General features: G+C 40.6%; 2 protein-coding genes across 3 annotated transcripts; one reads left to right on the top strand and one right to left on the bottom strand.

Moving 5' to 3' along the window:
* The first annotated feature begins 27,229 nt into the window (after positions 1-27,229).
* THOC2 (THO complex subunit 2) lies at positions 27,230-81,668 on the top strand. The gene is made up of 39 exons (XM_059824232.1): positions 27,230-27,291; positions 34,391-34,449; positions 36,599-36,690; positions 37,882-37,933; positions 40,047-40,117; positions 40,852-40,973; positions 41,807-41,940; positions 43,132-43,298; positions 43,941-44,033; positions 46,515-46,670; positions 50,210-50,382; positions 50,533-50,728; positions 52,740-52,781; positions 54,043-54,173; positions 54,261-54,362; positions 55,629-55,713; positions 56,685-56,778; positions 57,261-57,341; positions 57,623-57,719; positions 59,549-59,666; positions 60,460-60,639; positions 61,300-61,464; positions 62,158-62,433; positions 62,880-63,021; positions 65,508-65,665; positions 67,015-67,143; positions 67,676-67,807; positions 67,889-68,073; positions 68,820-69,004; positions 69,304-69,406; positions 69,794-70,230; positions 71,116-71,174; positions 72,690-72,725; positions 77,045-77,182; positions 77,526-77,595; positions 77,674-77,831; positions 78,494-78,570; positions 78,670-78,717; positions 80,836-81,668. The coding sequence occupies exons 1-38, from the start codon at positions 27,230-27,232 to the stop codon at positions 78,695-78,697; spliced, it is 4,785 nt and encodes a 1,594-aa protein (XP_059680215.1). The 3' UTR covers positions 78,698-78,717; positions 80,836-81,668.
* Positions 81,669-95,347: 13,679 nt separating this feature from the next.
* Positions 95,348-248,168, bottom strand: GRIA3 (glutamate ionotropic receptor AMPA type subunit 3). 2 transcript variants are annotated; one of them, XM_059824329.1, is made up of 15 exons: positions 248,078-248,168; positions 247,026-247,184; positions 213,404-213,643; positions 180,388-180,575; positions 160,674-160,727; positions 158,999-159,160; positions 155,152-155,319; positions 152,218-152,322; positions 150,753-150,860; positions 149,368-149,574; positions 138,871-139,247; positions 131,279-131,477; positions 115,376-115,623; positions 114,702-114,816; positions 95,348-95,593 (listed from the first exon to the last, which is right to left on the bottom strand). In XM_059824329.1, exons 1-15 carry the CDS (start codon positions 248,166-248,168, stop codon positions 95,348-95,350), a joined length of 2,667 nt encoding a protein of 888 aa, XP_059680312.1. The 2 variants fall into 2 exon arrangements, with proteins under 2 accessions (XP_059680312.1, XP_059680310.1); XM_059824327.1 differs by lacking the exon at positions 114,702-114,816 and adding an exon at positions 97,750-97,864.
* Between the last annotated feature and the right edge of the window lie 40,190 nt (positions 248,169-288,358).

Raw genomic sequence — 288,358 nt, 5'->3', positions numbered from 1 at the left:
AGCACAGTAAAAATTAATCTCTTGTCCTGACAAGTGCAGTGATACTATTGACTTGGAAAGTCTTGGGTAAAGCTACTTTTGATACACATCTGAAACTTAACTCTTTTATTAAGTGGTAAATTAAATTATTATGAGACTGCCCAAATGGACTTCTTGGCACAAAGCTAAAATAATTCAGCAATTAGCAAATAGAAATGCATATAAGGAAGAACAGAATATGTATTTATTTGAACAAGTGTCCTCCTCCATTTTCTATATGAATCCTGAAATGTATCTATTTCCAGTCCTCACCTTTATAAGGTAGGCCATCAGGCAAGAACTTCGCTTCCTCAATATGTTCCTTCCTCAACACCTGCATTAATATTGATTATACTTTCTGTAAGGTCAATACAGATGTTACAATTATAATAATTGCTTATATAATACCAGACTTACGTTCTACAAGAAGGAGAAAACCTTCTTTAAAGTTCAGAGGGGGAGGGGAAAATTAAGATGACTATGCATTGCAGGATCTCGTCACCCTTTGCCAAGATGACAAAGATAATTAACCTCTAAGCAAGTTGCAAAAACATGACATTAGAGACCCAGAATGCTTCCTTCATGTAATCATGGATACAAGACTACTTCTGAGCACAGGCTTGAATTCTTTCTGTAAGTCAGTTTGTGACTAATGTAATAACATTAGAAATTATACTGTGGTTTTCTGTTTTAGCTTAGGAAATTCAAAAATAGTTTCTGAATAAATTCCATTGACTGACCTACAAATCTGACCTATATGCTTGTTTTGACTTTGAAGGGGAAAAAAAAACCAAAACAGTAATTACATGTAGTAATATGAAAGCTGTCACAATACATGTATTTTTTAATATACACATATATATTGAAAACAATCAATTTTTGTAACAAAAGTTAAAAAGTTCATGCTTATTTCCTTTTAAAATCCTACTTTAACTCTTCTAAGACTGTTTCTGTAAAGATCTCAAGTCACCTTATGGGTCTATCATCATTACTACTACACAGCATTCATAAAATAATTTGTATTACTCAGATACAGTTAGCTGCATACTAATTTTCTTATCTGCATGCCTAAAAGACTTTCTACAAGAAAGCAAACAAAGCCTACCTCACATCCTTCACAGACTCCTTTTCAAAATGTTCGTTGAACAAACAAAACAAAGCCTATGCTTTCTATGTATGAATAGCAGTATATCTTCACTTCTATTTCAGTTATATAGAAATGAGTTCAGAAACAGTGAAAAAACAACTCATCCTATTTAATTTTTTCCACATTAACCTTTTTTTTGTTTTATAGTTACTTTAAAATCAGAATGGAGCTTCTACATCCCTGTTTGATCTGTTGCATACAAAATAACTGCAGCAAATCAGAGACGATCTACTCAGCCATTCTTTGTAATTTGCCCTCCCTGTCCTTATGAAATCAGGGGTGAAGGCAGACCAAGGTTCAAGCCTGACAGATCTCAAGAATTTACTGGAGGCACAAAGATCACCTTTGGTTTGTGCTTTTTTGTTCCTTATGCCATATGGGGTGACCACATATTACAATGATGACTGATACATGAAGTTAAAAAACAGTTAAGAGACAAAATTAATCATGTTCCTACTTCTCGCAAACTACCAACATGTTCTGAGCACCAGTTAACTGCTCCGTTATCAGAACTCATCTTAAAAATCTGCCTTTTCTTTTTAAGAATGAAGTCTGATACAGCAGTATCATATGCATAAAGATTAAAAAATAGATTAATATACACCAGATGCGCATATATGTAAATAAAACTGTTCATAAAACATGAATGCACTGCTTACAGTAAGTCATTCTTCCTCATAAGCTAAAGAAGATATTTTACCAAAGCAATTTAAACAAATATTGTATCTTAAGTAAGGCCCAGATTCTCCAGCACCCTCTGACAGGGATGATCTTCAAATCATTCTTACGCCGCATGAGCAAGTCTGGTCTTGCAATACTTTTCTGGACTCTTTCACTAAAACTCTCCCCCTCCAGCATCAGAAAATTTAAGAAACCTCATAACATTTTTTTAGTAAATAAGCCGAAAATTCTGAAAAATTTTATTTCATGCAATTGGCAAACATCTACTTTTTAAGATTATCATTCTAAAGACCTCACTTCCTTTAAAGCAGGCTTCGTTTTCAGAGTGCCTATAAATGTATAATGTTTAATTGTGCATTTTTTTCTCTTCTCCCAGAATAACTTCTCACCTTTAAAAATACAGGCTGCAGAACTCAAAATAATACGTAGGTGGTACATCTCAAATATGACAGACTTTCCAAATGGAAATAACAGCATGAGTTTTAAACTAATACTTAAATGAGTTTGCACTAGTTTTACTCCACTTACTCTGTTGATTCTCTTGCTGTTTCCCGGAAAGATGTGTGTGTGTTTTAATGACACTAAGGAACTGAGAAGGAAACACTTCAGCAAAAAACACAAAGAGGAAAGGAAGAGGATCAAAGACTAAATTGAAATATTAGAAATCAGGACGGAGATGATATTCAATTAACTGCAATGTTTTTTTCCAGTTTTATTGATTACTTTTAATTAACTGTGAATGCTAGGCAAAAATAAACTAACCGAACTACCTAAAATTCAGTACCTGTACTGCCCTCAACTGCAATGGAAATCACAGGATCATGGCTTTCAGCCAGATATAACAGTGGTATCCAAAGCAGGGGAAAAAAAAAAAAATCTCTATGTACTGTACTGGAAGTTCTAACAATTCAGGGGAAATATAATTGGAAATAAGTATTACAATAAAACTAAAAAAACCTATACATAATGCATTCATCACTCTGAACATTGAGATTAGCAGCTTTATTCTTTCAAGCAGTTTTTTCTACAGCTCTATGAATACTTCAATACTCCTTGTGTTAACCCAGTGAATAAAAAAAATTATGTCCTCAACACGGTGATAATCAAAATACGTCACATTTGGCTTCTCTAGAGGTAAGCAATCTATCTTGATCCTCACAATCAAAACAGAGTGAAAAGCACATACCAGAAGAGCAGTAAGTACTGACAGAAGGTCCAATCACCACAGATCAATTCTTTAGTATGAAGTAACTGTTTCAAATTCTATCAACCACATTATTTAATCTTGACCTTTTGGAGCTGAAAAGATTCAATCACCATTCTAGAAGCCTCTCAAAACCACCTCTAAATACTGCAGTGACAGAAGCAGGACAAATCCCTCACAGGTATCTGCCAGCTTTAGCAATGCTCCAGCCACATTATGAAGCCCTTTCCTTAAAACAGCCCCTTTAAGCATAGTTGGTTTACATTTCAGTATAATTTTATCTAAGACATTAACATATTTATTAAGCATTGAGGCAAACTCTTCGCCTGTGTAAGTACTGCTTTAAATACAACATTAGTACTACTTCAAATGCAACATCAAGTTTAATTATTTCTATTTCAAACAACTGTTAAAAGCAACTGTTCAAAGTGTAAAATTAAAACTAGCTTAGTAATAGTATTTCTACACAGGTATTTTAACAGTTGCCTTACTCCAACTAACTGCAATAATGATTTAGAACAGTACCTTGCACCATAACAGCACTCAGACAAACATTAACTGCAGAAGAAAAATAACTGAAGGTAAATTTTTGAATGACTGATGGCAAAGAAACATAAATTAATGAAAATCAACCAACTCAGACGTGTACACAAGACTTTACAATACATACCAGCAGCAAACCCAAGTTCAGAGAGTATATGTTATGCATACAGAAGTTAATTAAGCCTTTCTGCATAGATTTAATTAATCACCCATGAATTAAAAGTAGAAGGTCCAGAAAAGTTGAAGTTCATCTTCACTTATAAAACCCAGGAGATTTTTTTAATTATTATTGAAGCATTAAATATCTTCTTATATACGCAGTGAGTAAACAAAGCCTATTTTAGCCTGAAAGACTTCCAGAAGCCGAGCCAAGTTTAATCCTCCTTTTAAACATCTGAAGGTATTTGTGACAAGACACTTCCCACTTTCAAGCTGAAGTACCCATTTATATAGCCTATTGATTAGGTTTCAGAAGAAAAAATAAAGACAAGAATTTATAGCAAAAATGTTAGCTTATTCAAAATGCAAAATTGTACACTGTGGTTTTGCAAGCCAAACATATTCCATTCAGATTTTAAAATATTAACAGGTATGATTTTATGCAAAAATACAACATCATCGCATTACCTAGATCTGAAATGCTTCAAAGGAAGAGTACAGAACCGGCTTTTCTCTTTCAAGTGTATTTTATTAGACATGATTACTTCAATCCTTAATCCGAAAACAGATTGGCATTATAAGAAGTTATTTTTAATTCTTCCACATGACAAGCACGGCAGTAACCTCCAAATCAGAAACCTACTTGCACAGCCTCACGTTCCTGACCAAAGGGTACGTAAACATGGAGCTTCTACTACTTGACATGCTGACTGTGAGAGCAATGTTAGTGTTTATTGTCAACTGAATTTTGAAATGTGAGAGTAGTGCACCAAGTAAATATCAAACAGAACATACTGTACCAGCTGACACACAGATTATGCATATGTCACTCCACTGAATTTCACTTTGTGCGTGCTCAGCTGCAATTGGATCAAGGAAGGTGCATGCTGCTAACTGAAAGTGTACTTACAAAGATTAAAACCACAAGAAACATAGGATTTATTTAAACAGTGTTTACAAATCTTAGCATACTTACATCTAAGTATCCATAGCCATTTTTAAAAAAACTCTGCTTAGAGATTTTTTTTTACTTTACAAAGAGGATACATATCTACACAATACCTTGTGATTCAGTGCCAAAGCTTACATAAATCCATCAGCTCAGCTTCATTTGTCGGTTTTTCAAACAGGTCCTACTTGGCTTCCCATCAGGGTTTACCATCATAGGAAGTCAGTCAGCTGCTCAAGGTTATAGTAGGCTGTGAGATCCTCCTAATTCTTGACTCCAGTCACAAAGATGGAGACACTCTCTCCATCTTAGAAATAAATATAACCAGGCCAATAGAAACATACCATTTTGAAAATTATTTTCATGCTGTATTTTTCTTCTTCATGAAGAAGTCATATGGGTATGGAATAGAACAATAAACAAGAAGAATGGATTCATGGCAGTGCTCTCAGTAGATAAGACTGCGACAAATCTGCATCTGCCAAGGGCAGAGAAAAAAAAAATTGTTTTTGTGAACTTGCAAGATAAACATCTTGATAAGAATTTTAGCTATATGTATGAGAAGGAAGAGTAAATACCAGCTGCTATAGAAAAAACTGGCGTGCTGCAGCCTAAGTACATGGTCCTACAGAGATGTCAGAAGTCAAACATAAGACATAATCAATTAGAGCCATTAATGAAGGTATAAGTAAGTGTTACCCAAAGTGACCAAGGAAGAAGAAAGACTAAAGACCTGGAGAAAACCATTTTAGCTCTACCACACCTTGCTAAGTGTTTAATACAAAGCAAAGTGTGAAAGAGATATGAGGTTTTCCTGTGTCCAAATTAAAAACACCATCTAAAGCAAAGCTTTAGTTCTGACAGCTGCTGCCACTGAAATGAATTGCCTACCGATGACAGTACCTAAAAATAAGGGGCAGGGGGGGAACCAACCCAAAAAAACCCAACAAACACTGCCAAAAAAAACCCCAAACCAACACAGAAAAAATCCTACCAAACCCCAAACCTCAAGCATACTGAGAAATAAATGGAAAGAGAGACTAGAGGTAGAAGTAGAGAACAGGAGAGCCAACACCAAGAGCACAAGACTTCAAATACCCCCGCGCCCAAACAAAACTGTAAAAAAGGAAGGCGAAATCCTGACAGTCTCAAATTTTTCTGGCAGTTCCAATAAGATGAATCTTTTATTCATGGAATAAGCAGGAATATAATGAAATATTTTTCATGAAAGGCACTGCACTCCTGTAAATCATACAGAAGTCTGTGTATGATTTAGCTATCAATTTTTAATCACAAGGTCACTTGAATTGTACCATTTAAGCTTATTGAGATTCTGTAAATATTCTTTCAGGCGAATCATAAGGAAAGAATAATTTTTACATTTCTGGCTTTTTTTTCCCCCCCTCCAACGCTTTGGAAATTCAGCCTATTAGTTTTTCCATCCTGTTTCCATATCCCCTACCAATATCTTCATTTGCTTAATTATTCTACTCTTCCCTGACTTATAAAAGGTTTCTTAACACAACTCACTGTAAAAATACATTTCAAATTCAGTACTATGACACTACCATATAGAGGGGAGGGAAAAATCAATTTTTCAAAAGATTCTTCATTTTTATATTATACACTTACATTTTACACATACAGTTCAAATGATATATTTTTATTTTAACTTTAGAACATTTAATTCATTAACTGCTGTATTATTAAGAGGAATTTGATTTAGCTTCAAGTTCTTCCTCAAAAAATTGAGACTAAGCTTCCAGAACTTTTCCCTTTAATAGAAAACAGCTTGGAAGTTTTATTTAATGCAATTTCAAGCATACTTCCATCCATGAAAGTCTACCAATACATTTTGGGGGCCATGCAAGCAGTTCCTACCCTCCTAAAAGTAGAAATGACAAGCTACTTTTGTCAACTATGAAGCAGATAAGCTAAATAAAAATAAATAAATAAATGTTTAAATCCATGATTATGAGTGTATCACTATAGAAATGTAACCCTAAAAGTTGAGTTACTGCTCTTTTGGTTAAGAAACAAAAAATTACCCAGTCAATGGGGGTATATTAAGTAAAATAGGCAATAGTAAAAAATGCCTAGAAAACCTGCAGTGCCCTGGGCTGCATCTCCTTTCCTGATTATGAGCTGTGCTCCAGCTTTTAGTGTTACATCCTTTTATAAATCATTTAAACTTATAATTGAAGAAAAAGATGGAAACAGAGGACGTCTTTCATCAAGGAGACATAATGATATGGAACATCAGCTACAGCAATGTGATTAATGCCACAGCAAAACTGCTGAATGTTCTGGATTCTAAAGAAGCTGTAAAACCACACACGTACAGAGAGCCCATCACCTCCTGCCTCGCCCACTGGCGTGTTCACTTCACATGGGTGTTCACTTCCACCCAGCTAATACACCCGACCATGCCAGTGCTGCTTAGTTCATTATTCACATTCATTTAACTGCAGCCTGATGCAGAAGCAGCATCATGATACTTTCTAGTATCACTAGCATGAATGTTTTGCCATTAAGGAAAGAGGTGAATTTGTATATATGTTTTTACATACACACACACATGTACATATATACACAAACAACTCATCATCTTGTAAATTTGGAAATCTCTCTTGAATTATCCTCTATATTTTAATTTTAAGTTTGTCAGGAAATGGGGATGACTTGGGGATTAATTCTAATTCTAATATTGTACCAAAAGTAAAATATGGAAGTTGCACCTGTTGAAAACACTCTGCTTGTCTTTCTATTTAATAAGAAACTCTCGAAACATAGAAGGGGAAGTACAACGAACTGTAAGATATGTGCAGCTTCATTTTACATTTTATAAGATAGGAGTGACATTCAGTTCAAGCTTTGCAGCATGCCTTCTTCAGTCTTAAAATACTTTCAACCTTCATGCACAGCTACTTTTTTCATGTTCAAAAAGCTTGCTATTTCTGGAGCCTGACTTTCAATCGTCATGTTCAGAATATTTTGGATTAGAACTCCGCAAGACAGACCACATGCTATGAAAAATAAAAAGCAGCAAAGGACTGTACACTGTTAACTCCTGAAACAAAAAAATGCACAGGGTACTTATAACCGTTTTTCCCTACGAAATTAGTAACCAATCAGACCAAGTTTAGTAATAGATCAATTAAAGCAGATACTGGTTTCATCTCTATTTTCCACCAATCTTTAGAACAAATTCAGATATTTACATTCCCTTTGGTAGAAAAAACAAAGGTTAAAAATTTTCCTTTTCACATAACCTTCAGCATAGTTTACGAAGGCACAACTCCAAAACTATGATTTAAAAAAACATTTTAAAATTCTATCCTTTGGACAAGAAATCCAAATTAAAATATATTCTAAAGTTGAAAGAGTCGGAGGTCAGGGAAAGTCTGAAATTCAGATGTTTTACTGAAACTAGCAATGGACACAAGACTGGGGAGACTCCAGAAGATCCAAAGAGGGCAAAGCAAAATCCTGGAATTAAAAACTAGAGGGCAGCAAAAAGGAGAAAGGCTGTAACAGCAGACAGAGTAAGATCCAATGATCCAGCTTTCTCTCTCCTAGGAAATCCTGAATCCGCTTATAAATTGGATTTTCTGAAACTCTTCAGCTCCCTGCAGCTGTCTCGCCCACCCTGGGAGGATAGCAACAGACGTAGCAGCACTATCACAGGTACGCAGAGGCCTTAAATGATATCCATCTTCATACTTCAAAAACCACGATATGAACACACATTTTCTTACTGTTCTGATAACAAATGCACGTCTGCCTCATATCAGTGGGAGCAGCCAAAAAAAGCCCACAACCAAACAACAACCCTCATCAGAATTCTTTCACTTTTGCTGCTGGTTACAAAGGGCAAGGTCAGGGGAGGCACAGAACAATCATTAACTTGTTCCTTAGCCCTTCCAGGCCAATGCTGTAGGTGCCAAGTTTTCTACAGAAAGAAGTAGTTGGGTGTTCTTTAAAGGGCCTCAAAGAAAACTGCAAAGCAATCAAGTAGATAGCAAAATGAAGCACTTAGGAAAATGAAAAATATCCAAGTAAAAGCTTAATCAACAAACTTGCTTTCTTTGAGAGAATATTTCACTGTTGTTTTCTCCATTAGGTGGTGATTTATTCCACGATAAACAAAGAGTAGATTAAGTTAATATATATCCTACTGCTCTTTGTTAAGGTATTAGATTTAAAAAAAGTATTTGACAAAAAAAGTGATTTTTTTCCCCTGGTTGGTTGCTTTTCCTTCCAAATTGGTCTACCATAAGATCTTGTAGTTTCTAATTGTTCAATTAAGAAACAAAATCTTCCCACTTAGCTATATGAAGTACTAAAATCGCAACGTAAGATTGCAGCAATGAAGGGATAACGAAAGTAGTTCTGCAAAAATATTTAAAAGCAGTTTCAAGAACAAACTTTTACTTTTTAGCACATGCAGATTCTGTGAAATTGTTTGTCTGTTAAAGCGGACATAAATTACCACGACTAAAACTAGTTCTTACACCCATTTATAGGGCTTCTATCAGGAAGACAGGAGCATCAGAGAGACAGTAGTACAGAAAAAGAAATACACTAACTGTTAAAGAGAAATATATCAGCAGAAATACATAGCCATTGTGCAAAAGAGAACTGTGTGAACTGAAGTTTGAATTACAACTGAAAAAAATATGACCTGAGTGAACTTCTTCCTGCAGAATTCTTAATAACTACTGAATTCCTACCAGAGGAAACCTGAATAAAACTACATTTTTATTAACAAGAAGAAAGAGCATTCTAGATAGTGATGGGTCTATTAAAAGAAAAGAAAAAAGAAAGAGCGGGCAAGGGGAGACAATACTCAAATATGTCAAAAGAACCAAAGACGACCACAAAAGTGCGTATTAGCATAGCAATTTTTTCTTTTACTTATGTAAAGAGAACACAAGAGTAGACGTTCTATTCAGACGAGAGTCGCTTGTGGGCCTTCAAGCCGGCAGCCGGGGCACGGGTCGCAGACCCGCCCGGAGGGGCTGCGGGGCAGCGGGGAGGGTGACCCGGCAGGGCGGGCCCGGCCCGGCCGCGCCGGCAGCTCACGGCGGCGGAGGCGCGCCCCGTTCCCATGGCAACGCCTCCCCCAGCTGGCAACCACCCCCGTCGCCGCCGCCGCCTGGGAGAGACCCGGGGCACCGGCCTCCCCGCCAGCCCCCGGCACCATCTGCGTGAGGGGCGCGAGGGCTCCGGGCAGCGCGGAGGGACCGAGCCCCCTGCCCCGCGCGGGGAGCCCCGCCGAGCTGCTCGGGGCAGCGAGAGCCGCCAGAGCGAGCAGCCGGAGAGCCCATTCCGCCCCCTGGCCCCGGGGTAGACACGGCCACAGCCACGGCCGCGCCCGCCTGACAACTCACCGCGCCGCGTCCTCCTCCTCCTCCTTGCCGGCACCGGCTGCGGGAACGGCGGCCAGCCAGCGCACGCCGAGAAAATGGCGGCTCCCGGCAGCCTCTCCGGTCGCCCTCCGCGGCTCGGAGGCGAGAAGCGAGCAGCGCCCCCTGGCGGGCTGGGGGGGGCGCGGCAGGCCGGGGCCCGCCGGCGGAGGGCGGCATGCAGCGGCAGCAGCCGGGAAGCGCAGCGGCAGCGCCCGCCGCGGGACCTCCTCGCTGCAGCCGCCTCAGCCCCGCGCCTCAGCTGCCTCAGCCGCCTCAACCCTGCGCTTCAGCCCCGCACCTCAGCTCTTTCCGCTTCTCCGTCCCCTCAGTGCCTCGGCTCCCACCGCGTCCCAGCTCCGCGCCGGCCTAGCCGGGCCGGAGGCTCCCTCTCCTCCCTCAGCATCTCCAACAGCCCCTTCATTTCGCACCATCTTCTTCAGACGGTTTCTAGTCTGGAGCACGCTAATCCCGGCGATTTCCTTGCTCTCGCCCACTGTCCCCACAATTACGGCTTGTAATGACTTAAATCTGTTAAACGCAGGGCAGCGCAATGGGGAGGGGAGCTCCCAGACGGCCTGTCCAGGGCTGGCCTGCAGCCTGCGGGGCCCTGCAAGTCCCACGAATGCTGTCGCCAGCCCACTGACAAGATCAATACCAGTAAAGTCACAAGTTTGGCCTAAATAAGGTGTGGTTCTTAGGAACGACCTTGGCTGAAAGATTGCATGACAGTGCAGTTATTTATTCTGAAATTCATAGACTTCTCTTAACTGGCTGCATAAGCGAATTGAAAAATTGTCTACCAGACACTGGTCTTCTAAGTATTCACAGAAGATGTGAGGTGCCTACCAGCGATACTTCTCAGTACACCTTGGGCTGTATTATAATTGTTTCCTAATCTTTGCTCGCAAACCATAGGGATATTAAAGCAAAGCAGGTAGTGATACTTACTAATAAGTTTGCCAGGAACTGGCCTTTTTTTCCTTCAGATTGTGTTCTCACTAGCTATTATAAATTTCATGTATTTGGACTAGAATTTTCCAAATTAGACAGAAACCTCAGACTATTTTCTTTGGTGGTTGTAGCCAAAATCATCTAATCATTTTCAAGACGAAGATGGTTGCTGTGCAACATTAAAGTATTCCATTAACCTTCTTCTCTTTTTTAGAAACTCAGGTGCCCTCATGATTGATTTAACAAATTTTAATGTAGCCAAGATACTTGGCTTTATGTATAAAATCATAGAGTCACAGAATCATTTAGGTTGGAAAAGGCCTTGATCATCAAGTCCAACTGTTAACCTAACACTACTAAGTCCACCACTAAACCACGTCCCTAAGTGCCTCGTCCCTAAGCGCCTCATCCATACATCTTTTAAATACCTCCAGTGACGGTGACTCCACCACCTCCCTGGGCAGCCTGTTCCAGTATCTGACAACCCTTTCAGTGAAGAAGTTTTTCCTAATATCCAGTCCATACCTCCCCTGGCGCAACTTGAGGCCATTTCCTCTTGTCCTGTCAAGGGGACCTGCTTCCTATTATGCTCAAGAAAAGTCAGCTACTTGGAGTAACATTCTCAAACTTTGTTGGTTTTCCCATTGTGCACATGATCAGTAGCGACTTAAGTTTTTCAAATCATGTATCTCCGAAAACTTGTGGCAGATAGTTTGGGACAATTTCAGGAGAAGAAGTCTAATTACACAATGTGCCAGAATGTTTGTAGATTCCAGGGCTTAGACTGAAAGCCCTTTTGGATAAGGATTGTTTCTCACTTTATGTTGTCCAGCATTTACTAAGACCCCAATTTGATTCAAAGCTTCTAGTTATTATAAGTAACTATAGTAACTTCCATTACTGTAAGTAATGAAATAGTAACAAACTCCCTTTGGTCGATTAGAAAAAAACCATAATGAATATTCAGTAATCAACAATACTCAATAACTTAGGATGCAAGTCCACATGCTACTTGCTCTTTGTTCAAAAAAGAATGAGCCACAACCTAAAACGTAACATTTACTGACGCAGCCTCATGGTCATGCTGAGCCTATAAGAAATAAACAAAAGATTTCCCTGAACTGAAGGAAAAACAGTTCAAAAGGTCTGAGACTTTTGAAATACATTGAGACTAATGAAAAAATATCAGAAAAGATATTACTACAGATAGGGTCTTGTTAATATTTCTCTTCAAGAAAACAACAATTTGACTGCAGTGCTATAAACCTTTTGAAATTTGATGCTGCAGAGATGTGATTACGCCCATGATTAACTTTAGGCAAAGTCATCTGCTTAGCTTACAATCTAACTTAAGTCCTGTAGTTCTAATACTTAGATTTGTTGTTCTGTGAAAATAAACAATAAAAAAAAAAATTACAGTGGTTCTTAAAAGTAATTGTATCCTTAGACTTGTTTCCATACTTCCGAAATCTGGTGAGGTTACTATGGCCCTCACTCCTTCATGAGAATAAATAACTTTTCCAGTCCCTTGCTGGTAATGTGTGGGCCAATTTCTCAGGGGTTTGGCATTTCTCTCAATTTGAAATCTTCAGGGTATCTGTATAGAGTAAAAACAAGAAATGGGGTAATTTCTACACAAGAAAACTGAACTGAAAATGCAGAACATTTTTTCAGGGAAATAACTATAAGAATATTATTTAAGTATTTCAGGCATGTTCTTTAATGTGAACACAGATGTCCTCAAGAAATGTACTATGGAAACAAATTGCTTTAGACACACAACCGACTGAAATTTTAAAACACACCTCTCAAATAAATAGTCTAAATCCTTCTGTCTTTTCTGTAATGTATGCACATACCATTTTTCCTTTTTTCATTTGTATTCCCTATTTCCTTAAGAGAAAAAAAATCAAATGTAAAAAGGCTTGAGTATTACAGGCAATATTTGTGCGAGCCAGACAGAATTTGGTTGCCTAAAAGCACCAAGACGATAACTGTACATGTTTCACTATCTGAGAAATAGCTCCGTTGCAGCAGTGAACGTCACATCAATCTAAACTAATTTCACAGAATCACAGAATCGTTAAGGTTGGAAAAGACCTATAAGACCATCAAGTCCAACCATCAACCCAACCCCACCATGCCCATTAAACCATGTCCCGCAGTGCCACGGCCACACGTTCCTTGAAAACCTCCAGTGATGGTGACTCCACCACCTCCCTGGGCAGCCTGTTCCAGTGCTTCACCACTCTCTCTGTAAAGAAAGTTTTCCTAATACCCAGCCTGAACCTCCCCTGGCGCAACTTGAGGCCATTTCCTCTTGTCCTATTACTTGTCACTTGGGAGAAGAGACCAACACCAACCTCTCTGCAACCCCTTTTCACGTAGATGTGGAGAGTGATGAGGTCTTCCCTCAGCCTCCTCTTCTCCAGACTGAACAACCCCAGCTCCCTCAGCCGCTCCTCATCAGACTGTGCTCCAGACCCCTCACCAGCTTCGTCGTCCTTCTCTGGACACGCTCCAGCACCTCAGTGTCCTTCTTGTAGTGAGGGGCCCAGAACTGAACACAGCATTCGAGGTGCGGCCTCACCAGCGCTGAGTACAGGGGCACGATCACCTCCCTGCTCCTGCTGGCCACACTGTTTCTGATACGGGCCAGGACGCTGTTGGCCTTCTTGGCCACCTGAGCACGCTGCGGGTTCATATTCAGCTGGCTGCTGACCAACAGCCCCAGGTCCTTTTCTGCAGGGCAGCTTTCCAGCCACTCATCCCCAAGCCTGTAGCGTTGCATGGAGTTGTTGTGACCAAAGTGCAGGATCCGGCACTTGGACTTGTTGAGCCTCGTACAATTGGCCTCGGTCCATTAATCCAGCCTGTCCAGATTCCTCTGTAGAGACTGATTTCACATCAGTCCAAAGCAAGACCGTTTATTTAAGGACCTTTGGCATAATATGATACAGTAAGAGGTTTGTACCTTAACACTGCAATGTGAACATGAATTTTTAATCTTATAAATCCTTGTCAAACTACATTATTAATACATTCATTAGCAATGACTTTCACAAAGGCCATTGCTCTGTTGAGGTTTTGATACTTTTCCAAATGAAGCAGATTGTTTTTAGAGGTCACAAGGTGTTTTTACAGTGACCTACTTACAGGTTTTGATGTCTAGATCAAAAACTTTGATAAAACAAACCCAAAAAGCTCTAGCACCAATACCTAGAAGCACTAGAAGATAAGAAAACATAACGGAAAAGAAAAGCATCGGCTATAAGGACAGTAATGCTCACAAAATTCTAAGTAAACTAGTCCTTTATTTTATGTTGAGTTTAACTGACTTAAAGTTCAGTTTGAATGAAGTTCTGAATCAATCAGTGGAACCGTAAGCCAAAGAGTACAGTCGTACCGTAAAGCCAAAACAATGCCTTTGGTGACCCAACAGCATTAAAACTAATTGTATTACTTCAAAGTACTTTTGATTGCAGATAGAATTGTACAATGGTGGTACTTGAGCTACAGAAAGTAATTAAACTTTGAAGAAAACTTCAAGCAGTATCTTTGTCAACACAAAGTAGATGTAGTCAAATGTTCATATTTGCTGTATTCCCCCTTTCATTTGAAAATGAATGAACAAAATTGTTACTAAAATGTGTTGAGTAGTCTGTATTAAAACAAACAAACAATTTAGTTTACTGACTTCATATAGATGTAGCCTCACTGAGCTTTCCTGTCTGTTTTTTTGTGGAAGGACTTGTAGCCACCTCAGTATGGACCTTAACTGACCACAGAGCAATTCCATACTTTAAGTCTCTTTGTCTTAGTCTTGTATTTTACTCTCAGATAAATTGAATTAAAAAAAGAGCTGAAATTTTACAGACATGAAAAGAACTTTTAGTGAGATAAAGAAATACTTCTCTCAATCTGATTTATATGCTTCATTAAATTATAATCAATGGATATGGAAAATCATCTTACTGTGTAGAATTGTACATATGCATGTGCACAACGTGGTTTCCATAGTGCTGTGTCCCTGCATGATGTACCGTATTGTACTTTTTTCAGGTCATGTTTTTTATGCTATGAATAAGTAAAGAAACAAGCCAGTTAGCTTGAAAAGTAGATGCTGTATAGCATACATGGTGACAGTTTACATGCTGTTCTCCCAAGCCCAGTACTGCACAGCACACTGGAATCATATTCATTACTTCTACTATGGGAAGTAACTTACCTTATATAGTATTACATAGGGTTGATTTAAACTGCTGTTCTTCATTAAAAATGTAATTTTAAAAAGTAAGCGCAAGTCAGCTCAGGAATCTGAAGTGTCTGGGAATGGTGGTTTTGGCTGCAGCTCATCTGAAAAGGCACATTCGCTTAATGAAGGGGCAGTACTTGGAGGCCTAAAGTGGAGCTTCCAACCACTGTGTATGTCTGACTAAGGGAAGCCCAAAAGGTGGATTTGGGGGAATTTTCTGCTAAGTGAAAGAGATTTCAATACCCTTCTGCTTGGGATTTTTTGGGGAGTTGTTTTGGGTATTTTTTTTTTGGTGAAAAATGAAAATTTCATAGCTTGGACAATTTTCAAATTGGACAATTACCAAAGGTTTCAAATTGTTTCATGCTAAGATGATCTTTTAACATCCTTCCAGGGGAGGAGTTGGTAACATTTTCTAGATTAATTTAATGTACCTTCTACTAAAATTTCTATTACAACTAAACAAAATTTTCTGCTTAAATTACTATTCCAAATATTTAAATACATATTTTGGAGTCATGTGGAGAATTTAAATCAAATTACAGAAAACGCCATTAAATTCAACAAGAACAAATGCCAACTCCTGCATCTGCAAAGGAATAAACTCTTGCAATGATAACTGCTGGGGACCGCCTGCCTGGGGAGCAGCTCTGCGGAAAAGGACCTGGGGATCTTGGTAGACGTGAACCAGCAGCGTGCCCTGGCAGCGAAGGCGGCCAGTAGCATGGTGGATGGTATGAACAGGAGCACAAGACAGGCTGATCGAGGGCAGTCATTATCCCCCTTCACTCAGCACTCATTAAACCACATCTAGAATACTGCATCCCGTTTTAGGGAGCCCAGTACAAGAAAAACCCTGATCAACTGGGGCGAGGTCAGCACTCCCAGACCACCAGGATGGTCTGGGGTGGCCAAGGGAAGAGGGAGGACTTGTTCAGCCTGGAGAAGATATGACTTTGGGGAACCTAATAGGAACCTTTCTGTACTTACAAGGAGGCTACCAAGAAGATGGAGGCAGGCTCTTCACAGTGGTGTGTGGTGGAAGGGCAAGGGACAATGTGCATAAATGGAAGCAGGAGGTTCTGAGTAGGTATAAGCAAAAGCTTTTCAACCATGAGGACAGTCAAGCAGTCCCCATCCTTGGAGGCCTTCATGACCAGACTGGATAAAGCCCCGCGCGACTTGATCTGACCTCATGGCTGACCCTGCAGGAGGTTGGATTAGATCACCTCCTGAGATCCTTTCCAACTTGAATTACTCTATGAGCCTATGATTCAAAAATATAACAAATCATATAAAACTGAGAAATCAGATCATGCCAAAAGTATGATGTCTTTGAAACTTGCTTTACACAATCGTGTTAAAAATGTCAATCAGTTCCAAGCTGTTTGAGTAAGATAAATATAAACTGGACTTAGGAAACAGTGCTTTGAGACAAACTGTTTAGTCAATAATGGGTCATGAGTCACAGAAGTTCATATGGGAAACTGTGTTTGTTGATATATTCCCTAAGAAATTAATGTAATTTCTTATTTCCTACTAATCTCATTGACTCATTACTTGGTCCATTACTATCAGGTTAATGAACGGAGTGAAAAAAGCGATGCAATCCAGAGCTGGAATTTCAGGGGTGCAGCAGAGAAAGAAAATCAAATGCAGAAAAATGACAAAACAGTGCCTTAACCAGAAACATTTTCTCATGAATATGACAATAGAAAATTGAATAACTGATAAGTAACAGATGCCTGAAAGCTGTATTTTTCCCTTGAATTACATCCAGCGTTCTTGCTACTATTGGAAGAAGAGATGCAGTCGTTCGATGGGAATAGTAAAGCCTTGCATTTGTATGCTGGTTCACAGAAAATCAAATCTGATTCTTTCTTCCAAAACAGTATGACACCCATTCCCTTTATCCACAGCACTTACTATTACAGCAGATTCTTCGTTTCCTTTCATTGCAAGCAGGCGATAAACATCATTCTCATTACATTTTAGTCAAGGTAGGGGAAAAGTCCGAAGGGAAGTTAATTAGATGTATCATCATAGTGCAGAAATAGGAAAAGTTGAAAAAACATGATGAGCCTTTTCAATTTCAGCAATGAAATCTTAGGCAGGACAAACTTTCCTATAACTCCCAAATCCATTGCTGATCAGACAATGCAATAAAATATCTTCTCATTAAAATTAAAAGCATCAAATAATGGCAGCAGTACTGAACCCAATAATATATGCCCTGTGGAAAGGTTAGCATTTAAGCATGTAAAAACCTGACCTTGTTTTGATGTCTTGCTACACTGCTAGCTGAAAGTACTTTTAAGTTCACTTGCACATGGTGTCAAATCAGGGACAAACACAGAATGTTTACTTTCTTTCACAACTCACTGAGCAGGCGAGCAACGATAAATGCCAAATGAAGAGGAAAATGGTAAACATGCAACTAGTGATTTATTTTAGTTCTGTTTGAACTGATTAATGCAATAAAAAATTATCTAGAGCTGGGACTTTGAACTTATCAAGCATGTAGCATATGACCACACACATGGTTTTCTATTCCTAATTCCTTCATGCTGGAATATTAGTGCTGGCACACAGGTACTATATAAGTCAGTGATATAATAAGTAGAAAAATGCCAAGTTCAAGGCAATGCTTGCCTATTCCCTGCATGCTTCTACATGTTATCTTGATGGGAGAAAAGAGGCAGAGAGGAGTGCAGAGGAATACTATGGTTAATAAACATGTTAACTGATCACTTTGATCATTCATTTTCCCCACATCCCATTGATGATGTCTGAGAATTATTATATATGGGGGAAACTCAAGATGACCACCCAGATCTTAGCTGGGCAAACTTCTCTGTAGTTCCTAAATGCTTTATATTGCTGCTTATGTAGAAGGTTAAAAAAGATACTTTTCTCATGTCAAAGGCAGGTGTATTTAATCAAGTATATTCTGACTTTGGACTCACTCAGAATCAGGGTGCCAGAAGGAGAAGCAGCACGAGAACAATGGACAAAGTGCCACCAGACTGCTTTCCAGGTTGGGATCAAGAATGAGGAATCAGGACTGACAGTTTCAGAAATAGCTTCTTTGACTCCTACCAGTCTGCAAACCCCAAGTTTAGGCAGGGGTTCAGGTTTTCTCTTACATGATTATCATTAGCCACAGACACACTTTCATTTTAACATAGCTGGTATCTGGGGTATGCAACCCAAACGAGGGTGTGGACCATGTTGATAAAGAGTTTGACTTACCAAATTTAGGTTTTACCTTCAAACCTTCATATTCTCTCAATGCACTAATGCACTTCCTTCTCACAGTAAACCAGCACGAGGCACCTATGGTGTTCAAACTTTTTTTCTCACATATGCCATGGGGTAAGTGCCTGAGAACTTCAATAACAGCCACGCCAATCAGCTCTGGCAAGCTGCAGTTACTGCCCACCCACTGATAAGTGGTGACTGTTGTTTGCAAATTTTGGCTCCCTACGCTTCCAGCATCACCAGCACCCAGTCAACCCTCCGCAGACACTCCAGTCATCTGGAGCTTCTCTGAACACATCCCAGAAGAGAGAGGTGGGAGCACAAACTGTAAACATATGCTGCAGAGCTGCTCGGACACCAGCATGGGCTGCCTGGCTCTCCCGACGCTGAACAGCCGCTGCCGTGGAGCTGCTACGCCAGACCCTCTGTATGCGTGACTGCCGGCTAATTATGGGCTGAAGTCAGCAAAGGGATTTTGTCAGCAGAGTGCAGTAAGTCAAATACCATTTTCTGTGGGATGTATGTAATCCAAGAGGTGTAATGATACAGGCCCATCCTGAATAATATCCAGCTATTAGACAAGCGAGTGAGTGGTGAGCTGTGAGTTCAGGAATACTTGCCTTACAACCTGTACTCTGCCTTTCTGCATTAGTGGACTCAGGTAATGCTGCAAGACTCTAAACTGCATTGCCAGTGATACTGCCACTGCTCAACTTACAAAACATGCAAAATTCCTAGTTTTTTCCATATTTTCACACTTTACATACTATTATCTCGAGATTCCAATAATTGACCTTGATACGGCACTTGCTAGGAAGGTGTATGTACCGGAAAACAAAATGTTTCTTAATTAATTTATTTGTTTTTCATTGTGCATTCATTCTTCAGAGCAGGCAAACAGGAATCATCCGTGCAATGGTTCCAGCACAGGCTGAGCGCAAAGCCCCTTGGAACAGCTCGTCTCCATCCTTCAGACAAATCCCAGCAGTAACTGACTTGCAAATCTCCACTTCTGCACTAACTTTTTGCCATTTGGTGAGACTGTGATTAAAGAAACAACTCTCTTTTTTCCTGTATTTGTAGATTTCTCTGCTGTTCAAAGCCATTGCTGAACCAGGGGTTTTTTGGGGTGTTTTTGTCTTTCCTTGTTCACACTAATCAGAAAAAGCCAAACAGCACTCTTTAGAGCTATACACTCCGATCAGAAAGAAATACACATTGAAGTAGAATGAAATACATTGTCAAGCAAATAACTGGTCTGCTGCCTACCAAACGCAGATCCAATCGCGTTGCTCCCAGCACCATTTTTAACAAACAAAGCCCCTTCTTCACAGGCATCGTGTGGAAGAGCTTAATGAGTCTTTCTGCCTTCCGTTCTTCACCAGCAGGTGCGTGAACATACCCTGAACCAACAAGTTAAGAGGATGAATGCAACTGTTCCAACACCTTGACCAGAAGACTTCCAGGCCAACAGGGTTTGGAAATGGAACCTAAATCTATGGTTGGCTCTTGCCTGTGTTGGAAAGTAGGTAAGAAAGGCAAACAATAAACAATAAACAATTCTTACTAAAACAACCCTGCTTTCTGTGAGCTGAAAACAAGCAAACCTTTCCCAAACAGTGTTTTCCTCCTCATCCACTGATCTTAATTAAATCTGGCACATTTTATAGCTCAGGATGATGAAGTGACACTGAGTTTAGCTATGAAAAAAACCCAAAAGTTGCAAGATCTGTTTGACAATCACTGTCTGAGAATGTTTCTCCTTTCAGTTGCCCAGCTGAATAGAAACAGCCGGTACTAGATAATCTTTAGGATTCTTACTTGCCTAAACAGCATTTACCAAATGGAAATCATCTGGAAAATGTGGAAGCATACCCTCTTTGTACCTTTTTTCTTCTTCGTGAGAATTTAGGAAATGTCCCCAGAAAAAGAACAGGCACATTCGCCAAACAATGACTAAAAAAAAAAATAATCATGAATTTAGAGCAATTAATTCTTACATGGACATGATATAAAAGCCAAGTAATAAAGGAGATTTTATTCCAAACAGTCATTCTTAAATGTCTATGCAAGAAAAGTAAAAAAAACCCCTCAGTTGTTTACCCCTCAGAGCAGATAATGAAGTTGTGCCTTGTCACAGGAATTCATGGAGTGGGTTAACACAGAGGAAATGAGCTGTTGGACGTTTTATTTCTTCTGCTTTTGTACATTTCCAGCTCTCCTAATTGGTGTCTGTAGTATTTATTTCGAAAACCAAGAATAAATACATTTTTATAAGATTAAATTAACACTAATTTTTTTCTAACTATGTATTTGCTGGGTAATATACTACACCCTTGAAAACCTTGTGTTTGCCATTAAGCTAAATAACTTCCTACTGCTATCCAGCTGTTACCATGGTGCCCAACACAGACATTTTCTTTAATGTAGTTGGGACAAAACATTCAGATTGCTTCTTTATTCAGGCAGGAAACACAGTAGGTGACTTAAGACTGCAGTGTGACATACCGTGCCTTTGTAGTCATCGTCATTTTTCTTTCTTTTCAGCATTTTATTTTATCCCAATATTTAGAAAGGTAAATGTCAACTTCTAGAAATAATGGAAGGTAACAAAAAGCTGTCCTGGCTTTTAACAAGGGTCTCTGACTCATTTATAGGAATCTTAGGATGCCCACGACACTTTTTCTAGCACACAAAAGCCTCAGGAAAAGATGGAGAATAAACTATAACGGCTGTTTCATAGAACTAAAATATAGATCTTACTTTTTAATCTAGGAATTCCTCACAATTCAGCTAACACCAGATAGTACTAAGAAAGATGTCCACCACACAAGCAAGGATAAAACAAAATTAAATATGATTTTATAGCCTAGCAGTGAAGGCTACTCTGTGTTAATAATATATTAATCTGAAGAGGAACTGGTACATATTTATTTTCAAAATATTTTGTTTTGCCTGTATTAACTTATTAAAACGTATGACTGTCTATGTTTTAGACGTAATATATCATGCATCTTTATTAAGTAGAGCATATTTTATATAAATCCTATCACAAAATGCTTTCTATAGTGCTACAGAAATATTGTGGAATCAGACTCTTCTCAGAGTAGACACAGGTTGCAGCAAGGACAATTCCAGTTTGACTCAAGGAAAAAACACTTCGGTGCTCAAACACTGGGACTCAACACCTCCTTGAAAGTACTCACAACTCTGTGAGATAAGGTGCTGAGCAACCTGATGGAACTTTTTAGGCCCTGCTTCAAGCAGGGCTTTGGAGCAGGTGGCCACCAGAAGTCCCTTCCAGCCTAAAAGTATTCTATGAGTCTGTGACTGTAAAAGCCATAAAAAATGCAAATGGCTGATATAAATATATATATTTTAATATATAATAACTAATAGGGAATGTGTAATAGCTAAACTATCTGCAAGAGAATTTCTAAAATACATTTTAGCCAAGTGCTAAATAACTTCATTTAGGTCCTTTATAAATATCTATGTTTTTTTCCCCCCTCATATCTATCTTAAACCGTGTCAGTAAAGTTGATGGAAAAATGGCAAGCAAATTGAGTCTAGAACAAATATATCTCTAAAACCCAAGTATATTTAATTCACTGTTATACTTCAATATATGCTTTTCATTCCTTTTTTGTTACGCTGTAGTTCTAAATATGAAATTGGAAATACATAGTCCTTCATTTGATGATAATTGCTGAAGGAAAGACTTTAATTCATGTGGACTTACAAGAAAACTGTTTCACTACCTATGCTTATTAAATATTCTTAATTATTTTTATTAAAAACCTGAAAAGAATCATTTGGAACAGAGAATTGCAATGTGTTGAAAAGTGTAAATAATTCTGAGCTACAAATCAATACATTTACATATGAAAAAATGTAATATATTAGGACATGACTTTGCAAACCTTTGTGTAAGAGGAAAATTTTACTCATGTCTAGTCTGTGCAAGTCTTGACAGGTAAAATTACTCACCACCATAAATGTTCACAAGAATAGGCTCTAAATGGATTGTAAACAACTTACAAAGTATCCACCATACAAAAGAATTGCAGCACAACAGCGCCCACAGCTAATGCATTTCATTTACTGTAAAAGTTGTACCATTCACTGCAATTTCACTATATCATTTAGTTAGTATAAATGAAATGTATAGACAATATGGAAAATGTAGTAATGCTGACTTGGTAAAATTGTTTGACAATAATTGACTGTACTTTAATCCCAAGCCTAATTAGTCCATAATTATTTAGGTATTTAATAAGCTATTTAATTAATAGCCCAACCCTTACAATAACGAAATACTCTTTTACTGAGTCACTGTTGAATGGTGAATCGACAACACTTACAGGTTTTCTGAAATTCCTTTCAGTGACATTCACTTTGTGAAGTTTTAGTAACATTGAAACCACGAAACCACTTAAAACTCTCATCCTTTAAAAGCTGTACCACACTTTAATGATCTTTTAAGTGCGTATATTCTAAAATTCAGACATCCAAATACATTTGCAGGTTTAAAGTTGCAGCAAAGTGCCTGTGAGATAACCGTACTGAAACCGGGTCGTTCCGACAGACCCACTGAAAGCCATAGGAGCCAGGCATCTGACCTACTTCTGCAAAATCTTTTTACGGTCCCAACTGCATCTTTAACACCTTTGAAAATCTGCTCTCATGTCATTAATTATTGTGGTTGCTAACTAAAGTGTGAACGTTATAGAATACTGCTTCTTTATTAGGGCTACCTAGCACTGTACTGCTGTCACAGACCCAGACCACAGGCATTTGCTACAAAAATCCAGACCAAAACAGTAAAAATTGGCATTGCACTGTATTGGCAGGGTATGAAGTCAACATTTTAAAAAAAACATACAGGATCTTTAAAAAGAAGTTTGTAGCTCTGGCCAAGAGAGAAGGAAGACAGTATTTTTAGTGAAATTGCTCTCAGTGATGGTCAAGGGATCTAAGCACTTCCAGAAACAGTATTTTGCAAGAAGGTGCAACACTGAACATTTGTCTCTTTTCTACAACTGAGTAACTTGTCCACTTTAAAACCAAATTCAATTATGTAAGCTCATATTTCAGTTTACAATACTTCAATTTGTCTCTGTTAGGTTGTTCCGTTGTTGAATTACAAAATCTAAGTAAAAGAGAAGTTGGAGTTTTGCACTTTATAGTTATGACACTGCCATCGTGTTGTTTGCATTACCGTATGAAAATACAAACATCCCTCGGTTGTAATGAAAAGAAACATAAAGTTGCTATATCGACCTGAAATGACTTTTCCTACGCTTAGAACTCATAAGCAATGACCTTTATATTGAAGTGATTATCTTCTTATCAAGAAACATAGCAAGCAAAACTACATGCTTCTCATAGATTTGATAGCTATTATTTATTATTAGGCTATGCTCAATTAGATTTTCAAAATGTTTCTGTCACATATATTTCTACATTGCATGTAATAGCTCCCTTTGTCTTCAGCCTGTTCCAGTCTGTTACCAACATACCTCACAAAAGAAGTGCTTTAGTTTCCTTGGATAAACTTGGGATCTAACCTTTTGGTCCTGCAACGACTTGATGGCTTTATTCTTCTCTATTTCTCCATGAGTGTCTTTTAAGGCAAAATTTCACATGTTCACATTCAGACCTTGCATAGCGCTGCGCCTACATAAACCCTTGTTGCTAATACCTTTTGCTAGCTTCTTGATTTCTGTTTATGCGTCTCTTGGGCTTATCTTGTAAATACACCTATTGCACTCTCTTGTAATACCTTCTCATGTTATTCCTCAGGCTTGCAATTCTGTGCCTCTTACCATTCACACATCTGTTTTAAATATATTTTTTTCATGAAGCTTTTAAAAATAACCCATCATAAATATATCAGGCACTTTTAAACTGAGCTTATCTTTTATCACGCTGCATACTAAATGCCTGAAATGTAGTTTGCATCTAATTTAAAATCTGAGTACTGGAAGCAGAGAATCTGTCTTCTTCTTTATTACTTGTGTTACTGCAGAGTTTAGGGGCTGTAATGGGTCCCTTTATAGTAGGTGTTGTACACAGAGATCAAGAACAACAGCATTCTGTACAGTATACAGGTTGTACAGGGACAGGCTGTGAATAGTAATTAAAACAACACTATTCCCTCTCTCAGTCAGCAGTTATATGGATTTGCTGAAATTCTACAGACTTTCTGATCAAGGCTTTTTTCAAAGTAGAACACCACTTTTACACAAAGTGCTTGCAAGCTGTATGTTTCTGTCAAATGTGGAGAACACAGCATGCAGCAGAGAAATCACAGCAGTACTAGCACTGAAACAGGCACAAGTGCACTTTAGGCCTCATCCTTTTTTTTTTTTTTTAATTTCAAATTCTCAATTTTCTTCAGCTTCATCATATTTGTGAAATGATTTATACTTCAATAGAGAAGGAAGCATGTACAAGACTGAGAAGGCAGATGAAATAAAGACTTCTTGACAGGCAAGAGGAATTTCTGAAAAGACTAAAAACATGTGCTGCCTGACCAAACAAATTATTTCTTAACTCTTATATCCTGATTAGCAACTGAAGGAAATTAAGAACAGCTTGCAGAGACTTATGGAGATGAATAACATGTAATAAAATGGGCACATGTGTTAGGGATTATAATGAGAAGAAAACGTCCATATAGTTGTTTGTCGTGTTTATATCCGTAATCAAGAGGCTGTACCATCTGCAAAAAGATCAAGTTTCAAACATTGTACAAGGTATCACTGATACTCTGAATTTCTATTAGAGACGGTAACAGAATAAATAATGTAATATAATCAATTAAAGAAATGTCTACTTGCAGGTTTAGGGTTCAATACTGTATCTTATTTCATAAAAAATTACCTCATAGAGTTGTTATGTTAGCGTGACCGTGTTAAAAATATTCAAGAAAGTTTAATGTATAATTAGAGACAGTTTAGATTTTTCATAATAATTTTTACATAAACCCTTTTTTAGAATTTACTGAATTTACTAAATGTACTAACTTAATAAATTTAATAAATAATCTAATTTATTAAGATAATACTAACTTGTCAGGGGGTAATGAAAAACGTTTTAATTTTCAAAATATTACCTAAATTGCAATTGAGAAACTAATTTGATAATTTATTGGTAAAAATACTGTGACAAAAAGATGAAGAAAATCTGCTTTTTATTTTGAAAGATAAAACCTCTTCATCTTGCAACATGGTTCCTAAGGGATGCTGAGGTAGTACATCATCATGGACAGGGGTCTCTGAATTTTGAACGACTAGGGTTGTAATTTTCACACTTCCAGATATTTAGAACAACTGAACATGTGTGTGCACCCCCGCCATGCACTGTCTTGCTTAATGCTTTCCAAATATGCAGAACTTGAGTAATTAATAAAATACCCCGAGGGACTAGTTGAGGGCCACACGAGCTTCAGGTGCACGATGTTCTGAAAATCATACCACCTTCCTTATTTCTCTGAAATTCTTTTCTTTGAATTCTAGCTTGGTGTGTTAGCTTGCCGTTGGTCGGTCAAACGTTGGCTCTGCTGCGTGCGTGGCGGTTGCTCACACATCCGTAGGAAGCTACGTGCTACTTAAGACGCTGCCTTGCTTTGGGCATTCTTCCCTGAGCGAGAGGAAGAAGTGGCTTACGTGGGAAGGCAACATCCAAGAAGAGTCTGTGTGTTTTCAGCTTGGCTTTGTTAGAGGAGTGGGGTATCAACAGAGGACACGGGTGCGCTGCTTGTGCTCCCCGTTAACGCTTGCCCTTAAATCGAGTCTCTTCAGCCACGGAGTTACACACAGCTGGCAGTTTTGCAGTTTTTTGGGGAACAGTGACACAAAGCACCACACGGTTTTGGGAAAGAGCAGAGCTTTATTCCCATTACAGAATCTTTTTTTTAAAAAAAAAAAAAAAGAAAAACTCTGTTTTCAAATGGTGACGCTAGAATCTGAATTGTGAGCTCAAGATATGAAAAGTAACAGCACTGTTTTTAACTGTTAAGGTCAACGTTCTTCTGAGGGATCGAAGTATAGTTCACGAAGGATGTTTCGTGCCTCGTGCGCGTTGAACACATCTAACACGCTCAAGCTGTCTCGCTGTGTTTCCTGAACTACGTTTTTACAGCATGTATTTGTAAAAATCCTTGCTTGCAGTGTTTTTCCAAAGGCGGTGAAGCGAGCTGCGTGGCAGGCCGGCGGCCGGCTCCATGCTCGCTCCCTCAGTCTAAGCTACGAGGAGGCTCCCGCGGCCCACAGCAGTTCCAACGGCAGCCGGCCGAACCCCACCTGGGACCACCGGCTGCGGAAGCGGCCCTGCCGGGTGGCGGCTGGCCAGCCGTGACTTCGGGTGGCCTGCGGGGCGCTGCCCGGCTGTAAGGGGGGACGAGGCCGCTGAGGGGCTCCGCGGGGCCGCCGCCGCTGTACTTAGGGGCGGCGACCGTTAAACGGAGGGCCGCGCGGGGGAGGGCGGGGCTAACGTGCGCTACCGCGCAGGCGCGATGGAACGGCGCGCGCCGTCTCCCAGGGTACGGCGCGTGTGCGTCCCGTCGTTCCTCGCGAGCCGTTGCGTCCCCTCTGACCCGGGCCCGTTGCTCCACCATCCGGGCTCTCGGCGCCACACGGGGAAGATGGCGGCGCTGCTCCCTGCCGAGTGGATAAAGAACTGGGAGAAAGGGGGCAAGAACGAGTTGTGAGTGCGGGGTCTTGACGCGGGAAGGCGATGGGGCGTTGCAGGTCTCCGGCCTGCGGGAGGGAGAGGGGGCCAGAGCCTCGCCGGCCGCGGGAGGCTGGGAGGGGGGGCGGCGAAGAGGTGGGAGCGGGCGGGGAGGACGTCGCTCGGGGCTGCGTCCTTGCTGCTGGGGTTGAGGGACGAGACCCTGTTCGGGCAGAGGGCCCAGGCCGCCTTCCCATCCGGCTCGGCCTCCTTTGTCGGTCGCTAACGACCTCCGCCGAAACTCGTCCCCGTAAGCTTGGGCCTAGCTCTCCTGGCGCTCGTTGCCCGCGCCCCGAGCGCCCCCTTTCTGCCTCTGGGTCAGGCTTACCGGGTGTCGGGCTCCTCTTTAGTCGACCCTCGGGGTAATACGGAGCCTGAAGTGTGCTTCCTTCGCTGGTCCACGGTGTTGACCTTTCTGGCAGAGGTCTCAGCCCTCGTTCCCACCTTTCTACCTATTCCGAGGTGACTAGCGCTCTATCTTTCATTCAGGCAAGGAAGGGTCAGCTGGTCGTTCCTACTCTTCCTCCAAGGTAACCTTTGTGCGCTGAGGGGTCTGGTTGCAGTTTCCCAAATCAATCCAGCTGTGCTAGGAGCTTTCCCTTTCAGGGTCTTCTGTGTTTGTGTTTTAAGCAATCTTAACCTGGCAGGTTCACAGACTGTGCTGCCTGCTGGGTTTCAGGAGTACCTCTGTGCGGGGGGTTGTTCGCCGGTTTGTCAGTGTTATATTACTGTGTTACCTGGGACAAGGGTATCCTGTGTACTAACTGTATGTTTTTAAATGCCCTTATTTTAATTCTTCCATGCACTATTTTGGTCTGTAAGTAAAAAACCCTATAGTTTCAGATATGGGTGTTTAGGGGATCACTTTGAGACATGCTTCTTGATATTCAGTCTTTTTGGTTGGTTTTTTTTTTGTTAATTTCTTTTAAAAGGTTGTGCAGCTATGGTAATGATCTTACCTGTGCACGAAGAAAAAGGTGGTGGGATAGGGAATAGAGGACATAAAGGCTCCCTGCATAAAACAACGTTCTCCCCAGACCCTCCATTTTGTAGTGAAGGGCCCCCCCCTTTATCGCCATGTCATTTTTGGCTTTGAATTGTGCTAGGATCATTATCATGTTAGCATGTAAGTTTAACATGTTTTGATGTGAATGGTAGAAGGCCAATGAAAATCTCTTCTGGGAGATCTCTACTTGCATTTCCAACAATAATAAAAGTATTTGGGAGCCCCCAAACAATGCTGAGATTTGCATTGCTTTTTTTAATCTCCTGCTTAAGATTTTATGGCAACAGCTGGATTTGCATCCAGCATGGCAATATTTATGCAGTAAGTGCAGAGACCTCTTTATTGAACTTCAGTGTTTAGAAACTTCTGCGTGAGTAACAAAGAATAAAATGTATAAATGTATACTGATACCTTTCAAAAAGGCACAAATGACTGTGATATAAAAAGGCAAGCTATCTTACGTAACATTATATACATGTAGCTGCACTTGCTAACTTTTCTGTAATGGTTATTATGTGACTACTTCAGGCAAAAATGACTTACGATTATGATTTTTGTAACACCTTGTTATGATCGCTGAGATTGTATGGAGTTTGCACGAGGACAGAAATTTCATAGTTGATTACATAATGGCAACTGCATTGTTTGCATTGAATTTTCAGAACTTTCGACTATGTAAGAGGTGAGTTAGCTTAGCTTTTGAGCATGATAAAAATCTTTTAGTACTCTCCCCTCCCCCTAGAGCAGTACTTCTTAACCATGGTGGGAAGAAAGTCTTAATCTGCTGTGGGACCAATAAAACTAAACGATAGGCAAAATTCCTGTATTTGTGGCATTTACACTTCATTTGGGATACTGCTTAAATGCAGTTCCAGGCATGGTTTAAAGAATAGTTTGCAAAGAGGCCATACGTTTTAAAAGAAATGTGATTTTGTTTGGGTAACAGTTGTCAGTTTTTGCAGTGATAGCTTTATAAGCGTGTGGAATATGTATGAACTTACTTTCTAGAAGCAAAAGAATGTATCTCTAGCCAATATCTAGAGAAGTTTTTAGGAAACTAACGTTTTTGGAGAATCTTCAGTGTGTAACTTCACGTTTCTTTTTCCAAAACTTCCTATCTCCTGTTTTACTGGAAGAAAATGAAATTATGATGCTGTCTTTCCAAACTAAAACACATGAAATATTTTTAAACATTATTTAAAGTAAAAGGGGAATAAATGTAATGATACTTCTTATTTTTATCGAATTATTTATCTAATACAAATATGCCAGAAATATAAATTAGGTCTAGGCCACAATTCCAGTCTCAGGGTTTGTGGTTCAAAGTTAAGACAATGCATTATATTGATAAACAAGTTAGAGATGTGGGGAGGGGAAGGATACTGCAAAAAGACAAAACTGACAATTCTAGCAAATACAGGATTTGCAAAAAATTTAGACGTTTGTGTTTTGGGTTTTGCTTTTTTTTTTTTTTTAAATCTATGGAAGCCTGGTCTAATAAAGCCCGTGCATGAAGTCAGAGTACATTCACTGTTGTATGGAGGGGTTTGTTTTGTTTTTAAACAAAGTGGTGGGCTAATTCACAGGGAGACAAATGCCAACTTTGAAAAGTGAGGATTACAGGAAAAAAACCCCTCATAATTAGCAGAAAGAAAAGATTAGGTCTTATGAGGAAAAAAAAAAAATATTACTTGCTGGAGCATGAAGTGGCTTACATGCTCTGACTAGATCAGCCCAAGGTAGTATTTTGGCACTTCCTAGTTACCTAGATAAACCACAATTTTATGTTTTGGGGGAATGTGAAACTGTATTGAGGGAAGTAAATGATTTAGGCTTATTTGGCATTTCAGCTTCTACTGTGATTAGTAAGGGATGCTTAAGATGATCACTGTATGTTTTCTCATGTGATCCAGAGTGCTGCTGTGGTGGTTTGCCTATGCTTGAAAACATACAGGATTTGTAATATTGCTGTAGTCTGTGGGAGATGCTGTTATGGGGTGGGGCGGGGGGGGGTGTGTGTAGAAAAAGTTTGATTGTTTTATAAAGAAAAGAAAATTATAGGGATGCTTTAAAGAAATCCAGTAAGGAAATCAGTTTTAAACTGACTGATCTTTTGCTGTAAAAAACCAAACAAACAAACATTGTTTTTGCTGATCTGATCAGTTTGTCATGATATAACAGTAATATCCAAAACCAAGAAGGTAAGGCTTTTGTATGTGTCTTAAAGTGTCATAATGTTAATTAGTAAGGCAGTATCGTAGAGCTTAGGTAGCAGTGACCATTCACTTCCTAGAAGTTGTTCAGAGACCTTGCTCAAAACTGTACATGCTTTGAATTTAATTAATCCAGCTACTGATGTGTAATAATACTAAATACAAATACGTAAATGTACATCATGTGGTAGTTTCAAGTGTTCTTAGCTGCCAAAACTATAAGTTGGTCAGGATGTGGTCATCTTAGCTGTCATTTTCTATTTTGTTCAGACCCTTCTCTGTAAATACAATTTATTAAACTATTTGCATTTGTTTCACTACTGCCAGATATTGTCTAGAGATTGAGTTGGAACCTGTATGTGACTGCTTATTATGCTGATCAGTCTAGACTCTTTGTAGACCTATTTGTGTATACTTACACTGTCCTTTATAGTGAAATTGTATTGTTTTGTACAGTGTCTTCCATGATAAGATGCCGGTCTATGACTGTAGCCCATATAGACATTTATAATAGGCATACAATGGCAAGCACTTACTATTAGACTGATACCTTGTTTTATGATAGATTAAATCCATCAAGGACCCTTCAGTGGGGAAGTAGGGCTTTAATAATGTACGTGGCTGGCAGTTTATGCAATATGTTAAGCCTCAAGATAAACTGAAGAAGCTTAACATTCTGTGAATGTGAAATTTTGAGACTCGATCTTTCAAGCACTCCCAACATGTTTGTTACTTCACTTGCACGAGGAATGTCACAGTGTTGAGTTAAAGGGCTGAGAGCAAGGAAAACAGAGTTTAGTTGTAGTTTTGCCATCCTGACTGCAAAATGCAATTGATTGTACTTTATCTCAACTAGAGAACTACCCACATCAGTTAAATTACGCATATACTTAAAAGTTTGCAGACACATGCACTTTGTGATAATTACTGCCATATACTATGTGTGGGAGTGTGATTGAGGGTATAGGATGTTGTATATGAATTGGGAGGCTTAGGTTCAGTTGCTGGCTCTGCCATGCAAACTTGTTTGATAGGTGCTCAACACTGCTTCAGAATTTGTTGTTTAAGCAAATCTATGCCATCTTAGGCCAAAACAAATTTAATTTTGAAACTTCGGTTTTCAAAAGTGATTCTGTGTGGGTTTTTAAAAATTATTTTTACTTTCTAGGTTATCCTATTTTTTAGTTGTATTTTGCATGTATTACACAGTTTTATCTTCAGATGAAGGGATGTAGGTTTTAGTAGAGTAGGGAAGTTCTCCATGCTAAGCTTGCAGCAATGTGCTACAAGTAATGAAAGTTTTAAATGAACTTGTAACAGGCAGTCTGGGTCTGTTGAACTGAAAAGTGGACCTGATAAATTTCCATTGTCCTGGGCACTGTTTAAGTGGGAAAGTATTGTTGTGGCTTTTTTCTGAGTTGATTAATCGTAATAATATTGACATTTTTATTCTTGTGAATGCACGAGTACTTTGATTTTAATTTATGATGCACTCAGTTGAGACTAGATGAACTAATCTCGCAGCTTGTTGGTACTGGAAGGGAGGGCTTCTGCCTTGTCTTCATTCACCAGGCCTGTCTTTACGCTGCTGCTTATCTGACCTCCTGGTAAGCTGCTTCAACTTGCAAAGTTGGCAGAAGACTTGTTTTTTGACGAGTTTTCTGCCAGGTTTGTCAGTGTACTTAACTGATTTAACTGACATGAGGGCTAGAATGGTGTGGCCAAGAAGGAGGGAAATATTGGTGAATGTGTCCATTTCTGCAGCAACAAGCCATTAAATCAGCTCAGCTGTACTGCCTGACAGCACCTTCAGAAAAGGTCATCCTCCTTTGGAGATAGAGTACTGGTACGAAAGAATATAAGCACAATTGTTAATTTAGATCCTGAGAGCAATGCCAACATCTTCTTTTCTACTACCAAAATTTTCCCACGTAGACTTTCACGAAAAGAAAAATTTATTTTTTCTTTTTTCCGATTTAGTAATCCAGGGTTTTTTAATTACAAATATTAAGCAAGTTGTTTTACAGACCGATCTTAAATAGGATTTCTTGTTATGTTGATCAAACAGATCTGTGTCTTGAAGTAATGTGAAGTTAATAGTACTATTTTGGTATTGCTGGAAAGGGAATTGGAAGAGGTTAAAACTCTTATTTTGTATTAAGATGTACTTAAGTGAACTCTTCAGTCCAAGCAGACAGGGTTGTTGCTGCTCATGTAACCTGGTTGATGATATCCCCTTATGACATAGGGGTCAAAGCGTGCATCTTGGTAGATAATTTTTTGGAATCAGATGTTTCACTTTACTGTTATTTGTATACAGAGCTTAGAAATGAGTGCTTATAGGGTAACTTCTTTATGGAGGAGTAATAATTAAAATTTAAGAAAATCTGACTTACATCAAATTGATACACTCCTTGGGGTCAGCTGGGAAAAAACCCCACTATTGCTTCTTTAAAAGAAAAAGTGCACTTACCATTCATGAAAAAATAAATTACCTATTCCTCTGTTTTGCTGTCTCTGTTCTGGTTATTTCCAAATATATTGCATTCTCTTCAAAAGCATTTAGAACATCTTAGCCATACCATTGCTTTTCGCTGAGCTTGCATGTTTCTGCTGATTATACTATATGTGAAACTGCCCATTTTCCAGTTGTCTTTAAAGGATGCATATACCTTGTATTTGCTAATTATCATCCTTTGATTGCTGGAACAGCTGTTTAGTCCTGCTAGTGAGGTAATAATCTGTATAGGATGCAAATAGAATGAGTAAGGGATTGCTTTAGAATCCTTTTTTACTGTTTATTTTTCATGATAAGCCTCTAATACCTGCCTTATTTGAGAACATGCTTAAATATCGCTCCCACAGGAAATGTAGTCTTGCCATCTTATGTAGAAATACGATGTAGCTCTGATACTGTCTTAAGTTTCTGCACATGAAAGTCTTTTTGATGAAAAATATGTGAAACTTTTCATTGAAAATTTGCAAGTGTGAAGAAAGTTCTTAAGATATTCATTGGTGTCTTACATTTAAAAAAGATAGTGATTTACCTACAAATACTGTTGCTTTTAAATGTGAAACTGCTTTTGAAGCCTTGTGCTGGGGTGACAGTAGTGGTAGAGGAGAGGGGAAGTCCTTGTAGTTTCGAAGCATGTCCATTTCTAAGCCGTTAGTGTAGTGGCGAAGCCTGCTCTTTCAGCATTTATTTTATAACGCACAGAACTTATTTTATTTCATGCAACAATCTGTACAGTATTTAGTGTACTTCTTACATATGGCTAATTTGGTTGAGGGATTCTCAGGAGTGACTAAAGACAATGTAACATGACAGGTCTTTGCATGCTATAGTGGATTCTCTTAGTGACTAGACTAGGTAAAATTCCATCTTACCATTCATAAAACATCGCATCAGGAAATCATGCACATAGTTTAATGTTAAAGATTTTTTTACAGGCCAGAGTTTGAAAACTATCATAGTCATCATATTTCTATGAGAAGAATTTCCTCATTGGTTAACAACAGTATGTTAATGCTAGCAATTCCGTGCTTCTTTTCCCAAATTGCCTAGGTTCTCACTTTTCTGTGTGTAAGTATGTGTAATGTTAGAAAGAACATTTTTTTTAAGTATGTGAGAGAGATACATATATATGAGATCTATTGGGAGTCTTGTATTTCTTTGCTGTGTAACTTCTGTGAATTAGCGTTTACTCTATGAAAATTAAAATACAGTCAGCCATTTAAACTGCCCAAATTTAAAGTTATTTTAGCCAGAACAACAACAAACAAGAACCCCAAAACATTTTTGTGTATGCTAATAACTATTTTTGGTTTTTTAATTTTTTTGTTTCTTTTATTTCAGCGTGCAACTATGTCGCGCACTCAGTGAAAACAAAAGCCATGATAATATGGGTTTCAGAGGTAAGTTGTGTGGGGTTTTCAGTTGTTTTTAATTAAATAAAAAAGAGCCTGGAAACAGTTGGTCATGGTACCTCTGCATGTATCTGCTTGGAACATTCATATACCGTGACCATTAATGATGCTAAAGGCAAGTACTGCAAATAGTAAGGCAATACAAACATCCACAGCTAGGTTGGACTTCAGATGTCCAGGTGACAGATTTCTTAGACAGTAATAAATGGTGGTGGGGTAGCCAAGTATTTGGTCTGTGCTGTAGAAAATGGAATTCCATTTTGCAAACTGAACATACAACTAGATTTTATTCTAAAAGTTAAATATATGAGCACTAATATATGCAGTATACTGCAGAAAGTAATTTTTACAACAGTACTTGAGTTACAGACTTCTCCTTTGTTAGTGACAGACGCTGCTGTCTTTTAAGTTTTAAATTTTCACTTTAAGAAGTCTTTGGTGTTTAAAGAAAAATTAATTTTTTGTTTGCTTTGCAGAATCTGTTGGAAGAAAAGCTTCCATATTACTAAGACCACAAATGGGCTATGCTGTTTAGAGGGCATTTTGGGTTCTTGCTAAAATAGTCATCATGAGCAATTGTAATAGCAGAAAAGATAAACCAAAATACTTCAATGTAAACTATAAGTAATAATATTAAGTAAGGAGAATTTATTGTTAAACAAAGCAAAATCACTATTCCCAAAGTTTTTGAAGAAAGGCTACCAGATGTTCTCTGTCTCAGCAGAGATTGACAATTTCTATATGCTGTTTTCTTTTTCTTTGTCCTTGCTGTCAGGATCTAAAAGATCCGGTGGGAATGACTAGATAGATACATGCAGTGGCTATACTGGAGGAATTAATAGACAGTAGAAATAGTTGAAGTCCTCCTGGTGATTGGAAAAACCCCTGAAAATATGGTTAATCTGGAATGAAGTACAGAGATGCTGATTGCTAAGAATTTGTTTGAGTCCACGTGACCTGGATCCTGTCCTGAAAACTGCACTGGTATTTCTGCCTTGTAGTTCCAGAAAGACATTTATTGAAGTCCAGTATACCACAAGCTTATGGAGGCAGGTCAGATTTAGCAGTGTACCTGTGTAACAAATTCTCCACAATGTGTGGAGAATTATTAAATTGAATACTGCACCAAACTGTCCTCTTGAATTGGTCTTCAAAGCAGTAGAGTTATATTTTACATAGAATTGATGTCTAAACCAGTCCTATTATATTCAAGTCTTTAGCAATTAGTGTTCTTTGCCAAAAGCACTGTGGTAGGTAAAATTAACCTGTCCATTTTAAAAATAAATAATCTACTTTTAATGCAGCTATAGTGGTCTGCAGTCACCGAATTATTGAGTACTTGGTTTAAGTCACCAAGATCTGTAACTTGTATAGCCATTGCGAATACCGTTCATTGACTGAACCACGTGGTACGAGTGCAAGGTGAAAGCATGGGGTTTTATTATTTTTCATATACTAAAAAGTATAGCAACATTGTGGTGTATTATTTAAACTTGCAAAGAATTGTTCTTATCATAGCTGCTTTTGCAACCACCATGTTTAACACTGCAAGATTTTTCTCAAATGCAGTGCCTCTGTTTAGGGTTTCAGCTTAATATAAGCTTTTATAGAACAGTATTCTTTAGTTACGGGGTACTTATAAAATCCTTGTTAAGCATTTTTTCTCCAATTAAATTTTACTTTCTCCTAGAGAAATGTTTTTTGAAAGCATATCTGTGATGAGATAGGATTAAGAAAAAGTACTGCAATGTTTTGTATGTATTATATTTTTGTGTATATATAATGTATAATATGACGTTTACGTGAATTTTAAATTAAAGGTGGTGTTGTTAAAGCAATTGTCCAGACTGAAGTTATTATGTGCAGGACTAGTTTTTCATCCCATTTTACTGTTATTCCATAAACTCTCTAGGGAAAGTGGATCATCTCTTACTGTCTGCTTGTGTGAAGTCTTGGATATTGATGCTCAAATTTAATCTATCAGCAGTAATAAAGTAATCCCCCTCATGGGTAAGAGAAGCATATCCCCTTTATTTGCAGGGTGTCTGAACTCTATGGCACTATTGTAAACATTGCTTTAAAAATTAGACCAAGGATTACCTAATATGTTCCTTAATCATCTGTTTTCTTTCAACAGATATCCAACAGGCTTTGTATGAGCTTGCATACCATGTTGTCAGAGGAAACTTAAAGCATGATCAAGCCTCTAATGTTCTTGGTGATGTCATAGTAAGTATATATTTGTAATAAATGCATACTTAGTAAATTTTTAGTTTGTTGTAAAAGTCCAAATGAAAATCAAGCAGGATAATACTCAGCAGACTTGTTTTTCCAGATCTAAAAAGTTGCTCTTGTCAAGTCCTTTTTCTTCATTTGTGTGCACTTGAAATATCTGTAGTCTTGTCAGGGTTAGTTTTTCCCCCTACTTTTTGTGGTGAGGAATAGATATATTAATTTTAGCATAAACTAAAAATTAAATAATTTTTAAGGGTATATGAAGACTGAAATATTTAATAAATGCTAAACATAGATTTCACTTGTTTATGCAGCATGTCTATAATGCCATCTACTGGTTTTTATCATTTATATCTTTATTACAGCGTAGCAATGTGCATGTCTGCCATTTTGCTACTGAGATGTCTAAATTTCATTACTGCCTTTAAAATAATGCATTAGACTTATTTTTTGTTTGACAAGGTTTTTCTTAAAATGCTTTGAATAAATAGAGAAAAGAGCATTTTTGTCTGAACTTCTAAGGTTACCACATGTTGGTGTTCCTTAAAAAAAAAACAAAACAAAAAACCCCCCTGAAAAATACGTTTAAAAAAACTTCTTAAAATTATTTCTTATTCTTTGTAGGTTCTTAGATTGCAACTTCTTAATGTTCTATATGTGTCAAAACAGCAATAATCTGTTCAAGGATAACGTTTTTAGATTTTTTTTTTTAAACTTCTGCATTGGGTTTGAGAGATGTCAAGGCTGAAGTGAACCTCGCTGTTGGGGTGGCATGTGATAATGTTTGATCATAAGTTACTGTAGGAAAATTATAATTTGTTTGGTGTCTGAGAAAGTATAGTTTGCTGTACAGGCTGGTGCTGCTCTTCAGACGGGGAGTTCCATAGTGCTAGAAATGGAGGTAGTAACCAGAGGTTTTTGTCCCTGGCCACTAGATACTCTTTTAAATTACGTTAAATGTTATTTCATTGCATATCAATAATTAGTACAGTATTTATGTTAGATATTAGTCAGCAATTCAACTTTTTCATTATTAATTAATATGAATTATTATTAATAATATGTGTTAATTAATCTGAACTTACTTTATGATGAAATGTTGTTTTATGTAATGGAATAAGAATTTTCTAAGTGTACATATTGGAGTTTCTGTGTTCACTAAGTGTCATCTTTTTTCCTCTTTAGGAATTTCGGGAAGACATGCCTTCCATCCTAGCTGACGTATTCTGCATATTAGGTAAGTTGGGTTCCCTTCCTTTCAGCATTGCGATAGAGTTGAAGAAGTACGTGCTTTGGGCATTTGCTTCTGGACTACTTCAGGAAATTTCATTAAATCTGTAAAGCATGACTTCTCTTTACAAAGTATGTGTTGATTCTTCCTCGGTGTATCTGTATCTCAGTTGTTAATGTCTTTTCTGCTTTGTTCTGTTCTAGTTTCTGGAAGTTTACCTATTAAAGGCAGTGGAAATTGATCTGCCAAGAATAGTTAAAGGAGCTAGCTTGTAAGAATGTTGGATGTTAGCTAATGGAATCAGTGACTTAGTGTTGTTATCATTCCTACAGATATTTTAAATAAAAGTTGTCTTACTGGTGGGTAGATCCTCTGTTCTTAGAATGTGTTCTGTAAATATTTCTATCTGTACAGTCACTCTTAGTAAAATGGAGCTTGTGCTAATTGTCCAGAAATCTAAAGGCAAATGACATCATTTGCTAAGTCACTATCTGCCAGCTGAGCAGGCTTTAAAGATGCATACTTTATTACCAGAATAACTTCCGGATTTTCATGTTGTAATGTTGATCCAAAGCTGTTTCTCTCATGGTTTTAGAATTTGAATCCTGTATACTTTTCTCCAGATCATAGTTTTAACCGCTTGCAGTTTCTATATTGTTTTATGTCTCTATGTTTTTCCAAAAAATTTCAGCACATTCTTTTGACAGTCTGCTCATCACAGATCCTGGTTTGTTCTGTATCCTGAAGGAATGTGGTATCTTCTGTGCTGCGGCTGCCTGTGCAGAGAGGCACCTAATTAAGTTTGCATGTGCAGCCTCAGTTCTGTAACATCTAAATGACGAATTTTGACTTTGTTTTATTCATAATGTTTCATTCTGTGTACTTGTATAATCTTTTTGTAATAATTAGGTTTTTATAAGGCAGTATTACAGTGATACCCTTTTGTTTTTTAAGCTGGGTTAGAAAACTTAAATTAGTTGCTTTTTGAACTACTTGAATAACTGAAACTAGTATAGCTGTCTGTTGCTCTCCTCTCCTCTGTCTCCCTCGAAATTAGTATGTAGCCAAATGCTGTGCCCCACTGGTAGCAGAGAAATAGTATGGCTATGGAGCTGCATTTCAAACTTTGGGACAAAGGACATTTGACAATTTCTTGCTTGTTTTTAATGCGTTTCCTCAATATATGAGAATTTTGATTTATCCACTCATCCACATTCCCTGGACTAGTTTTTTTCTGCAGATTCTTCTTTGGCTCAGAGGCTTGGCTGCTAGGGTCCAGACTGATCTGGGAAGTCTGTTGCCTCCACTGCCACCCTGCTACCTCATGGGTTTTCAGTCTGTTTGGGGGCTTCTTTCTCAGATTTTTGTTGTTGATGTTTTCTCTACGGGTCTAGTTTTTCTGTGGGTATGCATGGGGGTGTTTTTGTGAGTTTTTTGGTGGGGTTTTTTTGTAATGTCTGCCTTGTATTGAGTTTTCCACTCCTTTTGCAGCTCCTTGTTTCCTGTGATGATGTGCTTTTTTTAACTACTTTAGTCAGCTGTGCTTCCTTAGCCATTGTTTTATGGCCTGTCTTCCCACAGGAGTGAATTTATGAATTGCATTTAATAGTTGACAATGCGAAAGAAAAGAATGGAAATACAGAATCATGGCTAGTAAAAGACTGCAGACCAGGCGGTAAATAGTAGTTACTCTGAAGATACAGGGGAAGAGACTAGAATGTTACTTCAGGGCTAGGATCACGCAGTTCTTTTCAGCGATTCGTATTTCTCTTCTTTTGTGTTTATTCTTGATTCTTAATGCTTGTCGTAAGCGTTACTGCAACAGAGAGAAGGGCAAGAAAAGTTATTACGTCATTGCTCCGGTTTCGGTTTTACCTTTTCATGAGATTTGTGGATGTGTCAGAATTGTTGCCAAAATACTATGTGGACCCTAAGGGGGATGAGTAGCTGGAAAGTGGCAAGAAACTAGCATGTTATAAACAAGCTGCTTTGCATTGTGTTAGCATTTATCAGAATAGTTAAAATATAGTAAAAAATACAGTAAAAAAGAAAAAAAACTCCTATAAATTCCACAAGTAATGATTTCTTTTTTCCTTTTTTCCATCTTCTTTTATACTAGATATTGAAACAAGTTGTTTAGAAGAAAAAAGTAAGAGGGATCATTTTACCCAACTGGTATTAGCCTGTTTGGTAAGTTGCACTTAGTCTTTTGATAAAAGTATATGCCACAATCTGACAAGAAAAAATCAGAGTTTTGAAGCTTGCTTTTTGCTTTTTTTTGAGGAAAAGACTATTAGAATGTTTTAACAAATTCTCAAATAATTTAAAAATGCATTTTCAAAGCATTATGGTAGAGTAATATAGTATAGTTTTCCCTTGAATTCTTTAAAGAGCTTTGAGAGAACTAAAGTTCTTCCCCCTGTCAGTTCAACAGGAATTTTGCTTCTGAAGTATGTTTTGAGTTGGAGTTCTGCTCTATGCAACCTCCTCTGTCTTTAGAAGTGGCATTTCTAACCACATAGAATAAGCTTGGTTTGGAGGAAAATTCAGCATATGAAAATAAGGCTTTTCTCCCAGAATATGAGAGAGAATGGGCATAAGCGTCATAAATACACAGTTCTCTGTAATAATATCTCTAGATGCTATGCAATGTGTACTTTGTAACCAGCAATTAGGCTCTAGGGCTTGTTTCTTCAAGGTGCTCTTGTATATAAAATACCACTGTAAAATTCCAACTTCAGTTAAATAGTTTCTCAGTTTTATCCTCTTCTATGCTTGAAGCAGAATGCATTTAGTATCATGGTATATCATGATATTTGAACTTTTTTGTAGTCAGAATGCGTATGTAGCCTAAAGTAATAATCAGATGGCTTCTAGGTATTTGTAATTGACAAATTTTATGTATGTTTTTGGTGTTTTTTTAGTATCTTGTATCTGACACTGTCCTAAAGGAGCGTTTAGATCCAGACACACTGGAGTCATTAGGACTTATCAAGCAGTCTCAACAGTTCAATCAGAAATCAGTTAAAATAAAGACAAAACTATTGTAAGTTTTGGGGCAAGGGTTGTTTGGGGAGTGGGTGGGGATGGGTGGTGGTAATTAGTCTGGTAACAGTGTTTTCTAACAATGTGTAATGTTTCTTTTAATAAAATACACAATTTTCTTTAGGAAATGTGTTTTTTGTTGCACTTTAACTTGTCATTGACAAAAGAAGCTTGTTAACCCTCTTAGTTTTCAAACTCTTGAGAAATGTAAAATCTTTTTTTAATGTCACCTATTGCTATGGCTTTTGCTACAGGGATTCCATATGTGCAGATTAAATACCTAATACTTAATTTTATCTGTGACAAATCTGAACTTAAAAAGTATAAGAAAATTAATTATTGCTGTTGCATCAGTTAAGCATAGTTGTTTGTTTTCATAAAAGAGCTAATGTAGTTATGTTAGTTTTGGCAACACAGGATATATTTTTATGGTGTATGTTTGGTTTTTGTCTCTGCATCCAATGTTTGAGTCTCAATCTCAAAGAACACTTGAAACTACAATAGGTCCTTAAGCATGGACTGTTATGGAGCAGTTCTCCAGCATAGTGTGTAAAAACAAGGTTTACTGTTAAGCATAAGCATAATCTTGCTTTTAAATGGTCTGCATTTGAAAAAAAAGAAGAGCTGGATTTGTTTGGAGAATGCTTGCTACCTTGCAGGTATTCATTGTACTGCATTCTGTAATTTTTGCAATAGCTCAAGTGAATTATAAGTTCTTAAAAATGTGTTCAAAATTAGCATTTTGTATAACAAATTTAAAATTACTAAGAGCATAAATAAGCTTCACTGTGGGCATGTGTTACACAATAGTGTTTAATTTCTGTTTGTTTGCAGTTATAAGCAACAGAAGTTTAATTTGTTAAGAGAGGAGAATGAAGGTTATGCAAAGCTCATTGCAGAACTGGGGCAAGACTTATCTGGAAATATCACTAGTGATTTAATCCTTGAAAATATCAAATCTTTAATAGGTAAGGAATTGGTTGAAGGAACGTGGGCACTGGTTTTCCTACATGGTCTTATGACTACAGAGAGTGACTTCAGACTACTGTTGGAGATCATCTGTGGATCAAATAATATGCCATGCAGGCGTGTAGTGTGATACTAACATTATTGGTAGATCACCTTGGATAGAATTATGACATTTGGAAGTTCCTGTTTCTGTGGCAAAAATCATTTTGGGAATGTTGTGTGGTTAAACTTAATTTAGATACTGAATTTACAGTACAGCCTCAAATATGCATGCTGTGATTTTGATTCATTTCAGCAGTATTTTTTGAGGGTGCACTTGTCATCTCTTAGCAGGCGGATTGGAGCATACCAAAGTAATGCTGTTTGCTATTTTAAGGTACTCTGTTCAATGCATGATTATTCTTTTAGTCCTAAAGAAGTTGAACAAGTGATTCATTATGAACAGAAATGAGAAGTGGTAAATGTTCTTCCTTTACCTAGTTCTGTTCTTGATTTGTCTGTATTTCTAGGTTGAGTCTTGGCGAGAGTGTTAGAATCTAAGTGCAAAATACATTAAACCCAGTAAATATCTGTAATTCCCCATGTTTTACACTTCCTTTTTTGAATACAGAGTTTTATACAATATGTTGATGTTTGCACCAGTGCCTGTTTCCTATGCTGCCAGTGCATTGGCTTACCTGATCTATATCCTTGCTCTTGCTCCCCTCAAAATAAACTGTTCTCCCTAATGCTAGTAATAACTCTGAAGTGAGGGGACAGTACAACTAGGTGGATTGGGATCTAGCTCAAACCAGAACAATTTTTGGGGTGTAAAATAATTTCTAGCTGGCTGAGTTGTGTGCCTGTGCAAGGGGAGAGCAAGCAGTCCATGCCTTTTGCTGGCACTGTGGTATTAGTGAGGTTGGGTATTTACTTATTAAACATTTGTCTTAAGATGGTAATTTCTAGTTTTTCTGTAATCTGAATTGGAAGTCCTGTTCAATATCTTTGCCTATTTCAATATTCAACATAAGTCATAATGATCGATGCTGTGTATACAGATGATGCAGATTATTTTGCTGTAGATAAATCCAGGCTCAATCTTAACTGAAAAGAATTAACTTAAAGCACAAATGCATTAGTTTTTAAGTAACGGAATGAAGATGAAAAGTAGCAATGTTAAGCTTTTCTATTCTGTTCTTCTCCACTAGGATGTTTTAACCTTGATCCTAACAGAGTTTTGGATATTATCCTAGAAGTCTATGAGTGCAGGCCTGAGTACGATGACTTCTTTGTACCACTGATAGAGTCTTACATGTACATGTGTGAACCTCAAACTCTATGCCATATCCTTGGGTTCAAATTCAAATTTTATCAGGTAATGTATTTCTATTCTTGATTTTGGTTTTGGTAGTTGGTTGTACTCGGTGTTGAACTGCAGTCAGGGATAACAGATTTTTGCTGCAGATTTTTTTTTACATAGAAATTAATTTCCAAGTTGTAAAATTCCAGTATTAAAAACAATAATTTCATTATTTGAGTGGAAGTCTCTGATGTATTTTAGAGTAGAATTCTTAGCATTCTCCAAGACAGCTGAAAACAATCTTGATAACCTTCCATTTGAACTTGTGTAGTTTTATAAGGACTGCCATTAACAAAGAGATTGTATCTTACGAACAAGAGACTTGTCCCCAGGAGTGAAGAGCATGTTTGCAAGGGAGTCATAGTTGATATGTGATAAAATATGCAAGGGTTTTTTTACATGTACAGTTAGGATTTGCATACAAGCACCATAAGGTGTGAAGATAGTTGAATGTTTTTGTTTCTGAAAATTCTGATGGTATATTGCAGTTAAGTCTAGTGGCTTTGGAGTAATAGCAGTTACATAACATGGTAACTATGAGAACTGTGGGTTAATATGTTTCATCTGAACTTTGAGTAGTTTCTTTTCTGTTTCATGACCTTCTGCAGTGGTCTGACTGCTTTTTTTCCCTTAAATTTGCAATCTTGTCCTTCTTAGGATCCAAGTGGTGAGACACCTTCCTCCTTATACAGAGTTGCTGCTGTCCTCTTGCAACATAATCTCATAGATTTGGAAGACCTTTATGTTCATGTAAGTGACAGTGCTACTTTATCAAATGCCAAAACTAAGAAAATTGAAAAAAGAAAGCCAAATATTTTACCCTATCCCTAAAGTTTCAGATTCAGGACATACTGTGTAATACCTGTATATGTACATGTTTAATGACTTTTAAAATTTCCAGCACTTTCTAATGCTGCATATTCAAATAAGCACATGCTGAAACATGAATGCTGATACACTTTCTTTGAATTATCTGTGTAGCATCCTCCAGATTGTTTACCTCCTGCCTGAATAGGAGATAGGAGGTAAATGCCAGAGTATGCTTTAAATGCTCGAGTAACCTTCCTTAAGAACTAGACCCTTTGAGTGTTTCGCTTTACAAGATCAATTTTTGAAAAAAGTGGTAGGACAATCAGCTCCTAACGTTCTTTGTTTAGTTTAATAGTAGGATTTTTTTTAAAACTCTTACATATTCCTGAATAGGCCTCTCAGTCCACCTACAAGAATTCTGACCATTTGTTAGGTTGAAAGAGGAAAATGGAGTTACGTATTCAGATTTAATCAGAGTTATCCTCTCCAGTCTGACAGTCTTATCAACCAATTTGGCAGATGGCAAACAGAATGTTACCGTTATCAAAATAATTTTACTTTATACATGAATTTTTAATTTGATAATATCCTTAGATGTTTTAAGACTCTTAACTCTTCCACTGAAATCAAGGAAATGAGCTATGGAATTTCTATGGAAATTTTGGAATCTAGTCCTGCCATTAATATGTGTGGCAGTTAATAGCATTAGTCACGATCAGACTCATCAATAACTGTCTCTGGCTTCATAGGAGTACTTTGGCTAAAAATGCATCGGGTGGAGCAAGAGTAGGAGTGCATGTCTCGGATAATTGGTGTGGAGGGAGGAATGCGTGATAATAATGCTAGTTTGTTAAGGAATGTTTGTAAGCTTACAAAACAAATGTTCAGACTCGGAATTACGGTGGCTTGTGCAATCTCAACTCAGACCTGTATAGGTGTGGGCATGTTTTCTGACAGTCTCACAGCTCAAATGGTCCCTGCATTCATTTATACCGTTCACCTTTGTCATGTTGATTCTCAGTCTCATTTTTAATCTACTTTCATTCCAGAATATCTCTGCCAGTCTCTGTCTGTCAGGTTTGGGATGGCATTTTTTTCTGCTTTTCAGTTCAGGCTTAATGTAACTTGCTATGGGAGTTCCAAGAGAACAATTAGCGTGTAGGTGTTGAGTCTTAAGTGGTATATATTGTGCGGCTGCTATACAATAGCAGCTGTCAGGATTATCGTTCATATCAAGAATGTTCTCCCCACCTCTGCCTTTCCTTCCTCTTTCAAGCCTGTAAGAACTGTTTTCTATTTGTGTGTATATATATACACACAGCTATATATAACATGTATTGCATCCTGAAGATATGATTGAAATTCCTCACTAGGTATTTCTTGGTGAATCTTAGTAGCTTACTGGTGTTTTCAAATGAGAAAAGTGTAGTTCTTTAAACCTTTTACCTTTCCAAGTGGGATTCTTTCTTCCCCAAATTTCTATGAAATCGAGGAATTCTACTCTTTTCTCTGAAGAAGGTGATGCTTAGTCTTTCCTTCTTCTACTGTCAGTTTGGGAGGGAAAAAAACAGTGAAAATTTTCCCGTGTTAAAAACAATAGAAGAAAAGATTACTGTATCAAAGAGGTCATGACTCTACAGTAAGTTTTGATTACGTATTTGCAGTTAAAGTTTGAGCGTGATTTTTAGGAATCAAATTGAAGTTTGGCTTTGTCAGAAAAGGAGCTTTTCTTCTGTCTCACAACTTGACCTTTTAAATTTTGAGTGTAGGGTTATATTTCTCACACTGATCATTCTCAAGTAAAAAACTATCCTGAGGTTTTATCATACTAGGTATCTCTTAATGTAAGATGGCTTTTAAGGTGGCTTTTAAGGAACAGATGTTACATGTGTTTAACGCACATTGCTGATAAATAGGAAATTTGGTAAGCTTTAAATGGTATTCCTTTAAAATGCAATCAAAATGTGTGTCTAAGTAGGTTACCTGGTTTTCCTTGGTGATGAAATCTTTCTTTTTTTCCTTTAGATGAGCAAGTGAAAATCTATGCTTTTGAATAGTCACTTTGTCTTAAGCCACTGAATCTTGTAAATGTTATCATCGAGTATGTGCGTAATTGTCACCATATAGCTACAGCTGAATGGTAAATTGGAGAGGGGAAGGGGAGCTTATACAACGAATGGTTGTGAGGAAGTAGAACAGTATTATTTCTGATGAGTCCTTGATTTCAGAATTAGTCTGTTAATAGTATGCTTCCTTGTTGGGATGATGACAGCAAGGAAAAGAGTCTTTCAGGGAGTAAGTTTATCCGATTAGTAACAAGGAAGGACAAACTTCTGCTTTGAGCTCAAGTGATCAAAAGCAGCAGTAGGTCATTTAAATTTTTGGATATAATGTTTGTTTGGGTCTTTTTTTTTTTTTTAGCTTCTTCCAGGCGATAATGCCATCATCGAGGAACACAAGCGAGAGATAGTGGAAGCTAAGCAAATTGTCAGAAAACTTACAATGGTCGTCTTATCCTCTGAAAAGACTGAGGAAAAGGAGAAGGAAAAAGAAAAAGAGGAGGAGAAAACCGAAAAGGTGTGTCTGTGTGAATAGTTTCCTTTCCAAGAAAATTATTTTAAATTATTTTAAACTGAACATAGTAATTGTTATGAAAACTTTTTCATATTTATTTGAAACATAGACAGGTACGTAGTTCTTGGAAGGCCTGGGTCTATCCTCTGGTTGCACTTCCATTATATTGAATGTGCCAAAATGCATGGTTTGGGGTTTGTTCTGGATTTCGCTAGGTTTAAAGTTCTTGGTTCAATGGCTAATTAATTTCTTTCCTCCCTTCTTGTTGTATCAGCTCCACTAAGTACGTCCCAGCATTCGTATACTTCACAATCTTTAACAACTGTGTTTTCTAGGACCTGTGATAGTATAATTCTAGTTGATTTCTTAAAAATAAGGACGTTAGTAAGAGTTTATTCCTTTTTTCTTTCAATCAAGAATTGGGATATAAAGAATTGCTAGACTTACAAATGCTGGTATAATTATCCTGCATTGTAGAGGAGTTTTAACTGAACATTTTTAATTGTAACTGTCCTCTGTGCTTTCCATTAAGTCTGTATCTTGGTATGTGTAAATGCATACTCTTTATTTAAGGTGCTGCTATGTTTATGTGTTGTCCATGTTGCCCTAGGTCTAATTTGTTTGTGTGTCCAAGTCTTACTTCAAAACCAGAATTATTTAATCTCTTAGCAGCCTTTCTGTTGTCATCTTCACTGGAGTGTCCAAGTACTGCTCCAAACATCTTATTTGAAACAATAAAAAGTAAAAATGCAAATATCAAGTTTTTATTTTAAGTGGCATACTGCAGAGGAGGGAGTGGTTTGTCTTGACAGTTTCTGTTCTTAATTTCTCCTGGATTCATTGTATCAATCTGTTTTGTCTACTTATTCCTATTCGGTCTACCCCACCTTGATTCTGTACATCTGACCTTCCTTCCCACTTGCTCTTTTTTTTTCTTTTTGCATAGCTTGGTAAATCTAATTTCATTTTCTTCCCTCAGGCAGCTGATACAGTCGTTGCTCTCTAGAGGGCTCTCAACTGCAGCCACATCTGCTGCTTAAGCTGATTCCTTTCACTATATTTAAGTTTCTGACCTCCCTCCCACTTGTTATTTCAATATCCCTTTTGATTATACCACATTGCTTTGGTCCACCTTCTCTGCAGTCAGATGAGGCTGCCTGGTATTCTCTTGAAGCATGCATGTCGCCACGTCCTGATGGCAAACTAAACTCCTGATTGCACATGGGGAGTGTATATATTGCAAGTAGTGTCAGAAGAATTAAGACAGTTTTTATGGCTAACCTTTTGAATTAAGAGCTAGGGAATTTTAAGCTCTAGGAGAAACTCCATCCTTCTTCTGAACGATTACAATGACAAATAACAAAGTCTGAGCCTGTGTGGTGGGAAGATGGAGACCTGTACTTAACAGTTTGTCAAGAGTTACAGAAATTGTTATGCAATGCATGCAGTTTCTTGAAAAGCATGTTTCTGTGTTAGTATCTTTGTGTGTGATTAGCTGTGCAATTCATAGCATTAGTAGAGTAACTACATGTGAAAGCTGTTGACAGTCTAAACTTGAGTACTTTGTATCCAGTATGCAGTTTTAATGTACAGTTTTTGATACAGTACCATGGAACAAGTGCCTGGATAAGGAAAATAGTGTTTAACGATTACTGACTTCTTTTAAATCCAGAGTGCTTATTTTGTGTGGTTAAAATTGATTATTGTCTCATGACTCTAATATAAATAATTCAGTATTGGCAAATACATTATTTACTTTTAAGATGCGTTTGACATAGCCGAACAATAGGGAGATACTTGAGAGGTCACAGAACTCAGCAGTATGACTAGATTTGACAGCAATTCCAGACTGACTTTTCTCTGTGCCATGCATGCTGTCGCTTTTGGAGAGCATGTTCAGAAGAGCTCGCTTACCTAAAGAGAGACCCAGTCAAGCAGCATGCGCGTGTGAGAGCAGTGATTGCTTTGCAAATGAAATAGCATACTAACACATAAAGCCTAGAAAGACCGTGTGAGTAGAAACACTGATTCTAATATAGTAATCCCCCAAAAAACCCAAATCACCAAAAAGTTAGATACTAAACATTAAATTTAAAGTTCTGTGTTCATACTAATTAAATAACTGGTTTATGATTTTTTTGCAATAATAGACTTCTACTTTAAGAAGTCTATTGTATTGAACATGGATTTCAACCTTCCTGCATACACTGCGCAAGTAAAAGTTTTTAAACACTTCAGTAAAGGATCAGCGTACCCTTTTGTTAATGTAATAGATACTGACTTAAAAAGACGATCCTTGGCATCAAAGGGTCGTGAAGTACTTACATAGTAAAACAACATTAGTGTGTGCATTTCTAATTGCACATGTATGTTTTTAATCTTTCGGAGGCTCATCTTGTTCTGATGTGCAGATATTTTTCCCCCTAAAGAAAGGGTAATTACATAAGTTAAAAATGAATATAGATGTGTGCATTTTGTTTTGTTCTGAAACTTTCTTCTGCATGTTACTGCATACTAGACTGTTTTCTATTTTCAGAATATCAGAAAAATAGTTGCCAGTGTTATAAAGAAGTTTTAAAAGGAAAAAAATATTTTAAAATATCCATGCAAACTATAGAACCAGAGAAGCATCTGCCTTGTAATTAATTTTTGTTCTTGTCAGTCTGTCTTGTCTGTTTGCATGATTTAAATAAAACCATTTTTTTGCCTTAAAATGCTTAAATGTTTTGTCCTAGACTTGTAATCTTCCCTCCCTCGGTGTAAACATCATCTTGGGCTTGTAGTTACATACAGCTAGCTTGCAGGCACTATTCCTTACCGGTAGTTGTTTACTAATAGACTTTTGCCTTGAGGACCAAGGAGAACTAATTCGTAACTCTAAAATATATCAATACCATGCCCATGTAAAAATGCTTCCAGGCATGATCTTGATTGTAAGTTCCTATTTCCTCTTATGCCTATACTGCAGAATGGGATGTTTAGAAAACTTGCTGTAGACTTGCACTTAAAACTAGACTCTCTTAGAGTACGTGCTGATGGGGAAACTTACGATACAGGCGAACTAAGAGATGGGTAAAGGTTTTGGGTTTAGTTCGGTGGTGTGAGGGGGGTGTAGTGTTTTTTAATCTGATTTTGCAAGAGAAATTCATGCTTTTAAATCCAGAACAATGCACAATGCAAAAGATTCTTAAATGCTTGCGTTGTTCTTAATGTCTTGTAAAGAAATAAGCTGCAGTAGATTGTGACATTTTGAAAAGTACGTGATCAGACATACGTCAGAAAACCTTATAAACTTCTGTTTTGAACTTTATTAACTTTTTTCTTTGATCCAGATGTTAGATTCTATGTAGACTGGTTTATTATTACTTTTGAAGTGTGCTTATTGTCTAAATGTCTAACTGAATTTTATTTTAAATTTTTTTATTACATAGTGGAAATACTAGGGTTTTTTCTCTAGCTGTGTATTACAGCTGCCTGCTTTTTAAGGAGAAATATTAATAAGACTTTATGAATACACTTTTTCATTGTTTGTTATCTTGCAGCCTCCTGATAATCAAAAGCTTGGTTTATTGGAAGCTTTATTAAAAATTGGTGATTGGCAGCATGCACAAAGTATTATGGATCAGATGCCTCCGTTTTATGCTACTTCACACAAGCCTATTGCAATTGCCCTTTGCCAGCTTGTACATGTGACTATTGAACCTCTGTACCGCAGGTAAAGTGAAAAGTAGAATTCTGTTGCTACACAGGGGAAAACTACTATTTATTTATAAGCATGAGTTCACTAATAAGCCTAAGTGTATTGATAGATTTCTAAAATGTTCATTTCTGTTTCATGTGAAATGCTGCATATCTTATTTTTCAGAGTTGGTGTACCTAAAGGAGCTAAAGGGTCACCAATTTCTTCTTTGCCAAACAAGAGAGCACCAAAACAAGCAGACAGCTTTGAGGACTTGAGAAAGGAAGCGTTCAACATGCTTTGTTACCTTGGTCCCCATCTCTCCCATGATCCCATTTTATTTGCAAAAGTGGTGCGCCTTGGAAAAGCATTTATGAAAGAGGTTGGTATGACAGAACAGCTTGTCAAAACTTGAGAAATACCAATTCTTCCGATGTCAAAAAATGCCCAAGTCTTACTAATTGTCTATATATTCAAATACGGAAACATAAAAAAACTACTTTGACTAAGGTCAAATTTGGAGAATCTTATTTTAATTCTTGATCATTTTTATGATCAATAAACATAACAAACTTTTTTAGGAACAACTTAAGGCACTTTAGGTTTATAACAAGGAATATTTAGTGATAAATAATTTATCATTATGGTCTTCATCTTTTAAAACATTATCTGTGTATGGATTTTTTTAAAAAAACAGACATATGATACTAATTGCATGGAAGCTTTTACGTTTTAGAGCAACAGTGTAGCAGTGGGGAACAATAACGTAATACATGTCTAGTACTTGAAATAATATTTTCTATTCCACCTGTTAGGTTACCTGGGAAGTAGGGGATGTTGCATCTTTTTAATTAGTGGGGTGTCCCTCTGTTCTGCTGGTTAAAATGCTGCTGTTCTTGAACTTGTGCCTGTGACAAACCTCTGTATGCCGCTAAGGATGAGTTCAATGTGGAGATCTAAAACACCCTATAAAGTCTCAAGTTGCCAACTTTAGAAATAAAATGGTCTCCTGAGATTTGTTGTTGTCTTTTAACCATATCTCTACCATGTATATATTGAAAGATTGGTAGTTGAATTTACATTTTGAACTCCCTTGGAATGTACTCAATAGGTCAGACTGAGACTAGTGATGTCTTTTGCTGCTTTTCTGGGAATTTGCTATTTGACTAGCAGTTTTAGGTTTATTTTCAAGTCCACCATAGAGGGGTTTTAACTTTTTTTTTTAAATAGCAGCTCAGAGAGACTTTGGAATTCATAGGTTTTTGAAATAATTTTTTAAATTATAATTTCTCAGCATCTTCTCATCCAGAATGATGATTTCGCAATGGTTAATACTCTTGCCTTATAGCATGCTTATTTCTTGCTGGCCTGTGAGAAGATTGATATTTGAGTGATACACTATGTTGCACTGACAATGCAGTTAACTTGGAAATTATAATTTCAAGGGAGTAATTAATTTTACTGCTGTCAGCAGACTATTAGGACTACTCTGTAATTAAGTTCAAGTATGGAAGGTTTGTGAGAGAGCCCTCATTTCTGTGGATACTTACAGTAGAATGGAGATTACTTGGTTATAGGAATCTCTCATGCAGTTTTACTGTCAATACATGAATATAGTTTAATGTGTTTCTGACAAGAATGAGCAACATTTTAGCTATTTGCTCTAGGTTGGAACTATGAAGAAATTCGTCAGTGACAGAGTGGTTAAGGTAACATAGGGAAAGTTATTTTTAATGCACTGTCGCTATCAGCATGTTCTAGTTATGAAACTACATTTAACACACAGTAGCAATACTTATAACTGGAGGTGATTTTGACTATAAGTTAACTTATGCAGTAGTTTAAAAGTTAGACTACTAACATTGCACTGCAGCTTTCATGTGCAAGTGTACCTTGAAAATAATCATGCACTTACTGGTGTGATAGCTTAATACGCTTTTCATGGTGAGTGGACCAAGAAGAGAGAAAAGAAAGTAATTTAATAATAATACCCTCTTAAGCTTTTAGTCTTCATTGTGAGAGAAAGATGGGGAAAATAATATATGGCTGTTGATAACTGGGTTGGAAGTCCTCGGGTTTTTTAGGTAGATGAGTGCTTAGGACACTTTTTTCCCCGCTCTCCAGTAAGAAGATCCAGTATTTCATGTATAATAGTAAGTTTCCTTGACATTTTAGTTATTCTTTTTGAACGAAAGTGTACAAAACCCCTATATATGTAAGCAATGCATTTGAATTTCTGTTCAAAAATACTTCAATGCTGACAGATCTGGAAAATTAAACGTTTACTAGACATGTGGCCCTTCAGGTTTATGCTTTTGCTGAGGTAGCTTTGTTCTGAAACTGTAATTGCTATGTTAATTATGCTACAATTAACATGATTGTCTTTGTTATAGTTTCAGTCTGATGGAAGCAAACAAGAAGATAAAGAGAAAATGGTGAGTTTATTTTGGAGGAAGGTGTTTTCATGCAACATTGTAATTGAGACCAAATGTTTAATAACTGTACAACTCTTCTTTCTCTGTAGAGTTTTGTGCTTTAATAAATGTACGTTATAGACTTGTCTTGATTTTTATAGGCAAGTTTGTGCCACACAGGAGTGTTTTTTTTCCTGTCCTTTGTTTTCTTTTTTTCTTTCTCTCCTGCATTCATCATACCTAATCTTGTTCTTCTAGTCCAGTGCATTCTACTTCTTATTTGCTCAGAGTCAGCTGCAGTACCTCCAGCTGTTTATTCTATAAATACACTTTTCACGGTGGCACCTTGTATCTTAAAGAATTTACTGGGGAAAAGCGTAGGGAAAAAGAGAAATTAGAAGTAGGGGAGGTGTTTAGTAGTACAATGGCTAATTTCTTTCTTTCTAAATTTTCTAATTTATTGAATTATCAAGATTGGTCACAATGAAACCCAAGTGTCTAGTTGAGATCTAACTTATAAAAATAAGGGTTTTTTTAACTCAACAAGCAAGTTTTCAATATGAAGTTTGCAGAGTTTTCATTATTACTTTCATTATTACTTCTGTTTCTCACTTGTCATGATTTCCTGACTTCCTGAATCGTTGCAGAGAAAATTAGTCTCTCCTGGTTGTTTGGGTTTTGTGGGTTTTTTATTTTTGTGTGGTGGTTTTTTCCTTTTCCTTCTATGCTTATTCTAAGATAGCTCATTGGGAAAGAGAGAGGTTTAAGAAAGGGCAAGGATAGGATACTGAAAATACGGAAATTGATACTGTGCCTTGGGAACATGCATAATGCCTTCCAGTTTTAATCTGGAGTTTTGAAAATGGAAGTAGCGGCAAGGAATACCTTAATATATTGAAAGCAGTTGCCAATTTTGGCTATTTTCTTCTGTTGCACTTTGTGCAATGTAGATCCATTTTTAAATTATTTGATTTGAAAATATGAGTGCAGCTTGCTGAAAACTTCAGCAGCTTTGCTCAAATATCTTACATAGGCATATAAAATATTGACAGGATATATGGTCCATAAATTATCTAATAAAATATTTATGAAGGGAGATACCTTTAACTCCTTTTTAGATTTTTTTATTTTGTTTTCATTTAGGAGGTCTTAATCTTGTGGCAAACTTGTATTTTATCAGTCTGCTGGGATGTGCAAGTTGTGCATATCTGCATAGCATGCGTAGCATTGCTTCTGATGTACTTACCCAATAGTTACCTCGAGTGTTTTGTCTTTATCTCAGGAGATACTGTTTAGCTGTTTGTTGAGTATTACCGATCAAGTCTTACTTCCATCACTTTCTTTGATGGACTGCAATGCATGCATGTCTGAAGAATTATGGGGAATGTTCAAAACTTTTCCATACCAGTACCGGTGAGTAGAGTAATTCATTTCCATTCTTTGAAGTGGTCTCTTGAATTGTCAGTACTAAAAATAGTTTTCCTTTATAATCTTTACAAGGTACCGTCTTTATGGGCAATGGAAGAACGAAACATACAATAGTCACCCGCTTCTAGTGAAAGTTAAAGCTCAAACCATAGACCGAGCCAAATATATCATGAAGTAAGTTGTCTAATTCCATAAATAATTATCAGCTGTGATAAAATGTATTGCATGTCACCAACTGAAGAAAAAAAACTTGACAAATACATTCCCTTTCTAATGACTCAGTAATTTCACCGATAGTCCTTGATCATGAAGTATTCGATGTATTGTGATTCAAAAACTGTCAAATGAGTAAGGATACAGACAAATCTGTCACCAACAAGGGTATTTCATCTATGAAAAATGTCCCATTAAATTATTTAAAACCTTTTCCATGGGTATGCTGTTGTTTGATAAATTGCTTTGCTTATGCAAAATTCAGAGTGCAACATATTTTCTCTAGGTATGGAGACTCTTTAATCTGAAGAGTCTCAAAAATCTTGTCACAGTTTCTGTTTGTGTAGGCTTGAAAGTAGGGCAGTAAGTTGAACTGAATGGAAGGATTCATTCTCATCTTCAAGGGGGCTCACAACGATTTCAGATTTACCTCACATATAACATCTCTGACATCATTGTCAGGGATTTGGGTTCTCCATTTGTTGTTGCCGAAAGCAAATGCTATGGTTTTATAATGTGGATAATTGGAACCTTTTTACATAGGCAAGACAGAATAATTGTTACCAGGTAAAAGACTTCGGTCTTGCAGCTGTGAAAGCTAGAAACAATGATTTTGATTCTCTTCTGACTTGCTGCATAGCTAGCATAGACTATAAAACTTTACATCCCTTCTTGTACAGTGGATTTCAGTTGTGCAGATGAGCCACAGTGCTGTCAGTTGTTGAGATTTCTATGTGTACAATTTACTTCTGTGTATTGACTTCAGGTTTCATGTTCAGCTCATATCTTTGGTAGGGAATACTGTTGAAGTGTAACACAATGAAATTAATACTCTTTTTCAATGAACAGAATGCAGCAAATGCAAAATGGCTGATCTGTGGCTAAATTAAATATCTGGGAGAGACTAACAGCATCACATGCTGGTTTTGCATGTGGTATAGGTCCCACTGACAATTTCTGAATGCAAAGTGCTCAAAGTTGAAACTAGAATACAGTCCATAGTAACATAGGGACAGCTGGTTTGTTTGTACTATCTGCACGTTATAGGATTATAAATTCCAGATTCCCAGAGGAGTAATATTTCTATGCTTAAATTTCTTAAAAACGCATCTGCTAGTGAGAATTTAATCTCTGCGACTAATAAAGGTGTTTCTTCACTGGAACTAATGTGTTGTTTTAGTATTGTTTTAGCTTGTCTATAGAAATAAAGTATGTTCTCTTTTACAGGCGTTTAACTAAGGAAAATGTGAAACCCTCTGGAAGACAAATTGGGAAGCTCAGCCACAGCAATCCTACAATTTTATTTGATTATGTATGTAGTTATATGTATTTGAATACTATTTCATCCTAACAGTAGATACTAAAGTATAGGAAGGGACCTGCTGTCTTACTGAGAGGGCAGTTCTAATTCATTACTTTTTACTTTTGATGCAAATTTTAAAATATGATAATTTGCTAGTAGTGCACAGGTCTGAGATATTAAATATGACAGTAGCTCTTGAATAACCACAACTGCACAGAAAATTACATCCACTTATTTATAGGAGTAAAGTATTTAATTTGAGATAGCTGAGCTGGGTCTCAGAGGTACAGGGATGTGCTGGTCAGGTTATGCAGAACACAAATTCAAGAAAACATAAAGCTTTGAAGACTGAAATAAACCTCCCAAGCTGGGGAGGATTTTTAGGATTACTTGGTGCCACGGAATGCTTGAGAGGTGTAAAAGTATGTTGATGGACCACCACCTTATTCACAAATGTGACTTGTGATTATTGGATCTACCATTTTTTAGATTTTACTTGAAGAAATTAATACTGCAATACACACACACCGCACATGTCGTACCGAAGAGAACATTCTAAAATTTGATTAATACAGTTTACTTGTATTCTTTCATGACCTAGGTTCATTTTTTTAGTAGTCTTTTATTATTGTAAGTACCAATAGAAGCTGTTACTGCTAAGGTTTAGGATTCTTAAGAAATCTTAGAAAAAAGAGTGAAATGTTTTCACAATTTTATTTTCTGATAATCGAAAAGAAAAATAATTATTCAGAATTGGTTTTACATGTTAGAGACATGTTTCACTGATATCTCTAAGGTACTAGATAAATTAATGGGATTACCTGTTACTTTGAAAGTGGTTTAGGACCTTCTGAAAAAATAATTTCAAAGGATGGTTTGTGTAGGTTTTGAAGACAAGCATTGTTAAATGGTTGTGGTTTATTCTGTGAAAGGTAAGGAATACTGTTCCTATTCAGCTGAATGTCTTTTGTAACTTTCAGATTTTATCACAAATACAAAAATATGATAACCTAATAACTCCAGTTGTTGATTCACTGAAATACCTCACTTCGCTGAACTACGATGTCTTGGCGTGTATCCTTTTATGTAAATCAGTACATCTGCTTACTGGTAAAGTTGCAGTTGTAGCAGGATTAAATCTGTTGTCTGTGAATAAATATTATCTTCTATTGTTTTCTATTCTTGCTGCTTTTTGCTGGAAATTTTAGTAAAGTTTGCAAATACTCTGCCCTCTTAATGGATTACAGAACCTTCTCTGGTTCTTTCACGCTATGACAATTTTACTTTATTTTTAAGGGTTCTTTTACTACTTTCACTCTGTTCTTGAAGGCATAGTGATCCTGTAAATAGTGAAGTAAATACTGCTCTTTAAGTTACCATTTCTTTCATTATTTTATTTTTTTATACCATAACTATGTTAGTGGACACCCTGTATCATGCTTGCTATACTTGCATATCATGTTCCTATATTACAAATTGTGGAGCTCGAAAAACAGGTCTGTGTAACTTTTGTTTATACAAATTGAGGAAAAATACTCTCTTTAACTCCACTAAAGACTGTATCATTGAAGCTCTGGCAAACCCTGAGAAGGAGAGAATGAAGCATGATGACACTACAATCTCGAGCTGGCTGCAGAGTTAGTATTCCTGTTTTATTTATTACATTAATGTTTAAAATACTTCACCTTCCCTATGATCTACCATACTATTGATCATTACGATCAATATTTCACTTGGATCTACCAGCTATTTTTTTAAACAAAACAGAGAGCTGGCAAGTTTAATCAATAGGACAGTATTTTTTTCTTTGTATTACAAAAATACATACATTGCTAACATTCCACATGTACTTCGTTAATGCTTATTTAATGATTTGTACCTTAAAAGGTGCAGTTACAGCTGTTTCTCCTTACTTTAGGTCTGGCTAGCTTTTGTGGTGCAGTTTTCCGAAAATACCCAATTGAACTTGCTGGTCTACTTCAATATGTAGCCAACCAACTGAAAGCTGGCAAAAGGCAAGTCTTGCACAACTGATCTTTATAAACTCAATTTTTATAATGTCTTGTGTGGGTGTTTGCTGATACATGGGTGCTTGATCTAGTAGTTACTCTAGTAGTGATAAAACTCCATTCATAATACCAGAAAGGTTAAGAAATTTAAATAGCAGAAGGAATAATATCCTCTTTAGTATATTATTTTTCCTCTAATTGTACAGCTGTGACATAATATTTTTGAATTACTGATTTTTTTTTAATCTGTAACTTTATTTTAATACAGTTTTCTTAACAACTAACCAGACAGGGAAATAACCCTGCTGGTCTGTGATATCATCATAGAAATTATTGTACATTATTTAAAAAAATAAGTATCCATGATATAAAAGCGTGTGACTGTTACAGTTATACAGATTTTTCTTCCTCATAATGTTTTCTCTGCAGGGATGGCTCTTCACATTTTAATATTATTTTAAATAATTTGTCCAATTTATTTAATGGCAGTTGAATTGCTTCTTGATACATCAATGTTAATCATAACTCAAAAAAAAATTTCTAAACAAGGTTTGCAATTTGAATCTTCATTTTGGCCTTCCGTTGTCATCGATTAGTATTGTTTCATTTATTTTCTTAATTTTAATGTGTTATTTTTATCACATAGGTGAGTATCAACTTTTTTCTCTTATGAATCCCCATATGGTTACTGAAAGACAGCTTACCAATGGAGATAAAGCAGCATGTTATTTTAGGGTATTTATGTTGAGAAATCTAGTTTTTTCCCTTCCCTGCAATGTAGACTCTGTCTCATGTGCTCCCCTGTCCCCAATTTGTTTTGTATTGTGATGATGGTACAATCACATTGAGCTACAGAGGAAGGGTAAGTAATGTTTCTTGTCTTTCCCCGGAACTAAGTATTAAGACTTCAAGTATTTTGAAAAAAAATCAAATTATTTTTAATACTCAGTTTAGTATTTTGGATCATAGAAATAAAATGGATTTACCACTATGACCAATTCCTTAGTATTGGAGTATTCAAATATTTGAATTGGAGTATATGCTGGTATTGCATAGCTCCTAGACAGAAAACATACTTATGGCTGGAACAGCAAACAAAAATGTAAACAATGTAAATTATTTAAATATAAAACTTTGTTTTGGAGGGCATGGTTCAACAGTTTTTATAACTAGGTCACACAAATTTCAGAAGTTACTGGAAAACATTGCTGACTTGAATGATTGTGATACAATTTACTATACTTCTGTTGAAGAAAAGTCATTGCCTTTATAGAATGCAAAGCAGGAAGTAAAGCCTAGTCTCTGGATGGGATGATTATCAGAGTGTTTTGTATATTCTGTGTTTTAAGTAATGTTTTCCATGTTCCAAATAACCTCTCCAGACTAATTGTGCCATAAAATTTCTAAGGCTGTGTAGTATTCTAGGGATTTTTAATAAATTTTTAAAAATTCCATGTTCGTGAAATAAGTGTACAGATACAGTATGAAACAACAAATAAACAAAGTGAGCAATAAACTTTATGATTAATTTGTTGATACTTGAAAGCTAATAGCACCACACTCGCTATTATTTTCAAAACCAATGAAATTGTTTTGAAGGGGTTCCGAAATCCAGCTGTTGAATGCCTGCATTGCTTTTAAGTACTAACTTTTTACTTGCAATAAAGAAATCTTTGTGCGCTCAGCATACTAGTTTCTTCTTCAAAAAAGAATTAAAATGTTATTTGTTTTAACGTGCGTTATAGTGTTGCTTTTTACTGTGTGTTGAATGTCATAGCTTCCATTTCTTAAACAAATTTTCTTGTTTTTACTCCACTTTTCTGTTTTCTGTGCAGCTTTGATTTGCTTATTTTAAAAGAGGTGGTACAGAAAATGGCAGGGATAGAAATTACAGAAGAAATGACAATGGAACAATTGGAAGCCATGACTGGTGGAGAACAACTAAAAGCTGAGGTGTGTTTGTGTTAAATTTAATTAATAATAGTTATTGCTTATTAATGGTGGTTTTAAAAACTCTGACTCATGAACTCTGGCAGCATAGCTGAGGAAGGTGTTACTGCTTTCATCAGAGCTTACCACTCCATTGAGCTTACAAGCCTTGCAGACAGGCAGCCAAGAAAATGTATACATGAGCATTAATTGTTGTGCTTCACAGCATCTCATATTAATGAAAGCAGCCTTCATTATCCAGTGTTATAAGACAGACCTGCGAATTATAGCAGCCAATGAGCTTGTACGTTGTGCAGTCCTGCTGTTTCAGCCATGCTCGGGGGGTGGCAGCTCCCTGTTGAGTGGAATAACATCTTAAACCATTTTAACAGCTAAAACTGTGGCAGCTTTGCCGTCAAAGACCTAGTTGGGTCTGACCTAGACTCAGCTCTCTAGATCTAGAGTTGAATAGCTATAATCGGAACTAAAATCTGAAATTCCTGTATTGAACAGAGAAGAGATGTTGAGCAGATTACGGCAGACCTAGGTCTAAAATGCAGTTTCACGATGCCTGAGCTGAAATGTCATTCTTCATTTACTGTGTAAAAGACTAATAGCACGCAAGACTAGTTAGTTTCTGAGTCTTATATACATACATTGCAGTACAGGATCCAGAGAGAGAGTTTTATTGATGGACGGGGGAAAAAGAAACTGTATTTACGTTTATTCATCAGTATTTCTGAAGTCAGAAGCATACATGGTTTCCATTTGAGATGCACTATTCCCAAACTTGGGTAACTTTTTCTGTACTATGCAGGGTGGATACTTTGGCCAAATCAGGAATACAAAAAAATCTTCTCAGAGATTGAAAGATGCATTATTGGACCATGATCTTGCCCTTCCACTGTGCCTGCTTATGGCTCAACAGAGAAATGGTGTGATCTTTCAGGAGGGAGGGGAAAAACATCTGAAGCTGGTGGGAAAACTGTATGATCAGGCAAGTAAAAACACTTGGATTTATAAGAACCCCTCCTTTTCTTTGGTAACTTCTAGTGTTGCAGCACAATGTATGAGAATTCAGCACGTAGTAAGAATATATAAGAATTCAGCACAATAGATATGAATATATAAGAATTTTCAAAATCAGTTGCAGTGAGCTCATTATTAAAATATATGGGTGTATTAAAAATATATTATATTGACAAGTGACTTCTGAGTGAAAGATTAAAACATCCTTTGTCATAAAAAGTTAAGTTCTTATTTCTTAAGTCGGCTATTATGTTTTTCTGATCTTACTTTGTTAGATGAACTTACTACTTTTTTTTTTTAAAGAAGCAGCCTGAATTCTTTTGCTGCCTTAGGCAGTAGGAACTAATTTAATTTAATTCTGATAGAACAGAATGCTCTTACAGTTCTGCTGGCTTTTGTAGGGCTCTTTTTTTTTTTTTTAAGTGCAGATAGAGTTGAGTCAGCATAGAGTAACAGAAGCATGTGGCATGGAAAATTTAGCATCTCTTCCCCCATGAGAAAATTCTTGCTTTACTATGTAGTGTTAACTTTTTAAAAAGGGCGGGGGGGGAAGCTTCCAAGCTCTCCCTGACTTCACTTTTGAACAACATAATACTGTTTGCTAACTTTTTCTATCTTTTCCATGTAGTGCCATGACACCCTGGTACAATTTGGTGGGTTTTTAGCATCCAATCTAAGCACAGAGGATTACATTAAGCGAGTGCCTTCTATTGATGTTCTCTGTAATGAGTTTCATACACCTCACGATGCTGCATTTTTCCTCTCAAGACCCATGTATGCACACCATATTTCGGTAAGTCGAGCTCTTCTATTTGTGTGCTCTTAGTGCTGCTATATTACATGTTATCAGTATACGTGTTAGGTTCTTGCTAAAGTTTAAGTTTGCTGAATAAAACTTGCAGAAGCTTTGTGAGTAGAGGTGGAAAGAGAAGCTGTGGGCTGGAACAGGTTATCCTTTATCTTCATAGAAAATATGACCCATGTGTCAGCTTTCACACAACTGACAGAAGTTGTAGCTAATGAGGTCATCTTTTCTGATGATTGGGGTGACCAGTAGGACTTCTCTCCTTCCCTCTTACCCCAAATGTGTAAGTTCTTCTGTAGATGTTTCATATAGATTTTTTTGCTGTGGAGGAAAATATTGCAGCTGCCAAAAGGTGTGGTATCTCAGGAAGTGTCAAAAATAAATTTGTCCCTGCATCTAAAATGTTAAATATCGGGAGCAATTTTTACTAGGTATAGTATAATGTGGTACTATAATAACAGGTAGCAGCATCAGTGAAGAAAGATAAATCCATCCAACATGGATGAATACTAAAAGTTCTGTATTACGTTCTTCAGTGCTTTATGTACATAAATGACATTTCATGTGTGTAAATGTTTGCTATGTAGAAAGGCTTTTGAGAAAAGTTAAATTACATTGTAAAAGTTATGTTGTTTGTGTACAAAGATTACAGATTTTTCATTTTTCTTTTTTTATCCACAGTCAAAGTATGATGAACTAAAAAAAGCTGAGAAGGGAAATAAACAGCAGCACAAAGTTCACAAATACATTACATCGTGTGAGCTGGTGATGGCTCCTGTTCATGATGCTGTGATTTCTCTGCACCTTCCCAAGGTTTGGGATGACATCAGTCCTCAGTTTTATGCTACATTCTGGTCTTTGACAATGTATGACCTTGCCGTCCCGCATAGTAGCTATGACAGAGAAGTCAATAAACTTAAAGTCCAGATGAAAGCCATAGATGACAATCAGGAAATGGTACGTTTATATAATTTTATGGTCCAGTTTAAACTTTCTAACTTTGAAAGACTCTTTTTCGTGAAACCTTATGTTAAGGTCATTTAGTTCTGGGAGGTATTGTCACCTGATTGATCCATTCTGATTTGTCACATTCACATAATTTGGATTGACTCTTCCTTATAATTCCCATGTTAAAAGTACCAGTGACTTCACTAAGTGAAATTACTGGAAAACCTGTGTTTCAGAAAGCAATCTTTGACACCTCTATCTGTGGTTTAGCTGTTCACTTTTGTCTTAACTTTAGTCAGCCAGTGTTCATAAAATCAGTTGATTGCTAGAGCAGAACATTTCTTTAGTGAAATAGAAAGCTTTTCAAGTATTCTTTAGCATTATCAGGAATTTAATTGCTCTATGTATAGCAAGTGTTAGTATAATACCAAGTGAGTTGCATTGACATTTTATAGCCTCCAAATAAAAAGAAGAAAGAAAAAGAACGTTGCACAGCTCTTCAGGACAAACTCCTTGAGGAGGAGAAGAAGCAGCTGGAGCATGTGCAGAGGGTTCTACAGAGACTGAAACTAGAGAAGGATAACTGGCTTCTGGCAAGTAAGTGTGTGTAGGGGAAACACTCTGGGTGTCTTTGTAGTCATCACTGTCCCCAGAACTCAAAGTTCAGCTTGCACTAATATTCTTAATGCTGATTTTAAAATTTGATCTCCTCATATGTTGAGGTCTGTTAGCAAGGTAAACTTTTAATTAGAATGTAATGTGTCTGCTGCAAATGACGAGTAGTTGGTTTTCAGGGAGATGTTCTGTTTGTTTCTTGCAATGTCAAGACCTTTTTAAATATTGCACTAATTCAGAAAATAAGAGATTGACCAATTCAGTGGAAAGTTGTAATTGGAAGATGGCTTGCACTTATTTACTGCAGTTAGAATGCTAAGTTAGGATAATTGTTACATTGCAAGAAATAGGCATGTAAACTCTCAATGAGTGTTTTGAGTTATTAACTTCCTTTGAGTCCTGTGATTAGGAGCAGTATGCCAATATTTGGGCTGTAATGTAAACCCTGTTCCAATGACAAGATAAGCATTGTGCCAGCCTAACAGCACCACGAAATGAAACAGCATGCAAATGTTTCATATGGCAGATATGCAGGAGGCAGAACAAACTTTTTTCTCTGACAAAGCCTCTGTGATGTTTCATATTGATTGTGAACTTTACTAGTATGGTTAATCTGAAATGTTTTTCTCTGGTCAGTTTTCTTCTCTGGAAGAACTTACAGTTTGTAACTGGAAGTAGTTGTTCATCTGTCCCAAGGAGCCTAGCATAATCCAGTGGAAAAACGTTTTATTGTTCGACTCATGTAAGATACACCCAACTGATTTAATGAAGAAACATTGACAGTTAAATCAAGAAAGGTTATTACCTATAAATATTTAATGTACTGGTACGGACAGCTAATTAGCTACATGAAATTACTGGTTGAAAAATTACTACCTGACTGAAGCTTGGTCTAAAGCTGACTGATAAATTTGTCTCCTTCAGGAAGCACCCAAAAGCATGTAGAAAATTGTTTGTGTAGATATGATCTATATATAAACATGTATTCTTAATACAGGTGCTTGTGGGGTACAGGGAATAGCTTAGCGTTGGCTCTTGAGTGCTCAGGCTTCAGCTGCAGGAAGTTTCCCAGCATTGCATCTGGAGACAAACTTAACTTTTTCAGCAGTTTCCCTATTGAAAGAAATTATCTGTAATTGTGCTATATGTGGAAATTTAACAGCACATGCACTGTAGTAGTATTTATTTTTACTATTTTTAAAAAATTATTAATATTTTTTTTAGAAGACTGACTTCTTGTGTGGATACTTTTGATAGAGTGGTTATATCATTAAGAGGAAGTTCATTTTTGGCAGAATAAGTAGACTGGTAGTTTTAACAATCGGAAACTAGCTATTCTGACTGGCTGCTTACTTGCTTTACTTTTACACTTTTGAAGTAAAACTTAAACACTTGATTGTTCTATGAGCTGTGATTCTCTTGGTTTTTTTTTAAGTGTCAAAAGCTTGTTATAAACTTTGAGGGGTAGATACTAAAATAAAATCACAAAATTTTTAGCTAAATAAAAGCTGACAGTTCTTTCTTGAACAAGCTTTATTCCATGAGCATTACAGAATCGAGGCAAGTAAATCATGGGACTTATGACTTGTGCCCTGCAGCCTGTGCAAGAATCCCAGTGCAAAAACACCAATTGCTCTCATGAGGATCATGACTGTTCTTCCACTGAAGGCATCTGTTTGCAGTCTTCAGTTCTGTGCTTTCATCCATATGTTTCTTTTCTTCCTACCTTCCTTTTGTGCTGTACATCCCTCCCAGCTTGTTTTTATGCTCCTTGTTAACTGGGAAGAGCTGCCATGGGACCAGTTTGGGTATGTGTTTGGCTGTTGTGTTGACCAAGCAGTGACCAACCAGTGGTTGGTCAAACGGAACGGGTAACTGTTGAGCATACAGTGCAGTCTTTTACTCAGTGGTAGAATGAAACTTTCACAAAATGTGTGTATTGCGATGGTGGTTTACTGAAGACTGTTCCTCTATTTAAATTCCTGTAATTGTTTGGTTGATTGGAAAAATGATTAAGGAATTGTACATAGACAGCATGTTCTTCCATTTCTAAGGAAACCGAGCCAAAAGTCAGCCCCACCTAGAAAGGAGAAGACAAGCGTTCTAGAGAAATAGCAGATGGTGTTCCTTTCGCTAATGTGCAGAATTTGAGCAGTTGGAGAAGTTTACCAAAGTTTTTTTCTGAGCCTGTTTTTTCCCCCATTGTGTAATAGAAGAGTTTTCTAAATAAGAAATAAAGATCTGCTAAAACCACCCTCCTACTCTCCCCCCCCCCATCCTCAAACAGTTAAGCTTATTTTGATTTTTTCTAAGCAGTGCCAAAGATATGTCTGGAATACAAGTGGCCTGATGTACAAACTGGAAAAATGTGGATGTGTGATACTGAACTTGGGAAGAGAGTAGTTGAGTGTTACCCCATTAACTTACTTTCTTCCTTTTTTTCCTCTCGACTTCTTTGTTTTTTGAAGAGTCTACCAAAAATGAGACTATCACAAAATTTTTGCAGTTATGTATATTTCCTCGATGCATTTTTTCGGCAATCGATGCAGTCTATTGTGCTCACTTTGTAGAACTGGTACATCAGCAGAAAACGCCCAACTTCTCCACTCTTCTCTGCTATGACAGAGTAAGTAGCTAGAAACGTGTGTGTGTATGTACTTAATTACTATTATAAGTATGCAAAACTAGTATCCCCTCTGCCACCCAAAAGAGGTAAACAAAATCATTACCTATGTTTAATTTTAGAATCTGTGACAATCAAAAGTTCCCTTTTGTACTCCAGATTCTACAAACCAGGTTTTCCTAGAGCTTATTTTCAAGAAATTTTGGGTTTGATTTATCCTAATGAGATTAGAGTTTCAGAGCAGAGTCATTAGCAGTCATAGGAGTTGCATTCGGGTTTTGCAAGCTTCCAGTGGTCTGCATTTCCGCAGCCTCAGCGAACCCTCCCATTTTAGCTGTGTGCCCTACTGCTGTAGTATCAACTTTCTTATGCTCGCCCCCCACAAGCAGCATCCGTAGGACCCTTCCGACCCTGGCGAATGGTACTACAGACAGTGGACTAGTTTGTATCACTGCTGAGACATGGGAAGGGACTCCCATAGTGACACGGGGAGTACTTTTGACAGCAGTAGCAGCCTGAATTTCTGGGTCAAATGGGACAGTTAGAGGAGGCATTTGTTCAGGCTGTTCTCACTGTTCATGCAGCCATTCTTTTCCTCCTGTGGAGGAAAAAGGTGGAGAACGTAGATAGAAGAATCTTGTAAGGGTACATTCAGCTCCAACAGCACCAGCTGACTGTACTGTTCTGGGGTACTGGAACCATCCTGGCACTTACTGCTATAAGAAGTCAAATTAATAAGTTAGTGCATCATCCGTACAGTTATAACAGATTTGACTATGAGCTTTGATTAAAACAATGTGTTATGGGGCTGTAGTGTAAAAAATTATGGTGAAGATTCTTTTCATATGAACATTCAGTTAAGATTGTCTGGTTTCCTTTGAGATAAGACATTTGAAGTATGTATCTGCTTTGATTTCATGGGTCCAAAAGAGCATTCTTACTCAAATATTCAGTTCTAGGTGACAAAAGTAGGCAAGTGCATGAGTGCTATCTGATGAACCTGTGCAGGCCAGGAAAAAAATCCTTTTGCATCAGCTTGGCTAGGTGTTTACTTCTACCTGCTCAAATAAATTACTAATTTGAAAACAAAACAGTTACATGCCAATGAAGACATACTTTAACTATGGAAAACTGTGTGTCAGCAGCAGTTATATGCTAAGTGTGGGCTAAGTGTGAAGGACCAGCAGTTGGATAATAAAAGTCTTGAAAATAAACTGAGAATATTTTATAAGAGATCTCCTTTATATTTAGAAACTAGCTTAATGGTGGCTTAGATCAGAGAAATTTGAAATTCTTGTTGGCTCTTGTTCCTTTTGTAATTCGATAAAGTCATTCTAACTTTTTATTCACAGGTTTTCTCTGATATTATATACACAGTTGCAAGTTGCACTGAAAATGAAGCTAGTAGATATGGCAGGTTTTTATGCTGTATGCTGGAGACTGTGACTAGATGGCACAGTGACAGAGTCATATATGAAAAGGTACGTGAAGTTAGTAAAACAAACTTGCTCATGAGACTATATAATGGTCACTTGTGTAATTCACCCCAATAAAAATGAATTTAGTGAAATGGTTAGATTTAAAAACACTGTGATTGAATTTTTCTGATGGTGTAATCTTAGAATTGAGTTTCTGTAATTCATGTAGTTTTAATACAAGTAATTTTGTATAGTGTCAAAAAAATACAGTGGCTAAAAATATCTTACATTTCTGATTTTCTCATAGCTTGTCTTGAAGATCATTTAGGGACCATATGGAAACTTTCATAATACTCCTTGCAAAAGCTAGTTAAATTATGAATAATCTTTTCTGTCACCCACAACTAAGATTTCAACATAAATAAGCTTTTAAAAAGAAGTATGTGTGTTAATCTTGTAAAGTGTGATCGTGTCTTAGTTTTTTAGCAGAGTCAGTGAAAAAGTGCTTCAGTTATCATACTGACTTTTGCAGAATTATTCTTTTTATGCTTCCTGAAAAATATGTGTGGGTTTTTTTTCTTTTTTGCCCATGTAGGAATGTGGCAACTATCCAGGCTTCCTAACTATATTACGGGCAACTGGATTTGATGGTGGAAATAAAGCTGATCAGTTGGATTATGAGAATTTTAGACATGTCGTACACAAATGGCACTATAAATTAACTAAGGTAAATAAAGATGCTGAAAAACTTAGGTTTTTGGAAGCTTTAATAAAAAAAAAACTTCATTAGATTTCATTTGTGTTCTAGGCTTCTGTGCACTGCCTTGAAACAGGTGAATATACACATATCAGAAATATCCTGATTGTGCTGACCAAAATCCTTCCATGGTATCCAAAAGTGCTGAACCTGGGCCAAGCCTTGGAAAGAAGAGTACATAAGATATGTCAGGAAGAGAAAGAGAAGAGACCTGATCTATATGCATTGGCTATGGGGTAACAACACCTTACTTTAAGAAAGTGGTTAAAAGTGGATCATGAAAGGCTTCTAAAGACTCGGAACTGTTACAGTCCTAACATTTGATATTTTTTTTTTTTTTTACCTTATCACAGAAGATTTCGATATCCTGCATCTCAGGGCTGGCAGTGTGAATGAAAACTTTCATTTTGTGTTGGATGATCACTCATTTCCTTTACAAGACTCTAGTAAAACACTTTAAATAGTAAAGATTTCCATTCACAAGAGCACAGCTTAATTTTAGAGAAAGAGTACAGCATCAAGTAGAATGAAGAAAGCCAAGGGCTATTGATGCAAGACCACTTAGATTTGGAAGTTTACATGATTCTAAAATGCTAAACTAAAATGCTTAGTTTTACATCTTTCTGTGATGAATGCAGAATCATCCACATATGCTTGAAGGGCAATTCAGGTTGCCCTAACAGTTTTAAGTTTTGTTAGTAGGCTGTTTCTTCTGTATGTTTGGCAGGGGTGTGTGTGGTGGTGAAGAGGGTGTGGAGGTAGGGCTGCTTCTGTGTCTAGTGGTTTTTTGTTTGTTTGTTGTTTTGTGTGTGGGTTTTTTTTTCCTTTTGAGCTCATCGATAAAGGGGGAAGAAACTGCCTGTCAGTTGGGAAAAACTGTGAAATAAATAACAGATGAACTGTTAGATTAGATCCTCATTTAAAATTCAAGCCATGTTTTGCTTTATGTTTGTGCATATTTAACAATCTGTGCGACTTGCAGCTATTCTGGGCAGTTGAAAAGTAGGAAGCCTTTCATGATACCTGAAAATGAATTCCACCACAAAGACCCACCTGCCAGGAATGCTGTAGCTGCAACAGTACAAAATGGGCCAGGTGGTGCTGGGATGCCTACATCTCTCACAATAAATACAGTTAGACTGGAAGAAGGCACTACTGAGGAGACTGGTAAACAAACCTATGATTACTATTTATTTTTAGTAGAATCCTTCTGACATTACAGGCTACTCTCAAAATTTGGCTTATTAAACTGAAAAGAAAAAAAATCTAAACGCGATGCTAAATAGCGTCAGTGTGTGTTCTTTATTTTTAGTTGGTTTTGGGAGAGGGTGTTCTGCATTTAATTGCCTATTTTAACTGCTAGCTACACGTGATTTTACATAAATATGCTTTGGTACTTGTTTTATTTTAACCGGTAGGATGTATATTAACTTGTTGAAATAAAGCTGTTCTCTTTTTTTAAACAGATAAACTAAAGGAGAAGTCTCAGGGTGTGGTGAAAGTTATTAATAAAGCTGTTAATGCTACACCGAAGGTGGCAACAAGCAATGGAAACAGTGCTTCTAATAGGTGAGAAAAACTACTCTTTGACATTCTCTATTTCCTTCCTTCCAAACCATAGAATTATACTTGAAAGTGACCTGCTTTTTATTTTTTACTTTCAGCTTCCATATAAACTGTTTCCATTTATTCGAAGTCTAATAAATGGGATTATTTCTTCCAAAATATACAGCTGTACTTCTCTGACACTGTTGTTAAATGCATTCCATTTTAGCTAAATAAAGCTAAAACAAATGAGAACCATTTGCTTGTTGCTGTTCTGATAGAGACAGCAAATCTGAAATCTCACAGCGACTGCTTCAGGAGGTTCTATCAAACCATTGGAAGTAAAACTTTTGTGATAAAACTGGAGCTGGTTTTGTATGCATGCTAATTGGCTTTTTATTTTTGATGCAGCAAAATTATTAAAGAGAAAGATGATAAAGAAAAAAGTGGGAAGGAAAAAGATAAAGAAAAAAAAGAAAAGACTCCAGCTGCCACTCCAGAGATGAAGGCACTTGGGAAGGAGGGGAAGGATAAACCAAAGGAAGAACGGGCAAACAAAGATGATAAAGCAAGAGAGATCAAGGAGAAAACACCAAAATCTGAAAAAGAGAAGGAAAAAGTCAAGAAAGAAGAAAAAGCTTCAAAAGAAGAAAAATCCAAGACAGTTGTTACCATCATTGAGTCCAAGTCGACTGCAGAAAAGGAGAGAGAAAAGGAGCCGTCCAGAGAAAGAGATGTAGCAAAGGAAATTAAATCCAAGGAAAATGCTAAAGGAGGAGAAAAGATGCCAGTAGCTGGGTCCTTGAAGTCACCTGTTCCCCGATCAGAAACATCAGAATCTGAAAGGGGTAAGTTTGCATGTTTGATTTCTGTTCTTGTCTAGAAAAATGGAATGTCTCACTGGAAAATCGCTGAATGTCAAAAAATGCTAGAGGTGGTAAGAAAGAATTGCTACTTAAGAGCTAGCATTTTGGCGTTGGCTTTTAAATACAGTTAGTGCCTGAAGTAGGTAGTCAGGATGTCTCCTAAAGACGAACTGTGTGAATGTGTGAATTTCCCATGTCTTCGGTGAGTGCTCATTTTCATAAAGCCTACGATATTTAGTATAAGTCTAAATGGTCTTTTATTAAAATATATTTGTATAACTGTGGCCTTGCAAGTTTTGCAAGAATTTAATGCAGAAACCTTACGAGTGTACTCTGAGAGTTTCATCATAACCTTTGAATTGAAAGGAAACGGGGGATATGGAAGATGTAGGCCTTTGTGTCCTTAAGAAAGACACAGTAAGCTTTATCCATTCTTTCTTATATTAAGGGTTGACAAATCTTTAATGTTGATATTTTAAGTTCTTATAATCTGAGGCTGATGTTGAGTTTTATACTTGTACTGCTTAAGGCAAACGAAGTAGAGGAGGGTTGTAATGCTTTTTGCTGGGTTCATGGTTTCAGGGTCTTTATAGCAACTCAAATTCAGACACAGACTTAAATAAAATGGAAGTTTGAAATGAGCATAACTTAGCAGCAGTTTGTTCACGTCACATTTCTCCTGCAAACCTTCATAAAGAGGGTCAAGGCATGCTGGTAACTCTAGTCAGCTTAAGGAAAAAAAAATTTACATAGTGGTAAAACTTGAACTCTAGCTTAAATTATTTTGGTACTTCAGAAAGCCATATGATTAGATTATCCTCTTTTTAAATGTGTTTTAATAATGCTATTGTTCTTTTCTTTCCTCAGAACAAAAACGCCGCAAAGTTGATACACATTCTTCTCCATCACATTCCTCAACAGTAAAGGTTAGTATAGCCTGAGGAAGGCAGCACCCATGTTAGGCTCACGAGTTTGGGATGCCAATGTTCGACTTCCTTCAAGTTTTGTGCCAAGTATACACTGGAACCACTGGAGGTTTTATGTTGCATTAGAAAATGCATTCCTTTTCTTTATTGGCGGACTGTCTTTTTTTCTATAAAAGTATTTTTAATTAACCAAAATAATGCTTCAAGGACCTAGCACAAATTTTGTAAATAGTGTTTGGAAATTGCAAGAGAATTTTTACACAGAAGTGCCTCATTGTTTTAAGCAGTCAGTTTTTTTGGAGTGCAATGGTAGCTACAAGCAAATGAGTCTTTGCAGCAGAGTGGAGCATATTTTTCTGCACTTCTATTGAAGAATCTATAGCACTGAAGATTCCTGGATGATACGGGATGTACGATACCTCTGAATTCATCAGGCTTCTTGATGAGCATCATACCGATATGTGCCTTCTAAGGAGGAATCTTGAAAGGAGTTCCATTTTAAAGTCTCCTTGGTGATCAGTTCTCCTGTAGTTGTGTATATTCAGTGCGCATGCAGCTTCTGTTGTACCTTCCCTTCGAGGTTTGTTTATTTCCAATGGGTTCCCACCATGTTGAGCCCTGCGTTACGATAAAACCAGATGTGGCAACCAAGCCTACTACCCAGCAAAGAGAAACCCCAAGCATTCAAGCGCAGCACAAAACCATGGGCGTAGCCTACTTGAAGACTCAGGGTAGCCATTCCTTGCTCCATATTTATTTTATTTCTAAACCATCTATGTTCATGGAATCTTTGAGTTTGCAGTACGTTGAACATTTAAAACTGTAAGTTATTAATACTTCATCAAGAGCACTGTGATGGATTTTATGTGGGCCTTTATACTTCACCTTACCAACTTTAGAACAAGCTTTTCTTTTTTTCTGGTTTTTCAAAGAGTATATCTTTTTCTATGTAAGATTTACTTGAAAGATTTAGGCTAATTTTGGAGAATTCAAATAGCTGTTATGAGATTTGAGGAAGCAGGTGACAGTGATAACTACTCAAAATGACCAAGTTTTTCTTGCCTGTTTTTTGTAAATGGCAATGTAAAGTCATTCTAGAGTAACTTCTACCACATTTAACTGAAAGTGGAGAAGATACAGGTTTAAAAACATTTTAAACCTGTTTCACCTGTGGTTCAGCTATATTTAGAGTTAAGACTATTTTTTTTCTTTACATTTTGTCTTGGCGGGAGAGTTTTTTCATGGTTTTATGAAGAATTAGATATAAACACATTTTGTAGTTTACTTAATAATTGGGTCTAGAGAATAGATATGACTGTCTTTTTTTTTTTTTTCCTTTTTTCTTTTTAAAAATATTTCAATTCCTGGCTTTATTCAGTGTACAATATTAACATAAGATTTATTCCAGAAGGAGTAGCTGTTTTTTGTTTCAAGGGTACGGCCATGCTTCCCAAAGTTCCTCTGGTTTCTGAAAACTATTCCAGCTTACGTGTCATCTCCATTCATTTTCTACAGGACAACCTCAACGAACTCAAGGACTCTTCAGCAAAGGTTTGAATCTTTTAGACACCACCAAAGTTTACTTTCATGTTTTGTTGCAGAGAGAACTTAACTTTTGGTCTTGTGGCAAACCCCATCAGAAAATTCAAATTCCATTCTTGTAAATGCTAGTGTAGTAACAGAGGGATTTTTTTTCAGTCTGGTATATAGAACCTCTGTACAGGAGAGAGGGGTAGTTAAGTGGAAGCAACATAACGAAAATCCCCTGAATTTACCATTCTGTCAATATTTTTGAGATTTTATGGGTCAGTACCTTTTCTGGTCCTCTCTGAAACTTGCAAATTTATAGAAATGTCCTTATGATTAAGCCATTTATTGGGCTGAAGAGGTAACAGAATATTAAAATAGTTCTTAGAATAGTTAGGGGTTTTTTAATACCAATTAAAAAAACAGTAGTTATTTAAAACCGTAAATGTTTGAGGCGTATCTGTGGAATATCAGTATTCTTTCTCCTTACTACTATTTTAGTCACGTTTTAATGCTATAGTACTACATTTCTAAGCATCACAGACAACATCCTAAACGATCAACTTTGTGCATTTGCTTCCTGGAAACACGATTCAGTATCTTATGAGCATGTGTGCTAAAGAATGCTTTTAAGAGTTCATAAATCACAGAATCCCAGGTTGGAAGGGACCTCAGGGATCATCTGGTCCAACTGTTCTTGGCAAAAGCACGGTCTAGACAAGATGGCCCAGCACCCTGTCCAGCCCAATCCTAAACATGTCTAATGTTGGGGAATCCACCACTTCCCTGGGGAGATTATTCCAACGGCTGATTGTTGACATTGTGAAAAATTTTCCTCGTGTCCAATGGGAATCTCCCCAGGAGTAACTTGTACCCATTATCCCTCATCTTTTCCATGTGACTCCTTGTAAAAAGGGAGTCTCCATCTTCTTTGTAGCCACCCTTCAAATACTGGAACATGGTGATAAGTCTCCCTTAAACCTTTTTTTCTGAAGGCTGAACAAACCCAGTTCTCCCAGCCGTTCCTCACACAGCAGGCTTCCCAGCCTTTTGACGGTCTTTGTGGCCCTTCTCTGGATGCTCTCCAGCCTGTCCCCATCTTTTTTGCACAGTGGGGACCAAAACTGAACACAGTGTTCCAGGTGTGGCCTGAGAAGCACTGAGTAGAGTGAGGTATGAGTTAAATGACGTTTTGGAATATTTTATTTTAGACAGATTCTGCAACTGTTCTGTTGCTTTTTTTTTTAAATCAACTACTTGCATAGTAACAGTCACAAATACTGTAAACTTGCTATATATTAGGGTATGTGGCTAATAGGAAATGGACCAAATCTTCTAAAGTTGCTATTAAGATTTTTGATTACGCAGTCAGTATCAGTGTGTAACTAAATAGCACAAACGTTTATCACTTGGAAAATGCTGACCATTTGGACTTTCTGGATAACTTAAGGGTTTATCTAGGATTACTTACATTCACTTAATTTAAAAATGCATAATGTATTATCACTTCCTATCCTGTATTTACACTGCTGTTTTACTTGTAGTTCTCTTTGTTTATACAAAGTGTTCAGAACACTTTATATGTTTTAATTCAGAATAGCTCTGATCTTATAATGGACACTTGCTGATAGGTTTTTTTAACTGAATCTTTCCGGTACCAAACATACCTACTTATAGGTAGAGTGTATATAGGAAGCATCCTTTGATTCTTATGCTTGATGAAATTATAGTGTCTATAGATTGAATCCATACACTTGCAAAAAATTATTTATAGATCATTGTAATGATATCTGGTATATTTAAGTTTTTTGAAATTAGAAAACTATAGTATTTTTCTTGAGCTCGCATCTATCTGAAGTGTGGTATATGGTAGTCTATATAATCTTGCTTTTCCCTCCCTTACTGTATTAGTCAAGGTTAAACTGGTTAATTGAAACTTCACTGAAGTTTTCATTAGTTAAGCTAAATTTTTATTTAAAACTATTGATTTTATTTATTAACACATTGATGTGGTAATCAAGCAGATAGTGGAGCTATTTGTAATTAAATGATCAACAAATAGCTTTATTTTTCTAGTCAATTTGAAAAGTTAAATTTTAGAATTAACGAAATGTGTTTGTATAGACTTGGCTAGAAGTGTATTGCAGTTGTGTGACTTTTTCATGGATTTATTGTTTAAGTGCTCAGGGGATGGGGGGTGTCCAGCCCTTTTTTTCCACTTCTAAATGCTGTTTCTGTTCTTTCTCACTTAATGAACTAATTTTCATTCTTCAGTGCCATTCTAACAGACTTAAGGCACTTCTTGACAATGTTCCCTATACATGGTGTAAGACAAGTTAAATGCTCTTTTTTACTGCCATGTTCTTACTTGGGGAAAGGATGGGATATTCAGAAGCCTGTAAGAGTTATGAGTTCAGCTTCCACTGATAGTTAGTAGAAGCCTAGTGCTGTTGTATTGCTTTATTCCTGACTTTGCCCAATTTCTGGGCCAGACCATTGAAACGTTGGTTTACGTCACAGGTTATGAAATAAATGGTGCCAGACTTGAGTTAGGTTTGTGTTTATTCTTGCTTTGGCCTTTGCCCCAGTTGCACAACATATAGCAGTGCCCAGAATTTGATGTGGTTTCAGTTAGCAGCATTTCTAGAAGCAAGTTGATAAAGCCTAACGAGCTAAATCAGCCTTTTCTTGTAAAGGGGGGTGGGAGGGATGCAGTTTTCTAGAACTCTGCATTGGGATGGTAGAAGAGCAGTGGAATCTGTCTTGAAGAACCATGTGAACTTAAGAAATGGAATAGGAGAAAGCAGAGCTATTTGTTTGCTTTCTCCCATGGAAAGCATCTCTGGGAGACAACGCAATGGGGCTGCATAGAAAAAATGTATTTGCAAGTCACTGTTAAAAGCTGACAGCAAAAAAGGGAGCAAGGATAAATTTACGTGTGGAATGGCAATGTGGGAAAAGGAATAAGAAAAGAGGAGTGAGGGGAAAAGAGCAGAAAGAAAAGAATCTAGTGAAAGGAGTATTTGAAGGTTCAGTCTCTGGCATAGGAGAATAATAAAATTCCAGTTAAGTAATAAAGGGAAAAGAGACCTAACATTTTCAGTGTGACTTTTAACATAGGACCAGTAGCATCAAGTTTTGGTAAGTTAAACATTTACTGGAACTGGAGGAGGACAGGTTTAATTTAAAGAATAAAACTATTTGAAACAATATTTGGTTTGGTTCAAGTGAGTTCTAGACTGTTCTAAACTGATCTTCCACTTACCTCTTTCTTTGGTGTCCTTTTAAGTAAGATGTCTCCCTAAAAAGAAACACAGAGAATGTTTTAATTAAAAGATTCCGCCCCCCCCCCAAAAAAAAAAAAAAAAAAATTGATGGCTTATGGAACTGGGGAAGGATTAAAGTATACTGATTTAAATCTGTGTGTTGCTGTAACTTAAATATATAAAATACTCAGGAAAGGTGTTTTTAATTTAAAATGTACTCTTATTGGTATTTTATGAAAACTAATTCTTAGAAAGATCTGGCTATATAATTCTATTTAAAAAGACAGAATTAGTTTCTGTAATGCATTGGTATTTATACAATATTTGTGCTACCTTAGATATATATACACACACACAGAGTAGCACTTAAACTTTGTCAAATGTTATACTTGGCATTACTGTAACTTTTCTATTCTCCTTCCCTGAAACCACAGTTTATATTAAAAACATTCAGCTTTGTGAAACTAATGTGTTTTACAGAGCCTATCAAAATTGGCTTGAGAGAGCGGAATAACAATCTAGAACACATTACAGAGCAAAAGCAGTTCTTTATGTTCAGCTGCTTTTATCATTTGAAGTTCAGGCTTAAGGTGGAGTTTGGTATTACTTTAGATGAAAAAACACATTATTCAAAGTATTGGCTTAAATACTTCGTGGATTAAGATTTTTCTCTAAAAATTAATTAGAACCTGTTTAAGCAGCTGATGCCATTCATTCATTCCAGGCAAGATCGCAAGCGTTAAGTCAGTCCAGGAATCTGCATATCCTGTTTCAGTAGTACTGCTGTCTGATTTCTCTGACGTATTGAACAATACTGGTGAACAATGTTGTGTGTATTTAATATAAGTGTTTCAGTTAAGAGAAAGTGCTCTTGAATTTCCAGCATTGAGAAAACAAAGCTATGGGTTAGATTATAGATGACAAGTTTGAAAGTGTCTTCAATCACTTTTTTTGCTAGTAAAGTATTAATGTTTAATTTTGCTCTTTGAGCTAGATCTGTTATATTAGAGTAAGACTTTTTATTTACACATCTAGGAATACATGTTAATATTTGGTGATATTGCCTTAATTTAACAGCACTACATTAACCACACTACTCCAACACTGTCCAAGAGTAAGGAGAGAGAAGTGGACAAGAAAGATTTGGACAAGTCAAGGGAAAGATCCAGAGAGAGAGAGAAGAAAGATGAAAAGGACAGGAAAGATCGAAAAAGGGTTGGTGAATTTTTTATGAACTAGTTTAGAAAGTTGGTATATACTTGGAAAGCTTTCTGTTCAAAGTCCGTGCAGTAATAATTGGTTGTACAGCCTATCCAAGCAGAAGTGATCCATATCAGGGTTGCTTTTCTTTTGTTCTGTTACTTTTTCAAAGGTCGGTTTACAGTAATGTATTAGAAACTTTTTCCCTTCAAAACTGATCTCAAGAAACTTTACATAAGATGTAATAACTCAGTTGCATTTTAAGTATTCAAAAATTAGTTCTTAACATTATAAGCAGGTGCTACTTCAGGAGTATGTTTTAATCTGCTAACATCTGCGTAATTGTATTTGGTGCCAGGATCATTCAAACAGTGACCGAGAGGTACCACAGGATTCAACTAAACGACGCAAAGAGGAAAATGGGACAAGTACGTATTTTATTTTGCGTGCGTGTGTTTATTAGGCTTTTATTTGTTGTGAATTACAACTTCCTGTTGTGTTTTTAGCTGGTTCTTCAAAACATAGTAAAAGTGAAAGTCCTTCTGATTCCCCTCGCTTAAATGAAAAGGAGAAGGAGAAGAACAAATCCAAATCTTCAGGAAAAGAGAAAGGTGATTCAATTAAAGCAGAAAAGATGGAGAAGAGCTCCTCTGGTAGCAAAAAGGTAAAATAAACTGTTGTCATTTTGTTGATTTGATTTTTTTGTTGTTGTTGTTGACAGAACAAGCTGATTCTTTTTTCCTAAATGTTATTGCTGCTTTATGGCCTAAATTAAAAAGATACACTGTGAATGTATAGGAAAACACTTCTGGAAATTCTGGTATCTTGTGGCTCTAAGTATTTCAGCAGTCACTCCTGGCAGGATAAATTGGAGGAATAGTTCATTTTGGCAGTAGCCAGGAAAAGTCAGAACTTACACTTTAGGTTTTGAATAATCTGGAATGTTTGCGTACTGGTTTGGTGAGCAAATATGTGAAAGCAGGGTTAATTTACATATGAACTAGTCTGCTTGTATTCAGATTTTCAAGTGTATGTGTCAGTACAGCTTTTTTTTTTTGTGAAAACAGAGAAGTATATTGTAGTCATATATTTGTGAAACACCAAACAGTAGTTCCCAGTTACTGTAACTCCTTTAGTGATAGCGGTTATCATAGAACCGTAAGACAAAGTTAGAATAATCTCAGAAATCATAAAAGCTGATTACTGTCATTCTGATTTTTTTTTTTAGCTGTGGCCAGTTATAACTTTAAATATGTATAATTCTTCTAATCAGACTGTACAATGTATACGATAATAAACTATTTACCATGTGTGTATTTTTTAAAGGAATCGAGACATGATAAAGAAAAAACAGAAAAGAAAGAAAAACGAGACAGTACTGGAGGGAAAGAAGAAAAGAAACAATATCCTTTGACACATTAACATTTCAGAAGAATACAGAAAATGAGCTTCCTTTTTATTATATGAAGTAAAATATATTTTTTCCTTAACGTTGAATCTACTCATAAATCTTCAGACAAGCACAGATAATGAAGATTGTTCCAGTCAAGGTAAAAATTTTTATGATTTACTCTGACTTGATATCTCCTGTGGCTCCTTTTGACTGATAAAGGATATACAAACAAAACAGCCTGAGTGTGAAAAGGCTGAAATTACCTAGGGCAGGTTTTTTGGTTGTTTGGGGGGAATTTTTTTAGGGTGATTGATTTTTTAGTTTTTTGATGGTTGTGTTTTTTTAATTCTATCCCAGGGAAAAATCTTTCCCCATCATCAGCATAGAGATTGTATAGATGCTCAAGTGTGGTTTTTGCCTCACACCGCTCCCCATCAAAAAAAAAAAAAAAAAAAGTATGGGGTGGGGGGGTCAGCAGTGTTTGGTGTGAGTTGCATGTTTGGCACTTTTTCCAAGAAAGGTTGCCATACAACACCAAAGGTGAAACCATGTGATCCTGATAGTCATCAGTCTTGATAATCTACCTGTTAAGAATATCTTGCCTAATATGGTAGAAGCACTAGCTTTTAAACCAGATTGCTGTATAGTGTAGTAAGTCAGTTCATTATCTCTGCTTAATCTTTTACCTGATCAGATTTGAGGAGGAAGAAGCCAAAGGAAAACTTTCACATGGAGGCATTGACTATTTGCAGAAAGAAAAGAAACTTCAGAGTATTTTGAGTAACCCATATTCAGACTGGAGCTTTTAGAAAAATAAATTGTTCTTTGAAGCTGACAGTGTTCTCAATTTTTTTTTTCAGACCTATGCAAATATGTGGAGGCTTAAATTTAGTTTTTGGGGTGTGAGGGTGGGTTTTTTCTCTTCTTTGCATCTAGCCATCTGAAGAGCCTTGGAATATTTCATTTTCAGTTACTTGGGAAGGAAAAGAAAGTGCCCCAGTGAACTTAAAATTAGTTCACCTGACCTACCCAACTTGAGTGACACAGCGCTACCAATCTTTCTACATAAAGCAGTGGACAATTTTACATTTTAAAAAGTGTGTATATGTTGGGTAAACGTGAAAATAAGTGATAGTATTCAACAAATATCAAAGAATATGGCACATGTGGATTGTGGCCTCAAAGAGCAAAGGGGGGGAACCCTTGGAAAAAGGGTCTCAAGAGTTTCATTTGGTGACATTGCTTGTTCAGCTGCTGAAGCTGGGGGCAGATGGGGTGGGGGGGGGTGTGGGGTAACAAAGCTCATGCTGATACCATGTGCTTTTTGGAGGGTGTTGGTAGAAGAAAGGGTAGGAGTTCAGGTTATTGCTTCTTAGTACTATTTGTTTTATCTTCTTGAAATAACAGAATATGCTTCTGTGAATAGCTTCCAAACTGAAAATTATGAGCACTCTTTGCAAAGAATTCCATGGAATCTTTTTGACTCTGTCCTTCCTAGCCATTATTGTCTGATCACTGTGGATGGATCCCAGGTTTTTTTTCCTGTTTCTTTAAATGTTACTTTTGGAAAAAAAAAAAGGCAATCTTGGTAGATGAAGTTCACTACTGAGGACTTGCAGCTTTTTCTAATAATAAAATGTGAAGTTTTATCTTGACCAGCAATTCAATATAAAGTGAGGATTGTTATCAATTAAAAAAGCACAATTGTGTTTTCATGACTACATCATGATTTAAGCAACAGGTGCTTAGGTAAATGTCAGCTGCACAGTAAAATTCACATCCAGCTATGTAATGGGCTAAACTGGAGCATCTGGCCTAGAACACTGACAACACCCCATTGTTTGCGTAGTGAAGTATGAAAAAATGCTTTTTACAGCAACACGGTTGTGGAATCTAATCCTGCGCTCCTGTTTGTTACATCTTTTGTAACATTCTTCCTAATGTATGTCTGATTGACTGCATTTATTTCTTGCCTAATTTAGAGATAGTAACATTTTGAGGGGGTTGTACTTCTAGAAGAGTTTTTGCCTTCACAAGTGACTACTTGTTTCTTATTTGTATCTTCAAATTAGTGTTTCACTACTTAAAATGCAGTGCTCACATTAATACAGTTCTTTCTATGGATTAAACTAGACTTAGGGAATGAATGACTGATGAAAATAGTTTTATTTTCCCCTCTCATTCTTAGCATTTTATTCCATTCAAAATTCAAAGTTGTGAGATCAGTGTTCATTTGAACAACATCTAATTTCAATTATATATGCCTTTGTTGCAGGTGAGATTGAAATGGGAAGATATCCAGCTGTGACCAGAAATGTATTTTCCAGAGTATAGATTGCACAGAAATTTGTGAATGAAGAGGACCCATCTGCATCTCCTTAAATTATTCAGTTCTCTGCTTTATTTCCCCACGCTGAGGATTTAATTGTTGAGTTGTACATTACTGTATTTTAACTTGTTGCTTAGTTTCTTACACATTTATTTTCAGTACCTGGCTGAAAGTGTTACCTATTCCATATTTTAGCACAATGTGCTGCAAACAAACAGTTGCCATAGTGCAAATGAGGTTTCATGTGTACAGAGTTCCACTTTAGGTTGTCAAAAATACTGCCTGAGTTTAGTAATTCTTTCAACCTGAAATGCATTCTTTTAGATGTTTGAAAACCACAAATAAACAGTTATTGAACCTTTTTGGATTTACCTCATTTAAACTCAGTTTTTATTTATTACTTGGCCTGTTTTTAATATCAGTGACTAAAAAAAAAAGTCAAGTGGGAGCACTGTTTTCATGCAATGCTTAGGGATTATTTGTATATTATGTGTACAACGTTGACTTGTTTAAAGAAACAAAGAATGAACCCTGTCCCTTCCATCCCAACCTAAACCTGTGCTCAGTTGTCCCTTGCCACACCTTTTGTTTGTCACGTTGTTTTTAGATTGATTGGAAATGCTCTCTTCAAAACTGAAATAAATTAAGTTTCAATTACAGCTACAGGAGCTTTGTATTGCTGAACTTTAGTCTGAAAAGTTTCACAATGACATTTTTAAAAAAAAAAAAAAAAGAATTTTTTTATCTGCTGAATTCTACCAGTGTAACCTTTTTTCTAAATAAACAATAGTTTTCTCAATGGGTCGTAAATCATTCTGTGTGTGGTCACTTTATTGCTTTATGTATTGTTACAAAGATTTGATACTAGTTGGAATTGTGGGAGGGTGTTTTCTGTCTTCGCTTACGAGCCCTCTGTACCTGCTTGCTGATCAGATGCGAAGGGTTAGTTACATAGTGCGGGGCCTGCTGTAGAGTGACAGATGCGTTAACGCTTCTCCAGGGGGTTCAAGGAGCTCAGGGTTTGCCTTCCTGCATTCAGTCAAGTTTACATCTTTCTCTTGAGGCATTTGTCCCTCATCCAAAGCTCATTAAAATTCCTGGCACTTCCCCCCCCCCCCCCCATTTCCTAATTCAGTCAAATTAGACTGACTTAGAGTGTCTTGAAAATGTCTTTGTTTAGTTTGACCAGTTTAGTTTAATGCATGACAAAAAAGGCACTCTGCCTGGCTTCTGACATAGCATCGTAGGTCACTTCGGTGAAGCTGATGCCATCTCAGATGTTCACCTGGGTAAGAAATCTTCAGGTCTGGAAGTCTTGATGTCCCATTCATGACTAATTTCCACCCCTGCCCGCCCCAAGGTGTGGATTTCCTTCAGTAAAAATGATAACTAGTTTGTTTCAACTAGAAAATGTGGGTTGTGAAAGAATGTCCATTTGTGTTCTTTGGAGAAGGGGAGATTCCAGCGTCTTGTCTAGAGCCTTCATTCACTATTTAGTGATTGAAAAGATGCAGTTGGAAGCTGAGTGGTTTTGGCCTGGGTAGAGCGGTTTAAATACCCAAAGAGTATGTATTCACCAAAAAGGAGCTGCTGTTACAGCTCGGTTCTTGCTAAGTTTGGGAGATGGTGCATCTCTCGTGCTCTTTTCTCTACAGCCAATTCTCCCTCCAGCGACTGCAGGACTGACTGAAATTTCGAGTCTGTTTGCTCCTTTGTTTGCCTGGAGCCCTGTGAGACAGACGGCTTTCTGTAAACCCCAGCTCAGCCCCCCTTTCCCCTGCAGTCAGCAGGTATGCTAGGAGGAGAAGTGGTGACCTGGAGGGGGAGAGAAAATTTCCCCTTTTGGTGCCATTTACATATCAAATCAGTTGAATTGTGATACCAGAATGTACCAAGTAGTTCCTCTTCAGCCTTGTGTTTACTCTATCTTCTGTCTCCTTTTTAAATTCAAATTCTGCTCCTCATCCACATGGTAAGGATCTGCTCTCTTTTCAAAATTGATGCAATAAAACTGTGTTGAGGTGTGGAGGAGAGGATCTGATGCCAGTGGGAGGTGTTTCATAATATTAAGAGTGAAATATTAGCAGAACTGTAAAACCTTACAGCCTTGGTCCTCATGCCGCTTCAGAAGATCGTGAGCAGAACAGTGAGAGCTGTCACAGCTGCTGCCCAAAGGCTGGAGTTTTTCTCTATTTTTAAAAAGCAGAGCAAACACAAAGCTAATCATAGTCCCTTTCATTTGAATAATTATTTTAAAAGATGAAGTCATGCAAGTTGAGGACCAGTTTCTTGGAGGATGTGTGGGATCTAAGTAGCTTGAAAGGTTTAAAGTGGTGATCTTGATAACAAAGACAGATTTCTTGTAGGTTCAACTTCTCCCAGGACTATAATGTATTCCAGTCTCTATAATGCACTCCTTTAGGCATTACATAAAGGAGTGTGTTCTCATCTTTTGTGATCTCTAACAGGAAAGGATGAGCGTGTTTTTCAAGGTTACACTTCCAGATTGACAAGCAGAAAAGGCAGATTTAGATTGGATATTAAATCGCAGAATCACAGAATCACTAAGGTTGGAAAAGACCTGTAAGATCATCAAGTCCAACCAAAAAAAAAAAAACCAAACCAAAAAACCACCAAAAAAACCCAAACAAACCACACCACACAACAACAACAAGCCACAACCCACCCAACACCACACAGCTCCATGCCCATCAAGCTACATCCCACAATGCCACATCCACACGCTCCTTGAATACCTCCAGGGAGGGTGACTCTACCACCTCCCTGGACAGCCTATTCCAATGTTTCACCACTCTCTCAGTAAAGAACTTTTTCCTGATATCTAGCCTGAACCTCCCCTGGCGCAACTTGAGGCCATTTCCTCTTGTCCTATCACTTGTCACTTGGGAGAAGAGACCAACACCCACCTCTCTGCAACCCCCTTTCAGGTAGTTGTAGAGAGCGATAAGGTCTCCCCTCAGCCTCCTCTTCTTAGGAAGAACTTCTTCACCGAAAGGGTTGTCAGACACTGGAACAGGCTGCCCAGGGCAGGGGTTGAGTCACCATCCCTGGAGGGATTGAAAAGACGTGTAGACATGCTGCTTAGGGACGTGGTTTAGTGGTGGATTTGGCAGTGTTAGGTTTATGGTTGGACTCGATGATCTTAAGGGTCTTTTCCAACCTAAATGATTCTACGAAAATTCATTCTGCCTGTTGGCGCTGCTGCGTTTGTGTCGCTGCCCTCAGCGTGCCGTCCTGGTCTCTGCTGCCTTAATTCTGCTTACCTCTGCTAAGCTCAAGCTCTACAGTTGTAGCAGCAACGATTCCCATAAATGCTTTCTGTTGGCTGTGTCTTCCCAAGAAGAGGTTCATTGATGCTCATCAGTGAAATTGATACAAATCAACTTAAGTTTACACAGGGAGATCAGTCCTTATTGAACAGGCTTGGGAAACAGGGTTTGCTCACGGGCAACTGTGTAAAGTACAACTCTGTCAGAGCAAACTGATGTTTAATGATTGCTCTGAGAAACATGCTTAATAGATTTAAATGCTCAATATTGTTTATGTGAACTTTTAGAATAAAAGTGCACAAGGAAATAAGGCTGACATTAAAAACTTATATCCTATTTTAAAGGGTAAGTTAATTGCTGTATGCTGTGTTTAAACAATGGTGCTTTGCTCTATACGGAGTATCACACCTGTATGGCTTTTTCATGTCCTGCTCTCCCTCTTGTTCCAAAAAAAAGCATATATGAGGAGCCAAAGTTCCTGAGTCATTTCTTTGGTGACAGAAGTCTGTCTGTACATCACCAGCAGATGAAGCTGAGGCAGGCACTGCGGTTTGGCTCGAGCGTGGGTGTTTCTGTGGAGCTCGATTGACGTTTGTTTAGAATTTGCCTATAATTTGCCTATAATGACTATTTTAAAATAGTAAAATGTGTAAGGTACATTTTGTGCTAAACTGTGAGTGTGTATAATGGTATTTGGTCTCATAAGATTTCATCATGAATTAGTTGTTTTAAGTGGTGGTTAAAACACCTGATGGTTCACAAAGTATGTGACAAACAACGGGGAAAATGTTACGCCGACAACATAAAGACCTTTTAAATAACTGCAATGTAACTATTTTTTTTTTCTCCTTCTAGAATTTTGTTTCTCTGTTTAAAAAAAATGTTTAAGGTGCCCTTGTCTGAGCTATTGCCATGCCTGAGAGCGTGATACTGTTGACACTAAAGTAGATGATGGGACTGGGAGGAGATGGCGCATGTGTGCTTAAAATTACTGCCTTATAAGGAGTTGTAACTTGACAGATTTTTAATTGCAGAAGATGATCTTGGCCTACAGGTACTGTCCACAAAGCAAATTAATTTGTTTTATTCCCTGGATTGTTTAGAAAGAGATTTTTTTGCATGGATTCAATGTTAACAAAAGCAAACCTATAGCTAATACAGCATTTGCTGACTATAATGATAAAAACCTAACCTTTTCGTAACAAGTATTAGTACTATTGAACACAGAGGCTTATTTGTCTTTTAAATATTGTGGGGTTTTGGTTTTTTTCTTTTTTTAAAATATAATCTGAAGAAAGGGAACTTGAACCAAAACTTGAGCATCCCTGGTGCTCTGTGAAGGTCAGGCTGTGTCTTCAGTAATGTGGGATTTGGGACAGAGGGGTGTCGTCTTGGTGGCTGTATTTGAAAGTACTGAATATTAAGAAATTGTAGTGCTTATAGACTTGATCAGTAAAACTCTTCTGATTAGCTTTGTCCTTATTAATTAGAAGTTATTTCCGAATGAATCGGAGAAGATTACAAACCCTCATCCCAAAGTGCAAGAAAGACACAGCCAAATTGGGAAGGGAATCAGGCAAGAGTTATCCGGCTAATTAGAGGTGAGGAAGAATTACTAAAAAGGAGAGTAACCAAGCTAAACACTCAGGCACTTCTAATTAACTCATTAGGGCGGTCTGAAAGGAAATACTTCCATCGAGTCACTCTAGTCCTTCGCACGGGAGTGTGAATGAGGTGAGGCTTTGGCCGGCTGAGCCTGCACATGGCAGCCAGCCGGGGCTGCAGCGGGGGCGCGGGGCTGTCACACCGAGATGGGTTTGAGCTGGGCAAAGAAAAAGGTGGCTCTGGGGTCTCTGAATATAGCGTAATCTCCAAACAAAACAGGAGACTAGCTGTCAGCCCAGACACTTGAAGGTGAGTTGAAACAATCATTTACGATTCAGCTTCGAGGAACCGCGTACCTGCCCTGGCAGGAGGGTTCGTCCATCACCCGCGGTGCCCGCTGACGTGGCAGAAGCAGAGTTGCAGGGCTGTGAGCGCCACTGACCCCCTCACCGACCCCATCGACTAAATTTGCGAGGGTTGTGGGGAAGACCGGCCAGGGCCGGCCCGGCTGGCGGGCAGGTGAGCGGGAGGGCAGCCCTGGCAGTGCACCCTGCTGCGCTCCTGGCTCCAGGGAAAACCTGCTACAACGCACCCATTAATTAAGTGCTGTTTCTGGTGTGGCCCGTCTGATGGGATATTCTAATTGCTCTGTGTGATCTGCAGCATCTGTGATAGGTCACAGCTTCAGCTCTTTTATAATAAGCTCTTTTGCCTGAATATGGCAAACTTCCCTTGTTTAAAGGGCAGGGGAATATTAAATAAATACCATTTGTATTTATTTGCCTCAGATCAAACTGTGGCTCTTACATTAATTTTGTAGGGGTTTGGTAATTAGCCCGCTCAGCCCATATTTGGAATTCAAATCCAATATTTGTTGAAAAGCCTCCAACGCTACTGCAATCTGCTCCCCGAGCCCACAGCAAAGGCCTCTCCCTCTCAGAACGCGGCAGCCCCGCGCTGCAAGCTGTCAGGGTGCGCGGGTGGGGGGAGCTGGTCAAAGGGAGAGGGGCTTAAAGGGGTGCAAAACCGGGTGCTGTTGAGCTGGGGGGGGGGGCTGGCGGGGACCCCCCCTTCCTACGGCGTCCTGCGGGGCTCGGGGCTCTTCCAGCCGAGGACGTGTGCTGGGCTGCAGCCGGGTGAGGCTGGGGGGGCCCCCGGGTGAGGCTGGGGGGGCCCTGGGTGGGCCGGGGGGCCCCTGGGTGAGGCTGGGGAGGCCCTGGGTGAGGCTGGAGGGCCCCTGGGTGAGGCTGGGGAGGCCCTGGGTGAGGCTGGAGGGCCCCTGGGTGAGGCTGGGGAGGCCCTGGGTGAGGCTGGAGGGGCCCTGGGTGAGGCTGGAGGGGCCCTGGGTGAGGCTGGAGGGCCCCTGGGTGAGGCTGGGGAGGCCCTGGGTGAGGCTGGAGGGGCCCTGGGTGAGGCTGGAGGGGCCCTGGGTGAGGCTGGAGGGCCCCTGGGTGAGGCTGGGGAGGCCCTGGGTGAGGCTGGAGGGGCCCTGGGTGAGGCTGGGGAGGCCCTGGGTGAGGCCGGGGGGGCCCTGGGTGAGGCCGGGGGGGCCCTGGGTGAGGCTGGGGAGGCCCAGGGCGGGCCGGGGGGGGCCCTCGGCTCCCGGCGGGACCCGCAGCGGGCCCTGCGGCCTGCCGGGCGGGGGGCTGAGGCTGAGGCGGGCGGGGGAGAGCAGCGCTGCCCCCGGCGCCGGCCGCTGCATGTCAGTGTTGCTCCGAAGAACGGCAGCGCGCAGAGGGCCGCGTCCCGCAGCTGAAGCCCCCCGCGCTTCCCAGCGGGTGTTCCTGTGCTGGAAGTAGATGGGCGTCCTTAAAACTCGTCGCTACGCTCCCACGGCGCCTCCCGGCTGCGGGCAAACGCGCTGCGGGGCTCTGGGGGGCGCAGAGGGGGGAGGTTTACACCACGCGTGGAGCCGGCCAGGCCCAGACCCCCCCCGCCCCGGCCCGTGGCTTCCGGGCCTTATCCCCCCTCCCTCGCTGTCCGCCCTGCCCCGCTCTGTCTCTGCAGCGGGGGCCAAACCCCTGTGCCCCCCCGCGCCTGTGCCTTGTCCCTCGGGCCGCCCCGCGGCCGGGGCCGGGCAGGGGCACCGCTCCCGCTCTCCCGCCCGGGCTGCAGCCCCGCTTTCACAGCCCTCTCATCACTTCCTGCTGGTACCGCATACATTTCCCTGCTCGCTACGGCGTATCAGGCATCTGCCATGGGCTCATTAATTGGTCAATTACGTTATTTATATGCTGAACGTTATCTAAAGCACCAGCCATTACCAGCACCGTGGCTGTGGGTTGTGGTGTGCATTTTTTATAGGCTTTATGTGCCTTACCCTCTCCTCGCCACCACGGCCGGGGTGCCTGCAGGGACCCCTGCCAACCCTCTGTGGGCCAGTCACCAGCTCAGCCCCCTTCCTCGGCCCTGCGGTGCCTGGGCACGTCCCCACGCCGAGAGCGCAGTGCTGTCCCCACCTCCCATGTTTCCCGGCCCTTCCTCAGAGCCGTCTCCCTTTGGCTTCACCTCTTTTTTCTACTGCTGCCTTCAGCTCCTCGCTGCTTCTTTCACTGAAGTACGAAAGACCTGAAACGGCCACAAAATGGATGATGGGAGACTCCCCTGTAACTGTCTGCTGGGGCAGGCCAGGTGCCACCGCTCAGCCTGGTTCCGATCCTCGTCTGCTGCTACAAATTGGCTCTGAGCTCACCTTTAGCGTCAGTTCTGCCTGCTTGCTGGGAGATGTCAGCAGCCTCTTCACCAGCTGGAGATGATGCGCTGCTGGAAGGCCTCGGCTCCGCTCTCCCTCCGCCCCGTGCGCCATCGCCTCTCATGGTGCCTTCCCTGCTCCTCCTGCCCTCGCAAGTTGCCGCAGAGCGGGATCTTCTCCTCCTCTTGCTCTTCTGTAAGATGTCCTGTCATCCTAAAATGCCATAGCCAGCATAAATAATTTAGGGCTAACACTTCAATGTTAGAAACCACAATAAATAAATATGTGGTGTGCGCACGAAGGTTTCATTATCCTGCCCTTCGTGTCAGCCCGTGGAGGCACTGCCACCCAGCACATCAGTCTGCCCTGCCACGGCGTGCAGCAAAACCGGCGATGCCAGCACTTCCAGTGAGCTTTATCAACTGCACCAGGCAGCAGATAGCAGTGGAAAGCCTGGTAGCTGGGAAGTGGCAGAACTTTTGCTGTTATGCTGGCTGCAAGGTGTGTATGGCAGCTCCTTTGCTTGGACGTCTCTCTGGGTAGCGGCACCATGTCCGGCTGCTCCTCGCCTCGTGGGGCAGCTGCTGCCGATGCCTGTGCCTGCACCCAGGGGAAGCTGGAAAGCACTTCTGTTGATGCTGTTGCAGCGATGCTGCCACGTTACAAACCAGTCTCAGTAATTCCTCTGTTGATGACTGATGAAATAAAGACAAGAAAGCCCGAGCACAGAGCCAGAGCAGGGCTGGGGGGTTTGGGGGTAAGATTTTAGCCAAACCTGCCTCCCCAAGGGGCACCACACAGGAGGGGGGTCCCACCGTGATGGTGGGGCTCCAGCCTGGGGCTCCTGGGTTGGGTGAGGTGTGGCAGCGGCTGCCCTGACCCCGCTGGTGTTAGCCCACGGTGTAACGCCAGCCTGGGCCTTTCCCGCAGCCCCGGTGCTGCGGGGGCACAGAGCGCAGCTCAGCGGCGTGCCGGGGTGCGGGCGCTGCTGCTGCTGTGGGCACTGCCCTCCCCGATACCAATTTTAGATGTATTATATTCTGAGTTAATATTACTTTGAAATTCATAATATCCATGAAAATATTATCTCTGTACTTAAATCCTTTAGTTTAATTGAATAGAGCTATCATTATCCAGAGCTTGTTTATGTATTGCTGCCTGCAAAATAGAGTCAATTTTCCAGACTGAGATGATGAATATGAGCACCAAAGAAATTTTGTAATTTAATTTTAATAACCATGACTTATTATTATTTTAATAACCATAAATAATATTTTTTTTTTTTAAATGTTGCAGTGCTTTGCACAAAGCCTTGGAAGGAAAACTATGCCATAATAATACAGTGGGGGTTATGTTACAGCTTATTATTATTTATTTCATTTTGTTGTCAGATGTGCTCTTTGCTGCGAGGAGGAGCTGCTATGGGTTTGGGTTTTTTAAGTCTGAACTTGAACACTGTTGGGGTCCTTTTGCTCCCACTGATGGCTCTGGAAACTGGATGAATTATTCAGAATTTTTCCTTATACTGTTCCCCCAAAAAGTCTAGAGGCAAAGTCACTTTGGGGGGTGTTAGAGCACTGCGTTCCCGGGCTGTTGGATTAGCCCTGCTGCCTTCAGCGCAGTGTATGTTGCAAAGTCCAGGTTTTGGCCCAACATACCCCATCCTGCAGCCCAGGGAGGCTCCGGGGCCCTGCCAGCCCCAGCCTGACCCAGGACAGCAGGACCGGCTCCTGTGCCTTGTCTTCGTGGCCATGGCCCTGTGGTCCTCATGGCCATGGCCCCGCGTGGGGCTGTCCCCACCCCGCCCCAGCCGGCTGGGCTTTCCCAGCTCACTGGGTGCAGCCGTGCCGCTTCGCCCCAGCCCTAATTGCCTTGTTCAGCCTGATGCATATTTATTAGCAAAACTTAAACACCAGTTTTGCTCGGCTCTGGTGCTCGGTGTGACCCTGGCGGGGCAGCACCGCACCGGCTGCTCAGGCAGGGCCAGGGGTGGCTATCAGTCTGGCATTGCCCTTTCGCTCACACCCAGCTCGGTGCTGGGGCTCAGCAGGCAAATTAAGCCCTGCTCGCAGCGGCGCATTTTGGCAGGTACACGGGGAAGGGAGCATCGCTCACCCCCCTGGCCGGTGCGGGGCTGCGTGCAGCCGTCAGGCAGTGGGGAGCGGATCAAGACGGCCCTCTAGAAAAACACAACCCGCCCATGCTGGCCTGGATGTTAAGCGTGAAATGAAGGCTAAAGGACTGTACAATGTTTTTTTTTTCATGCCTCCCTGCAGTTAATGTGCGGGTGCTTTCCATACACATAGGCTCGTTTCAGCGTGGGCTCCCCATGGCCAAGGTGGGGGAGGCACGCGTCCCTGCCGCCCGTGCGGGACGGGCTGGCCCCCGGAGCCCAGCGGCTTCTCACCCCAAAACCAACCTGAAACCAGCCTTGTAGGATGGTTTAGGGTCAAATAATTGCTGTTTATGGCTCTTACTTAGGCCTTGCTTATTCCTGAGCTTATTTTGCTGTTGCTGAAGACTTGGCTGAAGACACACAGGTGAGCTCAGCCCGTGTCCCACCTCTGCGCTCACGTACAACAAGCACGGATGGCTGGCGGCAGCTCCGCAGGAGCGGGGCCGGGCTCAGCAGCCCCACAGCCAGGACCCACCGCCGGGCACCCCACGCATGTTTTTTTCCCCGAACCCAGAGGCACCACCGCGGGGGCACTCCAGACAGCTCATCTGGTTGGGTTTCAGGGTGGGCTTTGGCCAGCAGGTACCAAAGCGGTCGCTCAGGTCCCACGCACGCCTGCTCTGCAGCGGCGCTACCTGCCTAGGACCTTCACTGTTGGATTTTTCTTTTTCGGGAGATGATCTTTACATCCCCAGCCAGCCGAGGGAAGTCTTGCGCTGCCCCAGCTCAGCACCCAGCAGGCGCCGGGCGCTGGCAGGGGAGCGTCACCCATGGTGGTCCCCGGAAGGAGCCCAGTGGGAGCTGGTTTCTGATGGGGACCACCAGGCTGGTTGGGCCAGGGGTACCCCCGGAGGGGCTGTCCCAGCCGGGGTGTGATTTGGGTGCGCACTGGCTGTTTAATACCAGGATTACTTCGTACAGTTCATAGTTCATGGTGACTTGGAAGAACCAAGCTGTGGCCGAGATCAATGAATTAAGAATCGGGATTAGCTGCAATGTTGGGTGAAGATTTTTTTTTTTTTTAAAAGCGTTGTTGAAGATGTGGGAACTGCAGGAAAATACAGCTGTATAGTCAACATTTGAGGAATTTATTTACCCACGTTGCTGCCCACCCCAGGGGCTCAGCAGAGCCCCTCTCCCCGGCCACAGCCCCGGGGGCTCTCCCCTGCCCCTTCCCCCCTCCCCGCAGGGTGCCCTCCGGACCCTGCCAAAATCAACCGGCTTCACTCAGCAAGAAAAAAAATCAGTTTGTTTGCAGGGTACCAAAACAGAAATAGGCATTTCCCAGCAGCGTCCTCAGTTCAGCGTTGTGGGCGAAGCATTGGTGGCACCTCCGGGCACTGCCCAGCCCCAAACGAAGTACCTGTGGGGCATCCCAAATAGCGAGGGCCAGGCTTGCCTGGCCAAAGGGACATCAGCAGGTAGGCACTCTCTCTCCTCCGGTGAAAAGATCAGCGGGCTCTTTATTTTTTTTTTTCTTTACAGTTTTATTTACAAAATGTATTAAAACTCTTTGTACAACACCTCATTAAAATGAGGCTCAGTAATTGATGCCCACACATGCAGTTTATGCTTTTACAGCCATTAGTTTGCTTGGCAATATTTCTGCTCACTGAAGTGCAGTTTCAACGACCAAAAATAGGAACTTAAATTACAAAAAAAAAAAAAAAAAAAAAAGAGGGAAAAAAAAAAGACAAGAAAAAGGAAAGATCCCCAAAATCCCCCAAAGCAAAACAAATGAAAAAAATATACTGAAACAAATCATCGTGAGACTACTGCCGAACTTCTGATAGCTTGAAGTTGGTAGCCAGAATTGGTAAGCACTCAACACGCTTTGTTTTAGATTTACATGCAAGTTTAAAAAATATCGAACCATTTACCAAACTCCCTTCACTGGTGTGAAGCCTCCACTCTTAAAAATTGATTTGATAAACATACATCTTTTATACAGCTTTTAAGAAAAATGTTTGTTTTAAATACAACTCATAACCGCACAGCTTTAGCTCGCCCTTGCTGGGGACGTGATCGCGTTCAGAAGTTGAAAAAAACCCACAGTTTCATGGAAAGAAAAAACAAAACAACATTTGTTTTCAATATCTTGTTAAAAACTCGAACAATAAATTATTCTCCTATGAGCTTTTAAAATGATTTTATATTACATTTTGTTGGAAATACTTATTTTTAACAAGACTTTCCCCATATAATCGTTTTCTTTTTTTTTAAATCCTATTAAAAGTTCAAATCTATCATCAGCAAACTAAATGCCTAAGGGTCAGACTGGTTTAAATGAGTTTCTTTTTCATTGTATGTTACTGATGAAATAAAACTCTATAGTAAACTACAGAAAATACATATTGTCGATTAGAGGTAATTAGTATGCAGATATTCCATTGAATATTTCCCATGTGATTGACAATATGTTTAAAGGTTTTTTTTTTTGTCTTTTGCTTTTTTTTTTTTTTTGAAGATGAAGTTAAGTAGTTTCCAGGCAGAGGTTCAAGGCTGAAACGCTGCTGCTGTCTAAGATGTTGGATGTGAGTAATAGTGAGCCCATACCTGTAGCAGTGTCGGCTGGAGCGCGGCGTCCTCTGTACAGAGAGGGCAAGGACAGGAGCATCCTCTCACCGGTAGCCATGAAACAAGAGTTGGCAAGAGCTGATATAATATAACAGTACTAGCAGGAGTCGTGTTAGATCGCTTAATATTACCCTGGAACTGCAGCTCTAATTTGAGTTACTATCCTCTTTCCTTACTTCTGTTTTACAACGACCGTAACCGAGAAGCATTAGCTGAGCACAGTGCTAGTTGTGAGAGAACTGGGGTGAAGCGGAAGCAGGCCTGGGAAAAACTAACCTGCGCTTCTCTTGCTTCATTGCTTGATATTAAACAGTGAATTAAAACGCAAATGCACAGCAAGAAAAGAGATATATGGTCTGAACCTAAACAGCAAGTAGCTTTTCTTGTTTTTAAAAGCCACCCGGTGTCATTTTAATAAAGCACCTGTAGGTATGCCTGATGATAGAAACAAAAAAAGGAATGCAGTATTTTCTGCCCGCACTTTAGCTACCTTGTCAAGAAATTAATTTACTGATCTGGAAGCAAGACATGCAGTTCCACAGATTACTTTCGTTTGGATTTACAGATTCACAGTCATTGACCTTAACTGGTTTGAATGCACAGGTTCTTTTCTTCAGGTGTTACACCTTTTACTGCTATACAGAATTGCTCAAATTAGCTGGAGAGTTTAAAGTGGCTCGGAAAAAAAAAATAAAAATCACACCACCGGTAAGTAAATACTGAAACGTCTTGACATTGGCTCATAGAAGCAGTGACAGGCCAGTCCGTGTTCGCACGCAGCAGATTTCTGAGGCTTTGTGTCAGGAGGAGTTTCATAATTTGATACGATTGGGGTGGCTGATGAAACCGGCTGCGGTTTGCTTTCAGGACACAAGTTCATTTACTGTGCAGTGGTATCAAAGAATGGCTTTTGTTGCACTGATTTTTTTACAAGAATTTTTTTTCACATACTAATATCTTGTTACCAGTCCTTTCCTTTTCTTTTTCTCTTCTCTCTCTTTTTCTCTTTTATTTCTTTCTCTTTTCTCTTTCCTTTTCTCTTTTCTTTTTTCCTTTTTTCTTTTTTCTTTTCTTTTCTTTTCTTTTTTCTTTTCTTTTTTCTTTTCCTTTTTTCTCTTTTCTTTTCTTTTCTTTTCTTTTCTTTTCTTTTCTTTTCTTTTCTTTTCTTTTCTTTTCTTTTCTTTTCTTTTCCTTTTCTTTTCTTCTTTTCTCTTTTTTCCTTCTTTTATTTTTCTTTTCTTTTTTGTTTCTTTTCTTTTTTCTTTTTATTTTTCATTTTTCTTTTTCTTCTTTCAAGCAAAGCAAGAATATTTCGGTGATGGTTTGCATTGTTGTGAGTCTCAGAGTCTTCCATAAGGCACTGAAGGAAAAAATATCAGTTTTTCCTATTAAAAGTACATTGCACCATCATCAATGCGTGTCATGCCTGACACCTTGGAGAGAGTACGACTGGCTCAGGTGGTCCGAATCCGTGAAGTAGCCACATTCTCTGCTGCTTCTCCTCTTGCGTGCTGTCAAGGCGAGGATCTATAATAAAACCAGAAAGATTTCATCACTGCCCGGCAGCGAGGGGCAGGGAAGCTCAGCCTGGGGAGAGGCCCAGCCTGCGGGCGATGGGCTAACCAGGCTTTTCCAGAGCCGTTTTTCAGCCATTCGACTCTGCTTTTCATGCTTTAGAAATCATCGTTTCTAGCACAGAATTTTTTGGTCTATTGTAGATTTTTCTGAGACTTCCTAAAAGCACTTACCTGACCTGACTAGAGCTTAAAAAATAAAGGGGAAGAGCTCACTAGCAAGAGAGATGCGAATTCTGATCACAGTAATTTTTAAAGCAGTTAACAAAATACTTTGATACGTACTGAACTAGCACAATGCTGGAGAGAGGAGTTACTCACTTCAGCATGAAGCCAGCTATCCCTGTTTGTAATACAGGATGGTACCAAGCTTACTTCTGTTCAGGGAAGCAACTTAAATCACTTCTACTCTGCGACTGCCACCAGACGATGTTTCCAAACCCCTTTTGCAGCAGTCCACTGATGCACACAAGAGAGTATCACACACAGCTTAAAGAAAAAAGAAAACCCAGAGGCTTTTAGTTCCCGGCCCGTAGCCGTACCCCTAGATTTTCACACTTTCTGTGCCGTACACGTTGTAGCCTTCTCTGTACGTAGCGTAATTCTGGGTGTTGGTGGCGGGAGCAGGTTTGAAGTTCTGCGTGTTCTTGGTGAGTTTCATTCGCTTGGACTCGGCCCGAGACTTGTAGCAGAACTCGATCAGTGCCACCATCATGGCCAGCCCGAGGCCTCCGACAAGGATATAGAAAACCCCGGCAACGTTGCTCAGGCTCAGAGCGCTCGTCTTGTCCTAAGAGAAACGAGCCACGCCGTTAGCTTTGCTGTGAGGAGCAGAGAGACAGACAGACAACAGGCTACTTTGCACTTCGTCCTAGCTGGAATAACTACACTCATGGCGTTTAGTGCCCCACTCACGGATCGGTGCTGTCCCCCCCGTCCCCGGCAGCCCGGGGCTGCGCAGCAGTGACTGCTCTGTCTCCCAGCCTTTGGCGGGTGAAACCCTGGCTGACTCCACGGCGATGAGATTTTTTTTTGGCCGCTGACTTCCCCAGGCCTTCGGCATCCCAGAGCAAACCTGTCTATGGCCGAGCATCTCTGGTGGCAAAGGCACCTTGGGAAAGCTCTGACAGGGAAAGCAGTGGCTGCGTAAAACAGCGGGTTTTACAGAAGGCTGTTCTAAAACCAGAAAAAGAAAAACCCAAACCTCTACACACTTGGTTTCGGTGAATGTAGATAAAACTATTGAGATGCTGCTAAACTTATCTACCTTTTTTCCAACAGCTGGGAAGAAAAAAACATCCTAGGAAGATGGTCAGTTACTTTAAGGTCAAGCAGCAGAGCCCTAAGCTAAACTAGCACCTTCGGTGACTGAGGGAGAGTGAGTTACTGAATAAAACCAGTCATTGTAACACAAAAAATGCTGGCCAGGGTTTCCCTTCCTTCAATACATGTCAGATGGGGGGAGAAGGCTTGCGTTTTTAAAACCAGGATTCTGTAATCGGATTAAACAGAGCTGCAACCCTTTTGCTGCTGCGCGGGCCGGCGGGCTGGGTGCGGGAATGGATGGCGGCAGGCACGGCCCCGGGCCGGGGGCAGATGCCAGAGCGACCTGCAGCAAGGGGCTGTGCCCGGGGAAGACGCTGGCGGAGCTCGGGCTATGAGTATCTCCAGGGACAGCAAAACTTGCATAGAGTCATTCACAGGCAGTTTGGACAGATGCGGTTGGAGCAGCCTGCCATTTAAACTGGAGGTATTACTCATTTACACCTCTTTTCAATTACAGTTTCCTCCTGCAGCTGCTGTGCATTCAGATGTCCCATGATCCCAAATTTATCTCCCACACCAGCTACAGGGTTCTGCCCTAAGCAACTTCAAGTCCAGCTGAAATCAATGAATTTTTATTATTGGCTTTGATGGAACTTGAAATTGTCCTCCGACACTGAGAGGGTGCTTCCAAATTATAGTTTTCTGTTTGAATGATTATAGAGAGCACTTCCAAAGGCACCAGGGGAGCTGGGCATTCGACTGTGACCGATTTCAGCTGGAGCTGGATTTCTCCTCCTCTTGGTGCCTTTGAAAATGTCCTTTGCTCCAACAAGCCCAGCACTTCTACTGTGGTTTTCTCCTCAATGACTCTATAAGCATTAAAAAAAAGCCCAAACCCTCTGTGTTTTCTTTTAACTGAATGGCGTAAATAAATATTTCCTACAATTTAAGTGTGCAGCTACCGGGTTGATCCCCCTGACACCTCAGGGGTGGGATGTCCACTGGGGTCCGCAGCGGTCCTGCACGAGGAGCTGCTGGAGGCTGGCTGGCCCTGCAGCACGGCTGGGGTGGGACAGGGCAGTACAGCAGCAAAATGGTTCAAAGAAGAATAAAAAAGAATATACGAAATTTATATAATGAGATACCAATAGTATTTATAGATTTTTTTTTTTTCCCCAAGTCAAACCAGTTCCAAACTGAATTGGGAAATAGGGCAGGAAGGGCGTTTTTTCACGGGTCTGTCCTGAAATTGTCCACCCTTAGCAAGCACGTGACTGTTTCCCAAACTGACATGTAGAGAATCTAAGTCACAATTTTGAAACAAAAATGTGGGGTTTTAATAAAACTAAAAATAAAAAAAGATGCTGGCCTCGATAATACGCATTGGCTGTGCTGAAACTGGCACATTTAAATGAAGATACCAGCTTGGGAGGCTTTGGGGGCTTCTCATGCCATGTTTTTGTAGCAAAATACTCAAATAGTAAAACATACTTACAACTACAGCCTGTTACTGCATAAAAGAAAAATGCTGTCACGTTCAGAGGCTTAATTATTTTTTCTAGTCTTTTCTTTCAACCTTCAAAATGTAAATACCAACTTTTGAAAGTCATTCTTTGTATAAACAAACAGTGGGTCAAAACGTGATTGCTAATCAGTACAAAAAGACCTTCAGCGACTGACCTTACTTCCGGAGTCCTTGGCTCCACATTCACCCTTATCGTACCACCATTTGTTTTTCAGCTTGTCTAAGATGCCTTGTTCACTGAGTTTCAATACTGCAAGGTTTACAGGAGTTCTTCACGTGGGAAATAACATAAATAACATTATATTATGTTATTTTATGTTATTCAATCTTTAAACTACTTTAAAACTATACAAAGCGATAAAGCAGGGTTCCTGGCCACAAAGTATTTACACTGCAGGCAACTGGATCATCCCCTTAAGTTAACGCTAGAGCAACGCTATATTACCAGGTCCTGCCCATATCGCTTTGAGTAATCGGCACTCACTGTTAAATGAAGGTCTAGAAACAAAGCAAGTCCAATTCCCCAGTTTGGTACAATCACAGGCAGTCACAGTAGCTTTACAGATGCAGTGGGTTTGATCCAGCAGGACCCTCGTATTGCACTAACAGACAGCAAGCCCCACAAACCACCCGCTGGGGCTTCTTAGGGTGAAACAGCGCCTGCGGCTCCAGGCCCCCGGCAGCCCCCCGCACCCCGGGATGGGGGTGCGTGTGTGCACATCTGCAAAGCGAAAACCCCGGGGCGGTGTGACGGAGGGAGATTTCGCCAGCCCTCACGCCCCGGCTGTTGCCCTGCCGGCGGGGGTTTCCCCAGCTCCCGCAGCGGCAGCTGGAGGGGCCGTGCTCGGAGGCACCGGGCGGGCGGCTGCGCTCCCCCGGAGCTGCTGCACCCCAAACTCCGACGGTCCAGGGAACTGCAGCAGAAAATTAGCAGATGCAGACCTTTATAAAACAAATCAGTGAACGTGGAAACGCCGGCCGAAAGTGCCCAGGGTGGGAAACGTTGACAGGATGAAGGGAGCTGCTGACTGTGGTTCTGCTGAGAGCCCGCAAACCCAGGGGGACCTGAGCTCGCCCGTCCCTTCCCTGTGGGAAAGCGGTGCCGGAGGAGCCCTCAGTTGGGTTTTGCCATTTCCATTTCCTTGTGTGATGTCTTGGGGTTTTTCCTGCCCGTTTCCAAGAGACAGGCTCCCTGCCTTAGGGACATCTTCAGTTCCTGCTCCTGCTTGGTCAGCTTTGACCCTCGCCCCATGGCCGTGCGGGGCAGCCGGTGGGGAGGAAAGGGTTGGGTCCTTATCCCCAGGGATGCTGTGCCGCTTTGCATGGAGTAACAGCAGGCAGATACATGCACGGCCGCCATGCAACATGCCCCGCTGTGGGTCCACCCGCGGCTGCTGTCAGCGGAGGAGACGCAGGAGCTCAGCCCACGTCTGCCCCACTGCCAGCCTCACTTCGCCCCTTCCTCTCACCCCTGCCCAAAGTGCATGGCTCTCTGCAGAGCGGAAGAGACTCAGGAGAAAGAGCAGCACAACCTAGACAAAACACCTTAATTACAAGCTTAATTACGTGGCGGCATTTAGGGAACTGTCCACAGAGCGGGCGGGCTCACAGCCCTCCAGCAGCAGCAGCGGCGGAGCCCTGCCATGCCTGGGGCAGGTGGGTACTGGAAGAAGCAGCTGGTGAAGAAAAGCCCCGTTCCCTCATCTGCCAAGAAGCTGCCTCCGAGACGGCCGTGAGACCTGTCGGTGGCTGCTGTTGAAAAGCACTGCCCTCAGAGGTGCTACGTACCGTTCGGGAGGAGAACAGGCCTGAGGTGCCACCCCGGAGGGCGGCAGCCCACGGAGCGGGGGACAGGCTGCGCTCGGCCGAGCCCGGGCGGGTCGTGGGGTACCATGAGAAAAATGAGCATGTTCAAGAGCTCCTGAGCTGAATGCCCCACGGGCTGCAGCAGCGTGACCCAGCGTGGCCTTACCGAGGCCAGCAGGGAGGACAAAGCAGGGAAGAGCCATGGGGGGAACCGCTGGTCCCTGGTCCCAGCAGCAGCGATGCCGGCACTGCCTGCGCCGGCAGAGCTTCCCGGCTGGCCAGGCAGAGGCAGCACCACTCCTCCTGGTCTGCACAGGGCTCGGTTTGACACCAGCCAAGATTTTATTTTTGTAAAATGGCTATTTTTAAGCAGCAGCTGTAATCTAATTAAGTATCAATCAGGGAAGGCTGTACGCCTTCGGCTGGACACAGCCGACGGGCAGCGGTGACAAGCCGCGCGAGACAGAGCGGGTTTGCTGGCTGGGCTCTGGCAGCAGGCACCGAGCCCCTCCACCAGGAGCCGGCGGCGTTGTAAAAAGCCAGCTGGATCGCAGCTACGTTTGCATCCACCTAAAGGTAGGGCTATAAAATACCAACGGGATCAAAGCATGCTCCAGGGACACTGCAAACGCCCTGGGTGCCGCAGGTAATGCACCGGCCCCCTTGGGTTATGCCGATGGGGACTGGCCAGGTCTTGGCCAAGCCACCCCCGTGGACCCTCCTGGGCGGCTGTGTTGTGACGAGGCCCCCGGTGACACCCGGGCAAATTTGCTACAAGCAGCCGTGCATGATTGCAATGTGAGTCAGTGAAAGCCGAGTGCCTTTACCTACCCATTACAAGCCCCAGCAGAAAGAGCGGTATGGATTATTGCTTAGAGAACAGTACTCCCATTTTAAATTTCATTTAAAAACTATCCAATTTGGAGAGATTTTATGCAATACATCTCTCCGCTTTGAAAAGCACTGTGCAGCTGAGAATACACAAACAATAGGGAGAAGGTTATAAACACCTTTTCTCCTATCCGCATATTTTATTGTGCAAATTTTCCCCTCCTCCCAGCCCTATTCCAAACACTATTTTTAATTTGCATGCCTTTATAAACCCCGCATGGAGTACAGAGAATTTGCATAACATCCAATACATTATAGATTAGCTTTCACAACATTATACAGTATTGGGAAATGAGGAGGCTTAACATGCTAATTAGGGTGCTTTATTTTTTTTTTAAAGCCAAGATTGCAGTTAATTGTGCACACGCAACTGCCAAGGAAAAAAAGAAGTAAACTAAAATTATCGTAACTAAACAGATGGGAATTTGCCTAAACTGGGGTTTTCACCAGAGTTTGTCATGGCCCTATTTGTCAGGTGAGGTACTGCAATACCTCAGCCCCGGTAGGAAAGCGGGATTTGCTCTGTCCGTCTGTCCCGGCACGAGGAGCAGAGCGGGACGGCAGACAAGTGCCGAGGAGCCGCTGGATGCTTCAGGCCCACGGAGCCGTCACCGTGCCGGGATGCTCCTGTGCTGGGGGCTGTGAGCCATCCTGCCTGGCACGGGGGCTGACCGCGGGCGGCTGCTACCGCGTGGGCACGTCGTGTAAGGAGGGACTGGGGGAGGAAAGTCTGACATGAAGCAGTAGCTGGCACGTGTCGTCCCCTGCCCTAGCCCGTCCCGTCCCCCCCAGCACGCAGACGACCCGGAGGTTTGCCCAAGCGAGCTCCCGGCCTCCCTGGGCTCCGCTATTTTGCTGATGAGCAGCACGTACCTTGAGCAAAGAGGCCCTCTCAACGTGCTAGAAAAGGCACTAATTTGTGCTTCACAGATGAAGCACGAAATGCAGCTTGTTTGATCAAAGTCCTAAGGAACAATTCTGTCTGCTTCCAGGAAATTAATCCTGAGACCTCTTAATGCACAAGTGCTCCCCCGTGCAGCGGGATTTGAGCGACCCGATGGCGGGAGAAGGTGTGCCGCCTCTGCAGCTCCCAGCCCAGCGCTTCACCCGCGGGGATGCAACGTGAGCTGGTGCGGGACGGACTCCTCAGCTCCCAAATTCCCCAGTTAAGTAAATACGTTGAAAAGTGAGCCCGGCTGCTGCTACATCTTCCGAATGCTCATCTAGCCTTGTTCAGTTTAATAGTCAGAGTCAGTCATGGCTTTGGCCGAGATCCTGATGGAGGTACAGAAGGGCATGTCTGGATCAGGGTATTTTTCTCGCCGAGCGCTCAGCAGTGCGTGGTGGACGTGAATCCTCTGTACCGTGCCTCGGCTTGCAACTCCGCCCGTCCCAAAAAAGGCCCTGGGGCCGCGCCAGCACCCTGCCCATGCCGGCAGGTCGAAGGCTGTCGAGTTGCAAAGTGTTTTGTTTGCTATTAGAGAGGGAAGCGTAGGGCTCTTCTGGGAGCGAGGGCTGTTGGCTGTAGGAAGAGGATTTTTCATAGCTTGCCCTGGCACTGTTTGTCTGAGAGGGGATTTTTTTTTTAATTGCCTTCGAGGCAGAGGAAAGGAGAGACTAAATGACTCGCCCGAGTCCCACGGGAAGGCTGTGTCCCAGCACCCGCCTGCCTTCCCGGCCCCAAAAACAGCTCAGAGGATCATTTGCTGTTTCTGGGTCTCTGTCTCAAAGGAATTCCATTTCCTCATCTTTTTCCTGGGATAATTTTGTGCTTCCCAGCTGCTATTTTAATTAGGTTGCTGTTGTTGGGCTGTACAGGATATCCTATGAGGTCTTCGGCCCTTTCCCAGGTGGCTTCAGCTGTTTTTCCTCTGCCTTTAATTTATGACGGGATTCTTTTTCATCTCCCCCCGTGTGGTTTCCAGCCCAGCTCTCTAGTAGTTTTGTTGCTTTTATCAAAGTAAAATGTTCAGAGCTTTCAGAGCTTGTGCTCTCTTGCTGTGTTCTGTACGCCCAAGAAATCGAGCTGAGGCGATTAGGATCGGTATGTCAGTGTTTCGGATGTCATAAGATGGTATTCTTGGGCAGAAACTTGCAGTGTTTTTCTTCCTCATCATAATGGAAGGATTTTTTTGTTTGCTTGCTTGTGCTTTTCATCCAGATGTAGTAGGTTTGGCTGATCCAGGCTTAACCACGTGAGGTTAGATCTGTTGGGCAGCTTTACCAAACCCCGCTAAGACTTTTTTTGCTGACATGATGGGAAGACTTGAACCTCGAGAAACGGTACCAGGTGCCTCACACTGAATAGTGTTGCCCCTAATGGCAAATTAAGCCATGTGCTATGGATGAGTTATTTAGGAGAGGCACAACGTTAAGAAGATCAGTGCCCATCTATTCTCACAGGCTTCACTTGATCAGAGTCTGCTGCAAACATGATTTTACACCTGGGACAGAGGTGGGGTTTACTGGTGTTCCAGCAGTTTGGTTTCTCTGCTCCCCTGTTAGAAGACCCTGCTCGGGTGCTGGCCCCCCTCTTCAGCCATCAGTTACTGCTAGAAAACAAGTGGTGCCAGTCTGTTTCCAAATGCAACATGGCACCATCTCAAAAGAAACCTCCTCTTCCCTTTGCCTGGTGGCCCTGGGGCCTCCTCCCGGCTGCCTTTCAGCCCCTCTTGGCTCGGAACACCAGCCCCAGAAGTCCTGCTGCACCCCTTGGTGCTGGTGGCCCCAGGTGACAGGACGATGCTGACGGAGTGAACTGATTTGGAAAATGATTGTGCACTCACTCATTAAAATCTCACGCCTGAACTAGGTCCCCAAAGCTTTGGGTTCAGTTTAAAAATCCTGGCCACCTCTCCCTCCAAAGTCAGGAACGGCTACAGCACTTCTTTGTCGTGAAGGTGATCTTGCATAAAATACAGCATCGCTTCCAGGCTGAGTATGTTCCCCAGGCTGGCGTGCGAGATCATCCCTCAGAAGAAAGAGCTGCTGTATGCTCGTCATAGAACATCTATTACGTTTCTATTTCATTATTATCTACTGTCCATCCACACCATCAATATGGAGAAGAGGGAACAGGATGACACAGAGCCCATCTGCTCTCTCTTCTTCTCTTCGAGACACCCTCACCCTGTCTGAGGGACTTCTTGCCCTGCCTCAGCACCAGTTTCAGGTTCATTGCAGTAATTTTTATCTCGATTGAGAAAACTGGTGGCATTGTGATATTTCTTTTTGGCCAGAACGAGTTTGAAGTAGAAGAAAAGTAAATTAATCATCAAAGAAATAGTCCTTTATCAGTCCCAAATGTGAGAAGGTACAACTTCTGCCACTGTCAAATTATAAATCATAGCAGGTTTTTAATTTGATTAATGACCTTTTAGGTTCATTTTCATGATTTCACCTGCACCTATATAAAGTAGATAACCCAAACCCAGATATTTTTATCTAGTGCCATCACTCTAGCTTCTACCAGCTGAAGAAGGAGACCCAGCAGGCTGAAGTCCCCCACACTGCAAAAGCTGCCCAGGTTGCTCTTTTGGCAATCTGATTCCAGTTACTGACCATCGTGTTTATGTGCCAGTGCTGCAAACCCTTCCCTGAATGAACTCGGACTGTGCAGAAGAGTCTGAGCAGCTTCTTGGAAAAGTGCTGTTAATTTAGGAAAAGAACGTCCCGATCTTGCCAGGAAAGGGCCGTTTTCAAGGCATGAGTGATGGGATGTACTGGTGCTAGTGGCTCTGTAGCCCAGTGTTTGGGCTGGTCCTCACAGGTCACAGCAGACAATACAGAGAAGAGCTGGTGACCACTACAGTGAAATTTAGAAGCAAAAGTCACTTTGGGACTCAAAAATCTCACCCAATAATCCATAGACTTTCATCGGCTGTGTGTAACTGGTGTTTGAGTGGCATAGTCTCAGCAACACCGTAGTTATGTTTATTACTTGCAATCAATAAAGATTTAAGTGGTGATTGGAACAGCTTTGGATAATTCACATCCCATTCTATGCTCTAATGGATGTAATATAAATGTTATACCCAAAAATGATCATTGCCAAGGAGAGCAAATGAACGCGGCAGACAGCACACTGTTCCCTCAAACCAGATGAACCATTGCTCAGAATTAATTTAGAATTTTTAGATGCAATCTTTCAGAAAAGGGAGCTGCAAAGAAAAGGTGCAACAAGTAAAGGCTTTTTGAAGCACTAATTAAAGGGCCTCCTCAGAGTTGAGCAGGACAGGGTGGGCAGTGCATGGGTTGCACTGAATCTCCCAGGCAATGGGGCTGCCCGAGCGCTGACCTGGCACCTTTCGCAGTCTGGGTTTTGCGGACTACAAACTGCAGGTGTTCCTCCACCCACCATCAGCAGGTTTCTCATGTTCTGTAGAAAATTTGGTGTACAGGGAACAGTGTGGCATTTTCTCAGCACTGTAGCTTGCAGCATCTCAAGAATCCCAATGTAGCTTTCATGGGGGTAGAGGGTGAAGAAATCACCCATGAGCTTGAAGGAAGACCAGAATAACATCAGCAGTGAGAGCTCCTCTCTGGTCTTGAAAATGTCCTTTCTCCACTCGTGCCCAGGGCCGAGGCTCAGGATAGCAGAGAACAAGCTGCAGAAGGGCTGATCAGCACCTCAGCCCGGGGAGGGACGCCCGGCTGCCCGGCTGGCTCGGGAGGGTGCCAACCACCGGGCAAGAGCTCCAACCACCGCAGCTCCACTGCTCTTACGAGCGGTCCCTACAGAGGAGGGCTCGGTGGCTTCTGCAGTACTACGCAGGCAGGACATCGGCATCCCCAGCGGCCCCAGGGAGGGATGTGTGCCTTCTCACCCGGAGACAGAGAGCTCGCTCAGTGACGAAGCTAAGAAATTTAAGGCCAGTGGCAATGGGGATCTTCCTCAAAGGCAGATGGGTGATGGCTCCGAATGTAAGGTAAACGTGGCCAACAGGAGCGCCGTCCGTTGCAAACAGGTCGGGCTAGAAGGCCAAAGACATGAGTTCCCGATGTGCTTAATACTGCATCTGCCACAACATGAAATCCCGCGTGGTCACTAACATGTCCTTTTTCATTTTCTTCCCATTCGCACAGCATCAGATGCCAAATAACTCTGGTTGGAGAGGCGCTGGGGAAACGCAGGCAGACGTCACTAGGGATGGGGTATTTACAGCAAAGCTGTCTGTGTTCCCACGTGCCCTGGCACTGGCCGTGCGGGTCCACGAGGGGAGGCAACATCACAGCGCCAAAGGCACCCCTGGGTCCGGCTGTGGCACTCCCCAGGGGCGCAGAACAGCTGTAAATCTGGTCTAGTATCCGGCTAGGCCAGGTTTATCGCTGATTTGTGGGATTGGAGCAACAAAAAGCCACAGGAGGTTTCTGGCAAATCCGGCCCTCTGAAGACTGCAAGATTAATGCAGCGTGACGTCCTCCCTCTGAGCCAGCCTGCGACCCTGCCAGCCGTGCAGTCAGAGCAGGAGTGCATCCCTGCAAGGGGCTCTTCCCCTCCCGTCCAAATCCCAGCGACGTGAAGGAGGCAAAAAGTCCATGGTGGTACCAGGTCTTGGTTAGTACATTATGAATTGTTTTTTGACTTGTTTTATTTTGAATCACTGTTACTGTTACCTAATCCCTTCAATTTAGGAATCCGACATATATAGAGCACTCTCACTTCTGCAGCAGGGATTTTTCTCTTGTTTCTTATGACTGTTTTTCTCTTGTTTCTTACGGCCGAAGCTGTCCTTGCTGCCTGGAGCATCCGTGGGATCGCTGACGTCAGCACAACCCAACCGACAACGTTGTAACATCACGGAGTTTAGACATCAAATGTTTGGGTTTCTAAAATCCACCTCATGGTGTCAGAGGAAAGGCGAGTGGACTAAGGCGCAAAGAAACAAGCATGTTCTTACTTCAAAACGCTTCCTAAAATCCTCTGGGGTAAAACTACTGAAAACACCGAATTGTTCCTGTTGGTATCACTGGCAAATCTCTACCGGCTTCAGGGGAAGCAGAGTGCGAAGCTTGTTGCAGACATGTGGGAAGTGTCACCTTTACCATACTCTGAGAGGTAAATATCTGAAGGGGACAGGGAGAATGACCCCGAACGACTGCAGCATTGCTTTGCACCGAGATTTCAGCCCCAAGCATCCAGCACCGCAGAGAAGCCCCTCAAAGCCGCCCAGCCCCGAGCCCGCCCGCGCGGGCAGCACAGGGCACTGCCAAATGCAGAAGTCAAGCCTGGGCACTCTGCTTAATTTGACAGGCTACCATAAAAATCTCACTAACAACCATCTTGGTATCATTAAAGTATAAAGATAGAAACAATCCAGGAAGAGATACCAAATCCAGCATTATTCTCTAGAGGGCATTGCTTGAGGTTAAAGACCCATCTAAATCAAATAAGGCACTTTATTCCCCCAAGCTCTATAAATCCCAGCCTGATCTGTAACTATTGAATGGACTTTTTGTCAGATCTCGTTACTGAAATAACTTCTGACTAGATACAAAACCTGTGGGTGAATGCATTGTCGAAGTGCTCTGCTCTTTCCGAGATCAGATCTGCCTGTCATAATTTACCAATTTAGCAATGTCTCTGTGCCACAACTTTGTGTTTTGCTATGCACCCACGCGTAAGGGATGGGGAAGATTTTGGATGGAAATGGGCTTGTTATTAAAACCCACTATGTTTGTTTCAAGACTAGAGTTACCTGGTACTTCAAGCAGGAGTGAACAGAGCTCTGAAAATACGGGCAGAAAAACATACGGTCACTCACTATTCCTGTTTGTTACCTTCTGTCTCAGAAAGTGACCTTCTGTATTTCACACTGAACATTTAATACTCATGGAAAAAGCACCGGGCATTTCTTCTTTAAGGAATAACACTTGATTGCTCTTTGCTACCATTTCAGACCTGCACCATTTTTCCCCTGCCCTGTGTTACCAGCAGTTGCATATCTACAAGATTTAACATTTGAGGGATCGAAATGCTTTATGGGTGGGCAGAGGAAGGGATAAAAGCGAAAGCCATCTAGTTTGAAAAGACAAAAAGAGCTTTCAAAATTAGAAGATTAAAACTTGGTGCCTCAAGCCCCATATATTCCCCAGCCACCTAAGAAATACACTGCATGGCTGGGATAGTGCTCGGAGGCATCAGGCACAGCAATAAATCCCCCGGCAGTAGGACGTTGTTTTTTCTCAGTGGCAGGGCCAGAAGCGGCTCTCTTTGCTCAAGACGCCGAGACCCCGGGTGCCAGTGAGCAGCACCCCGGGACTGCAGCTCCCCGGCTGCCAGCGCTGGCCATGGGCTCATCCGTGGCCATGGGCTCACCCGTGGCCATCACCGACAGCTGGGCTGGGTCCCTCCTTCGGGAGGTCACTGCACGTTTTGCCTCTGTTGTGCCTTTTGAGCGCTGAACAGTGTCATGAGATGACAAAACTCTTATCTATGAAACAGCACAGAAAGCAGTTTTTAAAATGTGTTTATGCTGTGATACGGCCAGCAACAGAGCCAGCAACTGTGGGAGACGGGGACAGGCGGTGGCTTCTCCCGCCGTACTGACAGGGTGCCTGCGAGCCCCACGTCTGTTCGAAGGGCGTAGGTGACCCCTGCCCAGGCACACCGGCCTTCAGTTCTGCTCTGTGTGTGAACGAGAGGCTTTGCAAAGGGTGCTGAACACAGGCTTTGCAACGGCCGTTTGAACGCAAATGATCTATCAGGGTCGGTATTTTTAGTTACAGCTGAGTATTTAGCAGCTACAGTAGTTCTGCAGAACAGAACTTTGTTCTAGTCTTCATTACTGTGTTTTTCCATAAATAGTGTTCTTTCGGTCACTCACGGTTTCTTGCCTTTTTTTTTAGAGGCAGATTGGAGCAACCACTGTATCCTTGGGGAATCTGTGGGGTTCTCCCTTGCAGTAACTAGGTATGCATTTTAAATTCAGGTGTTTTAACTGAGCTTGTATTTGTTGCAAAGCGGAAGACACACACAGATGCACGATGCCATTGCAACACCCACCCACGCTCTGAACACACCTGCACGAGCCAGATGTGTTACCAGCCGAGACTGCAAGTTCCTTCACTCCTTGCAGAGAGTTTGCAACCCGGGTTTGGCAGCAGCAACTGTCTCTAGGAAAGTGTATTCATATGTTTCATAAATGTAGCTCAAACAAATTAAACTCTGTACTAACAGGATCATAATTTAATCGAAGTGCCAAGTGCTAATGCGATAATACATGCCTATTGGATTAGGAAATGCAAGCCATAACAAGTCACTGTAGTTCATTCACAGAAGTGCCCGAGACTTGAGGTACAGATGTGGCGAGGGGGTGGGAGGAAGAGCTACCCCAACAGGGAGGCAGAATAACGGAGGGCAGATGCTTAACGTCATGCTCAAACCTACAACATCTGAAACAGCAACGCGGATCTTTCCTGTCATTGCCTGGATCCTTTCTAACCTGGATGGATACGAGCAAGAGACTCAGCTTACCTTGCGTGCGGGCTATCCCCTCACCTTCTCTTTCTCTTGCCTCTAGACACATCCATTTTTCCCCCCGTCTTCTACGATTTATTTTCCTCTTGGGACTGCTTCTTCCGTGACTCCTGCCCTCGAGCTCCTCAGCAGGCTGCAGGTAGGTGCTGCTTAGTCCAAAGGCTACACAAGACATTCAAAGAAGAGCTACGTCGCTTGCATAAAGCTAGAGGTGTCCAACCCATGATTGCAGTGCCGGCGAGCGCAGAGCAATCCACCGGAGCAGCACAAGTGCCTGCGTCCACGTGAGCTCAGTGCTGAAACATTAGAATTACTTTGAAGAAGAAGAAGAAAGGCATTTACTTTTCCCTCTGTAAGTTAAGTGACAGCAGTTACCATTAAAGAGGAAACAGCCAAGCCCGGAGCCCCAGAGAGATGTTCAAGGGAAGGGCCCTGCTCCTGCTGCTGGGAGCCCCACTTCGAGCTGCTGGTTTCCCTTTTGCCATTTCCAGTCCCAAGGAGCTCTGCCTCAGCTTTTCCCATACTGACGCTTACAATGCAGGATAAATGACTCATGCAAGCAATTTGTGGACATTAACCACCATTAAGCACCACAGGTATTACCGAATGAGTGCATGAGTCACAAGTCTTCCTCTAAGATTTCCTGCGGCCATAGCGTGGCTGCACGAGGCCCGCCGCTGCCGCGGTTAACACCGCACAAGCATGTTCGCTTGCGCGCGGAGGTCCAGCTTCGTCAAGGCAGGAAAGCGAGCACCCAGGATGCTAAAGGTCATACAGGCAAAACTAACCGCTTCCCAGTTCGTAGATGCCAGCCCTGGCTCCACCAGCTCCTTCCCAGCCTGGGCAACCTGCTCGTCCCAAATTCTCGTTCTGAGGCTCCCAGTTACATTCCCAGGAAAATACCCTCAAACGATCTGCACAACAGCACTGACATCTCTGCAAACCAGAGCAGGCTCTCTGCCCTTCTTGGCAATGCTCTAAAGGAGATGCTCCAATGAACTCCTAGAGCATTAAGATTTCATTACTGGCACAAAACATACACAGTATTATTTCCTAATATGCTATAAAGTAATAGCTGTCAATTAAACAAATATTCTGATGTTTTCCTTTTAAAGTATTATTTTGCTTTGTCACTAATTTGCACAATACAATGATTTCATATTACTTTCCTGGCTCTGAGCATGAATTAGCTCTGTGCTACTAGCCCTGGCTCTGACCAGCCATTTTATCTTTTTCCAGCTCATAACCCAGGCCTATAGAATGGGTGGTAAGTAAATTCATGCTGATGAACATAATTTCAAACAAATTGCTCAAATAAATTGTGCTGCATCTTTTTAAGATAGCCGTTTCCCCAGATGTTCTCTTTAAAGCACAACACGTTTGGCAGTGGTGTTCTTTAGATGTCAGGTGTCATCTAAAATAATGTGTAACAGATTTCTTCTAAAAATACACCACTTAAAAAAATTATGCCACAAATGCTAACGGCTGTGCTGAAAATGTTTCAAAGCAAAGTAGCACAGAGAAACGGGGTAACAAACCCCATCTGCTAATGGCCACACTCACAGCTCAGAAGGGCTTGGGAATGCGATGCTTTACGGGGCACGGCTCTGAGGGCAGAACTCAACTAGCACGCCGGAAAAGTAATCCTACGATTAAAAAGAAACAACTGAAAAATGAAGTAGTATTACATCGCATGCCATTTCACAGATGTACTCCAAAAGAGATATCAGCCTAAAAAAGAATATATTAAAGAAATTAAGTCAAATAATTAGCAAGGAATCTTGGCATGTGAGGTTGGTGAGATGCTGCATTCAAACAATCTCCTTCTGTGTTGGTTAATTAAATGTTACCGTGAAGGTATAAGAATACAAGGAATGTATCAACAGCAGAACTACAGAAATTTATCTTAGCAGAAAATTGTTCCTATGCAACTGAATAATTAGTTTCACTTAAGTCACTCAGCCTGCTACCGCCGTCTGCATCCCCTTTTGTCTGTTTCTTGTTAAATTCCCATTCAGCCATCACTCAGCTCTGAGATGATAGGATTGTATAGTAAACAAAATAATTAGTTTCCAAACTCATAATACACTGTAACATATTTCCTGGAATATGGTTTTTTTATAACTGCTATTTTGCATTCTCTCACGACTGAGAACTCAGCTCACACGTGTAAGAGAATTTGAAGACGGTATCATTTTGCCATGAATCCAATGGATGAAACTAAATTCATGCTCATTTAGGAGAGCTAAGTGAACAAATTTTGATGCACGTACCGGAATGTCTGCACCAGCCAAGTCAGCCCACACGTATTGACATGCATCATGGACAAATTACGTATGGATGGAGCACGTTCCCCTTCGGACTTCTTAAATAAGGACCACTACCGAAATGGGGTAACTCCCTTCGCCAGGGCAGTACTGACAGCCAAGATACTGCCGGGCAGGCTGGCACCCTCTGCTCTGCACCAGCGCTGGCATATACTGGTAGCACTGAAAATGAGACATATGTCAGCTGAGACCTTTAGAACAATCTCATTAAAACAGCACAATCTCTTTAGTCTTAAATTACAAGTGGACCCCAGGAGCACGGGATGCTCGCAGGACTAACCTTACAGTCTGTGTAACCGAATAGATTAAAAAACTTGCAGAAAGTCAACGGAATACCTTTTCTTTTTCCCGCTGTAAGACTCAAAATCCTTGTGAAATCTGAAGTCACTGTTTAATTTTCCAATGGCGATGAAGATACGATAACAAGAGGTGAACTCAGAATAATTCATCTCCAACCACAGGCAAACCGCATGCTAAACCGCAGGGAGGATGAGCGTGGGAGGGCATTTGCTGGGTGACTGGGTCCTTTGCGGTACAACGATGGGCACTGGCACAAGCAAACAGGCTGCATACTTACCTCTGGCTTTCAGCGCAAGCTAGAATATCGGACCACACAGAGGAATTCAGCTTAAGAAACCGGCACCATCAGTCTGCAAGGACTCACAGCTACACGCAACTCGTTGGCAGTAGGTAGGAAGCGGCTGATTACAAACTCGGGGCGGCAGTTTCCCAAGCCTGGGTCTCTACTGGCGAAGCTAAGAGAGGTGCTCTGTCAGCTTAGCCGGTAGAGAGAGCTGCCCCGAGTGAGTAATGGTCCCCATGCCGCCTGTGTGATGGGTGCAAGGTCTGCATCTCCACCTGAGGCACCTTCACCGCCCCGTCCTCTCCGATTCCCCCCAGCTACCACCTCCTTTAAGGGAAAAGGGAAAAAAAAGAACAGTTTTGAAGTGACCCCTCTGCAATGCTCTGTAAATGAAGCCATGTTCATATAAACAATTAACCGGAGAGATGGGATGAGATGACGAGGGCAACTCAGGCTTCTGGAGGGAGGATGAAGAGGAGGAGAGCGAGGCCAGCGAGACTGCCGGGGCCGTAGTGCCCGGAGGGCAGCACCGGTGCTCGCCTTCCCCGAGAGGGCAGCGGGGCTCCCGCGGGGCTGGGGCACAGCCCGAACTCAGCGTTAGTGGCCGGCGATGGGGGTGTGCGCTGCCGGGAAGGCATCTGCCGGTCTGCTGCAACGCGGCGGCATCGCAGCCTGCAGCATTCAGTGCCTATAAAACACTACCTCAAAAGAAAAGCCACTTCCTAACAAAAAAGCCCTTTGATTTACAACATCTCTAGAAACAACAACTAACTCCTTCCTTGCCTTCCCTAGCTTAGTCTTCTGCAGGAGGTCTTCTCCGACCCACGTTCTCCTCCCTGGGGACTTCTGCCAGCTGAGCCGTGACCCCGAGAGCTGACATCTGTAGCTCAAACAAACAAGCAGTCCTTCATCACAGCGCGTTATGGCAAACTGTGGAAAGACAGCGCTTTGTGATTTACGGATGAAAACAGCGAAACACATGTCATCGTGTTTGCTCCCCTTCCCTCGCCACTGGATACCTGTCCCACTGTCACGGCACATCTGGCTCCACTCCCTTGACATTCACTGCCCAGGGCCAAGGGCTCGCGGATGGATGGTATCGCTCTTCGTAAAAGGTCTTTCAGCACAAGCAAAAATAGAAGGATGGCCCTGCCCTAATTATAGCATTTTAAAAATCCTTTTTAGTTTCCTTAGGGCTGTAAGCATTAGTTGTCTGGGTTTAATTCAATGAACTCAAAGCAATGAAGTTCATTGAAGCTGCTTTGTAAAAAGAATTTTCTTTCATGGAGGCAGCGTTAGACAATGCGGTGCTGGATCCCAGGAGAATATTAAACATTTAATATAGTGGCAAGTATAACATTATATAAAAATGTTGCGTGAAGGATGAGCAGCAGAGCTAAAAAGCGTAAAAAAGCTCGTGCTCGTCTCCAGGCTGCTGCTGAGCACTGCGCACCTCCAGTTATTGAACAAACCTGACTTCGAGCGCTTTTCCTTCCTTCATTACCTCACTGTGGCTTTTGCTAACATCAGAGATGAGTAGCTGAGTAATTTTCTACATAGCCAACTGTAAGCAACTCTTATTAACAGAATGCAGAAGTAATTTGCAGTAATTGTGCAAAACTGCAGTTTACTGAAAATACTGTTATTATTGATTTTGGACCAAAGTTGAAGCATTTTTATAAGAGAAATTAGGAGTTACTGTTCCCTAAGGAATGGATTTTACTAGCTGTAGGATACTGTCACTATGAAAATTAATCTCAGTACTTTTCAGTATAACAATGTATTTTAAATTAATTTTCTTGGTAATTCCTGTACCCAGTGTGACCACTACTACCCAGCTGACTCTAGCTACAGCTTCTCCTCACCAGGTTAAAGACTGCAGAAATTGCCAGTTTTACTGGCTGGCAATGTGAAAGCACACTAGTTAACTTTTGCATACATGAGCTCATTAAAGCAAATTCCAGAGTCTCGCTACCGCACAAGCTGCCTGAAAGACCGGGGGGAAGCCTCAGCTCAGCAGAAGGCAGTGACAGCTTTGCCACTGCTAGGATTTTAATCCACATCTGTTTCAAAAAGCACAGCGAACACAGACGCGGTGCTCCTGCACAGGTGTGTGCAGAAGACTGGTCAGTGGCGTACAAAAGGTGACAATGAATATTCTACACAGAACTACCAAAACGTCTTTCCTTAAGATTAATTTCTAGTTGAGTCTATCGATACCCTTCCCTGTTGCAAGCAACGTATCTCTTGTTTCAACTTCGCCTACTGCAAGCTCTAGCTCCTCGCACGTTACCGTTATTGCTATCATTTTACCATTAATGGGTGACAACCGCCTCTGCATAACATTATGTCTTTGCTGTGATCACTGCTTAACTCTTACCTCTTGGCCCCACGCTGCAATTAGATGAGCAGCCACCCTTTCCTTCCCTGAGCTACAGACCCACCCAAGCAGCTCTTCTCTGGCAACCAGGCTTCTTCCCGGGGGGTTCTGGTGGCACCAGTTCAGGCCAGCAAAGCAGCGCGTGCTGGTACTGGTTTGCCTGACCCCTCCCCAAAAGAGCCAAGGAGAAGGGAGCCTTCTCGCCTCCAGGTCTGTGCTGGCACGGCTGATCCTGGCGAAAAAAGCCTCTCAAAAACCACTCTGCGTCACAGCTACATCATGGAGAAGGACCGAAGCCTTGTCCTCAGGGGTTAGTACGGCGGCCAGATGTGATCACTGGTTTCTCGTACAGTTACAAGCGCTGATTTGCTCTGCGTAGGTCCCACCAATACTGGACTTTCTATCTGTTAGTTAAATAAGGTTTCCAAACTTGACCAAGCCTGCTGACGATATTAAAGAAGACCGTTTCTTTGAAAGAGCTACTGGGCAAGCACATGGCTTTTTTTCCCCCACCACAATTATTCAAATGGTCTTAATCTGTGTTGGTTTTTGGTGTTTTTTTTTTTCTTTGAGAAGTAAAATAACAGCCTTGCCGATTACTCTTTGCTAAGGTACCCGATTGTGGTGACATTGAGGCTGACCTTGGAGTCACCTCCCCCGCTGCCGCACTCTCCTTTGTCGTACCACCATTTGTTTTTCAATTTGTCCAAGAGGCCTTGCTCATTCAGTTTTAATACTGCCAGGTTAACAGCATTTCTTGAAACGATAAAACATAACTTGTAAGAAAAAATGCACAAATGCTTAGGAAATCGTAACGTATAAAAAAAGGAGCACAAGAGGACAAATTGGCTAAAATTTCACAGAACGTGGAGCTATCAAAATGTCTGTACAGCAAATACAGGGTTAAATATTGGAAGGTGGCATGGAGGATAACATTTGCTCAAAACTGAAGTGTGCGGGATGGGGAAATCGTCTTTGAGAAAAAAAGTAACAAGAACACCACATCATGCAGTTAACATTCGTCACATATGGCAGGTTAACTCGGCTTTTACCATTTAAATTGAAAAAGCCATTGAACTGTAAAATTAAAACAGCAACAAACAATCAGAAAGGACAACACGAAGAGAACACTAAAAAAATGGATGCATTAAATAAACGAAACCATAATTTACCGTCTTATTTAACTCCATGGAATATTGAAGATTTTAAACTTTAAAGTTACCTCAAAATCCACAAGAAAGAAAATGACAACACAATACATCAGGGTAGGTGGAATACTATAACAACATGGATATTGTTATATTATTCCACCCACCTTAATGCTGAGCCTTTGGGGGTTGCTACACCATAGCCCTTGGAATCCAGGTTGCCGCCGACTTTCATGGTGTCGCAGGGCTTGCGCTGCTCGATGTACTCGTTCATCGTCGACTCCAGCAGGAAGGCAAACTTCCCCTTCGACTTCCGCACCCTCGCCACCCCGTCCGCCGTCGTTTTGGTGAACACCGAGGGCTCGGCCGACTTCATGTACGACCACATTTTCTCGTAGACGGCTATCTTTGACCTCTGGGAGAGACGAAAGGAGGGAAATGAAGAGCCGTGTTGGCAAGGACACAAGGCTGAGCTCCTTGGGCTTAGTCGGCTTAGAGGTATAATGAACACCCTATAACTGATTAAGGTTAACGAATGAAAAAGTCAAGGTAGCTCGGAGAGAGACACATTGCCCCCTGCATGATGACCAAACCATAAAATGGTTGGGGAGGGGGAAACATATCTCAGACATTTCTTCTACTAATTGCCATGTAATTGGCAGCCCGGCAGTCAGAATGCGAAACGGTGCGTGCCCGTCCCAGCGCCTCGGTTCCTGCCCTGCCGTGGGTTTATCCGCCTGCACGCAGCTCTGCTACTGAACCAGAGGGAGGATGTTAAATCCTAGCTCATCCATCATGGCCAACAGATGCAAAAGAAGCCTCTCCTCTTCGCACGAATCCTCAGCATTGGTTTTTGTGCTAACTCGCAGCTAGGAAACACCGACATTTGCTTATTACAAGTTCCCAGCAAGGCAGGAGTCTGCTTTTCACAGCAGCGATGGCAGGTTTATGATACAGAAGACCAGCACAGCTCTAGTGGCTTCTAACAGTGACGCTCATACGAGGGATATAAATGGTAATTACAAAATCCTTTATGAATCAATAGTCAAACTTTCCAAATTCAGTTTCACATTTTCCTAAAAGATAGCAAACACACATCTCAGCAATAAGCTGGAAAAATTGCTGGTTAACTGCTTGCGTGTCATGTATATATTTTTTTTTTCCTGTTTTCCTCCGAGACTGAGCCAATCCTAACAGCCTCTAGCTCAGCATACAGGTTTGGTAAACCTGGAAATGCTGAGAAATGTGTTACTTCCCCTTCTCCCTCTTCCCCACCAGTAACATTTAAACCCTTCTCAGATCTTAAAGCCACCTCTAGACTCTTAAGCATTTGTATCTTGGACAACCGGTTAAACTTTCCTGCTTGGTCGACAGAAGGCAGTAATGCCAACTGTATTTCTCTAAAGTCTAGAAATCCAAAGGATTTATATAAGGCTTTTGGTCCAAGCTGTGGGTATCTCGAATTTACGCCTCCCACTCCTTGCCAGTTTCCTGTCCACAGCTTTCCTTGCAGAATGGGAATGAGGCAGGCAGTAGCTAAATCTAGTTCAAATTTAACAAACTTGTGGCAGGAGGCTGTTAATGTCCGTCAGCTTGATGATCAAGACACGTTTCCTCCTCATTCAGGACAATTTAATGTGTTTTGAATAATGTAATGCTTAACAACCAGCCTCCGAACATTTCACAGGGGGTAAGCCCTGCCTTCACCGTTCTTCAGCTCAACGCGCCCAGCTAGCGTCACTACGACGGATGGAGAGGAGCACAGAGGGCAAGATTTTATTTTAATTATCCTTCCTGATGAGCTGAAAAACAACTGAAAATGCAAACCAATTAAAATCAGCCCAACTGACAACAGGAAATCAAGAGACAACACCACAGCGCAGCTTCGTTAGGCGCTGGCAGGGTGGTGGGGTGCAAAAAAGAAGCAAGAGGGATTTCAACTGGGAGCGTTTCTCGGCTGAAGAGGGGCTGTACGGCTTCGTTTGTCCGGCGTCAGGAGTGAGGAAGCGGTGGGAGGAGGGGGGATATAAATGGAGCCTGAAACGGCCCTCACGCAGGTACAAGAAGGAATCAGGGGATTTGCCTGGCTTCCCCTGCAACAGCGAACACTGAACAACCTGAGACGAGGACAGGGGCTTTAAGCCGCGGGAAAGCCCGGCAGCCCAGCTTCGGGCGGGGAGCGTGCGCTCGCTGCCCTGCGCCGGCACCGCAGGGCACTGCCCCGCTGCCTCTGCCAGCCTCGGGCAGTGGGGTTTGGAGCGGGGCAGCTCCGAGCCCCAGCCCACAGCGGGACCGTGGGGCCTGCCCACGGAGAGACGTCTCCCTGGGGCTCTCGGTCAGGCACCCACGGGCCAGCAGCTAGAACACGCTGCTTTATCACCCATCACCTGAGGCACCCTCTCCGAGCACCCTCTCCTCTCCAACAACCCCTCCACGCACGTGGGCACTCGCACACCTCCCTCCCTGCCGCGAGCTGCCCGGGGCACAGCACTGCTCCCAGGCACCCGCCGCAGCGGCTGTGGGGACCCCAGGGCTACCAGAGGGGCCGGGAGGAGGTGGCTGTCACCGGCTCAGCGGCTGCCACCATCCTGGTGCCCCGCGGGTCGCAGGGCCTGCGTGGCAGCTGCGTGCGCCTGCGCAAGCGGCAGAGCGGGCAGCGCAGGCAGCGCACGCCACGGCCCAAGGCACGGCACTGCCCACGGCCGACCTGCCCGCTCTGCTTGTGCGGCTCCCTCGGGCAGAAAGGTGACAGAACAGCCGGGCTGGCCGGCACAGAGACCGCGTCAGCAGCGGCAGTTCTGGCGTGGCCTAGTTTCAAGGTGCTTGTCCTTAGCAACCTTCGTCTTCTTTTAACGTGAATAATACAAACGCACCTGCCCATTTGTATTTGCAAATGGGCATCTAAGGGACAAAAGGAGGGTAAAAATACAGCTTTACTCCTTCTCTTTATATCCCTCAGCAAGCTAAAGTGGTTACCCTTCAAAAATTGTGCGTGCACTACATACGCTTTTGCTTGTTTTCCTCTGCAGTGTGCCTTTGATTGCACAGATAAACCAGAATTTCTTTTCATCTTCTAACTCACACCAGAATATCTGTCCTTAATAAGTTCTTTGATACTCTTTCCAACTGGCCTGACTACCTACAAGCCGTTGCCAATACAACTGTGCATTGTTAATAATAACAGTTATCTGACGAGTGCCAACAGCACGCTCAGGGCTGCAAATGGTCCAAACAAAATACGGTCCCTGCTCCAAGGGCAAAGGCTGAATACCATCAATCATGCTTCAAAAAAACCCAAATTCCACAACTCAAAACCGGATCTCTTTCCAACTTCAACAAACAGCCTAAACTTTGTGGTTTGCTCCCTTCATTTAAGTCTTTTGGTTGATGCGGTTAATAAAAAGCAGTACCTTTCTACATGATCATTGCCTACCTCTTCTGCCAAGTGGGATTTTCATAGTATCTTCTTATTATCGCATTAACTAAATGAGTATAGCAGTCTGATCTAGTAGAAGTAGACAAAAATGCAAGCTAGAAATGAACACAGCAGGTTATTGACTGGGAAAGGTTAACATAAAATGCATCGGGCACGTGTTGGTTTCGGAGCGGCCGGAGCCTGGCTGGGGGAGTCTGGGTGAGGACCCACGGATGTCCCGGGAGCGAGGACCAGGAAGGTGGTGCGCTCCGGCCACTGCAATCTGCTCGGTTAGCGCTGGTCTTTGCAGCCATTCCCCTAAATTCATAATGAGGCCAAAATAATGATTTATGATGAGGCTTCTAAGAGAAAGGGACAGTGCCACCAGAGGAGCTGTGAAACCTGCAAACCCGCTCCGAAGTGCTCGAGGGCATATTCTGCCCCAGGAGCTGTATTCTACACCTGCTCAATGACATGAACCAACCAGTTGACTAAAGCTGGTCAAAGACGCAACGAGACGAAATGAAAGACGGTACTTTGAGTAAACAATTTTCCTTTTTCCGATTTTCCCATTGCCTCAAAAAAACCCCCGGAAGCCCCTAAAAGACTTCAAGAAAAGGAAAACGTCTTTCCTTTCTAACTATAAAGCTGCAAATCCTGTGCTGAAAGAACATTTTCACCCATCTCTCCTCCTCTGCAGACGTTCACGCCGCCTCTCCCAGCCCCTGCCAGCGCCCGCGTGCCCCCACCCAGGAGTCTGACACCTGCGAGGGGGGCCAGACAGCAGGAGCAACCGGAGAGAAAGGATTTACACTCCAAAATAAGGTAAGGTCTGACAGCTCTGCACTCCTGCTGGAGTTCAGAGGCAGTAAAACATTTTCCCTCTCATTAAAGTGTTACTTTTAAAGAGGTATTTAGGAAAAAAGCTTAAAAGCAAAGATTTAAACCAATTCAAAGCCCTTAACTGCAGTAACTCCCTATGCTCTGCAACGCCTATTTCATTTCTTTGATAGTGCTCTCAAGAAGTCCGTCACACACATTTCCTCGGGATTTGAAGGGGATATTATTATCATTTTTTTCTTAAAAGCAACATTTTCAGTGTTTCATCTAGGCCTTGGGACACATTAAAGTGTCTTTTCATTATCGCAGCCTTACTGCAGATATAAATAGAGCTGGCCTTTGCTTTGTCAATAGTGCTGGCTTTTTTCTTTATTCGGAGATGTTTATGCAGAAGTATGAGCCGCGCACACCGCAGCGCAAGGGCGCGGGCAGCTCCCTTTCCTGTCAGCAGAGCCAGCAGCTCCCATGCCGAGGAGTCACTTCCCTTGGCCCGTCACTAACCGGCAGCTCAATACACGTTGCTTCGGGGTAGCAATGCGTTCATTTTAAAAGAAGGCGCCAATTCAATCAGTCCACAATTTTAACACCGTCTTTCATTCTAGTTCTCCTCGTTTTGATGTGTGGTTGGCTCCGGTACTGAAACGAAAAATGGAAGGAACCCACAGCGTGCCATAGCACCAAACCGCGCAGCTGGGCAGGGCTGGGTGCGCGTTGCCGGCAGCGGGAAGGAGGCGGGTTTACCTCTCACTCGCAGTTTTTTCTTCAATCCATTCAACAACTAAAACCCAGCACCCGCAAACCCGGCTCCAGCTGAGCGGGACCAGATGCCTTGGTTTCACTTTTGCACATCCCAAACCACCTAGAGATACACTGCAAAACAAAGCACATCTTGGACGATTCCTTGACATTGGTTAAATTTAGCCCTAAAATATCTTTGTGACTGAAGCCTTCTCCCGTTGACTGAATTACCTTTCGCCCTCTGCAGACATCTGTCTCACCCTTCTGCTAAAAGTGGCATTGCGTCACCTCCTCCACTACTGGGTAGCGCTGAAGTTGTTATATTTGAAAGAAATGGCATTTTTCCTCGATCGTTGAAGTATGTTACAGGCGTGCCCTTTGGCTATTTTAGAACGCTTTGCCCCCCCTGCCGCCTTCTCCGCAACCTGCAGGTCTTCTTCAAAATGCCCGCCTCATGCACCCCGTTGGGATATTTTATTAAAATGACAAAAATGATCCTTTGTTTCTTACGACAGGCACCAGGAAATTATTTCCCAGCAGTCAAGCTCAAAATGTTCTCTTATAGGTGATTATTGTTGATCATCCAGTCATGAGCCAAATTCACCCAAATCGATTTTACTTTTAGAATTTATATATTCTCCCTTTTTTTCTCTGTATGTTTAAAATTTTATATCATACTGATGTTAAATGTTTTACCTCTCTCTTCAAAACTAAGCTTAAAAAAAAGAGGGAGGAAAGAGGTAAGGTCCCCCGCAGTAAGCCAGGAGCTGGGCTATAAGGAGGAACAGGAGAACGTTTCATGCTGGGCTGCATCAGTGTAAGGCATACTGGAGAGGGAGAGGCCCCCGAAGGAAGCCAGTTACAGTTCCCTGGTCTCAGGGCTGGGTGCAGGCTATGTAAACTTTAATGTACTCTGGAGCAGGCCAGCATACATTGAAATGCAGTAAATCCAACAGGGAAGTGCAGCAAATGGGAGCGAGATAAGTGCAAAGCGGATGGAGCATCTGACCACGGCACGCACACAAAGGTAGGCAGAGACATCGATAAAGGACCTAAAGCAGCAGAGTTAACACACTGCTCTGCTACACCAGCCCTATGACCACTTTATAGCTCTTTAACAAGGGAAATTTATAGCCCTGAGTAAGTCAGACAGATGTTGCTGACACAAAACACAAAGGTCCATACTAAAAACAGTGCAGGTATTTAATCTGAATAATACAGGCTGCCTTTATAGAGATGCACGCCTCACCAATATGAACTTAGGCAGTTAAGTGTGAACCTTAGCTTCATTATCATCACTCATTGCTTTTCCTCCACGTGTGCAATTAGCTCTTCTACAACAGCTAATGAATCCAGTAGCTTGTGAACCATTAAAAAGCAAGTTACTAAACAGGAGTGAAAACATGCCAGAAGACTGCCTGGGTACCACCGCTGCCGCCTGGCCCGGGGATCACTTTGAGATCCATCGGTTTTAGGCAGGTGCTTTCTTGGGCTTTCAATATGGCAAACTGCAGCAGAGTGGCTACCGCTGTCTTGGTCTTTTGGATAAGGCTTTCGCTTGATGCCTTTCCGCTCCCCCGCAAGCCTGATGTCGAGTCCCCCCTGCCACAGCTGGGAGGAGCGAGGGGCAGCGGCCAGAGCCCCCAGCCCCGGGCCAGCTCTGGAGCACGTGGAGGCTGGCTTAATGATGCTACATCAATAATAAGAACATGATAAATGTTATTAGTAAGGTCTCTCTGCCCGAGGTTTCCAAGCTCTTTACTGAGAAGGAAAAAATAGGTCTCCCAAAGGCCACAGGGCACCATTAGTCCCCTTTCCCCAGTGCGGACGTGAAAGCAGAGGCATCATTTACTGAAGGTCATAGGGCAAAGTCTAACAGATCAATGTCACAGCTTTTAGCCACATATAACTTGTGATGCCAGCAATTTACTTACCTATATGGACAGAAAAATCAATCCCATCATTACATGAACCTCTTGTTTTTATTACATGCTGGGCAGAAGAAAGTAGGTCAGATGCCACAAGCACGCACGGGGCATTTCTCTTTTAGCAAGGCCAACCCCCAAATCCACCAAACTCTACCCACGGTTTATGAATTTGTGGGACGCCACAGATAAGCAAGGTTCAAGCATGCATATGTGAACTAGTCTGTGTATTTGTAGGAATACACAAATCTTTGATAATATATGCATAAATGTAAAAGAAAGGGTGAACTGGTGAATAGTATTATTTCACCATCAAGTTTCTGATGGGAGACACTATCATGTTGATTTGTTGTTCAAATTAATGACGTTATAACTTCTGCTTTAGAAATGGCATTTTCCTTTCCCAGTTGGGGCAAATGAAGCCCAGAGAGCTGAAGGATCGGGCCCACAAACCCTGGGGCTGCCCGCTTTCCTCTGGGACCCCCGAAGCCAAGAGTCAGACAACCCCTGCACGGGGGCTGTGAGGACAGTTACTCTTTCGGAACCCGCCGGCAGTGTTCCCCGCTGACCGGCGCAGGGACGGGAGGCCGGCAGGGAGCTCCTGGAGGCGCAGGCGGAGGGGAAGGAGGGTGAGCGGTGGGGCTGCACACACAGGCAGCTGGGGCAGCAGCCTGCAAAAAACTCTCCAGCCTTCAGCAACGCTACAGGTTTTCCACACCTGAGGTACACAGGGGCCCGATTACAAAATAAACTTTATCCTATAAAAATAATACAACATTGTAGGAGTTTTCTTTTGAGTCTTCCTGTGTATCACGGTCATTTTGGAAACGTGAGCTTTGGCAGCAGGCAGGTAATGTGCTGTAGCTGCTTTAACAGACATCTTTTCTGGAGTGAGCTCTGCTCACACAAACAAAGAAGCAAAGAGTCATTCCGGCCATAAGTAGACGTCGGTGACATGTCAGTAACAGTCGGAGTAGCAGAATGTAAATCAAGATTTTAAGACGTCCTTTCCTGGCACAACACTGAACTTCAGACTACGCCTATATTCATCTCCTCACCTTATTGCTGCTATCCATTCCTCCCCGTTGCAATACTGATTGGGAAATTAAAATGAAAGTCTTTACCAAGAGACAAGCTGTCTTTGTAAATCCTCTCGTGATTCAGGGCCAGAGCAGCGCTCGGCGAGCGCTCACCCGGAGGAAGTGCACGATGAGTCTGCGCGGGGAGACGAGAGGGGCTGGGTGCCACTGCTGAGGATCGGTACGGCTGTGTTCTGCAAGCATATCTGTCTGTCTGTCTGTCTGCCCCGAGGAGCAGGAGGCAGCACGCAGCCGAGCTGGCTGGAGGGAGGGATTACGTCAGCCTTCAGGCTACGGGGCATCATTCCAGCAGTGACATATGTAGCAGAGTAGTCTTGTCTGGGCAACTGAGCAGCACACCAGCCCTGCTCTGGATTTGGCCCGTAATAAATTAACAGAGAACGGCGTTTCCAGCACACGATCTGAACACTGTCAGGTCTAATGAGTTTTCAGCTCCAGACAGAATAGGCCAATATACAGGCAATGACGGAGAAATCCCAGTGGACTGCAAGAAGGGGTGTTTCATATTCACATCATTAGAGTTTCTAAACCTTCATGTATCCTCTAATTATGCAAAAGTAACAGTAGCAGCGCTGTGAGTAATTTATCAGCACCCATGTATTTTAAATGAATCCCTAACAAGCATGTATTAATGTGACACAGCAGCATTACGTAAAGTAGGAGAGACTTGAAAAACCAGGGTCCTCGCTGTCTTGAGCAATGTCATTATCGTTATCATAGAGCTGCTCTCCAAAAAGTAGAGCATTCCAACAGCAAGTGATTTTTCCCCGAGGCGCTCTCTGCTTCGCCTCTGTGGTGCAGCCACAGTTACGGCGTTAACCCACCGCTGGCTGCCGTGCCGGGCTTCGCCATGGGCTGCACCCACCCGCGCGGCCTGACCCAAGGAAGCCGTTCACCTCCGCGCTGCAGCCGGCAGCCCTGCTCTTACGGAGATCGGCTTCTGGGCGGTACTGAGACACAGGTGAGCTGGAAAGCCCAAACCACAAACACAAGTAGAGCTGACAGACAAACGCCATCTGTTATTGAAGATAAAGGAGAGATGTATTCAAATATTTGTTACTAAGTGTTGACTGAAAGCTCCGCTGAATCCTGACCTGTCTGCTGAAATTAGTAAAACGGTTCAGCCACCGTAACCCCGGCTCCATCCAAACGTTTCCTTTGCAAGGAGTGGATGATGGATGAGCTGTTAATTTTAGTTCCCGTAAGGATACATTTTCCTCTCCAATCCATAGTCTTAAAGACATTAGATCACTTCATGGGAAGCCATTGCTTTTGAAATTATGTCACATTTGATTTCCTGCTGTCTCTAAAACTGCCTGTTAGCCACGGGGCAGAAAGGAGGTTCAACAGATAAAGAGAACCCCCCCCCACAAGTGGACCATCTATCATTCATGCAATGGAGAGGCTGTGACCTCTCCGCACACATACATTCACCTTTTAATATCTGTGCACACCCCCACCTATATCAAACTGGGAAGGGAGAGAGAATACATGGGTGAATAAGTTTTTCACACTTTCTGTGTTGAAAACCAGTTAAACTACAGTAATTTTTCTGATTAATCGCTGCCAACATTGCCTATCAAAGATCTATACAGCTCGTATTTGAAGATATCACTTTTCTGTGATGTTCTATTTTCTGAGGTCCATAAATACAATCACACTTCAATGTTTTTGTCAGGCATTTGTTATGATGACTGTGTTGTTTTGCTCGATGCCAAGACCACAGAAAGCTTAAAACTGCTAATCATAGTTTTATCCAAAGGCAAAAGCAAAGCATTTGTATGAATGCTGTGCTAGAAACAAGTCATTCATCTTCACTAGCAAAATAAATTTTGAAATTAAAAATCAAAGAGTTTAACTACAGATGAAACCCTTAGCGCTGCGTGCACCGAGTTCACTATGGTGTTTTTAATAGGCTCTAATGATGATCTCAATATCGTTTGATTGCACAGAATGCATAAAAATCGCACGGCAGCTATTGGTTCATAATTCAAAGCTTTTCCTTACCTAAACCACTTGCTGGCAGAATTTATTTCCCTTACCTCTTGTCTTCACACAACCTTATCATCAGAGGAAAGCAATGAGCTCTTTATCTTCTAACTGGGTGTAATAGGCTAGTGCTTCGGAACGCAGTACGGTCATTATTTCTCCCGCCCTCCCCAACGGGTCTGGGACGGTGCTGTGCTCCTGCCTGGCCGCCCGCCCGCGGGAGCAGCCTCGTCTGCCACAGCCTGCCCTTACCGAGGGACCCGGGAGGGACCGTAACAGGGACTCCTCTCTGCGCGCTGCCAGCTGGGGTGGGATCCAGCGGCAGTTTGCTCTTTGGAGGCAGGAGGGACCCACCGGTGTCACCAGGGCCACTGCAGCCCCACCTCGTACAGCCTGTTACAAAGCACTGCCTGAACAGGAGGGGAGGTTTTAGTTATCCCAAGTGCTTTTAGCAGAAGGTGTTTCAAAATCCTTTTCATGGGTTTAAGGAACGTCTTTTTAATTTCCAAGGAATTTGGGGTCAATCCGTTCATTTGTTCTTTCACTGTTCTTTCAGATAAATGTTTATTTTCTGCTTTGGTGCTAATCTGTCTGGTGGTTTTTCCTTTTCTTTTGAACAAACCGTTTTCTGTATCAGCTTTAGTTTTACCAGCTAAACAAGTTGTACTTAAAGTTGTTCTCAAGAGATACCCCACCAGTCCCCCTTACCATATTTACACGCTTTTTCTGGTACGTGTTTCCGTGTCAAAGCACCTTTCCTCAGCACGGGCAACCAGAGCCACAGACAGAAATGCAAAGCCTCTTGCCAGGGCATCTCGTGCTTTTATATCTGCTCTTGCTGAACTATTCAGACTTGATGAACCAAGAAGAGAGAAAAAGGGGAACCATCTTAGGGGCCATCCTTAACATGACTTCCTGTGTCCCAAAAATTTTAGTTTTATATCATATTTTATGTATATATGAAGTCCAGAAAGGCCTCACATCTGAACCTGGTTTGGAAAGAACCACTTTTTGAGAAAACTGATGAAAAGGAATTTCAAGTGGTGAACATGCCCACAAAGGCATAAAAGAACGGTATCACCAGCGCCGAGTACAGGGGCACGATCACCTCCCTGCTCCTGCTGCCCACACTATTTCTGATACAGGCCAGGATGCCGTTGGCCTTCTTGGCCACCTGGGCACACTGCTGGCTCATATTCAGCCAGCTCTCGACCAACACCCCCAGGTCCTTTTCTGCCAGGCGGCTTTCCAGCCACTCGTCCCCAAGCCTGTAGCGTTGCATGGGGTTGTTGTGACCCAAGTGCAGGACCCGGCACTTGGCCTTGTTGAACCTCATACAATTGGCCTCGGCCCATCGATCCAGCCTGTCCAGATCCCTCTGCAGAGCCTTCCGACCCTCGAGCAGATCAACACTCCCGCCCAACTTGGTGTCGTCTGCAAACTTGCTGAGGGTTCACTCGATCCCCTCATCCAGATCATCGATAAATAAATTAAACAAGACCGGTCCCAATACTGAGACCCAGGGAACACCACTTCTGACTGACCGCCAACTGGATTTCACTCCATTCACCACAACTCTCTGGGCTCGGCCATCCAGCCACTTTTTTACCCAGCGAAGAGTGCACCTGTCTAAGCCACAAGCTGCCAGCTTCTCCAGGAGAATACTATAGGAGACGGTGTCAAATTAGTCCCATTTCCAGAAGAAAAAATTAAGAACTGACTTCAGAGCAGCAAGTCATTTCATCTGAGGCACGGGAGAGTCATTCGATAGCAGAGTCACTTTGTCAGGGACATCCTTGAAACCATTGCTGAGAAAAATACAAAGTTCTACAACAAAATATCAGTCCTTTGAGGCCTTCTTTGTGCTCTTAGTTTTAGTTAACAGTGATTAACTACATTGGTAATGGTGTGACATGAGCCGCCTTCAATTTCCCACAAAAGGGAGAAGGACCTAACGCAAGATCTTGCTAAATGTTCCCTGCCTCAGTATTTCAACCTGTGAAGTCTTGTCACATCAGATCCATTTCAAGGACACCTTCCAAAATGTCAGGTTTTCAGTAAAGTGTACTAGCGGGTCAGCTGTGCTTGTCAAGGATCAAACACATACTTTGCAAGTTATTTTACAGAAGCCTCTTAACACAGATATCTGCTATCAATTAAAAGCAACCACCAGAAATTCAAGAGCAATCTATACTTCTAAATGTCTAGAAACACGTTCTGCTTCCACTGAAGTTTAAATACAGCCAAGTTTACATAAGAATTAGTAATTGGTTATAAAGGTCATGCCTTTTGAATATTTGCATATGGGAGGTCTGAAACCTATTAGACTGTGGTATTACACTTAGACTCAGTGCTGAATTTGGATTAAATGGCGTTATATTGATTTGATGAGTTGCTCAGATATGCTGAAGCTTTAATTGAATGTATTAGAAGATGTTAATTCTAACAGATACACCCTTAAAAGTAGTAGCTTAGTGATTTGAAATTGCTTTCTAGTACAGGCCTTTGCCAGTCTTCAAGAAAGAGAAAGAGGTATTTTGGAGTCCTTAATCTGCGACTTATTTTGGAGTCCTTAATCTGCGACTGTGTGCTAATAAATATCTAAGGAGAGGTTCTTTCTTTTCCTTTTCAATACGGATGAATGCCCTTTGAAAGCCAAAAGGGAATTGATGTAATCTATTGATTGCCATTTAAGTGCCTTTATAAGCTAATTAGTGCAAAATGCAAAATGTTTCTGAGCAGAAACAAGCAACAACCATGAAAATACAGGAAGGATCATTTGGTTCTTAGGTATACTGGGAGGACAAATGCCCTGATGCAGAGGGTCACCAACAAGTGAGGAGTGTGAATAGTGCCCGCTGGGAAACTGTTAAGAAGAAACAGGCTCTCTTGCTGTAACTGCGAGAGCAGTGTCACGCCGACAGCAGTCATTGTGCGCTCTTGAAACAGCAATGGTGTATCTAGCTTTAATCGACATAGCTGGGAGAGCGTCTATCTGGGAGACATTGCGATGTTCAGGGGAACAGCCAACACTATAAAATAGGTCACTCGCTGGAGTCTGCCCAGGTCTGAAGTGGCTGAAAGTCATTACCATCTGTTCATCTGAAATGAGGTGCTGCTATCGGTCCAGTTCCTAGCAGATAGGTATCACTGTAAAAGAAACCTTCAGAAGTGATCCTAGTTGGAAATGGGGTTGGCAGAAAGGAGCCACGGACTGAAGGCTCCAAATGAGCTCCTTCCAGCACAGACAAGATGGTGGTGATCTGAAGCTCATTTATGGGCAGTCCTTCTATGATGCATTAGGAGGCAATTATTCCTTGCTGTTGCCAGTCTGGCACTTTTCAGTGGCCAACAGCAGCCATTAAGATCAATATCTGATTACATCTTTGTTTGAGAAACATTTTAGCTTTACAGCTCTAGGAAGAGATATATCCATACAAGCTTCTTTGTGGGATCTCGGAGAGACTGTCCTGCGCCTCCTGTGTCAAGTCACGGCCCAGCTACAAAGCCAAGTTACTGTTCTTGGTGCCTTTACGCATGTGCTAACCTCCTGCTGACAGCCAGGCAACCTCTTCCATCTCTAGGGCAGATTTAGCTACCTCTCGCGTGTCGCAGCCAGTGTGTGTACATGCCCATGGGCAACCAGTATAAGTGAGGACTGCACTAACTTGCTCACGTAGCCACCCCCTCAGTTAGAAGCTTCCTTTCTCACTGGGTAGATGATCCTGACCCACTCAGGCAACTGTTGTTTGAATTGGTTAAATGCTGGTGGGGAACGGGCGCAGGAGGATATTCCCCTCACAGAGGGAATAAGCATCACGCTGTACCCAGGAGAACTCATGGCTTTTTCTGACTCAGACCACTATCACTCCCACTGATGCTCCAGTAGTAGTGAGAAAAGCGCTTACAGGGAGGAAAGTATCCCAAACCACAGAGCAGGCATAGTCTGCGCAGCAGGCGCTCAGAAACCAAGTGTCCTCTAAGAGTTTTTTCAAGTTTCAGCCATGTTTACCATCTTATTAAGTAGCTAATAAAGACTGTACAACGAAGTATTTATGTGAACGTATGCATTTAATCTAAGGCAAAGCTTTTGCCCTTCTCAAATCAACTGAAGAAGACTCTAATTACACCAGTTTCATGGCTGCATCACTCTATTCAAATTAATTACTCTGCAAAAGTTAACACAACTGAAATTATGTTGTGTGCCTTGAGAACGCCGAGGAAAGAGAAGCACCACTTAGGGCCCATTCTCCTTCCCACTTGGCCCATCCAGATCACCCAGAGCAGGCATTACGCCCCGCTCCACCACTGCCGGGGCTCTGCTCTCCTCCTTCCCCATCCGACCCCTCTCCCTGCCTGATGGAGCTGGCAGCTCCTGACGGATCATCCTCATTTACAGCCCCGCTTTCTCCAGCGCCAGGAGAAAGTCACAGCTCATCTCAAGACTGTTAACAGCACAACAAAGTATTCATAGATTTACTAGACTTTGTATCCTTTCACACAAAACACTCATTCCTTTGATCTCTTGGTGAGAAGGGATTTCCTTGTTATGTCAAGCTATTAAGGAAATGAAGAAACACCCCCATACAATCCCTCTTTCTGTATTAATGGTAACGAGATATTCAAAAGAAGATTTTTTTTCCCCTAAGAACAGTATAGTGACAGTAAACAGCACCAATATTTCTAATCAAGTTGTGCTACCACTTCTGACAGGTCCACTCAACTCATTTTTGCTGTGCAGATAATACTGCCTCAAGCTGATAATTAAACAGAATACAAATTTTTACACACTCATGTCACCCTTACAAGGTCAGTGTTGATCTTACATGATTTTAATAAAAACAGAAGTTGTTGTGACGTACCAGCCACTACAGTTAATTAAGAGCTACTGAGTACCTATTTTTATATAAAGACATTACACATAAGCAAGGCAGAGTACAAAAGCCCCATAAAATACCTTTGCATTCACTTCCAGCTTTACACCAGATTTATACATACATGTAAGTGCGTGTATGGTCATGTAGTGAAATTTTAAGCAAATTCAAGGAGCCATCAGTATTTATTCAAGGAGCCATCACTATTTAGCCGGCTTACAGCAGCAAGGGTTTTTTTGTCTCCCTCCTCCCTCACACGTGCACCTGGCCAGTTGCGTGACAGGCAATAATTAGTCCTGCAGCACTGACCACTTTTCTATACAAAAAATGTTGAATGGCATCTGATTGGCACTGCTGAGAGAGAGCCAAGAGCTCCCTGAAAGGGCTGAGCATTTCAGATCGCCCTTGGAAAGGCCAGAAATAAGAGCTTGTCAGGTCGCAACGTTTTTAGAGACATAAAAGTGGTCTGAGGTCATATTTAGAGTTTTTAATGACCCTCACCAAACTCTCTGCAGTTCAGCTTGTGGCTTGGCAAGTGGAGAAAGGATAATCTTAAATAGAAGTGTATACTCCCCCCTACCCCCAAATATTGCAAACCCAGCATTTCCCTAACCAAGGTGAATACACACCAGTGTTCTGGGGTACAAATGTTTCACCCCTCACTGCTTGATACAGCCACAGCCAGACACTGGCGAGCAATGAAGACATAGCAACAACGACCATAGCAATCAACGCACCATATAGAAACGACCGGCAACACGTGCCCCCCACCCCCCTTCTCATTCCGGCACGTGAACACCGATGTGGGATGGCACTAGCGGCTGCCAGCTGGGCACCAGGAGCAAGTAGGTCAAGAGCAGCACTCCTCCAAGTGTTTTCTTTGCTAAATATTGTGCTAACGACTGCATTATTGACCACCAGACCGAGGTTCTAAAACTGGCGTTAAAAAAACCCTTCCCGTGATAGCAGAGGTCAGGTTTTCCGTCCTGAGATGTTTCAGGTTGAGCAAAACCACCCATTTTTGAAAAAATGCCTTTTGATATTAAAATCTGCACTCAGGCCTGTCCTGATTGCTCAAAGCAGCTTTCACCAGCAGAGCTATTACAGTTAGGTAGAAACAAACGACTGAAAACCGTATATTAGGCACTTACAGTTTAGAAAAGCTCTAATGGAGATTTAGCAGACTTACTCTAAAGAATTCTTTGGTTGAGCCTGAATCCAAAGTGCCATAGGCTATTTCAGTTTGTTTAGCCAGGTCCTCTGCGCTCTCTATGGGAGAAACCATCCTTTCCACCGTAAGGAAGGCAGCAAGATTAGCAGTGTAGGAAGAGATAATGATGAGAGTGAAGAACCACCAGACTCCTCCGACAATTCGCCCTGAGAGAGATCTATGGAAAAACACACATCATCAAATTGCTTTGAAGACATTCCTTGATTTATTTTTTTCTTCATTGAAGAGAAATTCACATGTACAACCCTTTTGTCCGGTTCCTGATAGCCTTCCTCAGGAGAGCAAACTCGGCGTGCAAACTAGGTGTTACCTCGTTAAACTCTGCCCAGTCTTTCAGTGAAAACAAGGCCAGTCAATTAGAAACAATTCACCTGAGCCAACCCCACCGGAGGCGTGGGGAGGAACAAGCTCTCCTGACCTCCACAGACCCTTTGCTGGAGAAGTCTTTTGCCAGAAGGCTTTTTTCTTCTCTGCTTGCCCAGCCTTTCCCTGAGGCTGGATTTGCCTGCTGCGATATGGCAGCACCATGTCTCTTTGGGGGCTGCCCAGCTTGGAGGACACAGATGTACCTTTTAGCGCATGGACTCTCAAAATGTAAGATGTAGTCAACTGCAAAAAGGAATCTGAGTAAACATGCAAAGGAATAAAACAAAAATGATCCAGTATCCTTCTCTCATCACAACCTAGCAGGAATTACAGACTGAATCTGCATATTGAAGTGAGGAGAGAGGCTGGTTTCTATTTTATGTTAATTAAAATTTGCACGTTGCACTGTTCCAAGACAAGCGTATTCCTGCTTTATAACCACCAGAGCAACAGAGAAGGAAGCAGAAAATAATTTGTGTTCTGCTTTTGTTGTGGGGTTTTTTTTGTTTTTTAAAAGGATACCATAAGGACTAAAAAAAAGCCTATTTGTAAACACATAATTACAAAATGCCTCGTGGTCAGGAGGTCTAGATCCTGTCAGTAAGAGCTCTTGATGCTTTAAGGCAATCGAACATCAGGCTCAAAATATTTGTTCGGGGCTGACGGATGCCAGTGCCACGCTACTCAGCTGGGTGGGGAATTTCACCGCCATGTACAGTGCTCATTCTTCAAACACAGCATGTTGACCAGGAATCATTTCAGGAGCTGAGACAAAGCTATTTCCTATGTTTTCCCTTAACTCTACTGATACCAGTGGAGGAAGAATCAATCCCAGACACATTAAATGCGTGCAGCCTGGGTGCTGTAGTCCTCAGTTTGTGTGAAAAGAAGAAAGAGAAAGCAAGAGAACTCTTACCTGTTTATTTGTTTCCTTCAAGCCCCTCAGTGCCATCCCCAGACAGTGGGTACAAGTTGTCCTACCAACAGACGGAGACAGGAAAAAAGCAAAAGTCTCGTGATGTGCCCCCACCCCACCCACACTGGGGGGTTAGCTGGTAAACTGCCGAGTCTTGGCCAGAGCCTGAGATTGCCTGAGCCTTTAAAAAAATCCCATTAAATTATTAAGAAAAAAACAGAAAGAAAATAAAAAGAATCCATCCAACATTAAAAAACACACCAAAGAAAAAAAATCGCCAACACAATAAAAACAGAGAGAGCATTCTGGAATAGGTTAGAGGAATGTGGAGAAACAAACTAAGAGATGAAGCACTGCTATTCTCCACTCTCCTCTGCCCAAGAAGCTGAAGCAGCAGCTCCCACTGAGAGGGCAGATGCAGGCTGGTCCCCATGAATTACAGCATGCACCACCTGCCAGCGCCGTTAGCACCCCGGGACTGCTGCATCAAGTCCGTACCAATGTGCAAGGCGGTCCAGGTGGCTACAAAGCTTTGGGAAGCTTGAGGAGTGAAGCATCACCTCTTTGTCCATCAGAAAGCAATGACTTTCGAGGTGTGAACTCTCAGAGACGTCGCCATCGCTCTGGCCTGTGTGGGCTTCCTCAGAGCAGGCACACATCTGCTGGATCACCAACAAGCGGAGGAGGCTTCCCTGCCTTTCTTGAGGGCCTCCCAAGAGGATCAAAGGCTTCCAAGTTTCAACCCGGGCTGTGCTGCAGCTGTGCTCACTAACAGAAGGCTACTGAGTAGCTGCACAGGTAAGTTGCAGAAATATAAATCCAGAATAATGTAGTAAGTCAAGGAATCTCTACCTCGCTCTACATTCTTTGTAGGTATCGAGTGAATCTCTTGGGATTTTACAGATGGCTAACATCCCTTCTGGCAGCTCCCTTACCAGTTAGGGTCTTGGCTTAAGCTGCTTTCTAGAACTCGATACCCTACACACTGAAGCAACCTCTTAACAAGGGCTGATGTAACTTTAGCCAACTACAAAGCAGTGCCTGCTGAACTCGTCGCGTAAGGCTCCCTTCGGAGCCAGCTGAGAGAAAGAGAGGAGACAGACACCCTCAGAAAAAGATTTATCTCACTTGCTGTAGTGTGGGATAACTCCGAAGGTGCCCATCTGTCTCATGACTTTGGAGGGAACCGAGATGCCTAACTAAAACACAGCCTATTGCTTTTAGATGGCTAGGTCAGGTGAAATTCATCTCCCTTTTGTTCATTCCTTCACTACATACTTTCCATCTTCAGAGAAGACTTGGAGTTGAATTCCTCCTCCCTGCAGCGAGGTGGACAGTTTCAGAGCCAGACTGAGCAGAAGTCTGGCTAGCAGGCGCAGCAGATGAAACATCCACTTGCATACAGCAAGACTAGCTTTATCTGGGGTTTCCAGGTTCCCGTGGCCCTCTTGCTTTACAGTAGGTCTTGAAATAAGAAGATGAAGAAAAGACTTGCCAAGGTTTTTAGATAAATTCAACAGAACTATTGGGAACAAAATAGCATGTGTTCATTCTCCCTATAGTTTCCCATAGGAAATGTCTTACTTGCATTCGTAGCTGCCCCTTCTGTTAGCAGGACAGATGGGTTGCTGGGATGAAGATGTGCAGAAGACAAGCATTTTCCAAACCAGTGAAACCTCAAGCTCACACTGCTGTAACAATAAAAAGTCTGTGTCGAGCTGCATGCTCATACAGCACATTACACACAGAGAAAGGTAAAAATATCTTGCTCCAGAGGTCTTGCAACCTGTATGAACCAAGTCAGACAGATACAGGACAAAAACTGGAGAACAGCTGAGAGGCAGGGGAAGGTGGGCATGGCGGGATGATCCCTTGACAAAGAAGGCACTTCCCTGAGGGTCCTACATGCAAGAGAGGGGTCTTGCTGGATAAGCACCAGAGCTGTTCTCAGAAGAGTTGAGGTCACTTGAAAGAAAGCTGGATGTCACTACAGAGTCGTTTCTCCCGGAGTCTTCCAATGAGCACGACAAGGAAGATTAAACAGCTGCTAATCTGAAGCAGTCTGGGCTGACATAGCTGTAATTGGTGGTAGCACAGGATGGGGCAAAAGCAAAACAAAACAAACCACAAAGCTGACACTGAAGGAAAGACAGACAGACAGAGAGAACAAGAACACGGACGAGCATGGCCTGGCAGCCTCCTTGTCCAAAGGACCCCAGTTCCCCCCAGTCCATCTGCTGATATGAAGACTCCTTATACCCACTGCAGGGGCTGGTTGTAGAGGGATGTGGGATAAAAAGGGTTAGTACATAAACACGGGGCTGGTAATAAGAGAATACTTGTATGGTTTGTACAGTGAACCACAGAAATGTTTGTCCATTACTCAGATAATAATTATAGAAAAATCAATCATAGCTTTTAATACCAGCACCACTTTTTCTGATGAAGACATACCTGTCCAAGTGCGCAGTGTTGTAATTTAAAAACAAACAACTAATGCTTTATCCCAACATGTTATTTTCCAAATTACCTCAATAAATAGATACTTTGCATGGCATTATTTTAAAATGCATTAGCGTGTTAACAAATGAGAGGAGTAACAAAGACCTGGAATAACAGAATTATAACTCAATTATCAAAACAAGGTCAGACGGTGTTTTCAAAAGGAAGTAAACAGGAAGAGTGCATACCTTGAGAGGAAATTTAAAAGGAAGCATGAAGTCAAATGAGAGCAAATTAGTAACACGAGAAAAACAAAATAAATATATAAATTCACATTCAGTTTCCAGGAGAATAGTACATTCAAACAAAACCTCATTTATTTATCAAAAAAGCTTGAATTTTGTTTCTACTCATGGCCATGAAACATATTTGATTTCCTATAGTACACAGAAGTAATAAGCTTCTCACACTACTCAAGTTTTACTTGGGCTCTTCCGATCGATACAAGACGGCTGTTACATTGACAAATAACCCTGAACAACAAACTCTAGACCCCCTCCATATTCTGAGCACACGTTATCTGGTACCCGCTAAGCCCCTTGCTCACACGCCCAGCCAGCCCTCTACCCTCCTGCCAGCCTCACGCGGCCGGGCGGCCCTCGCCTCAGCTACTGAGACAGAACACAATAAATCACAGCATCTAAAGCGCTGACTTGAGATGCTTCCATCATAGGAACTGGCAGTGGGAGTTTCAGAAGTATCTAGCTCCCCAGCTCTCATTGCTATTTTGAAAGTCCCACAAAGTCATTCCCATGGCCTTTAATAGGAGTCTCTTGAGTCTTCTGCTGTGAAAATAGAGATCTAGAAATACACCCTCCTAAATGACCAACCTCCTGAGATAATTTCAAATGAACCCCCTGTCTTTTTCCATCAGCAATTAATTAATCTATTCCACAGGAATAAAGAGCAAAATGAGAATACATGCTCTCATACAGATTTCAAAGATACTTTCGCTCAGAACAGTGTTACAAATTCGACTGTGTTTTCTCCTGATTCCATTTGCTGTACACATCTTACATTAAAGCAAGTTTAATAATCTACTTTTGATTCATCAAAAGTGAATTTTCAATGCTTTAGCTCACTATGCAGAAAACACCGCAGCCTTTGATAGCAGAACAAAACTGCTGGAACAAACGTTGATTCCATCAAGGGATGCGTTAACCCCCATCCTTTGGCTGCTATCTGATTCCGTTTAGACGACTCCTATTAAATACAGAGAGGAGAGTATAGGGATATATCCTCTGGAATATCCACACAGCATACTCACCGAGGATAGATCTAACTAGTCATTAGATGTCACAGCTGTTCCACACAAAGGCAGCTGAAAGAGCCTTTATCAGCAAGTACAAAAGTGATCTCTCCAGACTGCTTGTCGGCATCTCTCTACAAGTGCTGTACGCTCTCATATAAGAAATTTATTCAGACAAAACTCACAATGGAAGAATGAAGCCCCTTTTAATGGCAATAAAATAGTATGAAACATTCACATAGTCAATGTACTGTGAATGGCGTAACCTTACAAAGATACGGATTAAGAATGGAATACTTGGGACTAGTCCCTTCTACGGAAAAGAAATCTGACATTTAACCAACTTAAATCAACATATCGGTCAAAGGAACAGTGTTTCTGGAATTTAAACCAAGGTATTAAATTCCTCTTCTTTTCAGTAACAATGCATGTAACTGCCCGGAATCTGTTATCATGAAAGATAACAAAATAACTGGACAAGGTCTTCAAATGAGGGCCATGTATTAGTACTGAGCTAATAGCTTCTGACGGACAGACAAAATAAATAGGTTTACTGCTATTTCTTTTTTTTGGTAGGTATTTCCAAGGCACTTATCATGGTAGCATTGAAAAAAACTAGAATATGTTCCACTCATTATATAAGGTAAATGGCTGAACATGTCAAAGAGTCACATGAGAGCTTAACAAAAATCCTATGCACTTCTATTTAACTGTCAATAAACAGACCTAGCGGAAACAGTGCAATGCCTGCAGCTTTCCATGTGATGTCCCAGTGCTTATTTCCCGGTCCTTTATATTGGGCACACACATGGTCAACAGCAATTTAAATGTTATCACTACTCATCACCTTTAACAGCAAGCAGAGAGGCAAAGTTTCAATACAGAATTCAGGCAGAAAGCAGAAACACAGTGGATAAAGAGGAGGAGAAGGCTAACAGCTATAACTATACAGTGAGACAGCACACCCAAACACTGATAACTGCAAAAACTAACGCATGGTCGTATCCAGGCAAAAATGTGTGCGTGTTTTACATAGGATATTTATCCATCTGTTGGTAAGTATGAAATGTAGTTGTTGCTATCAAGACTTTTAAAACATATGCATGATTTGCATCAAATACCAACAGGCATACGCCACTATCTCTGAAAGTCCTGGATTTTGCCGCAATCATTAGGAGATTTGAACGTGCAATGACTGTGAACTTAAAGGATCATTATTACATTATAACAGGTTAAATCATGATCCTTTCTATGGAAATTCATAGAAGTTTTGTCACTTGCTTCAGTGAGGCTACTCAAGACCCCTACCACTATGGACCAGGAAAACCTGGTGACTTTTCAATGATTGAGGTATTGAAAAAGGCACACAAATATGGAGATCAACAAGGTGTATTTCGAATGTAAGTGCTTAGTTAGAAAAGATCTGTCTCTCTTTAATCAGCAACCTCATTAAAGGGAAAAACTGCATCCTGTTTGTAACAAGCAGGTATTTTTAATAATTAAAATAGCTGTAAACTGGTTATTAAAATATTGTCATACAAAATACAACTACTGCTCCATCACTAAGAAACTAGATAATTTTACTGCTTATCACAGGCACATCACCAACATATTTTACCAGTGTAAATGTAGAAACATCATATATATTATTCAAAAAACATCTGTAGTATGCATTGTTCAATTAGAGAGAACTTCACTATTCTCAGGTGGCTTTCAAAATGCTTCTTGAAAAAAGAAATTTAATTCTACAATAGTTAATACCAGTGTTCTCTGTTAAATTGGAACTAATATTAAACACGTTTTACTACAGCCTTATTCAGAAGGACTGTATTCATGAATACGAAAAATCTTTATGGAAACTGGCAATGCTTATTAGACCATATTGACTATGAACACAGGGACAACATGGATTGAGATAACGATACACAGTCAGGGCAGTATGCAATAACTGTTAGAGGGGCACATATGGAGACCCGAACATATGAGAGATGGCGGTAAGCCAATTAGTAATAGATGAAAGGATGGTTCAAGAAGAACAAAACTAGAGAAATTAGGCACAAAAGAAAGTAAAAAGACTAGCAGAAGCCATGACGGGAGTGGAGGTGTTTTAAAATGCTGTTGCATGTGACTTTTTTTAAATAAACAATTCTTATTTTGCAAAGCAGAGTATGTTATATGCACCAAGGAGATGACCGTAAAATGAGATATGCAGCAAAAACACGGTAGCCCTCCAAGCATTGCTGAAAACAGAAAACCCTATGCATTTTACAGCCTCAACATGGTGTACATAAGTTTGGCAGAAATGCATAAATGGCGTTATAAGGCAATGCCACTCACTCTGGAGGTGAATGTTAGCAAGCAAGCGTGGTGGCTTGATGATGGCGCTTGGCATTGAATGGAATGTCAAAATAAAAAATTTGGAACTCAAAAGAAATTTGAAAAAGTAACATATATGCACCATGGCATCAGAAAATGACCATAAAATGCAAAAAGGTGATGGAGTGATATGGAACAAACCTTGGAGAAATATCGCATCCTTGCTGCATAAAGGCACCCAGGGAAAACCAAAGGCTGTTAAATATTCCAAACTCATTTGGAGGGTCGGGAGGATTCTGAGGGTCACGTGGTTCTTCACTGCTGTCTTCCAAGTGCCATTCGTAAGGGCTGAATCTGCTGACTAGGAAAAGAACTACGCTGACGCCAATGTAAGCAAAGACTATACACATCCAAATTTCATAAGCCAAAGGATCCAGGAAAGAGAATACGCCCGGTTTAGATTTCTGAGGCTTCTTGATCATGATGGAGATGCCCAGGCTCATAAAGGGCTTGGAAAAGTCTATGACTTCTTCTCGCACCAATGTTATGGTGAGGGGGGCAACAGCTATATCTGCTCTCTGAAAAGGGAAAACATACCCAAGTTAGTTCCAAAACAGTTGCAACATAATCACAATCTAGAGTCTCAGGCTAATGAATCAGATGATAAATTACAAGAGTGAGTAGGAAACGTTTTTTTTGCAGCTTATTTTGGAGTCATTGAAGTTAAAGACTACAGGATATTGATAGAAAATTATTAACAAGAAAAATTACAATCAAATCTGTGCAAGGGCCTCATGACAGAGGCAGATATGTACCAACAGGTATTTATGTTTCTATTAACTTAAAATGGATGAATAAACATGACGTGAACTGGACAGTGAGATGGCAACTAAAACGATGTCATCTTTTAGTAATGGTCTGTATCTATCCATCTGTCTTGAAGACAAATTATGTGTTTGCTGTATTTCAATTTTCTCTTTTCCATTCTTTCAGCAAGTTCTCTTGCCTTACTGATTAGTCCAGGATCTTTAAAAGGAACCTAAGAGAAGTAATCAGTCACTGAACTTCAGCTGCATTTGGGCACTACCACTCATACACTCCTTTGAAACCCCATTGCAATAAGGGATAGAAGATGGTAAAATAGTGGGGTGACAGGAACCAGACAGCCCACCCTTTCTGTGCTCACTGAAGAACAATAATACAGATTTGTGAGTCCCTGAGAAGTAAATAGCCTGTGTTATCTGAGAAGAATGCAAAGTTGTATTATTTTACAGTCCTATTTTACGGAACTTAGCTCTATAGATCTGTAACATAGACCATGCACTGGGGCTGTGTCACCTGGAAGCACAATCTCATCTCACTGCATCTGTCATTCACCAGCATGTTGGTATACCCTGAACCAATACCCTTCCCTTCAATCAATACATCTTTGCTGGATTCCATGGGAGGGTAAGAATATGAAGTAAAAAAAAAATTACTTAGTTACCTGATTAAAAATAACATTCCAGAATAGATTCTCAACATATTTAATTGCATCTGTATTTCTATGCCAGAAAGACTCAAGTCATGCTGTTTAGATAACCTAGCCTTGACTCAGCCAAGTACTCAAGCAGGTGTCAGCATTTGCAATGGAGGGGACTAGAATGTTCAAAACCCTTTTCATTTAAAAAGTATTGTTATGAGAGTCTACATACCTACATATACTTTTTTGTGATCTTCTATTTCAAACACTCTAACTATTCATGTTATTGATATTTTTAAAGATGGCCTTTCGTTGGTAATTAGCAATTTCAGAAAGAAAAAATTATTCTTAGGGAAAGTTTAAGTTAGCAGTACCTAAACCACTGTGCACCTTTTTAATTAGATTTTTTTTTCACCAGTAAGTATGTATCTTTTTCTGGTGGAAAAATAAAACCTGATTAAGTAGAAGTTTGAATAGAAGTTAACAGGAAATGTTACTAGGAAATGATTAAAATCTGTGCCATAAAATAACTGAATATGCCTTTATGTAAATCTGATGGTGATGTATGTGACTTTCATTACTATCTGATTTGGTCCTCCTCCTAGATAGTCTGTTTGGGTTTTTTTTTTTAAGTTTAATAAGCAGAAATGGCGAAGGCTTCTCATAAGGTTAATCTCAGTATCACACGCTCTGTGCCAGCTGGTGCCTCAGTGACACCGTGCAGCCATGCCCGAGGCACCTTCTCGGTGCTGTAAGACTGAGGCTAAGGGCAGACTTGTGGGACTGAGGACTGGCCCTCTACAGCCCTCCCCACAGCAGCCCTCCCTCCGTGAAGTACCTGTCTGCACACACGACCTCTAGATTTGCTCCAGCCACTCAGGAATATCTGTCAACAGTTTGTACCGGCATGCGCAACTACGGGGTATGTGTACAAGTTCACTGCTTGGAATAATCAAATAAACCATGCCTGTGCACGTAAGGAAGCCATTCGGAAATCATGGCCCTTGGTGTATCCTCTCACAGCCCTCCTCAGCCCCTTTAGACACTCATGCGTACGTACTAGGACATTGCCTTTCCCCTCGAGCGACCGCTTTCATTGAGGAGAAAACCCTCACCTGATTTGTGGTCACTTACTGCAAAAATCTAGTTTAACGTGGCTTGAATATAAAAACTGCGAATGTCAGCTGCCTTTGGATGCCTGGGTGTTTACTGGCTTTGCAGATGAATGTGTTAATCACCTAAGTAACAGAGAGACCTGGGGGGACCCAGATAGAGTGTGGTAAAGGGACCGGATGATGCTGGAACTTGTTCACTGATGAATTCCCCCAAAACATGTATTTGGCTTGTAGCTGCTGCTTGTTGAGTTACTGTGAAATATTGGATGCCTGCAGTCGGTAAGTGTGAGATGCACCCAGAATATCAGTTTTAAATGTAGTCAGAGTCCATGGCTGGCTGGAAGACCAAGCACTTTGACCATGGCTACTGCATTTTGTGTTGAACTAATGAGGTACTTACAAATTAATCCTTATTACAGCAAGCTTAATGGATCAGGACCCCTGCAGAGGCTTAGCAATGATTCCACGCAAAGTGAAGCTCAGGTGGGAGGCAGGTGCCTTACTGTCTGGCACTTCTGCACACGGACAGGCAGCCTTGGAACAGCTCGTCAAGGTAGGAAAAGGCTGGTTCAGCTATAAGAGCATTTAGTTTCTGTAGCGTTTTCTGGGACTTGGAGAAATGTAATTCTCCCAAAGTAATATTTTAATTGCCAAAGTAGACACGGCGGAGCTCTTCCTAAGTGCTGATGCAGCGTGCAATAAAGTCTGTATCTCCTTCATGAGCAGCTGAGTTCATGCAGGATGTTCCTGTGGGGTTTTTGGGGGCGATGAAGCTGATGCTGTGCTGAAGCACAGGCAACTCAGTTTTTAAAGGCCTGATTATTACCATGTCCTCATTTGTATCATACAGTAAAAATTTCTTTGTAAATTATTTAAAATTGCATTTAGTATTACAAGGGATACAAATATTTATTTTTCTGATACACAGAATCACAGAATGACAGGGGTTGGAAGGGACCTCTGGAGATCACCTAGTCCAACCCCCCTGTCAGAGCAGGTTCACCTACAGCAGATCACACAGGAATGTGTCCCGGCGAGTTTTGAATATCTCCATATCTACATCTCTGTCTTCCTGCTTTCCTACCATTTTTGATGGGCGTTCAATACATTGGACACACCAGCAAACAACCTCATGCTTTAAATGAATATGGCAGCAACTGTTTTCTGCAGAGGGAACAAGCATGGGTTCAGACAGGGTCTCGGGAAACCATTGACAACCAGGGCACTGAGAGTGGACCAGCTACAATCCAGCACTCAAGCTTGGTTCCCCACCACTTCCCTAAATTTTAGTTGCAGTAGAGAGGTTAAAAAACAGACCGCTCTTCAGTTATTTATTTAGAGATATAGCATTTGAAATGGAGAGCTTATGGAGAGCTCTAAGCACCCTAAAGGATCATTAATAATTGCAGCAGAATTGTGAATCTCCCTCCCTGTTATGGCTGCAGATAAGCAGAACCCATAAAAATTGAGCTCGATTAAAAAGAACACAACCACAAACATGCCCTTCCCTGTGCAGAACTGGAGGGGGGTTTAAGAACCTCAACAACTAAGCTTTGCTAATCACTCATGACTAATGGCGTTTCAAACATCGTCTTCACTGCATTTGAGCCGGGCGAGAAATGTCATGGATTCCTCTGAGGCTTGTTCTGTCTTTGCCTACTAGTGTGGGAGGGATGGATTTAGAGAGGACACGCAGCACAGAGGCGCTACCCACTCTGTTCAAAGCTGACCCCAGGGGCTTGCAAACCTCAAGACTCTCAAGGGGAAGGGAGGAAAAATAGCAAATGGAAATATCCCTCTACATGGAGAAAGAAAAACACTAAGATCTTCCACCTCTGTAATCCAAAAGGAGGGATCGAATTCTGCTTACAGACCTAAAGATGAGTCTTCCTAACTTCAAAGCCATGCACTAGAGACAGCAAGAGATACCGGCTATGCTCCTGCCTGTACGTGCTTCTGGTCCTTCGTGCTTGCAGAACTGAACAATTTCTTTGTTAGTGTGTCGCTTTTCAAGAAGTGGGTCTGGGCTACAGTCACTTTGCGAGACCTTTGTGTGACGGGAAGCCAGCCAGCACTCAGATTACGTACAGACCGAAGCAGAGGGTCACTGCCCGATTTCCATCGGGAGCCAAACCTCCAGGCACCCCATGAATGCAGGTATACAGCGGTGTCAGAAGAGACTGTGCTGGAATAATGACTGAGTCTCAGCACATTTTAGGACTTTTCAGCGCAGTCTGAGGTTTCCAGGTATCAGACAGAGCAACGCATCACCTGTGGTATCTGCTGGTAAAAGCTACCTTGTAAAGACAGTCCAGTATACCCAAGGAGATCAGGATGTGTTGAAAGGCCAGGTTGTGAGAGCAATGTGTTTTTAACACATTAGCTCACACTTATTTAGAAACAACAGCTGATATCTGACTAGCAACATGCTGCATTGAAGTCTTAACGGATATTAGCTGAGCAGTGTAAAAAGGTATAAAGGTGTTAAAACTGCAGTTGGCCTCGTCTGCCGTAGTTCGTCAATGTTAAGTCCATTCATGCTTTATGTAGATGCCCACAGTGCCTTCTGAGACACCACTACTTTATGCAGATGGAGAAATTAAGGGTACATTTGCCTTTTGAGCTGCAGACATATGTGTGCTTCCTCTGTACTCGGATGCAGGTCAGCCAAAGCCTGGGACCACGCCAGCGTGGCTCTGTGCCAGGGCTGCCGTCCGGTCCCCCCGCGTGGCGCGGTGGCATCATGGCTCAGCGGCTGCCTGGGCAGGGACCCCGCATCTGTCCGTGTGTGTACGGGAGGAGGGTCTGGCCGAGCTGCAGGACAGCAGCATTGCATGGCTGCCTTTGGACACTTGTACCGGGGCCTCCCTCCTGTAGAAAGCCCGGGTGAGGGGCGAAGGGCGAGCTGCTCCCGCTCGCCGCACAGTCAGGCTCTGCCACAGACTAAGAGCACGTGGGATGTTTTGAGGAGAATAAGCAATCGAATGCATCTTCCTCTCCGCTACAGTTCAAAGGCTGTATATGCCATCTGTAGTCTTTCTGCTGCTGCTGGGAGAGCCGGAGAGGCCAGCGCCACGCGAGGCTGGTTAGTCTGTTAAAGGCAGGGAGATGTGTAGGTGGTCCCACCCTGACAGACTGCGGAGGCCGCCTGCGTTCGGGGGACTGTCTGTCCTTTACGTCCCTGCTTTGTTCTTTTACGCTATTTTACATATTGAAACGTTTTTATAAAGACCTTTTTTAACCTAAGGAGAGTTTTAAAGGCTGTAAGGTCTGGCTGGTCTTTCCGATCCCAAAGCATTTGTAGTTACAATTAAGATCTGTGTTAAACCTACTGTCAATTAGCCTCAGCGATGTGAAAAGCATCAGGCCCAGGGAGGGAAGGCTTTCCCTGGCTGAACAGCGAAGGAAGAACAGCAGCCTGCTTTAAAAGGGAAAGGAGAAATAAAAGCCTACAGAAAGAGGCTCACCCTACAGAAGAGAAAAGACGATTGTCTAGTGCTCAGCAGCTGGTGGGTACAAAGCCCTGAGCGTCGGCCTCGCGGGGTGTGCGCAGTGGGAGGTGCTGCTGCTCATCAGCCCGAGCGGAGGGCACGTCGTTCGCGGGTGGATCACTGGAGGACAGCACTTGCCTTGCTGGTTTGCTTTGCTGGTTAGATGTAAATAGTGATTCAGTCTCTCAGACTGAGAATGATCTAGCTACTTCCCTCTTCTAAAATGTCCAGGAAAAAAGCTTTACCTATTTTTAGTCTGACAAAAGTTTCCACTGTATTTTAGAAATTTCTCTTAGTTTAAAAAATAATAGTGTTTGAATTGGTAGGTTTTTTTCTGGTAGGAAGAAGAGTCTTATTTTGACACCATCACAGAGAAAGAGCAGAATTAAGGTTTTCTTCAACCTGAACTGACATTTTTTGGATTTATGAAAAACCAAATAAATGTCATTTTTTATGTCAAATTTTATTATTATCATTATTAATTATTACTACTACTACTACCACCACCATCACTATTTGAAAATTACTAACAAACCACAAGCCCCTGTTAGCTCTTCTCTAACGAGACTCCTGGGTTCTCCTGTCTGAAGCAAATGAGTTTGGGAATATCTGCTCGGCCAGAACTCCCTGCCTCCAGGGCTGCCATCCCTATGCTGCCAAAGAGCAAGTCCTCCTCTGGAACCGGGTTCATTTGTACAGCCCATTGCAAAGCCACAAGGAAAGGTCCAAGAGGGCCAGCTGAGACTGTCCTCGACTTTGGGAAGCCCTATGGCACAGCAGACTTTTACGCCCTCCAACCAGCCCTGACGTGGTGTGAGACAGGGGAGGGAGAATTTCTAATGGGAAGTATTTTAGTGCGTCTATCCCCGGGTAACGCGTAACTCTTGGGACTGTTCCAGTTAGCCTAGTTAATGCAGACCTCCGGCTAGCCTTACACCGGAGTCAGGGCTGTGCCGGTCAGCCTCAGGACCCGCAGCGCTGTGACACAGCACCGCTGTTGCTTTGGGCACAGCTCAGTGCACACTGAGCCCCCTCCCATCCCTCCCATCCCTCCCTCCTCCTTGCCACTGGGAGCCCAGTGGTCTGGAGCCTGCGAGGACCCAGTGCACTTTCTCTCCTGACTATGCTGCGTCCCACAGGAAGCAAGAGCGACAGTAACAACGAACTGGCACAAAATAAACATTAATTACAGTTAATTAGGGTTTTGGCATTAAAACGAGAAGCCATTCACTTCCTATGACTGTCATAAGAGCAATTTTAGAAAAGAGTTGTATGCATGGCTCTATGCAAAAAAGGGCACAGTATTCAAAAAGCCTGCTAAGACTTCCCAGCAGTGCCAGGTGGTGGTGAGAAGCCTGTTGGGTCAGGAATACGCTGTATTTGACAAATGACTAGTCACTGTTTATCACTTGAGACAAATGCAATCTAAAAGATTGTGTTTTCTGCCACAGCTCAGTTCAGCTGCTGGATAACTGGTACCAAAACCAATCAGGCCCCTTTTATCCCCCCATGCCTGTCTTCCATACATGCTAATAAAGGCATTTAAAATCTAATCTCCCTCTTGTCTTCCCAAAATGGAATCCAGAGGAGCCAAATATGACAATCATTTTGCAGACAAGACTCACAGGGGCATTAGGACAAATGTACAGTTTTAGTTCCCTAATAGAGTTTTAAGCCCCTGAGAGATAAAGGACAGTCAGCACGTAAATGAGGCGCTTGCTCCAAATAATTAGCACTTCTAGAGCACTTTTCATCTTCAAAGGGCTTTGTGCATATCCTTGTGAGTGTGGTACGCAGCCACCTCTAAACAGATGGAGAAAGAGGCCAAGGGTATTTCATGATGTTTGCAAACAGGGCTGGGAAACGGTCTGGAGGGCTGGTGAGGTTTGTACTCAAGAGTTCAGGGGCTGTTTTCCCTGCTTACAGAAAGCCGGGTGGATTTCTGCGCAGCTTGCCAGCACAGTAGTTCAGCTCGGCAGGACGGAGAGCTAGCTCAGCAACGCTGGGCTGTAAGCATTAACCTGGGTCTACAGCCAAACCTCAAGGGACGCATCTGACCTTTGAATAATTGAGCACTGCAGTGAAGAGGCTTCAGTAACTGAGCTCGCAGCGTGAGAAGAGGAGCTGTTGGGGGTCAGGGAGGGAAACATTCCTCACTTTTTCATTAATGAGAAAACACAGATGAAAACTCTGCTTCAGAATATAAAGGAACAGACCGTTTTGCAGGGGAAAATGACAGTGGCGGGGTGGGTTTGGGGTTGTTTTAAGATATGGTCTATGGTGCCTGTGAGGCTGGTTTTTGCTGGTGTGGAAAGGTCACAAGTATGGTCAGGTCAAGGGGAAGTGGCTAGGGCTCAGTTTGGTGCTAAGGAGGCACAGCTCTCCGAGCTAGGCTTGTCCCAAGGCGTTGTGGAGAAGGAGGCTGCAGCCAACCTGCTTATCATAGAACCACAGAATGGTCTGGTAGAATCATAGAATGGTTTGGGGTGGAAGGGGCCTTTAAAGGTCATCTAGTCCAAGGCCCCTGCAATGAGCAGGGATGTCTTCAACTAGATCAGGTTGCTCAGAGCCCTGTCCAACCTCACGTTGAATGTTTCCAGGGATGGGGCATCTACCACTTCTCTGGGCAACACGTTCCAGTGTTTCACCACCCCCATTGTAAAAAACTTCTTCCTTCTAGTATAAATCTACCCTCTTTTAGTTTAAAACCATTACCTCTTGTCCTATCGCAACAAGCCCTACTAAAAAGTCTGTCCCCATCTTTCTTATAAGCCCCCTTTAAGTACTGAAAGGCTGCAATAAGGTCTCCCCTGATCCTTCTCTTCTCCAGGCTGAACAACCCCAACTCTCTCAGCCTGTCCTCATAGGAGAGGTGTTCCATCCCGCTGATCATTTTTGTGGCCCTTTCTCCAAGAAAAGTCTGGGTTGAAAGAGGAAAATGGCTCACATTTGTGAGCCCTTAACAGAGACGGATCTTGCATCGTCCAGCAGCTGCACAGGCTAATCTTACTTGGTTCAAGTCCCAAAGGCAGTGGCCCGTATCACACCTTTCCTCCTCTGGTGTAGACGGTCCCTGTGCCCTGGCTATTAGCAGTAATTTCAGGTTCTCTTTTGTCATGCCTTTTGCATATGATATGATTATTTTTTTAAGTAAGTGAATAAACTGTTTCATTGCTCATCAATAGCAAATATATCAAAAAGAGCCAATTATAGCTAATATTCTTGGTATTTCTTGAACCACACACAGGGAAACTGAGGGTTTAGGTTTCCACTGCAATATAATTATGCTTGAAATTAAACTAAACCTTTGCTTCAGAGGTTCTTGATGTACTTGCATTCTCCAAGAGAGGTAACACCGTTTTCGCAAATTGCATAACTGAGGCATGGGGAATTCAGAAGATTTGCATAATGTCAAACCTTAACACAACAGGGAAGTGAAGACATAACCCAGGGGTCCAGACCCCTGTTTACTTTCTCTAATCAGTAAATTTCCCTCCCTCCCCTTAATACAATACTACAAAAACATTGTTACTTATATAAAATATTTTGAAGTCAAATAGGCTACCACGTATATAATAAGGCATCGGGATTGACTGCTTCAGAATAAGAACACTTCTGCAAATCTAGCAATTACTTTAGAAAGACTGCTTCATTTGAAAAGAATTAGCTCACCAAACATTTTGCAAGAATGATGATATGTTATCCCAAGGAAATTTTGAGGTGACTTTTAGAAATTACACTCAGCCATGGAACAAAAGGAGGCAATGGAAATATTCGCTTCTGCTCAGATATTTTTAATAAAAGAAAGCTTGTTAAAAATAAACTGTAAAGAAGATTTGGGCGGAATCACAAATCATCTCATTAGCATTTGGGGAAAAAAGCAAAGATGAAATATGAGCTTGTAAAGTCTTTTCTGCAAAGCCAATTTTCTCCCCCTTCCATCTGGTTTATCTGTATTCCAAAATTCTCATTTTCAAAGAAGTTTCTAAAACGGCAATTCCGGACTGTTTTTGTTCTTACTAAACAAAGCAATGTACACCCAATACAGAAATATAAAAAGGAATGCAATGAATTAGATTTTTTTTTTGTCTGACAGTTGATTTTTAAGGCCAAAGCCAGGGTTTAAAAAGGAACAAGATGTGGGTGATTTCACACCTGCATTGCTTCTTACCCTGACAAGCAACCACAGGGCTAACTGAGTCTTTAGTCTCTGGTCAAACATAAACTGACATCAGTGATGCAGCGAGGGCCAGCATCATAGAATCAGACCTTTACCAGGAGGGGCACACCCCCCAGCACTTACAGGACTGATAGAGAAAAAGGAGACAGGGCAAACGCAAAAGCAGCATCTGAAGGGCAAACTGGAAATTCTGCTGTAGACAAGAATTTGAAGTTTGCCCAATGCCACTTCTCAACGTTTTGTGGACTCTGATTTGGAGAACAGCAGTAAAAAAGTGACACTTTCCTGCAATGAAACGATTAGAAAAGTAGACTATAAAAATGGCACTACAAAGAAATATCTAGAATTTTAAAGGTGGTATTCAAACAGACGATCTTTATTTTGCAGTTTATTAACTTTGAGCATAACTTTTGATAAAGAACATTAAAATGAAGGTTAAGAGAAACTTACCCCATAGACCAGTTCACCCACCATGCCATTCCATATCTTAGTCTCAGGGTCCCTAGCTCCATATTTCCCATCTCCAACAATTGACAGTTTGTATTTTATTCCAACATGTTTTGCTATTTCAGAAGCTAAGTCTACACAATATCCTTCATATCTCTCATTCCCTTCTAGTTGTTCATGGTTTTTCTTATACATTACATATGGTGATTCCTTTGAAACAAAAGTAAAGATCAAAAGTCTATGAATGTAAAATACAGCTTTAAAACATACAAAATGAGAGCTGTTATTATCCTTTATATTACTGGCAAGTATTTACAGTATTTCCTGCTTTGGTACAGAAATTAGAAAGACAAACTTCTGCAGTTTAAAAATCCTTGGCTGATCCTACAGCCACACATACTATTGATTTTAATCCTAGTATGGACCCATTGAAGACAACAGGACTATTCCACTTTAACAAAGCTACACTTTTGTTTGCAGGATTAGGCCTGATTAGACAGTCAAATAGCATCACTGTAGTAATAATTCAGGTTTTAGTGTTTAAAGAACTGACATACCCAACACCTGTACCATCAAAACCATTTCCTAAGGCCCCAGTGGCCTAGAATGGGGCTCTGATGGAGACATTTTCAAAGCAGCCTAAGGGAAGCTAGGCTAAAATCCGCAGCAGCGATTTTTGTCACTAAATTCCCTTAGCCTTCTTGGAAAATTCTAGCTGAAATGCTGGTTATATCTTGCTAAATCCATAGGAGTATAAAATACAATGCTTCAGGAAATAGCATAAAATTGGCTCATGCTTAGTAGAACTGTAACAGGCATAAAAGTCACAAACAATACTGCACAGAGCACATCTGCTAGAGGCATTGGGACTGACACAGGTGCTGCTGTTTATGAGACACAGGAAGAGCTTTACTCCTTTGGAATTGCATGGGTATAGGTCGCTTTTCACCCAGTGCTAGAGCAGTTCCAGTTCTCTACAGGCTTCATTGTGCCACCCTTACTCAGTCCACAGGGGTTGAGTTTACAGGAGCTGTACCTGAGTGAGGGGTGCAAGATTTGACCCTACAGCAGGAAGGCCAGATCCTGCAGTCATTTACATGCATGCATAATAACTTCACTTATGTAAGGTGTTCGATTGAGTTCAAGTGCCCGAGAAGCAGCAAAGCACAATGTTGAGCTCAGTCAGCTCCTCCTGTGAGTAAACTTATTGATACTCATAGAAGTTTGCAGGGCCAAGCCCTCAGTACGTCTCTGGAAGATTCTGAACTTTTCAGTCACTTGAAGTCACATAGCATTCAACATTTGCCTCCGGGTAAGGTGCCTAACACACCTCAGGAGCCATGTGTCTTGTTTCCTAAACACAAACACACTAAGAACATAAAACTTACCAAGATGGTAGTGACTACTATAGTTCTGTTCTCCACAGATGAAGTGTCATTAGAGGGAAGCTGATCTAATGCTGGCACAAATCTTTCATATTCGTTCCAATAACCAGCCTATAAAAATGGAGATTGTTACCTCATTACATACGTTTACAAGGACTCTGCTGCATGAACTTGTAACAGGAACTGACAAAAGACAGGGCTTTGTAACACCTATTCATGCAACATTTTTGCCATTAAAGGACTACATTAGCTTTAATTTCATTTCCTTAAAGAATCAATGTTCTCAAGCCCACCTGCGAATAAATACAAGCCAACTCTAAGTGAAAATACATACTAAATTCTCTGTATCGAAATTCACATCATCATGATGCCTGTGGAATAAATTCCCATGTATCCACAGCGTAAGAATATACTATAGACAAGAAAATAAACTGCACAGCACTCTGAGTAAAATTCTTTGATTTTGAAATTTTTATCCATATTCTGCTGCAGTTCAGACAGTGAATACAGTCCCTGCAGACATGCCTGAGCTAGCTTTAGAGTAGATGTACAGACATCGTTAGCAATGCAGGCACAGCAGCATTATCTACAGTACAGGATACAAACCCCTCTGTGAGCAGGAGGTGATTATTTGTCAACTGGCTTGAGCTGACCTTCATGGTGCTGTGGCTACATTGCTATGCTATTACACTACTTTTTGTATCTCTGCACAACACAAAAGTAACACTTTTGTCTGTACTGTAAACCTAGCTGAATGGTTGGGCCATGTCCAGAGGTATTTTGTTATCAAATATGTGCAGAAGAGTTTCAGGAGTCTCAATGGCAACTAAGCAGGTTAGGTACCTGTGGCCGGGTGAAATCAGGGGGATTTACGTGCCTCGGCCGCACCAACTCTTCTCTCGATACTCCTGAGATCCTGTCTACCTAATTATTTTTGAAAATCTGCCCTAAATTTCTTTTATAACAAGGATCTAGGCAACTATCCCACTTAGGATCTATACTTCATTTAGGAGACAAGAGAATGAGTAGCAAATCCTAATTAAAACCAAACTTATTTTCTGTAAATTTCAGAAGGTTTCTAAAATACACTGCCTCCAGCTTCACTACTGCTCCGAGGCCTGTTACAGAGAGGAAGGGAAAGATGGAGAGGAATTTAGGAGATAGGGCTGAGCACAGGAACATGACAGCAGGTATTATGCTTGGCAGTGGAAAAGTTCCAGAAGGGTTTTAAGGGAGAAAGTGGGGTCTGAAGTTGACATGGAAACCAACGAATATATTAAGCAGGGCGAGTGGTTTGGTCCAGGAACAGAATAAAACAAGGTTCCTGGGATGGGGAAAACAGCAAGAAGGTAGGGTTTCCTCAGGCCCCTGTTATTACAGCGCCTGTGTGGTATTTTGGAGTTTCATTAGTTTGTTGGAGTAAATACTTGTGAAGATGTGAAATCTGGATGCATATCTTGAAACTCACCTTCCGTGATCCAGAGGCTTTCATTTCATACACATCAATTGTATAATTTGTTCTCCGCCCATAGGTGTCAAACTGGATGTTCCCTGTCATTCCTTGAACTTGCACCTTAAGGGAATAAACAGAAAAAACTTTTTAATAAAAGATGCACTTTATTTTTCCCTCCGTTACATTTTGCAGCAACCCACTAGCTCTAGCACAATTTTTATCTATATAAGAGACTTGTAGTGCTTTTGACACAGCCAGTTACATTCTTTGTAACAGAACCAATCCCAATTCTCTCAGTTTCAGCTGTACGTATTCTTTGTTAGTTAGTACTCAGCTGGTGACTCACTACTGCAGAGTAAGCTGCATTTAAGTATAAGTGAAATTAGCCCTGCACGTATGTTAAATGTAAGAAAGACTGATTCTGCCAGGCTTAGTCACACCGGGTTCACTGATGCAGTATGGAGTATCAGCAAGGCACACGCAACAATTCAGTGCCGTTAAACCCCTCACAATATGGCATAGAGTAATTTGCGATGTGGACCAGAATCCCATACCACTGCTCATTCCAGGAAGTGCTTTATTTTAAGATCAGGCCCAGCGTAGGAGAAAGGAATGAATGTCTCCTCTGAATGAGCACAGACAATTGTCTCTATTGCTTATGGTATTTTGGTCTCAATCTGGATGGATGGGTGTATAGACAGTAAGTCATTATCATTACCTACTCACATGAATCATCTTAAGGGGAAGTATAAAGTACTTTGTTTCAAAGAAAAAATCTTTCTTATTTCCCTGTATGAAAGGGTGAGATACTTTTATTTATCACTTATCAACACTGACAAGCTGTCATCTCAGGCAGAAGGGGTAACAGTCTGAAACTTCAGTAGGGGTAAATTAGCTTTAATATTTAGCAAAATGCAGTGGAAACAACAAGAATAGGTGATTGAAAACTAGTCAAAAGGAAACTGTTCAGGGCTGGTGACTGATCTGCTATTGATGGTTTAGAGATGGTGCAATCAAACTTGTTACGGTGGACAAGGCTACATAAAACAGCCAAAATCCCTTGGACCCCAAATTATCTAGTGAGCCAAATTCAGACTGACATATAAGGAGTATGATCTTTTTTATCAGTAAGTGGATTTTAACCTTTCTTAAAATAGTTTATATAATTTCAGGGGATTGGAAGAACATGTGAGTTATTCCTGTCTCCAGAAAGCTAGAGAGGTGAATGGGACTTCGAAAGCCAAATTTGCCCCCAAAAGGTTTTATCAACTGTGGACTGAGCAAATGTATTTGTAGGGTAAGTTGACATATAACTTGCAGTCGGATGTGAGTTGCTGTGCCTGTTTTTGGCACTTGCTGGAAGCTGTCTGGCTATCTTAGCACAGCAGTGACTGTATGTCTCAGCAGAGCTTGTTAGGCCAGCTTCATCCTGATGCGTACTGAGACATGAGCATTGTACACTTGACACCTTTTGACTTCAAATTTAATTTGTTTCTATCTTCGGTGGGAAAACTCAGCACTTTTCAAAATCTGGCTGCGCCGAGGCAGGAAGACTCACCAGGACTCAGAACGCTTCTGGTAGCAGCGTGTGGAGGCAATCACAAATGGAGTGACTATTTATAACCGCCCAGATCTGCTCAGGTAAACTGTCTGCCACTGATCTGATGTCTTAGAATCAGCTTTAGAAATATAGACTTGCACAGTTTTCAAGGCTGTAGGGAAGCAGGCTCAGGTAATACCTATTTCCTTTTTGCCAGTAGTATGACTATAGTGTGGCACTGAACCTTCTGCTGGCACAGGATATTTCAAGGATGTCTTGGAAAAAATATTCTTATCTGAGTTCTTGCTACAGAGTGGAGAGGAAACATTGTTAAAACGGAGTTTATTATAACTTTCTATAACTCATTATAACCTTCTGATATAATTCTTCCAATTTGGTAATTGAGAAAAAGCAAATTAAGCTAAGTGTATGAAGTCTGACCTAGGATTTGTTTATACCTAACATGGGCTTAATTCTGATCTCACTCACTCCAGTTCTATGCCTGCATTAATATAATCAATTCTAACAGGTTTGGTTTAGAGTTATGTGAGCCAGATCAAATGCAGACCATATTCTTGTTACTTATATCTACAAAAATGTTATCTAATTTTTTCTGTTGTCACTTGCTTTAAAACACACAGCACTCTAAAAAGAGTTAAAAATAAAAAAAATTAGAGACATTAGTGAGGTAGGATCCCATGCAGTAAGTAGTGTTAGGGATAAAAAATAGGCCATGCAGAAGGTAATCAGGCTGAGTGCAAAGTTATGCCAGGAATCAGAACTGGTTTGAGGCTAAACTGTGTCAAGGTTCAGGCTGGTGCTGAAATCCAGCAGTGTTGCTATGACCGACAATGTTTTCCCACTGCTTTAAACCAATCTGAGATGACTTTTTTCTGGCAAATGATTAAAATTGCATTCATGTGTTTAAGTTCATAAATACACATATCCCTGCAAGATTTACAATACACGTGCTGAGGACCCAGTCTAGTTCTGTTAGTCAGATTTGCAGCCTCAGCCTGACTTTAGAAACCCCCAGTATATGTTCGTTTGCAAAATGGCTCATGCTCACTCTCACGGGAAGCTTGGGTGTTACAGGAGAGTCAGATTGTAGGTGCTCTGGTGTGGACAACCAGGCAGCTGCAGCACCAGTGCCACAAGGATGTGATTTTGGCCAAAGTTTTGAGAGCTAATTTGTTACGCCTTGCCCTCTATTGAATATATTGTAGCCAAACTTTGGAGTTTGTCATTAAGTTTGTTTTTTCTTTCTTTCTTTTTTTTCCTGAGGAGCTGCAGCTGTTTGTGTGAGTACAGGAACTCTGTGTACATGGAGTAGGATGCAAGTTCGGTCCCAGCAAAATTGCTGCTGTTGTGGAATATACACATTCATTAGCTGGTATGTTTGCCCTTACCATTTTCAGCGCTCTTTCTATATCAATTCCTTGGCTCCATGGTACTGCAGGGTTAGCCAGGCAGTCTCCAGCACTACCTCTCCTGGAGACATCCACACGCTGTCTTCGGAGGTAACGGAAAGCCTCTGCTATGACTAGGACTGCATCATGGGTCAGTGCAGACGTATACTAAAATTGATGCAAATAAAATATGGTGACAAACTGCAGTCTTAGAATTGCCCCAGGTTTGTCAGGTCTAGTCCTTCTCTTTGTTAAAATACTCTTAGAAGAATCATGCTTGCAAGTCCTTTTGCTTGCTCTCTGTCTTGCCACAGATGCTTTATGTAGTGTAACAATTCCATCTATTTCAATTAACAAATAAAAAATATTTTCATTTTGTATAGCATATAGCAGCAAAATAAAAAAACTAGTGTATAGTTGCATGAAGTTTAAATATAATTTGAAGCTTGCTCATCTAAATGAGGTCACTACAGAAGTCTGCAATCCCATGCTGGCCCATACTGCTACCAATAGCAAAGAAGAGCTCATATTTGGTTTTTGCTTGGAGTATTCTTGTTCTTTTTAACAAGATTGCCAAGACAGACAATTCTGAATTGAAGTTAACATACATAATTTCTGTTTGGACCACAATCCTGATTAGGTAGCATCTGTGGCAAGGAATAGATCAGATTACTTTTCTTAGAAGAGAGCTATACAGGCAAGTAATCACAAAATACACGTCAGGCATTACATCTCCTTGCTAACTGCCCACCTGCCTTCTCTTACCCCACGGTAAATCTGACGGTGGTGGTAAGCTTTGTGTAGCAGCAACTCTTCAACAAAACCTCCAGACTCCTTAACTACTTGTTCATGTGGCTGTCAACTCCATCCATTGCTTGTCGTATGTATATGGTGACACCCCCCAATGCTATAAATTTAGTATCACCTATGAAATATCATGGAGGTGTTTTTTCACATTTCTTCCACATGTATGTGTTTGCCTGAAAGTTCTTCCCTCCTAGAGTGGTCCAGGCTTTGCATCTGACATCACTGGTTTTTACTGGCGGTACAGCATACCTATAATTTAGCGGTCTGTGCGCAAGAGACCATTTCAACATGTACATACTGGGAGCAATTGAATGTGCTCAGTGTGTCAGACCAGATTTCAAACCCCTTGTAACTGACCCTTCGTATTCCCACAGTGTTTTTAAGACAATGAAGAGAAGAAGAAAAGAATGTAGGGGGTATCTGCATGTACTGGTGCACCTGCCCTTCTTTTGCCTGTCTGTGTGATATCGTAGGTCTGGGTCCCAATGAACCTTACACTGGAGTTAGTGCCAGAAGATGCGCTGCCCATGCGTGAAGTAGAAAGGCGGAAATCCAAGTTTCACCTGCACGTTCAGCTACTCTCTTTGTGGATAAGACTTAGAAAATTCAGAAGTAGTTAATTCTATCCTGTAGGCAGGATAGCGCAATTTGTGGTCTGTATTTCTTAAAAATGTGTATTATCTTATTGCAAGCTCTTCAGTTTGATACAAAGCCTTAGGAAATCTGCACAGAATGAGGCGTGCGTGCATGTGTAGATCAAGAGAATTGTATCTGATAAAAAAGAGTGCAAAGGTAGGATTGTGAAGAAGGTTATACAACAGCCATTCTTACTGACTTTTAAACGACAGCAGTTTATAAACTCTTACTGGGTGCGTGTGGGGTGGCTCCTGCTCTGACTGTATCTAGGTACAGGCTCTCTTTTGATCCTGCCCACCTTCACCTCTTCCTGTGCTTTGCAATGATCACCCTCTCCTCTTTTAGTAAGTTAACAAAGGTTATACGTCACATTCCACACAGCAATATAGAATCAGATAGTAATTTTAAGGTATTTGTTCTTGTATTAAAAAAATCTTGTAATAGGTGTCCAATCTAGCACTACATAAAACTTACATGCTGATAATTTTTTCAGCAGACTGCGTCAATTGTCAGTAACCTTAATGCAGTCCCTTCCAAGTCATGCCAAGAGAGCTATCTAATTTTCTACTTTATTTGAATTCTACTTATAAATGCATGAGCATGCAAAGAGAAAAAAGAGAGAGAGAAGGGAAGGGAAAGGCTGATAAAATACAGAATAAATTAAACATCAGGGCTTTAATCTCTAGGCAATTTTATTTCCTAATCAAAAATATTGTACATCAATTTTTAAGTGTGCTTTTTGTCTGATTGACAAATACTGTGCACATTTCTATAATGAGTGGTACATTTGTGGAAAGGTAATGTAATCTTTGTGTTTGTACCACATACTTAAGATTCTTCTTTAAGGACGGAGAATAATTTTTCCCTCAAGGTAAATTGCTTTCAAGTGGAATAAAATCTTCCCAGGTTAACTTTATGTATTTCAGAGCTTTTAAGATTAGTATGATACTTATCTTCAGTTCTGCATCACTGCTAGGAAGCTTTAAAAAGCAGGCCTAGGTCCTAATCACCAGGCAACAATACACTAATCCGAGTTTTGTGGGCTTCTGTTAGCCTTCCTCTGCTTCCTCCGAAATGCCAGCAAGGCTGTGGGATGGTGTGGGATTAAGATAATTTTCCTTCCCCACAGAAATCACACGATCACAGGGATGGAAAAGTATGCCTCCGAATGGCATTGGCCTTCTGGCAGCAGAACCTCGTAACTGGTTCCTATTCTGTCTGTAGTCCAACACAGTGCTACCGCCTACCCTGGTATCTGCCCATGCAGGGGACTGGACTAGACTTTCCCTTCCTAGCTAGTATCTTATGCTTTGAATTTTGTCTTACTAACACCAAGATATTATTCCAATTTATCAGAGTAATTTTGAAGTCCAAATCTGTTCATCAATTTGCATGTGTCCCTCCCAAATCAAGCAGGAAAGACATGAACTGTCTCATCATGGCTGTGGTTCTTAGATAGGTTTGGCTTCCCTGAGACAGTCAGTATACATGATGTAGAGGACTAGACTCCCGGGAATTGCAGCATTTAAGGTCCTCTCACCCACCACCAGTCCCAGGTTTTATTCACCTATGCCTATTGATGAAAAAGAATGGGCCTCACCAAAAGAGGATGACAAAGAAGGAACGTAATAGGAATATTAATAATATGCAGTGATCCTAGAAGATTTTATGACTTCCATCCCTTTATGACTTCCATCACTGGACAGAGTATCCTTAATGCACTCCTCGATTGGACAGTGAATAGCATCCCCCTCTACTATAGAGATGCTGAGGCAGAAAAAAAATCTGGGAGAGATATTAACGGGTTGCAAGTCTCCTAATAACAGTAGCCTTTAGTTCACCCAATCTACGACAGTTTGGGTGAACCTGGGACTTTCATTAAAAAAAATTTGGAAAATTTTATTGGTTGCAGATATAATATCCAGAGTGTTTAAGTAAAGGACAGTGGTGCAAAATACAGTGTTAGATTACGAAGGCAACTGTCAGCAGTACCTAGGAGGTGGCAGTAAATCCAGAGCTACTTTATTTTGCACATGAAATTCCCTAGTAGCATTAAAATGGACTAGTAACCCGCAGTTTGCACCTAAAAACTGACCTAACTAGTCCCCACACCCACCCCAAGGCTAACTCAAGAAGTTCAAGTTAATAGTTTTTACATCCACTGCACAATGACAGGATTTGCAAGACCAAGCCTTTGCCTCTGAGGACCTCCCACCACGGTGGGCACTTGTGTGCAACTAACAGCCTCTGCCTCTTTCTCCCTTCTGGAAGGGCAGTGAATGTTGCAACGTACTCTAATCAGGGATCTGTATCAAACACATGCAGACACCTGGGCTAAAAAACCCCAAATAATTGTTAGAAACAACTCGTATAGTCTACATCACTGTCAGGGTAAAATAAATACCTTTAATGGTGAGTTTTTGGCCTCAGGGAATTCCCTTTCATCGAGCCTCACCCAGCGTTGTAGAAACTGTTGAACCATTGGGTTTTCATTATTAACAATCTGGAATCCAGTAATGTTGGCACCTCCATGCATCACTCTCTCCAGAACAATGTCTGTGAAACCCTGGAGGAGACATGTAGAAAACAAGAATCATTGCCATCCAAAGTCCCTTTTCTTTGGCTCAGTTTTACCTGCTACAAGCACGTGAAGAAAAGAAACGGATTAATTTCCCTCTTGTTAGCTGAAAATATTCTACCAAGGCATCAATTACTATCACAACTGGGATTGTGATAGCGGCATAGAAGAGAATTTAAAATGTTGTCTTGTTCAGCCCTTTGCGATACAAAACTGCCCTGTTGTGTTGTGGCAATGTGGTAGGTAATATTCACCGGTCAGAAAGAAAACGGCGGGGAAACTTGCAGTACTATTTCCTCTTTTCTCCTCATCGTGGGGAAGACTGGTCAAAGACCTCAATCCCATTTGTACGGCAAAGTGCGCACAAAGGTTCAGTGCTGGGAGCAGAAAACCACTTACCACCCATACTGTTCTGTGGAGGCAAAGCGCACACCTCCTTGCGAGGCAGTTCTCTGTCACAGCATTACTTAACATTTCACTTGCAAACAGAATGGTATGATTCTCTCCCACTCTGTTGTTATTTATACCTGAGGCAGTAAATTGGTGTCGTTTTGATTAGTATGACTTGATTGCAGTCATGTTTATCTGAATGTCAATGGTTACACATGCTAAAAGGTAACCCAGAATAAGAACCCCTCTATTCCTATGCACGTGCTAATCAGTGAGATCATGACTGGTTCTTATAATGCAAAATGACACATCTTAAAGTCATACAGTACTTATACTAAATAAGGGTATTTTAAAATTTGTCTTTTTTGCTTTAATCACACCAAAACACAGATACAGAGAAACTTCTACTAAGTGGGATTGCTAACTTGAAAGTGTGAGTTTTGGAAAAACATTTTTCCACTCACAGTAGATACAGAACCCAAAAATTAGTCTTGCTGCAGGATCAATTATACTGTAACACTTTTTCTAAGGAACTCTAGCAGATGGTGTTTCAAAGGCATCATAAACATCCCTGAAAGTCAATTCTAGAATCCAGAAGCAGCTCTGGTACAGATAAAAATGTACCGTCTTGTCCTGGTAGGTCAATACACACACAGGCACCACCCTATGCTCCAAAATACAAAAGAACAGCTAAACAGCCTGGCTGGTTTACTTGATGGAATTGTTCTAATTTGCAGCTTTTTACCACTTATTTTATACACAAATATGCTACAATTATTTTTCCTGGAGTGCTTAAAAATTTCAAATAGGTTACATAGAAGATTACGGTTATCAAGTGTCTTATTTATGAGGATACAAATTAGTGGAAAACATATAATTAAATTATTATTTTAAAATTAGTAGAGGATATGAGCGTCTTAGACAAAAGAAAGACCATAATTGAGTACAAATGACTATAAGATACCAGTTCTAGTATTTACCGAAGTAATTTCTCAAAATCCAAGAACTCATCCATGCATTTCCTCTTTCGCTGATTAAAGTTGCCACAACCTGAACAGAATATATTACCCTCTAACCCTTAGCTATACTTGTAACGAAGAAAAGTTCTTACCAGGTTAGCTAACATGTAGTGATAGCCTCTAGAATGTTTGCCGAGGATTACAACCTGTGTGAAGAAAAAAATTACGTATTATTCAGTTGTAAGAGGATGACTCTCAACTAGTGGAAAACACAAGAGAATGAACATTTTGGTAATCCTCTATGCCAAATCCATGGGCAGCACGAGTATTACAGACCTGTGGCTTTACAGACACAATGCAGTCATTTTTAAAACACACAGGCAGAGTACAAAGAAGAGTAACTCACAAGGCTGAGAAGACTCCGCTTGCGGAGATGACCTTACCTGGCAATCTCTCCCCTGCTGACCAGGTTAAGTTTAGTTACCAGTTCAAGTATTTCTGCTCTGAAACGAGGTAACACTTTATCTGTTTACTTTGTTCCTTGTTTGTGGAGTGTATGAGAGGCAGGTGACACAGCCCAACCGCTCCCTGTGTGTATTAGACTGTACCAGCACAGCAGGGCTCAGTAGGCTCCAGGTCATACACGGGGTTTCCTGCCATGAGAACCCTGGCCAAGTCTTGTCATACATGAATGCCTGAAGTTAAATTCCTAACGTTATAAGCAGTGACCTTCATTGCCTTTTGACAGCTTTCAAAAGGCCTGAAAACTTGTCGCTTCCAGTGCACCTAAATGGACACATCTGACCATACATGTTTAGCCAAAATTTATCCTAAATGTGATGTTGCACATTCCACTAAACCAACATCTCCTGTCCACCCGGACCCCACTTGGGCATCTCTCTGTACAAGCGGAGTCATTAAATGGAATTGCTAGGAGACAAAACATCAGCAGGATGAGCTGAGCAGCTGGATTCTGTAAGGGTTAGGGGGAGGAGTGGAGGCAGCACTGTCTGGCAAGCCTGAATTCTGCCATCCCGTGTCCTCGTCCCCACCCCAGTAATACTGTGCTTTTGCAGAAAGGAGGAAAAAACACAGTTCCCATGTCTATGCAGCTGGCTGCCGGCTCACCAGCAATGGCCCTTGTGCAAGGTTATGCCACTGCACTTCACACTATTCCCTTGCCTTCTGATTATAACCTCCATCCAGTCCCGCAGCCGTCAGGTGGAACAATGTCCAGCAGTAAGAATTTAATTAATAACCGTGGTGACTACATTTATGTCAGGACAGACTCAAACTTACCCAGACTTGCTGGGTTAAACTAATAGAAGTTAAAAATAGCAAACATAATGCTGGCGATACACCACAGGTGTATCACTGACTATGCCCTATGAGCAGCTCAAGTGAACAGGGGATGCTCTTTGATGGAGAATCACCTGAAAATCTATACATACCATACTAATGTACTCCTCCACGGTCACAGATAAACGGTCCAAATGCCATATTCTAAAAGACATCTTTTCAACATGACCATTTACGGCTTTGCTAAAAACAGATGACATTTGAGTCGTTGACTTTAGATAAACTGCTGAGCCTGTTAAAGTTCTTGATTAAATTATTAAGTTCCCAATTGCCTCTTTGGGTTGTCTTGTCCTTAATAGATGCCTTTTCTTTTAAATTCACATTTAATTCTGTAGGAATCTGCATACTTCCAGCAGTCTGAAAATAAATTGCTGTTCAGGTCCTCTTGAGAACTGTATGTACACTCTGTCGGTAGAAAGCATCTGCTTTCCTACACTCACATTTGTTTTCTATGGAAATGTGCAGGCTTCCTTCAGATCATCTGGTGCGCGTGCTATTTGCATACTGAATTCTCTGTATGTTTTAATTTCACCTTAAAGGCAGCGATTTATTTTTAAAAGGTTAGAGACAAAGAACTTATTTAACAACAACAATGCTGTTTGTCGTTTTAACCTTAATAACAAGTAAGAAAGCTTTCACATTTCTACCCAGAAATGTGTTTATTTAAGAGAAAAATACCATGACAGATGACGTCAGAGGCTGTAAGAAAAAACATACATGGAGCTGTTACAGGCATTAGAAGCAATACTGCAAATAGGAAATGTAGGACTCATTAGCATAGATCAGACTCAACTTCCATCTCAGCTGTTGTCATGTCTCCAAAATGACCAGAAATAATTCTGTTTAGTCCCTTAGAGAGATCCAATGTACTACAGTCAAGCTTTAATTCATAAAGCATCTTTCAGAAGTGACCAGCCAGTATTTCTACTCACACAATCAACCATGTTAGTTCATAATTATTTAACTGGATCTTAACAATGTTTTTAAAATTCACTGTACATGCTCTCCTAAATCTTAACAAGCACAACTCCTCCTCCCTCACTTTCCACCCTCTACCAACTGTCCAGCACCTTGAACAGAGCTGCTGGATCAGCAAGCCCAGCAGAAACAGTCACAGACATCAGTGTTACTCCTAGGGGAGCGAAGGGATGGATGAAGTTTTTTTTATGAAGAAGGAAAACAGGCGTATAACAAATAAATCTCATCAACTGCTTATATATTGTGAAGCTCATATAGAAAGTGGGATATTGAATAGGGTAGTGAATAGAAAGCCAGGATTACAGGACAAGGATTTCACAGAGCTACATGTCTTTGGTAAGTTTCACTTCCGAGACTTAATATTGCTTTCACCTTGACTGAAAGAAAAGCTTATAAGATTTTATACTGAACAAAGGAGGAGGGAAAAAAATGGCTGGAAACTATCATAAATAATTCAGACTTCCGATCCCATGTAATTCCTGCCTTGTAGATAAAAAGATCATAATGTCAGGTTTGATATAGAATCAAATAAAGTTTGTATTTTTAATTAACTCTTTGGATATTTCTAATTAATTAAGAGAAAATCTAGAGGGAACATAATTAAAATGTATCTGGTTTTAAAATACAAGTCAAATCTGCTGACCAGCACCAGGCTTACTGGAAGTACAGACCTATATGCCAGATCTAAGAAATTAAGTCAGCATTGCCAATTTTTGTTTTTCATTTTCCTGGGGAAGTTATTTTTTGAATGAAAGCATAAAGACAACTTGGTTCCCACTGCATCAGTCATCATGATAATAAATAGGCAACTACAAATTTTTGCCTTTGCTTTTACATTTTTCTTACAGTTTGGGAAAATAGCATTCTAGAGATTAACTTGCTAATATTAAATTGGTATGGAGCATCATGGTATTTCTAAATAATGATGATCCTCTTGTGATGTAGTTCAAAGGCTACACAACACGTAAGAGAAAGGACAGTGAAGAGGAAGCAAAGTAACTTTAATACTAACCTCACGATTGCTCTGTTACCTTTTGACTTATTCCCTACTCAAATTACAACCACAGCTAGTTCCTGGTCTAGAACATGAATCTGGGGTTTTTGGCCATGAAAATTAAATGTCAGAGTTAAGGGTGAAGGGAACGTTACAAGGAGACTGGAGAAGTCTTAGATGAAAGTCAAGGCAGGGAAGCCATTTCAAACAGTAGTGATGGAGACAGATCTGGGGGGTTCACTGGACTATTTCTCCAAGGTCTTGACGAAGAACTAGAATGGTAAGAACAGAGTGTGTAGTAGTAACAGACCAGAGGCAAGGAAAGAATGGGTTAACGGAAGACAAGATCTGTGGGCTTAAAAGAAATCGAGTGATGGAAGAATAGTGCAAGTTTGGTAGGTGGGAGTGAGCAGTCATATTTTGTCTTTTAAAAATATCAATGGTGTGTCTCTGATTCATAAAAGGGAAAGATATTTTTTCTTTTATAGATGGAGGAAACCACAGAACAGGTGAGGTTGGCAGGGGCCTCTAGAGATTGTCTATTCCAATCCCCTAGCTCAAAGCAGGGGCAGCTAGAGCAGGCTGCTCAGGACCGTGTCCAGACAGGTTTTGAATATCTCTGAAGACAGAGATTCCACAAGCTCTTCAGGCAGCCTGTTTTAGTGTCTGACCACCCTCACAGTAAAAATTGTTTTCCTTATGTTTAAACAGAATTTCCTGCATTTCAGTTTGTGCCCTTGCCTTTTGTCTTGTCACTGGGCACCGCTGAGACTCTGAAACTCAGTGAGACTCTCTGAGAAGAGTCTGGCTCCATCTTCTTCATTCCTCCCCATCAGGTATTTGCAGACATTATTAATGCCTCCCCTGAGCTTTCTCCTCTCCAGGCTATGCAACCCAAGTTCTCTCAGCCTCTCCTTGTACGTCAGATGCCCCAGTCCCTCAAGCGTCATAGGGGCTCTTCACTGGACTTGCTCCAGGATGATCATGTCTTTCCTATACTAGTGAGCCCAGAACTGTACATGGCACTTCAGATGCAGCCTCACCAGTGCTGAGTAGAGGGCAAGGATCACCTCTGTTGACCTGCTGACCATGCTAATCTGATGCAGCCCAGGATGCTGTTGGCGTTCTTTGCTTGAGAGTGCAGTGCTGGCTTGTGCTCAACTTGTCTGCCAGGACCCCGAGATCCTTCTCTGCAGAGCTGCGTTGCAGCCAGGAAGCCTCTACCCAGTCTGTACTGGTGCATGGGGTCATTCTTCCCCAGGTGCAGGGCTTTGCGTTTCCCTTTGTTGAACTACATGCGACTCCTCTCTTGTCCACTTCACCAGCCTGTCAAAGTATTGCAGCACAACCACTCGGTGTATCAAACACTCCTCCTAATTTTGTACCATCTGTGAACTTGCTGAGAGTGCACTCCATCCCATAACCTTCAGATCATTAATAGAGGTTAAACAGTATTAGCCCCACTACCCTTAGGGTACTCCAAATAGTGACTAGCCTCCAGCTGGCCTTTGTGTCGCTGATCACAACCCTCTAAGCCCAGCAGTTCAGTCACTTTTAAATCCATCTTACTGCCTCTGTGGGCTTTGATTTTAAAGAGTTATTGAAAAATACAAGCTAAGAGGATATGCTTGTACTTTTACCTAGAGAAGTAGCTATCACAATTTTGGCAGCAGTGAAAAGAAAACTACCACATCCAATTAATACCTGTTTGGAGCTCATCTTCCCTTCATTTGAATCCACTGCCATCTGGTCAGTTTAGTCTGTTTAATCAAACTTATTTATCACCCTTTATTTACAAATGAAAAAAGAAAGAAAAAAAAATACATCACAAAAGTACAGACTATCTCATCTACAGCTCAAACCCCTGGTATTTTATGAGTCTATTAGATCTTTCCATAACATAAAATACTGATGCTGACAGGCAGTATTGCCACAAAGAAGGTCTAAAGATTTTTACTGTGCTTTTCATACCTGACAAGTGGCAGAAATATGCCACTTAAATGCAATGACAGGCAGAGATCTGACCTGCTGTAATGTGTCTTTCCATTTCGACCATATCTGGGAAACATGAGGCAGTTTAACTCTAGAACTCTTCTCTCCTAGGTTTTAAAAAGACAGTAAGAAAAATGAGATTTCCTATAAGCTTGGAGTAAAAAAGGATTTTGTTGTCTTTGTTGAGGTTATTCAAGCATTAATTTGGGTTCCACTTCTGCAAAAAGCCCCCATTTAACGCCAAGCATTTCTACTGTTTTTTAAGTACATACGTAAATTTCTGAGGACAGGAGAGCTTAGCTACCTCCAGTTGAGCAGTAACGTGCCTTTATACCTTGCTATAAAAATACAATTATGGCACCTTTGCCTTCCAAGTAGTGTGCAAATGCCAGAAGCGCTGGCACGATTCTTTCTTTTCAGCAGCAAACAAGCAAAACAGACAAATGGACGCAGGTCTAAAAGAATTTCAACAGCATCGTCAGGATCAGCTATGGGTGTTGACTGCACTTTGTGGGAACAGCACAGGTATCAAGCACAGCAACAACTGTCTGGCAAGCCTAAATTGTGGAGCACACTGTCTGCTCTCCTGGGTATCAGGTCAGGTGGTTTTTAGTCTCTATCCCTACTGAAAGCTTGTCTATTCTGAGGATGGAGCTACTTAAAGCTTATCTCAGATCTGAGCAGCTCTAACCAGATATTGGATTGAATGATTGAAAAGTTGTGCCCTGTGATGCAGCACCCTATTGGACCAGTGGCACTGGCTCATTTGGTCTTCAAGACACACTTAAGGAAGGAGAGGAAGAGAGTATCAGGGTGACAATCCAATTAGTTCAATAAAAGCTGAAGTCAAGGCCCAAAAAGTTCTTGTCAGTATGTTAGCAAGGATGCCTAGCTTAGCTTGGGTGGCATCTGCAATGTACTGCACCTCAGCTCTGTTTCTAGCGCTGAAGAAAAGGAGAAACTGAAGAAGCCCTTCAGCTGGAAAAGAGAGTCCTCTCCCTGGCCTCCCTCCCACTCCTGCAGACCCTTGCTGCAGTGGGGGAGCTGCCCATGGGGGCTTGCAGCCACTGCGCATCAGTTCTCTGGGGTCAGTGCACTGTTAACAGCAAGGTAGTTACCTTCTACAGCGTTATCATCTGAGCAAACCTGCAATAGCATTCGACAGCCATACATAATCATTCCTCACTATGTTTACTTTGCACTGGTCACCCCTTGTCATGTAAATTTTCCAGATAGGAGTAGGATAAATAGGAGGAGAACAGAAAATAAAAGCTCTCCTGAAATGTGAATAGGATTTTCCTCATCTAACCAGATGCCACAGTAAAAATAAGATCCCTTGGAACCTCAGCAGATCCGTTTTACTGTAAGTTTGCAAAGCCCACTCCCCTGTTTTCCAATTTACACACATGCTCCTGCAAAAAGAGCGACTTCCCTTTGAGGATTATAAACACTAGACACGGCTCGATCTTCCCTCAGCAAATTTATAAAAAATAGCTTTTTTGGTGTCATGGTTTTGCCTCTTTCTATCACACCAACACCACCAGCACCATCAATATATGAGGTTCCAAAGGAACCGCAATCCTGCGGTGGCAAAAGATACATCACAGCTAGTGGTGGTCTGTCCAGCCAAACAAGTGATACTTGTCCTGCCTTTAATTCCATGGAAAAAAAGCCATTTCCACATTCGGTAGAAGCGGCTTCCCTCATACAAAGGGTCAAAACCTCATGATTGTAACTGTAGTGCAAACCCAGGGAAGGTGATTTGTTTCTTCACTTAGTATTAATGGGATGGGAAGCTGGCCACCAGGGACTGTGATGCTGTAAAATATGCAGTAAACAATGATTTCATTTATATGAAGAATGAGTACTATATTAAATTTGAGTTAAATATTAAATGAAGAATGTATTAAATATTAAGATGAAGATTCCACACACGTATTATTTGTTGCAGACAAAAATAACTGCATATATAGTTGAAATTAATTCATCCACCATTTCAGAGGCTGCATGTCCTTTAGGGAATGTCACAAATTCATACCCAGTCCCAACTGCTGGATTTTGTATTTTTGTGCACTATATGGACCTAAGAATTTTATTTCCATGCAACTGCCACCTTACACTTTTGTACCTACACCTCATAACCAAAATCCTACTTTCCTCTATAGCACAGTATCAAGATCATTTGTTTGGGCTTATAAAACATTCTTCAAACAGCTTTTGGCTCTTCCGCTCCTTATCTCTCATGGGAGATAATCTCCCAGAGAACAGGAATCTCCGAGAAGGGGACAAAAATGCGCAGGGATCTGAGATGCTTCTGAAGCATTTTATGAAAGTTTTTCCTTCTCTGGTCCCCTTCTTGTGCCCTTCTCTCCCTTGCCTGTCTCCTTGACGATAGTCACATCAAGAGTGAAATTTTACTTTCAGGCCATCTCCAGATAGATGATGGTTGCGCATGTTAGTCCTTGGAGGGTACTTAAATGCAACATCTGAAAGCTGTATTGTACTCCGTTCTCCCTCCATATGGCTAAACTTTCTTTTCCCATCACTAATGTGACAGTTGCTGATTGAAGACTGTGTAGCGGAATACGCATTTAATTTGTGCACAAAAGGTTACATTAGAAATTTCTTAAGAAAAAAATTACAAACTGCAACATAGTGTGTGTGACACTTTCTCCTAATTTCTTTCGGTGTGATGACAAAGTTTTCTGTGAATTTTCTGCACCCTGAAACAATTTTTCTAAATTCATTTTCCTTGGTGTGATTTAGCAATATTGTCAGATTAACTAATCTGTTGGTACAGTTATTGTTAAAGGACACAGTCTACTGCAAAACATTGGACCCCGGAGGACACTGAGATGAAGAGTTTTATGACATTCATAATCACAATTATTTACTCTTTAAGCCAAATAAAATTCATTAAATAAACTTTTCTTTATATCAAAATCTCTTCTTTGTTTAGACAGATGAGAACAGTGTTATATCTCTCAGGACTGCATCTCTCTTCACAAGTCATGTCCTTCAATACAAAGACCTTCACGTCAAAATCAATCAAAACTTAAGCTACTCTTCATCACTTGAAGCTATTATTTCACTAAAAACAAGATCAGATATGGGGGGGTTGTTACAATAATAACAAAAATTCTTTGAAGCGTATGAAAGGGATACTCAAAATTGCCGAGACCTTTGCCTCTTATTTTGCCAAGATATTCTCAAGAGAAAATACTTGTTCTGAGAGAGCTTCCTTGAAGAGATGTGTTGTAGAAATTTTTAATTAGTGAATTCTTTAGCTTCTTGAGTGAGATTAATAAAGTAAAAATCAAGTTGTGTTCTGGAGGAATTTTTGCAGTTGTATTTGTGGGAAGTAAATGACAATTAAATATGTTACTCTGCAACAGTGATTTCCACACATAGGTCATTTTAGGAAGGAGATCATATTTTAATTGTCTACGCAGTTCTAGTATATTCTTTGAGAAATAGCTTCCCTTGAAAAATATTCATAATGGAATGATTTTACACCCAAGGTGTTTTCACAGAGGTTTCAGTACTTTCTCAAGCCTCTGTGAAATCTTAAGTTCAAAACTCACCTGAAATTTCACATCGAGGCTTCAGATCTCACAGAAAAGAACCAAAACCCAAATGCGTACAGGAAATTTCAAATCACAATAAGCTTTCTGTGTTGAGTGCCAGAATTGCTTTAATTTAACACTGACAAATCATGCTATGGTACTCTCCTCATTGGTTTCACCTTCTAGATCTGCTAGTTCAGTGTTCTGTCTTCCTCCCTCTTTCTTGGCTATAACGCTTCTCAGGTCAGATACTACCAGAAGGTCAGCAACCATGACATCAAGGGATTTGGGTTACGTCCTCTGATCTGACACAAATTTTTGGTATGATGTTCAAAAATTACTTGTGTCTGAAGCTTTTCGATGCACTGTTGTCATCAAAGCTTGAATAACTTTTTTGGAAGACGATTGATTTGGTAGTGTATGTGGGACTCTGCAACTTCTGTTTCTCTACATGGATCTTCCCAAGAGTCCAGGGAAACTGAAATTCCTATTAGCTGATAGGAAAGGTACGCAGAGGAAGGTCGTCGCTGTATTCTGTCTCCCAACTGCTTCTGATAAATTCTGAAATATTCATCTATTTTGCATCTCACCCCGTCAAGGGCCACTCTTGTTCATCAGTCAAGGCCCTGTGGAAATACATCTTCTGCTGCTTAAGCCTCAGTTCACCACCTCTGAGAAGAGACATGAGGTTTTACTAACCTGCGAGCAAATAGGTACCACTGCTATCTCTGCTCTGATACTCTAGAGAGCCCAAAAGAATAGGAGTTTATGTTAAGTGCTCAGATGTGTAAGCTTCTCAGTAACCATCACATGCTTTTCACTGACACACAACCACCTTTTCAAAAGACACCAGTGTTTCTTAGTCAATTCTTTCTTAGCGCAGAGATGTGCACCTGGCTGTACTGCTAGAGTTGATTGCCTTTCCCTGCCATTTAACCATTTAATTCATGGTTAAATTTCCTTCAATCTACAATGTAACCAGCTCCTATCCCACGTAATGTGGTCCCATCACAGTAACATCCTCATTTCCAACTTCACATACGCTCTCTTTACTTACGCTACCTTCTTGCTTCTCAGCAGTGTGGATGCTCTCACTGTAGACCTACCAGTCCACACCAGGTGTAACAAAATCGGCACTATCAAAACTGCCTTCCAGACTAGCATCCTTCGCTAAGTTTCACAACACCTGAAGTCACTTCACAAAGACTACTAATAATAGTAATCCCACATTTATTATTAGTTTTCCAAACCTTCTACAGGAATCACAAATGCTTCAGCACTGTCATACAGTTTGAAGGCATATCCACACCATTAACAAGCAGTTCTTTAGTGACTTTTGCATCATGTGCCTAATCCCTGTGACACAGGAGATGATATCTAACTGTCCCTTTTGGCTTTCAGTACTGTGGAACTGTGTGTTGAACATTCTTAAGAGTACACTCTTGCAATCACAGACAAACATAAACAATGCTAATTTCTTCTTCTCATATCCCACAGGGTAAATGAAACTCCTTCAGTTTTAGCTGCTCAAAATATAAAAGGATGTATATCCGTTGGGGGAAGAGAGGAAGCTATTAGGTAAACTAAGGCACACAGCTTTCATTTTAAAAATACATACACTTCCCATTTTCTCCAGACCTCCCATCAGCATGTCAGAGTAAAATCCCAGTATTATTCCCTGCAATTGAACAAGAGTCCTTGGAAACAGAATTCTGCTTATATAAACCATTACTGCATGTCAGGATCACTTCAAACTATTATTTGGATATAACCCAGAAGTGTCGCAGTAATTCAGTCCCAATGCTCACAGGAGAATCTTGTGGAAGGGGTTTTGAACTGCAGAGCACTGCCTTCAAGCAGACCAAAAAATACTGAATAGTAGCCATTCTTTTTTTTTTTTGAGCGTTTCCTTTCCTTTTTAAATGCCCTATGAAATTAAGAAAAAAACCTCCAAAACAGTGCAACCTCCTCTAGAAAAAACAAGGTTACTTTTTCTTCTATTATTTGTTATAAATGGAATTTTACTGTGACTAGAATTACATTCAATTTGCTCTCTTCAATGCTTTGAAGGAGTTTGAAAGGTTTATTCTGCCTCACTATAAACAGCACTCTCCAATACTCCCTGTATAACTTAGTGCATAAACTATGAACTGAAAGAGATTACGAAGAGTTAATTTATTTTTACTAGACTTAGTCTATGCAGCAGGGGAGGACGTTTTACTCACATGAAGTAATAAAGTTACAGCAATATTTTTCTTTTCTGATTCTTTACATGCATTCTCCCAGGATAGAGATACTCAGGGTATTTTTAAGGGTCTATGTATATTGTTGATAATTTTACTCCTTACATGTTTTGGAAGAATGAGCTTCCAGTAGCACATATGCCATTATACCTACACACGCATGCCCACGGTGTGACACAAATAAATTTAATTTAGTAACATGGGCTTTTTTTAAGCCTGGGAACATTAACTTCTTCTAAAATTGTTACGCTGTTTTCCATCTTACTGGTTGAATACCGTGGGATGAGTTTGTATTTGAGGTTTAGTTGATGACTTATAGGGCCTGATTCTTTATAAATTTAGCCCAGGTTGCCCCTGGTAGTTTTAATCTGTTCCACAGAGGCCAGTGGAATTGCACTGGTATGAAGGTGGCGTAAGAGATAGGAATCACGTATGAATGTATAATTACAAGCAGCGAGTGATTTGCACTGGGATGGTACTTTGCCATATTATGGCCTGATCCAAACCCATCTGTAGCCCAGAGCAAATGCACCCTAGCTCTGGATCACACCTAGGGACCTCATATTTAGACACTTCCCCCTGCAAGGCTGTAGCTATCAGTTGCTAGTGTCTTATATACGGCACCACCAGCATCTGGGCTAAAAAAGCCCAGGGTAGTGGTCCCCACTCCAAAAATCTTTCTATTTGAACCGTGGTGTAACAGTACGAAATGCACTTGGGAACATCTTGCTGCATGAGGGGCCATGAAAAGCACCAGTGGTTCTCTCCCTCCCCCAGATACGTGATTCATACCGCACCGAAGCCATTAATCCTGGCTTAGTCAGCTGTGAAAAAGAGACATACGCTCTTGTGCAGCTTTTCTTCTACTGAGTTCGGACGTCTTCCTTTGTAAATGAACTTACGAGACACCAGAACTATCACGCCGTCTCTGGTGATGTACAACGCCTGTTTGCACAGTGGTATTGTGCTATTACTATTCATTTTGATAGTGTGTTTCCTTCCTCTCCCTGCAGTTGGTTCATCTGAATTGTTGCCAAGATGGTTGCCTTGGAAACTAATTAAGGAAAGCCTTTGGTTAGAAGCAGAGTTTCAAGCATTAAACTATTTGAGAGACAGATGCAGAAATTAAGGTAATGTCTGCTAAGATGAAAGGGTTTATCCTTTATATGGAGAAAAAAGAACCACATTAAATGCTAGGACTGTAACAAAGCAACTTCTATACAACATTGATCTTTAAAACCTGGAAGAGATGTGTGAGTGAGGGATTTTAAAATCAGCCAGGGGCTTAGAAGAGGTGACAAGAAGTCCCAGAGCTATTAGGGATGGGGAGATGGACAAATGCAGTGGGACAAAAAACTCAGGAGATCGCATGTTGAGCAAATTCTAGCCAGCTCAAATACTCGGTATCTTTAAAAGACTTCTTATGGATGTTGTTTTTGAAAAATACCAGTACGGCTAATGAAAGACCAACTCCACTCCCCATAGTCCAGGTATGGCATGAGAAGCATCAGTGTGTACATTTGCTTCCAGAGTACATCAAATGCAGGAGTGAGAGACTATCGCAAATGGCCTCAGGCTCAAGTTTTCTACTAAGACTGTCAACTGCAGAAGCAGCTCATACGACGTGGACACAGACTAAATGAGTGGGACCCTCACAGGGCTTTCTAAGGGCAAACACACATGCACAAATTCTGTGCACTGAAAAGCTGCAAAGAAAGGTGAACTATGCAGCAAAATGTGCTTTTACAGCTACCTATTAACTGAAGTTCAAAGCAAATACAATCTCTCTATGAGCACAATGGTATCAATTTTAGTATTGTCTCCAGGATAATGTTCAGGATTATGGTTGACTCTATACTTGCAGCAGCGTAACTGAGAAAAGATTTTGGTTCTCTGTACATTTGATGGCAATGCAGAGGTTGCCATATAAATATGCCTGTAACTGCATAAAAGCATACTACAAATGTTGCGGTAAAAATATGCAAAATATCAAAAGCAGATGCATGTGTGTGCATTGGTGTGTGCATTTATATCCCACGAATTATCATAAGACATAAAATGAGTAATTGCTACTATCACAGAAAAATAAAAACTCTAATGGTGACTTCAGGTTCATATGCCTCTGGCATAAGAAACCAGAGTTGCTTGGCAGCAGTCTTCTACATACAGCAGCTTGCACATTTACGGTGAGACATTTTGTATTAATTATTATTATTACTGATCAGATACATTTAAAACTGTGCTTTAATGTCTTTTGAACACTTTTAAGCTTTGTGTGCCATTACCTCAGTCATTCTGCATGATGACTAATACTCTGTTAAATTCCTGTCATTTGGAACCTGCCTTGCTTTATGAAGTCTGGATGACAGCTTTGGAGAGACATTACTATCTACAAGTTAGAAATTTTCTCCTCAGGTATGTGTGAAATGTGCTATATGTGGGGCAGATTAACCCAAGATGTTACTTCTTTCTGCTTTAGCAATCCATCTCTGGCCCTTTATTAGTTCTACAGCTGATAGGAGCAGGCCCTTTAAGGCAGATACAGCTGTTGCATTCGACATGTGCCCATTTTTTACTTACCTTCTGCTAGCTACGGTCCTGAGGGTGACTGACCAAAGTTATTTCCCTTTCCTCCCCACATGACCATACAGACCTGTGAGCTGCTGAAACTCTCTGGATGTGAAGGAAAAGAATTGACCTTTCATTCTGCTTTAGATGCTGGTTTCAACAATACTCATGAGCACCTAATGAAGAAATGTCCTAAATTTTAAGTTTCTAGTTCATTGGAAACGTAAAAATGAACTGTACCAGTTTCTGAGTGACGTTACACAACACTGTACATATCAGATACTCTCTTAGAGCCTAAGTTGAACCCCATCCTCTGCTCTGCACAGCTCTACACAGAAGATAAAAGCAAAGCAGAAGCTGAAGCTACCCATAGCTCTGCTCCTACTTCAAGCATTCCACTGTGTTTATAGGCAGTTAGTATACTTTTAATTGCTACAGAGAACACAGGCAAACCCACACCAGACTGTTTATAATGTAACACATAAACCAGGAAGCTTACATGAAAGCGGTGTTGACTTTTTCACTCACATTTTTCCTTATTGTTGTTGTTTTTAATGACTATTGGTCAACTGAATACTGCAGTTTTGTATTTATTCTCATGACACCCCAAATGTGAAAGTTGATATGCATTGAGCACACTCCTCTCAGATCTGAACAGCTCTGCAGAGGGATGCAGCTGTGGCTGTACTGAAAACCTGCAGACCATCTTCCTAATCTCAAAATTTCTGACTCAAAGGTCAAGTCATAGTCAGTGCTTGCACTGGACAGAGTTCAGTCAATCAGATTACCCTTCTTAATCCTGTGGACACTTTACTTCAAGTCTTTTTTGACAGTTTGACTGTCATTGTAAAATTCTGGGGACTGCATTCTCTTCTGTAATATTGCTTCTGCTTTGTGAGATGGCTCCACTCAATACAGACATTGCCTTGGAGCCTAACCTTTATGACTATGTTTGGAGATAGTGTCCTTTTGATAAAAGCATGCAGTCTCTGGAATAAACAGGTCTTTTGTAAAGTTTCACCATTTTGATCCTGAATGGAGTTTCTTACTCCTCAGGAGATTTTCTTCTAAATGGACATAAAGCCACTCTAGTCTGAAATACAGCTTGTTATCTTTGGAATAACAAAAACATATTTCTTAGCTCAAAAACATGTCTCTAAATACATGGTTGAACGGGCTAAAGCTTACTGTTAGTTCTCAGAAGAAAATGTTCTTCTGTTTATGAGAACAAAATTTTGTATCTATCTGTGAAGGAATACTGGAATATTTTAGCAACAAGGGACAAGAAGTGTGGGGAGCTTATGAATTTTGCATGACATAAGTGTTGCTATCTGTATGCTTGACAGGGCACTAGATGATTAAATTGGATATAGTTTTGTTGTGCAAGGAGGGATATGGATCCACACGCTCAATGGTTATAGAACTACAGGGCAAGTGAACAAACAGACGGTAACTTACAGAATGACTATTAATCTCTCTGCTTCCCCTTACTGTGCAGCTGAAGAGAGAGGACCAGAGGTGATTTGGGCAGGGTATCCACTCCAGGACACAATATGGGGCCCATCACATGATTCTCTGGAAGGGGAATGAAACCAGATGCACTGCAGAGTGAAACCTGGCACAAAACAGGTTACCCAGGCAGAGCAGGAGCTGAAGTGTCCTCTTTCCCCTACCTTACATTTACATACCAGGGTGAGACAGCTGGGAGAGTTCCTTTCCTGGGTACCAGCCAGCCCTGAGAAGAGAAATACTTCATATGACAGGTTTCAGATCTTAGAAACGTAGGGACATACAGATGTGCCAGATGCTAAAGGCATATGGAATACTCAAGGTCACTGACTCACATGTCTGTATGTCGCTGGAGGAAGGTACAGAATATTCCAGCAGGACCTGAAGTCTCTGAAGAAAATCCTCAGCTGCGTAATTGTCTTTAGATAAGACAACACTTTTGGAAGAGAGGTATACCCTGGTTTGAACTGGTTGAAAAAAGCATCAAAGGAAGACAACTGCACACACTGACCAGGCTGATACAGGAGAATAGGTCACTCTTACTTAATCCAAGCACTAGCACAAAGCCATGATATGCAGTTTCTGGAGCAGAGAACTGACAAGCTTGCTGAATGGCCTGGCCAAAAGCCCAAAAGTCTGATAGCAAACTCAGCACGTGCGTAGACTGTTTAGTGGTTTACAGTCTGTTTATTTCGGCTATGACTTTTGTTCTTGAATAAATCCTCTTTAAGCTTCTGAAATCCAGGGTCACTGGCAAATGCTGCTGTTGACCCTGAGAAAATGAAATGGCAGGTGCCACACATCCCCACAGTGACCACCCAGAAGGTGATGGGAGGGTTGACCTTTGAAGGTGTGCTCCTGAGAAGGCCAAAAAAGGGAGAGGGATGGAAAGGCAGCTGGGCTGAGGCAGCCTATGCCAACCCTCCATGGGACACAGTTTGTCCATCAGTACTCCGCCATAACAGGTAGAGCACCTCGGCTTCCCTTGGCTCTCACTGGGAAAAAGATCTTCAAAGCCACCCGCAGTTGTGCAGTCAGCATGCTACTGCAGTCAGATGTTACTGCCTCTTAGCTGAGCAGACTTTCTAGACTCCACACAAAGCACCAATTTGACTTTCTAAACTGCAATAAAACGCTAGATTTGAAATATGCAAATCCAGCGTTATCTTTCCCCTCAATGGTATGCTATCAGCAAACACAGTTGGTTAAGACGACGACAACTCACCACTCCCTTGAGCAAACTGGCTGGCTGGATTTAAGTACCACACATATTTGTGAGATTTTTTTAACTACTTTATGAGAAGATAACAAGGTAAGCAGAGGAGATGGAAGGAAAAGCCTAAACCTAGTAATTTCTCAACCTGGGGTCCACCATTACTGACTTTTCCTGCAGAAACTTAAGTCATTGCTTTTCAGTATCAGATAAAAAAAAAAACTCTGGAAATTGTTGCCAGAGGTATTTTTAGCATCAGAGGCACTTGCCTGTGATCTGCTTGGGCAACTCTTTCTCAAGTGAATGCTCCCAGTAAAATAAATGGGACAATACTCATTAATAAGTGCTGCATAACTGGACTCCTCTTGTCAGACTGCTAAAAAAGCATGATTAGTACTAGAGTATTTATCTCAGAAGAAATGTTTAGTTTGCTTTACTATCTAGCTTGGTTTCCTAAACAAAAAGTTCTAAATCCATTTTTTGATACTGCAAATCCAAACAATTTTTCTCATGAGTATCTTCAATGAAATTAAGTAGCAATAGTCATATTACATCAACAGGGCGACATACATGACATAGTATTTACGTGTGAAAATGTCTGCAGGATTTGGTTGCAAAACAATGGACTGATAGTGTTCAACTGATTGACTAAAACTGGTTGATACAGTCCTAAAATCTAACTACAAGAAAATTTTAAGATCTTTTAGAAATATTTGAGATAGTTTAGGATAAAGATTTCACGGAAATGTCACAATTTTGTGTAAATAAAGTTCAAAAGATGGACAGCGGGCGTAATACAGAAAAAGAGTCATTTAACAGTACAGAGATGGGCTATATACAATAATGACAATAGAAAGGCTCTAATTATGCAAAAGTGTCAGTACTGTACAGTGTACTGTAGAGTTTGGGGAAACCTGGAGGCCCCAATAGCAAATCTTTAGTTACACAGATGCTAATCACATTGATAGAAAGCTGAATCAAACATTTCATAAGATTACAACTTCACTAGGTTTGAATTCAGAATTCTTGAAGAAGAAAAGAATTCGCCAGTTTTTTGCTACATGGTTTGCTTGGTATATAGCTTTCATTTTAGACACTGGAATGGCTCGATTATGTTTTTTCTCTCCCTTGCACAATATAAGGAAAAGAGAGAACAAAATGTAAATGGAGTTAGAAAGATCAAACAAAAGGCCTGTTGCCCAGCTGAGAGTGGGCCCAAAGAGCTATTTAAGCTTGGCTCAGGAGCGCTCTCCTGCATCATTTTCAGAAGAGTGGGCTGTGGGTATGGTGTTTTACATCTTTTGCAAGACTATCAGCAAATTAAAAAAAAAAAACCTACCCCCCCCCCATGTTTCTTACACTTTCCTGTATGAATTTTCCTAAAGAGAGCACTCACTATATTGATTAAAAATACAGTGTAAAATACAATGCTATGTTTTAATCATAGAATCATAGAATGGTTTACGTTGGAAGGGACCTTAAAGACCACCTAGTTCCAACCCCCCTGCCATGGGCAGGGACACCTTCCACTAGACCAGGTTGCTCAAAGCCCCGTCCAACCTGGCCTTGAACACTTCCAGGGATGGGGCATCCACAGCTTCTCTGGGCAACCTGTTCCAGTGCCTCACCACTCTCATGGTGAAGAATTTCTTCCTTACACCTAATCTAAATCTACCCTCTTTCAGCTTAAAGCCATCACCCCTCATCCTATCACTACATGCCCTTGGAAAAAGTCCCTCTCCAGCTTTCCTGCAGGCCCCCTTCATGTACTGGAAGGCTGCTGTAAGGTCTCCCTGGAGCCTTCTCTTCTCCAGGCTGAACAACCCCAACTCTCTCAGCCTGCCTTCATAGCAGAAGTGCTCCAGCCCTCTGATCATATTCGCGGCCCTCCTCTGGACTTGCTCCAACAGGTCCACGTGCTTCTTATGTTGGGGGCCCCAGAGCTGAACGCAGTACTGCAGGTGGGGTCTCACGAGAGCGGAGTAGAGGGGGAGAATCACCTCCCTCAACCTGATGGTCACGATTCTTTTGATGCGGCCCAGGATACTGTTGGCTTTCTGGTCTACAAGCGCACATTGGCGGGTCATGTTGAGCTTCACGTCAACCAACACCCCCAAGTCCTTCTCCTCAGGGCTGCTCTCAATCTATTCAATGCCCAGCCTGTATTTGTGCTTGGGATTGCCCCGACCCACGTGCAGGACCTTGCACTTGGCCTTGATGAACTTCATGAGGCTCGCACAACCATACTAGCTGTTAGAGTTACGGACCAGCATCAGCTTGTGCTGTGTTCTCTTGAGCACCTCTTTCCTTCCTCTTGCCCTCTGCAACCAGCAGCTATGGGACCTGGCTGTGACTACAGTGGTTCAGTCCCCACAGACTGGCCCTTAGTGATACACCTCAAGGCTTGACAGGAACTGAGTATTTTGTGAAGGAACTCAGTGAATATTTCTTTTGCATTTCCCAGAGTTTATGGCAGTGAGGTCAGTTTGCTACTAGTTTACAATACAACATTTCTAAGAGATATGCTAATGCTTCATGAAATTTAAATGTTACTTTTGATCTATTCCACACTATAAACCCAGAGTTAAATTTATGAAGTAGCAATAATCAGAGGGTTTTTCCATCTTAATGTAAGCGAATTCCCACATGCCTATGAATAAACAAGCAGCATGGATTTGGTTCCGTACCAACACCAGCTTTGGTGTGAGCCCAGGCAGCAGGGAACTGTCCTTTTCTGCTCCCTGCAATGTGTATCTCTTGCCAGATGTCTTCAAGCACGCTGCACAGCACAGGCACTCTGGGTAGCACCCTGGGATGGCCAGAGGGCATGCCCATTCCTCTGGGGCAAAGCAAACACTGGCAAGGCCATGAAATAGCAAAACAGTCACCCAAAAGTGCATGTCCCCCAATGAAGGTGTTTAGACTCTATCTCCCACAATTTAAGCCTGTGAACAGCACTGGCTTTGCAGAGGGAAGGCATGTACCAAAAAGTGCTAGTGAGCCGTTTGGACTACCAGCTAAATTTTTCATTAGCAATATTTCCTTTGGGAATTATTTAAGATGATTCAAAACTGCTTCACTGGCTTTTTATTTCTTGCTTCATGTTCCACTTAACAAACTGCACCTGTCTTGCAATCCCTACAAGTAGCCCTGATGCCAGTAATGTCACTCTGGCAGCTGAGGTTTTAGGTTCTTAACCTACTTAAAAATAATTCATTATTAACATTTGGGAAAAAATATCACAGAGACATTTCCTGGTAGGTTACATGTACGTGCTGCCACCAACTATGAGCATCACTGAGGCATTTTAATTTTACTAGGTAACCGGCCAGTTGTTGGGACTCACATCTGTATGAATATTTAATTAATTTCTAGAAATAGACAGTTCTGGAAACATTAATGACGTCCGTCACAGAGAGATCACAATTTCTGAAAAGCATATACCTGTTCCAAAATGGTGTTGATTCTGTCTACTTCACAGTCAATTAAGTATCTTTTTTCTTGCCGCCTGTCCATCTCCTCTATAATTCTTCTGAACTCTTGAACATCCTTGATGCTTCCTACAGATCTGGCTGTCACTTGCCAGTTGTTCTGTACTGCGGCTTCCATAATCGCCTGAAGAATGGAAAATCCTGTGGGGGGAAGAGACAATGCAACCATTTGAAAACACAACAAAAATAAAAACTATTTTGAATGTTTGACAAAGGGTTCACAGAAACGTGCATCATCGAAAGGGACACAGACTAGCTAATAGCCTGCAAGTGCTTCATTACCTGAGAAAGCAACAGTGTAGGGACCAGTTTCTCCTTTCAGCTATGCCACTGCCAAAGTCACTGACTTCAGCACAATTGCTTGGAGGTATATTACTGTGAGGCGTATCAGAATCTGTCCAATATATCATATTATGATCCCGTCAGGGATGTTTATGGTTGTGCTGGGGTCCGTGCCAGCTGAGAATAGGAGCCTGCAGTCATTACTTGGGCAAAAGTCCATCAGCTTGAAGAGCCGGACAGAAGGGGTAATTTGCCTGTGCAGACTGCAGCCATGGGTCATTAACTGGCAAAGATCCAAGCACTGCACAAGAATGCCAATTAAGTCATTGTACTGGTTATTGGAGCCATGAACCACAGGAGAATATTTTACCGATACTCACTTTGATTTCAAAAAATGTTTTTAAATATGGAGTCTAGCGGCATTAACCACACTTTCAATGCTTTCATTAAGGTAATACCAATTCATTTAGCAGCCTCAACAGAGGAGAGAAGCAGCACAGAATGACCAAAGACTGCACAGTGGGAAATTATACAAGCAAACAGCATTTTTTTTTTTGTGAACAGCCATGCCTTGGCAGCAGACAGGACTCAAGTCAAGCCCCTAAGTGAAAAGCGGTGGAACTGGGAATGGTAATCTCCTTCAAGTCATGCTATGTAGGAGTCGTCAGACATTGATTTGCATCCCTTTATTATAGTATGTAGCTGGGAATTCGGTGAATTACCCATTTTGATTCAGGAAATTAACATTTTTGCATAGTTCTGATTGTTTCAAATCTGGGCGGATGCCAATCAAAGACAGAGGTCATCTACTTCAGACACATACAGTGGCTTTCAGTGGAGTTTCTTTGCACAGAAGCATCCATGTGAGCTGTGTTTCTGTCCAGATAATTTAATTGCAAAACTTTTAGTCCAATCTTTTAGTCATACTATGGATTTCTTATCCACAGCCAGATTTGAGAAGCTCAGAACGTCTTCACATACACAAACACATAAACATACAGGTCCAATAATCAATTAATTGTGCTCTGTGATAACCAGTCCCCTATGCTTCTGAAACTGAAAGGAGTTTGAGCTACACGTTCAAAGCTACTGCTTCAAAAATATACCAATAGCTATTCTGAACTCAGATATCATTGTAGGGGTGTACCAATAACAAAGAACTTGTGCTGCAGTCTGATCTTCCGTAGCCTGCTGTAAATCTGTAGTGGCTGTCTGAAGCCAGAGGAGCTGCATCATTACCTCATTACAGACACAAACAAGGAAAGAGTGTGATTTTCTAGATTGCAGTTAGATTATTATAATTTACCATGTGACTTCCTTAAGTCTCACACAAATGCCCTCACTTTCCCTGTGCAGCCTCCTTGATTCTTAATGCTTTTTTTTGTATGAATGCATTTTACTATCCCATGAAAGGTGGTGACAATTAATATGTACACTGGTTGGGAATTCTTTCTGGCATCTTTTTTCCCCTGAGACTATTGAAAGGGAGGCATTTACATATGTATAGTACAATGAACTCAGTCTTCCTTAACATCATATTTTACAAAAATGGCTGTGATATCTGTGACAGCACTGTGATTCCATTACATGTAGGAGGAAGATCTAAGCCTAAGATATTTGGTTGGCTGCAAATGAGGAATTTTGATGTGGGAACATAAATACCACTAATGGGGATTTACAAATGCTTTGTGTACAAAGATGTGCTTTTAAAAAAAGATGATTCCACTAAGCAATGAATATTTACAACTTTGTTTCATCATTCAGATAATGTCTAAGTATGAACCTTGAGCTTGCTGTGAACAACAGAAAACAGTCCATAAGTCTATTTTTTTCACTCCAAATTGAACAAAATGGTTCAACATATTATAAAAAAAATGACACTTTAAAATAATCCGTAGCTCTATTTTTTGCTAATAACACATACAAAACTTAAGAATTGTCTCAAGGAAAGAAGTGAAAATTAACATGCTGGATAGCAGATGCCATTGGTTGACTGCCATGCACCCGGTTTCAGCTAAAACTTTGAGTCAGAGCTCGTTTTATCAAACCTTGAATATCTCAGAAGAAAGCTGGGCAATTTTCCTAATTTTGTGCAATTGCATGTTTGTGTGGGTCTGAATGCATGTGTTTTTGCATGCCTGTGTATTAGTCAGGGGTTACCATCTCAAGAAAGAGCAAGATTACTCAGCAGCCTTTCTCCTATGCATGAAAACACAAATACAGTAATCTTAGTGAGAAAAAGTTCCAGACCTTCATCATCTCTGTCTTCTCTACCTCCTGTTTCCCCTTGCTTTACAAAAGCATGGTTCAAACCTCCTGCTTTCAGGAAGGCAGCACACTCGCATCTTCACAAACATGTGTTCACTGTTCCCCACCTCCGATCTCTCTCCATGCCTATCGCCTTCAGCACCATTTACTACACTTTACATTGTTACCCATTACGTGATATTTCTGTAAACAACATGTTCCAGGCTCCAGCTGTACTTTACATTAAGAGAGCTGTTACATAAGCAGTGTGATTGTTTAAATAAAAGGACCATTTCATCTTCAAATGTGAACTTTTTCTCCTTAGCATAACAATGCAAGCTGTGACAGTTCCGGGGTACTGGCTGGGTAATGAATGGGGAAATTATTTTCCCTGTTCTGTGCATGTCAGTGACCAGACCTATACACTGAGCTTTTCCATTCCCTACCCTCCAGTAAACACGCCGTGTGAATGCTTCACAAGAGATGCTTGCCCCTGAGCACCTTGGAGGTGCTGACCTCTCATGGGTGCCTCTCATCTCATTCACCCTAAAGGAAACCAGCCAGCCATCGCAACTATCTCTATTTTGTAGGATTTTTTTTTATGGTCTGCATCAGATCTATCCCAAAAGCCTAAAGGACTGCTAATTCACCACAGGTCTGTGAAGAAGCCATGCAGGAACGGCTTTCATTAATATTGTTGCCAGTTTATACTACTTCAGTTGATAAAGCCAAAAAATATTAGGTAAGACAAGAAAAACTGACATCCTCCTAGAAGATGACAGCAATGAGATCATCTCAAAACAGGTTCATAATACCATTACTAAAATTCAGAGGTTGTTCATTCTATAGTCATTAACACAAATACAGACAACAGGATAAATTCATTCAAACTCCAATCTGATCTTTCAACCTCTTTTTTCTTAGTCATACCTTGGATGTGAAAAAGCAGCAGGATGGAAGCATGCATTTTTCTGGAAGCACTGCTTCTGAGGCTAGCTCGTCTGACGGCACCACATCCCTTCACTGCACTACGTTATTAACACGTTGGCATTACTGATTTACCAATACGTCTGGTCATACGATGGCGATGTCCATACTTGCCAGGTCATGTAACAGACCCGTATTTCGTTTCGGTCCCTTTTAGCACTGTACTGGGGACAGGCTGCTCCTGTGATCTTTGAACGCAATCTCACAAGTTAATCTGATCTGCACCTACTAAAAGCTTAGACAATCCTGGCTTTACTATTCAAATGTGTCATTGTCTGGCTTATTCTTAAAATATCGATGATTTAAAAGAGCTAACCCTCACCCAAACAGTCTGCGAAATGATTGGACTGGAGGTAGATATAGCAGTAAAACTAAAACACAACAAGTGCCCAGCTTACCTCTCAGTGAGCTGAAGCAGGTATTTTGAGTTTTGCTGACTGAAGCTTGCAAAGAGGGAAAATATTCAATATAAATTTCCCTCAAAGCAGGGAAAATATTATTTGTTGCAATGCTATCTCTGTACTTTAAACAACCCAGACAGAATTACATTCTAGGCAATTCTCCCTGCAGCTGGACTAAGACACAAATTCACCCAGTATCTTCATCCTTTGGCCAGAGAAGCAATGCCTGTACCTCAGTCTTTCAGATCATACCTTTCATACAAGCATCTCTCAACTGACCCTAACACAGGTGAAGAGACCATTTCACTCTTTTGCATATATGAAAGCTCATGAAACTTTCCCCACATCCACGTAAGCAAAATTCATCTGAGCAGTTTGCTCAGCCATATGAAATTTTATGTACTGCATCATTGAACTTACTCTGTTTAAGTAATGGCAATCATTAGCGTGTCAAGAGTAAACCACCACACTGGAACATCTATAGCATCACGTCAGCTCTCGCAGTGGGCACCGAAGTACTTACTGAGTAAAAATTACCACTTATGTAAATCATTCTTTTCCTGAATGTTCCTGATAAGATCTTGGACATAAGCCTCCTATTAGAAACGAAAGAGCATTTGCTTGCAGTCCCTCCTTCTTTTGCCTTGCTGAGTATCAAAGATCTTTGAGGGGTATATTTTCCTGGCATGCGGCATGCTTGTGCCAGCTGAATGAACATCAGCTCTGATCTGAATACTTGTGTTTTGAACTATGTATCTGGGACATGATATGAAGAACTAAGCTTCTGGCCTATGAGTGAACTTCAGGGATGTAAGTGTGGAGCTGTGTTTGACAAGGGCACGATGAACCCACCAAAAAAGAGGCCATCAAGGCAAGCGCTTCCCCCAAAACAAATAGGAATTCTATGACGCCAGCTTACATTTCAAGTGTACTAGAGGTCTGTAAGTTGAGACACACTTGTGTGCTTCGCACTGAGCCTAGCATTAAAGTAAACAGACAACATGTTAGGCGTGAGTAAAAAGCAGCTAGCCAACCCAAAACACTCCCCATCATTCAAAAATCCAAACATGTCAGTTAGGCAAGTATCATAGCCTATGTCTGCTCAACAATTTTATAGCAGGGGATGAAGCAAGGAACAAGCTATTAGATTAGTCACCAGTACGAGATGCAGCAAATGACTAGTAAATAAAAGTAGAATAACTGCATTCCATCTAGTTTTGACCTGATCACTTCTATCTGGTAACCAGCATGTAAAGTGTTACATTCTGCAGTTCTGGTAGCAGACAACCTTCTAGACCAAGTAGCAAACACACTCTAACATAATTTTTTTCTTCTGCTTTTTCTGTTCAGTAAACCTCTAGTTTCCCCTGCACATATATTACATTATTGCAACCTGTCATCCATAAACAGAGAAATATACACAAATAGACATGTCAGCTTGGTTGAGTGAATGTGAACTTGCCTGGCTCTAAAGGCAGGAGAATTTACAGGAACTATCTGGTCCACATTTGCTTGGGATGGGATACAGCTAAACATGCAGGAATTCAGATCTGCTGAATGCAAGTAAAAGACTTTTTTTTTTTCTTTCTTTTTAAACGGCTCTTTCTGAATGCATTTCACCTTGATCTGTTCTTTCATAACAACCTTGCGTCTAACTCACCCCTCATTTTACTCAAGTTTTAGGTCAGTGCAACTCCAGTGTTTTTGAATGAAGCTGTGCCAGTGTAAAATGAGAATAATGTAGTAAGGGATCAAAGAGTACAATAATCAAGGGCAGACATAAAAATGCCGTAACCAATGCTGTCACTTCCGTAAGGGGACTTATTCATATGACTTTCACAATGATGTGGGCAAGTCTCCTGGTGTAGGACAGACAGATATACCTCAATACGATATGATCCAAAGTTTATCGAAAGACCTGTGTTCTAGTTTTAGCTTTGCTATGCAAAGCTTTATTTAAATAATTTCCAAGGGAATAACAGTTATGTGATTATAGCTTCTGGATGCAGATGGGTAACAAAACAGATGAGATGGGGACACCCTAAAACCAAAGTATGTTCTGCTTGAGGAAAATATAACAGGTAAACAATTGTGCAGAGAAGGCAGAAGAACTAGCACAGAAAATCAGAGAAAGGAATAATGTGAAGGTGAAGAGCACTGTGTTGTCCAGTGGGCAAGGGCTGTAGGGTATCCTCTGTGTATTTATAATAAGAACTCTTGATACTGATGCTATCAGAAAGCTGACAGAGGGAGTAGTGAGGGCATTCTGTCACCAGAGGATGCTGAGATCTGGGAGACATGGGCTTAGGAGTAGTGGAGAGCCCTCCCAAAAGGAAAACTTTTTTACATGCAAATGGGAAAATTGTAAAACTACATTAGCATTAAAAATAATTAACTTCCAAGCTTTAGGAGATCTGAATTAAAAAAATAATTAAACTGCTTAACTACAGAGAGATTCCATCTGTGAAGCTCCACACAGTCCAGGGCTTTGCCTGTCCAACAGAGCCAAAAACCTAAAACTATGCAGTAAGCACAGTACTGTTACACATACAGCGGGACGCAAATCTAGGGAGCTCAATTCCAATGATATTCCTGCCCAACACCAATTTTCCTAAGTGCCCTGAATTCTCCAGCAAGGACATGCTCCAAGTGACATCAGCAAATTCAAAATGAACCATCTGCCGAGTACAGTCCTGCATCCTACTGGTATCGGGATGCTAACACCAAAACCTTAGTACAGTATCATAGTCTTGCCTAGATAGAGCCTTCTGTAGCGGCTTCTTTCCCTTCTTTTCACCTTTGAGCACTTCTATCCCATGACCACACTGTTTTGCAGCCTCACTTACTGCCTCTTGTATGGAGCAAGCTAGAATGAGTCCACAACAAGCCTTGCTGTTTGCAACAGACCAGCCTTCAGCTGAAAAGCCTTTGAATGATATAATCAGAATATAAGTTTCTTTGGGTAAAAAAGAAGAAACCAAGATACACAGATATTACCAATCACTTCCTTCAGACCATCAGAGCTGGGTTTTTTCATTACTCCTCTGCATTGGTTACTGAAGAAACCAGATCTAGCCACCATGGATAGAAAATACCTCAGCCATAATCCTCTTGATGTCAGATGCCGTAAAGTTGACCATAGTGAGGCCTAAGTGAGATGCTTTGGCCTTAGTCTGTCCTTAACTTCAGGCACATTTGGATGACAGTCTCTTAGGTTCTCTTTCTAGTCAAGAGAGAGAGATGCCATGTAATTTTTCTGCGTTTGCAACATGCGTGGAAATGAATGGAAGAAAATACATGAAAGAATGAAGTTGTGCAAGGCATCGTCATGTAGGTATCACTCACAACTTTTACCTGCAATTGAAAAACTAAAAGAGAACAAAAATCCCAACATGTTGACTAGCACTCAACTGAGGAGGCTAATTACTGCACGTTAAAAATACATATCTAATTGTGTTTACATATTTATCTCAGCAAAAAGATTCTAATTAGGAATCACAGAGTTAGCAATTATCAGGCTGGAAAAGAAAACCTAACTTGTCTGCAAAACAACTGTAGCACATTCCAAGTGGAGCCAGTTCTCAAAGGGAAAGCTTTCAAAAGCCAAAATCAGAGGATGTGCAGATGTTGCAAGTCGTGGAGAATTTAACTCATCTTTCGGTGACAATACTGACTTTGAGGAGATATATTTGGCCTATCATATGACTTAGAGAAAAACAGAAAATGAAAAGCCACCCGATAACGCAAGTGTGCCGCTTCTCAGTGATGAGACAAGCTGTTGAACTACCTTTCTCAAGGCTTGACTGTGGCTGGTCTGAGCGAGGTGCTGCAATGAACACTGTATTTCGGAAACAAAAGGTCTGCTCCTGTATATAACGCTAACATTGGCCTTCCTGCTGGCATTGATACGGCTATATGAATTTCCTTCCTCTCTTCAATAAGCCTGCAAAACTCCTGATGTACCTCTGCCTTAATGACACATTTTAGCCCAGCTTCATCGTTTCAGAAGTACATCATACGTGGGCCTGTATCTCCCAGAGTGCTCTACACTTAACACAAAGCAGTGCGCTTCACACGAGATGTTTTTGCGTCATTCAGCTTTCAGAAAATTCTTACAAAAACATTAATAATGTTAACAACAATGCTAAATAATGCTCAAAGCCCTACAAATTAGCAGATTTATTGTCAACATTCCCATATGAAATAGGCAAATAATAAATTTGACATAGAATAAAAAATGATTTGGCCTATCCCATACAGAGAATTAGTAAAAAAACCAATTGTCAAATTCAGATTCTCCTGATTCATATCTAGATTTATTTTTATTTCAAGCTGTAACACAGCTGAACATACCCTTCTAAAGATTCCTATACTGCCTGCAAACATGCTAGCCACTGAAATGATATAGTAAAAACATCAGTATGATATCTCAGAATACATTTTCCTCGTATCTTATTTGCTAGAGTAAATTGAATAGCTACCTAGACCCCAGTAAACTGGGATACTGATGGAAAGCATTATTTATTATTCCAGGTAAAGTTGCACAATCATGATACAATTGTAAATAGAGTTAAAAAGGAAAGTATTGTGTGGAATTATCATCTGAGAAAGGAAATAAAAATGAATTATTTTTTAAGCTTAAGTAACTTTTTTAGCCAAAAAAAAAAAAATTACTGCATTTATTCTGTAATAAGCAATAAATGTTCTGGAAGAAGGAAACTTATCTGCTTATCAACAGCAGAGGATTTTGAAAATAGCTAAAACTTGGCCTCACATATCACTGCATTCATCTAAAGAGCTAAAAATAGAAATTCAATGTATGCTGCAAACTTAAAATTATTGATAACACAAGTTAATTCTTTGCCATGACATGTATAGGGTTTTTAGCATGAGCGTGCAAGAGTATTGCCAACTGCCTTCTCTTAAAAACTTGTCTGGAACTGCTGAGTCTAAAAAATGATAAATATTATTCCTTTGAAGAAACAATCACAGGAGATTATGGTAATCAGACTATGAACTGAAATACATATTAATCACAAAAAAACCCTGGATTCACCTCAGATAAATGTCTTGGAAAAAAATTATGCTAGTTGAATTGTCCTCAAACATAGTAAAATTATTCTTTCTATCTGACCTTCAGTCAATCATGTTAGAAAAATATTTATTCCTCTCCCTAACCTTTATCTACACTTTCTGTTTCTCAAACTACCTGAGCAAACAAATCTGAGACTTTTCATTAACAGATGCTATCAGCCTTTCAAAGTCTCTCTTCATCAACATCTCACCCTTTGCTATCCAGCATTTTAATTGCCCTTGCAGCTGCAATGTGTCTCATGTCTCAACCCATAAGTTAATTTCCTTTTATTTATTCTGAACACTAAAAAAAATATAGCAATCAAAGGGTGAGTACCGATTTAAAAAATGTTCTGAAATGTAAATGAGTTTTTATGATAATATGAATGGTAATTTATGGATCCATACTCACAGTCTGCATGTGTGTTTCTTTTTAGTGACTCAGTTGGCTATTTCTCCCTTTTTTTTGTCAATGGCTAGTAACAAGGAGCTTTTATATAACACTATTACCTGTATTTTTTCAGTACAAGCATTTCTCTTCATAACAATGATGTATTCATTAATTGCAAGGCCCCATATTAATTCAAAACAGGCCTGTATACCTCCTAGACTCATGGCAATATAGATTTGGTCTGAATTGGGCTCGAACATACAAGTGTAGTTCTACCGCATTGATCAGAGTACAGAATATATCATCTAACCTGTTTTATACTGATTCTTCCTGTAGTGAGGCCACAGGATGACAATTTACAAAGTTAGCAAAGAATTAGCATGACATCAACAGACAACACCTGACCCAGCATAAAGCTTGGGGGTAACAAGTTACCTTTCAAAACATTTCACACAGATGAAGCGGCAGAATGAGGCTGTACTGGTTCAGTGCTCTGTATCGGTGACCTAACACCATTACATGGTCTCGTCACCTAGAGAGTAGAGACTACCCACTGCCAGGCAGGAAATTCCTGGGTCTTTACCTGCTATTGAAGAAAGAGGCCAAAGGGGAAACAATGCCTTGCTTTTATTATTCAAGCTTATAATCCTATTTGAATATTAGAGGTCCCTTCCATTGTATCAAAAATCATTAAGAATTTTAGCATTAGCTATCCCTTCTCTGCTAACACACAGAATATTCTTTGGCTGCTGCTTTGTATTTTGCAACTTCTAAATACAGGGGTTGGAGCCCGTAACCTTAGATGGGTGAAAACCCCCCAAATTTAAGCATCTGTGGTCAGTCACTGAATACGCTATTCCTGATGTAGCTCAGGAAGGCAGCTCAGATGAAATATTAGGCTGGTTTATATAGAAATGTGCCAACATTTCAGCATAAATATTTGCTAAGTACATACAGGAATGTGATTTAATAGTTTAGCTCTGCCTTCGTCTCTCCAAGTTTCCATGTGCTCAGTTGGGGAGGGAAGGAGAGGGAGAGCATTCTTGGAGTTGGCTCCACACATCAGCAAGGGTTGGGCTTCAGATCCAGACTTTTCTACAACAAACATCCAAGACAGTTTGTGACTACAGCACTCCCCCTTCCAGGACATTTTTCCCATGGATTGGATTATTTTTTCCCCCACTATGCTGCCATCCCATTCATTTCCATGCTCCACAAATGGAATTTGCACAGGAAGGCATAATACAATTTCAATCTATCAAAAAAACCCGAAACACCAAAACGTAGTATTACCTAGGCATGGGCAGAGTTTGTCTAATTCACTGCTCTGATAATTGATGGTTTAGAAATACCAGTATGATGGGCTTCACAGAGAAACCGGACTCAGGGAATAACCTATGTGACTTCAAAGGCAATTTCAGCAGAGGCTCAACCTTACCATACTTGACCAGCTTGGACAAAAACTGGTCCCACATATAAAGGCTCTGCTGATAGACAGGCATATACCCTCAAGATCTGTCCCAAAATCAGCATAATGGTAGTATACACTGCTGCATCACCATGAACATGGAACAGTATCAATAAAAGGTTATGCACCTTCAAGAGCTAACGGCCACTAGATCTTCGTTAACTGCTGTGTGACTATACACCCATATATATCCATGACTGTACAGCAAAATCACTGAACATGTAAAATGTTTCCTAGTTTTATATTATCAATAAACACTGAGAAAAAATAATCTGGTTCTTGCATGTGCACATGGTAAATGGTAAAGATTCTGTTAAATGATCTAGAAATGGTAATAACCAGATTATTTGAAACAACTAACACTTTTGCCTATGATCCTCTCAGAAACAGGCTCACTTCACAGTGCAGCATAGGTAAAGTTTTCACAGGTATCTGTCTTTTCATTTTCAAAAGTGACTTGGGTAGGATGGTAGGGGTAGGTTTTCAGAAGCAATGAAGATGCAGATGCTGAAGAATCTCGGCAGGTGGGGTATCTGCACTCCACTGACTTAAATGACAGCCAGTCACTATGTGTATGTTGAACCCCTAAATACCTCTGAAAGACCTGTCCTGTGTGCCTTTGGAAATCACTTACGAAAATAGGATATGTGCTTCTCAGAATATGTACTCTGTGACCTGCTTAAAAAGTGGCACAGAATTCTCTACAGAATACACTGTTAATTAGTTATTTCATTGCAACATGTTCAACAAGTGCACAGATAAGGACTGCCTGACTAAATGGGCTGTACACATATCTAAGACAGACTATCAATTATTAGCTTGAAGAAGAAAAGGAAGATAGAAAATTCCCCTCAAAGGCCGCAGTCGTAGAGTATCTATTACAAAAGGAAGGGGTTGCATGTGAACTACAAACTCCCTGTTTTCATAGTTTCAAACTAATTGTTCTTAATGGTTTCTCAGTTGTTTTGTAAAATTGGGAAGCTGTAACAAACACATCCCTGGGACCAGTCAGCCTCAGTACTCCAATTACATTGGGCTTTGCACCCAATTACCCTGCCAAGTGTTTACTATTAGTTAAAATGTTTATATGCTATTTGAATATTCAACCCAATATTCGGTGAAACAAAAGAACTCTTCTATTCCATTTGTTTTGATATTATACTGATGCATGACTACTCTTCCATGACTCCAAAGCCTCACAAATCTGACTGCATGGTTAGCAAACTACAATGATAAAATATACAAAAAGTTTAGTATTACCTAATCTGAAGGAGAAAATACACAGTGAATGGTACACACAGCTAGAAGCACTGGCACTGATAGTTCTTATCACTCAAGTTTACCATTACTGCAGTCATTCAGGCAGAGATGATTTCACAGGACAAGGGAGGTCCCTGGTATATAGAGTGGAAAGGTTGTAAGTGTTTTGTGCAAATCAATACCTTAAAACAAAAGGTTCTCATTCCACCACTGCCCTCCTTCAGTAGGGTGGCACTTGTTTAGTCTTTATTTTTCTTCCCCCCAAGTAAACTAAATAAGATTTCTTTATTTTAACACTTTCTGCCACAGTAATTATCTCTGTGCAGGTATGAAAAGCAAGGGAAAACCAGGTCGGCCACGCCTGTGAGCAACTGGAGTTGACTTCAATAAAAAATTTCCATCTAACCTTACTAATTATTAATGTACAGATGTTCTAGGCTTAAAATATAATGCCTGTGCTTACTCCGGGGAGCTGGTCCCCTCTGATTGTACTCAACACTAACCCCCCCCATGCAGTGAAATATCAAGCCAACACCTTTCTTTTTACAGCAAAAAGTTCTATTACTGTCGTTTCTGAAAAAAAAGCAAACATTTTAAAAGCATATTCTTTAAACACTGGATTATTATGACTGTGCTATATACCATAGCGTATCAAGAGGTCAAGAATCACATTGTAACTGTCCTGCTACACATAACAGCTCTCACTGAGGTCTTAACTCTCAATGCCAGATTTTCTTGCTGTTTGGACCATGTCCCATCACTTCACTGATTACTTTTTTTGTTTGGTTGGTTTTTTTAATGTAGCAAAAGTTTTGTCCCTGTTTTAAAAGGTCTACACTGTGCATCTCTGTCCCTGTTCTTTGGATAGCCCTTTTGTCTCTGCCTATAATGAAAGTCTTGGTGTCTTCATTCCTGTCTTTCAGAAATAGCTCTTTTGTCTCCCCTGCTACACTTCATGGCTTCTACTCATTTACCTCCCCCACTGTGATTCACCTCTATGACTTTGGATGATGTGGAACTCAAAGAGGATTAAAAATAAAAGCATGCTGAAAGACACAGGATTGAGAGCATGGTCCTTCTACCACGTAGTTAAGCACATGTCTCGTCTATACCTCCACTGCGTACATGTCGCACTTGTGGTGCAGGTACTCTAGGATAAACCACTTCAGCCTAACTTAAGCACACTCCCAGATGTCCTCCTCCTCTGTACTGCGGACTCTGGAGAGGAATGGATTTATGCCATTATCTAACCTGAACAGCGGAAGAGAAACAACTTGACTTTCCAGTTCCTCAGCCTTCCACATAACAACGCCACCTCATTTTCCACATGTAGTAATATTTTATTCTCCCTCTTACATCCCGGAACTACAACACCTTGGGAGGTGAGAGAGCTAGCAGGGAGAGAGCTAAATTAACTTTGTATGTTCTAGATCAGCTCTTTTCCATTCCTTGCAAAGGAATCAATATTAGCCTAAATCTGCTTCAGCTAAAGCCATGTAGAATTTTTGTAGGAATTCAGAGATCATTTGCAACTATTCCAGCCATATTCCTGAAGAGATTAGTATGTGTTATTCCTAAAAGAGTACACAAAAAAAGACTGAGTTTAGATCTAAGCACGTAAACCTGAATGACAGGAAGGACCCCACGCCATTCAGAATTTAAAAGCCAACAATTTGCAATATTGTTCATATAAGTCTTTGGCTCAGAGATCAGGCCATGGCCACAGAGCTTGTCAACAGCTATAGGGAGTCTTATTTACAGTCTAGACCTGCAAATACTTCTTTTGAAGCAAAGTAATCACAATGTAATTCACTGAATGCTTCTCCAACACCACTGAATTCCAGGGAGTTTTGCCATTCACTATGGAGGGAACAGCATCAGGTGCTATATTGAACTGCTTACATGGTTAAACACATATCAGCAAAATGATTCTGTGATTTTGCACTGCATGCACCATAGTTTTTCCACTGTGCTGGTGGCTTATTATTTCTGGTTGAACACAATAATATGGCTCATCTCTTGAAGTTAAAAATTTACTTGTACTGGCCAACTGCAGTAAATTATTAAAGATAAAGCAAAACAATATTTAATTTTGTTATACATAAAAAATTGGAAACCACATCTCTTCAGCTCTATTTGTTAGCTTTACATACTTCAAATTATCTTTCTTAGCTTCCTTCTGATGGATGTCTTCAATCACCAGGACTCCAATTCTTACCAGTAGCACTTACCAAAGTGGAAACTCACATCTGTTGACAAGAAATGAGTATGTAGCTCTCACAACGTATCAGGAGTAACTTCGATCTTTTAAAAGAGTTGATTTTATAATGGCCAAAGAAAAGAGAAAGGGTAAATTTGAATCCAAATTATAATCTTTTAGGAAGTCACAGAGACCAATTCATGGCCAATAGACATGAGATTCAAGCAGTATGGAAAAGTCTAACACACTAGACATACCTCCTATTGACTTCTCTAGGAATTTTGCATGGAGCTGAACATCTGGTGTGGCACAGGAAAGCTCTTCCTTGCTCTTCCAGACATTCGCATTTTCTTGCTTGATTTTTCTCTTAAATAAACATTAATTACTGACAATGTGAGAAAGGTTTCACTCCCTACCAAAGTCAGTTCCTGTGTCGTTCACATAGTTCGTCAGAGCAACAGTATTGAGCATGATCTTCAAACACACGCTGGATCCACCTTTAACACTCCGGTGCCAGGGGATTACCTCGCAATACTCAGTGAGCTTCTGCACCAGCAGCTGTCTTTCAAAGAATGACTTAAATTTTCTTCTTGGCATAACCAAAATTGTGGCTTCTCTCCCAAGTGTTCCAGAATACCATTACTAGCACAAAGGAAGGTGGGAGATGAAGCCTCTGATGTGGCAGCACTCAGACTGCATTAAAGCAGTTGTTCCACACGCAGGTGGAATGTGGGGGAAGCCAGCTTTTCCTTACTTTGCTGGATATACAGACTGCATCCCTCTACGCTGCATAGTAAATAAAACTGCAACACCTGTATCTGACATACACATACTGACTTCTGTGATATATTGCCAAAAGACTATTTCAAATATTTTTTCTACCAGAAGTCACATGGATAATACACTTCATTTCTTGGGAAGAATCCCATGGGAAAAAAAGGGAGAGATCTTAAATGACAAAATATTGCTATGGTGCCCTTACTCTTTTCCTTTGGCCAGAAGCCGTGTAATTCTTTTCTTGCTGGCTTGTTCTGTCACAAAGAGAATGACCTTTATTGAATGGTCAGCAAACGTGATGGTTTTAACCAAGCTACTGTTGCAGTGAAACTGATACACCATGATTGTACCCTTGCCCACAGAAGGTAGAGGCTCCACTGGGCATTGTCAAAGCAACTCATAGCAGCTCAGTGCAACAATCCAATTAGTGAAACAAGCACAGTTCATGCATAAAGTCACTTCCAGGCACCGTTAGAAAAAAAGACCCCAATGTATAAAGGCTGGCCTTTTAAACTCCACATTTCTATTAACTGCAGAAGAAAAAAGTTGGGATTACCTTGCAATTTGACATTGTCTAAAAAGACCAGAGGTCTGGAAGGAGCCACTTCTCCTTATAGCACTGTGGCAGAGCTGGTTGCTAGAATACGATAGTATGCAGTGGTCCTTTATGATCAGGGCCACAGCTGATGGAAGAAACACCAACTTCTCCATCCTCCGCAAGGAGTACAAAAAAGCTTGCTTTCCTGGCAGGGTAATTTTTTGTTACATAGCTTAATGGATCTTGGAGCCTTTATCTGGTTGCTTAGGATTTTTGCTTTAAAAACTCAATAGGACAAAGGAAAAGCTCTCATCAGCTTTAATGGGATTTTTATCACGGTATTTGTAAGGACTAGTGTGAGAATGAATGATACATGCCATTGGGGCTAAGAGATAAGACAGTCTCAACACTAGATTTTGTCTAGGTTCATCTACTCCATCCGCAAAAATACTCTCACCACTAGAAGGTGCAACTATGTACCACGGCTTCATTTGACTCCTGTGATACCACAGCACTATTAGCCTTCTGTATGAGATGAGACAAAAAGAACAGAGAGTAGGCTGAGTGTCTGGAAAGTACCATGCAAGAAATATGACAGCAGGCAAACCTCACTGCTTCTTGTCTGATGGTTTTTAGATCTGGGTGGAACCTACTCTCAATAGGCTTAGCTCTTAAATAGCTCCTTACAGTAGGCATGGTTCAGACATCTGTTTCTGATAATCATTCCTAATGTAAATACAAACTAACACCTGGGGCAAAGGGAAAGCATCTCTCATTTACATCAGTAAAATTATTCACTTTGCTAACTTGTTGCTTGAGTGAACAACGTTTAAGAAGTCTACAAAGATAATGCATGATCAACACTATACAACAGCATTCAAAAGTCACGTGGACAAGACTACACTCAGCAGAAAATAAAACAAACATGAAAAAGTTTGCTCTGCGCCTGAACAATTTTAATCAAAACCTGTTATATTTGTCTTAGCAAAATGTGTTCCTGATAATTTCATGCTTTTTATTTAGGACGTGTTTATAACTATCTATAAATGATCAATGAATGCCAAATAACTTTATATAATGCAGAAGGGCAATAATTCCGTAATTTAATGATTTAAAAATCATCGCTAAATATCCGTTTTGCTTTTGACTAAACTTAACACAGGAACATATTTATAATATGTTTACAGTGTCTTAACTGTGGTTTATTGTTTTTTAAATAGTTATTAATAAAATAAAACGAAGTGTGGATGATAATAATTGAAGGCAGGTATGCAAATAATTCTAGTCTCAGTAAAATGATATCCTTGTACAGAATAAAATGATTTACTATTTAACTGAGATGTGGAGACTGCAAAAATAATGTCCTGATACATTTCTTTTTGGCAAAAAGCAGCATGTTTATTGCTGGCTGGTTTTCTTCTTTAAAGTGTGACCATTGGCCACTCTCAAACAAATTAAAAATGTTCTTTGATGCCCTGCATGAGTCACATATGGGCATATAACTTCACTTACTGTTTAGGGAAGTGTCCCATTAGCAATTCCAGCTCCATTAATTCGGTAATAGAGCTGGTGATTTTTTTTCAATTAACATTACATTTACTGGAAGAATAGAGCTTTAGGAGGGGAGGGGACCACAGCTACAAGTTAATTTAGGCCAAGCTGGATTTAAAACTCTGGCTGAAAAAAAGGAAAACATTCTTCAAAATGAAAGTTAATGACTTTCCTTTTCAAAATATGAACAAAGATTAAACTAAAGGTTGGTCTTGAAATAACACGCACCAGATTTTTTGCAGATAAACTAACATTTTTCAGCTTGGTCCAAAATTTAATTTTGTAATTTCTGTTTAACTCAACATTTCCCACTCCTTCTCAGGTTCCACTTGACTATAACCTGAACAAAATTTTCTTTCTAAGCTTTAATTCTGTCAGGCAGGAGAGAAAAATATACATTTGCTACTTATGTTGAAGAACCTAGTGCTATACTATCACAGAATAAAGTAGAAAGCCCTGGAAAGTAAATGAGAAAATACTGTGAATAGTGACTTGAGAAGAAGGCACCGCTCCAAGGAATATTCTGTAAGGGACAGTCATTAAAAAAGACTAAAACTAGGGAAATACAACAGCTTTCAGCTTTTCTTTAACAAATATGTCCCTAAAAATCCCTGAAGGATCACACAGAAATCATTAGAACAGCGTTTGTATTACTTTATGGAAAACTAGTTTCCCTTGTGACACAGCGATTTCCGTTTTTATTGCTTCTAGACTCTGGTGTCCGGTATGACAATTGAGGCTGCTATTCTTCATACTGTAACTCATATAAATATACCTGAAGTAATAAAACTGAAGCTAATTCTCAATTTTCTAGCAAGATGTCCACTGAAGCCTCTCCATTTCCCTTCATTCTAGTGCAATAATCAGCAATTATTTGTTTAAAGTAGTTCTCAAGAACCCCCACTGTGGTAGATGCTGTAGAAACAGAAAGCAAAACCATATTCCCTCCCCACCTTCAGTAATGACTACAGGTTAAATACAACAATTAAGTGGATTTCTACCATCTGACCTCAAGAGTTGTATAAAACATAACAATAAAAATATTACAAAGTGGCCCACAGTAAACCTTCTCATTATTGATACAATGAACTCATTGTTGTTAGGCAAACATTTTAAATAGCATCCATTATTCATGTGAAGTCCTAAAAATTACCTATCTGGGATTTGGAAAAAAGAACGCATTTGAATATAAAAATATGGGAGAATTTTTCATCTTCTTTTATAATAATGACTTTGTACAAGTTTTTATCTCTGTGTTACAATTTTGTTGTTTCATCTGAAAGCTGTCAAGAAATTATTTTTAAACACTTAAGGTCAAATCTTCACCTGTGCAAATCCACATTGCTTCACTTCAAAGAAATGCAATGAATGGCTTTTGCTATGCTCTGAGGCATATTCTGATTTTTACGCAACGGAACTGACTTGGTTACATTCAGTAGCAGTCTGAATTCCCTGCAGTAAAAGTTTTAATGTTAAAAACATTTTGACAAAATCCAGCTTTATAGTCAGAGGGAGGTCACTAAAGTCACAAAAACACTATCTGCAGAAAAATGCAAATGAATATCCCATAAACCAAGACCATATCTATGCAAAATGAATAGCACTTAAATTTTAAGAACAAATAACATCATTGCTCCCATTATCTTTTTATCCGTAATTTTCATAGGAGACCCAATAAAGCGTTATGAGGATGCAGCTGGCATCTAAAATTCACTATAAGACAGACGACGATGTGTTTATATGGCCTACTGTGGCCAGTTTTTGAAGAAGGTCAATCCAGAGATTACTTAAATTAAATCTAAACTGTAATGGCCTACAGCTGCTTGCACTTAATATGTTTGGCTTCGTATATATTATTAATGAAAACTCAGTGTAATTCTATACACTTCAAACTTTTGAAGCCACTGTTCTTCTTTATGCTTCCAGATGTGTAATTTCACAATAACTGTTAAACTGATGGAAATTACTGCTATATAAATGGGAATTCATAATCAAACAGCCAAGCCTAATACTTCCTTGTAAGGAAATGGTGCTTTAATGCATAAATATTATTATATGGTTCATGTCAAAAGGGAAGCATTGTTTGGTCTTATACGTTACGGATGCTGTGTGCAGCTAGACTTTTCTCTGATTTGTAGCATAAGGAAAACATGCAAACCAAAATGGTCATTATTCAAATGTATGCCACTCACATCCATTTTGTTGCTTTCTTTGAGAAGTGTAGCTAAATGGTTGCAGAGAGGACAACTACAATAATAACTACACTAATACAATACACATGCATCACCCAAAGCCACAATTTTCACTTTCATCAACATATCTAAAACCAGACAAATAAGCAACGAAACAACCCTGAAAAATCCTTCAGGGCACCCAAATTCGCGTTAAAATGTGGAAAATAACTATCCTTTTTGTATTAATAGGTTTTCTTCTTACTGAAACAGGACAACTGCCACACAGTGATGAATGCGTTTCAAATGTTTGTTTTCAAACTGTCTCCATGATGTGGAATATCTCTAAAACCAACACATACACTAATGTAATGGAGGCAGTTACTTTGTAAGGCTTTTTTAAAATAGCATAGCATGAAACTCAAACTGTCAGTGCATAAATTACTGCTGCCTTGAGGCTGCAATAACTTATGCATCCTTTTATTCACCCCCTCATATACCTCCCCTTTCAAAGAGATGCTCAGATCTCCCCTCCCACCCCCATCTCTCCACCTCTTTGTGGCAACCGTTACAATGTCATTAAAAATACGTAGGCTTGCCCATTACGTGTGTAGGTGAGGGAGGCAGAGAACTGCATAACAAATGGCAGAAAAAAAAACCAACAGGAGGGTTTGGGGTTTTATTTTCAAGAAATCTCTGCAAAAATGTTATTGCAATAATTATGTGTTCATATAACTCATTATTATTTGTCTACAGCCAGGCATAATTTGATTTTATTTCTTTAATACAAACTTGATCTAATTTGAGGTTATCATTGTCAGTTCATGGACAAAAACAACTGATCGATAATGCTAGTACTACTAAGCAATAGGCAATTCTATCTACAGAGCAATTATTGACACCAGTGTAGTCAGCTGAAAGGTTTGATCTTGCTGAGCCAAACAATGTCAGAAGACTGGCTTCTTTATTTTTCCTTTCCCTCTTTTTTGTCCTTTTTTTTTTTTTTCCCTTAAAGAATAAAGCCTTATCTTGCTAATAAAAGATGTGCTAAAACAAACTGAAGACTAATACTTGCTCCTAAAATCATAATTCCCCCTTTTTTAAGCAGGGGAAAAAAAGCCGGTAAGAAGTAAGATTGCAGCAAATAGCACTCTTTGATCTAGAAACACGTTTACAATATCTTTAGTCTTAGGAGCAGATCATGACACAATCCAGTCTAGACTATGATGGTGTTATGTGTATATAATGCTGGCAAAACAATTAAACTGCACTGAAAGGATTTTATACTGCAGTTCTGACTTAAACTCATCAAATTAAATTCTTCATGAATTAATGCACATAGATTGAGGTCGATGTAGTATGTGACTTTGACATTTCATAAAGATGAGTGACAATTATGGATTCTTTCATTTATTTTAGATGGCTCAGTGGGACATAATGGCAACTGAAAATTACATCCAATAGAGGAAACACGTTGTTTATATCGTAACTTTATCCAACATTTTAGTTTATTTGATATATTCACCCATTAGAACCACCCAAACTTGGGTATTAACTACACCACTCATACTGAATTGAAGGCACCCAAGAGTTTTAATAAATGCTTTCCCCTGTTAATTCTGAGACTACATCATTATTTTTACATCACCAAGGGGATGGCAGTATAAATTTACAAGGCCATATATAGCCTTTGCTACAAAAATGACAATGTTATGCCCTTAGAGTGATCAGCATGAAACACCTTGCTAAGTAAGACACCTGAAAGTGTCTGCGTTATGTGCCATATTTATCTGACAGCTTCAGAGTGCTTAAAGTATTCTAAAGTACCCAGAGAAAATCTTTAATGACCACTATCATGCATTTTCTTCTCTGGAAAGATCTTCTTAACTATGACTCTGAGATCTAGACAGCTTAAGAACAGCTCAGAGCCATTATCTTTGAGACTGCTTTGTACACCATGCCACAAGGAGAACGTGAAGGGAGCGAAAAGGCTTTTCAGTGATCAGCGGCCATTTCATTAGGCTGAACTAGAATAGCCAGAAGTAGCTTTTACTTTACGAAGGGGAAAGGAGCCTCAGTTAAATGCTTACAACACTTAAGTGCTGATTAAAAAACTGCCACAACCAAACAAAGCAATCTGGATCTGTCTTTGGCCTTGGATAGTATGGTTCAATGCAGTATATGGAGTAGCCATGCTCCTTTATAAACCTATTCTCAAATACAGTTGGGCAGATTATCAAAATCTGAGTTATCAAAAATGAATTATTGCTCTGCTGAACATGAATAGAGAGTGGAGAAATAACTCGTAACTTCATAAGCAGCAGCAGAAATGCTATAAAATATTAGCACTTTATGCAAATAACAGAAGTCCTCCTGTATCTGGTATGGGCACAGTCCTGGCAGTTCACTGCGTATTATTATTATCAGCATTGACAAAAATATCCCCAAAGCAAACAACACCTCAGGAGCTCCTAAGAAACCTTAACAATCACTGCTTGGTATCTGTTAACCTTTCCAGACTGATGCTGTTTTGTCATGTCAGCATGGAACTGCAATGCCCATAGCTAACCAAGCATTCACAGCTCTAGCACAGATCACTGCGCTGGGGCAGAGAACAGAACTGGAGTTGTGTTTCCAGTAGTCACAGTTCTGGCTTATGAAATTCTTCAGTTTCAGATATGATGTGTTAGCCCACGCTGCTCACTAAACTACTACTACTACCTTGGCAAAAGCACCTCACCTTACTTAGGCTCCATCCCATTCACCTGGAGGGAGCATAGATGTACTTCACGTGCAAATCCAGACTCCACGGCACACCCGCTTCGCAGAGCACTGCCTGAGAAATCTGGCCCTAAAAACTGAAGGAGAACCACTTCAGCAATAAAGGGGATACTGTGCTGTTGTAAGAGATGACAACTCTGTGCTTAATCACTTTAACAAATTGAAGAGGGGCCCTCACTAAATGCTGCTATGCTGTGCAAATCACTGACTGGTGATTTTGTTTCTTTGGGCTGCTGACAACCAAGGTAAGTCAGAAATACTTCAAAGTGCAAAGCAACAGGCTGTGAACACGATGAGCTCAGGATCAGGAGGGATAAAACCTTAGGTCACCTTTCTCTCCCGATGATTCTTTGCATCATGAATCAAAGCAAAAGAGATGGCCAGGAAAAGCTATGCATCTACAGCTGAAGAAATGAATAATTACTTGTTACCGAGTATGAAATTCATGTCAGGAACTTTTCACTTTTTTTCTTCAGAGATTAATACTTAATCACTTTATGGAGGTATTTTTCATTCCACTGTACTACAGTAGTACACTGTCTTATATACCTTCTGAAATGCATGCTCACAGTGCTGTCCTACTGTGAATTGCAAGAAGGAAAGTTAAAAAAAAAAAAAAGGTGTTATTTTAAATGTCTCATGAGAAAGCAGAGAAAAATTTATCTCCGTGAGAGAAAAATCCTTTGAAAACTCCTTAACCTAAATACAATATGAGGTCATTTTACCTGTCAGCTGAGTGGGTTTGTCATAAATGCATTCACATTTATTTTTCTTCTACAAAGCATTCGAGTCATCTGTATGCTTACTGAGACAGCTGATAATATCTGGGAAGAAAAAAGGCATGTGGTCAAACTAGTTTGGTAAATTCTCTGAAGCCTGAAAGAAGAAACTACATCTAAAAGGGCCAAGTGTCATAGATGAAGGAAGGTACTGAAGCTATAACGAATGGATTCTTTCATATAAACTCCATGGCAAACACCATTTAATTAACTACCTTAAATGCAAAGCTTCTTAGCAATCCATTATGAGTTTCTTCAAAGGCTCAAGTTTTTTTTTTGAGGTGAGAAGGGAAATTCATGGCAAAATTTAAGGGAATTCTTTTGTACAAATATGAAAAACTGTTTTTCATTAGTAACCATGGCCACTGACCTCCAGTATGACATTCTGCACATCTTTTAAGTCAAAGATCACTGTGCTTTCAACTCAACAAAGATATTTCCATATACTTAAGTAGAAGATCAGGTTGTTAACCTGCTGATCAGTACATCAAATCTTCCATCTGAAAAACAGGACTGAAAACCCTTGCATGCCCCATACAGATATTGTTGATCTTCATTCATTGTTGTTTGAGACCATCAAATGAAAATCACTTCAAAAGCACAAAGCCTTTAACAAAGCTAAACTCTTACACACCATTCACCCAGCACGCTATATTGTCCTGTATCAAAAGAAATTCAAACTGCATATGAAGCCTCTCTTTTGGTAGTGAGAAAAGAACATGTCATTGCTTAGCTGAGAACCTGCTTTGTAGTATCTGAGGCCACTCCATGAAAGGAGAAGCTTTGATTTACTAACTTGTTGAGATACTCCATTTAACTCATCTATTCCTCAAGCACTGGAGAAATCTCCTTTGTGTTTGGTGGTTTTTACCACTTGCAACTATTACAGTCATTCGATTAAGTCACAACAGCCTGTGCTTGTTCCACAGAAGTTCTTCACCTGGTGAACAGTTCATTTGCCTGGGCTGAAGATCTTCTCACTATCACATCATGCTCACAAAAGTGTGAGGTCTCTCGTAGTGTATGTAGGGAACCTATTCCCTCATTGTGAGTAAGAAACAACCGTTGTTCCACAAAATACCATGGGCCACCAATAAAAGCTGTCACTCAGGTTAAGAATGAACTATTTCTAGGATGCACAGGAAGAGTAAACATACAGTCAAGATCCAGTGAAGGGTGATAAAATTTGCAAACTTGTAAGAATACTAATATGCTAAATACTGCAATCTTAACTGCATTAAGGTATAGGATGTCAAAATGTTCTTCCTTTGGAAAACGCGTGATAACCAGAACGTGCTACTCCACTGAAATACGTAGTAAAGTTCACATACTAATGCAGTGTGACACATCTCTCTTTTTGATACGTACCTGAAAATTGCTTCATCTTGATTCCATTACTAAATACTGCTGCTTTCTTCAGTCCCACTCAAAGTACCAACCCCCTTATGGAGACTTTAAGTCAGCAAGACAGTTCGCTTCCATGAACAGAAGCAGCACAACTCCCCAGGTGAAGCTTGCCTACCTTGCCCTGAGCATCCAGATACCAAAGACACCAAAGGCTTCCAGTCTTTAAAGCTATGCTGCATATACAGATGCAAAATAATAAACTCAAACAACATAACTTTCAGTGAACTCCTAGATCTGTTGGGTGAGATGGGTTAAATAAATAGGTTTGATAACAATTTACTTGCAGCCTTTTGCATATAGGTATTCTTTTCTACAGCCTTCATTTCTAATCTGAAAAGTCCCATCTCCTCCCCAAGATCAACAAATTCCACCTCGTCTCCTCTAGTTCAAGCAAAGCCTTCCCATCACCTCTAAGGCTTGGCTTTGTGTCAAGTCCTTGCCCTTGTCTCAGAGAAAAGGGCCAACAACCCCTCTCATGTATCTTTCCAGCCCTTCCCCCCTCCACCTGCACTTGGAAACTGTCTTGAACTTTAGCTTTGTTTCAGGAAATCTGGAAATGTGAGATTCTGACCATTTAAGCCTTGCTGACACACATATAAAATCAACTGAGAACAAAAGCTTCTTCCACTTAAATTAGTTGTGCATACAATAAAAAAATTAAATGTTATGGCTGTATCAAAAGTTGGTAAAACATGCATATTTACGAAAAGCTAAATATTTAAATGCATGCATTAACCCAAGTCAGTTTATAAATACAATCATCTGCAGATTTCATCTCTAAGGCATGGGTGAGTGGCAGTGCTGCTTGTTCTCCTGTTTACTATGTAAACTCAGGGCCTCAGCTCATGTTCCTGAGAGTTCCAGTTGCTTTCATTAGGACCATGAAGGTAGCACACATCCTGCTTTAGGCTTTCAGAAATTATTTATCCAGGACTTTCCTGTTCATACTCTGTAGCCTGGATGTTCTGACTCTGTTTTACAACCTGATTTCACATAAAGCGAGGTCAGATTCTGATGCTCTCTCAGCCATAACCGGATTCACACTCAGTATGAGTGAGGCTACCATAATACTCTATCACAACATCATTATGTGTGGATGGAAGAATGGATCACCTCACATCATCACTGCATGAGCAGTATTGGGGCTCTGTCATACCATGCTCTTGCTCTGGTGTTCTGCTTTTCTTCAATAATGGGCTGACACACTTCCTTATTCTCAGGGGCTCCATGAAACAAGACAAATTTGTTGCACCTTTACAGTTACTCCACTTGTTGTTGGAAAATACTGCTGACAGTGGTGTGTGTTCCAACAGTTTCAACGGATGCTCAGGCATTTTGCCTGGGCATCTCAACACCAAACTGAACTCATTGTTAAGAGGCACAAAGCTGCAGTACAGAATATCGCCATGAACTCTATGCTGTTGGTCTTCAGCTGCATCTTAGTCTGGCCAGTATGATACATCTCATGCTGGATGACTTTCAAAGTTGATTCACGCCTCTTGTTCATAAGCTAGAAAAATGGTTTAAGTGATTACCAGGGATAAGCTAAACAAATAGCAGCTAATGGGAAAGATCAGGAGAAAAATGCTTAAGGCTCTCAGTCTACCCAAAAACCGGCCAACATCCATTCTCCCACACAGGGTTCTCAATGTTTGTTTGGGGAAGGATCAGTAAAAGGGCTTTCTTTTGTATCTGTGTACCACAGAGACCAAGATAAAAGGAGTCTGTATGAGACTTTAGAGATTTCAGAGGAAATAAATGGAGAGTGATTATCGAAAGTTAGATTTAACTGTTCAGGCTCAGATTATTCCCAAACACATTTAGGCAGTAAAGTCAAACAGTAAAGCAATCCTAGAATATTTCAGTTAAGGTTCTGGCATGTTTCCTGAATAGTGCCTTAGTTCATACATTATACTGCTGAAAGCAATGAAGCAATGCGCCCTAAATAAGAATGTCAAGATTTGCCTCTTTGTCAGGGTAAATTACTTATATTTCATACAAACATTGCTAAGCAGTATCTATGACTTTCCATTCTATATAAATACAAATTCTAGGCATTATAAGATGGTAAAATCACTCATTCCCAGAAGGCTGATAGTGAAAGAAAGAGATCATTTTCTTATTGCACATAACTATATGAAGTACGATTGTTCTTTAAATCTAAATAATGGATATTCTACCATAAGGGTCTTTACACTGTGTGCTTTCTTTATTGTACCAGAACTTGAAAACTTGAACCTACATCACATCCTTTCAAGCAAAGCCACGCAAAAGATGCAACATTTTGTGGCCATGCTGCAAGTTGCCTTTTGCCGAGACCATGACTTAGAAGAAAAATTCTGAATGGCAGTTCCTGGGGCACATGATTCTTCCAATGTACAGACCTGTGATGCCTGTTCCTGTGATATGGTGGCTGAGCCTCAGTACGGGAGGTCTTGCCAAGATTTTATTCCCTGCTGTGCATTTCCCAGTATATAAAGAAGTGGGAAAGGAGAATGAGACGGCTCATCTACATAGCTACCTAAATGCTAGCCATTGATATTGTCTACATGTCACCCCCATGATCCTGGGCTGCTGTCCAAAACACTCCTGGCAAAAGAGCCAAAAAACTCGGATGAATTAAGGTTTGCAGTAACTCTTCCCCATTTTGTCACCTTCGGTGTTTTATAGGCTTCCAAACATGCTTTGTATGTTCCATTATTCTTCACCACAGACTGATACTTACAGAAGATAATGTCAAGATTTTAAATCCTTTCATACTTTTGAAAGTGTAAGCAAAATACATTGCATCAACCTTATAGGTGCAACTGAGAAGAACTGAACAGATATAAACATACTAGCAAACAAGAATTACAATTTTAAAACTGAACAAGCCCATGTTTAATTCTGAGAAAACTGTGAGCCAGGCTTATATCCTTTTTCTTTCATGCAATGGATTCAGACCAGTTCTTCAGCTAGTGGAGTAACTCCCCTGCTCTGAAGAATAAACACGTTAATGAACAGCTCAGCTATTGATTCCTTTGACGTTTGACTGTTCAGCAGGTGCTGAATTCAGGGTTTACTAATGCTGGTGTAGCTGCTACCACCAGTTTCATTTTTCCCCTTTATTGAAGAATAATCTTTATTTATAAAGATAAAAGTTCCTGACATGCAGAAAGACAATACAGAGTTTAACAAATGAGCTATGTGGAAGGAGGAGTTCTTTTGCACCTGTCTGCTGATGGAAGGTACTTATAAACAGGAGTCAGTCATTATGTGTTGAATTACATTTTTCATTGCCGTTTTCAGCAAAGACTCAAGTCCACCAGAACCTGACATTCTAAAATTCCTAGGAATCCACCAGGTACTAAAGCAGAGTCTTTTTAGATTCCACAAAAATTAATCTTACCCCAGATGTTTTGCAAAAAATACTATGTTCGACATATCAGTAATTTTCAGTGCAACTCTTATTTAATCAAAAAAAATATTAAAATCCATCAATTTAATTTTGTGGAAGATATAATGATCCTGGTGCTACGTACTGCTTCTTTTATCAGCTCCAATGTCTCATTCTCCAGGGAAAGCAGTACAGAAGTGTCTTGCCCTTTGATAGCAATAGATAACTAACCTCATTTTGTAAAAGCAGAACTAAACAGAAGAGTTATTCTTTGTCTTCAGCAGCAGCAGTGAATCAGACCTCATTGCCTTGTACTGAACCCAATTAAAGGCAATTCGATGCCTTATGCATAATCATTGAGAAGCTTACAGTTGTACCTTTTTCTTTTTTTTGGCTCTTTACCTGGCATTTCTTTATGCAGCAGGGTACCAGAAGGTTTTCTATTTAAGAGGAATAGGACAGGTCATATCTTCTGAAGCTGTATTTTCAGGCCTTCCACATCCTTACCCATCCATTACGTTCAGGTCAAATTTTTGCGTTTCTGTGGCATTAAGGATTAAAGATGTAATTGCTTTTAAAGCAGATATTCTCAACTCTTAGCCACATAACCTGGGACTTTAGATGAACACTTCCATGCCTCAGCCTTGATCTAGGCAGTGTTAACCAATTAAAAGTAATTAGCCAATGATAACCCTATTTACCAAAGCCTCCCCCCCCACCTTGGTTTTAGGTATCGCTAGATACCTACTGACAAGACTAAATCAAAACCAAGTGACAGAAGAATTTCAGATTTAGAGAGGTATTTGGTTGCAATGCCATAAAGACTCTGATCTAGCTGTATCTCTGCGTAGACTGAGCTCCCATTGTGTAGGTAGGCATTACACAAAGTCACTTTCCTGTCCTGTGATGACTCCTGTGATCTGAAGGAAGAGGAAGAAGACTTGATGCACATCACAGAAATCACTTGGTGTTATTTTGTTTAAATGATCTGCATGACATAAATCAATGTCTTTGTGCACAGTAGGTATGACAAATCAAAGTAACTTAGGACAAAATGCCTGTGTTGTACTGACAGATGGAAACTGAACCATCTGTAGGAAACAGTGTTTTTCTCAGACAAAAATAAACTGAAACGTTACTTAAGAAACATTATGGAAATTTAAATAAACAAAAGCTTTGGTATTACAATCTACCATACCACTTTTGGAAGTAAATGAGAAGTGGTTCACACTTCCACACAACGTTAAGATGACTTTGAAAACCACAAGCTTACCTCTCCACACATGCATACTGGCGTTAATCTGGTCCACTGACTTCAGTGGAATAACACCTGATTTACAGAAAAGTAAAGCAAGAGGAGAAATGGACCTGAAGACTGGAAATAAACCTGAGGTTTTTGATGAAACATAATCCTCAGCATGAGATGCAAAAGGTGACTTTCCTGACAAGTGCTACCCAAATTCTTAATAGCTTTCTGTATGTAACCCCATCTCATTTCATCCTGACATAATCTTAATTAGTCTTAGTTCTACTGCAGAGAAGCCTACTGAGGCAGTTAGCACCATATAATTAATCAGATATTTTGCACGCATCACAGCAACCAACAGTGTCAACTTACTGATGTGAGTTAATACAAACAGAAATCAACCCTGCCTTTCCCTTTCACATGAACTAAAAGCATGTGGCATGGAATGAACATATGACTATTTCTTCTGTACACTGCTTTGTGTCCTTTCTTCCCTTAGCAGCCATTTCCTAATGCATCACTACTCTTTGTAAAGTATAATTTATTTTTTCTGCTGGTATTAGGAGAAGAACATGCAATTTGATATTTCTCTTAAATTTCAGTTTCTTCAGAGAAGAATAAGTCCAGCAACTGAAATAAGCAATGGTAAGACATACTTCTTGCTGCTGGAATTCATAAATCTCATATTTTATTTTTCTTTCTGTGTGCTTTAGCAGTTTTTAAGAAACTGAATTTTGCACCTGCACATAAATATACATTTGAGAGCACAATCTGTAACATCCAGTCATCTCATAGCAACAGAAAATAATGCACTTACAAATATAAATGTATACAATGTACACACTAACTCACTGGATTAAAAGCTTCACCACCTATCTATGTAATTGTAGATCTTAACTTTATGCTATTGTTTGAGATTTATCTTTTGTCTTCATTGCAGGAGCCAAGCATCACAGTATTGTGCCTAATGTCACCGAGGGGGAAACCATACGATTATATGATTTGATGGCAAAGAAAAAAAAAGCCATTGCTTAAGGAAAACAATTTTATAAAGCTGATTCTCCATTCTCCTAAGCTTGAACTGAAATAGTTCAATAAGCAGTATAAAAACCACAAGAAGGTTTATTCAGTTTTGTATGGCATCTGTAATATGCTGCAGTATTTATTAATAGTAAATGCAATATTTAATACATGGCAGTGTTTTGCTTCAGCAGAACAGTGTAAAACTACTTGCAAGAACAATTTAGTCCATAACTAATATTCGCTGTAAGAAAGAGTAGTCTAATGTTTCACAATTTCTCAGATTCTCAGAACAAACCAGTGAGACAATAATCTTCATAGAAAGGCAGTATTTAAATGATAGTTTATTTCAGGAACTGACAGTAAACTGCTTAACATCTTCTCTCTACAGTGTCTGTGCCCCAGAGCAGTTAAGTATCTAAGATAGGAATTATTAAAAATTGTGACAGCTCTAGTGTTTTCATTTCCAGTGGTATCTCGGCATAGGAACATGTACAGCCTATTCACTACCCGACACAAGGAGCCATTCACCGTTGTTACTGTTCAACCTCTTGAAATGTTTTTTTGTATTTGAAGACCTATCACAAGAAATTAGGCAGCCTACTGGAATTGCCAAATGTTTCAGGTGCTGTCATCCACGATTATTGCTCATCAAACAAAGGAATCTAATGTCTGTTTCTCAGTACCTAATTTGCCCTGCCTCTCCCTCCTATATCAGTCTTAATTTATTTTAATGCTGGAAGAATACAGCAATTGTAACTCTGGTAAGACCGCTACCAAGTTTGTTTTAACCTAACTAAACCAGCAGTAACTGAAGATAATCAAGTGTTCATTTTTGTTCCTGTTTTAGCAGGTGGCAAATATGTTATCAAACAACAGCAACAAGGATATATGTATAGGAAGAAAAGATAAGATGTGGTAAGTTTATCCCAAACAACTCAAAGCCTGTCATCAAGCTACCTATATGCACTGATGCCTCTTCCATCCTAAAGACACAGCTGTCCTTTATCTTCTAACCCTGAGCTACATTTTATAATCCTACAGTCACCTGCACTGTCATCTAATTCAGATTTCGCACTCTGACACTTAGTCTGAATGTCTGACATAGCACATGGCTAGCATAACATGCGTGCGAGCCACAGTAGGTTCACAACGTGATTTTGATTAGTAATTGTAAGACTGCGAGTAGGATGTGAATAGAAAGTCAAGACAAGGGCCAAAGGCAACAGAGGTAAAGTCAGGTTCCTGGGGCTAATTTTGCCAGCAAGAGCTGTGTTTTAACCTTTGATTAAAATCTTAGTACGAACAAGGCAAAATGAAGCCTAGACACAAGCTAAACTGTTCCAAAGGTATTAGTCATCATAATAAGCTCATGATTAGACTGTGTCTACCTAAAGATTGTACGCACTGAGAATTGCAGAATAATGCAAGTCTGAGTCTGGAAGTCTTCCCTCATGACTTCTGTTACTATCTCAGTTAGTCTGATAGTCATATCATCTAACAAGTTCTAGTGAAACTCCCACTGTTTTGGATGATTTTTCCAGTCTGAAGTGCCAAATTTCTTATTAGGCATGATCGTGGATGACTGATGCATCTCCTTCCAAAGCAAATTTTGTTAGCCTTAATCATACTAAGTTTCATCAGTCCTGGAACACATGATATTTTACTTTATCACATGCTGTAATTTTATTGCATTTGGTCACATCAAACCTTTCTTACTCAGACAAATGGCATATTCACAGGAATTTTCATTTAAAAGTGGACTAAACCAGAAATATGGATGTTTGGGTAGTGGTTTTAAAAGATTTAAAAACTAATGGCATTCTTAACTTCTCCATAGTTTCCTACTTGATCTCATAGCTAGCGTTTTTGAATGCTAGAAATATTTAACACCTCCAAATCACTCAGAAAATTCTGAACTCTTGGCGTTCACCTAAAATCAGACTAAAAATTACCTTCTTTCAACATACAGTATGTCCTTAGTTGGGTGATGCTATTAATCTTCAGTGTTAAAAGCACAGCCATTGAAGACTTGATCTTTAACAATACGCAGTAGCCTAGAGTATCAGAACGTTGTCACGAGAACTGCGAATGGAATCGAAGCTTCTTTGGCTCTATCCAGACCCCTTTGATCTGAAGAACGTCTTGGAGTTGTTAATCATAAAGCTGGTGAGAAGGGCAGTGGCACATCTACCTGATGCAAAAAATGCTACCCAGGTGAAATCTGTAACCAAGCAAATTCTGTACACTCAGAGCAGATGGCAACAGCTGCTCCACAGAAATATGCAAGATTCTTCCCAGAAAACCGTTTCTGATCCTTAGATCTCTTTTTGACAGGATTTGCTATCTTTGGTGCTTCTTAGTAGTTAACAATTGGCTTAAGCGTGGGAACTCTGGTTTTAGTATGTTTTCATTTAGTAAAACGTATCTCTGGTCATTCTTGTCATGTATCTAAATTCATCTCTGGATATGCCTGTGACATACCTAGAGAATCTTTTCTCCAGCAGAGCCCTAAATCGTCTTATGCATTATATTCTTAGATCATTATTGATGCCCAGACATCTCCAGAGTGTACCTTAGAATGGATTGTCTTTGCCCAGTGACAGGAGAAATGCACATTTATGTAAAGTGGTGTGGGATTTGCAATGTCACGCACAGTGGAAGGTCTTGCTTAACAGCCTACTTCATAGTGCCGACTTCATTTATTTGCAAGAACTCAAAAACCCTGGCAAGTGTTGAGTCTGCGGTTCCATGGAAACCAGGTATTCCAAATTGAATGCTTACACTGCTAACACTATTCTCCAGACAATCTCTTTACAAAGGATCAGTAATATGAAGATGCCTTTTCATTTATCCATTCATTTTAGTTTCTTCAGAATAAACTTGTTTTCTAGGACCATCAGAATGTGCTATCTGCATCCAGAAGAAAATTGGGATGGGCTGTACATACTGATTTTGGTAATACTTATAGCAAGTTATGAAATAGAAAAATCACTTAAAATGATGGTGCTTACCCCGTTCTGTGTCATAGAGATAAACAAACTTTTCCCACTTATAATGAGTCAAGAGACTCAAGATGGCTCCTTTTAATGCTGGCCGCATCTGGATGACAAACTGCACATCCGCATCTGTTGGGAAGCTGGGTGTGACGAAAGATGTGTGAAGGGCTCCACAAAATGACGTCAGTGTATTCATTGACATCTGGTCATAGAATCCAAAGATGGCATAAACTCCTCTGGAAAACTGTGAACAGACTAACAAAGACAGACGGGGGTGTTAAAATCTGACATATAATGAATGCAAACAAACTTTCAAAGTATATTTGAAGTAAGCCTTCTAAACAATCCTGTAATTATTCTGTATGATGCAGCAGGTGGAATGAATTCATGAGATAATATATAACGATTTCAGTGTAGCTGTGAGTTGTAAACTTTGTCACAATTAAACTGGCCTGAGCACATTTTTTGATTGCTATTTGTCCTGCTATATTGTTATAATCCACTAATCTCTCCATATTCTTTAAAAACAAACAAGGGATTACATCGCTTGTCTGTAAAATACCTTCCCTCCCTTCAGTAGTACCTTGAGAGCTCTGTTAGCAGCTACGTAACAAATGTCAGGTCTGCCTAAAAGTCAAAACATTAAGATGTAGTCTTCCCTGGTATCCCACCTTGATTCAGATCTGATTCAAAGAAATCTGGATGTTTTATTCCTTTATAGTCCACAACTCTGAAATCTCTGTATGAAATCTGGGTGTGGTCTTTTTCGGGGAGAAATTATGGTGGCTTCTTAACTGGGTGTTAAAATCATTCAGAAGCAATTTGGAGAGTGTATGGCTCATTAATGACAACACAAATGAGGAACAACACGTATTGTTGCTTCATGGGATGAAAGCTAGTATCCCTTAACCTGAAGGCTTTTAGTCATTAACCATCCTGGTGTCCTGAGGAACTTATCTAGTACCAGAAAATAATCAAGATGCAGTCAAAGGTGTTTTGTTTCACGTGTACTTCTCCGGGGAAACACTTAATTTCCCATACTTTATAGAGATTGAACAATGACCATTTTGGACAAAAACAGAAGTATTTCAATTCATAAACATGGTCAACTTCATGGGAGTTGCAGGGAGAAGTGTTTCTTTGTTGTTCAACTCTGTAGGAACACAGCAAACTTCTTGTGAACCTGGGTTCTTTCACGGAGGGAGACTGCATCAGAGATAGCAAGGGAGCCTGATATGTGAGATGCTGGGGCTCTGGTCCATAAAAAAGATCACACAACTGAAATACACTACAGCATAGCAGCACTTCTAAATCAAAACTTTTCCGGACTGAGATGAGCAAGTCCCATTTGCAATGAAAGTAAGTTTCCCAGAAAAATGTTCATTCAACATTAACAATTTTGCTTGTCAAGAACTGGATTTAACAACAATTTTCAACTAGCCCCATTAACCGCTTTTGCCCAAATGCTGCATATTTAACTTTGCAAAAAGCAAAGGGAAGTAATTACTGGTAAAGGAGACACGATTTCTACACAGAAATACACAGCATCGTTACTTCTGAAAGTACCATCATGAAACATTTCCTACCATAAATGCTACCACTCAGAATCACTAAAGCCTGGTAAAGTAATTTTAAAAAGGAGTCTCCACAATATGAGCTCATTGACACAGCATCGTGGGTAACACCTCAAATAGGTAGTCAGGTGTGAAAATTTGCTTTTCTTCCTGGAGATCCAGATGCAAAAATAGAAATGCTAAGGAATTTCTTTAAGTGTTTAAGCCACTGTAACAGGACATGAGCCTTCGTGGATACCAGCAGCAAGTAACAGCTGCTGTAGATGGAAGAGACACATATGAAGCACAGAGAGGGAATAAGAAATAGTGAATTCTGAAAGAAAAGTTCGCTGAAGTTCTCAACCACAGTAAAGAAAAGATATAAAAGAAGTTATAATACAGCAAGAATTTATTCCCAGAGGCATGACTGACGAATTAAATACACTGTTTCAAAAGGCATTTTGTTAAACTATATACCAGCAGGATATAAAGTAGAACAGCTACCATAAAAATTATCTGCTGAAGTAACAAATAAAAGGCACTAACTTACAGGTGATAAAAAGGGAAAAAATAAAGACTACATTAGAAAGTCTGGCAGTCTCCAAATCATTTCAATGGCGTGTAAGCCCTCTAATTCCATGGGGATAATCACTGAAGTGGGGCTAGCAGTGCTGGGTGTCCTCACAAACACTGAGTCAGTACCTCACAGATCAGGCTTCTTTTACATATTTATTAATGGCCTAGTTTACTAGATTTTTATGTAGATTCTGTACTGCAGAGAAGAGCAAGTATTCCAGGAAACGTCCCTTCTTGCAATGCAAACAAAACATATTCTCAGATGTCTCCTGACCCTAAAAACCCAGAGTGTTTAAAATGATCGGGGGTTCATGCGTTATTTATTAGGTATAAGGTTGAAGAATACTTTTGAACTGTAACTCCACTGAAATCGCTCAGATTTACAGGGACACAGTATCTGAAAAAAGAGTCACAAGGGGGCTCAGAAAGCCTACCATGCTATCTAAGTGTAGGACTATAATGAAGAATACACATTAGCTCTTATTAGGACTGCTTGTTGCTGCATCCCATAGTCAGTGGAGAGAATAGGTGCAGTGCTAAAGGCAACTGACAGCAGCTGGCTCCAGCATCGACCAGCTCCTCCGTGTTGTGCTGGGAACCATCTGAGAACTGGTCCTGTTTGTGCTCTTTCTTGTTCTTAGAGGAATGGCACCTAGGCACTGTGATCAACAGTTTAAAAATGCTTCAAGGTCTTTGTCCTTTGGACAAAATGCTGTTTTGCATGACTATTTTAAAACACTGAAGTAAGGTGTATCGATTTTCATAGCAGATCATGCTCATTTATGCAAAGAGCCCATTCTCAATTTGTGAGTAATCTGAGAAAAAAAAAAATCAGTCTGAACAGCCTGACTGTAAGCAGGACCTTCTCCAAACACCACCTAATAGCCAACATGGAGCTGCTGCTTGCATGGAGCATCCCAATGCAGGTGAGAGCTTTGATTTGGCCTTTCAGATATTTGCAACTTTTTTCCTTAAAAATTCTGCAGGACCACCAACCATATCTTCTAACGAGCGCACCCTCCTGCCCAGTCTTATTTCCCTGGATTCAGGTTTGTATTCACTGCAGATCTTTAAGGTTTAGCACTTTTACAGGCTATCCGCCTTCTATTAGTTTTGAAAAATCTTCATCTCTTAAGCTCCTCTGCTTATTTCTTAGAGCTTATTCTTCTTGACTATCTATTCTGCATGCACTGTAGGGTGCCAATTCAATTTTCCTGGCCCATTTAAAAGGCAAATAAACCTTTGTTTTTATAAGGAGAAGCTAAAAGGCCAATTATGTTGATCCACAATGTTCATTTTTGAACTCACAATTTCATTACAATTTTGTAGCATTAGGTCTTTTGTTTAGTTTGCGACCTAATCTCCTATGTGATCACATGAACCTACTGAACATGCATGAACCCACAGCTGTATTGTTACTTGTTTTCCGAAAACCAAGCGCATAATCACATTAATTTTAATTACATTATTATTCTAACATCACTGAGCCATAAGCAAAATTTAAAAAAAGGCTAACTAAACCTTAGTTTTAAGCTCTTTTTACAAATGACTTTCTATTGACAATCAGAAGAAACCTCATGTTTGAGTAAGAATTTTGGTATTTTTCCTTAATTAATCACAGTTGATTTATGTTTGTTTTTCCCCATTTAAAAAATGCAGATGGTCAAACACATACTTTGGCTGTTAAAGAAGTGATTTGGACAAATCCTGATGCAACCTCATTCCTCAAAAAAAAAAAAAAAGGCATTTTTTTTTGCTGAGCTATGCCTTTATGAAACTGCTCTTAATTATAGTTATTAATACTGTGGATGTGCATCTGTTTCCAAGGACAGCACATAACCAAGTTGCTTTATAACCTGATCTGAAAAAGTTGCAACCTCCACAAACAAGGGACAGAGGTCCTGAGCTGCAGTTATCCAACAGAGGATCATAATAAGCTGGTATTTTGGCATGAGGTGCAAGGTGAGTATTTATTAATGGAGACTTAACTCTGGGCTTGTTCTCAGAGTAAGTTAGCTGCCACATGCCATCGTTTTCAGGAGAGGAAGGGATGGTATGACAGAAGCCTGTGAATTCTCAAGCCTGTCAAGAGAAGATAAGGAACTTCCAGGTCGTGAGAGATTGAAGTGTTTCCTGCCAAGGAAGGAAAATGCTCAGAGCCAGAGTGATCATAGTGGTAAGCAGAATTTGCTTTTTTTAAAAAGAAAAAAAAGGCAACCAAAAAACCCAACCCAAAGCCAAATAAATAAATATCTTTGTTTCTGTACTGAATAGCAGCTGAGCCATCCTAACCGTCAGTGTAAGTCAGTGAACCCCAGCCTTCAGTTTTACTAGCAGCTCCATCCTCCCTCCAGTCAAATCAGCCTCACCACAGAAACTTGCTAAAATTAACCAGATATGCTTTTTTTTCACTCAGACCCCAGGAAGGCTCCAGGCCCTCTCAAAAGATGCCCCATTTCACACATGTTATTAGATGTTTTGTGTCTTTTTAAAATTTATTTTTTGCTTTCTAATAATATTTAGTTCTTCTACCTTTTAGTGACGGTGAGTATTCCTGACACAGCAAGGTTGTATAGGCTCTGACATTTCTGCTGTCTATTGCCTGGAAGCTAAAGTCAAAACTTCTCTGACACCTTTTTTTTTTACTTCCAGTTCTTACTATAAACAACTGAAGCGTTACTAGGAACATTTACAAGTAGGTTTGGATTTTGCTTGTTTAAAGAAAAGATGTATAAAGCCAACAAAAGAAATACGTTAATAGGTGGATCTTAATACACCATTTCCACTAGATGATATCATTAACGACTGACTGGTAAAAGTCGGCAGGATCCTCCCAAGCGTGGCATACAGTGCACTTCTGCCCAGCGGTGTGACAGCCTGGCAGTTTTGGAGTCAGGGGTTGGAGGTTACAATACCTCAGACACTATTCTTTCTTCATTACTGTTTGTATGGACAAGTAATTTCCCCTTTGTTCGTATCAATTTCTTACACAATAGGTCTGACAAAATTAACCTATGTCAAAGGGGCACCATAAGGCCTGCTTTATTGATAATTATACAGCTCTTTGGGATGAAAGGCGCTGTAGGAGCACAATCACGACTGACATTATTGCACGTTGCTCATACCAGTTCCTCGGTTTTGTGTTCTGTGTTTCCCTCAGCTGTGAAATAATTTTATTCCCTCCACTTTCCTCTGCCAGTTGTCTTGGATTCCAGACAATTCTCACTGCCAGCCTCTGCCAACAGACTAATGGGGCTACTTTATAATGGAATAATACACAGCGTATCTCCGAGCACTTTCTATTTTCTATCTAAGGCTCCATCCTATGACTTCCTTGCTGTAATAATAGAAGGGTTATCATTAACGTCACTTCATACAGTAAGCATACAGGCTCTTAGAGAGACCAACAATGCCTCTGCTGCTCTCTTTCCCTTTCATTTTAATACACTGAATGAAAACACACACTCTTTCTACCTTGAGCCCTGAGGAGTTCAGCACAGCAGTGTCCCCAAATGCAGCATGAGCTACTTTTGGGGGACTCCAGGCAATCAGACTTGAGAGCTTCCTTTAAAGACAAACTCACCATATTAAAAATTTAAAATTATGTGAACTGCATTTACCTATGGCCAATAAAACTAGCTTTTACATTTAAATTGTTAAGACACTGAATTCTGTCAAGAAGAAAATATTCCACTGAGTTGTTTAAAACTCAGCTGAGAAAAGAAGCATTTCTGAAAACATCCATTTCTGAAATAGTTAATAGTGAATATTCTTGGGGGTGGGAGGGAACCGAGGAAGTTACAACTTGGAACTGGATGCAAATCCTCCGATTGGCTATAACATCATTTCTCATCCTACCTAACACAGGATGTGCCCTTACAAACATAAAAAAATCCCCCAAAACAAACAAAAAAACCCACCAAACCAAAACCTCACAGCAGAGTACAAAACAAAATTATGATTTACTCTTGTTACTTCATTTATGGCAACAGTTTTCTCAGTGATATAACTGCAGTGTGTTTTATCTAGTTCTTTTTATAAAGAACTACTCAGCTTGCTTCGCTCTATCTAGTGCCTTCTTCAAACATACACACTTCCTTCAGTTTGCATTTCTTTTTAGAAGATCAGATAAAATAAAACCAGTACATTCAGGCACTGGGAGGGGGTTATCACTAAATTGCAAATGAAAGGCATAAGGATTAATCCATTCATATTTTACAAACCAAAGGAAAGCAATCCAAAACAAATGTGCAGGTCCAAGCACTCCCAAACACTCTTGTCAAGATCCCGTTCAAGATGACTTTTGTCACCCTAACACAACTCTATTATGCATTATTAAATGAGCTTTTATTTCTTATCTGTTTTTCAGGATGACTTTGGAACCCTGATCACAACTACAGCTCCTGGGTGCTGGGTGGTGTACAAATACATTACCACAACCTTGGTTTCCTTCAGTATGCCAAGTTATTTATGACATACATGACTCGATTCATTAAACTTCACACATTTTGGCCTTCATATATACTACTACAGTCAAATAAAACCCTAACAATGTACATGAATTTCATGTGTGCTGGATCTTCTCTTCACACTGAAACATTTGTGTGAATTTTATGAGCATATGAAAAATGCCAGCTTGCAACAATAAAAATAGGCCACTTAGGCTGTAACAGTGCTAAAAGGAACACCAGCAGCACAAAATCTCATGCACACCATGATGCCAATAGGTGCCTGTCGAGACCTGCAACGACTGCTCATGAGAAAAAAGTGCATTATCTGAAGCCAGATCCTTTTAGACAGAAAGGCTGACGAAAGGCGCAGTTTCAGAAAGCACTCAGAGGAAGGCAGCTGAAGTTCATTCAGGTCTGATGTACTTTGTCCATTAGCGTAACTTTACTCAGATAAAGGTAAACCCGGACCAAAACCTCTCTGCCCCCAAACTGCCAATTTGAAGTATATGCAAATAAATGCTTTGGTATTTTAAAAAAAACTACCTGATATGTTTAAAATGTCGATAACAAGGACATCTTTGAGCACCAAACTGTAAGACAGACAGAAAGTCAGGCTGAACACCACCTTGACCGTCCTGAGAAAGCTGTGCTTAGCTTTCTGAAGGGTGTTCTTCATCTGCCGGTGGCCTGAGTGGCTTGGAACAGGCTATGCTACTTGTGCTGCGATTACCTACCCACTTGCTGTTTAGTCAAGCTGCTTCCAAACCTAAGATTATGTAGAGTCTGACCTACCTCTGTTTTCAGGTTACTGGCTCCAATGCCAAAAAAAGTAAGTAATTTTGTAGAACCTTGATGAAACTCAAGCACAAAATGAGTATTTTGTCCTGCAAGCTTACCAAATTATAATGTATGTTTCACTTTTCATTAAAAAAACCCCACATCTCTGTATTTACCACACATTTCTGATGGTAGGAAGAAACCCAAGAGTCAATCCACCCAACTTCCAGGAAAAGTGTCAGCCCCTTATCAGTAGGTCCAAATTATAAAAAGATTTTGTTTAACTGGGTTCACTATTACACACTGATTTTTTAGAACACCATGGATTCGGAGTTCTATGAGAACATTCCTTTTGGAAGGCTACGAATCAGATTATCATAGCTCAATTTGAAGTATAATCTATTGGAGTTCGAGGGAAGCAAAACAGGGGTTTAAAGCTTAAAATGGATTAAAGGTGAGAGGAGAGATATACGTGCCATACAAATCAACTGAGGATTATTTAAACAGTATGTTAGGCATTTGAGGACTATACTTAAGTATGTGCTGATCAGAATACTACATTATCTTGCTTGTGCCTTAACAAGATAGAGTTCAAGCTCTCAAATCAGGCACCATAAATCATAGCCAAGTTTTCTATTTTTAAACCCATCCTGCCAATCCATGATCTTCTACTGTTAACAGACCCCACCACCCCCACAAGCTCCTCACAAGGGAAAATTCCTTTCAGTTTTAAAGGGAAGACATCAAATACATACCACACAGTTTAAAACAAAAAGCTCTTTGAAAGAAGACTTTGTAACACTGTTGCAGAACTCAGATTTAAGTGCTGTGGATTTGTGTTATTTGTGAGTTCTTCCGCTTTGTGCCTATGCTGGTCCTGACACCAAAGGAGACACTTGGAGGAGGAGCAGCAAGAGGCTTCTCTCTGTAGACAGTTAAACTCACTGCTGGACAGAAATGGAAAGGCATCGGTATCTGCCTTTTGTGCTTTGATGGAGAGGTGCTTCTGCTCAGTTTCTCCAGGATAATCAATGCCTTGCCAACAACAGCAGCATGTGCAATGCCAACACTCTGCTCCTGATGGGCAGCTCCACAATTCTGGATGCTGAAGAGTTCAGGCATTGACCTCAGGTTTAAGGAGTATTAGAGAATGTGTGGATGTAAAGTTCATTGAGCTTTTGCCCTTTGAGAAAAGGCTTAGTCTATCCTATACACATAACCACACACTCCTTTCTCCCCGAAGCACGGAAGATGAGCTAACACCTGTGTGTGGAGCCAGAGGACCTGGCAAAGTTTTCCCCAGGAGACTCTACATATACTCACAGCAAACCATGATCATTTGTGTTCTTCACATCTGAGACGCCAACTCGTGTTTCATGACTAATCCCTGCAGAAACATGGACAGTGTGCATGCAACACAAATATGTAACCCACACTTGAATTAAATAACTTGTTTCCATCTGCTGCACCATTTGAAATGCTTTTCATTTTAATCTAGTATGTTATGCCAGCATGCTGTGATCACTTTGGATTGTAACTATATCTCTTATCTTCTGAAGCAATTTTTCTAAAACTGTTGGTCAGAGGAAAAACATGAAAAACCCTATTCTTTCAAAAGTTACTCAGTTACAGAACAAAAGGAAATTTAGCAGCCATCTACTTACAGGCAGCCAATACTACTAATATGCATATTCTAATAAACACACAGCAACATTTAATAGTTCAACATAAAATCAGGAATGTTTCTATAATTTTATTCGAAGTAATAAGAGTTCCACAAGACATTAAGCACTCTGCCTTGGAACAAAAAGACATGCTCAAAAAAGTGTTTTTATTGTGAATTTGACAAGATGTGGTAGACCAGGGAGTATTCAAGTAGCTACCGTTACCATCTTCAGAGACGATCTCACATATTTCATCAATACTTTAAACAACAGGCTAAGAGAAAAGCAAGCATTTTGTGGCATGAAGAAAAAAATAAGTAAGTCACACCCATCAGAGAACGGCAGCATTTCATAGTTGAGGATGTTAGGCAGAATGTAGGGCTGAACTGAAGTCCAGCAGTTATAAGCAATGCTGCACCTCAGAGCTGCGAATCAGCAGCAGCTATCTCCAACACTTCAATACACTGAAGGGATTTCTTATTTCATTGGAACATCCCAGTATGGAGGAAGTAAAAAGGTGGAGGCATATTATTAAATGTATGCTTGTTCAGCAGATCCTTCCCTAAGTGATTTCAGAAGTTGACTTCATTCTGGGCCACCGTGGTGAAAGGCAATAAATCAAAACAAGGCTCTGGCAGTATGATGAAAGATGAGCTGAGTCTGCTGAGGTGGTGCCATTTATAGGCCTGTGGGGATATATTACAGAGGATGAGATAGAAGAGGCAAAATGACAAACACACCTGGAATCACTGAACTGAGTAAAATTCACCATGAGGTAAAGGCCAGGATTAAGGTTGTCCAAGGAGAAAGGGGATGCGATCGCCAAAACAGCAGCTGTGCAAGCAGCTTCCAGCTCCGGAGGGTTTCCAGTTGGCTCTATGTATGCAAAGCATGGTGCTGGCTGACAGACAGACCAGTTTACCCAAAGCAACAGTCCCTAACACTTTCCTGAAGGCTCTGCAATAGTATTCCAGTAAGCATCGTCACTGCGAGTGGATCTCGGACCAGTGGACTGGATTTCACATTTCCATATCTCTTCCCCCTGTTTACTCAAGGTTCATGGGGCTATGCGATCCTCACCCACTCCTCATGTCCCACTGCTGTCAGCTTATCAGTCTGAGAGACTTAGATCAGTTAATGCAGAAGAGGAAACAGAATGGCTGTGAAAACCTGGCTTCAGCAGCCGGGGAAATCATCTGAAGATGCTCCTTAGGGGTCCAATCAAGTACCCACTGACATCATTGTAGAAGCTCCCATGGACTTCGGTGAGAGCTGGACTAGAACTCAGAGGCCTATTCAGTACACTGAAAGACCAAACTACAGAACTGCAAAACCAAAATCCCACCTCCCCTTACAAAAAGAAAAGCACGCCCCCATTGAGTTTTATTCTTGGTATCATTTCTATCTGCCTTACAGTTCAAAGAGTCCTTGCTACCAGCCTCCTGGACCTTCACGATCACATCTGACAGTAATTCACAGACCAATACCCTCAGCTAAGCCAGTGCCTTATTTACAGGGAACAAGAAGAATATTATTCTATATAAATTATGCATAATCACTATTTATCAAGCTGGGTTAATTGGCACATAACAAAAGAGTTGTCTGGTGCACAGCTGAATAATGTGGAAGCCAAAATTGATGGAAATGGTACAGCAAAAGCCTGATTGTGAAAGAAAAGTCACATTGCTATATGTTAATTCTTAACTGACTGCTGCCCTTTCAGAGGAGAAGGGGGCAGCCAAGTGAGACAGGCCTAGTTTGAAATTATTTGTTAATCTCAGAGGGTTTGGACAGATTGTTGTAGCTTTAAATACTGGTTCAAAGTCTGCTCTCAGCCAGCTATATAGTGACATGTTAACCTGGTGCCACTCCATTGCTCTTCTGTGCTCCATGAGACCCTGCTGCATTCATCAGAGAACAATTCGTTAATCATCAGCAACAGCATGAGAATGTGGCCTGCAAGGGTATGTGCAATGGTGATAGGGAAGTGGGGCTCTTCCTATCTTCTCTTGACAGAGAAGAGCTAAATGCCTCATACCAAAGCCAGCCTAGCAGCCCTTCGGTTCTCCTCAAGAGGTCGTAGTAGTCCTCATCAGAAATCTAGTGTGTCGTGAGACAGTGGCAGTGTGGGGCACCACTTGAATTTCTCCAGAACCACACACACCTGAAGAACCACAGCTTGGTCAACCTTATCCGACATGCACAGAACTGCTTCACTGACACCAGTGAGGTTTTACTAAATGTCCTAGATCCCAAAGCTGCGTGCTGCATGCACAAATTTAAGCACACGCTTAGGTGGTTTGATGAACAGACACAGACTGAAGTATGTGCACGAGACACTGAATCAGAGCTGAGGGTCAAATTATCAAGGGGCTCACTAGGGTAGGGGGTCCCCCTTCAGTGACAGATTACAATCTAGCTGTATTAGGGGTACCCAGGTGATTTAGTCTGATTTACACCATGGCACTTCCACACTTCCCTAGTCTCCTCTCTATTAACACCTACTAAAATCTCTCCTAGCAGGAATACACCTGCAAATCAACAACTTCAAAGAACAGCCCTTTCTCCCATTTCTCTCTCTCAAACTTGCTGGTAGAGTTAGCAGAAAACGAGAAGACTCCCGTAACTTCCAGTGCTGTAAGTTAGAAGCTCTTTTATTCACAGCCACCATCCAGGCTCGAGAATATTGCTGTGATCTCATCATGTTTGCAGTCTCATCAGCATAAATACAAATTAATGCAGAACCACAGATATTCTGAAAAAGTTTTGGATTATGTTATGTCTATTACAGCTCCTCCCATACTGGAAACATGGTTAACAAACTTTAGCTTTCCTCTGAAAATATTCTGACATTTACCAAAGTTACCAAGCTACATACATCATTCACACCATGGCTTATCATCAACGGGTTACCATGGATGCTTTGCATCCACATTCTCCTAATCCAAGAGGCTCCTAAGCCTGAATTCTTGGTGCCCCTTGAAAAGTCTAAAGTGACTCAAGGAAGAGAAGTCTGATGTGCAAAAGCATCTCCATTGTGTCCCCCCATTTTTATTTTTTTTTTTTAAATCTTTACTGCAAACAACATCTGAAGTCCCTGGCAGTTCTTTTGCTTGAAAAATTGGAATTTGATAGATGAGACTGTGTGTGCTGCATATAAAATACTCACAAAGGTTAGCATCAGTGATGTCATGAATTTTTGTTGTTTCGTGTGCACAGTTAACCAGTCTGCTCACTGCAAACTTTTTAGTATTTTCACATTATGAGTTTCTGGTAGATGATTTGATTTAATAATTTGTACTGTATGTCAAACACAGGCCTGTTTTTATGCAATGTTTCTTTGCATGCAAATAAAATACATACTTAAACAACTTTGTTGCTATTGCAATAAATACTTTTTCAACCTACTCTTTAATCATCTATATCAGGCCTACTTTCCAACTCATTCCCTTAGCCTCTCGGTTTACAGACGTGCTCCTTCCTCAGAGATGAATTAGCATCGTTAATCCAAATCCCTCTGTAATAGTAGCATTTATTAGAAGTATCTAAAAAATTCTCCTCTCTGGCTTTTCACAAGAATCACTAAATCTGCTAACACCTTGCTTGTATACACCAACAAATTCCAAGCATCCTGCAAAAACACTGTGTAAACTCAGGAGGGAGAGGGAAAATGAGGCTGGGGGAAGTCCAAAACAACAAAGGACTGCAATGCTATCGCTATCCAAGTCTTTTCTGGTCTTGGGAACAAAAACTCTAATCCATATGGCAGAAAATAAGTATGACTTTCTGAAGAGCAATGCACTGTGGATCCCTCTCTCAGTAAGCCATTTCAGTGAACCTTCCACAGCTCTCAATCAGTCCTTGCCGTACCATAAGGAATTAGCCCATTCAGGGGGTATTGTTCAGCCAGGGAACAAGCAGATGAGTCTTACCAGTGCCTCAAACACAGCTGTGCAATACCCAGTTCAGTACAAAATTGGGAGAAACAGCCTTAAAATGGCAGTAGTCCCTACAGCCCATCTACCAGCACCAAACGGCTTAACTGCAGCAGTTTGGATGATAGGTAGCAATACATTTCTCGGTCGTAAGGAAAGCTCTCACGGCTGTACCATTGCTCTAGCTCTGCAGTAAGCTGCAGGATGAGCTCTTTCCAGAAGACCATCGTCACCCTGAAGGCCTGTCCCCATTGCTGGTTATCCGTTCTTTGCGGGACCACCTGTTCTGCGAGGTCATCCACTGAACAAAACTGCGCTAAGGATAGGAAAGGATCTCACCAAGAGATGACAAACTGGAGAGAAACACTGCCAGTTCTGGATGACACAACCAGCTTCTGTAGGTAGGGAAGCCCTTATTCACAGCAGGCACAGACATAACCATGGGAGGAACTGTTTCATGAACTCGATTAATTTTTCGGTTCCCTTTCAATTAAGCTTTAAAAAAAAAAATCAGCTTGCTATGCACAGCAGAATAGAAACTGGTATGTGAGAGATCCAGTTAGAGACTGTCCATAACGCCTTCCTTTAAATTAAACATACCCATATTCTACCAAATATAAATGTATTAAATTTCTGCTTTACTAATTTCTTATACATTAATTCACAATATCTTCCAGGTTTTATAGATTAATGACTCTGAATTTTAACTTGCAAATGTCAGTACCAATTTCAGCTTAAATTTAAAATAAGTATCTTTCTTTTGTTAAAACCAGTGTAATAGTCATCGAGAGAAGCATTCATGTCATTCAGCAAGAAGCAGCTCATCACAAACGTAGGTTCCAAAACAGGAAATCTCTCTTTCTCTCTCCACACACACATATATCTCTTATGTAATTCTATAATGCCTATAAAGCCAGCAGAAAACAGAAAGGACTATGATAATGTGCTAGGCTATTGTTACTAAATTTTCCTAGTCTGATTTTCAAATAAGAATCCCTGACAGTGTCAAACTTTTCAAAGCGACCCATCAACAGATTATTTTTGGACTTGAAAATTTTGTAGGCCTTGGAATAGATTTATTTGGTGAACTCAGGTAGTAAAGCTTTTCAGATAGATTAATGGACTAAGCGAAGTGTCTCTCCAGACTATAATAGAAGGCATAAGAGACCTCATTTTCCAAGAAATGTCAGTTATAAGCACAGAAGACTTCTTTGTACTCTGATTTTCTCTGTATATTTTCCATTTACATGAGCCAGTTCGAGCCCTCCTTCCCACTGGCAATGTTATCAGTGAGACAATACCTTTCTATAACAAAAATAGCATAGAAACTTGCATAAGAAAAATGAATTTGATAACAATAGAATTACTTTCTCATAATAATTTAATAAATTGAAGACATGAAGATTTAAATCCTCCAGTAGAGCTGCATAAAAAGGACTGATGAATTCATCAGCTCTTCCAAGCTTCCCAAAGAAGCCCAGACAATATTTCTTAGCTCCTGTTCTATAGAGATCACCTATAAAAGAAAAACAGGCATTTGAGTTCCTCTATTATGCCGTTCTTTGCCTCTGGGGCTAAACTCACTGTTGAATCTGCAGTAAGTAAATGTGAAACATTTAAAAATATTCCAATTTGTTTCTAATCCTTCTCATTAGAGTAATGCGCTTATAACACCCCTTCTGGTTAGAGGCATGGTTGTGAACCCCGAAGTTACTGTATGGACATACAGCAAGCTACTGACCTTTATAATTTTCCACTAAACTAAGAAAAGTCTGCAAAAACATGCCAGAAATGCAAATGCAGTTATGCTGTCACTAGCTTTAGTTAAGCACTGTCAGTCCAATATTTCAAGAAGTCTTGAGACCTACAGAAACCCCACCAAACAACGAACTCCATGAACTGAAAATTCCCAGATTATTTTGTAAGCAACAAAATAATTTAAAAAACAAACAAAACCACCCCTTCCTGGCTCTCCATTTTTCCACAGCTCAGTGCAACTAGTCCTATATTAAACCCTATTGAAGCCATCCTATTAAGGAAAGCAACCAGGATTTGAGTTACTGTATTGAAGAAAGAATAAAAAACTGTTCCAAGTAGTAAACTTGTGTTATCCCAGCTTCTTTTTCTCATCCTCTTCAATGTATTTGTCTCATCCTCAGCTAGATACGAAGTCAATTTTTAAAGATCATTTTCAAGGCAGTTGCAGGCCCCGCACTCAACCCAGCTCTCTCAAAAATTTTCATGGATTTAACAGCACACTTTCATACACAATTCTTCCTCTTTTTCTTGTTACTGTATAAAAAATGAAGACAGAAAGTGATGGGACTAACTAACACAGGGATGTGATCCTGTAACAAGTCAGAAATTGCTGCTACTTGCAAAAATAAATGAGAAAAAAAGAAATGCTTTTCCCTCCGGTTTATTCCAACGACAGTCATGTTGGTGCTATGAGTAAGGACAGCAGGAAAGACAATTTTACAGAGAGTATACATAATCCATAAATTCAGTGTCTCTTTAAGCACCGAACCTTTGGGATTTTATTCTGTTTTAATCTTCCCTCGATAAAAATCTTTCATCCCATCAAAATTCTTGGGTTTTACATGGATTCAGATGGTGGTCAGCTGATAGGAGCCTCCTCTTTAGTCTGGAGGAATCAAAACACTCTGAATCTGTGCTCTTATTTTGTTGAGGGACTACGGGAACAGAAACAGCGATTGAGAGAAGCAGGATAATTCAGTGGCCATGAATATATGGGTACACCCTACACATTAATTCCAAAAGAGGCAAGTATGATTTAAATTTCTGTTCTTCAGAAAGAAAACTTCCCTTCCATAAAATCTTCCCATGATACGGTAATTGAAAATCTTTCAAAACAGCACCAGCAAACACACCAAGGTTGTGCCCTAGAAGGGAATACTTTCAAGTAATTTCACATCTTGGAAAGAAGCACAATCTAACTCTCTTGGCTCTGGATCCTTTTGTAAGCTGTGGCTTCCCTTCACTTACTTGGTCCTCTCCTTCCTCCCTCCCAGCCCCCAAAACTATTCTCAAATAAAAAATATCCTGCTATCACACAATTAACTTTGAATAAAAACATAACATGGAGTATATTACTAGGGAATAAAGAGAAACCATCAAACTGCCACAATAAAAATATTTTCTTTTACCAAAAGTACAGTTCAAACAAATGTAAGTAAGTACAGTACCTAGGATTTTCATGACTTCAGCTAAGCAGAATAAATGCTCTGGGTCAAGCCAATAAGTGAAACTAATCACGCTGTAGAGAGCTATAGTCTTCTGATGAGCCACATTCTGAAGTCTCTTTCTAAAACTGTTGCATCTACAGAGTCCATTCAAACTTCCCAAATGAGGGAGAGAATCCAAAGTGCAGTCAGTTATTTAGAGCCAACAATGTGGGAAATGCAAGATAATTAAATTCTTCTCCTAAAAGATTTATTTCTGAATATCAGGTTTGGGAGACCAGGGGGGGAGCAAGTGAGGAATTTATCTCACCCTGTAAAACTTAACTCACCTTTGTGAGACTCTTCTCAGGAATCAAGCAACCATATTGTTGTGTGGCTTATTAAGAAACATTACTGATTACAGTAATATTACACAATGATGCTGCTGTACATGTAATTTTAAAAGTTTTGTCCTTGATACAAGCAGATGCTGTCTGCACAAACAGGAGATGTGCACTTAATCCATGACGCAATTGCAGTGGAAAAGAATAAAAACAAGTTTGATCCAAAAGAAAAAAAAATAAAATCAAGGCTTTTTAAAAATAAGGAAAATCTCCCACGAGAGGAAACATGATTTAGAAGATAAGGGTTCTTCCTCTAAAACAGCACAATCAGGGTTTCTGTATTTAAAAAGTTGAATTGTTGCCTAAGATTTGAAAAAGCTACTTGAATAGATGACCCTGGAAGGATTGTTCAGGTGAGGAACTTGGGCTTGAGATTAACTAGACCTGAAAAATAACCAGTTATTTAAGCTAAGCAAACCCACATGTTCTCACTCTCTTGAAAGACAAAAAAACATCCAGAAGCAGAGATGTGACTGACATCTAATGGAAGATCATGGTGGAGACTACACACCGGCACATTGGCTCTTGCAATGGATATTGCTACTAACGAAGAACAAAGTAGGGGCCTGAATTAGAATATCCACCCAGCATTTCATACAGCTGAGCAGACTGTTGAAAGGCAAGTTTGGACAATAGAGCGTCCAATTTCAACATCTGAGTTCTCCAACAAGCTGTTAACGTCTTTATGGAGAAGTGCACAGAATATTGAAGAATATCATACATAAAGACTTCTAGCTACAAGCCATATACAAACATCCTCAAATGACAATATTGCCCTTCCCTATTTCCTCCTCTGCCATTGTTTTCTTAAGAATTCAGATAATCATCACATGTAATCCTTATTATTATAGTTGATCTTGTATCTTTTAAAAACAAGCAGGACAGAATCAGTCATATTGCAGCTCCACAGAAAAATGAGAAAATACTGCTTAGGGAAGGCCACGTCTCTTTAGGATTCCCAGGAAATTTTCCTCTTTACTCTGAAGTGAACAGTAGAAAATATCACAGTTTTCCATAGTTAAAAAAAAAAAAAAAATAGAAAAAGGAAAGAGAGATTCACCACTGTACTTTTTTTTCACCCTCAAGATGTCCTTTCTGCTGAGGAAGCTAGACAGAGGTATTGAGAGTATGTATCAAGCAAAAATACCTGCTTTTCAACTCCCAAGTTAGCTTTTTGAGTAACTTGATACTGCAGCTGAATAGTCAAACTTGCATCCACGCTTTAATTAGAGATGAGGGGAGCACCTACTGTTTGCATTTACAGTATATCTGGTTCATGAGCAGCAGGAGCAAGTTCAGCCATCACAACTGTTCAGCTTGTGCTGCTCTGATGCATCGTTTCAGCAGGGGAGGCTTCGGTAACAATTAAGCAGAGCCATTCACGGCTAAAGAGACCCTAAATTTTGCCAAGTGCGGTAGCTAGTGTTTTATCCTTGCTACTGGATCTTGTCAGCCACTGCACCGCACAAGTTATCAACAGAATCCATCTCTCTCTACGCTGACAGCATGGGGGTGGGGGTGTCTATTCTCCCATAAACGTCTAGGATATTTATTCCACTAACTCATCCACTTTTATAGAGGATGAGCATGTAAATATCCTGTCTCATAACAGGAGGTTAAATTTTTAGAGAAAGAATTTAAAAATAAACCACCATCAATTAATGTGGTTGCATTACAACAGCTTCATTGCAGAGACTGACAAAGGAAAAGAAAGTAGAAGCGTTTAGCAGAAGGAAGCAGCCAGATAAAAAGTGGCTTGCTAGGATCTGAAAAACCAATGACAAGAGATGCTCAAATGAAGCTTTTTCATGGTTACAGACGTATTACTTACTGGTAAAGAAAAATCTCAGACTACGAAGAAAAAGGGAGAAAGAACAAGAGAAAAAAAATATTTTCCTATTCAGGAAATTGATAGTTTATGCCATGCAAAATTGAAATTATGATAAAAAACATTCGATTTGAAAGCTATCATAGGTAATGCAAGCTGAAGAAGAATTTGATCCTTTGGCAACTGAACAACACACAAATTTGTAAAGATTTCTATCCACTATAGTGCCAAAAAGAACCGTTAAATACCATTTTAAGAATCATGGTGATATAAATCTGCTTCCATCTACTTACATCAGGCATCCTAAATCAATCTACTCCAGCTGTGATCTGGACTTACATATTTTATGACACCTTAAATGCAGTTATTTAATAAATTTGCTACAATTGCAAATATATGTTAAAAACACACCCAAGCATTCTACAGTTACATCTGTCACCACTGCCTACCATTCAAGTTATGTTCAGTGTACCAATTAGCTGAGGTAAATATGGGGAAAGTCTGCTCTCTGAGCAACTACTGAAGACAATGGTGTTATTTCAGATATAATCAAGTAAGCATTAGTAAAATTAAAAAAAAAAAAAAATGCTCTGAGCACTTTAATCTGTTTTTGATCACTCACGACTACAGAGCAAAACAATGGAAATTTTCAGGCACAGTATTTAAAAATCTATCTAATCTTTATTTAACGATCATAGTTTTTCAAAATATGAATCCTTCAAATATACAGCAATGCATCAACGAAAGATCACATCCTCTGAAACGCAAGAGGAGCTTTTATTTCAACTTTTGGGGTTTGTTCTAACCCATTTTGAGTTAGAACAACAGATTGTCCCAGCGAAGGGACAGAAGCTGCAGCCAAAGGGCCATCTGCTGAGCTTCTCTCCAGTGAATCCTACAGCAAAAGGCAATGTGATGGAGCAACGCAGGCAACTGGGATACACACCATTAAGTAAGCGACAGAATGAAGGATGGAGAACTTTTGAGGGTAACTGTAGACGAACACAATCACTGCAACACTGCTTTTTTTAAATAAAAAAAATCAGAAAGATGAAGGTATTTGCTATGAAGCCAGAAGACTACTACTGTATATACTGCAAACAGGGCTTGCCTCAAGGTTTTCTTTGATTTTAAAACAAAACTACAGTAACAGAGTAGATTTGAATGGTCTCTTTTGTATCTGCATCTTCTAAGAAATCCTTTACTCATTTAATAAAATAACATTTTCTCCACCTCCATAGCAGAAGATTGTTTAGACCAGTTAGCACCCATTGGGGTTTCATTGTGTCAGGTCATTTCAACACAAATTTGTTAACTGGTTGTTTCTAACGAAGGTACTATAATACTCTTCAGAGTCTGATACTCCGTTCTGTATCCCTTAAGTAACTTTTAATACTTCTGAATTAGGATTAAGAAAAGTCTATGTATACACTGCCTATAAGGACGTGCAATTCAGTGTATCATTTCATAACCCAGCTGTCAACAGAGACAATGTTTTTATAATGCATGTATTGTATGTGTGCCAGTATGAGATGAATAGTCCTGTAACTATAATCAATACCGTTCATTCAAACAACTGGCAGTAGCATTTCAGACAACTGGCAATTTCATCAGTTTCACTGGGCTGCCCAAAAATAAACAGCTTGAGAGGAATGAATGATCTCTGTGGTTATCTATAAATAATACTAATCTCAGTCATTTGTTTTAGGGGGTCCATCACTGGGAGCTGCAGAAGTCTTACATCCGTGAAAAAGGCATGGCAGGCTTCAAGAAACAAAAGAAATGCTGAAGAATTATACTGTTGGTTTTTCATTCATTTAGTTACTGTATTTACATACAGGCTGCACCGAAACCACCAGGATCCCTCCAGTGCTACAGCAGTTCCAGCTCTGCAGGAAACTCTCACGATCTCAAGGATTTGTAACCATCTCAAAAGTCAAACTGGATTCAGAGACAGCTCCAGTGACCTGAGTAAACCCACCCTGGGAATAACTAATGTCACTTCTGGGGAAACGTGAGCAAGTTTGGGATTTTTAACTACTTCAGTGTGAAACTTGCCCACTCTCAAAGGAGTTTCTGAGAGCAAAACAAACCTAACAGCTCAATGTGAATGAGACTAACGCTGAGGCGGATGGGTGCGAGGTGAACCCAGGCAGACGGGGAACAGAAGGCGTCATTCACAGGCCTGTTTGCTGTCTCTGGGAAGTCAAATAGCTCTTTTTTTTTTTTAAATTACGGTCTATCTGCTCCTATCTATCAAAGCAAGGCAAGAACAGAGAACAGAGGAAAAGTAATAAAGGCAGCTGACTAAAGGGAAAAAACACATCTCTGCGGAGTACAGATCCCAAAGAAAACTTCCAAGCCCTGAAGTGAAAAAAGATCCAATTGCTGCAGTTGAAGTGACTCTCTCCCTGGCAGCCTTGCTGGGCTGGGGGCTAGCACAGCAACACCACTGCTGCCCAGCCTGCGAGCCTGCAGATCGGTGGGTCACCGGCCCCGAGGCTCCGAAGGTACCTCCTGCTCCTGCAGGAAAATCTCCTAACCATTGGGAATTATTATTAGGTTTTCTACCCTATTTCACCAGTTAGGAATCACAAGATGCCTAGCGTGCACTCTAGGGAAAACAGAGGAATGATCAATTCTCCCAAGGACCTAGAGGTTGGCACTCATCTGCTTCCAGGCAGGATTTGTGCTGCCATGAGACATCACTGCAGAGAGCTCAATACACCACCAGACTGCAGTAATTTCTTTCTTGCGGATACCATGAATGGGAGCCAAGCCGTCACCTCAGCTCCTTCACACAGAGTGTAATGCTCCAAAGAAACTCCATCAGATGAGCTCTGCAGAAATGCCCAAGCCCTCTGAATAGACTACTGAGCAGGAAGCAACAGCATATGTGCATACATCCACGTAAGCAAACCGCTGCTGGACCAAGTTTAAAAAGTCACATTATTCCATCTATAGCCATAAACAATCACTTTTCAGTCTTACAGCCTGTTGCTCAGAAAATTTATATCGTGGCAACTAAAATAATCTTCAAGTTCTAGCATTATCCAATTTACAAGCTTGTTGCTAGTATAATATGAAGGACAACCAGCACACCCAGCCACAACAAGAAAGCATTTCAGTGGGATGTTTCTACCATAATGGCTGACAGCAGAAAAGCCAATGGCACCAACTTCTTCAGAAAGAAAACACTCGCTTTCCAGTGGACAAACAGGGGAAGCTCACAAGCCAGTGACCTACACCTCTGAGAAATGAGACAGGCTGTACTGTGGAAGTTGCCTTCACAAACAGAAAGTCAGTGACTGTTTTAAAATGAAAACCTTGATTTTGATATTGTTAAGTTGTCTGCAGGACATTCATAGAGAAAAGCTAGCTTTTAAGAATGGGTGAGTTTATCAAGCTGCAGATCTTTATTGCTTTGATCATCAATATTTTGAAGTAACTACTTTTTATTCTATATTGGCAATAAATCTCTACACACTTGAACTGTAATCATCACAGCACAACATGATACACTTCTCTCAGAGATCTGAAGTCAGACTCAGTCACAAAAACCCACCCTAAACAAACTGGGTAGGAGGATAGCTAAACTGGTAAAACAAAGTCTCTGAAGGTAAATGATTAGGAAGCAGTGTACACTGCTATTAACCTAAAGTCCGTAATGAGAGCTTAAATGAGCAGTTCTAAGTGGACGCAGGCCTTTGTAACGGAGCTGCGCTCCTGCAGTTGGCACTAATTGACCCTTTTGCTGGCAGGCTCAGCGGAAAAGGCAGTCAGCAGCGTCTGAACTGCAGGCCCTCCTCTGTCATGCAGAACAAAGTCACCGTCCTGATTATCCAGGAGGTTTGATCTTAATGCTTTACACTTCTATAGCATCTTTCATCCAGGAATGAGGCAGGCAGGATAGCAGGGGAGAATTTTAAACTGCTATTGCCCTTCCCACACCCATTTTGCAGAAGGAGGTCTCCTGTCTTTGGAGCTTTCCCATACTTTTTGCAAGTGTACTCCACATACACTGAATTACACAGCTGAATTTCTGAGAAACTGAAATGATAGATTCATATTTCACACATAGCTTCACCCAGGCGTCTTGAAAAGACAATTAATAATCAATTCTGATTAAGTTATTTCTAAGATTTTAATCCCCCTACAGAGAACGTTGCAAAAGATTCAATTCAACCCAGCACACACAAGAAATACACAGGGCTGATATAAGCATTTTTAGAGACCACATAGTAGAAAGGAGGAATCATATTAATCCTGCTTGCAATTTTGTCCAGAAAGATGCCATTTTTAAATTCATGTGAAGATCCTGATTAAGGCAGACTATTCCAGAGCAGCAGATTCTGGAATCAATTAACAAAACAATTCTTACTAACACAGGGAATCTCCAGATATTACCAAGGAAGCATAAAATCTTTTCTGAAAAGCCCGCAAGGAAAATATACTTTAATATCAAATTTTATCCTCCAGCATATGCAGAGATTGCCTCAACTGAAATCTCAAATGCATCTTATGTGAAACAGGGGCTAGCACTGCAGAACGACACAGTAAGAATTTAAGACAGGAAGTGCAGATAATTTATCTGAATAAAGCTTCCAAGAGAATAACTGATTTATGTTGATAATGATCCAAGCTGGAACCTGACCAGGATGCAGGAGTTAGCAGCATCACTACCCACAATAGGTTCACTATTCATGAAAAATAACAGCGTGTTTTTACAGATGAAAATAGGTTAAAATGTTAGCTTTACACTTCGGCCAAAAGACCCTGTTTTGCCAGAGATCTGTTCTTGAATTACCTTTAGAGCGACTCAGAAAAAGGTGCCATGTTTTTCAGTCAGGACTATCACTATTCACGCAAACACGTAAGAGACACAATGAGTTAAATTTCACAGAAGAGTCTTTGGTCTTTAATGTCACACAGCCTCTATTCACACAAGAACTGCAAAATCCATAAACTGATGCAGAGAGAGAGAGAAAAGTAGTGAAAGGTTCACAGCTACAAAAATACATATATGGGGGGAAAGGGAAAAAAGAAAAACGAAAATCTGAAAGTTGAGATGGTCTAAGTGACTCCTGATAAAAGCAAGGTCAGCACTTTCCACTGGAGACTATTTGATTTACACTCTTTTGTTTCAAATGAAAAACAAAATCTTTCCTTGGCAGATTCTGCTCTACACAGTCTATTACAGATACTTCTGAGATACCCAGCATAATTTATAAAGGGACACTTATTACTGCCGAACGTGAACATTTTGTTAAATTTCCCCAAGTTCCAAGAGGAAATATGTGCAATGCTACACAAGGGTGTATTCAGTTAGTTGTTGAAGTCAAGAGCCTGGACAACCTGGGTAGTCCTGGAGGAGAGGTGCGCTATTGATTAAGCTGCTCAGAGTGTCCCTCGAAGAATCCATTGGCAGTTCTGGACCCACATCCCACACTCATCCAGAGGCTTAAAGCCAGGAATACCCCATGAGGGACCGCTCTGTTTTTACCTTTTACTGGCTTCACCCCTTCAAACTCTCATAGAGCTACTCCAAATTTACCCTGGTGAAAATCAGATCAGAGGAAGACTCCATTACGTATCTTGACTGCCCCTATTTATCTAATGGCATACAAAGAGGCTCTTTTTTCTTTCTGTTAGGGTAGAACAATGAAGCACTAAAACATTTAAGTCTCAGTGGTCACTGCAGATATGCACAACTAAGTATCACTGCTTGCAATTTCTTTGTGTGTTATATAGCACAAAACAACTGGCAGTAAAACACATCTGATGCATACGAATGCACGTCTTTGAAACAGGACATTGTGGTTGTAGAAACCATCACTACATTTACTACGCTCTGCATGTAGCAAAGCTATAGTGATTCATGCTTTAAACAAGGCGACTTCTGCACCTGGAGTAGTGGAAAACTTCAGGAGGGTTAACTGGTCTCATTTTCATCAATTTTGGGCTCATCTCACTGCCTTTCCAGGTAATAAAGTTGCCTGTAGATGGTGTGGAAAGACATGCTATACATATCTTAACTGACAAAAATTGTCTATCCATAAAATTCATCACAAGCAGCTTCAAGTATATACCCTGAAAAAAGCAGACAGCTTCTTCCAAAACATGCATAATGTTTTTTTTCACATCCATCATCTATACGTCATTATAAAAATTGGACAGAACGGGTGCTTTTACATTGAAAAAGGCAGATTCACATCTGCAGAAACATCTTGCTAACTCAGATAGGCTTCACCAAATTGTTTCAGTCAACAAAAAAAATTACAAAACCCAGAAATCATAATTTCCAAAACAAAACATTTGGCTTCAACTGAAACCGAGTCAATGTTTTGAAGTCTGAAGCTATTTAAAAAGCTTTTATTTTTAATTCCCTAATTTTCTGGTTGATCCCAATCTAATCTTTAAAACCTTTTTGGAAGTACATCTGAAATGAAAGATTAGCAAGTCACACAGCTCCCATCATTTCCAATCATATGTGTTTTTGAAGTCATGCAGCATGATGTTCTGGGATATACAATCCGTTTCTGGGATGCACAAAACAGGGGTGGGATAACGGTTCTATGGAGGAACTTGGTCTGAGCTGGGCAAGGCATTCAATATAAATATATTAAAACTACCATTAGTCATGAGAATCATTCTGTTGACATGGCTGAAAGAGGATTAGCTGGCATAGGATGACCACGTACATTTTTCTCTTTATCATTATTTTATATTCATCAAGAAGTTGTAAGTAAACAGGCACAAAAACCAATGTTTTAAAAAGGAAATTCAAAGTAGGAGAGCAGGTATTACGCTGACTGCTCACTCATTCAGCATTTCCTTAGGTTCAACTCTTTTTGACATACTCCACAATGGTAGTGAACCCACTCTGGAGATGCTACCTGACCAGTGCACAAACACTTTGGAGAAAGATGGTTGAGTACATTAAACTTGCTAGACAATTTAGAATCCCCCTAACGGTTTCGATTCAATGCAGGGTTAGACCCTGGGTCAGTTCTTTGCAAATCAATGGACACTAATTAGCTCTCATCTAACTGCTGGGAAAAGAATGCACATGAACTTGAGTTTTCTGACCATGAGACTTCATTAGAATCCAAACTTGGTGACACAAGTGGTAAAGCCTAAGATGACAAAAACCCCGTAATCAGTAAAAAACAATGTCTTACCCTGTTGTCCTGTAGAAAGTTCATCACCCGAAAAAACTTACCAATTACCATTTCTCCCCAAGCCATCTCTCCCCCTGCACCTCCCCCTCAGAAGAAAAACACAAACAATGGCAACCACCATATGTTTTAAGGAATTTAGTATTCACAGTAGGGTACAAAGACCAATCAAGGTTTGTGTCATGATGCAGCAACCCTGTGATTCGCAAGACCTGATCCATGTTCATTAAGTGGGCTGCAGCACCTATCTCGGACTAAGACCTCTGGAATGGAGATCAGACAAAGAAATCATGGAAGGCACTAACCCCTGAAATGCACTGCCGCACATCTCCTCGAAAAGCTGGCAGCTGTGAGATACTGATTACAGCACATTCTACAGACCTCACTGGGAGAAATCAACAGGCCACACCGCTGCTAGTAAAGACGATTCTTTCTCCCACCACTCAAATACGCAGTCTGAGTGTGGGTCAGGTAGGCAAGAATTGGGCACATGCTGGGCTGTAGAAGTATGGACCATACTTAGAATAAAGATCCAGGGTGTGTAGGAGACAAAGAACTTTCCAATATTAAACTTGCTTTCTTTCCAACAGCTTTGATTATTTCACACAAAGAGCTGAAAACTTCTCCTTTGTCAAGTGATAGATTGGCTTGCTGTACAGCTGCAACACATGTTCTCCTAGGTCCATCAGTGGGAACACACGTCGTTTTCTGGCAAAGACAGCAAATTAGTAAGTGCTAATTTCAATTTATTTTTCAGAAGCATGATGAGGAGGCTGCTTTTTGGTGGGGTTTTTGCTTTTTGGTTTGTTTGGGTTTTTGTTGTTTTTTTTTTAAGAAGGGAAGTGGAAGAAGTGATCAATAAAATGAAGAAGGCACTGTTAGCTGAAGCCCTCCAAGTTTTTCACTGCGAACAGCCCTGCAATACCAGTCTGATACAGGTAAATCTTACTACCCTTGTACAAGAGATACCAAAACTGTGCTACCAAAAGTACAAATTGACTTACTGCAAATCATGCTAAAAGCCATCAGAAGACTCCGCAATTTCCCACGTTCAGTCCCTTTACCACATGGGCTGGGCCCAAACGCTTGATGTTTGCGCATGACTAAACTACTGAGGGTGAAATCAGCAAGCACCATTACACACATCAGTCCAGGAGCAAGAGGTGTGAAAATAATGAAGTATACATGGAATGAAGTATGCATGGACTATATACCATCAGAGAGTGGATGTACCTTTCCCAGATACCTGCATATCATTTTAAAGACAGTTCTTGTATTAAAAAGAACTCAAGACATTTAAGTCACCATGCAGCCCTGCATTTTTTTTTTTTAAATTCTTGATCAGAATTTCAAATATCACATTTGAATAAACTCCAAAAAATACAAGCCCAAGGGCAGGACCAAGCATCCAAAGGCAACCGCGTAACTTACAAGTGGTCTGGAAGTGAACATGTTGTAAATTGTGTTTGAAAGAACAAACAAAAAACTTTGAGCATATCTGAAATGTCCAAATAATCTAGCAAAATAATTACATACAAATGACCAGATAGGTCGCTCCATTCCAGCAGAAGAGTGCTCACCTGGGCTATTATCCAATTCTAGGAGAGCCATTCACCCTTTTTACAAGTGCCTAGGCAAGTTATCCGCAGCGCAGTGTCCCTGCAGGTTGATCCTCATGCATAAGAGCTTCTGTGCCTCCTGTGGAGTGTATGTGTGAGGGCTGCATGTTGCCACTCGCTATTTTAAAACCTATTAAGATGATAAAACAGACCTAGCGCCTCAGACACCATGAGGATATGCAGGAAGGACTGCTAGGTGGATTCATTGACATAATTCGTTCCTACATTCACTCTTCCTCTTTACACAGAAACCTTATCACCTGTTTCTCTCTTGCTCTGTGCATCTATGATAGTTTTACCCCAAATAATTACACCTTGGTGAGATCAACTAAAAAGGCACGCACTGCCTTTGAATGTTTCACATACAGCTACATGCTGATAAATGAACTCTGCATTTCTGGTGCTATAGCAGTATCTCCAACCTCACCGATACAGTCAGGCCAGAGTACATACTATGAAGCTGCGTGGTAGTTATTAGCATCCACGCTGCAATGACTACAAACAGCCGACCATGAGTGTCTACTTCGGAGTCTTCATTAGAGGACTGCACATGAAAAACTCCAAGATGGTTTCATGTTTGAGGCTTCTGGGGCATCTGATATTCTGAAGATCAACAATAATATAAAGCAGGTGATATAACGGAGGGAAGCACGCCTCTGCCTCTGATGGGAAACGTAACACATACACATTTAGAAGAAAAAGAATCCCCATGGATGAAATCTGCAAATTGCTTCACTGCAGCAATCATTGCACAGTTTCACAGAAACTGGTTTGATCTAGATCAATCATTTTTATATTTCTATTTTTAGATCGCCACATTGCTCCAGTGAAGGTACAAGCCCCTGTATAGCAACAACAGGTATAGAGCTTTTAGGCTGTCTTACGAGCTCCCTTAAAAAGGGGGCCATGGCCTTCCAGTGATCTACGCTTTACAGCAGCATAGAAAGTACTGATCTTAGGCTGTAACTTAAACGCCAAATACGAATTCAACATAAACATCCTTCTCACAATAAGTGAACGCGAGTTTTCAATTCTGTGGTTTGGCTTGGTTTGAAACTGAACTATGAACCCAAACTGTTGCTCCTTTAAAAATAACATATTCTAAAACATTTTAAGGATGCCTAACTAAATCAAAATTAGCATTCCAAAATCAGTAATGACAAAATATGTACTTTAAACGGAAAAATGTTAAATCGCTGGATTGTGACAATGAAGAATCATTAAAGATCTATCAGCTCCCTCATTTCACACCTTCTTGCATAACAGTCCTACACTTGCAGTAGGGTGGCCTCCCACCTCCCAGACACTGAACACAGCGAACCCAGAGGAAAGAAACATGCTGTTTTCTGTGGCTCTTGGACAATTTCCTGAGTCAGCCTTCAACAAAACTGTGGGTTTTTGTTGTTGTTAAAAGCTACTGTCACATGCTTGTTTCCCATCATGGCATCTCCATTTCCTCCCAGAGATAAACTACAGCTGTTACACATTTTATTGGAATGTGCAGTTAATCAGTAGCTCTCCAACCCATGCCAATAGTCTCATGAGTCCTCCAGGCCCAGTGCTATATAGGAAAAGCGAACAATTTCATCCTACATCTGCACAAAATCTTTCAGAAAATGAACAAGTAAATGGCGTTCTTCATCGTGCTTTACTCATCATTCAGTTCGTGAATTCAGAGTTTCTCAAAAAAGTGTCCATGCATATAAGATTTTTTTCCATCTCCACAGTGTGAGTTAAATGGAACCCTAACATCTAAACAGTATGTAAATGCTGTGTATGCAGCAGAGGAGGAGAAAAAGGAGTGTCAGCTTATTTTAAAATTAATTTAAGACATCATAAAACATACTTGAAAGCAGTATGGTTCCTTCTGCTAACACTGAGATCACATTCAGCTTAATGACAGATCATCTGCTCTGCCATGAAGTGGAAACAAACTTCAGTTGGAACACACCCTTCACCTTTCAACCTAGCCCAATATTGCAAAAGCTTTGACCCCCCAAACTAAAGCCAGCTTATTTTCTTTGTCACACAGCAGTAACAAAATACTCGAGCACGTTCCGCAGCATAAAAGGCATTTACAGGGATCTGTAATAAATAGAGTTGTGTAGAAAGCACATTTCCAGGTGTTTTACCACAGAATGCTGGGAGAAACCACAGTGCATTCCTTATCGGGAGAGTGAGGCATCTACCCTGTGGTCTCTACTCATGCTAAACCACCAGTACGTGGCCCAAACTTGGCAAGACTTTCAGCAAGACATGCTTATGCTTTTGGCAGAAGGGAGCTGACCACTTTCAGCATCAGTGTCCTTTGCCAGCTGGCCAAAGAGTACACAGATGCAAGGGAAGCAAATTATCTGCCCACTGGCAAAAAGAAATGCTGAGCAGCACCTAAGGAAAATGTGCGTGTGTGTGAGTATGCATGTGAGCGCATATATACACATACATATGCACCTGTTTTTTAGTAAAGGGAGTAATACAGTTAAACTGGAAAAATTGTCTGCTACTAGCCCTGTGGTATCATTTTCTGCAATGTTCTCACAACAACAAACAGGCACTTTTTCTCATTAAAATCTACCAAGTTGAATTTTAAAGATTAAACACAAGGACTGCAAGGATGGTAAAGAAAACAATTCCAAGAAAGTCTGAAATCAGACCCCTTCAAGAAAGTGTCCATACAATCACTTACAGGATTTTAGCAACTTAAGGTAAGCATATCATTGTATCTTCCCTCTTTTTTTGGTCTCCTAAAGAACGAGCGCCTGTATTAAAAACACTACACATCAACATTTGGTAAAACACAAAAAGCCTTCTGGGTTCAGAAGATATACGAGAAATGGCTCAGAAAAATTAACAGGACAAGAATTTGCAGCTGATAGGTTAGGTTTAGCTCAGAGAGGGAATCTGCCTGTAGATTAATTAGATTCTGCAATCAAAGCCCCTTCTCACCTGTACGCATCCCACCACTATCATTACATGATCAACAGATTTTAATGAAAACTAATGCTTTCTTTTGAGAAATTCCATGGGGACTACGTGTAAGGTTGAGTTTACTTTTCTAAATATTTCTTGAAAATTGTACATAGCGCAAGTGCACATTTGTTGGCTCTAAAGGTGTACAACAGCAGTTTTTTGCAATGACAGTGCAGAGAGGGAATATGAGATCTGTGTGCTAATGAGCTGACACTGCAGAGGCTAGAGCAGTGTTAGTATAGTGCACTACAAGTGCAGAGCAGAAAAGACATACGCGGGTTATTTCTAGGGAATATGATCTACAGAACTGTACGCATAATTCAACATTAATACTAACATCCTTCATCAGAGGTTGTAAGAAAAGCATGAAAGATGCTTCAGTGATGAAGTTATCCATTTGAGTTGTTACATTATTCTGAAAAAGCTAGCTCACTCCCTACATGAGCGTTTTTGAAGAAAATACAACATCCATGTTTTACTTGATTTTATTCATCCACAGGTCAAGTTAACTTTCTTCCTTTCTGTTTCTGATGACAAAAAGCTGCATATTTTAAAAGATGTAATAAATCCCCCCAGAGCCAACCGATAAACTTCAGTTAACCTTTAAATACACTGGACTTTTCATCTGTGTTTGCATTTGCTCTATGTTAAGATATCATACAGCTAAATAAATAGGTGGGCAGATAAATAGAGAGTGGATGAATACTGTATGCATGTGTGTAAATTAAATATACAGAGAGGGGCTCGGTGCTAGCAGTGAAGCAGGGAATACATATACATAAATCAGATTATGCATCATTTCACTGAAAAAGGAATGAGAGGGAGGGGCTTAGGGCAGGAATTTTCTTTTGCTTCTAAACAAGTTTGCTCCCATGTTGGGATATTGCCAAATCAGCCCTACCAGAGGTGGGCTTTTTATCTCTGGCTCATGAGGATACTTCAGAAGGGATTTTTTTTCTCCTGCCTCTGGAATGCACCAGATTGCACCAAGCGGGATGTGCAGCTGTACACTAAGAACCTAAGTCTTTCCTGAGCAGAGCCCCCCTCAATTCCTGCACGCATGAATACTTACTACAGCCACTATCATATAAATCAAAGCAAAGAAGAATGAAAAGTATTGTTTTATGGATACTGACTAGTACAGGCACTAGGCTCAAGCTACACATGGTATTTTCTCCGATTTCCCCTCGGTTCCTTCACCTATCCCACCACAAAGTCAGTCACAGTCTCCCTCTCCAGTGAACACAGTCAGAGTCACTGCAGGTTTCTCTCCTATGGATCCCTGCCAATTGCCAATATTGATCAAACGGCTGTGTGACGGCACTGGAGAAAATTTATGCTTATCTCCAGGAGAAGTAAAAATGTTGTGGAAAGAATTCTTTCATGGATACGGCAGGACCCTGAAATTATCTACCACTCCACAGGGAAGTGAGGATGTGATTAAGGGTACTTAGGCCAGAATGTTTTACATGTTAGCCAGGTAGTGTGAGGAGCTATTAGTTCATCCTAATGCATCGATATGTATGAGCGCCCTGACTTTCAAAGATAATTGCTTCCAGATCCAAAAAGAGCAACTGTTCTATTTTTTTTTTCTTATTTTGAGCTACTGAGACTGGTGACTTGGACTCACCATATTCTTTTCCTACCAACAGTATTACCTGATAGTTGACACAGCTATGGACAAGGTCACCTTTCATTTTCTTTCTTCTGTTTCTTTTTTCACATCTTCTATTTTTAAATAGGTTACTGTAGGTTGGTATTCCCTGGTCTACAGTTTCTCCAGAGATTTAGGTTTTCCCAATTTTACTACACTGGTAATATGCATGTTGAAACATGCAGCCCTGTACTCTGAATGAGCGTGGGGTTCACTTGTCTTGCTGGGATCTGTAAAGAAGTGCTGGTAGAACTTTTAAAAAACAATTAATAATTAATCACCCAAGCAGTTTAATGTATTTAGTTAAATCCATATAATTGATATTTAGGAAACTATGCTTGAGATACAGCCTCTTGAAGGGATTACACTGATTAAGGATTAATAGTCTGATGTTTGTTGTAAAAGCTGTTGAGGCTGGATAGGATTAGTAAAATAAGATGCAAAGTACAGACACGCTTTTATTTACTATTTTTTCCCACTTTATCAAATATTTTTATTGGCTATTATGTAATTAACCCCCCTGCAAAAGTTTTAAAGGTCCTAATTCAAAGCCCTTTGAAAAGTGTAATGCTGCACTAGCAAGAAGCAGTCACATGGGGGATATGTTAGAATATCAATCCAAAATTTGTCCAAATTTTTCCTTATTGTATATTTTCTAACCATCAACTTTCTCAGAAAATACCTGAAAACTCAGAAGAATAGAATATCTACTTCTCCAGCCTTCCGATTATACAGCGTGGGACAGGAATAGAAGAACTATCCTATTCCCAACAAACAAAAAAATGAAAGAAATAAGATATTCAAAACATGAAATCGTTTTAAAGCAAGAGATACTATTTTTCTGTACTCTAGTACTTCATTATTTTAGTACAATGCTTCCTCTTTGAAGATTTTATACTGTGAGTATATGAACAGGAATCCTGTTCATAACCCAAAGTTAGTACATTGCATTCAGAGGTCCTTTAGATCACGTACAGACATATTTCTGTATACTGCAAAGTGCATGCAGCTACCTCGCAAGAAGACTCCATTCATTTTCAAAGGTTTACAACAAAAACTGTGCAAAACTGAATTTGGACGCATCAGTAAAACAAATATTCAGGAACTACTATTGGTAAAGGAATGCCTTTTTAAATGCAGAACACGCACCAGTCTTTCAGAAAGAGATTTCGCATTTTAACACCACATTAACACTACTCAAAGTTCTATTTTGCTTCTTCTGTTAATAAAGGCTCAAATTATACACATGCACTGCTTGTGCAGAGCTATTTCTCATATAACGCTAAGCATTCTGATTCCATTTTCTCTCCCCTCAGCTCCAATGGTATTTGTCAGTTTACAGTCTCCTCAGCTTTTAACAGGACTTTCACTGTAAGAAAACAACCCAGTATTTCACGGCAGAAGAGGCAAGTAAGCCCCTCTAGCTTGTCTCCTCAAGGTCGCTTGTAAACAGCTGTTTCTGTTTTACTCCTACATGGTATTATTTGCAAATTATGAATTACGCTGTTTCACACGGTTAGGTTGTAGCCTCAACAGAAAAGGGATGTTACTTCAGCGGCAATTCACTGATCACAGCTACACAGCACTGCTATATAAATAACATGGTTGTTTTTCTGGAAAACAAAACTAAAGGGGTGAAAAGAAGTGGTGAGAGAACTTTCCCTAAGGTATTATTCAACCATATAATGCTGCAAATCTACTAAACCTCACGTCTAGTACACACATTTGTTGCACTATATTGTATGAACAAGAACTCCAGGCTACCAGGGAGAAACTGAATATAAGGACAGATAGCAAAGAAATGTTGTTTTTTTTTTTTTTTAAAAAAAAGCATGTATTTACTTACAAGCATTTGTCACTGAAAAACTGTTGGAAGAATCCAAGTGATCTACATGATAGTTCAAATGGAAGGGCTTTTCTGTGGTATTTTGGTTTGTGTTGTATAACTGCACAGCAAATCGAAATGCACTGTGCTCCTGAACAGTGTTCCTCATGAAAAGTCCACCTAGCATGGAAAAAGAAGAAAAAAGGGAAAAGGTATTTCAGAATGAATTTTGAGCAGAAACAGTGGCAATAAGTTACATTTGCACCTGCACATTTCAGGAAAGAATGAACAGGAGCAGGCTGAGTCTGAGGACATAATTCTGACAGAGCATGTACATGAAATACGTACTCCAAGTCCAAAGTTAGGCTTTTAAAGCCACACATCACATCCAGGTGCCCCCTGAGCCATCCAGACTCAGTGGGAGCTGCAGGTGCACCTTGAAAACCAGGCCACTTCTACACGGATGCCCACACGCAGATTCAAAGGTCTTAACTCGGGAAACTGTGGCTCCTAAATTACCTCCAGACTACCCCAATAACGTCTCCGCAGAGTTATTTGCTCAGGGCACGGGTGGCGTGCGGCGTGGCAAGCGTGCGGTTTTAAACGGTCTGGTGGAGAACACGCACCGCTGAGCACTGCTCCAAGGGAAAGGCAGGGAAAAAACCCAAGTTCCACTCGCGTGCCCTCAGCCTTACGGCTCGCTCGGCCCCAGGTCCAGGGCACCTCGTTACAGATTCACGCCGTTACTCTCCCACATTATCTGCCACATGGGATGCGCTGCTTCGGGGCACGATTCCGCCTGAGCACGGACCAAAGCCTGCTGCCGTTCCTGAGGTGAAGGGACAGCGCAGCCGCCCGCCAGCGCAGCCCCGGCACCGGTTCTGCCTCCCGCTCACAACAACGGGCAGGAGCGGGAGCGGGGCTGGCCCCGAGGGCCGCCGGGGCCGCCCGCGCCCCTGCCCGGCGGCGCCCGGGCTCGCCCCCCGCCGCCCCCCGCTCCCCCTCCACACAACTTCCCCTCGGCGGGCGGGGGGGGGAAAGGAGCGGGTCGCGGTGCCGCGGCGGGCGCTTACCTATACTGATGGTGTTGGGGAACCCTGCCAGAGCCTCCCCCAGCAGCCCCGCCAGCAGCAGCAGGAGGGTCCGGGGCGCGCTCTGCCCCATTTTCTTCAGCCCCTGCGGTTCAGCCCCTAAAACGAAACTGGCGGCACAGGCATGGGCGCAACTGGAGACTCGGAGTAGTGTCAATGGTGGTGGCGATGCCGGCGGAGGTAGTGGGGAGGATGGTCCCCCTCCTTTCTTCCCTTCCTCTTTTTTTTTTTCCTTCCCCAAATCCCTCTCCTCTTGTCTTCACCCCAGCCTGGGAGGGCTCATTGGCTGCGAGGTTGCCTTCCTCCCCCCGTCTCCAGCAGCCCCCCCCAGCGCAGGGACTTCCCCCAAAGATGGTGGGTAGCGGAGCCGGCGAGGCTGCTCCGCCCGGGCCGGGAGGGGGTTATCGATCAAACTTGGCGTGAGGCGGGCTGGCAGCCGCCCGCCGCTCGGCTCGGCCCGCCCGCTCGCCCAGCCCCGGCGCTGGCGTCTCCCGGCCGCGGCGGCAGCGCTCGGGGCTGCGGTCGGAGGGAGCTCCGGTACCGGCCTCACGTGGGCCGGCCCCCGGGCTGCAGCTGGCCCCTTTAAAGCTGCATCGCCTCGGTGTGTGTGTGAGTGCGTGTGTGAGTGCGGTGCGTGCGCCTGTCTGCGGGCGGGGGAGGGGCGCCGAGCCGAGCCGAGCCGGGGGAGGAGGGCGGGCGGTGTGAGGGGGATGCGGCCGGGGTTCTGCCCGCGCCCGCCGCCGGGGCAGCGCCGGGGAAGGCGGGCGGTGCGGGCGCCTCAGGGCCGGGGGCCGAAAGGCGGCAGAGGCGACCCGGGGCCGCGGGCGAGAGGCCCCATGAGGGCTGGGGCAGCCGGGTGCCGCCGGGCCTGCCCCTCCGCGGGCGCAGGACGGCGACCGAGGTGCGCGGGCGGCCGGGGCGAGGGCCCGCGCGGCGCCCGCGGCCGCGCCTGAGAGGAGAGGGCTGGCGGGGAGGCGGGAGCGGGGGGGCTGCGGGAGGGAGGGCTGGCAGAGGCCACAGGGCAGCCAGCAAGGGGCGCGAGGGGACGGTGCGCTTTCCCAGCGGGGCCGCCTGCCCTGCGCCCGAGTTCTGCCCGTCCCTCCGGTGCTAACGCCTGCGGGGGCAGGCTCCCGCATTCACCCGCCCGCAGGGCCATGAAGTGGAGAAAGACAAGGACGAGTTTAGCCCACGCAAGGGAATATTAGGTCCTTCCCAGCCTCCTCTAAAGGAGGGCAATCCAGCAGAGTCTCCCTGTTTCACCCCTTATGCTGGAACGTCTGTGTCAGATGCGGTGTTGCCCCAGCACAAAGCACGGCCTACCCGACGGCCGCAGGGGAGCAGGCAGGTGGGTGTCGACGGACATCCCGTGTACTCTCTGCTACCCACCTCTTGGCTGAGCACCAGTCTTGGTACGCCCCTGGCCTGCACGCCCGTAGGGAGCTATTGTGCTTCTGCTTGAAGCTTGGTTCTCTGAGGGGCTGATCTTGCCCCCCTCTCCTTGACACCTCGCTGTATGGATCCTGCAGCTCTTTTCTCTTTTTGCTGCTTTGAGGGTCACAAAACTGTACAAAATGGAGACAGAAAAGAGATATTAGGTCACCTAGTCCATCTCACAGACCCAGGGAAGATTGTTCTTCACTTAATGTTTCCTTTTTGTCTCATTTCAGCAGGTCACTTTCCCTTGGTCCTCCTCTGCTTTCTTGTTTTTTCTTAATCTCAGACTCTCGTGTTCTTTGGGTCTAAGTTCAGTTGAGTTAGGGATAATATCAAAAGCAGTTGGCTTTGCATTTGCAAAACAATCAACCAGTGCCACTGGCTGTAGCTTCATGTAAGTATGCAAGATGTAAGATGGTGGCAGATTACTGCACGTATGCTAATGAATAACATCAGGATTCAAACCACTAGTCGTGAAGGAAGCCAAAGGCACAGGTGAAGAACAGGGCATCACATTCATGATGCAGGAGCATAACACATGCTTTTGGCAGCATATCTGTGACTCCTACTTATTCCTAGATGCATGCATTGATTGCTACATGTTGTGTGTTTCTTTACGAGAATCATGCCCGGAAGAACTATTCCAGTTCAGGCAGGGGTAGATATCAGGCTGTGGGGTAATGTTCACTGTTTAGATTGAGATGGCAGTTACCACTTTATCTCTCTACTTAAAGAAATGGTTATGTGTATGGATAGGTGGGGTATAAAGTCCATCTTTATATCCATAGCATTCCTCCAGCTCAAAGCACTCTACAAATATTACCTGTAAACATCCCCATGAAGCATGATTGTATTCTTCTTTTACAGATGTGAAAACTTAAAAATCAAGGAAAGCAACTAGTCCAGCTCACCTAGGCAGGAAGTTTCAAACCCAGAATTAAGATCATGAGCAACAGCCTGGCTTCACTGTAGATCACTCTTCTCTCAAATGTCCTTTGGTAAGCATAGCAATCATGAAAGCTACAGACAGGTACGCGAAGCTTAGACGTTCAAGATAGTTGTGAAAAGCATGTTCCTATAGGCAAATAATTTCTCTTTCTAGTTTCAAACTACTTTTCTCTCCCCATTCCACCTACCTTCAGCCTATTTCTACCACATTCTCCACAAAGTCCTGCTGTCCTCTTCTTTGCATCCTTTCCTAGCGGCCCTACTTTCTTCCTGTTCGCTTGGTCTCAGAAAGTTTTTCTCTCCATCCCGGCAGCTGTGTATTCCAGGCTGACCGCCACCTGCCACACTGACAGCTGATGATGTACTGAAAAAGTTATGAAAGAAATTATGTTTAACGTTATAGATGTTAGAACAAAAGAAGAGATAAAATAGCCATGAATGAAGGTGGCATGTGTCAGAACCTCATTTTCATACACAGCCAGGAGGGTGGGTACCTCATCTCAAATAAAATGGTGCTTCACAGCCTCATCTCAAAACGGAGAGAGAGTCTTGTTATAATCCAAAATAGATCTGTACTAAGAGACAAATAAATTTTCATTATCACCCACATTTTTCCTCCTGAAGCCCCTAATATACATGTTGTTATTATTATCATTAGCATTTTCAATACGTACTTTGCTTTTTGCTTAGCCAATTAGTCTCATGGTACTATTTGCAGATACAAATGGTACAGCAGTCATCCCATACAGATTTTGGAGAAACCCAAAGGGACCCCATCCCAGTTTATCTTTCTTACAGCGAACCCAGGGTGTCCTAGGACAAAATGGTAGGAGATTAGTTGGCTTTATGTGGCTATTAATGCCATGCGAACAGTTTATATACTTTGCTAGGGATGCTCAGTGACTCGAGTTAATGAGTTCCATGGTAACCGAGGTCATACCAGATGCTTTCCCAAACCTTCCCTAACTAAATACAACAAAGATTTTGCAGGATAATCAGAGCTTCATGTTTAAATGATTTATAGTGTCCTGGGACACTAGGGGATTCTGAGTACTATCTACCTGAGCAGGAGGAGGTAATGATTTATAATTAGCTAATGTGTTCTCATTGTAGTGTCTGATAGTGGATTAGAAAAATGCTATGGAATTTGGGACACAGCGTTCTCACTCAGCTTTCTGATGTTACTAGGCTAAACCCGTAGTGTTAGCATAAAGTCATGGCAAAATCTACACCAGGATTCTGGGGCTCAAGCTTCACCCTAACTGCACTTAGCTGACTTATCATTTCTGTCATTCCTATTTCTCATTGCAAGAGAGAAGCTTAGGCAGCGAGTTTCTAGAAATCATTGTGCTTCTCCCAATACCAACCAAATCAGGTTATAATTGCCAGTGTATTACCAATTGTGTCTTACAGCCTTTTTTTGCTTGTTTTAAACTGGTTATTTCTTCATAAAAACAAAGGAGACACAATTAACTGAACTTTATGTTAATGTCAGCATTTTGATTAGCTAAACTGATTAATTCTACAATAAACAGTTAACAGAGTGATAGTGGGGAGAGACAGAAGCAAAGAGGAAAAGGGATTCAAGGAGAAGATGAAACTACAGATAGAAGGAGTCAAGGGGAAAGTACAGTGTCAAAAGAGGGAAAATGAATACAGACATCACAGCTTCATACATTTTGGAAAACGGGTCAACATCTGGTTAAGATTTGTTTATATTATGAGTGGACATAGAACAAACTATTGAAGCTCTCCTGTTTACCTTTCATTACCATGTAATAACAGAGACATAAAATGAAATTAAAAGGCAGCAGACAAGAGACAGTTTAACAGAAATATTCTGCTACGCAGTTTATAGCTAATCTATAAACCCGTCTTCTACACAGTATTCTTGCCAAAAATAATTGTTCTTAAAAGTTTCAAATTTTATGTGAATTAGCGGAGTAAATGCATTAGACTAACTAGTAAAAAGCTGTTGGGATTAATATTCAGAATTCATGGCAAAAAGCAGCTCCTGGATGCCTCGAGAAAGACCTATTCTTCTTATGCATGATAAGAGTTTACAGTATGTCTGACGCTGTCTGAAAATTTTTTGTACTGGTCAGCTTTAGAAACAGGATAGGAGACTACTTGAGTCATTGATTTGTTGTTACTCACTTTTTTCTAAGAACACTTAACGGGTAAAATCCTGGAACCACAGAAATGTATGGTAGGTTTATTACCCCTATCATCGGAGCTAGGATTTTACCCAGTACATCCTGGCAGAATAATATGGTCTGGCACATAGGAATATGTTCTAATACATGGAAGGATGATCAAGATTTGTACAGGAACAGGGTCAAAGAGGAAACTTATTGATAAATACAAGTCATTACTCCATTACTGGAGTCTAATTCAACTTTAGGTAGCAGAAGCAAGTTCATTCAGCAACTTTTATCGGAACTGAACATGGACTGTTACAGTAATAACCTATATATATTACAATTGCACAACTAAGACACAAATGTGGAAACAGTCAGCATGTACAAATGTCTTCATTTTTCTTGGGTTTGTGGTATCTTCAGAACGCATACTTCTAATTCTTCTAAGAGCTACAGGGCTGGTGGAAATGTAGTGTTATTATAGTCCATAATGTCAGAAACAATTTATATTACCTTCTGCTTTCTGATTAACTGTACACTAGGCACTGCTGGCATAACACAGCCCTGCAATTCTTATTTAAACCTGTACTTTTGCTGTGCTCATCTGTATTTATTACTTAAGGAAACAGTAAATCAAATAAAAAAGTAATGGTATCCCCTATATACTGTTAATAAAGTGAATCCTCTCTCTTTGTGGATTTTCAAGCAATCTTGGGAGTTCTATCCAGTTCATACCCACTTCAACTGTGCAAGATCTGACCATTGAATATTTAATTTCTGTATATAATTACTGAAATACATTCTTCTTAAAGACAATCTCTTTTAGCCCTAAGTAGTGAATAATCACTTCAGATGATTGTTTGCCAATCAAAAGTCTATTTTCCTCCCAGTGTGTGTTTGTATATTACCGTAACTCACCTCATTTCAGTTCAAATCTGCAGCAGTGTCTTTTAATGAAAATGTCTTTGGAAAACAGCATATAGATTCTTAGAAATGGATGTTTATACAAAAAGAATTTACATTTTTCACTGAAGTTTTAAGGATTTCAGATTTGTTCTGTTCCACTTCATCAGACAGAGATTCCTACCCTTCCCTAAGCCAGCAGTCTGGTAGTCACAAAGTTTTAAGAGTTATGCAGAAAACTGACATTCAGTTCTCTGCTAATTTCAAAGAACCTGCTTTACTTCTGGAGTGAGCCTTTGCAGCACTAGGGTATGGAGTCAACTCACTTTCTTTATTTTTAGAGTTCATTCAATTCATATAAATAAGGTATTAGTTAATATGGGAAGCAAATTAGACAGAAAAGGAACTTGAAGCTGTGTCTCCCTTAGTCCTGAGAAATATATTGTCTGTGGAGTATTGGCCTCTCCCTTGCTTCATCACTACCCAAGAAATGTCACCTTGAATGTGAAAAGATTTCCCTATGCAACTTCCATGAAAAGAAAGCATTTCCTTAGAAGAGGTGCATATAGCATACATGGTAAGAATGAGCAGCTCTGGTACTTTAAGACCTTTTTGTAAGTCTCACTTGGAGACCTACCTAACCTACCATGCAATTCCAACAGCATCTCAAGGTCTAACAAGACAACAAATGGAAGAAAAACTCCAAGGATGCTAGCAAACTGTCAATGTAGGGAATTTACAGAACAGTCCAGAATCTGAGAAGGCAATAGAGAAAGATCATAGGATGAGAGAGATATCCTGTTGCAACTCCACAGGCTGGAGATTTTGATCCCTGTATGCTAAAAGATCTAATACACAGTCTTTAAATCATATTTTGTTGTATTGTGAAGGACTTGCATTGTCCATCTGCACAGAGATGAATTTCACCTAACATGATTTGTTTTATTGATTTCAGTGGGATTAACTGAGAGTACAAAGATGACTACAGTTGTACGTTTACATTGATGTGAATAGCACAATGTGGTTCCGATAATCTGCAGTGTTCGGGAGACAAGCAAATCCTTCAGAAACCCAGTGGCTTATTTGAAAAGATCTGATATTAACAATATAGCCAATGTTAACAGAAGTGTTCTCATGCTTTATGAAACTTCCATTCCTAATTAAAAGTTGTTGGGCTTTGTAAGTCACGCCTTGTAGCAATTGTGCTAGATCTTGATAATTACAGTATAAAACCGACTGACTATTTGATTGCTCTTTCAGCACAACAGAAGACATAAGAAGTGAAAAAACAATTGCAGGAGGGTTTTGTAATAGCAATTCTTACCTTATATCAATCTGAAGAGTCTTAAGCATCTTCCAGTAGATCTGCAGTTGTCCTTATATAGCAAATTGAAGTCGACTGACAATACATTTACTCTTCTTAATTATCTTTTGCAGACTCTTCAGAAGTAGCCCATGAGTCCCAAGGAGTCCACAGACCTGATTGCAGGAAAAGAGATATTTATTTATTATCATCTGTTAAATGTTGGTTTAGTATCAGCTTATCTTGAAACTGCTCTTGAACATGTAAACTGCTAGAATCCTGTTCTGTTGTGTCCTCATAAGCACTCAAGAATAACTAAGTACTCAAGCACTAACATGAAGGTAAGATCACTACTATCACTGAGCATCTAGTTTTGGGAACTTTGTCTAACCCATGATGTTCTTGAAACATCCTACTTTTGATGGCGAAGTTCTGTGTTATATATACAACCATTACTTTCCATAAGTTTGAAAGCAGACTTCAGAGTGTAACTGACTCAGACAAAGTCAAGGAAGAGACATCCATCTATCGGGTATTCATAGTCCCACAGTTCTTAGTGTTGCTTTTAAAAATATACTGGATAAAATCCTCATCCAGCATAAAGCACCTTAGATCAATGAAATAAATTCTACTGTGGAGTAGGATAAATGGACTCTATTTGACTTTTCTGTAATGTAAACGAAGTTATCATATTTTGCATGGCACAAAGATTCTGGTCAAGGCCTGCACACCAGTGAATGATCTATAGATTTGATTTCACTCTTTTCACCCTTCCATGTTTATTGTTTAGGAGCTAGGTAGCAAACCCCACAATTCTTCTGGGCATCCCTTAAGAACTAAAGTTTAGGCAGAAATTTTCTTTCATTTAAAAATGATTCTGGAATCTTGAATTTAAAATTTGGTTTTACTGTTTAGCTTAGCTGCATATGTACCCCCTGAAGAACCATGTTTCAAGATTGCAAAATTAACTGAAAAAAGAAGCACTGTGATTTTTCTTGCTTCAAATTATGTAAAGAAATCTTGAAAGGTTCTTTTACTCTTAAGTTATTTTTTTATATTTTATATTGCTTTCTGAATGTTAGGGATATCAAATGTGATTGTTCCCCTTTCTACCGGAGGCCTCTCTGGTACTACAGAGAACTGTTTAAAACATCAAACCATAACTGGATGCTCAATCTCAGATCATAATTTGTGTCTCTTAACAAATCCAAAACAGTAAATGTAAATCAACTCAAATCCTTCTTGTCCATGAGTCAGATGCTATTTCCTTGGTGCTTGTGATGCAGTAGCCTAGAGTTTAATCTAAAAACCATTACATGCATTAAGCATCATTCTGTTGACTTCAGTGGTCTTTGAATAAAGCTAATAGCATATTTTGTTCCTACATGTCCATAGTGTTGAGGTGCAAGGGAGGCTAGGGAACAACAGGAAAGGCAGGACTAGATTTTTTTAATTTAAAATATCTCATAAGCTATTTGTTCTTCGTACATCAGAAAGTCTAAAGTAAAAGAGCATGGATTTTTTTTTTTTTTGAAGATGAAGGTGGCAGAGAGGGGGAAGGTGGCAGAGAGGTCATCTTATACTTCTACCTTGAAACCTGTTTACATAAAAATCACTCTTTTCCAGAAAGAGTAGCTATGCCTCCTGTACCTAGGTTGTGACACTGACTCTAAGCAGCATCCAATTCTACAATTACTTTCACGGTGATTAACCAGTTAATTAAATCTCAAAAAGCAAGACAATTCAGAAATGTCCTTAATACCTTCTTGTTAATCAGCTCTACACAGTTATCAGAAGGGTTAGTTAAGAAGTGGCCAGTCTTACGCAAGGTTTCTTTGGGGCTGTAATACTTTAAGTGTCATGTAGTGAGTTAAGGAGGAAATGCAAACACATAATTTTAGACTTAACTTTGAAATTTCTTGCTTTTGTGTTGCAAGGCAGACCTTACACATTACTTTGACATACTGTTGCTATTTGCAATGTAATCCTGTATAATAATTAACTCCAACTGATCCACTGCAGTGCTTTAGCAAAGTATTGGGGCCTATTAAATTGGACCATGAATACATAGTTGCTTTCCTTATTTCTAACATAATTATGCTGTTGAAGAAAAAAAAAGCAGATTAATGGAAAGGTGTTGCTAAATAGGGCTCCTTGGTGCTGTAAATTTCTGGAGTGCTGTTATAAGGTTTTGAAGTATTAAGTACATATGAAAAGCGACATGCTGGAAATCTTTTGGAAAGCACTTGTTTCTATTATTCTTTAGGGAACATTCTGCTGTCAAAGGTGAGATCCAATGACAGCAGCAGCAAAGGGTATGTTTTCACTGCAAGCTTATTCATAGCATAAGGGTCACCCCAGCACCACACAATCCCTTAGGCCTAGATATACATGAACTTTGAACCTGCCTTTGCCATTAGAGCTGAATTCGACTAAGTAGATCAGCACTCATAAAGTTTTCAGCGAGGAGTTTAGCTTTAAGGCACGCATACACTTGGGTCACAACAATCCCATGCAACGCTACAGGCTTGGGGATGAGTGGCTGGAAAGCTGCCCGGTGGAAAAGGATCTGGGGGTGTTGATTGACAGCTGGCTGAATATGAGCCGGCAGTGTGCCCAGGTGGCCAAGAAGGCCAACGGCGTCCTGGCTTGTATCAGACATAGTGTGGCCAGCAGGAGTAGGGAGGTGATCGTGCCCCTGTACTCGGCGCTGGTGAGGCCGCACCTCGAATGCTGTTTTCAGTTTTGGGCCCCTCACTACAAGAAGGACATTGAGGTGCTGGAGCGTGTCCAGAGAAGGGCAACAAAGCTGGTGAGGGGTCTGGAGCACAGTCTTATGAGGAGCGGCTGAGGGAGCTGGGGTTGTTCAGTCTGGAGAAGAGGAGGCTGAGGGGAGACCTTACCGCTCTCTACAACTACCTGAAAGGAGGTTGCAGAGAGGTGGGTGTTGGTCTCTTCTCCCAAGTGACAAGTGATAGGACAAGAAGAAATGGCCTCAAGTTGTGTCAGGGGAAGTTTAGACTGGATATTAGGAAAAACTTCTTCACTGAAAGGGTTGTCAGACACTGGAACAGGCTGCCCAGGGAGGTGGTTGAGTCACCATCCCTGGAGGTTTTTAAAAGATGTGTGGATGAGGCGCTTAGGGACATGGTTTAGTGGTGGACTTAGCAGGGTTAGGTTTACGGCTAGAGTTGATCTTAAAGGACTTTTGCAACCTAAATAATTCTATGATCCTATGAAGTGTCAAAATACCAGTGGTAAGCAAGGAGGCAGGGCATTATTTTAATTCTGTGTGAATTGGACCATAATGACCACAGTTTTTCAAGATTTGCATCTCCTGGACCCTGTAGTTTCTGAATAATTTGTCTGCCACATGGCTCTTGCTAGAAGCTACCTGCCAGTTTATATCCCTTTACTCAGCATTTGACCCTTCATTTCACATGCTCTGTCTCTCTTTGCAGAAGAATGCTGAAAGATGTCACCTCAGTGGGCTGCATTGTTGTAAATACAACGGCTAGCTGTAAAATATGGCTCAGAGTTGCAGGAGTCCTCTCAGCTCCTGTTCAGTCAGCAGTCAACGGCAAATCCGTGTACAGATAAATGATAATTACCAGCCCAGTGATGTTGCTCTAACAGGTCAGTTCACATATGATTTTTAGGGAAAGGACCCTGCCTGACTAGGAAAAAGAGGCTTGGGGATGACACTGTAATTCAGAGGATGAAAGTAATTCAGAAAAGGCAGAAATTGTGCTAGAACACTCCATTAGTCAATATGTAATGAAACCCAAGTCAGTGACAATTAGCAGCCTCAGAAATACCCCTTCAGACCTACTGTCAGACCCAAGTAAATGTTAGGCCATGATGGACATGTCTCCACATAGGTGCAGAACTATGTGAGTACGGTCGTGTGCTCCAGATATATTCTGCTGTTTTAGCTCAGGCTACAGCCTCCTCCACTGCAGCGTGAGCTTTGCTCCAGGTAAACAGCTATTTCACATTGGAGATGACATTGGGAACTTCGTAAGTGCTGAGATTTGTATTTAAAACAAAACCAGAATCCAGCTGTTTTACTTGTTCTCAGTGAATGCATTTTCCATACTTTGCATGATAACGAACCAAAAGTCAACTAATTTCTGCATATTTTCAGTATGTAATATATGTACTAGTTTTTTCATAAGAGATTATTCCTGTAGTTCTCATATTTACAAAGAGTCATTTGGTCAAATAGCAGAGTCTTTACAGTCATGTATGCCTTGATTATGATACATTTCAAATAAGCTGATAGTGATCTTCTAAAATAGATACATGAAAATATTTTTTTTCAGAACTATAGCTGTAAGCTAAAAACGCAAAAATCAGCTGACAACACTTCTCACATCTGTCAGCAACGTTCATTTTTGATGACAAAACATAACTAAAATTTCCAAAATTGATTCATCAGGGAAGATCTACTCTCTCAATTTAGTTGGTGTTCATCAAAAGGCTTTTGCTGAATTAGTGAGGTTTTGGAACAAACAAGACCACTTAGGCTACTCAAGCCAAAGGGAAACTGAACGACAGTTCTTAGTAGCAACAGCATTCTTCAGAGTTCACAGACTGCCTCAAGGTCGTCAGACCATTAAGCCTAGAAATATAAAGATGTAATCTTAAGATAAGGTTATGGTCCCATGCACAGTGAATAAGAAACCCTCACTGCCATCAGTGGACATCAGGCTGGACTCCAAGTCATTAGATCACAAATGCAAAAAGAAGGAGGAAATACTATTCTGATTTTATTTTGATTAGGCCGTGATCGTCACATCTTAAAAACATGCAGTATGTATATGTATACATTCCCCATAACAGGAAATGTATTTCTGATTCAGAAGGTCGAATGCTTCCAACTGACCCAGAAATTAAATACTTCGCAGCAGCGCTGTAAAAACAGCTTTGTGGAGTCCCATGTATCTCTTGATTACTTGTACCAAACATATTCCTTTTAAGATTAAAAATGCACTTTCAAGTTCTCAGTTTTGCAAACTCATTTGGGGCCCTGAGAGTCAAGTCATATTCTCTCCCTTCCCAATCTCACAACCAAGCACAGTCTTTAAAGGCTAAACAAGGCCTTCAATGGTTTCTGTGTGATACCACTGCCTTCTAATTGCACCCCCAGTGACATCCTTGCAGCCTGAAGCCTGTCAGTGGGGTTTATCATGTGTAACACACTGAAACTTCTGAAACTTTCAATCCTGTTGAAGCTTCTCATAAGAATCCAGCCTGCATGTGCAAGCTATGTTGGCTCTTTCTGAAAAACAGAAGCAAGAGAGCAGTGAAAGCCTATTTTTGGCACGGAAGCCAGCATAACCGATTCTTAAAAATGTGAGCAGGACTGCTGAGTGAGAATGTGCAATAAACAGATTCCCTACTCTGGGAAAAACTGCTCAGGTAGGGGTTAGCATGTATTTCAGCTCTATGGCTTTTCCTTCTGTTCAGTAGAGTACATGATTTGTACTCTAGCCCAAAAAACGATTTGGAGATGAAAGGTAGTTTGATCACAAAAGCAGCTCTGATATTCCAGGAGCAGCATGGAAAGGAAAGCTGTTCCACACAAACATGATAATGTTCCCTACCTCTGGATTCAGATTATTAGGAAACTCTGTAGTCTTCCCAACCCTTACCCCCGCCACCCCCTTGCCTAATGTTTTTCAGTGTTTCAAAGACATCGATAGGTATTCTCTAAATAGGCTGTTTTCTAAAAAAAGGAGATTGTGCCAAATAACCTTGCAAATTTTGGGAGTGTACTCCCATCTTCAGTAGATTTTTCTGCCAAAGAAAGGATTACAGACCTCAGGATCTGGTCCTATGGTTCGTATGCACAGTACTGAAATCATACCATAACAATTTAGGAAGCCAAAAAGAATATAGACACCAGCAAAGGTTAGTTAATATTTAAATATTTTGGTTGTTCAGCTATAAATTCAGACACTAAGCACAGATTAACTGGATTTGAAGCTATAGAAATGACTGTAACACAGCAAGGTCAGGGCTGAATGAAATGACTAGAAATCGATCAAATGTGTGAAGTACTATGGGGGAACAGGGCAGTTAATAATTTCCAAACTTTACTCTGCAAAATGTACTGTACATGATCAATGACAGAGGAGATAATAAAACAAGCAGACTATACCTCTGTTCCGTACATAAATATGCTGGAATTGTGTTTGGTCTGATTAATTCAGCAAAATTTGGGTTGCTAATTAATGATGCTTTAATCAGAAGGTAGAAGAGTTAGCTCAGGGAGCCTAGGGTCATGTACCTATATGGATATGAAGTGCATATGCTTTGGGTGCAAGAAATGCTAACTGCTTGGCATCTATTTATTGGCAGTGGGATATGCATTTACAAGCCCCTTTTCCCTGCTAGCACCAAGGGATTAACAATGCACCAATTCTTTGAGCCTCAGGGCCTGATTCTGTATCACTGAAGTCAATAGAAGCTTTGTCATTGACCTCAATGGGCACAGGCTCAAACCCTCAAAGAACACATTATGTGATACACGTTTTTTAAAAAAAGGCTTAGCAGTTTCATGGTTGCAGAACCAGGAATGACTGACTGAGTGATATAAAGAAATTGAAATAGAGAGGTGAAAAACAAACTCTGATTCCCCAGTTAGGCAACTGACTCTACATCTGAACACAGTTTAAAAGCAGACAGAATAACTGCACTGAGTACCTAGCTGCATTTTGCATTACATTTAAACTCTGAATAATACCTTCTGAAATCAAGTCTCTAATTTAGGTACCTGAAAACAATATAAATCAGTGAAAGCAGCAGAAGCTCTGTAACTCTGAGAAGCCTGGTTACTTTGTGGTGAAATATAGATGCAGAAGCCTATATGTAAGCAGATCTAGATTAGAGAATTTTGACTACTGTATACTCAGAGTAACTCTTCTTGTTTCTCTGACATTCCTTCGTCTGCCTCCAGGAGCCCATCTCTTAAATGACGTGGTCACATAAATACGAGAAACTTTGCGAAGAGCAACTGTTAACCACTATATTCAGAGTTGTAAGCAAGGTAATGACCGTGTGTAATAAAATATGTATTTTTTAACCACGTATAGTCAATGGCTACACTTTCCCCTTCTAGCTTCAGCATTAATAAGAAACTCTTTCAGTTTTCCAAAACTTAATCTATAAACGGAACAGCAGGGCCTGCATATACATATTCATGTGAAAAACTCTCCAGAGGAATTAAAGGCAATAGCACTGTTCATCTTCCTTACATATTGAATGAATGAAGTATCGGGTCTCTAGGTTTTGTAAGTATTACTGGTCACCTCAGTTACATACCATAGTTTCTGATCCATATCTGGATGATTTGCAAACACATCAGCTCTTTCAAAACAGCTTTGAGAACACTTCCAGGGAGAATGCTTATTTGCTCAAATCCTTATGATATCTTATTTACCAAAAACAGTCTTTGGGGAAAGAAAATTTATTCTGTCACCAGCATGTGTAAAAAGGGAAAGGAAGCCTTCACTAGCACTTCCAGACAAAAGCTGAGCACTGCAGCAAGTACACTATTTAGAGGGGGGGGGGAATGCTGCAGAAGTCTCCTCATACTAGGTTAGAGCATCAACTCCTGGACACAAAGACCTTTTGTAATACCAAACCCCAAAACATTTTCTCAAAAGTCAGTACGATTATCACATCCTAGTGGTGCAGAATTTTTAATGCTGAGCCGCTAGTACATTTTATGAATTCATCACTTTGCTGTTGAACACTGGCATGCACTGATAGCTAGGCACAAAAAGCTCCAGCGCTGTACAGAAGTGGCATTCAGCCTTTGACAAGCGAAGAGCTACTTTGTCATCAAACAGAGGCTCACAAAACCATGAAAGAATGAACCGCATTTAAAATAGACAAATGTACGCAGGCAGTTTATGTGAGAGTTAATACACTGCTCCAAACAAGTCAGCAAAATCTACAGTCAGAACCGTGTTTTTCAGAGCACAGCCGAAGACCTAGACTCATTGGCTATCTGTCACTGGTCTCAGAAGACCAGTTCTGTATAAGTCAATACAGTCCATACGTGTGTGGGCGCACTCACACCTCTATTTTTTGTTTCAAATTGCCTGGGGGCAGCTGCCATATCACCTTCAAGACACCATGTGATGTCTTAATCAAATGTTAGCAAGGAGCTTGAAGCGGCTTAGAAGCCACAAATGGGATACAAAATACTGGGGCACTGAAATAGGACATCACCAAGATAGCAATGATTAGCTTCATTTTTTCTTGCCCTTTGCATGCTTTTCTTAGGTAGGATGCTCTCTTTAGTGCTTATTTCTTCTGAACATATATGAAAAAAAAGAACAAAGAAATACCTGTTAAGTAAGATTGCAGTTTTAATAGGAAACTTTTGGTCTATTTTGTATATCTTTATGCTGTCCAGCTGCCTGGATTAGAATAGCAACTGAACAGAAACATGGGATTGCTGCATTCTAGTAATCCCTAAAGTTTAGCAGCATAAGCCTTTGCCGTTTTTCAAATATGGATTTTGGTTACAACCCAACCTTGTCACCCTTTCATATGCAAACTTCCCACTGTGATCAGTGGGACTTCTGAATATTTAAGGAATACATGGGAACTTGTTATTTTTTCTCTTCAGTTTCTAAACTGCTGGTGGAAAACTGTGTCAACCAGGGAGGAAGAGAGGGAAGGAGGATATGAGGGAGTGTGAACAGAGCTAGATAATGCTGCGTGCCAAACGCTTCCCAATCAGCCCCTTGGCATGCTGCTAGAATGTTGGAACTGCAGCCAGAAGCGTTACATTTGCAAGTGCAGTATCTGCAGTCCCTGATGAGTAAGTTTTCAAAGACAAATCCCATTCACAAATACCATTGCAAATAACAAATACTGTTGCAATATTTGAGCATATTCACACAAACACACAGAGAATTTTTCTCACTCTTCTTTCAAAAAACGGAATGAAGTAGGTTCAGAATTCTCTTTACTGAAATATCTATGCCCAGCCCGAAAGGGTGAAGGGCACTTTTTTAGTACCCACAGTCTCTATAAGATAAACATGAAACTCTAGCACAGCTGGTGCTTGACAGTGGATGTATTTGTCTCTTGGAATTTTGTGTTAAGGAGATTCCTTCATTAGTAAAAGAACCTTTTTAGTATTCACTCTCAGATTGCTTTTACTACTTGGTTCAAGGCAGTGCTTATTACTAAATATGTTATCTTAACATAGTAAGTTCCACCAAATCTTAATCGTTAGCAATGAAAGCTATAAATGTTTGTTTTCAGAGTTAAAGTCAGAAAGTAACAATGCATTTATTAGTGTTTCTTTCAGACAACTGAACGTATTGACTTAATATTTACTTTTTTTTAACCCACATTCACACATTTTTTCCTATTTCCCTCTGAAGTTTAAACTACACTTACTTCATCTCCAAAGCAATGAGGCTTTCAAACATCATGATTTCACCTTTTGAGCCTAGAAGATAATTTGTTCTGGAAAAGGGAAAGGATATACTGAAGGACTTTTAGAACTTGACTGGAACAGACTGATTTGTCTGCCTTATTCTTATCATTATAGTTTCCACAAAATAAGACTTTTTTCCTAGCTAAAAATGCATGGGTTTATTCTATAACAAAGCTGTATATGTTGCCTGATCCAATACATACAGTCTGATCCTTCTAGCTTCACGCCAACCATTGCCATTTTATTACTGTCCAAATGACACGTGACAAGACAGAAGTATCACTTAAAATATATCACAAAGAGTTCTCTAGCTAGCTTTGAGATTTAGTAGTATGTTGAGTGAGATTGCATTTTTAGTGACAACACTGCAAAGGACTCCGAAAAATGTGAAAGAATACAGTCAGTTTATGGAAGTGAAGCATGCATTACTATGAGTGTAGGAAAGAATAACTGAACTTGTGTCATCAACCTGTATTTTTAGAACCATTTCACAATGAGACAGAATTTAGGCTCTTTCGGTACTGAGATAAATAATTCATATAGCCAAAACGTTACTGGTCTCTACTACAGGGAAAAGTCTGTCAAATACTTCAACTAGTCCTTTTTGTTATTGTAGTCATTAATTCATACAGAATCAAACACCTGTCATGGCTTAAGTGATGACAGTTTCTAGTAGTACTGAGAGAATACAATTGGTACTCTCTTACTGTATTAAGAGTTGCAAAATTTGAATTCAAACCAAGACTTCAAAATACTCTGTGTGCAAAACTATACAGAGTTAGGATTGGATAAGATGCAGCAAATACCCCTTTTTTGTACGTAGCTTTTGTTAAAAACTAAGAGAAAGAGTTCTCTGGAAACTTCAACTAAATAAAGCAGGTATAGAGCAGCTGAAGTAAAGCACCTTTTGTCATTCAGTGATTGTTTAGTACTTAGTTTTATGTGGTGCCTTCTTTCCTTTTTTCATAGCCTGTCCCTTTTCCCCAGCCCAAAGCCAAACAAAACAACACTTACAACCTGTCCGGTTTTGCATTGACATTGTTCACTTTGTGTATTGTGCCTTTACTTTGTTCCAATTTGTCTTGTCTACTCACATATCCATCTCTATGTTTTCAAGAGGCTAGCAAATGAGGACCTTACTTCTAGTTGGTCCTGGAGGTTCTACCATAATTAACACAATTAATAGTATCTGGTGATACTGTCTTCTGTAGTTGGTGAAGGCTCGCAAACATTTTAGGAACCAACTGAGTCTCACTAATGTCACCTCAAATAAGAACATAAAATATATGGCACAAAAAGCATGTGATCAAAGCTTCACTTTGCTGCAAGAACACCAACAAGCTGCTTTTACTCTTCAAGAGCAAAGAGAAAGATGAGCATACTTTCCTTCCTCTTTCAGTTAGATAAGACATCATGCACCAGGAAACAGGAGTTGTCCATCTGTCCTGGCTCTGCATTGTCCACCTACTCTGACAGTATGTCTACAAGATCCGAGCAGCTGGCTGACAGCTTGGTGAAGGTGCTTACGTTCGGTAATAAAATGGAATTGGTCTCCCTGTGAAAAGCTGCTACAAAACCCCCCAAGTCCAGTCTAGATGTGTTTCATTTTATTATGTCAGGACATAAGAAAATTTTTACTTATGTTAATTTTAGCTGGTTTATTTGCTGAGTCCTTTGAAGTGGGTTCCTTTCTGCTTTTCTGAGCAAGCTCACATGGTTCATTCCTCAGGGTTGCTTGGTGTAGTGAGGTGAAGAGTTTTCTCGGCATCATTCACACAAGGTAATGCACTGCGCTGGCATGGTTGAGACTGGTTCTTAACTGAGATGTTTCATGAGATTCAAGCATGTAGAAGGTTAGGTCAGATGCTGATGGCAAGGTTGAAGACTATTATGATAGTCTTGAGTGAATGATGCTGGAAGCTGGTTCACCTTTGGTCAAACTTTTTACAGGCAAGAAGCTTTTGGAACCTGTATATTACTGAACCCACAAGGAACTTCAGCAGTCCAGAACAGTTTCTGCATCTAACAAAATATTTATGGCTTAGCCTTGTTATAGGTTGTATACTGAGTTTGTTTTAGAAGATTTTTTTATGCTGCCTCTGCAAAACAATTTCTTGCTCCAGCAGCTCCCAAACTTAAATTTTAGCCTACAGTGCTCAGTCCACAAAACACAGGACTAGCATGCAACTCAGAAGATTAAAGAAACAATAATTTGGGATTCATTCACAATTATTTTAGGCTCTTCAAGGCAATGGGACTTAATATTGGTTAAAAACTGTAGAAAAGGGCTCTTGGGAGGACAACTTTAATACATCCCCAGTGTAACAGCACTGAAGTCAACAGTTATAACATTTTTGAACTGACTCCCGTATGTTTATTCTGTAGAGAAAGTTTCCTCACACTGTAAATCGTTGTAAGATTAGTATTAATCTGACTGAAGTGTCCTGAGCCATCCAATTCTCTGGTTAATTCTATTAGGCAGAATTTTTCACATGCTAGTTTGAAATGTTATCATATGATGACAAATGTAAGCTTTTTTATTGGATTTACGTAAATCCTTTCTTCACTGAAGCTGTTGGAAGGGTTCTGCAGTTGCTTATATGATCCACACGCTGAAAAGCATCACAAATACCTTGTAAGAGACTGGCTTTTCTTCAGAAAGTCCAAGCTTTAGAAAAACTGTTTCGGGTCCACTGCAGACTTCCAACCCTTTTTCCTATTACAGCATCACATGAGATGGCAGAAAGCTTTTTACCTGAGCACCATCTTTAGCACTGTCTATTCTTAAGAAAGAATGCACTTTCAGAGAGAAACCAGGAGTGAAAAGAACAGGTTTAAATCCCTGCTTGTCTTAGTTCTCCCATTTGGTTATTTCCTCTTTAGATTGTACAAACTTTAAGGCGTTCTCATCCAAGTGGCTTTCATTTGTTGTAGTTTCTATTTGAGAATTGGCAGATTAAAAAACTGAGTCCTTCCAGCTATACAGGTGAGGATGAGAGACAGAAGGAACAAGGAAATTCTGTCTGGATGCCACTTTCCATACCTGGAGACCAGAGCAGTTAGATTCTTTGATCGCAGGAAGGTCTTAATAAAAAAAAAACCAAAACACAAACCCAACACTGAAATTGTCAACTTTTTAGCATAGTCCCTTGTTTTTGTGGGTTTGGTTTTTTTTTTTTAGTTCATTACACAGCAGGGCTGTGCTCCAGCTTGACATCCCAGGGCTCAACTACAATACATACAATAAATAACTAGTGCTGCTTGCCTTCAAGCACAGGAGTAGACCCATTGGCTGCAGTGGGGCTACTCACACTTAAAGTCAATCATATACTAAAGTGCTTTGCTGGACTGGCGCCTCCATATCTCAGATGAATAAGCTTTTCTTCAATGAATTTGCCAAGTCTCCTTCTAAAGGTCAAAGAAAAAGTCTATTCTATTTCCTGCTGAACTTGGTGGACCTTTTAAAACACATTATGTTCATTCTTAGTATATGTACTATAGGTTTTGAACATTAGTTGACCTTTGTCACAGGAGACTCAAGAAAATAGTCCTAAGGAAGTATGAAAGCTAAGGGTTAATTACAACACCTTAGATCCAGACAATTTTGTCAAATTTCTTTGTTCTTATTTATTTAGTTGTTTTTAATTCAAAGGCAATGTTCTATTTGGATGTGGAGATTCAAGTAACACTTTCCAAAATATGAAAGGCTAAATGCCACATTTACAATTGTTTCTGAAAAGGGCTGACCTTTATTAAAGTTACTGAGTAAATACAATTCCGAAGGTTTTGTTTCTTTTGTAAATTAAATGGTGTGTTTGTAGATGGAAAGGTCAATTTTCAGTAAAGCTGAGCTTCAGAAAACATCACCTTTCTCAGCTAAATCAAAGGAGTTAATTAGTTTTACAGATGGAATGAATAATATATAATTCTCTTATCTTTGCTTGAAGATCAATTGTTTATGGCATAAAGAGGATACACTTGTCATCATTAAGTGTAAATGTTTGTTTGCTGCAGGAGCAAATATAGACTCAGTCTACCACATACAGCTTCATAAATGTGAGATACAGGTCCTCTGAGAGGTTGTGTGTAGGGGAGTGTGTATCCAAATCCTACCCGATATCAGATTTCACGTATTTAGTAAATTTATTCCATCTTACATGAAACTATCAGTTTCTAGTAACAAAAAAATGCATGAGAAAAATATTACCAGGTATTGATACTGCATTGAGAACTCTGCAGTTTAAATCCCTTTCCTCCTACACTGTCCTTAACTCAAATCAGTTTTTTATATACAGTAATTTTTACAACAATTTCAATATGAGACCAGAAGTATGCATTAATAAACATCATCTGAACCAGTTAAACACCTGGGTGTATTAACTAGAAGGAGGCTGGAAGGCCTGGATTTTCCTGCCTAGGTTTGTGATATGTCTCATACCAGCATCTGGAGTCTCATGGGAGGTACTGAGCACCACACTGTTGTCTTAGCTGTTCATTACAGAGGATATTGTTTGCTCCTTTGGATGGAAAATTGTTGGACTAAGAGGCAGCACCTCCTGACTCTGTTACAGCTTTCAGCCTTCCTCTTTGTATAGCTTTCCAAAATCAAGGGAGGGAAGGGAACAACGTTTTCACTATCTCTAGCATCTGTTCAAATCAGCATGTTACACAAAGCTGAACTTTCCAGCAAGTTTCATGGGTGTCTCCAGAAGGATTTAAAGTCAGTTATGTAGAAGATGCTAGAAGAATTCAGGTCTTCATAGAGATGTACCACCATGGCAGAGTGACTGCAAGGTGGGTTTCTTCTCCCATGCCTACTGGGGATGTCCAGAGATTTCTTATGGACCTTACTCTCCTTGATTTGGCCTGATCTTGTAATTTTTTCATACAGTGCTCTGTGTAAGTTAAGTGCTATTTAGGGACTGTTGCTATTTACAGCTAGATACTATTTACAGCCTGTTTATACAAATCTTAGCTGATAAACTTCTCCATAGAATGGATTCTTTAGGACAAATTCCACATACCCTTGCCTTGTCTGAAGCAGCAGTACTAGCTTTATTTAAAAGTCATTTGAGTATCATTATACCTCTCTTCTCCGTACAAGCAGAAAATATCTAATGTCGATATTTGTTCTCACAAAAGGGTGCCGTATGGGAAAAAAAATTGTCTGAAGAGACAAGTGAAAATAAAACAGCTTATGTCAAGCACTGAGGTTTGTAATAAGTGATGTGCCGACAACAGACACCTTCACTAAGGGAAAGGGAAACCTAAAAGATAAACATCAAAAAATTACAGGCAGATTTTCCAAGCTGCTTCACTTTTTATTTCTTTTAATGGAAGCTAGGTGACCCAATCCTTTACAGTGCTTTTGCCACACTTAAACCTTGCAGCTGTTACAGATAATATAACCTTCAATTTTGTACTGAACAATATTAAACTAAACAAAGTCCTCTTGCTCTAGCAGAGAGCTGGGTCAAAGTGGTTCCACTGCTAAGTGTAGCCTAGGTAATTTGTACTCTGGCACAGAGGTTCAATCGAGACTTCAACAGCAATAGCAAATCCACATTACTATCTTGCAGCAGGCTCTTAACATGATTCCAGTACTACCAGAGGAACCGAAATGGTTTTTTGTAACAGTCAAATGATTTATTAACCATTTTTAATGTCCTGCTCTTCTGTTTGATTTTCTGGCGTGGTACATTCTCCGTAATTTTGAGGCAAATAGTCAAAACTAATTACTGAGTTCATCTAGGATGAAAATAAAATGGCACATTCCATACTCTCAACAGATGCTTTCTGTTTAAAAACATCTCCAGCCAGCATATATACATGAACAATATGACATGAGGGCTTAGATATTACACATGGATTTTAGAGAGAACTCTAAGGTATAGAGGAGATACAGAGAAGTTGTATGAAAGCTATAGGTACTGGGAGTTGAAGCGGGAGACATCAACTGGTAATTTTTCTGACATACTCAGTACTGCTGTTCCCAATCTGCTCTTGCAACGCACAGGTAGCATGCTAACTGCAGATTCACAGTGAGACTCTTAGCTACATTGTGCTCTCCTTGTGCCTCTCTTTACCTATCTACAGAGCAGCTCTAGAGCAAACCTGTGCCCTCTAGCTTATTAAATCACTCATTTAAAAAGTAACGCCCCTGAGGACATATTACAGATGTTGAAACAGACACAAGGGTTGTAAAGGATACTAGAATTTTGGGACTGCTGTGGGCATTCAATTGAAGCAAATAATCAGTGGGCTCAAGTAACTACACTCTGCCAGTGCAGACAATATATCATAACAGAACACTGCGCTGTATGAATGCTGGGATCTTCAATCAGATATTGCTTATTTAAAAATGGAGCTGTGCAACACTGGCCATATCTCTTGTGCTCATTTTTTTTTGAGCAGCAGTCTGACATTTCAAAAGATGAGAAGTACCTTTCAGCTTGAACAAACTCAGAAATCTATCTGTAAACACATTTGGCCTCATCTTGAGAAATGTCAGATTTCTGGAATGAACAGCATGGGTACAATATTTGTGTCAGTATTTAGACAGCCACATGTAAGAGAGCAGGCATGGCTGCAACATTTTATACTGCACTTTTTTGCAAGTGCAATAGCTATAGGAAGAAATGCACGTTACACCTAACATCTTTGTCCTACTGTACCAGTAAAATAGTTGCAAAAATAAGGAAATGACTGAGTCAGTAGTGGGAGGGAAAGCTTCTGTCACCTTTTTCACTGCTTCATTGTAATCAGGTCTCTGACTTGCTGGGTTTCCGTGGAGGAATCTTTCCTGACACTAGATGACAATCACTGTGTTCATTCATTATTGTTATTCATTGTTGAGGTTCCAGTATTGTTACCTGAAATCAAGTCCTTGCTGTGTTGAGCGTTATACACAGAAAATGGCAGTTCCTGCCTTGAAAATCTTTCAGTCCAGAGAGACAAACCAAATGTGAAGTGAACCACAGCCTACAAACAACATTAGTGCCACTGCTTGATTTGTGTGTGTGCTTACAGCAGTGGTTTTCAGCCTACGGTTTGTGAGCCCCAGAGTAAAGTGGTCTATAAGGGATCCAAGAAAGGTAAGTAAGAAAATAAAAAAAAAAGCTTAACTTCACCTCACACAAATCTCTGCTTCCTCTGGAAAGTGTTTAGGGCCTCTGTACTGAAAAAGCCTGAAAATCATTGTATACAGGTTGCCACAATCAAGCCTGTCATTTACAACAGCCTGAGACTCATCAGCTTACATATCTGGTTACTGCTTCATAGGCTCACACACCAGTCTTGCCCCAGCCTGTTTCCACTCCAAGTAGTGTAGCATGGAGTAGAGAAGACCCAGCACTGTGCTGTACTGCCAGGTTTGCCACACCATGTGATCCCATGCTCAGAGAAGCCTTGCACAGATTTCAGAGCAGCACACTCACACCACAGCCCCTCAATCTGCCATTAACACCCTCATCTCCCTTCTTGTAATGCAGGATTTACACCTAGGAAGATAAAAAAACCCACATCTTGAGTCTTCAAATGGAAAGGACTTAAGCTCTCCTTAGTACTTGCTTTCCTCCTTCCTCCGATGGAGGTACCAGACAGGGAAATACCTGCCAGTGAATAGCAGTTTACCTAGCAGTAGCTACCAAGTTAACCTGCTTGAAAAATACTCAATTGCAGAAGAACCTATCTGTCTTAAGACTCCTAGAGACCATGAACTTCGGCAACAGGTCCAGCAGCATTACCGGAGATGGCATTCCCCGGCTACTGCATACAAGAGAGCCACCCACACGGAGGAGAAGCACTCGGCTTCTGAACTCAGCTGGTTTATTAAAGCCAGGGAATCTCACTGGTTGTGGATGAGCCCTCCAAACTGCATGTGGTACTATGCTGTATTTTTCATAAAGCAAGTCATTCTCTTACAGTCTTTCAGAGAATAAAATTTTCAGTGCCCCAATAAAATATGCTAGAATTGCTTATAATGGCACTGCTTAGGATTAGGTAGGAAGCCATTATATCATAGTTTACAGAGCTAATGGCCAGTATTGAGTGTGCATATTGTAAACTATAATGAAATGGGAAAAAATTACTTTCAGATGTATTTTCACTCTGTATTTTGTAATAACAACAATATATCAACCTTTCTAATATACTTTTCTCATGATTGAATGGACCTGTTTGGTTTGTTATTGTACACAGGTAAATCTTACAGTATCATTTGGCAACTGTTATGTTCAAGCTGGAATGCTCTTATTTCTGATCCCTCTGCTTCCTCTTTTAAAATATCACCTCGTGCTAAGTCTGAGGAGCAGTAAGGATGACACACAAGAAATCTGCATCCACTCTGAGAACATGAGAACATTCATGCTTCCTCAAAACACCTGCTTTGCCTTATGGCCAGAGTCTTTGGGCTATTCATTCTGCAAATACCTTCTGATATGGGGTGGAATTTTGATTCATTTTGCATTTCTTTCTAAAATTTCTGATCATGTCCAGAATTCCACAATTTATTTTGGCCAATGCTTCTGTCCCCTTCTCTTCTTTGTTGCTTTAGTTGCTGAAGTACATAGATATATGTATATACACTTACATATAATTCTTCCTGTGGAGCAGGTAAGAACAGAGAGCCAGTAAGGTCTTTGTTGTTGGTACAAATTAAAACTTGGCCTTGCTCAAATATATTCAGATCTAAGGAAGATCAGATACTAAAATGAATAGTATAACCCACCTATATCAGTATGATATCAGATCAAAGCCCTGTGTATACGCATCTATAAACTGGAGATAGCTCGCAGATAAACCATATCCAACTTTTCTAACTGTGTACTATTTGTTCTGGAAATGCAACCTGAAGTCTTGATTAAATGCTTCTCATATTTATGCTCCCATTTCACTTAAATGGAATTACTCCAACGAGAAAGGCAAACAATGTGCAGGATTACAGGATTTCTTAAGGAAGGACTCAAAATACATCCTCTAATATCAAGTAAGACAGCAATACCTCACACAATATGCTTAAAAAGCAGAAATATTCAGAAAAGTTTATCAAGTTAAACAAACCAAAATGTGAAACCACATCTGTTAAATCTTCAAACCAGAACTGTTTTCAGACCAACATACAAAGATAGCTCCACCCCAGGAGTCTTAAAGTGAATGAGCTTTCTCTCAACCAGTAATACTAATTTTAACACACTTTGGCAATCTGAGAAAATATCAAACAGCTGGTGATTGCCAACATGATCCCAATATATTAGAAGGATGATGTAGAGAATAACAGATTGGTTAGTCTGATGTCAATACTGGCTGAAACAGTTCATTCAGGACTGTGTCAGCAAAGCATCCGAATCTAAAAACGTAATGAATGCCAGTCAGCATTCCTAGAAGGCAGATCTTGTTATTTTGGTGGGATTGTGTGCCTGGTTGATAATGGCAACTCTCCTGAGGTGTGGTACTGAATTCTTCGAGACATTTGACTTACTACAACATCAAATTTTGATTTTAAAATGCTTATAACAGCAACATAAAACAGGACAGCTGAGATGGATTACTGGCCCACTGACAGATCACAGAACATAGTTGTTACTGAGGGGGAATCAACTTTGTTGCTTCTATTGGTAACAGGACTGGTTTGTGTTCCAACAAACTCCAGAATTTTGATTAACACTAAAGTTGGCAGTAAGTAGACACTGCTGTTAGAGTGCGATTTGAGTCACCTGATAAAATGATCACAAGCCAACACAGTATTTTTAATTTTATACAAATATGCAGCTATCTATTGAGAACATGGATGGAAGTGATACCTAAGGATTTGGAACTTCATCTCTGTCCACCTGATGCAGAGAAGCTCTTGAGTTACGTCAAATGAGCTCTCATTGCAGTTCTGTAGCGGTACCATCTAATACGATCCTTGGATGAATAAATGGAGGAGGAATTATCAAACTACCTTATCCTTCTTGACAGCAATGGCAAGAACAGTATTAGAACCTGGCATCTACATTTGAGAAAAGATGTGGAAACACTAAAACCACTTAAGAAAGTGAAGGGAAGCCATGGCACTAGGACACCAACGCCCTGCCCTGCTCTCTTGTTACAGGGGTAATTAAATACTGGAACAGGTGGTAGACTCACTATCTCTGGAGCCTTCAAAACAAGATTAGATACTTCTTTAAGAATATGCTTTATTCCAATGTAGTGCTACACTATATGCTAGTCTGCGGGTTGTCTAAGATATGGAAACTCTTCAACATGTGTATGCAGAATGTTAGACCAGATAGCGTCAGACTATTCAAAAAGTTTTTGTGTCTTCTCCTTCCTCCCTAGCTTGTGAGGACAATTGTTCTTCGTAAAGATAATGAGTAAAATTGGATATGATGGGATCTGATGTGACCAACACATCTGAAGGGACCAGGAAGGCTACGATCACCAATGCACATTGCCAAATATGTGTTTAGCTTGTCTGCTTCTTCTGAACCATTCTGTGCTCTGCACATGGCAGCAATTGTGAATGCAAAAAAAAATTCTGGGAAAGTCCTGCTTAGACCCAAGGCTGCCCGCATGGGACAGGCACAGGTGGCGTTTGGAGAAGGTGAAGGAACTGTCTAAGTATTATGGAGGAGCTACAGACATGGATTCTTTGGAAACTTTAATATCACAAGTAGTCCCTGTGGAATGTATGAAACAGTGAGAATGATAGGAAGCAATTCCCAGCCTGTAGGCCATCTCCCAGGGCAAATTTTAAAGCTAGAATTCACCTCACCTAGTTTAAACATCTGAAAGATCAGCATTACTCAAAGCTAAATTATCTGATGCTCTGCTCTATACATTGCCAGGAGATAGGTACCACCAGAAGGTAATATTCCCCTAAATTAAGAGTCCAAAAAAGATGGAATGAATGACTTTTTGATACCTCTTGGCCCTATGGAAGCCGAGGTGAGTTTAGACTGGACATCTATTTTCTGGATGGATGAAGTCAAATGAGATGAGCCCCATGCTAAATATCCTCTCCAAATCATGGAATTAGTAGTGTTTCTCAATGAAATGACCACAAATATGTTTACCTTAGCAAACTAACTCATTTTCCTCTCCTCTGCTGCTCCTCTGAGATGCATTCATACTGTTTTAGTAGGAAGGTCCCAAAACCCCATCAGCCTGGAGCAGGTATTCTCTACAGTTTGGTGTTGGTTGGTTGGTTGTTTTTTTGTTTTTTTTTGGTTTTTTTACACTCAGTAATTAAAAGCTGTCAAACCAAAGAACAGGAAAAATCTTCCAAAAGAAAGTGGTATGTCTAATACTATATATTCCATACACCTGCAAAGGGAGTGGCTCTGAGAACTGTGTACCATGCTGCAGCCTTGCCTGAAGTAAAGCACTACTGGGTGCAGCTGTGCATCGCGAGAGGGGAGAGCCCCCACATACTCGGCATGGGTTGCACAAACACGAGTGCCGACACTTCTCAAAATGTTCAATGAAATTCATCCTGGCTTGAAACTAAGGAAGCCTGTTGTTCACGTGCACTGAAAAATAAACTTTGCAGGCCATAGAGGTGGGGTGTGGATTTCACTTCAGTGAGGTGAATGCATTTTTACAGTATTTACCTACCTCTAACATAATACAAAGTTTTTAGCCTTTAGATACACTTAATCTTGAAACTGAGATTTTAGTCTCCCTGATTTATTGGGCTTGTTGGGTAATGGAACTTCTTTGATCCTTTAAACCAAAGTGAAATGGAAGACAGACTGGGAAAGCGCTACCCCAGGTGAGATTTGGCAAGGAATCAATATTTTACAGTTTAATTATGTATTAGTCCATGGCAGAACTAAACCATTTTAACTTTTTATACAAACAGTATTTTACTTTTCTGAAAGTGTATAAAAAGCGTATAAAAAGTGTGTATTATGGAGTTATTTTGCTGAATGTTATTTATGATACACTTATCTCATTGGGGAAAAGCAAGAGCTAGTGATATCTGACCAGGGAAAAATTATTGGGTGGTAGTTTCAAAAGAGCTTGAAAGATTTAGACAGTCAATTCCTAGTGAATTGGAAGTTATGACAGGAGTTATGGCTCTAAATCATATAAGCAGTTTCGAAAATCCAGCTCCTCCTTCCCCCTTTATCTTTAATTGAGTTCATTTGTCTTTCATTTGCTTATTGTGACATTCTCAGGCAACTTGAAGCTGCTTCAGAGATAATAACAGGCAAAACATATACATACAGTCTTCTGCTGTTAGAGGTACTACATCGTGGACTAGAGTTGGGCTGATGGCTGCCTCTCTAATTTATACCCTTGTTGAACCCACAAAGTAAGCAGCGCCTTCATGTTACGGGCCATGAGGCGCAGAGGTGGAGGTAATAGAGAATGTCACCAACAGAAGCTGGAGAGCGAGACAGCAGCACTCACAACTAAGCAAATACACTCCTGAGCTCCCAGCCGCACTGCCCGTTGTGGCTCTGCGCCTTCCACCCACAGAGGCTGCAGGTCCATCAGAGTGCTTTCTGGTGACCACCAGCAGGACTTTGGTCTTGCTCAGCTTTAGAACAATCCAGTTCCTTCCTAAACTGAGTTCTAAGCACTTGCCTGATAAAAACAACCAAAATTACTCTTAGTCTCTGAAGGGCTTTTGTAAATGACAAAAAAACCCCAACCAGAAATACCCTTAGTACCTGAAAGGCTTTTGTAATAAAGCCAATAAAAAAGTAACCAAAAAAAAAATTACAGTGGTACTTTCTCTGGTACCTCTTACTTTAACAATGCTTATAGTATTGATAAAATGATAAATTATGTGATTATCTCTTGAGGGTAACTGAAACCGAACACATCTTTTCATTTAACCATTCTGCTTTGAACCAGCCATTTAAATTCCAATTTTCTTTTAGTAAAGAGCTCTAAAATCAGAAATTTACAAATAACTGCAGCATATCCTTTTCTTTACTCCTTTTGGACAATCCAGAACAACCATCCATAATGTATTCCTAACGCAGCAGAAAAAATAGTTTTTTTAATGAGAAGACCCAAGACTATACAACTGTGGCATGGAGAAACAGCTGATACAATTTCAAATTAAGTCCTAGTTCAAATTAGAATCTAACAAAATTGAAAATAACTAGAAGAAGTTTTCAAGGCAAGGTGATAAACAGGTAAACCAGACACCAGGGAGATGCGTAACTTACAGACATATACATAAGTTCATTTCAGACACTGATTTTTCTGCAGTGCTGAAACATAAGCCTGGCTTACTGCATTTGTTTCAGGTTTAACTTCTCCTCAGAAAACAACTTTCCTTTTTTGGACCTCTTTATTAAAGACTCATTTGCACACTGCCTCTATACAATTATCAACATCATTATTTAACATTTATATAATAGCAGTATGGTCATATAAGATCTAGGAAAATGGACCTACAGTACATCCAGAAAGAAAAGAAATACTTCCCCAAAGGAGGTACCAAGGCTCATATCTTACTCTTTATAATATATATCACGTTTTTTAAAAAGTCAGAAGTCTGTGCATATGCGAGAGATATGAATAGCTGAGACAAGCAAAGGTACAATCACTGCTATTCCCATTTTACGGGTGAAAAGCTGAGACTGAAAAACGGACTTGCCCAAATCACGGAGGGAGTAGGTGACAGGATAGAGCTGATAGCTCACCTGGCTGAATCCTAATCTAAGACAGTCCTAAAATTAGGGTGAAGCATTTCTATAATAAATTGTAACATTAATAAACATAAGGCTTAAAAGATCTGAAGTTATTCAAAAAATCACGCACTTGCAACAAATATTGACTAATATATGAACTTTCTCAATGAAAATGCCCTTTCTCTCTCTTTCTGTTAACGCTAAATTACAATTTGTGGTTACCAGAAAAGAAGTATGCCGTCCAGTTCATGTGTACCATAAAGAAATGTACTCTTTTGTTCTACTTGACTTAGGATCAGTCTTTAGCGTTGGAAAACAAAGTTCTAAATCACTGATCCCATCTTCTCCTTTACCTGACATGGGTTGTCTTTCTACTAAATATTCTCCCGTCCCTGCCTCCTTGCTCGGGTGATTCTTCCAGCCAGGGTACAATCTTGTCTGTGGGTGTTACGCAGTGTCACACAACCTGGCTGATTTTCTCGGGAGGGAGCTCTGTAATATGCTACGTACAAAGGCTGTATAATAGGCAAGATCATCAACCCTGTTGCAGAGGGGAATATGTCTGCATCAAATTATGAAGTCTCTTTGTGGCTGGGCTAAAATATCAATACTGTGGCTTCATTAGTTCTTACTTGCCCCAGGGCAGCCTGCTATGCTATTATATTCTCTGATAAGCCTTATTAGATCTCGTTCCGAAATCTTAGGATTTAAACTAGATGTATTTGGTAATATACCTAGAAGCAGCTACTCCCATCTGGGTATCATCAATACACATAACTCCATTGAAATTACATGACTTCAAGAAAATAAGTCACGTAGAAATGATCTTAACATTGTTATATAGAATACCTGCCAAAGGTACAGCAGATAGGCAGGGTTCTGCATCCATCGCATATGGTGATATTTTACATTTTAAGATCTCGTGCGTGAAATCTTGATCACAGTGTAGTGACTGGCAAAGCTCCCACCCGTTTCAAGACAGTTAGGATTTCAGTCCATATGTGCACCAGCATGTAAAGCTAGTAATATTTATAACATCCATGGTAAACTATACTAGCTGGTTGTTCATCCTGGAATACATTGTTTTGAAGGTTCTTGGTACTGAATATTGCTGCTAGAAATGGGAAAGTGGCATGAATCACCCTCTTGGTAAGGTGGAAAAAAGCCTTTGCCTGACTATTAGTTCCTAACGTGAAAACATTAGAACCTGCAAGCAATTCTCTAATATGTGCCAGGCAGAAACTAAGAGCCCCCCTTGACACAGCAACAAACTTCTGTATGTGCTGTCTTGTGGAAAGTTGGGTTCAGTTTTAGCCCTTCCTGAGACAGACAAATGTACACAGAGCAATAGATGGAGCCGATGCCCCTTTTAATCTCGGGTGAAGGGACACTTGACTGAGCGTAGTGGAGTTTTTAGGGCTGCTGTAACTTGGGATCAGTTGCCAATGGCTCACACTGGTTTCACAGTAGGACCAAAATAATTGAGGAGCAGGACTACCTGCGTATCTTGGCATATTGTGCTCTTAGGAGTACCGCTACAGAACAGCTTAGGGCTTAAGAAGTCAAGTTTCATCTTAATAGCACACTATGAGAGCATTTGCTGTAGACGAGAGCGTGAGTCCATGCAACTGTTTCTGTGCAAGCTGGAGCTAAATGACCACCAGACAACCGTGAATTGAGCTTCCTTTGCCTATGTGGAAATAGAAGGTACTTTGTCATGTTTTGTTTATGTGGTAGGTTATATTTATTTGTTTATTGTGTTTTGGCATATTTATATAAGTTACATTCATCTATATATTTTTAATTTATTTTTATATTTGAATACATATAAGAAAGATTTAGATATTTATATAAATACAAAATCTATATTTATTTTGTTAGTAATTTATAATTACTGCTATATTTGTTATTTATTAAACTTCTTATACATTGCAATGAAGCACAATACCAGACAGAAATACCACATGAGCATCCTGCTCCTTGCTCAGAACAGGTTCCTTACTGCCTGGGTCTGTGGCTAATGACTTGAGTTCTTTCCAGTCTCTGAAAGTTGATGCACGCCTGCCCCTACCAAATGCTGTTCTTTCACATGAGATCATACTGAAAGCAACCAAGTGCAACAGTGACTGTACTGAAAATTATATAGTCCTATTTTCTTATCAGTTATTATGCTGATCTCTAAATGCTATATATAAATGAGCCATATCTAAGACAGCTTGCAGGCCAACATATAATTGTAATACCTTAAAAGGTAACTGTTGGTGGTTTTTCTTAATACTTGCATGTTCTGTAACAGCAAAACAGCAGCTGTCTGACATTTCCTAGTGATTACTGACAAGCCTTCTCCCTCCCCTCCATCTAATAATTATTTAAGCAGTGATGACTGACAGGGAGGACTTTCCCAGCAGTTAATTACCAGACAAGTCTTGGCACACTTAGCTGAAAAGAAAGAGCCTCTCCATCAGTCATTATTGCTTAAATATAGCCCAAATTGGTGCATTTTCAATTCTTGTGTAACACCTGCAGGCAATATGCCTTTAAAATGCGCATATAATAGGACATTTATATATATAGAATAGCAGGCATATTTATGTGAATACTATCCCTCCGTGAAATCAGTTGAAGGATCTTGTGTGTATTGCCAATATAGGGAGGTAGAAGAGTGAAAAGAAAAACCACATGCTGATCCATCAAGGAGTTTTCCCAGAAGACTTTTTGTTTGGTGGAGTCTGGGGAAGATTGCTGCTTTCTACAGAGATGCTAAGGTGATAATCAAACATTCAGGGTTAGGTAACTCTGGGACAAATATATTAAGTATTAAAACAGGCAATGACATGAGCTCTGGATAATTTTTTTGAATCAGTTTAAGAAAGTATTTTTCCCTGCAGTCCACTCGTGGTATTTTGCTGACAGATAATACCCTCATAGTAGTCAGTCAACAACACGCATATTTCAATGGCTCCAGCTCAGATCTGGCCAACTTGGTCCGTTTCCATTTGTGTCACGGTTAATCTGACACTTGGTTAGGCACTGGCAAGGCCAAGCCCCTGGCAGATGCTGCCGCTATATTTTTCTAAGTACGTGGTAACTTGTAGTGATGGCACACAAAAAACAACAGTAATTTTAACTGCTACAGCAACATGTGTCGGAGTTCTTTCATCATTCAGAGCACACTTGAGTTTTGAAGGCTTCAAAGTGAAGATCCTTGCTATGAGAAAGGAAGTTAGATAATCAAATAATTCACTGTGAATCTCAGCCAGTCAGGAGCTTCAGCAAATATTCTCTTATATGCTCACTTTTGTCTCAAGCTGAATACTGGAAGTTGAGGCACTAAGTTGAACATCTTCCTCATTTTATATTAACTACAGGATCAAGCCCAGGTAACTCACTGTCAGTTTTTACTTAGATCTTTGTTCTCAATGCTCCTGTTGTTCTGCTGCCTAGCTTTAATGGGATGGGAATTAAAGGTTTCAGTCAGAACCAGGTCAAGGAAAAATCTTGTGTTTCTATTTGCCATCTGTCAAGACCCAGAAGTTATTAATCTTCCCTGTTTTTTTAACAGTTTTGCCCAGTGTTAATTCTCCGTAAACTCAGATTTAAGCAGCAGTATTAGAGGTACTTTACTCTAGGCCTCTTACAGTACTTTTAAATATTTTATGCGGCTTCAGCAGTAAACCTAGCCAGAATCTGCTAAACTTCATGGCTTCCCCTTGGATTTTCCAATCACTCTTGTCCTTGGTATGCCTTTTTTTTTTAAGAATGAGAATGACAGTACCTACAAAGGCACTGGTATGTACTGCTTTTTTGCCTCCCCCAGTTTCTTTTACTTTAACAGGGAAATATCTAGCAAATGTCACTTTCAGGATCCTTCCCCAGACAATGAGCACAGCCAGAGCCCTTTGTAGCACACAGTGAATGACCAGATGTGTGTTTGGATGATAAATACCAACAACATTAGGGATTCTGTGACTGGCTACCTAATTTAAGCAAATTGTACCATTGTAACATCTAAAGAAACTGAAGTAATGTGGAACAAAAACTCAGCAATGATAGGTGGCCTGACCTCTGTTAATCCGCTGGCATGAATACGTACAGGCAATTTCTAGCAGGTTTATAACAGTAGAAATTTTTTTTGCTTTCAAAAACAACAGATCCTTTGCTTGTAATAAGAAAAAAGCGCAAAACCAAATCAAGCCTTCTTATTGCCCAGAGATATTTGTCTGTCTTAGCTAACACATGCCCATTTCCTGTGGTTGTATCAGAGCTGACAAACCAAGCAAACACTGCCTGTCCTTTGATCTTCACCTGAGTGGAGACCCTGGACTCACAGTCATCAACCACAGGAATGGCACCGAAGATTTGGTAGCTGTCCCTCTGAGTTACTGCTGTGCTGACAAGCCGGGATCGTGTTGAACAGACTAGTGATACAAGTACTGTTACAACTAGCTTGCAAAGCTGGCATCGTTACCCATGAGAATAGTGGTACACTTACACTCTGGAGAATAACTGGATCAATTCAAGAAAATTGGCTAAAAGTCTCTTACACATGCGCTGGTTAATCTCTAGACCAGCAAAGTTAAGGCACTTCAAATTTTCCTCTGTAATACATAGGCTGAATCATTTTCCTACAGAAAAAACCCCCTTAGTGTTCCAGAACAACCTCAAGCTGTTAAGAAAACGACTGATACTCTATTCTTTTTACTGCTAAAAGCCTTTCAAATGCTAACAGTAGATGTCAATTAACTTGGGTATCAGAGAGTTGTTTGTAGGCCATTTTGTGCCAGACATCGTTGTCGCAGTTTCTTAAAATTTGTATACTAACTCTGCTTTACAAGTGTGTACTTTTGAGGGGATCATCTTGAAGGACTCAGATTTTTGAAGGACCATCTCACTATATTGTGGTAGCCCACCTCAGAATTAATTGCACCTCAGTTGTTTCTTGGGACCAATCTCATGAGGAAAACTCAGTCGAATTGCTTGTTTTAAATATATAGGTTATAATCCCCTGTATACAGTGTTGACTGCTACTTCCAAAATGGCTGATAGATGTGGGAGGAAGACTAGATAATGACTGGTGGTGAAAATAGTGTCTCTAGGCTCTTGAAGAGGATGCATGATGAACATCTAGCTAGACAGCACTGCAGGCTGCCTGGTATGGGAAGTATCCAGTATATAATACCCCATTTTCACTTGTATGTTGTTTTTCTATTAGAAAATAAAAATTCCAACTTGTACTCTAGGACAAAGAAAGCACCAGAGCTATTCTTAAAAGCTGTCTGTCAATAGGCTTTTGATGCAAATGAATACATATAGTTTATCTCTTCTTATCTCACAAGAATTATTGAAGCAGATTTCAACTCTGTAAATGAAATTGGCATATTTGCATATCCTTTTGCTGTATTATTAAAAGGCTGCACATAAAATTATGCATATTACCAGTGTCTGAAGACTTAAGAGTCCTGACTGACTTTCCTCATTGTAAAAAAAAAAAAAAGCTTGATGATAGCAAGCCTTCTGGCTAACAGCTTTTAAATCAATAATAAAGAAAACTACAAGTAAAAACACCTAATAACCTCTACAAATTTTATGGGTGTACCCTGCAGTATGTGAATGTTGGGTTAAAATTTACAATTATCCTACTTTGTAGTATGTGTGAGTACTGAGATTTTCATTTAAAACAATGGATTTCATAACAAACAAGTATAGAGCTTAATACTGGTATTTATTTATTGCATTGATTTTCAGAGCTCCTTTCAAAGTGAAGTGATCGGTTAAATTCAAGCGTAAAATGAATGAACATGCTGAAACAGGTACCATTGAATTGCTGTTCATTCCTGAAATGCTGGCCACTGCTGCTGATCAAAATTTGCACATTTAATTTGCATGCAACAAATTGTCTTAATTTGGAAGAAGATGAAAATGGTAGATTTACAACTAGCTAGTAGTCAGTCAATGGTCCAGTGGTTAGCACAAGGCATTGGGGATATGGGAGCCTGGAGGGTGTTGCTACCTGGCTGCTGTCCTAATCTGTCCTAAACCGAGCTGGGTTTGCTGAGGCAGAGCAGCATCCTCAGCCTCACCTCTGGAGGAGGAGCTCCATCCACTACTCACTGACCTGGAAGAGTTAAACAAGAGAGACTTCAGACCTGTGAGAGAGGACATTCATCCAGACTGTGGGACCAAGCCCCTTTCAAGGGATTTGAATCAGGTCTTCCATATTCAGCTGAAATGCTGGAACAGGTGAATTACCAGATATAAGACACAAGAAGTGATTGGTAACTCCCGTAATGCCTCATTTCCTTTGCTTGTCTTATAATGGCTTGATAGGAAATGAAACTTCCCAGGGCAAACTTTTTCGCTGAGCTTGGTGTGGCAAGTACATTTTAAAATTCAGTTCTGATCTAAGAAAAAGCACCAAATCTTCTCAGATATTTTGGTACAACAGCCCTACTGAAATACTATTCATTCACTGGCAGTTGAGATAAAGGAACAAACCTATTCTGTGTCATGTATTTCGCGTATTTTGAACTTTAGAGGACCATGCAGACAGATCAGGCTAAGCGACAGGAAGAGCAGCTCCAATCCTCGTCATGTCTTGAGAGGGATTTATAGCACTAATATCTCAGTTCCATAGGCACTGAGTCTGATGGTCCTCTGTTCTTGGCCTTCTCTCCTGGCAGTGGCCTTCCCCTAGGAGAAGGGCTCCCCTCCCTTAAAGGGATCTTGGTAAGGAGATCAGACGACATAATTCTTCAGAAACTTTTGACTTACAGAGTATACCTGGGATATTACGATCAGTGTGTTCACATCTTTTAAGATGGGGCCTTTGGATACAAATGGTTCTCTATGCTTTTGCAGAAATCTCTCATTACATATGGTGTATTAAGTTTCCAAGATGTATGCATCTGCAAATGAAAGAGGAAGCTTTTGCATTTGGACACCCTGTTTTAAAAAAATCGACATGGCTTGTTAAAATATTTAAATTTTAAAAAAACCCCTTCCATTAAAACAGAACCAAGTAAATTGACTTATATTTTGAGGAGTCAGATTTCAACAGAAATGAATTGTGCTTAGGCTAGGTTAGGTTTTCATTAGTAATCACTTAATTGCTATTCATTGCTCATTACAGTTAAGCAATTTCAGTCTAACTGTGCAAATACTGCAAAAATTTAGTGAGCTTTTCTAAAAGCTGAACTGATCACAAATATGTAAGGTCTTTCCAACAACATGGAAGATATTTGCTCTATTATAGTTCATACTCGGGAAAACTACTTGCAAGACTTGACCATCTTGGGAGGCAATTTTGCCAGCCTAGGCATTGATATGCTTGAAAGTGCTATGCTGTATGAAGTGAGGTAGAATACAGAGGTCAGAAATCACATTAGCAATGGAACTAATCCTGATTAAAACAAATTTTATCTAGGATAACAGTATTTATGGAGATATCCAGGAAAAATGTTGGCGCTAAACCATGATTGCAGCTATAGGAGCTGAATACAGAAATGACTGTAACTTGGTTTATTTCATTTTATGTTGTATTCTGTAAAGATCTACGATCCATTGCTGTTTTTCACATTTGGTCAGAGAGAAAACTGTCTTGGCCCCTTTTTAGTCCATCTTTTTCTGCCATTACGTATGCTATTAACAGTTCTTTTTTGCATTCCCAGGTCTCTTTCTATAAAAACAAGGTAAATGACCTTCCCAAATCTCCAGTTCTTGTTAGCTACAGCTGTGCTGAATCCTTTACCAAATAATATTTTGTACTTCCACATTCATGATCCTAGCAAATGTCAATGTTCATTGATTATATATATAATTCCATACTGGCATTATTAAGTACTATTACACCCACCATGACGTGGTATAAATGGTTTGTTTAGTCCTGGATTCTTGGTAGTAGCTTCCCTATAGACCTTGGCCAGTCCTCTCAGAGAAGAGATGCTAAAACAAGCCTAGAAAACACAGCCTGTGAGCAAAGGGAAAAAAACCCAGACACTGTTGAAGGGAGTCAGGAAATCAAGTTCGGAAACATGAGAGGGAATTGAAAGGAGGACTAATCTCTTCAGCACAGTGAATGGGATGAAAAAAAAAGAATAAGTTTATGTAACAGGATTCATATATAATATTTTGCATCAACATTAGGTGGGCTGAGTGGATACTGGGCCTCAGAGCAACAGGAAAGCTTGATACTGACAGAGATAGGTACTTTCTGGACCAAACCTGAAGTAAGCATAACTGTTCCTGGCTCTCCAAAATGTCTGCCTGAAGGATAAATGAGCATATCTATTCTGGTCAGCAGAACTCATTGAATATTTATATGGAAGTTTTCATTTAAGTGAAATATTTCAAGACATTTACTAGAACTGAAGAATATGGATCTTTGAAAATAATTTACATATTCTGCAGCTAAGAAAAGCTTGTTTAAAAACTATAAATAGACACAAAACCAATAATAATCATGTATTTTTGAAATAGTATAGTCTAATGATTACAGCAGTCTTGGGTAACTGGTATCTTTTCTTCCACTTGTCTCTATATATTGTATAGCATTGGCTACCTCTGTTTCCCTGCCAGCTACGAGCTTGCGAAGCTTTCAGAACTTTTAGTCTGAAATTCTCAGTCCTCCTGTTCTGCAGAGAGATCTGCACAGCCAGGAGATGAATAACAGGAGGAAGGATGGTCTCCTGATTGTTATTATCACAGGAGACATGGATTTGTTTTTGTGTAACCTTAGAGAAACCATATTCAGCATGCCTGTATTTGGTGATGCAATGTCCTGCAGAAATCCTAGAGCTACTGCTGAACCAGCTGGCTCTGAAACATGTAGCGTTTCAGTCCTACTTGCACCTGAGCCTGTGCTGCTGTACTGTACCATGCAGATCTAGCAATTTCCTTGGAGCTAGCTCCAGTATCTCTGCATTGGTCTGCAACTTAAAGTTGTCTTTTTTCTTCCTGTACCTCAGCTCTCCAAGTCTAAAATGAAAACAACAGCACTTCAAAGTGGTCTACTATGAATGTGTGCTTGCATGGTCAGCAGCAGTAAAATACTATAGCATGTCAACACCTCAGAGATAAGAAATGTTCTTCTAAAACAAACAAGAGTAACAGGTAGCAGCAGCTTCTTTGCTTAATTTGTTTAACATCTGAGAAACAGAGGCTTAGGAAGGGATAACTAGACATGTAATTCTCTTCCTGTACTTGTAAAACATATAATCGCATCTGTAGAACATTTAATTAAAAACGTGCATCGTGGTTCCACCACATGTCCTAGTGAGCACATATTTTTGTTAAAATATTGGTATCAAACTTCTGTTGGAGTTTTGAGTATTTAAGAAAAATCACAGGGCAGGCAAAATTCATTCCATGCAGTGAAAAAAAGAAACCACTGGAGAGTTTAATTGCAGTAACATACTAAGGGGATAAATTCTACAGGAAAACAAAACCTTGAAACTGAATTCCAAACTAGACATCTGGATAGAAATTTTGGATAGAAATATGAAATAGCTCCTCTTATAACCTGTTCCTAGTTTGCCTGAGCAAATGAGAATAGTGTTTGGTTTTCATTTCAGCTGGGCAAAAGTCTCCAAGATTGATGTTTATGAGGCTTAATATGCCAAATTTATGAAGGCTGTCTTCCAGTTTGAGATCTTTTGATAATGACAAGGAGGAGGCGAACTTTGAATGGATCCATGGGAGCATGCAAAAAACGGGCAGAAGACAAGGTTCAAATCCAACTTGGTACAGACTTCGTTGACTGCAGTTAGGGTTTGACCTGAGGCAGAACACCTAAAAGACTGACCAGAAAGAAAGTGCTAGGGACTTCCTCATGTAGATTTAGTTTAGTGGATAATCAGATTGATGCTAGGGCAACAGATCAGACAAAACCCCTAAACCAGACGGACTGAGAGAACATCTGGTAATGGCCTTCAGGGAATGAGCTAAATGACTCACTGGGATGGTACACCTTTACAGGTATTTAAGTGGGCCAGGCAGCTGTAGGGAGGAAGCAAGGTTTCTTATTTATGAGCAGAAGCAAGATCTATACCCATAAATCACTGTGCGAGACATGTAACTCTAAAGCACATTTTAACAAGCACAATTAAGAAAAACTACCAAGAAGCACAGAGCTCAGTGCTACATAACTTAACACAAAGCTCTGCTATGATTTAAGAGTCTCTGCCACTGGGGCCTTAATAATCCCTAAATCACACGCTGCCATAAAAAAGCCCGCTCCCACCCCTAATATATAGGTCTCTGTTGAACACAAAGGTTGTTTAACTGTTTTGTGCCAAGTGGGGCTTGTAAAGCCAACCAAGCAGCAGAAGAGACTTAACAGGACTCTGTGAAGGACCAGTGCAGTGGTCCTTCACGGTGCATCTTCTATATCCTACTTTGACTCCCTGTTTCCACACTATGTTCTTGTCCCAG

This window comes from Gavia stellata, chromosome 14, assembly GCF_030936135.1.
Source record: "Gavia stellata isolate bGavSte3 chromosome 14, bGavSte3.hap2, whole genome shotgun sequence".
NCBI classification, from domain to species: Eukaryota; Metazoa; Chordata; class Aves; order Gaviiformes; family Gaviidae; genus Gavia; species Gavia stellata.
Note: the sequence above shows the minus strand (reverse complement) of the source record. Positions and strands in the feature narration are given on the sequence as shown.

Excerpts from the sequence above, each read along its gene's own strand:
- THOC2 (XM_059824232.1), top strand. The coding sequence starts at position 27,230 with ATGGCGGCGCTGCTCCCTGCCGAGTGGATAAAGAACTGGGAGAAAGGG. Across the intron at positions 57,720-59,548 it reads CAACTGAAAGCTGGCAAAAG|CTTTGATTTGCTTATTTTAA; the intron begins GCAAGTCTTGCA and ends TTTTCTGTGCAG. Across the intron at positions 69,005-69,303 it reads AGGCACTACTGAGGAGACTG|ATAAACTAAAGGAGAAGTCT; the intron begins GTAAACAAACCT and ends TTTTTTAAACAG.
- GRIA3 (XM_059824329.1), bottom strand. The coding sequence starts at position 248,168 with ATGGGGCAGAGCGCGCCCCGGACCCTCCTGCTGCTGCTGGCGGGGCTG. Across the intron at positions 247,185-248,077 it reads CCCCAACACCATCAGTATAG|GTGGACTTTTCATGAGGAAC; the intron begins GTAAGCGCCCGC and ends TTTCCATGCTAG. Across the intron at positions 115,624-131,278 it reads CAACCAAAGAATTCTTTAGA|AGGTCAAAGATAGCCGTCTA; the intron begins GTAAGTCTGCTA and ends CGTCTCTCCCAG.